General features: G+C 49.4%; 7 protein-coding genes and 1 non-coding gene across 46 annotated transcripts in view; 3 read left to right on the top strand and 5 right to left on the bottom strand.

Moving 5' to 3' along the window:
* Window positions 1-5530, top strand: part of LOC100614923 (uncharacterized) — a 6558-nt gene extending 1028 nt beyond the window's left edge. The window contains 2 exon segments of the mRNA NM_001302403.1: window positions 2823-2949; window positions 4021-5530. Of these exon segments, the coding sequence (NP_001289332.1) occupies window positions 5082-5510 (429 nt within the window). The 5' untranslated portion in view covers window positions 2823-2949; window positions 4021-5081 and the 3' untranslated portion in view covers window positions 5511-5530.
* A 21339-nt stretch (window positions 5531-26869) lies between these two features.
* On the top strand, window positions 26870-60381 carry ILKAP (ILK associated serine/threonine phosphatase). Of its 2 annotated transcripts, none has more exons than XM_001152781.6 (12): window positions 26870-27127; window positions 35730-35795; window positions 36269-36325; window positions 40599-40718; window positions 42346-42472; window positions 45329-45435; window positions 46500-46593; window positions 46873-46960; window positions 48426-48547; window positions 57103-57222; window positions 59759-59840; window positions 60107-60381. In XM_001152781.6, exons 1-12 carry the CDS (start codon window positions 27073-27075, stop codon window positions 60245-60247), a joined length of 1179 nt encoding a protein of 392 aa, XP_001152781.2. In that variant the 5' UTR covers window positions 26870-27072; the 3' UTR covers window positions 60248-60381. The 2 variants fall into 2 exon arrangements, with proteins under 2 accessions (XP_001152781.2, XP_063647022.1); XM_063790952.1 differs by having other exon boundaries at window positions 26889-27127; window positions 35730-35818.
* Window positions 60382-61935: 1554 nt separating this feature from the next.
* On the bottom strand, window positions 61936-73584 carry ERFE (erythroferrone). 21 transcript variants are annotated; one of them, XR_010149949.1, is made up of 10 exons: window positions 73302-73359; window positions 72982-73153; window positions 69090-69212; window positions 67950-68052; window positions 66789-67051; window positions 66605-66713; window positions 66428-66518; window positions 65113-65191; window positions 62726-63857; window positions 61936-62440 (listed from the first exon to the last, which is right to left on the bottom strand). XR_010149949.1 is itself a non-coding variant. In XM_063790941.1 (9 exons), exons 1-9 carry the CDS (start codon window positions 73532-73534, stop codon window positions 63759-63761), a joined length of 1272 nt encoding a protein of 423 aa, XP_063647011.1. In that variant the 5' UTR covers window positions 73535-73584; the 3' UTR covers window positions 61936-63758. The 21 variants fall into 21 exon arrangements, 14 of the variants coding, with proteins under 14 accessions (XP_063647011.1, XP_063647014.1, XP_063647013.1 ...); XR_010149955.1 differs by adding an exon at window positions 66149-66289 and having other exon boundaries at window positions 66609-66713; window positions 72982-73344; XR_010149950.1 differs by lacking the exons at window positions 72982-73153; window positions 73302-73359 and adding exons at window positions 65655-66289; window positions 71607-72220 and having other exon boundaries at window positions 66609-66713.
* Window positions 73585-78592: 5008 nt separating this feature from the next.
* On the bottom strand, window positions 78593-92650 carry KLHL30 (kelch like family member 30). Its single transcript, XM_016950816.3, has 8 exons — window positions 92560-92650; window positions 89909-90752; window positions 88509-88638; window positions 86486-86572; window positions 85641-85796; window positions 83458-83646; window positions 82328-82473; window positions 78593-80713 (listed from the first exon to the last, which is right to left on the bottom strand). The coding sequence occupies exons 2-8, from the start codon at window positions 90680-90682 to the stop codon at window positions 80462-80464; spliced, it is 1734 nt and encodes a 577-aa protein (XP_016806305.1). The 5' UTR covers window positions 90683-90752; window positions 92560-92650; the 3' UTR covers window positions 78593-80461.
* Window positions 92651-98485: 5835 nt separating this feature from the next.
* Window positions 98486-131840, bottom strand: ESPNL (espin like). The gene is made up of 9 exons (XM_016950815.4): window positions 131445-131840; window positions 130067-130257; window positions 127355-127541; window positions 124307-124489; window positions 116220-116351; window positions 106343-106457; window positions 104038-104150; window positions 102868-103065; window positions 98486-101645 (listed from the first exon to the last, which is right to left on the bottom strand). The coding sequence occupies exons 1-9, from the start codon at window positions 131736-131738 to the stop codon at window positions 100041-100043; spliced, it is 3018 nt and encodes a 1005-aa protein (XP_016806304.2). The 5' UTR covers window positions 131739-131840; the 3' UTR covers window positions 98486-100040.
* Window positions 131841-132751: 911 nt separating this feature from the next.
* SCLY (selenocysteine lyase) lies at window positions 132752-186107 on the bottom strand. Of its 11 annotated transcripts, XM_054678820.2 has the most exons (13): window positions 186005-186107; window positions 174623-174715; window positions 167383-167495; window positions 163680-163780; window positions 162364-162544; window positions 150215-150342; window positions 149842-150006; window positions 148700-148806; window positions 140789-140825; window positions 138138-138221; window positions 137560-137662; window positions 135211-135286; window positions 132752-133905 (listed from the first exon to the last, which is right to left on the bottom strand). In XM_054678820.2, the coding sequence occupies exons 3-13, from the start codon at window positions 167483-167485 to the stop codon at window positions 133752-133754; spliced, it is 1239 nt and encodes a 412-aa protein (XP_054534795.1). In that variant the 5' UTR covers window positions 167486-167495; window positions 174623-174715; window positions 186005-186107; the 3' UTR covers window positions 132752-133751.
* Window positions 186108-189189: 3082 nt separating this feature from the next.
* Window positions 189190-264832, bottom strand: UBE2F (ubiquitin conjugating enzyme E2 F (putative)). Of its 8 annotated transcripts, none has more exons than XM_516184.6 (10): window positions 264544-264832; window positions 258445-258578; window positions 243666-243695; window positions 236831-236896; window positions 215155-215222; window positions 206360-206430; window positions 201157-201214; window positions 199523-199555; window positions 195835-195897; window positions 189190-190497 (listed from the first exon to the last, which is right to left on the bottom strand). In XM_516184.6, exons 2-10 carry the CDS (start codon window positions 258560-258562, stop codon window positions 190447-190449), a joined length of 558 nt encoding a protein of 185 aa, XP_516184.1. In that variant the 5' UTR covers window positions 258563-258578; window positions 264544-264832; the 3' UTR covers window positions 189190-190446. The 8 variants fall into 8 exon arrangements, with proteins under 8 accessions (XP_516184.1, XP_009442931.1, XP_054535586.1 ...); XM_009444656.3 differs by lacking the exon at window positions 264544-264832 and adding an exon at window positions 263982-264311; XM_054679611.2 differs by lacking the exon at window positions 264544-264832 and adding an exon at window positions 262765-263043.
* LOC112208460 (U6 spliceosomal RNA) lies at window positions 202705-202807 on the top strand. Its single transcript, XR_002942942.1, has one exon. It is a non-coding gene; the product is annotated as a U6 spliceosomal RNA (small nuclear RNA).
* Window positions 264833-284459: the final 19627 nt, after the last annotated feature.

Raw genomic sequence — 284459 nt, 5'->3', positions numbered from 1 at the left:
TTATTGTCCTACTGTTTTCTTCACACTCCAGTTTCTTAAAAACAGTCTTCATTCTCATTTTCTTCATTTCCTCATCACCTGTTTGTCCCTAACAAAATTTCAGTATGGCTACATTTCCTGCCATTCTACTATAGAAAACTTCTGCCAGAGTCTCCAATGAACTCCTGATTGCCGAGTAGACTCTTCAGTTTTCTCACCCGAACTTTGCGGCATTTGATCCTCAACATCCTCATGCTTCTTAAAACATTGTTCTTGCCAGAGCACGGTGGCTCACACCTGTAATCCCGGCACTTTGGGAGGCTGAGTTAGGCAGATCGCTTGAGCCCAGGAGTTCAAGACCAGCCTGGGCAACATAGCAAGACTCCATCTCTACCAAAAATGCAAAAAATTAGCCAGACATGGTGGCCCGCACCTGTAGTCCCAGCCACTCGAGAGGCTGAGGTGGGAGTATCACTGGAGCCCGGGAAGTCAAGGCTGCGGTGAATTGAGATCACGCCAGTGTGCTCTGGCCTGGACAATGGGAGTGAGACCTTATCTCAAAAAATTGTTCTCTGTCTAGTTTTCTTGCTCTTCTTGTTCCACCATTCCTTCTCAGGTTCTGGCAGTGGCTCTTCACAACTGGATATTAAATGTTGTCTTTTTTTTTTTTTTTTTGAGACAGGTTCTCACTCTGTCTCAGGCTGGAGGCTGGAGTGCAGTGGTACGATCATGGCTCACTGCAACCTCGACCTCCCAGACTCAAGTGATCCTCCCACCTCAGCCTCCTAAGTAGCTGGGACTATAGGCGCGCATCACCATGCCTGGCTGATTTTTGTATTTTTTTTGTAGAGAGAGATGTTTGTAGTGTTGCCCAGGCTGGTCCAGCAATCCACCTGCCTCACTCCCAAAGTGCTGCGGTTATAAGCATGAGCCACCGTGCCCGGCGAATATTGTCTTCTTAAATATTGTGCCCCACATTTCTTTGCTAGGCCCTCTTCTCTAGCTTCTAGGCTGTAATCTGTATGATCTCCATGGCTTCGCCTGCTGTGCTACCAGCTGCAAAATCTATTTCCGGCCCAGCCCTCTCTGGAGCTCTCATAGAGTTTATCCAAATGCCCCTGGCTGTCGCCTCTCAGGAATCCCACAGGTTCTGCAACAAGTTCAAATGTGAACTCAGCTTTCCAACAAAACCTGCGCCTCCCTTCATGTTCTGGATCCTTGAGAGCAACAAGGTCATCAGTCCTTCAGGCTGGAAACCAGACGGTCCATGGAGACACCTCCCTGGAGCCCTGCCTGGGCAACCTTGACCTCCCAGGTTCCAGGGGACAGTGGAGTCCTGCAGGTAGCGTCCAGGAACTGGCAATCCCGCCACTTCAACAGGTTGAACGAACAAGAGGATGAGTCTTAGACATCCCTTTCCCCCTGTCCGGCTCCTGCATTCGTAGTTCAGGTTCTTGGCTGTCACCTGGAGAATGGCAGTGGTCATTAAGAAAACCCCCACCTTGAAGGTCACGCCCTGAGCTTCAGTCTTTTCAAAAGCCCAACACTGCAGATTCTCAAAGAATAGTAGGCCTGGTCCTCACGTGGGCCAACTCAGAACTTACTGACTGCCTCCACGCCCCCTCCGCCACCTTCTGTCTCCATGCCCTTGCCAGATATTTGGTTTGCTGCATGGCCAAAGCTGCTGCTCTGCCCTCTGCATGCCTCCAGGTTTGGCTCAGATAGACTGCCTGCCTGAAGCCTTTCCTGGTCACCCCTGGTTTTATGCAGTTTCCAAGGCTTCTTTTATTTCCCTGATGGCATAGTCCAGATAATGTTTGCTTGTTCATTCCACAGTTGTTAACTGGAGGCCTGCTCTTTGTCAGGCATTCTTCTAGTTGCTGGAGACAGACAGCATTTCTTCTCAAGTTTATGCTGTTATGGGCAGATAGGCTGTTGGGTTGTTGTTGTCTTTTTTTTTTTTTGAGACAGAGTTTGTGCTTTGTTGTCCAGGCTGGAGTGCAGTGGCACGATCTCCGCTCACTGCAACTTCCTCCTCCTGGGTTCAAGTAATTCTTCTGCCTCACCCTCCCAAGTAGCTGGGATTATAGGCGCCCGCCGCCACACCCAGCTAATTTTTGTATTTTTAGTAGAGACGAAGTTTCACCATGTTGGCCAGGCTGGCCTCGAACTCCTGACCTCAGGTGATCCACCTGCCTCAGCCTCCCAAAGTGCTAGGATTACAGGCGTGAGCCACCACGCCCAGCCTGTTGTCTCTTGATCCTTGAATACGCAGTCTCTGTCTTGTCTGTATTCCTGCCTCTATTTTCTCTCCCTCCCTCTTTATCTCTTAAACCATTGTCTCTTCATCCACATCGTGGGAATGGCAGTAGTACCTACTTGTTCTGAGGGTTGAATGAAGTAGCGTGGAAAGCCGCTTTCTCAGTGCCTACTGTTGGTTGGAATTCCCTTTCTCTTTGTTTCCACCTCGCTCTCTTTGCGTCTTCATCCTCCCCTGCCTTCATATCCTTCCGTTCCCCATCTCACCAGCTCTCTCTTCCTCTCTCTGGCTCCCTTCCTCTCTCCTCTCTTCCCTGTCTCTCTGCCTCTCTCTGTTTCTTTCATTCTCTCGTCCCTGTTTCTGTCTCTTCCTCCAACCCACTTTTGCTGGGCTTTCCCTGCCTCTGCCCCGCCTTGCCTTCTTTGTCTTTCTCTAGCCTCCCTCTGCCTCTACCTCCCTGTCAGATGAGAGCAGGTGACTCCCCTGATGCTTCCTGCCCCTTCCCTGGCAGTGGGTGTGGAGGGGGTGACTGCCCAGCTTCTGCAGCGCCAGCGACTTCCTCCACCTTGTTCCCGCCCTGCAGGGTCTGAGCACCTCCCTCATGACCTCCCTCATGCAGACAGAGCCCTGGCTCCCATGTTCACCACGCTGAGAAAGACCTGCGGGGGACAGCAGGAGGACAGCCGGGGAATGGGCCCGCACTTGCCCAGGTGAGTGCTGTGGGGAGTCAGGCCAGCCCTGTGGAGAAGGCCGCTGGAAAGGGGGAACTGATGCTGCCATTCCTTATAAAAAGGGGCACCCAGTCCATGTAGCTGAGGACCAGCACCAGGCAGGATCTTTAATGGGACTCTGGGCTTTGTTAAAGGGCCACAGGCTTGTTTAGGGAGGTGGGGACAGAGTCAGGAGGGAGAAGTACCACTTCTCCTGGGAGCGGCACATGGCATGGAGCAAAATAGCCCTGGGGCACGCCCTGAGCCCAGCCCTATTTTTCTAGCTAAGGATCAGGTGAGAACCCCCAGACCTCTAGCGCCTCTCAGGAGCCTGGCTGCTGGCTGGTTCCTCTTCCAGAAGTCCATGCAGATCCTGTCCTCTGGCTTTGCCTTGCCTAAGACCCAGTCTGCACCAAGGCTGAGTCCCTGGACTTCTGGAGAGAGAGGGCTGTCCCTTTGTGCCGTACAAGTACAGTGTGTGGGCGCCTCCCCCGGGCCCTGCACAGGTTCTGTGGCACCGGCAGCATGCGGGAAGGTGGGAGGAGGCACACCCTGCCTTTGGGAAGCTGAGAACAGATCCCTGGGGGCAACCTGTGCCCCTGTAACCAGGAGGAGTCTCAATAGGAAATTTTAGCTGCTCCTGGTGGAGCAGGGCCTCTGTCTTAAGGAGAGTGGAATTTCCGAGGGACAGACATTTCCTGACCATTTGTGTATAGGAATCAAGGCAATGAGAGAACAATCAACAGGGCATGGGAGATGAGAAAAAGGTGAGATGACCTCTGACAGGCAGGCTCCTGAAGGAAGGCTTCCTGGAGGAGGTGGCATGTGAGCCCTGCAGGACAGGTAGAGGTTGGAGGATGAGACAGAGGAGGGGGGCTTGCCTTTCAGACCCCAGGCGCCACCATGCTCCCCATCTTGACTTGGGAATTTCCCAGTGACAGGGCAGGAGTGAAGCGCAGGGCCTTCCCACTGCTGGGAATTTGGCTGTGTTGGCGCGTGGGGTCTGCCCTGGGGTGCGTGCTGCCTTCGCTAGCTTCACCCCATTTCCCTCTCTCCCCTTCTTACCATCAGAGGCAGAGCTCGTGCATGCCCGACCTCGCTCCTCACGGCTCCCTGGGCAGCAGCGCCCTGGCAGTTGGAACTGGAAGGCTTATCAGAGTCCACGCAGCCCCACCGCCCTCCCCACTCTCGGGGGGGGGGCATCGGGGGACAGGGCCAGGGCAGGGAGGAAGACAGGGCCCGGCTCACCCCACAGCTCAGCCCATGAGGGTGCGCAGAGCAGGGCTGGCAGGAGTGGGCCACTCCACACCCAGTCCTGTTGAAGAGAAAGAACAGAAATAGGGAACAGAAAGTTGTCGATTGCTGTGTAACAAATCGCCCGCAGTTTAGCGCCTTCAAACAAACGTAACTCCACAGTGTCTGTGGGTCAGACATCCAGGCCCGGTGAAGGGGCCTCTGCCTCAAGGTCCCTCCCGAGGCCTCAGTCAGGGCCCGGCCGGACTGTGAGTGGATTGCACGCTCCGTGCGGGGAGGCTCGGCTTCTCTGCTGGCCCCGCGCCTGTGGGCGGGATTCAGTTCCTCATGGGCTATTAGAGTGAGGGCCTCGATCTTTTCTGCTGTTTGGCTGGAGGCCTCGCTCAGTTCTCTGCTGCACGGACCTTTCCTTGGCACAGCTCCCACATAGCTGAGCAAGCCGCGAAGGCGGGCTCCTGCAGCCGAAGGGAATTCTCCCCTCTTTCTGCTGTGTTCTGTTTGTGTAGGTTCAGCCCCGGGGAGGAGGTTCCACAGGACAGACAGACCAGGAGTTGGGGGAGTTGGGGGCGTTGAGGGCCATCTCACAGGCTGCCCACCACAGCCCCCACGCAGCCACCTGTCTCTGTGTTCTTGCCACTGTCCCTACCCTCCAGGAGTGGGTCTGGTCTCATCAGGGAGGGCAGCGCTCTCTTCACTCTGTCCTTACTCTGGTGTTTCACTGTGATTTTAAAAACTGAAACTGCAATTGTTACCCCTTGACATAGCTGCACCCTGAGAGGGCCTCTGCGACGCCCCTCCTTCTCTTAAGCCTTTCCAAGCTGTCTGACGATTTTTAAATCCCATTTCCTGAGTGACACAGAGCATCTTTTCTTAAGCTTATGAGTGACTTATTTGTGTTTTCCTCAAAGCTAGAGGGGACCCCCAATCTGTTTGTTTCCAGAGGCCCTGATGGTATCGTCTTGGGAGTGGAGGAACCTGAGGGAAAAGCCCAGGGGCGAGTCAGGGGAGAGCTCTGCCCTGGTGCCCTTGCACGTATCCACATGGGCCACAGCTGCACCCGGCTCTCAGCAGAGGGCATCGCCATGCTCCTGGGCACAGCCGGGCCCTCTCGCCTCCCTGCAGCTCCTGATGCCTACCAGGCTCCGCTGAGGTCACCTTGGGCACTTAGCGTGGCTGCAGCTCTTTGCAGCCCCGTGTCCTGTCATCCATGTGGCCGTCATGTGGTCACTTTTGGGCATTGCCCTGCGCAAGGTCCATGGGGACTGGGCACCTTTGGCCATTCTTTCTTTGGTTGTCTGTGCAAGTAATAAACTAAATCTGAAAAGGTCTTCAATTTATTCACCGGCCAATCTGTCAGCCTTGGCCTTGCCTTGTGCTTGACAGAGTGGAGGGGAAAGGAGGACAGACTCGGTGGGGGGCGGGGTGGGTGAGGAAGTCCCGGGCCAGGCACCCCCTGTTTTGAGGATGCTCCGTGTCTCCCCTCGCCCAGTGCCACATTCTGCTCTCTGCTCCTTCTTTCCACAACTTGATCCATCCCCCGTAAGGCTTGGCCACTTCTCCCTCAGGATACTGTGTTTTACCCCAGCCGCCCACCTGGAGAGCCTCCGAGGGGTCGCGGGCGCTCCTCCGGGGCCTGCCGGCATCTGAAGCAGAGGAGCAGAGGCCTAGACCTCCCTTCGCCCCCAACACCTGGCGATGGACATTTGCCGGCTCTCAGCAGCGATGCGTGAATTTTACATTGTGCATCTGGATATATACCCACCACCTGAGTGTACCATTCACATGTTACTGGACTTTGTCACATCTAGTTAATCCTCCCTGCTTTGATCCATTTTATTTTTTATGCATTTCCAAGTAAATTATAGACCTCAGGCGGCTTCCCTAACACTCCAGTGCGCACATCGTTACAGTCCATTTGCCACCGGGTTTTCCTTTGGATGGAAAGCTTGGCGTTCAGTGCGATGCCCTGCTCACGAGTGAATACCTGCTGAGTTTTGACAAGTGTGTGCTGTTTGTGCCTCAAACCCTTCTCAAGGTCCTGAGCGTGGCCATCAGAAGGTTCCCTCGCACACCTTCCAACCAGTGCCCTCCCGTGCAGGAGAGTGATGCTGGAGCCTGAGGCAAGAGGAAAAAAATGTGTTTTGTGTGTGTGTGTGTTTTTTGTTTCTTTTCTTTCTTTCTTTTTTTTTTTTTTTTTTGAAACGGAGTTTTGCTCTTGTTGCCCAGGCTGGAGTGCAGTGGCGCAATCTCGGCTAACTGCAACCTCCGCCTCCTGGGCTCAAGCGATTCTCCTGCCTCAGCCTCCCAAGTAGCTGGGATTACAGGCATCCACCACCACGTCTGGCTAATTTTTTATATTTAGTAGAGACAGGGTTTCACCATGTTGGTCAGGCTGGTCTCAAACTCCTGACATCAGGTGACCCACCTGCCTTTGGCGTCCCAAAGTGCTGGGTGGGGTTACAGGCATGAGCCACTGCGCCTGGTCGAAAAATGTGTTTTTCAATGTTAATTTTTTTTTCACAATGTTTCAGTAAGTGGAAAATAAAAAAAAAATTGGGAAGTGTGTATATTAAAACTCAAATATTTTAAGTTTAAATATTTTACTTATACAAAAACGGTAAGTTTACTCTCCTTACTTAAATGCAAACAAACTCGTGAATATTTCTAAAATCTACTATCTCGTTTTTCAGTTGAGAGAATTGTCATGTGAATTTCTCTTGACCAAGTGATGATCTTAAATAATTTTTCACTAACTTCAGCTGATCGAAATTTCTTTTGAAGATGCCACCGTGGCTGGGCACAGTGGCTCATGCCTGTAATCCCAGCACTTTGGGAGGCCGAGGCGGGTGGATCACGAGGTCAGGAGATTGAGACCATCCTGGCTAACAGTGAAACCCCGTCTCTACTAAAAATACAGAAAATTAGCCGAGCATGGTGGTGGGCGCCTGTATTCCCAGGTACTCGGGAGGCTGAGGCAGGAGAATGGCGTGAACCCGGGAGGCGCTGCTTGCAGGGAGCCGAGATTGCGCCACTGCACTCCAGCCTGGGCGACAGAGCGAGACTTCGTCTCAAAAAAAAAAAAAATGCCACCGTGACTGGTAGTATTAAAAAGCTTCTCATGCTGGGTGCGGTGGCTCATGCCTGTAATCCCAACACTTTGGGAGGCCAAGACCAGAAGATTGCTTGAGCCTGGGAGTTCAGGGACCAGACTGGGCAACAACGTGAGACCCTGTCTCTGCAAAAAATTAAAAAATTAGCCAGGTGATCACGCCGCTGCACTCTAACCTGGGTGACAAAGCAAGACTCTGTCTCAAAAAAACAAAAAAAATTCAGTGTTTACAAATATCTTTAGTTTGTGAAGTGCCTTGGTTGCATTTGATCTTGATCTCCGCGGGGAATCCGTGTGTGTTTTTAATGTAGTTTTTTTAAACAGATGTAAGAATATTGAATTCACACACAAACACAAACATACAACACTAAAACAAGTCGTCACATTTCATTTCACAGAAGCAGAATTTTTGCATATCAATTATGAGCACAGCGGTTTGGGGCTGCGGTGAGCTGTGTTCATGTCACTGCTCTCCAGCCTGGGCAACAAAGTGAGACCCTATCTCTTTAAAAAAAAATTATGAGCCGAGGAAGACACAATTTGGCATAATCATTTTTGGAGGGTCATGGTAGCTTATACACCCTTGTATAACCTGCCATAGTTGTTCCATGATCTTATCCCTGGCCACAAGCGTGTTTTATGTTAACACCTTTTTCCAATCTCTAATTTCATAAGCTAGACCTAGTTTTTTCTTTGATTTCTGTAAAGTCAATGCAACTTCTTTTACTGTTAATGGCATTATTCTTCATGTGGGTGTGCTCATAGTCTGACACACTTGTTCACAATCGGCTACATCTGGTGCACAATCAAAAGTAAGGGGCTGGGCTTGGTGGTTTCTGCCTGTAATCCCAGGACTTCGAGAGGCAGAGGCAGGAGGCCGTGAGTTCAAGACAAACCTGGCAAATAGAACAAGACCCCATCTCTTTTAAAAAATTAAATTTTTCTTAAAAAGCAGGGTGTCAGATGTGGTGGCTTGTGGCTGTAATCCTAGTGCTTTAGGAGGCTGAGATGAGAGGATTGCTTGAGGAGGCGGAGCTGAAGTGAGCTATGATTACTCCAGCCTGGGTGACAGAATGTGACCCTGTCTTTTTAAAAATGGAAGCAAAAGTATTTGCTTCTTTCATTCTTGATAATATCTCAAATCAAATATAATTTTCTAGTAGTAGTACACATTTGCTTTAATGTTATTAGGCACAACATCCTTTTTTATTTTATTCTTTTGGAGACAGAGTTGTGTTCTGTTGCCCAGGCTGGAGTGCAGTGGCAAGATCATAGCTCACTTTAACCTTGAACTTCTGGGCTCAAGCAATTCTCCTGCATAGCTAGGACTAGAGGTGTATACCCCAATACCTGGCATTTTTTTTTTTTAGAGTGGGTCTTGCTATGTTGCCCAGGCTGATCTGGAACTCTTGGCCCCAAGTGATCCTCTCACCTTGGCCTCCCAAAACAGTGAGATTTCAGGCATGAGCCATGGCTCCTGGTTCCCTTTTTGTATGGTTAGCTATAAATTCACCTAAAGTTAATAACATGCCACCATTTGGGCCTCCAGTAATTTCTTGTGATCCCCTAAGATGTAAAATATTTTTTGCCTAACATGTAATATCTAAAATCACTCAAAATAATCTATTTTTGTTTCACTTATTTTATGGTATTCTGCAAAGCATCATTTATTAAACTGTCAATCTGAATATTTTCAAAAGACACTTTCATTTTAGAAAAGCATCACATGAGCCAGGTGCAGTGGCTCACTCCTGAAATTCCAGCTGCTTGGGAGGCTGAGGTGGGAGTGATGCAGTGGCCGCTCCAGACGGCCTGCCGCTGCCAGGAGCCGGGGACCAGCAGGAGCCCTGCCCCTTCTGAGCTGGGGCAGGAGCAGCTCCCCGGTGCCGCTGCAGCTGCCCAAACCGCGGCTGCCAACCCGGGCCTCCCGCTCCACGGAGCAGGCAGGAACCTCACCGGCCCCTTCCCTGCCCAGCGGCGGCTGCCCAAACCGCGGCTGCAGACTCAGGCATCCCTGCACTCTTGGGGGCCCGGGAAGACCCTCCTCCCCTCACAGGCCCAGAGGTGCCTGCTCCCACTGCCTGGCCTCTCCCTGTTCCTGGTGCCTGCTCCAATCTCAGAGCAAAGTCGGGGCTGAGCCCTGGTGCCATGAACGGCAGCAGAAGGCAGACAGATTCCTGGGCAAAAGAGGACGGGTCCTTGGTGAGGCCCTACCTTCAGGCCAGGGAGGGCCTGAAGGTTGGGGGCCAGGCTGCCAGTCCCGGAGCACTGGAGTGGGAACTTGTGATGCTTTCTCCGGGCTGCCCATGGCTGCCCCGGGACCAATCAGCATGCACTTCCTCCCCTTTAAGGCCAATAAAAACCTTGGCTCAACCAGAGCTGAGCAGATGGGAAAACCAGCCGCAGAGAGGAGCTACCCTCTCTGCTGAGAGTTTCAGAGACCTGCAGAGACCTTGGGACTACCGGTTGCAGAGAGGAGCAACCCACTCCAGGGCCTCTTCTCTGCTAGGAGCTGGGCAGACACTGGGACAATCCCCCTGCAGAGAGGAGTCACCAGGGCTTCCTTTCTGCTGAGAGATGAACACTCAACAGGACGACTTGCTTACAGAGAAGAGCTACCCACTGCGGGGCTCCTTCAGGCTGTTCTAACAGTCAATAAAGCTCCTCTTTGTTCACCCTCTGCTTGTCTGCGTATCTCATTCTTCCTGGACGCAGAACGAGAACTCGGGCAAAGGTGCCACTGGCCACAGAGGTTTCCAGTCATAAAAGTGACACCCCAAAGATCCTGTAACAGGAGGATCACTTGAGCCCAGGAGTTTGAGGCCACAGATGCAGTGAGCTATGATTGATTGCATCACTGCATTCAACCTGGGTGACAGAGAAAGACCCTGTCTCAGAAGAAGACAAAAAAGAAAGCCTCACAATAAAACAAAATTTTCACGGTCACAAATTCTGTTTAACTGTTTCCAATCTTTGGAAACTTTTTTTTTTCTTTAGTTGCAAAAGTTTGATTTTATTGCATTGCTGCGGAAAAGTATGCATGAAAAATAAGGACAATTTTTTTTGGAATACATGAGCAGTCACAATGAATTCATTTGCCATTAGAATATTGAAGAAAAATGTTTTGTCAGGTGCAGTGGCTCATGCCTATAATCTCAGCAATGCAGAGGATCCCTTGAGGCCAGGAGTTCAAGACCAGCCTGGGCAACTTAGTGAGATGCCCCCTCCCCACTGCCCCATTTCTGAAACAAAAAAAGAAAAGAAAACAAGAAAACTCTAGAAATGTCCATTGTGTGAAGTAGATTCCCTAAAATCTAAATCTTTTCCTTTGTGATCTATTCAGGTATGTGCTCTATTCAGATCATTTTTACTTCATGACAAAGTAGCAGCCACAGTGGATAATTATTGCAATTCATTTGAAATGGCATCTTCTCACTTTTTTTTTTTTTTGAGATGGAGTCTCACTCTTGTCACCCAGGCTGGAGTGCAGTGGCACAATCTTGGCTCACTGCGACCTCCGCCTCCCGGGTTCAAGCAGTTCTCCTGCCTCAGCCTCCTGAGTAGCTGGGATTACAGGCATGCGCCACCACACCCGGCTAATTTTTGTGTTTTTAGTAGAGACAGGGTTTCACCATGTTGGCCAGGTTGGTCTTGAACTCCTGACCTCAGGTGATCCGCCTGCCTTGGCCTCCCAAAGTGCTGGGATTACAGGCATGAGCCACTGTGCCTGGCTGGCATCTTCTCACTTTTTTGCTCAAACTTATGTTCACTAGTTACTGAAACCTGTAAAATTTCTCTTTAATGTTTTGAAGCAGATCCTTTAGTTAGCTGACTTTGATGACAACTCTGTTCTGATAATATCAACATTAGAGGACTCAGTCATTTTCAGTAGCCAAAATACTGTATTTCTAGCCAAACTTATAGTTGTTTCCTATAATTGTTATATATTTCTGCAAGTATTTTTATTCTTCTCCTGAACATTGTACCTCTTGGTTTTTTATTTCTTATTTATTTTTATTTTAAAAAATTATTTTGTTGAGAGAATCTTGTCCAGGCTGGTCTCCAACTCTTGGCCTCAAGCAATCCTCCTGCCTTGGCCTCTCAAAGTACTGGCATTACAGACATGAGCCACTGCATTCAGCCACTTGGCTTTTTAGATACTGAAACCTCCACCTCCCAGGCTCAAGCAATCCTCCCACCTCAGCCTCCCAAGTAGCTGGGACTACAGGTGCATGCCACCATGTCTGGCTAATTTTTGTATTTTTTTTGGTAGAGTTGGGGTTTCTCCACGTTGCCCAGCCTGGTCTCCAACTCGGGAGCTCAAGTTATCTGCCTGTCTTGGCTTCCCAAGTGCTGGGATTACAGATGTGAGTAACCATGCCCAGTCTCAATACCATATTTATCTAAAAACTATTAGTATGAATTTAAAGTATATTTTAATATAGTATTTCATTGTGGAAATTATAATATTGATTTACATTAATTAACTTAATATGAATTGTAATATTTAACAAGTAGGTGTACATAAAATTTTGTATCAAAAATACAGAAATCTCTGGTGTGTACTGAGTGTAAAAGAAAAAAATACAGAAGCCAGTTGGTGGGAATGAAAAACGGTGTAGTCACTATGGAAAACAGTTTAGTGGTTCTTCAAAACACTACACATAGAATTATCATATGACCCAGAAATTCCACTCCTAGGTATATACCCAAAAGAATTGAAAACGGGCTGGGTGCGGTGGCTCACGCCTGTAATCCCAGCACTTTGGGAGGCCAAGGCGGGTGGATCACTTGAGGTCAGGAGTTCAAGACCAGCCTGGCCAGTATGGTGAAACCCTGTCTGTACTAAAAATACAAAAATTAGCTGGCCATGGTGGTGGGTGCCTGTAGTCCCAGCTACTTGGGAGGCTGAGGCCGAAGAATCTCTTGAACCTGGGCGGTGGAGGTTGCAATGAGCTAAGATTGCAATCTCAGCTTGCTGCAACCTCTGCCTCCCAGGTTCAAGCAATTCTCCTGCCTCAGCCTCCCAAGTAGCTGGAATTACAGGCACCCACCACCACGCCCGGCTAATTTTTGTATTTTTAGTAGAGATGGGGTTTCACCATGTTGGTCAGGCTGCTCTCAAACTCCTGACCTTGTGATCCACCCACCTCAGCCTCCCAAAGTGCTAGGATTACAGGCGTGAGCCACCGCGCCTGGCCTCAATCTTTCAATAACATTTTCGTCTCTCTTTTTAAGCACTCATCAACAACCTCGAGGCCCATCGAGGCTCTACTAACAGTCTTCTCAAGGCCATTCCAGCCTTTGCCTGATGCCCAGTCCCAAAGACAATACCATATGTTTTGGGTTGGGTTTTTTTTGTTTTGTTTTGTTTTTTAGGCAATATCTCATTCTGCTGCCCAAGCTAGAGTGCAGTGGTGTGATCATGGCTACCTATAGTCTCAGCCTCCCGGGTTCAAGCAAACCTCCCATCTCAGCCTCCTGAGTAGCTAGGAACGCAGCATGCACCACCATGCTGGCTGATGTTTTTAGTTTTATAGAGATGGGGGTCTCGCTGTGATGCCTAGGTGTCTCAAACTCCTGGGCTCAAGCAGTCCACTAACCTTGGCCTCCCAAAGTGTTGGGATTACAGGTGTGAGTCACCATGCCCAGCCTGTTTTGAGTCTTTGACGTACCCACTCTGGGTACCAAATTTCTCTTCCAGTTACTATTGTGTAACAAATTACCTCCAAATTTAGCAGCTTCAAAAAAGCAAGGGTGCTTTGTTTTTTTTTGTTTTTGTTTTTGTTTTCTTTTTTTTCTCGTGGTTTTGTAGGTCAGGAATTCACAAAGGGCTTAGCTGGGCAGGCCTTCCTGGAGGTCACTCAGGAGGTTGTAGTCAGATGTTGGTTGGGGAGGTGGAGCATGATGGCCAAATAGAAGCCTCAACCCATCATTCTCTCCACAGGAATGCCAAATTCTGCAACTATCTACACAGAGAAGTATCCCCCATAAGAAGCAAAAATCAGGAATCAGGTGAGCAATCACAGTACCTGGTTCTAACCTCGTATCACTGAAAGAGGCAATGAAAAGGGTAGGAAAGACAGTCTTGAATTGCCAACAACCCCCCTGGCCAGTGCCCCCAGAAATAGCTGGCCATGTAGCATGGAGAGACAATCTGTGCCCTTGGAGGGGAGAGAACACAGTGATTGTGGGACTTTGCATTGGCACGCAGTGCTGCCAACACTGGGCAGAACTCAGCTGGCAACCATGGAGGGAGCAATTAAACAAGCCTTGGCCAGAGGGGAATCTCTCATCCCAGCAGTTGGAACTTGAGATTCAGCAAGCCTTGCCACTGCGGGCTGAAGTGCTATGGGATCCTAAATAAACTTAAAGGCAGTCTAGGTTACAAGGACTGTAACTCCTAGGCAAGTCCTACTGCTGTGCTGGGCTGAGAGCCAGTGGACATGGGGGACACACAGCCTAGTGAGACACCAGATGGTGCAGCTAAGGGAGTGCTTGCATCACCCCTCCCCCAACCCCAGGCAGCACAACTCACAACTCCAAAAAAGACCCCTTTGTTCTGCTTGAGGAGAGGAGAGGAAAGACTAAAAAGGACTTTGTCTTGCAACTTGGATACCAGCTCAGCCACAGTAGGATAGGGCACCAGGCAGAGTCATGAGGCCCTCATTCCAGGCCCTAGCTCCCGGATGACATTTCTAGACACACCCTGGGCCAGAAGGGAACTCACTGCCTTGAAGGGAAGGACCCAGTCTTGGCAGGATTCATCATCTGCTGATGAAAGAGCCCTTGGAATCTGAATAATCAGCAGTGGTAACCAGGTAGTACAGCCATGGGCCTTGAGTGAGACTCTGAGACATGCTGGTTTCAGGTGTGACCAGGACATTCACAGCTGTGGTGGCTATGAGGAGGGCCTCCTACTGCTTGAGAAAAGCAGAGGGAAATGTAAAGGGGACTTTCTCTTGAACTTAGGTACCAGTTCAGCTACAATGGGGAAGAGCACCAAGCAGGCTCTTGGGGTCCCTGATTCCAGGCCTTGGCTTGAGATGGCATCTCTGGACCTACCTGGGCCAGAGGGGAGCCCACTTCCTGAAGGATGAGTTCCAGGGCTGGCAGCATTCACCACAAGCTAACTGAAGAGCCCTTGGGCTTTAAATAAACATCAACGGCAGTACCCTCTGTGGGCCTGTGGTGGTGGTGGACATAAGAAGAGACTCCTCTGCCTGGGGAAGAGTGGGAAGGACTTTGTTTGGTGGTTTTGGCACCAGCTCAGCTGCAGTAGTATAGAGCAACAGTAGATTTCTATGGTTTCTGCTTCCAGACCCCGGATCCCAGGACTCACCTGGGGCCTGGGGGAATTTGCAATCTCAAGGGAAGGACACAAGCCTGGCTTGCATTGCCACCTGCTGATCATAGAGCCCTAGGGCCTTGAGTGAACACAGATGGTAGCTAGGTAGCAGTTATAGCAGGCATCGGGCAAGAACCAGTGCTGTGCTGGCTTCAGATCTGACCCAGTACACTCCCAGTGGTGGTGGCCACAGGGGTGTTTGTGTTACCTTTCCCCAGCTCCAGGCATCTCAACACAGAGTGAGAGACTTTGTTTGGGAAAAAGTAAGGGAAGAGAACAAGAGTCTCTACCTGGTAATCCAGGGAATTCTTCCAGATCTTAGATCCTCTACGAGTCTGCAAGAACCACAGTGTTACTGGGCTTGGAGTAGTACCTAATGCAGCTACAGCTGCAGTGACCAAAAACATAGATCACAACACCTAAGTCTCGTCAAATACCTGGAAAGCCTCCCCAAGAAGGACAGGTACAAACAAACCCAGAATGCGAAGACTACAATAAATACCTAACTATTCAATGCCTAGACACTGATGAACATCCATAAGCATCAAGACCATCCAGGAAAACATGACCTCACTAAACGAACTAAAAAGGCACCATAGACCAATCCTGGAAAGACAGAGATATGTAAGCTTTCAGACAGATAATTCAAAGTAGCAATTTTTTAGGAAACTCAAAGAAATTCAAGATAACACAGAAAATGAATTCAGAATCCTATCAGATAAATTTAACAGAGAAGTTGAAACAATTAAAAAGAAGCAGAAATTCTGGAGTTGAAAAATACAGTTGACATACTGAAGAAGGTATCAGAGTCTCTTAATAGCAGAACTGATCAAGCGGAAGAAAGAATTCGTGAGCTTGAATACAAGCTATTAGAAAATACAGTCAGAGGAGACAAAAGAAAAAAGAATGAAACAGAATGAAGAATGCCTAAAAGATCTAGAAAATAGCTTCAAAAGGGCAAATGTCAGAGTTATTGTCCTTAAAGAGGAGGTAGAGAGAGAGATAGGAGTAGAAAGCTTATTCAAAGGGATAATAACAGAGAAATTCCCAAACCTAGAGAAAGATATCAATATTCAAGTATAAGAAGGTTATAGAACACTAAGCAGATTTAACCCAAAGTAGACTACCTCAAGGCATTTAATAATCAAACTCCCAAAGATCAAGGATAAAGAAATGATCCTAAAAACAGCAAGATAAAAGAAAACAAACAACATACAATGAATCTCCAACATGTCCGGCAGCAGACTTTTCAGTGGAAACCTTACAGGCCAGGAGAGAGTGGCATGATATATTTAAAGTACTGAAGAAAAAAACAAAACAAAACAAAAAAACAACCTTTTACCCTAGAATAGTAAATCTGGTGAAAATATCCTTCAAACACGAAGGAGAAATAAAGACTTTCCCAGACAAAGAAAAGCTGAGGTATTTCATCAACATCAGACCAATCCTACAAGAAATGCTAAAGAGAGTTCATCAATCCCTTTTGTTGAAAGAAAAGAACAGTAATGAGCAATAAGAAATCATCTGAAGGCACAAAACTCACTGGTAATAAAAGGAAGACAGGACTGGGTGTGTTGGCTTATGCCTGTAATTCCAGCACTTTTGGAGGCCAGAGTGGGAGGACTGCCTGAGTCCAAGAGTTCAAGACTAGCCTGGACAACAAAGCAAGAGCCCATCTCTACAGAAAAATAAAAAAATTAGTCAGATGTGATATCACACACCTGTAGTCCCAGCTACTCAGGTGGTTGAGACAGGAGGGTCACTTGAGCCCAAGAGGTCAAGGCTGCAGTGAGCCATGACTGCACCACTGCACTCCAGTCTGGAAAACAGAGCAAGACTGTCTCCAAAAAAGGGTGTGGGGGAGACAGGAAGGAGGGAAAGAAGGAAGAGAAAACCAAAAGCAGCTAGAACACAACAAAATGGCAGGAGTATGTCCTTACTTATCAATAATAACATTGAATGTAAATAGACTAAACACTCCAATCAAAAGACACAGAGTGGCTGAATGGATTAAAAAACAAGATCAAATGATCTGTTGCCTACATAAAACACTATTCACCTATAAAGACACACATAGACTGAAAATAAAAGGATGGAAACAGATATGCATGGAACCGAAAAAAGAGCAGGAGTAGTGATACTTAGATAAGACGAATTGCAAGACAAAAACTATAAAAAGAGACAACATCACTATATAATGATAAAGGGGTCAACTCAGCAAGAGGATATAGCAATTGTAAATATATATGTACCCAACATGCAGCATGCAGATCTATAAACCAAACATTATTAGTGCTAAGGACAGTGATAGATTGCAATACAATAACAGCTGGAGGCCAGGCATGGTGGCTCACACCTGTAATCCCAGCACTTTGGGAGGCTGACGCAGGCAGATCACCTCAGGTCAGGAGTTCGAGACCAGCTGGACCAACAGGGTGAAACCCCATCTCTACTAAAAATACAAAATTATCTGGGCGTGGTGGCACATGTCTGTAATCCCAGCTACTCAGGAGGCTGAGGCAGGAGAATCGCTTGAACTCAGGAGGCGGAGGTTGCAGTGAGCCAAGATCACAGCACTGCACTCCAGCCTGGGCAACAAGAGCAAAACTCCATCTCAAAAAATAAAAATAAATAAAAAATAAAAAAACAACAGATGGAGACTTCAACACCCCACTTTCAGCATTGGACAGATCATCTGAAGAGAAAATCAACAAAGAAACATCACACTTAATCTGCACTACAGACCAAATGGACCTAATAGATATTTATAGAGAATTTAATCCAACAGTTTCAGAATATATTCTTCTCCTCAGCACATGGATCATTCTCAAGGATAGATCACATGTTAGGCCACAAAACAAGAATTAAAGCAGTCAAAGAAATTGAAGTAATGTCAAGTATCTTCTTTGACCCTAACGGAATAAAACTAGAAATCAATAACAAGGGGAATTCTGGAAACTAGACAAACACATGGAAATTAAACAATATGCTCCTGAATGACCAGTGGATCAATGATGTGATTAAGAAGGAAATTGAAAAATATCTTGAAAGAAATGATAGTGGAAATACAACATACCAAAACCTATAGGATACAGCAAAAGCAGTACCAAGAGGGAATTTTATAGTTATAAATGCCTTCATTAAGAAAGAAGAAAAACTTCAAGCTGGGGGCAGTGGCTCATGCCTATAATCCCAGAACATTGGGAGGCCAAGGCGGGTGGATCACTTGAGGTCAGGAGTTCAAGACCAGCCTGACCAACACAGTAAAACCCCATCACTACTAAAAATACAAAAAAAAGCCAGGCATGATGGTAGCCACCTGTAATCCCAGCTACCTGGGAGACTGAGGCACAAGAATTGCTTGAACCTGGGAGATGGAGACTGCAGTGAGCCGAGATCATGCCACTGCACTCCAGCCTGGGCGACAGAGCAAGACTCTGTCTCAAAGAAAGAAAGAAAGAGGCCGGGCACAGAAAGAAAGAAAGAGGCTCACGCCTGTAATCCTAGCACTTTGGGAGGCTGAGGCGGGTGGATCACGAGGTTAGGAGATCGAGACCACGGTGAAACCCTGTCTCTACCAAAAATACAAAAAATTAGCTGGGCGCAGTGGCGGGTGCCTGTAGTCCCAGCTATTTGGGAGGCTGAGGCAGGAGAATGGTGTGAACCCAGAAGGCGGAGCTTGCAGTGAGCCGAGATCGCGCCACTGCACTCCAGCCTGGCGACAGAGTGAGACTCCGTCTAAAAAAAAAAAAAAAAAAAAAGGAAAGAAAGAAAGGAAGGAAGAAAGACTTCAAATATCAAATAAAGAACCTAGTGATGCATCTTAAAGAAAAGCAAGAGCAAACAAAAGCCAAAGTTAGTACAAGAAAGGAAACAATAAAGATCAGAACAGGAAGAAATGAAATTGAAATGAAGAAGACAATACAAAAGATCAATGAAGTAAAAAGTTGGTTTTTTGAGGCTGGGTGCAGTGGCTCACACCTATAATCCCAGCATTTTGGGAGGCTGAGACAGGTGGATCACTTGAGGTCAGGAGTTTGAGACCAGCCTGGCTAACATGGCAAAAAATCCCATCTCTACTAAAAATACAAAAATTAGCTGGGCATGGTGGCGGGCACCTGTAATTCCAGGTACTCAGGAGGCTGAGGCAAGAGAATCGTTTGAACCCGGGAGGCAGAGGTTGCAGTGAGCTGAGATCACGCCACTGCACTCTAGCCTGGGCAACAGAGTGAGACTCTGTCTCAAAAAAAAAAAAAAAAAAGAAAGAAAAAAAAAAAAGAAAAAGTTAAATTACACAAGAGCCCCAGAAAAATCCTGCCCTCTTCTTATCACGCCTCACTGAAGCTATGCTAAAATATACCAATTTGGACCCAGAATCTAGAGAAGGTCAAACTTTTTCTACCTCCAATTTATTTCCCAGATATCCAGAAAAAAATTACAAAAACTAGAGGGTCCCCAGACATCTCGGTGGGACCTCCTAAATGCAGCCTTCTGTGTCTTTAACAGAGACGAGGAACCAAAAATTCAAAAAGACAAGTATCTCCATTTAAAATACCAGATGCTCAGCTCTGCTGTCCAAAAGTCAATCACACAAAAGCCTCCCGATAACCCAAAAGGAAACTCTGCCACCTTTCTGGGAGTCTGTTTCCGATGTGGCAACCCTGGACACTGGGCAAAGGCTTGTCCTAACCCCCAGCCCTCCACCAAGCCATGCTCAACTTGTGGTCTTTGGGGACACTGGAAAATGGACTGCCCCCAATGGGGACACCTTCCCCATTCGGTGTGGCTCATAATGAAGTCCCCCAGCCATCCACAGGAGGAAATCTCTTCACTGCTGGTGCTGACAGCAGAGGACTGAAGGTACCCGGGATTCTTCGCCCCCATGTCTAGTGAGTCCATAGAACCCAGAGGGTAATTGGGACTGTATCTGGTAAGATTATTTCCTTTCTTTTGGATAATGGGGCTAGCCTATTGGTATTAACTGACTACAAGGCCCGTTAGAACATTCATCCATTTTTGTGTTGGTATGAAGGGCATACAAGAAACCCCATATAAAACACCACCTCTATACTGCTCATTTCAGGGAGTCATCCTCACTCACTCTATTTTGGTCATTCCTCACTGTCCCACTCCCTTATTAGGAAGGGATATTCTACACAAACAGGGGGAATCATTCATTTATCGGCCCTACACCAAAGACACCCTTATTTATTATTATGTCAAGAACAGAAGCCCTCCTCAGACACTCCACATCAAACAGACTTAAATCTCAAATTTCTCAGCCATGTAAACCCCTTCATATGGAATGCTGACTTCCCCATAATAGCTACCCACCATTCTCCAACCCAAATTTCATTGAAGAATCCTAAGCACTATATAGTGTTTCCAACATTGTCCCCTCAACCCTGATGGATTGCAGGGACTCAAGCCCATCATATCCTGATTTTGGGTGCCAGTATTTTAATCCCCACCCATTCTCCCCACAATACTCCTATTCTTCCAGTTAAAAAACCAAACAGCTCCTATAGACTGGTCCAGGATTTGTGACAAATCAACTCCGCTATTATTCCTGTTTGTCCCGTTGTCCCAAACCCCTACACCCTCCTATCACGAATTCCTCCCAACACTAGCCACTCCTCTGTATTAGACCTCAAAGATGCCTTTCTTACTATCCCTGTACATCCCTTCTCTCAAAACCTTTTTGCTTTCACTTGGACTGATCCTGACACAGGCTACTCCCAACAACTCACCTGGACTGTCCTCCCCCAGGGGTTTAGGGACAGCCCTCACTATTTCGGTCAGGCACTTCAATTAGACCTCTCCCAACTACCTCTACAACCCAGCATTTTGCTTCAATATGTGGATTTACTCTTTTGCACCCCCTCCCTAGAATACTGTATTCTACACATCACCAAGCTTTTACATTTTTTGGCTGAATGTGGGTACTGAGTATCCAAAAGAAAAGTTCAAAAATTTCATACCCAGGACTTATCATAACTCCAAATTCTGTCAGCACGAAAGCAAGCTGTTCAACAAATCCCATTTCCTAAAACAAAAAGGGACTTACTTTCCTTCTTTGGATTAGTGGGATATTTCCAAATATGGATAGCAAATTTTGCCATTGTTGCTAAATCCCTTTATGAACACACAAAAGAAAATTTTGACCAACTCCTCACTCCCACCCCAGATCTTTATCATGCTTTCTCTCACCTAAAATGTGTGTTATTACAGGCCCCCACTCTAGGCCTTCCAAACCCCCTAAGACCTTTTAATCTGTATTTACACAGTTCTTATAATCAGGCCCTTGGTCTATTAGCCCAACTCATGGCAAACTCCCTCCAACCAGTGGTATATTTTTCAAAACAACTAGACCCCATTTATAAAACCTGGCCCCCTTGCTTAAACATTTTGGTCACAACAGCAGCAATAATTATCCCTGAGGCACAAAATCTCATGTTTTATGAACCTCTTCAGGTATTTTCTTCTCATAGTCTACAAGATATGCTCAGCCACAAGGTGCTCACCTCCAGCTCATCCTCTCGCAGGCAAGCCCTACTTTCAACTCTCCTTCAACCCTCTATCTCTCTTCATAGATGCTCCCTGACTAACCCCGCCACTCTTTACCTTCAACCCCAATTCTAGACCCCGACCAACACTCATGCTCTGATCTAACGGAAAGTTCTCTATGTATCACCGCCTTACTTGCACTCACATAAAAGGAGACCCAGATTGGTTTATAGATGGGAGCACATCAAAACACTCTCCCCTCTAAGCAGGATATGCCATCATTGAAAGGATATCATGATGATACCCACTCTCTCCCACCTAGAAAGCCGTAGAGGCTGCCCCCTTGCCTTTGGGCACATCCTCCCAACAAGCAGAATTAGTTGCCCTAATAAGAGCACTAACTCTAGCAGAAAATACACAAGTGAATATATACACTGATTCTAAATATGCCTGTAACATTATCCATTCCAATGCCCAAATTTTGAGTGAGCAGGGCTATCTCATAGCTAAGGGAACCCCTATCATTAATGGAAAACTCATCCATCATCTATTAAAGGCAGCTATACTTCCAGAAAAGGTTGTGGTTATCCATTGCAAAGGACATCAATCAGACAAAAGCCACACTCCTTTAGGGAACCATGAGGCTGACTATTGGGCAAAACACGCCTCAGCCAACGACCCAATTCCCCAATACTTATTTCCCCTCACACAACATATCCCCTCCTTTTATCCAGAACACCAAACACAGCAACCAATCACAGTAGGGGCAGACAATTTCAACCCCCATACTGATTCATACAAAACAAATTAGTCCTACTTGACCCTGAAAAAACAATTTCTTCTATGGGACATTCACAACCTCTTCCACACTAGCCATTCCCCTCTACAGCATTTCTTAAGTTCCCATACATACATAACCCCAGACATAAAGGAACAGTTAAAAGCCATTTCCCATCAATGCTCTGTTTGCAAAAAAGCTTCACCCCACTTCAACACTAGACCCTCTTCTTTCCTAACCCATCAATCCAAGGGACACCTTGCAGAACAGGACTGGCAAATTGGTTTTACCCACATGCCCCCAGTAAAAAGGGTTTGATTTCTTTTAGTTCTGGTTGATACCTTTTTGGGACGGGTCGAGGCCTTTCCCACAACCAACAAACAGGCTCCTACTGTCCAAATTAATAACAGAAATCATCCCCAGGTTCGGGGTGCCTCCTTCTTTTCAATCTGATAATGGCCCTGAATTCATTTCTCAAATTATTCAAACACTTGCACAAGCCCTACAAATCACCTGGAAGTTGCACCTCCCCTCTCGACCTCAATCTTCAGGAAAGGTTGAAGAAGTGAATGGCATTCTACAAAAACACCCTCACCAGGTACTCACACCAAACACATAAAGACTGGGTTACACTTTTGCCTTTAGCCCTTCTAAAAATTCGGGTGCTCCAATATAAACTTCTAATGCTCAGCACCTTTGAACTCATGTATGGGAGACCATTTGCCCCTCTGCTCCACCTCAGGGTCAAGCCCCACCTCCACCAATCCCTCTCATTTCCCCTCTTGTACATACCATCTGCCATTTCATTTGGGAATATGCTGACAAATACCTGCCACAACCCATCACCGACTCCTTTAATCCCTTCCTACAGCCAGGAGACTGGGTTCTGGTAAAATACCCCAGTCCTACCCTCAATTCCTGCTTCACAGCTAAGTGGAAGGGACCTTACCAGATCATCCTTACCACACCCACAGCACCAAAACTCCAGGGACTCCCCAGCTGGTTTCATTGTACTTCTCTCAAGAAAACAGACTTCCCTTCACCACATACCCAAACAACCAAGTCTAAAACCCCTTCGGCCTTCTCTTGTGTCTCCCAGGACCCACTTCCCTTCGCCTCACCCGAATCCCTGAGGAAAAGGAGGAGAAATCCACATAAGCCGCTTATGTCTCTTTCTCTCCCAAACTTTCATCCCTTCCTAACTAACCTTGTTACAGACCTTCAGTGGTACCCTTATGAAGCTCCCATTATACATCCTGATCAGCTCGTTACTGCTCTATGGAACCTATGGCTTCAAGGAACTTTCCAGGACTTTACTCCTACCCAAATAACTTTTTTCTCTTTGTGCTTGTTTCTTTCAATATAAATTCCCTAATCACATCAACCTCATCAATACAACCACTCCTCACTGCTCTCAAACTAGAACGCTCTATAAACCTTACACAATCTCTCTTGCGGCAAGCTAACTCTTCCTTTGCTCTGGAATGCTGGGTGTGTTTATCGCTGTCTTCCTTAGCTTACACAGCCCTTCCTACATTCCTTCATGACCTTTTAACAGGAAACACAACCCTAATTTATAAACTCCAAAAAGGAGTTTCCTTTTTTGAAAGAGCTGACACTCTAGTCGGTGATTATCCCACTTCCAGGGCCGATCAGGCCAACAAATTATTTCAAACCTATGATAACTCCCTACAGCGCTTTAAGCCCCACGGCCCTCCCATTGAAGGGCCCATAACTAAACACACTCCTCCTCTTATAATGAGCCTCACTTTGCTTTTCAGCCTCGGAGGGAAATTTCCCTGTAGGGTCCTTAACATCTAACCTATGCAACCACACTATCATTGTTAAACACCCCTCTGACCATCAAACTAACCAGGCTAACTACCAAGTATCACCTGAAGCGAACGGAGCATTTCTGCAGCTGGCTCGTTTGACAGCCTTTCCCTCAGCCAATGCCTCCAGCCTAACCTGTGCTGCTCCTAGTGCCCACATTTTTCCTTGGCTCAATATCAATAGTGCAGCATCCAACCGCATTAAATCTGTAAAAAATAACTCTTCCTATACCTCTAGTATAGTAGGTGTCTCCCACGCCTCCTTCTTGTCCACCTGGAGTAATGAACCACAGGAAAGAACAAACACCTCATCTTTAATTCACTTATTTTCTGTCCATATCTCTGCTTGTATTTACAATAAAGGCTTGTTCTTTTTGTGTGGTCTCAACACATATATCTTTGTCTCCCCATCAACCAGACCAGAACCTGTACCCTAGTTTATCTTTCTCCCTCCATTGGACTAGTTCCTCCTAATCAATCTTTACCCGTTCCATCCATCCAATATGTTAGGAAGAGGAGAGCCATCCACGTCATTCCTTTAATGGCTGCCTTAGGTATAACCTCCGGGCTTGGGTTGGGAGCAGGCTGATTCGCCACCTGTTTAACATACTTGAAATCTCTTTCAACAGAACTGCAGAGTTCATTAGAGCATATGGCCCAAAGCCTTATAAGAGTCCAAGGCCAACTAGACTCCTTGGCTGGAGTAGACTCCTTGGCTGGAGTAGACTCCTTGGCTGGAGTAGTCCTCCAAAATAGACAGGAATTAGATGTTATAACAACTGAAAGAGGGGACCTCTGCCTCTCATTCGGTAAAAAATGTTGCTTCTATCTCAATCAGTTGGGCCTAGTAAGAGACGCTGCTAAAAAACTTAAAGAAAGGGCTAAAAAGCTAAGAGAATAACAAGACAACCAAATAAATTATTGGTTTAAAAACAAAGTCCTAATATGGGTCATCCCATTCCTGGGCTCTCTCCTAAAAATATGCCTAGGAATAATGTTCTTACCCTGCTTCATTAACCTTTTCCAAAGTTTTTTTTATTTTTTTGAGACGGAGTCTTGCTCAGTCGCCCAGGCTGGAGTGCAGTGGCGAGATCTCGGCTCACTGCAAGCTCCGCCTCCTGGGTTCACACGATTCTCCTGCCTCAGCCTCCCAAGTAGCTGGGACTACAGGCACCCGCCACCACACCTGGCTATTTTTTTTTTGTATTTTTAGTAGAGACGGGGTTTCACCATGTTAGCCAGGATGGTCTCGATCTCCTGACCTCGTGACCCACCCGCCTTGGCCTCCCAAAGTGCTGGGATTACACGCGTGAGCCACCGCGCCTGGCCACCTTTTTCAAAGATTTTTAACCAGCAGGATCATGGCCATCTCACAGACAATTACCCAAAAACATCTACAGACAGCGTTACTCCTGCAATCAATCTGAAACCAAAGAACTCTCTGCTCACTCCCCCAGCAGGAAATAGCCAGAAAAAATGCGCTGCGCCTTGTCCTTTTCATAACTATAGAGACTGGATTGACAGAGCAGGAGCATTGCCATCTTGGACAAACACCACCTTTCTAAGTTCCCCTTGATTAAAAAACCACCTAAATCCTACCCCAAAACATCAGCCTAATGGCTGTCAGCATAACCAGAAATATTCCAACCCTAAGATAAACCCCTCTTCAACCAGAAACATGCCGACCCTGAAATAGCCTCTCCTCCAATAGCCTCCCCTCCGACCAGAGACATTCCAACCCTGCAATAAACGTTCCCCCACTTCCAAAACCCTTAAATATCCTTAGTCTGTAAGACAGAATGCTTAGTCTGTAAGAGAGAGCGCTCCTGATCGAAATTGGCCAGAATCCCCTCTCAGGTTTATTCTCTGAAATAAACCTTTTAATGTTGAGCCGCTTTTTGTATTTCTTTCCTCTTTCTTTAACTGTTACAAGCATTGTTACTTGAGTGTTTCTGCTGTAATGGAGGAGGCAGCATGAAGATCTCAAACGGTTGCTAGTGAGAAGCCACGCAGATGAGAGGCATGAAGCCTTGCTGGGCTCCCTCCATGTCCTACAGCCAGAGAGCGTCAGAAATACATCTGCCCCGGAATGAACTGGGCTGAAAACTCTTTGCATGGAGGGAGACCACATAACCTGGGGAACTTGGGTAAACGATGTTGGAACGGAGGTGTAAGATTTGGGTTTGTGTTAGTTGATTTGGGGAAACATTTATGGAAACGGGCCTTTGCTCCGGATTGGATGTCAGGAAGAGGAGGATTCCATGATTGGATATCTTGATGAAGCTTATCTAGACGGCAGGAGGACGAGACAAAGGCTAAACATGTAATGGTAAAGAAGCAGCAATCACTCTTATTGGCCAAGACGAGGGGAATGTGGTCACTTTTGCGGCTTGGACAGTGTTCCTGTTTTGTCTGTGTTCACACTTGATTACACAGTGGTCTGTTTTTTTCTCTTGATCTGTATCATGGCCTGATGTTGGTGTTTTATGAAATTGTTCACATTCAAAGAGAACACCCAGGCCTAGCTGTTTGTGCCAGAGCAACCCCAAGTCCTGGTTGCAGAACCAGGCCAGCTCCCCGATGTCAGTGGCCGCCTTTCTCTTTACAGGCATGGAGGGGGACACCATCAAGGAGGAGCCCCTCTTCTCCGCTCCCCACAGACACCAGTGGGTGCAGACAGGTCAGGGAATGCCTCCTTTCCCTCCGGCATCTTTTGAGGTTTCCGTCCTGACGCCCAGGGCCGCTCCATCCAAGCCTCGGTTTCTCAGTCTCTAAAACAGGCCAGAAACCAGGCACGCCGTGGTGAAAGGACGAGCCGAAGAGATGGCAAGAGCTCCAGAAAGCCTTCCCAGGCATCAGGGGCCGCCCTTGAGCTCAGACGTTTCTCTCTGGACAGGGCTTCTTGGACAGGAACTCAACGAAACTTGACAGAAATCGGACACCCCCCGCCAAGGAAAAGCAGGAGGGGCCCGGGGTTCGCCAAGGCGGGAAACACCGCGGGGCCCAGACGGCGCCGTCCGCCCGGCTCGCAGTCGGGGCGCGGGAGGGGCCCACGCGCATGCGCATCGCCCCGCCCCCAGCCGCCCTGCCCAGCCCGCGCGCAGCCCTCTGGGGCGGCTGGGCCACGCCGCGCGCCGATTGGTGGCGTCCGGGACTCTCCCTGCAGGTGACTGACGGCGCCGGCCGTCCCTGCCCGTCGCCCGCCCGCTGCTGCCGCCCGCCCGGGGTGTGGAGCCCGGCCGCTGCTCGCGGGCTGAGTGTCTGTCGCTGCTGCCGCCTCCACCCAGCCTCCGCCATGGACCTCTTCGGGGACCTGCCGGAGCCCGAGCGCTCGCCGCGCCCGGCTGCCGGTAAGCGGCGTTGCCGCCGGGCCGGCCAGGGAAGGGAGAGCAGGCGGGATGGGGGCGGCCTGAGGCCCGGGGCGGCTGAGGCGGCGCCCGCGCTGGGAGGCGGCGGGCGGCGCGGGCTGCACGGGGCCTGCTCCTGCCTGGCCAGGCCCCGTCCGGCCCACTGGCGGCCCTGTCGGAGGCCCGGTCGCTCGCGGAGCTCGGAGAGGCCGCTCCGCCATTTTCGCTACGCAGGAAGGAAAGGGCCGAGCCGTCGTGGCCACGGCCCCTCTGCGTGGCGGTGAAAGGCGCCGGCGCGACCGCGTGGGCCGACCCGAGGGACCGGCTCTGAACGCCCGGCGGCACCGCGGGCGCCCGCGCCCCGATTCCACCCGCGGCCTGGGCTGCCTTGCGCGTCGCCCGCCCGCGGCTTCCGGGCCGCACTTCACCCGCGGGCTGTGGAACGGCCGCGTTCCGGGCCGGTGCAAGTTCAGGGGCTTGGCGTTTTTATTTGCACTGGAGATTGAATTAATCACCATCTTAATCCTTCGTGTTTTTGAAGCCCGGAAGACAGGATGCCTCCTCTGTCATCCTGTGATTTTGTGATAATTAACAGTAGTTTTTTTTTTTTTTTTTCTGGTCCACGGGAAGTTCCCCCTCTCCTTAAAGTTAAGGGGTCCGCTCATCTGCTAAGCCCTGGCCCCTGCCAGCGGGAGTCCCTGTGGGCTGTGGTTTGAGCTCAGCATCCTAGCAGCTTGAAACAGGGCCTGTGTTAATCCCTGCGTCCTGTGGGTTACAGTCTCCGGGTTTCATCTGTCAAAACGCGTGAATATTTCATATGCAAGACTTCCAGCTTGATGTTGTAGTTTAGGGCCTTATTACAAAATTTAACTTGGGGGCAGAAAACCTGGAAAACTTAAGACGTTCCGATTTCCAGGCCCACCTCAGCCCCAGTAAATCCGAATCCCTGAGAGTGGGGTTTCCGAATCTGTTACTAAATCCCCAGGCCAACCCAGCGGGGGCTGGAGACCAGTGGTTTGGGAGCTGCTGTTGTAGGGTAGACGGAGGTGAGTAAGGCCCAGCCTTCGCTAAGAGCTGCTTTCTGAAGGGTACTAATTACGGTAATTAAAACTGGCAAAAGTTAATGACTGTGGGAAATGCTGAGGACTCTTGAGGAGGGATTGTCGCGCACCGAGAGACTGGGGAAGGAGGCAGTGTTTGAATTGAGCTTCCAAGGATGTTCAGGCTTGTGATTTGCAGTAATTCTGGGCGAGAAAACATTTTATTTTATTTTACTTTTTGAGACGGAGTCTCACTCTTGTCGCCCAGGCTGGAGTGCAATGGTGAGATCTGAGCTCACTGCAACCTCCGGGTTCAAACAATTCTCCTGCCTAGGCCTCCCTACTAGCTGAGATTACAGGCGCCGACCACCACACCCGGCTAATTTTTATATTTTTAGTAGAGACGGGGTTTCACCATATTGGGTAGGGTGGCCTTGAACTCCTGACCTCAGGTGATCCGCCTGCCTCGGCCTCCCAAAGTGCTGGGATTACAGGTGTGAGCCACCGCGCCCTGCCCCCATTGACCGTTCTGATGGTACAGAGCATCTCAGTAACTGGTCCTGGAGTCTTTGAACTTGACTCAGCCATTCATTTTCAAAATAACCACGGTTTTAGCTGTGGGTAAAAATTGGCTTTGTGTAGCAGTCTTTTTTCTCTGTCAATGGAGTATAATTTCTATCTGAATATATTTGGGGCAGCATTTGGATTCACCAGTGTGCGTGTAAACCTATGAGTCTTAAAATCTCCATTGCTTTTTACCTGCAATTAATTAGGTTCTGCTCAGGAGCAGGCTCCCTTGACTGACAAAAAACCTGGCAACTCAGAATCTCATAAGTTGGCACCTTAGCAGCCTTTTGCCAGATACAGTGGGAAAGGTACATCCTGTTGCCGTTATTTCCAAACTCAGTTTCCAACCTTGACTGAGCTGAAAGGGTGGCAGAGGGGGTGCATGGTGTTTAAACTGCTGACCTCCCTGAGATTGGATTGGTCAGCTGCTCCCCATCTGCCAGGAGGGCACTGACATTGTCAACAGGTCCTGCTTGGCTGAGTGTATTTTTAAAAATAGCTTTAAAACGAAGAAGATCTCAGAATTTGTAGATGATTGGAAGCTGAGAGGGATAAGTACTAAAATGAGTGACAATTGGGATCCATAGTTATCATTGCAGGCTGTTAGCTACAACCAACAAGATGAGATTTGACAGGTTAAAATCGTTTGTACAAGAACAGAATCTGGTTTCACATACTTGTGAAAATACTGTGATTTAAAAAAAAACCATACTTTGAATAAATCATATTGATTGCTAAAGTGAATGGAATAATGAGTCTAAACTGTGCATCATGACCCTCACACATGATATGTGGGTACCACAAATCTCTAATGCAGTGAACAATAAAAGACCTCGTTATTTTCCCAGAGCGCAAGAAAAGTTGTTCAGAAAGTGTAACCAGACTACTTGATTTAGAATCCAGCTCTTCGCTTGCTAACTGTGCCTTCTGTGGCTATTCCTACATGTGTAAAAAGGGGCGACACTTCCCACTGTTACTGCACAAATTAGTACAGTATGTATGGTGCTGCACATAGTGTGGGGTAGAATGTATAGTGTTTTATAGATGTTAGCCAGGGTTATTATTTTTGAGACAGCCTCATTGTGTCGCCCAGGCTGGAGTGCGGTGACATAAACACAGCTCACTGCAGTCTCGACCTCCGTGGGCACAGGTGATTCTTCCACCTCAGCCTCCTTGGTAGCTGGGACTACAGGTGCGCACCACCACAGCCAGCTAATTTTTGTATGTTTTGTAGAGACAAGGCTTTGCCATGTTGCCCAGGCTGCTCTCGAACTCCTGGGGCTCAAGTGTTCTGCCCACCTTGGCCCTCCCAGAGTGCTGGGATTACAGTGGTAAGCCACTGTGCCTGGCTGAGCCATTAGCAGTTGTTTAAAAGTGGAAAAACGCAGTCTTCAATGAATTATGGGAAAGCACTGAGTGTCCAAAGGGAGAATACTACACTGCTTATATCACATCAAATGTATTAATATTTTGTTTAGATCTTTTTATTTTTGTTTTAAACGTTGCATCTAATGTTCCCACCCCTAAACCTCTTAAATGTTTATAATCTAGAAAAATACATAGAATGCACTAAATATTTCAGGTATTTTGCTAAATTAGTAGTTTTCATCCAAGCCCTTAAAAGTTTTAATTGCTGAATGAATCAAGTTTTTTAAAGGAGAGATGTATATATTTTACCTAAAAAAAAGTGTTTATTCATATCAGGCAGAAATGGAACTTTCCTATGTCATACCCATAAAAGTGCCGACTTGATGTCTTTAAGATTGGCAGCTTATATTGACAATCCATGTATGTCAGTTGAAGGTGTCATGGTTTAAAATTGCTTCGCCAGTAACTTGATTTCACTTTTATAGGGTGGTTCTTTTACTTATTTGGTTGCTACACTAGTACTTTAAAAATTGATGGTCAGTTGTTGAGGAGGAAATAAAATATTTGATGGCCACACCATCTTAAAAATACTTAAAAAAAATTGGAGGCTGGGCTCGATGGCGCATACTTGTAATCCCAGCGCTTTGGGGGAACAAGGCAGGAGGATGGCTTGAGGCCAGGAATTTGAGAAGAGCCTGGCACAACTTCGTGAGACCCCTGTCTCTACGATTAAAAAAAAGAAGAAGAATATTTGAACATAAAGGTTAAGGTATTAGAGGAAAACAGATTGTAAAACTACAGGGTTGAACAAGAAAAAAGTCATAAAAAAGTGAATTTGACTATGTAAAAATTTAAAATTTCTGCAGGACAAATGATACTATAAAGGCAAAAGACAAACCGAGAAAATAATTGCAATATACATTACTAAGGGTATAAGAAAGGCTCACAGAATTAATGGGAAAAAATAAAACCCACTAGAAAAGTGGTCAAAGGATGTATCCTCCCAGTTCAGAGGTAAGGAATACAAATGGCCCATCAACGGAAAGTTGCTGAGGAACTATTTACCTTTTCACCCATCAGATTAGCAACAGTTGGTAACATTGGTGAATGTATAGCGAAGTAGACTTTCTCATAAAGTGTTTTGGGAGTGAAAATTACAACTTTTTGGGGAACAAATTTTGGCTTCTATCAGATTTAAACTAATATCCTTTGACGAGCAGTCTAGCAGATAAAGCAGGAATACATGTATCAGATTGTTGATTGTGGCGTCACTTATCATATGAAGAACTGGGAAAAGCTTGAACCCATCAGTAAGGATCTGGTCGAATGACTGGAGATGCTTCCCATGTGTGGCTTTTGGAGAGGATGAATTAGACTCGGGTGTGTTGGCCTGGAGCATGCCTTGATGGGTTATGTGAACAATATATGTGGAGTATTGTGTAGAGTATGACTCTGTCTTCTACAAATTAAAATGCATGAGTCCATGTGCATGAGCATTAAGGAAAGTGGAAAGGATACACCAAACTCATACTGTGGTTGGGGGGTGTGGCGGAACCTGTCCCCCCTTTTTTCTGATAATACCTCTGTGGTGTTTGGAAAACACCTGGATTTATTTTATAGTTGAAAAAATTGAGGTATAAAAAACAATTTAGGCAAAATATTTTAACATCCTTTTTTAACTTTATTGGATACAGCAACCTTTAACCTGAATATGATCAACTCAAGGGTATTTTTCTCAGCATAGTATATAACTTCCAGTAGACTTAGCTCCAGAATGTAGATAACTGAGGGAAAAAAAAAAGTTCTAGATGAGATTAACTATGATTAATGAACATTTTTAGTCTTGTATTCTTATTAGGGTTCTAATATTTTTAAGATTAGGGGAGGGGCCTCTTCCAGATTTTTAGGTCAGGGTCACACTTTGTCCAATGATTGCAGCCCCCAATGCTTTGAATTTCAGTTTATTCAAAATAGAATGTAAGGGCCTGGAGCAGTGGGTCACATCTGTAATCCCAGCACTTTGGGATGCTGAGGTAGGAAGATTGCTTGAGTACAGTAGTTCGTGACCAGCCTGGGCAACATAGTGAGACCCCGTCTCTACAAAAAGTTAAAAAATTAGCTGGGCATGGTGGTGTATGCCTGTAGTTTCAGCTACTTGGGAGTCTGACGAGGGAGGATTGCTTGAGCCCAGAAGGTTGGGGCTGCAGTGAGCTGTGATCACACCACTGCACTCCAACCTGGCTCACAGAGCGAGACTCTTGTCTCAATTTAAAAAAAAAAAAAGAATCTAAGGTTTTGACTAATCAGTAGTTTCCTTATGTATCTATGACCTATAGATTTTTTTTTAAAGAATCCACATACAGACTTCTAAGTTAGATCCTTTTGATGATGCAAAAATTATTTCCAGAGATTTTATAAAATCTCAGGATTATCATCATAGGATTGTTGTAAGGGTAAAATGAGTTGATGTTTATGAAGTTTCTGGAAGGGTGCCCATGTATGGAGGCAGCATAGTACCTCACTAAGAGCATGGACTGCATGGCTTTGAATCCCCACTCCACTCCTTACTGGCTCTGTGAGCTTGAACAGGTAATTGACCTCAGTGCCTCAGTTTTTTCATCGGTAAATAATAATAGTACCTATCTCATAAGAATTAAATGAGAAGATGTGTGGAGCTCTTAGAATAGTGCCTTATCATTTTTAGAAGCCATTCCCAGTTGTGGCCAGCAAAATGTAGGATGGTCTCATTGTGTTTAATTGAAATACCTCTCATAGTATTCCAGAGTGAGAAAGAAGGTGATAGGCAGTTCTCTGGGGATGGGGCTCAGTTTGGGGCACCATCTGACTGAATTGTAGCCAGCGGAGAGGGGGCCAGGCTAGTATTAATACTAAGCTGTAAGTTGCATCGTGAGGAATGCTTACAAGAACTGAAAATATATTTATTACCTGGGTAAAAGAAGACTTCCTCCCTTGTACAGTGGCAGTGGAAAGACCTGATTTAGATGGGCAAGTTAATTCAAAAATTAAAATATGACCTGGTACAAGCGGAAGGGTTGTTTGCTCTTCATGTTGGGCTGTTACCTGTAAATGTCCCCTCCCTTGTCCTAAGACATGTGGCTCTGTGACACCACTGAATGCAGCGTGATTGTCTGGATCATCTCATGTGGTTTTTGAGTCTGTCCGGAGAATGGGCGTTGTGATTGTTAGACCCAATGCTTGGGCAAAAGTGACCTACTTCGGGATATTAGGAATTCTTGTAAGTGGATTAATACATTGAGTAATGGTTATCCTAAATACTTTTTTGGGGTGGTGGGGACAGAGTCTGGTTTTGTCCCCCAGGCTGGAGTGCAGTGGCGCTATCTCAGCTCACTGCAACCTCCGCCTCCCAGGTTCAAGCTGTTTTCCTGCTTCAGCCTCCCAAGTAGCTGGGGCTACAGGCACCCGCCACCATGCCTAGCTAATTTTTGTATCTCTGGAGAGACAGGGTTTCACCATGTTAGTCAGGCTCATCTTGAACTGCTGACCTCAGTCCTGACCTTGACCTCCCAAAGTGCTGGGATTATAGGTGTGAGCCACCACACCTGGCCATACTAAATACTTTTTAATGGCTTTCTTCTGCTTCTTGTATACTTCTAATAGAGTCTTTATGTCACTTGTAAGAAAAGTGAAAGTATTTGCAATTCCTTAATTTGTTTAGGGTCATCCTGAAGGATTAGAATACATTTTCCCATTTGTATTAGGGATATAAAGCGAAATAGTTATTTTTTGTTAACTCAGGAATTTCTTGTGTATTTTAGGTACTTCTGACACAAAGACCCCGGGAGAAATTTCATTCCCTTAAGTTTATAAATTTTTAATTAAAGCTTTTATTTTTAAAAGAAGAAAGTTGATACCCAGTTCATTTCTAAATGGAGGCAAAAAGATGATAGGGATGATCCTCTTGGGGGATATAAATTTATTTGTTTAGTTGAATTGGTGTTTGGCCTGGCACAATAGCTCACACCTGTAATCCCAGCACTTTGGGAGGCTGAGGCGGGTGGACCACTTGAGGCCAGGAGTTTGAGACCAACCTGGCCAACATGGTGAAACCCCGTCTCTACTAAAAATACAAAAATTAGACCAGGCATGGTGGCTCACCCCTGTAATCCCAGCGCTTTGGGAGGCTGAGGCAGGCAGAACACTTGAGGTCAGGAGTTCAAGACTAGCCTGGTCAATATGGTGAGACCATGTCTCTACTAAAAATACAAAAATTATTTGGGCATGGTGGTGTGCGCCTGTGATCTCACCTACTCAGGAGGCTGGGGCAGGAGAATAGCTTGAACCCGGGAGGTGGAGGCAGTGAGCCAAGATCACATTACTGCACTCCAGCCTGGGCAACAGAGTGAGACTCAGTCTCAAAAAAAAAAAAAAAAAAAAAGTGAATTGGTTTTTAAGTGAGTACTTTTTTTTTTTTTTTTCGTGACAGAGTCTCACTGTGTTGCCTAGGCTGGAGTGCAGTGGCCCAATCATGGCTCACTGAAGCCTTGGCCTCCCTGGGCTCAGGTGATCCTCCCACCTCAGCCTACTGAGTAGCTTGGACTACAGGCGCCTGCCACCACACCTGGCTAATTTTTGTATTTTTTTCATAGACATTTTTTTGCCATGTTGTCCAGGCTGGTCTCAAACTCCGGGACTCAAGCAATCCTCCCACCTCAGCCTACCGAAGTGTTGGGTTTATAGGCATGAGCCACTGCGCCTGGTGTAAATGAGCACGTTTTTATACTTGAACTCTGAGGAGCAAGAGGTGGGATAAAGCTGGTGTGTTTGGTTGGTGTGTTGAACTTTGCAGGAGGTGAACGTGTATACTTTCAACTTGGATTCTTGTGTGCCAGTTCAGATATCTAATAGCTTAAACAGAATTTCAGGAAAAAGCTGGATAATAAGGAATGGTCGTTAAATTTTATGTGGAAAAAGATAATTGGGCATAAAACATTTAAGACATACTTTTGGAGTGTAAATCTTCACATTTTTTGTTAAAAGAGTTTCCTGACTTTCTCCTGAGGCTATCTGTCTTTGGTTACCTGAAACTCCTTATTTTCTCCATAGCTATTTATTGAATCAGACACTGTGCTGGGGCTAGGGACACCAGGTTCCAACAGATTTTCTTCCCTTGCAGAATGTTACTGAAATAGGATTTTTATAAACCTGTAGGTCTTTGAAGGCCCCTCCTCCACCCCGCCCCAAATTTCTGAACGTCTATCTTGAAGTCTCAAGTATTGTTTTCCTGGTCTAGAATCAGTTTTTTTCTTCCCAGGATTCTATTTTAAAGAAAGACTTTTAAATGTTTCATGCTTTCAATAATGAAATTATCAAGAAAATACTTGTTTTCCTCAAAATATTCAGTGGCCCTGAAAATGCCTGTTAGGGCATCAGTCATTGCTTTTATGTTGACTGTAACTGTTGGAAACAGATGTCCATATTAAAAAAGCTGTTAAGAAAATATGTTTTTAAAATTTGCCCAACAGGAAGGAGAAAATTAGAATCTAATAGCAAACTTGTCTCAAAGCAGGGGAGACCACATGATCTTCCTCTTTGAAAATCTGTCCTGGGTGATGACCATATGCTCTCTAAACAGGTTTTCTGTGTTTTAGGGAAAGAAGCTCAGAAAGGACCCCTGCTCTTTGATGACCTCCCTCCGGCCAGCAGTACTGACTCAGGTACAGTCTTCAGGCTCTCCCAGGTGTGTGTCAACGTCTCTACTCATCCTGGGATTGTAGTTGTCTCAATCTTTTTCCCTTTCCCCCATTTTCAACACACAGATGTTTTAGGTGTTGGACTGTCTTTAAGTTTTGAATCCATGGCATCAGGTAAGGCAGAAAAATCTGCTAGTCGCTAGCCCTGAGAAGTACTGCGAGGAAATGTGGAGCAGTTTTCTCTGGTTCATTTGAGTATTTATTTTACTACCTGAAGTACAATTTAACTTTTTAAGGCAGATTTTTATTTCCTTTGAAATAATAGGACTTTAAAATAGGTTCAAGATATTATTCATTGCAGTATGAGTTGCCACTGGATTGACGCAAAGTTTTGAGTTTATTTCAGTAACCTACATAGGTGTCCTGGTGGGATGGATTCTGAAACTTAAGCCTTACATATTTTTTGTGGGCTCACTAAGTGTTCTGCTGTGTTTCAGGATCAGGGGGACCTTTGCTTTTTGATGATCTCCCACCCGCTAGCAGTGGCGATTCAGGTAAGTGGTAGGAAAAATCCAAGGTGCTGATGGAAATAATACATAGTATTTTACTCTTATGTGAAATTTATGTATAGGTTTTTAAACAGGATTTTGGATGACATTAAGTCATAATACAGCATAAGGTTTACTAAAACTATAAACAGGCACATTAATTGGAAGCACAAAGATAAGATAATACTGTATCACTTTCTGGTGATACTAACTTCTTGAGGTTCAGATTGTTGGAACTGCCTTTAAGAATTAAGAGTTCACTAATTTACTCTTAACTTTGTTATTAACATTTTTTAAAAATTCAGAGTTCATTATTCCGATTTGCCTTGTTAAACAGAGTGCTTACTCAAATGTATCAAGGCTAGTAGCATTGGCTCTACCTCCTCCTGAAAATGTTCCTTTTTATGTCCTAATTAAGTAGAAGGGAAGAATAGAGCAGATTCCTGTTGCCATTGCGGCAAAGGTATGATTCTGTCTCATGAGAACTTCTTAGGTAGAGCTCCTCTGGTTGGGGAAGGTGAGGGTTAGGAGAGGTTGGGAGATAGATGGTGTGGGGGCAGTGGGGAATGCAGGTAATCCCATTTCGTATGCAGGTATATTTTCCATATTTTAGAAAAAGTACTACAGTCATCTTACATAAGAATTCTCAATCTTCAGGGGTAGGACCCATACCAAAAAATTGCAGCATCCTCACACTCACAGTGTGGCCTGAAACCTTCCCAATAAAGATAGTACCCTTAGTTGTAATGAAAGTTAATATGTTCTGGCTCGGCGTGGTGGCTCACGCCTATAATCCCAGCACTTTGGAAAGCCAAGGCGGGTAGATCACTTGAGGTCAGGAGTTCAAGACCAGCCTGGCCCACGTGGCAAAACCCTGTCTCTACTAAAAATACAAAAATTAGCCAGGCGTGGTGGCACGTGTCTGTAGTCCCAGCTACTCAGGAGGCGGAGGCAGGAGAGTCGCTTGAACCCGGGAGGCAGAGGTTGCAGTGAGCTGAGATCACACCATTGCACTCCAGCCTGGGTGACAGAGAAAGACTCTGTCTCCAAAAAAAAGGAAAGTTAATATGTTCAAAGAAGGCTGTTAAGGGATTTAATAGAAGAAATGAAGATACAGCATAGCTGTCTCTTATTTATCTACAGGACAAAAGGCAAAGTAGTAAAAATTTAGAAGATTTACATAACACTATTAACAAGCTTAATTTTTTGGATATATAATCTTGGGTCTAGTGTTTTAGATTTCTTGAGAAGTTAACACATTCTTTTTTTTTTTTCTTGAGACGGAGTCTCACACTCTCACCCAGGCTGGAGTGCAGTGGCGCAATCTTGGCTCACTGCTACCTCTACCTCCCGGGTTTAAGCGATTCTCCTGCCTCAGCCTCCTGAGTAGTTGGGACTACAGGCGTGTGCCACCATGCCTGGCTAATTTTTGTATTTTTAGTGGAGACAGGGTTTTCCCATATTGGCCAGGCTGGTCTCGAACTCCTGACCTTGTGATCTGTCCGCCTCAGCCTCCCAAAGTGCTGAGATTACAGGCGTGAGCCACTGCACCCAGCCGATAACAGTCTCTTGCTCTGTCGCCCAGGCTGGAGTGCAGTGGCGCAATCTCAGCTCACTGCAAGCTCTGCCTCCCAGGTTCATGCCATTCTGCTGCCTCAGCCTCCCAAGTAGCTGGGACTACAGGCTCCTGCCACCACGCCCACCTAATTTTTTTGTATTTTTAGTAGAGATGGAGTTTCACCATGTTAGCCAGGATGGTTTCCATCTCCTGACCTCGTGATCCGCCTGCCTCGGCCTCCCAAAGTGCTGGGATGACGGGTGTGAGCGACCTTGCCCGGCCCGATAACACATTCTTAAGCGGGCAGGAACCATTTACAAAAGTTGATTATGTACTAAGCCATAAAATAAGCCTCAATAATCTGTTTCTTGTACAGACTACATTCTCAGACTACAGTGTAATTTGCTTAGAAGTCAATAACAAACCTGTAAGGTGTCTTTATTTTGAAATTTTATTATTTTTCTTTTTCTTTTTCTTTTTTTTTTTTAAAGACAGTCTCACTCTGTTGGCAGGCTGGAGTGCAGTGTTGCGATCTCAGCTCACTGCAACCTCTACCTCCCGGGTTCAAGTTCCTATCTAAGCCTCCCGAGTAGCTGGGACTACAGGCACCTGCCATCACACCCAGCTAATTTTTGTATTTTCAGTAGAGATGGGGTTTCACCATGTTGGCCAGGATGGTCTCAATCTCTTGACCTCATGATCCGCCTGCCTCTGCCTCCCAAAGTGCTGGGATTACAGGCATGAGCCGCTGCGCCTGGCCTTTTTCTTTTCTTTTTTTTTTCTTTGAGATGGAGCCTTGCTCTGTTGCCTAGGCTGGAGCGCAGTGGTGAGATCTCAGCTCACTGCAGCCTCCGCCTCCTGGGTTCCAGTGAGTCTCGTGCCTCAGCCTCCCGAGTAGCTGGGATTACAGGCACTACCATGCCCGGCTAATTTTTTGTATTTTAATTAGAGACCGGGTTTCGCCATGTTGGTCAGGCTTGTCTTGAACTTCTGACCTTAGATGATCTGCCCATCTCAGCCTCCCAAAGTGCTGGGATGACAGGTGTGAACCACCACACCTGGCCATCTGTTTTGGAATTTTAAAGGAAGAAAGTTTCACATCCATATGGGGAAAACTGGAACCCATACAGTAAGCCACAGGACACTAATGGGGACCTTTGGGAGAGATACTGTTGGAAACATCTGTGTTGCCTCATGCAGGGTGCATATGTGTATTATGTTATACTGTTGCAGAAATAGGGCCTTGTGCAACTAATTTACGCTTCTTGAGGGCAGGAACATTTTCATTACTTTTTCCTCAGCACTAAGAAATGTCTGACACAGGGGGTTCGAGACCAACCTACCCAACATGGTGAAACTCCGTCTCTACTAAAAATACAAAAATACAAAAATTAGCTGGGTGTGATGGTGCACGCCTGTAGGCTGAGGCAGGAGAATTGCTTGAACCCTGGAGGTGGAGGTTGTAGTGAGCTGACGTTGCGTCACTGCACTCGAGCCTGGGCGACAGAGTAGACTCCGTCTCAAAAAAAAAAAAAAAAAAGACACCTTGTGTTTACCAAAAAAATTTAAAAATTAGCCGGGTGTAGTGGTTCCTGCTTTCAGTCCCAGCTGCTCAGGAGGCTGAGATGGAAGGATCACTTGAACACAGGAGTTGGAGGCTGCAGTAAACTGTGATCATGCCACTGCATTCTAGTCTGTGTGACAGAATGAGACCCTGTGTCAAAAACAAAAAGAAGAAGAAATGTCTGGCAAAGAGTAGGTTGAGTAAGTAATAAGTACTTGCATCCTTTTTTTTTTTTTTTTTTTTTTTTTTTATAAGAGAAACGTCTTACTACTTTGCCCAGGCAGGTCTCAAATGCCTGGGCTGAAGTGATCCTTCTGCCTCAGTCTCCGGAAGTAGCTGTGACTGCAGGCATGTGCCACTGCATCTGGCTGTTGCATACTTTTATACCTAAATGCAGAGAACATTTCAAGTCATTTATTAGGACAGCAGCTGCCCTTATTGGAGATTGATGTGTTAGGCACTGTGACAAATGCTCTTCCTACTTGTCCTAACCCATTTTCAAACATCCCTCTGAGATGACAGTATTCTTACCATGTTACGCACGGGTGAAGACAGCTGAGACTGAAAGGTTAAGTTGCACACCTCTTTGAAACTTGACTTTTCTCATTTCAAACACATACACCGCAGATTCCCTTAGCTTTGAGTACAGATTCATCCTTTTGCTAGTGGGAACAGCTGTGGCAGCCTTATTTTGCCTTTGAAAGGATGTATTACAGTTCTTAAAGGCTGCCGTTTACCTCATTTTGAGCCTTTTCGAGTACTTGTTACTTTTTGGAACGTGATTAGGATATGTTAGTTTGCTTACAGATTTTGTAAGTGTTTGTTTAACACTAAGAGCCTGTGGATATAAAAACACGTATATGCTACAGGCCAAAAAAAACCATGTATTTTTACCACTGGGAAAAGTCTTTTACAAACCCCTTCAGCAGGGTCAGTTTGACTCAGGGCCTGGATCTTAACTTTATGTTCTCTCACTGTGGGACCCCCCCTCCCCCTCCCCGCCAACCATGAAGACACAACTCCTGGGTCTGCCTGTGTCTGCCAGTCCTTGCTTCAAATGACCTTGTCTTTGAGTGCTAGGATGAAGCCCAGTCTACTAGTGACTTTTTCCAACAGTCTACAGCTGTGTTTCTGTCTGGCTTTTACTTTATTTCCAGGTTCTCTTGCCACATCAATATCCCAGATGGTAAAGACTGAAGGGAAAGGAGCAAAGAGAAAAACCTCCGAGGAAGAGAAGAATGGCAGTGAAGAGCTTGTGGAAAAGAAAGTTTGTAAAGGTTTTCAGACAATTTGAAAACAAATGTATTAGACTTCATATTTTAAAACAACCCAGAGCAAAACCAGTTTCAGCTTTCTAATAATACTTTCTTTTTATGTCTGTATTTAAGAAATGAGTAGGGTTCCCTTTTTGCAAATGAATTTCCAAGTTTCTCTGTGCTTTCTCCTACTTTTCATGTACATCTATCTCTGATCCTACCTTTGATCAGATAGGAAACCTACATTTGTTCCTCAAGAGTTAAAAAATACAGGTGGTTTTTTTCTTAGCCTTCTGCAGTGAATGGTTAGTTTTTTGACCACCTAGTCTCTCTCTGACTTCCAGTCTTTGTTTGCAGTTTGTCAATTAGTGCTTTGAATTACGTGATTTAGCTTAGTAGGCAGCTTCCCTAAGCCTGGAAAAAGCTGTTGAAATTTGTAGTCAGTTGTGTAACTTGTCAAAGTTAGTGAGGAAGAAAACGAAAAGTATTAACTAAAGAGAATACTTCAGTTGTGGTACTAAAGTATTCTTGAGCTGTGGGATTTTCTTTTTTTCTTTTTTCTTTTTTTTTTTTTTTGAGATGGAGTCTCACTCTGTCGCCCAGGCTGGAGTGGCACCATCTCGGCTCACTGCAAGCTCCGCCTCCCGGGTTCACACCATTCTCCTACCTCAGCCTCCCGAGTAGCTGGGACTACAGACGCCCGCCACCACGCCTGGCTAGTTTTTTGTATTTTTAGTAGAGACGGGGTTTCACCATGTTAGCCAGGATGCTCTCGATCTCCTGACTTTGTGATCTGCCCGCCTCGGCTTCCCAGAGTGCTGGGATTACAGGCGTGAGCAACCGCGCCTGGCCCGAGCTGTGGGATTTTCATTGACTGCATTGTCCTTTGTCACAGATTACCTCAGTGAAAGCTGTATGATGCAGGCAGAGGTATGTGAAAAAACCCACTTGTAGCTTTGCTGGGAAGATGTCATCTTCAGCTTAGCTTGTCACTTCCCAGAAGACAGCTCTTCACAGTGTTCATTTTATTATTTGTCTGGCATTAGGTATCAGAAAATAAGCTTAAATGAGTCTAACCATTAAATGTAAATAGACCTCTGCCTGCATTGGAATCTTTTATCCTTTTCTTCCTGAGTTGAAGTAAAAGCAGCCGATCTTACCGTTTGTTCAAATTCTTCACCAGCCTTGAGCATGGAAATACATATTTTCAGGGCATCTTAAGGGCTTTTGAGATAAACTCTACTGACTTGCATTGTCTGACTGACTTGCATTTGTCCTTATTCAATTATCACAAGACTAATTTGCACATGATCCTTTCGCCTGATTTGAATCTCACTTCTCTGGGATGGCAGCACATCCCTTGCCCTGATGCTTTGACTTACACCCTAGACAGAGTTGTTTTGTGCTCACTGACTCCTCTTTTGTGTCCCTGTGCAACCTCTTAGAGCTCACCCTGTCCAACAGTGCTCTGATTTGAGTTATAGACTTGCAGCTGGGGAGATGCCTTAAGGGGTATTGCTTATTTGTTTGCGCCGTTAGGATATTGCTGCGTCAGACAGTCATAGTTCCCTCTCATTTGCTCTGGGACTAGGGTTTCCAGAGGGTTGGGCACAGTTTTGTATTGGCTCTTTTGTTCTCTTTTCCTTAGCCTCTTCGGTGATCTTTGGTCTGAAGGGCTATGTGGCTGAGCGGAAGGGTGAGAGGGAGGAGATGCAGGATGCCCACGTCATTCTGAACGACATCACCGAGGAGTGTAGGCCCCCATCGTCCCTCATGTGAGTCTCATGTGGTAGGAAGCCCGGCTGGCATTAACATCTCCTGGGTTCTGACTGGCATTTTGGACTGGCTAGTTTGTATTTACTAGAAAATCTAACACATCACTTGATTGTACATCAGTGATTCTCAGCTGGGGTTGATTTTGCTCCCCGCCCAGGGGACATTTGTCAGTGTTTGGGTACATTTTTGTCACAACTGCGGGAGGGAGTTGTTACTGGCATCTGGTGGGTAGAGACTAGGGATGCTGCTAAACATCTTAGAAGCACAGGGCAGCCCCACAACAAAGAATTGTTCAGCCTGGAATGTCAGTAGTGTCGCGGTTGAGCAGCCCTGCTGAGCGGGAGATGACGCTTCATAGCATGGCTCTGCAGCATGTGTTACTCCTTACCAGCAACTGAGCGGCTTCTGGCAGAGAATGTTTTTAATCCATGACCTAGAAGATAAGAGTTGGAAGCTACTAATTAAAGTATGAATGGTGATCAAGCAGAGCTAGTACAGATAATCAGGGCCCAGGAAGAACAAAAGTCAAAATGATGTCAAGGAAAAGACAGACAATGAAAAATTAGCTGCAACTATACAAACTAAAATGAAGCCTTCTGGATAAGCTCTTGGGCCTGGAAAAAAACCAGAAGGTAGGACATTAAGTTGGCTGTAAACATACATTATAGTACATATTTAATAATATATATTACATAGGTTACATAATTCAGAATTACATAATAAATACATTACGTACCTTTACTGACACCAGTTGGTCATTAACATACGGTGTGCTGGAGCCGTTTGGGCTGATGGCGTTTGTCCAGTAGATGAGGTCTGCTCATGGAGATGAGGTGATGGCTGCTGCAGAGCAGCTGATCATATGTAGAGGGGACGAGATACACACCCATTGAGACAGGGTCTTGCTGTCTTGCTCAGGCTGGAGTACAGTGGCACAATCATAGTTCACTGCAGGCTTGACCTCCTAGGCTCAAGCAGTCCTCCCACCTCAGCGTCCTGAGTAGCTGGGACCATAGGCATGTGCCACCACAGCCGGCTAATTTTTTGAATTTTTTGTAGAGACAGTGTCTCCTTAAGTTGCTCAGGCTTGTCTCAGAGTCCTGGGCTCAAGCCATCTTCCCACCTTGGTCTCCCAAAGTGCTAGGATTACTCGCATGAGCCACCGTACCCAGCCTGGGATTTGCATTAAAACCAGGAAAGGGACCTCTGGAGCCCAAGAAGGCAGATCCATTGAGTGTAAATTTAATTGGGAACACTAAATCATGCCTTGCAAATAACAGGCAGTAAGAACAGCTCTGAGTTATAAACCAGATGAGGTTTTTTTCTCATGGTTCAGGATATCCTAAATTGAAAAGGAATTCCAAAAAATTTGAAAGAAAAGAAGCTCTCTAGAATAAATGTCATTTCTCATAGGCATTTTTGTTTTTTTTTTCCTTGAAATAGTTTATTTGATGTCTTTTATTCCATATATGTGGGTTTTCTGGCAACATTTGAAAGGGGAATGGGAATAAGAGTAGTAAGGTAGGTTTTAAAAATGAGATATTTAAAATTTATTTGAGTAACAATTCTGTAATATCCTCCCTGCTCTTATGCAGTCATGTGCTGAATAACAACATCAAGTCAGTGATGGACTGCATATATGACGGTGCTCCCATAAGATTACAAATTTTGTAGAGATGGGGGTCTCGCTATGTTGCCCAGGCTGGTCTTGAACTCCTGGCCTCAAGTGATCCTCCTGCCTTGGCCACCTCCCAAAGTGTTGGGATTAACAGGCGTGAGCTGTCGTGTTCAGCCATAATACCATGTTTACTGTACCTTTTCTATGTTTAGGTATGTTTAAATACACAAATACTACCAGTGTGTTACAACTGCCTATGGTATTTAGTGCAGTAACATGCTGTGCAGTTTAGCCTAGGAGCAATAGGCTCTACCATGTGTGTAGCTTAGGTGTGTAGTAAGCTGCGCTGTCTTAGTTTCTGTAAATATGTTCTATGATGTTCACACAACAAAGTCACCTAACAATGCATTTCTGTTAAGTGATGCATGACTGTATTTTTTACTGTTTTCAATAAATAACTTGATCTGTTTGTTAATGTTTAAAACCAAATCCGATTTAAATAGGAACGGAGTTCTGAATTTTAGTTTTGTTGTCAGTGAAAAATCAGAATTAACAGATCTTGATCTTTGAAGCAAATGTGAGTTTTAAACATTTAATGTAAAATACTGGGAAAAGTGTTACAGCTCTTTTAGAATATTAGACCTTTAGCAGGTCTTGCAGTCTTCACCAGAAACACTCCCACACCTACACACACACAGTGTTTTTGTTTTTTTTTTTTTTAGACAGAGTCTCGCTCTGTCACCCAGGCTGAAGTGCAGTGGTGCGATCTCAGTTCACTGCAAGCTCCGCCTCCTGGGTTCACGCCATTCTCCTGCCTCAGCCTCCCGAGTAGCTGGGACTGTAGGCGCCTGCCACCACGCCCGGCTAATTTTTTTGTATTGTTAGTAGAGATGGGCTTTCACCGTGTTAGCCAGGATGGTCTTGATCTCCTGATCTCGTGATCCGCCTGCCTCGGCCTCCCAAAGCGCTGGGATTACAGGCATGAGCCACCACACCTGGCCCACACACAAGTATTTTTTTTAAAAAAAAAGATAAAATGCTGTGAAAGTTACTTAAATATATTTGTCTCAGTTAAAGCCTTTTTTTCCCCATTTGTAACAGTGTGACTGGTGTCTTAACCAGTGTGACTTCCTCTGACTTATTAATGTTTACTCTTTGAGACGAAATTTAAAAGCTTTAATGGAAAAGTGTGGTTTTTGCTGTGAGAATTTGATTAACTCTCAATTCATTCTTTCAGTACTCGGGTTTCATATTTTGCTGTTTTTGATGGACATGGAGGAATTCGAGCCTCAAAATTTGCTGCACAGAATTTGCATCAAAACTTAATCAGAAAATTTCCTAAAGGTGAGACTGAGAACTAAATCAGTTGATACTCAAGTTGGTTATTGCTGTTTGGTTGGCTGTGTGAAGCAGTCAGATGTGTTATTTTGGCTTTAGCAGAGAATCATTGATGAGTCTTAAAAGAGTGGTGCTGAGGAGTGGATGCCAAGGCTTCCAGGAGTAGCGGCCATGCAGGTGTGACTTAGAATGGCATTTCTCATGATTCTAAGTGATAGGCACCTTTTGTCAATTGTCTTTGGGTTCAGTTAGTGTCTTGCCTTTATTGGAAAACTAGTAAACCAACTTCAAATGGCACTGTGTTACATGTGAGGAAACAGAGATTGTTCTGGCTGGGCACGGTGGCTCACACAGCACTTTGGGAGGCCGAGGCCAGAAGATCACTCAAGCCCAGGAGTTTGAGACCAGCCTGGCAACATAGGGAGACTCCATCTCTATAAAAAAAAAAAACAACACCTAACTGGACATGGTGGTATGTGCCTGTGGTCCCAGCTGCTCAGGAGGCTGTGGTGGGAGGATTTTCTGAGCCCCAGGAGGTTGAGGCTGCAGTGAACCACAGTTGCACCATTGCACTGCAGCCTGGGTGACAGAGTGAGACCCAGTCTCAGAAAAAAAAATTAAAAAAAAAAAAGAAATAGGGATTGTTCTTAATCATGCTTGAAAATCAATTGATGTGCAGAAATTACAAAAACAAAATGGCCAGCCCTGGTGACCCACGCCTGTAATCCCAGCATTTGGGAGGCCGAGGCAGGTGGATCACGAGGTCAGGAGTTCGAGACCAGCCTGGCCAATGTGGTGAAACCCTGTCTCTACTAAAAACACAAAAATTAGCCTGGCATGGTTGTGCGCGCCTGTATTCCCAGCTACTCAGGAGGCTAAGGCAGAAGAATCTCTTGAACCTGGGAGGCGGAGGTTGCAGTGAGCTGAGATCGCGCCACTGCATTCCAGCCTGGTGACAGAACGAGACTCCGTCTCAAAAAAATAAAACAAAAAACAAACCAAAATGACAGTGGGAGGAGGATAATCTTCCCTCCTTGAGAGATTGTTTTCTTTTGGCCCTTCTGTAATAGGAGATGTAATCAGTGTAGAGAAAACCGTGAAGAGATGCCTTTTGGACACTTTCAAGCATACTGATGAAGAGTTCCTTAAACAAGCTTCCAGCCAGTAAGTATAACTTGATGATGAAGTTTGAGTGGACTGTGCGTGGTGTTTTCCTAAATGCATTTCAGTCTTCTGATGTGGTTTAACACTATTGCTCACTGTCTGAAAAGTGCGTAGCACTCAGCTTTTATAACCGTTAGCTAAATCTAAAACAGAAAAAAAGCAAGTATCAAGGAAATGGTTCACTTTGAAATATAAGATACTTCCCATTGAGCTCTGGAAATTAGTCTCAAAGTGCTGGGCTATTGGTGGTGACTGTGTTTCTGATGTGTTTCCCCCCAGGAAGCCTGCCTGGAAAGATGGGTCCACTGCCACGTGTGTTCTGGCTGTAGACAACATTCTTTATATTGCCAACCTCGGAGATAGTCGGGTATGTGGCTCTGGAGCCACCCACTTAGATGACAATACGTTTTATGGGGAAAAGACTTTAGCACGTACTTGTTGAATAAGATTAAAGTGATGGTGTCTGGTTGAAACCTTTCTTCTGGGGTTGCTGCAGAGTGTTCTGCTGCAGTTTAACTTCTGGGTAAGGGAACAGCAGCTCAGCTAGAGGCCGTTTGTTCTCTGGGGAACTTACGCCCTATGATAGACTTGTGCTTTAAAACCCAGATCCCGTCTTTTTTGTTTCTTTTTTCCTCCCGTGGTTTGTGTGTGATGCTGTGGATCAGAATGTAATCAGTATGCAAGTAGCCTAAATCTTCTTTTATTTCCTTTCTCTGACCTTAGACAGTAATGAATGAAAAGCTTTAACCCCTGCCTATCAAAGTTACTGTGATTTCAGAGTAACTTGAGAGCTGTAGCTAGAAAATACCAGATGAGGTGCCATTCATCACCCGAGCCCGGTCCCTGGCTGAGGGAGAAAGCCCAGGGTGTTGTTCCCCCTGGTGACAGTCGTGGGGATGCTGTAAAGCCTAGAGGGTGCTGCTGCGGAAAGCCGGATGCAGACCCTGCCTCCTCTGCATCAGGACCATGTGTTCCGTTCCGTTGCCGCTTTTTCACCCGGCCTCCTTGCTCCCTCAGCAGTCACAGGAATCAAGTGACTGTCCACACTTAAGCAGCATCTTTAGACCCCTCCCCACGATGCTTCTGGGGGGATGATTCATCAAATACTAAGTGCTAGGGGTATGGCAGAGACTATAACAGATGACAGCCCCTGCCTGGTGGAGTTTACATTCTGGTGGCCCTTTAGTAGACTGGCCTTAGCCCACATGTGTTTAGACCACATGACTTCAGAAATAGCAAGAGGAAAATTGGCAAAAAAACAAAGACTTAGGAGTCAGACCCAAATTTGAATCCTGGCTCTGCTCTGTGACTTTATTGAGTTACTTATTCTTCATGCCTCAGTGTCTTCCTATAAAACAGACACAATGAACCTGGCAGGGGCGAGAACACCTGGAGGCACTGGTGTGGACGGCCTACCTGGCACTCGGCCAGCATGCACAACGCTTGCCCTCCTCTTTGCTTCCCATAGGCTCATGGACATGTCTCTGGCCTTCTAGACTCCAGGCCAAAAGGGACCTTGATACTTGTTGAGTGCTTCCTTTCATGTCACAAATGTGACAACAGCCAGAGTGAGCGCTTGGCTGTGGTTATTCAGCAGAGTTTGTACCAGAGTTGATATCAAAACCAGGGGCGACTCTCTCCCTAACTGTTGTGTCTTTGACACTTCTTTGCTGCTTGATTCTCTGAACTTAGTTTATCAGCAGGAGGCTGAATGTGAAACTCCATTGTTAACCGTTTTCTTCAAACTCCATTGTTAACTGTTTTTTTCAACTGGTACCTTTAGATGCTGCGCCCACTGAATTTCATGACTATTACAATCTCCATCTTCCCAGGCAATCTTGTGTCGTTATAATGAGGAGAGTCAAAAACATGCAGCCTTAAGCCTCAGCAAAGAGCATAATCCAACTCAGTATGAAGAGCGGATGAGGATACAGAAGGCTGGAGGAAACGTCAGGTAACCAAGGGACTGAGAGGAGCTCATGGGAAGGAGGGCTGTTAGCTGTAGAAGGGTCCCGAGACCTTCAAGGAGTAGAACTTTCCCTGTTACGTAGTCTTCAGTGTGACGAGGCTCTGTCTGAGATCCAACACTGGTGACATAGGTGGATGACTGTTGTAGATTTCACATGTGTCCACGTGGAAGGAAACTTGCCTCCCTACATTTGCAAAAGGACAAATTCATATTTACCATTCACAGTGTTTTCTCTGTGCCTAGGAAGTTTCTTAAATACTGTCACTTTTCGTGGTGGCGGGCGCCTGTAGTCCCAGCTACTCGGGAGGCTGAGGCAGGAGAATGGTGTGAACCTGGGAGGCAGAGCTTGCAGTGAGCCAAGATGGCACCACTGCACTCCAGCCTGGGCAACAGAGCGAGACTCCATCTCAAAAAAAAAACAAAAAACAAAAAAAAAACCTGTCACTTTTCACATTGAATAAGTTACAGTTTTAGGTGAATTCTCCAGAGAGAAAATCTGAAGTAGTTAAGACGGGTTAAGTAATGTCTTTGGACTTCTTGGGAACTGTCTTTGGACTTCTTGGGAACAACTGGCACAGAGGACCATGTCTTACTTGGCTCTGTCTTTTGCAGTTTCATTTCACTCTCTCTTTAAATCTTTGAAAACCATATGTCTGCTCTGGTTTTATTATCTGCTTCTATCCAAGGCAGCTAAAGGAGGGCATAAGTCTTTTCTTTAGAATTCCACTTCAAGGACATTGCATTATGAATTAGACCAGGAGTATTTTCTGGTTTATTGTACAGTTTGACTATTAAAATTGTATTTTCTGCCAGAGATAAGAGAGATGTCATCTCTTAGTATAAGACTGCACTTACCTATCCTTTGAAGTGTAGTTTCTCTTCTGTTGTTCATTTGGGGAAGCCTTTTTTATTGCTCCAGGCTGAATCTAGTCAGTGGTACAGGGAGGTTTCTGGAGAGTAGTTGGAACCCTTAGCGTTTGTTCAAAAAGCTCTTGGATTAGTAAGAAGCAGTTTCATTCATGGTCGCTGCAGTTTACATGAGCAGTGATGGGATTATAGGCCTGGTTTCAGGCCTCAAGCAGTGCTGTTTGCCCAGTTTTTGCCACCATAACTACTGTCCTGGTAACTACTGTGGACAGTCATGCCTGAGAATGTGACTCTAACGTGAGCGTAAGCATCACCTCTTCTCCCCTTTCTTGTAAGTTTTACATTCATTCTGCTTTTGCCTGAACTCCTTGAAAATAATTGGATACTGACAGTCCGATGGCTGAAAGTAAGGCCAGTTGTGTTGCAGTTGCTTCCTATATCCCAGTCCTTACCTGATTCAGAGAAGTGTTTACATGCCTTAGAGAAATCATTTGACAGTGTGGGCTTTGGGTGACTCCTTCATCTCAGAGAAGGGCTGAGGCTAAGAGACCAGCAGCGTGGGTCGCTGCCCCTGAGTGGGCTTTGGGTGACTCCTTCATCTCAGAGAAGGGCTGAGGCTAGGAGACCAGCAGCGTGGGTCGCTGCCCCTGAGCGTGGGTCGCAGCAGAGCCCTGTCGTGGTCTGTTCTCCTGCCTGAGGCCAGGGCTGGCTGCCCCACTCTCAGCTTTTATCATTAAATTTTTCAGACATACAGAAGAAACTTGACAATAGTAAAACATTTCCAAATCTACTAGCAGTGAACATTGTGTCATGTTTAGTCTGTATAGATGTGTGTCAGGTTGAGCTGTTTAAAAGTTGCAGATATGATGACATAACACCCTAAATACTTAAGCATGCATCTCCTGAAGATAAGGACGTTCTTGACATAATTAGTGAGAATTTTCACACCTAAGACAATAATATTTCCTTAGGTTAGGTTATCTAATACCCTGTCTATATTTTTATTTCCTGAGTTATCCCCAAAGTATCTTTGTTTCAAACCAGGGTCTAGTCAGCATCCATGTCTGCTGTGGACTTGGCATTTCTTTTTCTTTTTTTCCTTTTTTTTTTTTGAGAGAGAGAATCTTGCTCTGTTGCCTGCAGTGCAGTGGCACGATCACAGCTCACCGCAGCCTTGACCTCTGAGGTTGAAGCGATCCTCCAGCCTCAGCCTCCCAAGTAGCTGGGACCACAGGCATGTGCCACTGTGCCTGGCTATTTTTTTATTTTTTGGTAGAGACAGGGTCTCTGTCTGTGTTTTCCAGGCTGAGCTAAGTGATCCTTCTGCCTTGGCCTCCCAGAGTGCAGGGAATACAGGTGTGAGCCACTGCACCCTGCCGAGACTCATTTCTTACCAGGCTTTGAACCATGTTATAGGCCAGCGGTTGTACAGAGTCACCAACATTCTGAACCTGCGTATTTTTTTATGGTGTTATTTCTGTATATTTCCTATAAACTGGAAGTTAGGTGTAAGACCTTCTTTAGATTCAGATGAGATGTTTTTAGCAATGTTTTATGGGGGATGCTGTATACTCAGTAGTCCTTCACTTCAGTAGGCACATAATGTGACCCTTAATTAAGTTGCCAAATCCCAGCACTTGGCTCCGGTGGTGACAGCCGGATGCTCCTGTTGCCTTGCGTCATCAGCAGGTAATCTGGGGAGGTTCACTGGTACCTTGTGAATATTCTGTTTCCTGTCAACCTTTCACCTAATGGTCTTAGCATCCCTAAATCATTATTTCATCAGGGATGTCAAAGATGATTTCCATATTCTGTGATTCTTTTCACATGTATTAGCGGGCATTCTGTAAAGAAACTTCTTATCATCAATAGAACATCATAGATTCTTCTAAAAAAGCAGGGTCAATGTTTCATTCTGTCCTTTATCCATTTGAAAGGAAGATAGTCACCTATAGTTGTGGAAATCAGTGTTTTCCTTTCACTCCTCTGCTTCTTTCCCTCCATCCTTCCTTTGTGAATCACTGTGTGCCAACTGACTATTCATTGTGTTGTAGTCACAGTCATGGTGTTTTCTGCTGCTCACTTGATTTCAGATATGGCCAGTGGAAACTCCTGCTGGCTGGTTCCTGTGTCCTTTTCATATGTGTGTATTAATGTTTAAGAGCCAAAATCCAGGCTGGGTGCAGTGGCTCACATCTGTAATCCCAGCACTTCGGGAGGCTGAAGTGGGTGAATCTCTTGAGCCTAGGAGTTCAAGACCAATTTGGCAACTGTGGTGAAACCCCATCTCTACAAGAAATACCAAAAAATAAAAAAGAGAAATTAGCCAGGTGTGGTGGCACACACTTGTGGTCCTACTCAGGAGGCTGAGGTGGGAGGATTGCTTGAGCCTGGGAGGCAGAGGTTGTAGTGAGCAGAGATCATACCATTGCTTTCAAGCTTGAGTAACAGAGCAAGACTTTTGTTTAAAAAATAATAATAATAATTGATTTACATCAGTGTAGGGAATAAATTTTTTTAAAAAGCCCAAATCCATGTTCTCGGGTGCTGAGTTTAGTTGGAGTGTCATTAGTTCTATGTCCACTCAAGACATGCAAAGCTAGGAAACACAACACATTTTAAATTGCAAGCTTGGAGTGCTATTTCTTACTCATATTTAACGTTACAGAGTTTTCTCTTCTTTGGTTTAATATTTGTAGCTCGTTTCTCTTAATGCTAGAAATCTTGGTTCTTAACAACAGTATATTTATTTGTTAAAACAGTTTCATAGTATCAAAATTATCACTATATTTATTTGTTAAAACAGTTTCATAGTATCAAAATTATCACTACTAGGGGAGCAGAGGGCTCACACCTGTAATTCCAGTGCTTCGGGAAGCTGAGGCAGGAGGATCGCTCCATGTCAGGAGTTTGAGAGAAGCCTGGGCAACGCAGTGAGACCTTATCTCTACAAAAAATAAAAATGGCACCATGGAGCCAGTTCTGGTGGTGTGCGCCTGTGGTCCCAGCCACTCGGGTGGCTGAGACAGAAGGGTCACTTGAGTCTAGGAGTTCTAGGATACAGTGAGCTATGATTGTGCCACTGCACTCCAGCCTAGTTGACAGAGTGAGACCCTGTCTCAAAAAATAAAAATATCCTAACTTTAGTTTGTGTTCCTTGCTGTTCTCTTGTCCTTAGAATATACCTCACTAAAGCAGTACTGTTGGCACTGTGCGCAAAAGTGAAATAACTGTTTTTACTGTGGTTATTTTGCCACTTTGGTTATTAATATTATTAGTTTTCCATTTATTTTTATTCAGTTTATTGTTTTCAGTTTATCCAATTTATAAAGGGCTTTTTTCCCTTTACAAATTACAGGGAGAAAATGAGAACCCCTGTGCATGGCTGGTGGGAATGTGAAATGGTGTAGCCACTATGGAAAACAGTATGGCAGTTCCTCAGACATTAAACACAGAGTTAGCATGTGATCTGCAGTTCCACCTCTGCGTATATACCCAAAAGAACTCAAAGCAGGGACACGAACAGATATTTGCATACCTATGTTCACAGCAACGTTATTCACCATGGGGAAAGGGGGGAAGCAACCCAAATGTTCATTGACAGGTGAATAGATAAGCAACGTGAGATGTCTATATAACAGAATATTATTTAACCTCAAAAAGGAAGGAAATTCTGACCCATGCTACAAAATGGATGAACCTGAGCACTTTATGCTAAGTAAAAGAAGCCAGATGCGAAAAGACAAACACTAGGATTTCACTCATAGGAGGTACCAGTCAAGTTCACAGAAAGTAGAATGGTGGTTATTGGGGGGTGTGGGGTATGAATTCTGGGGAATGAATCGTGGGGTTAGTGTTGAATGGGAACAATCTCAGTCTGGGAAGGTAGAAAAAGTCCTGGGGATGGATGTTGGTGCTGATAACACAACAGTGTGAATATATTTAATGCTGCTGAACTGTACACTTAAAAATGGTTAAGATGGTAAATGTCATGTATATTTTACCACAATAAAAAACGCGAAAAACTCCCTGTTGCTTCAAAATCTAAATTGAGTAAAAAGACATTTAGAGATGTCATGCTTTCATCCCTGTCCCCTTCATCGTATTTCTTGATTCTTTCCAGTATTTCTTAACAAAAGTATGTAAATCTTTGTGCATTATTTTTTTCTACTTTCTTACATTGAAGGTAGCTATGTAGCAGTGAATTTTTCTGAGAAGATTAAGACAAGTTATATTTTTATTTTACAAGGAAGGCAGCTGAACAGATGGGAAGTTTACGTATAGCATTTAAATTTAAATGTCAGTACTGTGTGCCTAGAACTTGATCAAGTGCAGGCCTCTGATAACCAAAAGTAACTGTTCTAGCATTGTACCTTTGGTTATCTCTGTAGCACTCATTGTATTAATACGTTGGATTTAGGCATCCACCAGTCTTTGGATGGTCGGGAGATGGAGCTTCCACCTCCCAACCTTAACTTTGCAAACATCACTTGTGGATAGTCTGTTTATTGAGACCAGCTGTGTCTTGCTTTTACTGACATGCAAGAGGAGCTGAAGACCAAGCAGCTTCCAGCTGCCTTTAGCAGCCAGATTAGCCTTAAACACACCAGTAGTAGGATGTCTCAGTCTCACCCAGTCTCTCTCTCTCTCTGGAGAAAGAATTAGAACAGAAAATATCAACAAAACTAGCTAAGATCTGAAGACACTGTTGAACAGCTTGTCCAACAGTAGGAAAACAGTTTTCTGGTTGGCAGAAAACAGAGAAGAGAAATAAAGCAGCACAAAGCAAAAGTTGGAAGTGTGTAAGGGCAGGAGGCCAGTCCTAATGAGGGCTGGTACCAAGGGACAGGCAGATTGGCTTGGTAGGCTGAGACTTAAAATGCCACTACTTGGCCAGGCGTGGTGGCTCACGCCTGTAATCCCAGCACTTTGGGGGGCCAAGGCGGGTGGATCACGAGGTCAGGAGTTCAAGACCAGCCTGGCCAGGATGGTGAAACCCCATCTTTACTAAAAATACAAAAATTAGCTGGCACGGTGGCAGGCACCTGTAATCCCAGCTACTCGGGAGGTTGAGGCAGGAGGATCACTTGAACCCAGGCGGCAGAGGTTGCAATGAGTCGAGATCATGCCACTGCACTCCAGCCTGGGCAATAGAGTGAGACTCTGTCTCAAAAAAAAAAAAAAAAAAAAAAGCCACTACTTGCTAAGCATTGTAATTATGAGGGTGGGGGGGAAACTGAGGGAAGGGGAAAGAGAATGAACTTTGGGCAGTTTGTTTGAACTTTGAAAACTGGGCAACGGGGAGAACCTGCTGTGAAACAGACAGCTTTCTGTTGTGTCTAGAGTAGTGCAGACTTTCTAAGAAATGGACGTGGATAGACTATGTATTGGTGGCATGCGCCTGTAGTCCCAGCCACTTGGAGGCTGAGGCAGGAGGATCATTTGAGTCCAGGAGCTTGAAGCTATAATGCGCCACCATGTCTATGAATAGCCACTGCACTCCAGTCTGGGCAACATAGCAGGACCCTTTCTCTTAAAAACAAAAAAGAGTTCCGGTGAAATGGATAAAGCAGACTGGGAAGGACGAAGCCTGTGGGGCTGCTGGGGCTGAGTCCCAACCAGCTTCATCAGTGGTGATCCTTTTGAACTTGTACCAAAGTTTCCAGAACAGAGGCGGCATGGATTTACCCTTGTGTGATGCTCGATCTCAGAGTTGGGACTCTGTGATTGGCCTTTGTTGAACTGACAGGTATTTGAATGTGCACATCCTACGTAGGACATTGCATTGAGTGTAGGCATAGTGCCAGGGCAGCTTGCCTCATCGTTACCAAACGCGTTTCCTGGGATCTATCATTCTGTCCATTGTGCTTTCTCCTGTTACTCTAGCAGTTCAGTGAATGTAAGATTACTACTCTGTATATGGAACTTTGAAAACAAGAATGAGGCCACATTACGCCCGTAATCTCAGCACTTTGGGAGGCTGAGGTGGGAGGACTGCTTGAGGCTAATTGTTTAAGGACCAGCCTGGGCAACACCCCATCTGTACAAAAAAATTTTTTTTTTATTTACCTGGACTTGGTGACACCTGTAGTTGTAGCTACTCAGGAGGCTGAGGTGGGAGGATCACTTGAGCCCAGCGAGCGATTGCACCACTGCCCTCCAGCCTGGGCAACAGAGGGAGACCCTGTCTCTTAAAAAAAAAAAAAAGAGAGAATGAGAGATGGCAGTTCCTGTGCTGCTCATATCGTCCTTCTTTAGACTTAGGGATTGTTTCACATTGTCTGTACTGTGTTGTGCAGTACCAGAAGTTGCTGGTAGCTACTTGGTCTTCTGGGACCTGCCATTGCAGAGGTGGTGATTGTAATCTTAATCTTGTTGAAACAGGATGGATTTATGACTGGGATGGCCGGAAGCCACACCAGACACCCAGTCACCTGGTCATGGGAGAGGTACTTTGTTGGCTTTTCATAGTACTTACACTGTGAGCTGCTTCCTGAAGTGGCACTCTTAAGGCCAGGTGCCCCCACCCATCTTCAGTCCTCAGCTCTTCCCCTGTGCACTGTTTCCTCTTGCTATTTAACAGTTTGTATCCTAGAAGATCGCTAGGCTTTTTGCAGATACCAGCAGAAGTCTTTGAAGAAGAAAAAACATGTTTGTTACGGATACTGAACTGTGAGCCACTGAGAGGGTAACTGGGGCCCAGAGAAGGGCCAGGCTGAATTCTGCCTTTAGGACAGCAGCCCAGGAAACATTTCCTACCATGTGCAGCCATCTGCACCGCATCTCCTGAACTTGCTTGGTCCATGATTTGGGAGCCCCGTGGTGATCTTAAACGCCCATGCGCAGCCGTGGCATTTGCGGAGTGCTCTCTCACACGTTGAGTATGGTTCTCTGCCTTGCCTTTACAAACAAGAGCCTGAAGGGGAGAGAGCTTGCAGCTGCCTAAGGCGACAGTGCTGCAGCCTAGACCAGAATTGTTCTTTGGGGCAGTAGGCTCCCCCAAATGGTTTTTCCTTGGCAATAGGACTGTCCCTTAGATGTCTCTTCCCATTTGTAGATCACTGCCCCATCTCCTCCATATCCCCTCACCTAAAATAGAATGGGTGAAACTATGATGCTATGCAGGATACTGTCATTTACATTAACGTTAAACCGTACCTGTACTTGATGCAAAGGACGTGTTCCACAATCCAGGAATAGCCACTTTCAGGGATTTTCCAAATCTAATTAGATTGAAATGCAAAATATCCCTCTGTTCTAGCTATTGTTAACCCTGGCTGCATGTGGGAAACACTCAAGGAGCTTTAAGATACAAAACACTGCCAGGCTCCCTTACCCAGTCAGTCAAATCCGATTCTGGAGTTGGGACCTAGGTGTGTGATGAGAACTGCTGAGTCCTGTCGAAGGTTAAGCTGGGCAGCACTGCTTGGCAGCCACTGGAGGTGCTGTTCCCACCCATGTGCAGCTGGGCAGGGTCCCTACCCCAGGGCAGCAGTTAATGGCCTAGACACCCCTGCATATTTGAGATCAAGAAATGTCAGTAGTGGTTAATAATGTGAATTCCACAGTCTGTATCTTTCACACTTCCATCTCTGCTTTTAAGGTGAGATTCTAAGTACTGTGGACCCATAATCTGTCAGGTAGAGTCTGAAATGTTTTTCCTCTCATTTTAGGGATGGGCGTGTTTTGGGCGTGCTAGAGGTGTCACGCTCCATTGGGGACGGGCAGTACAAGCGCTGCGGTGTCACCTCTGTGCCCGACATCAGACGCTGCCAGCTGACCCCCAATGACAGGTAAAAGGGCCCTATAAGAGGCGCAGGTGTGTGTGTATGTGGGTTTATTTCTCTTCCTCACTTCTTCCAGTTTCTATCAAGCCTTTGTTGGAGGGAAGGTGTGCATGGTGCTAGGCCCTGGGGGTGCAGAGATAAACAGAATGTGGTTTCTGCTCTGGTGGGGTCCACAGTGGTAGGGGACACACATGGGGATGGGCAGCTGCAGTCCAGTGTGTCCTAGGCATGTGCTGTGTGCTGGGGTCTTTGGCAGTAGGGGAAGGGGGGTATCCCTGTCAGAGAGAGGAGAAGGGCCTTCCTGGCAGAGGGAACACACAGTAAGGCATTAAAATGTGACAGTGTGAAAGCATGGCCAGACAGGCGCTTGAGGGACCGAGGGAGTGGTGGGAAAGTGATAGCAGGGTACTTTGGGGGCAGATCCTGAAGGGCCGGCCCTCAGCCCCATGCTGGAGAGTTTGAACTTTAGTTGATCATTGGTGCAGAATCATAGGTTTTTACACAGAGCCAGGATCGGTTGAGAAAGAGACTGTTCACTTGTTCATCTCCTGTTCTCCATGCCTAAGGGTACGGCACCGTGCTGGCCGAGGGCAAGGCCTCAACAGGTGATGGTTAAAGATGGCATTATGGGGCTAGGGAGGCCCGTGAGCAGCGGTGCAGCAGCTCTGGCCTGATGGTGAGGGCTGAACTAAGGCAGTAGCAGGAGGGGGTCAAGGAAAGCTCCCGGAAGCAGGATTCACAGCACTGAGTTGATGAGGGGAGGCGAGAGACACTAGTGGCACTGTGGCGAGTGGTCCTCCGAGTGCTGCTCTGAGTCCTGCCCCAGTGCTGCGGATGAAGAGCGCGTGCCTTGCTTTGTCACTCGCCTGCTTGGCCTTGTCTTGAGCCACTGCCCCATTCTCCACATCTTCTTCAGTGTGTTTGTCATGTTCTCACGTACCGCGGGGTCCTCCATCATCTTTCCAGCAGCCGCCGCCTCTGGTTTTCTGAATGATGCACCTTCTGCTTTGCTTCCTAGCTCCCCTTCCTGGGTTGTAATCATGGGTCTGTGTGATTGGTTATTCAGGGTCTGACTTTCAGGACACTGGAAGGGGCGGGAGCCTGCCAGGACTAGGCCCCACTGTGTTCTTAGCATGGACGATATGCTCAGCAAATAGTGGCTGAGTGAAAGCCTAGTTAAACGAGGAAAACAGGCTGGGTGTGGTGGCTCACGCCTGTAATCCCAACACTTTGGGAGGCGGAGGCAGGTGGATCACATGTGGTCAGGAGTTTGAGGCCAGCCTGGCCAACATGGCAAAACCTCATCTCTACCAAAAATACAAAAATTAGCCAGGCGTGCCAGCTACTCAGGAGACTGAGGCAGGAGAATCACTTGAACCTGGGAGGCGGAGGTTACAGTGAGTCGAGATCATGCCATTGCTCTCCAGCCTGGGCAACAAGAGCGAAAGTCCGCCTCAACAACAACGGCAGCAGCAGTAACAAAAAACAAACAAACAAAAAAACACAAAAAACCCCACAGATATTACAGTGAGAAAAGGAGGGTGGCTTATACCGCAAAGCTGTGGGGATGCGTATTCCCCACCCCCAATGCCTGGAGAACTAGAACTGTCACATTGAATCCATTGGTGTTCAGAAAGATTCCAGGGACAGTCTAGGGGGGTTGGATTCTGAAAGGGAGAGCATGTGGTTTTCAAACACAGGAACACGCACAGCTGCACCTTCTTGGGCCTCGGACTTGGATGCAGCCCCAAGCTGTGCAGTGTGTGCCGAAGGATGTTTCACCGAGGCTGGGCTTATTCTCAGCTTTATGTCTGCAAGTGGTGTAAGGCCTATGGTGTTATAAATTCTTGTATATTTACCATAACACCCATATTTTTATTCAGTGATTTTTCTTGAGTTTGTCTAAGAAAGTACAGCACCTAATGTTTGAGGTACTTAATAATTCTGTTAATTAGTGAAGAGAAGGATAGTCTCAGTTTTGATGTATAACATTAGTGAAGAGAAGGATAGTCTCAGTTTTGATGTATAACATCCTATCCACAAATACTTGTAAGTAGTTTAAACCTTTGTCTCAGAAGTTTAAACGTTTGTCTCAGAAATTAAGTGGGTTTAAACAAATCTTAGCCTGGCCAGGCGCTGTGGCTCATGCCTGTAATCCCAGCACTTTGGGAGGCTGAGGCAGGTGAATCACCTGAGGTCAGGAGTTTGAGACCAGCCTGGCCAACATGGTGAAACCCTGTCTCTACTAAAAATACAAAAAATTAGCCGGACGTGGTGGCGGGCACCTGTAATCCCAGCTACTCAGGAGGCTGAGGCAGGAGAACAGGTTAAACTGGGAAGGTGGAGGTTGCAGTGAGCCAAGATTGCGCCATTGCACTCCAGCCTGGGCAACAAGAGTGAAACTCCATCTCAAAAAAAAAAAAACCTTAGCCTTTGAATAGTTGGACAAATATTTATTTTATCTCCATCTCCAGGCCCTTTTTTTATTTTTTATTTTTTGGTTGGGCCTAAAACCCGTTTATATTTCTCCCTGGTGTTGTAGGTTCATTTTGTTGGCCTGTGATGGGCTCTTCAAGGTCTTTACCCCAGAAGAAGCCGTGAACTTCATCTTGTCCTGTCTCGAGGTGAGAAATCTCACACGGGGGTGGTGGTTGTCCCAACTGTGTCTTAGTTTTCAGAGAAGTAGAAGTTCTGAGACCCCATTTCCTCCCATTGTGGGACAGCCCTTGTGCCCTTTTGCAGTGTGAACTCTGCCTACTGACTCACTGGTCAGTTTGTCCTGCCAGCCCTGATGGAGACGAGAGCAGCTCTTCTTCCTGGCAGTCATGTCTCAGGAAAGTGACAGGGTGCAGGGTCACTCCATTCACTCATTCCCTTTCTCATCTGGTAGGATGAAAAGATCCAGACCCGGGAAGGGAAGTCCGCAGCCGACGCTCGCTACGAAGCAGCCTGCAACAGGCTGGCCAACAAGGCGGTGCAGCGGGGCTCAGCCGACAACGTCACTGTGATGGTGGTGCGGATAGGGCACTGAGGGGTGGCGCGCGGCCAGGAGCACGCATGGTATTGACTTAAAAGGTTCATTTTGTGTGTGTGCACATTGTGTGTTTTGTGTACTCCTGTGGGACTCCCATGGTTGTAAATAAAGGTTTCTCTTTTTTTTTCCTAGTCTTTTGAGTTATTATACTGTGAGCACCTCTTGACCCTTCAGAGATTGTGTTTGCTTTTGAATATGCTGTCTTTCCTTGTTAAAACCATTATAGGCATCTTGGACTGGCTCGTAGTGGCCTGCAGGCTGCTGGTTGTGTGATGTTTTGTAGTTCACGGGCATTTTGCTGTGCTTTCACTCTCATGATGACCCTGGTTGGGGAAGTGGCATGTTGCAATGAAGAGACCCAGGGGATGACTGGTTAGTCAAGGCTAGGCCCAGACCAGGGCTTTGGGAACCCTCTAGCTCTTTTCAGTTTTCCCTATGGAAATAGTGTTGCAAAATGTTACATAGCATGAGCTCAGGCTTAGCCAGGAAATAGACTCATAGACAAGGTTACTCATGCATCAGACCTGCCAGAAACAGTACAGAATTAGCGATTCTCATTCCATTGGTGAGAGCTGCAGTCTGGTGGAAGGAGTCTGTGGAGGACTCGGTTCAGCGGCTTCCATCTGGACTCCCTGGGTGTAGGTGTGCACCTTCCTGTTGGAGCAGGCAGCCGGCTGCTCAGCATGGCCCGGAAATTCTGCTTCCCACGTGAGGTAGGTGTGGGGAGTTGGCCCTGTGCTGGAATGAGGTTAATCTTTGCAATAACACCTCAAAGGGGGACACTTCTGTTAAAGATGTTAAAAGCATGAAAATCTGTTAAAGATGTTAAAAGCATGAAAAGAGTGCATGAAGAATAATAAGCTCAGAAGAATAAGCTTTAAAATACTTCTCAAGCACTTGTTTATATAGAAAACATGTCATCATTATGACTGTAAGTAGTTTTTAGTAAAGCAGCTCTTGGATCCTTTTGTGTAAATGTTTGGCTCAGGATGATGTAAGATTCTAAAAATTTGCGTTTTCAGAATCTGTTTTGTAATGTTCCCTGGCCCCCACCCAACACACACACATGGTTTTATCACCCAGTTGAGTGAGTGAGTGGAATTGGTATCCATGCTGCGAGGACCGCAGTGGTAAAGGCTTCGTGTAAACCTTAGATGCCTCCTGGGGGTCTGTTGTGTAAAAGCCACAAGTAAGAACTGAACGAAGTGTTGGTGCTGCCCCTTCCTTCCCCAGGGAGTTTTAAGAGCCAAGTACCCATTTCAGTTTGAGGACTGGGACATTGTACAGTGTGGCCTCATTGAAGAAAAGAGCCCTGGCACCCCAGAATCAGGAAATAGAACCCTTCATTCATTTGGTAACTATCTTCCTATAGCAAACCAGGTGTTTGCACACTGATGTCTGTGACTCATACATCCCTATGTCCCACTGTTCCCGAGAGGCTTGACCCTAGTTTCCCAGGAAGGTTCACTCCCAGCCTTCAAGGGAGTCCCTCCCACTAGAGGCTGGAGGCCATCTCCACTTCACCTTCCAGGTTCCTCCTTACCGTGCTTAGTGAACCTGGGCTAAAGGATTGATTCTGGATCTTAAGGTCTGCCTTTTGTTTTGTAACTGTTGTGTCACATAGTTCTTAAGTACTTGAACCACCCCACGAAGTCATTTATATAAATATATTCCACCTGGCAGTATTTATTAGACAATAAATACTTTAATAAATTGCTGCATAACACACTGAGAAAATGAAAGAGATGTGGATATGTGGCTTTTACAAGAGTGAAAGATAAGTTCTCTAGAATATCTGTGCCCAGTGGATACAAAGTGAAATCTAGATAAGGGCGTGGCCACATCACCCCCTTATCAAAACACACGGATGCAGTACCCAGGCCAGCCCAGTACTTCTAGGTAGGGTGGGTGTGAGTCCTACTGAGAATCGCACCAGGCCTTTCCCAGGGCAGAGTGTTTGGTTTTTGTGTGTTACTGCACTTGGGGATGGAGATGTTTGATTCGGTGTTGGGGTTTGGAAGCTGGGCTCCTGGGGATCATTCGGGCCTGGTGGCAGCCACCTCATCCGGAGGCTAGTTAGTTAGAAGGTGAAGGTGACTGGCCACTGCTCCCTTCTCTCCCAGGCCTGAGCGCCCTTGCCAGACCAGCTTGGCTCCCAGGAGGTCCTGAGGCACCAGGTTCTTCGTAGCCCTGTTGTGTGGGGAGGCAGTGGGTTAACTCTTCCTCAGCAGGTAGGAGGCCCTGGAGGTCGCTGCCGAGGGCCTTGTCCTCTTCACTACCTACTCTGGGACAGTCCTGTACTTTGGGGAAAATGTGGGAGGCTACATTTGAGGAGGCTGCGGGCTCACAGCCTGTGTGTCCTCATGAGAGCTGCCGTCCCCATCCCCAGGCCCCATCACTGCCGCAGGAGCACAGCAGGCTTGGGACCAGCCCTCCCAAGACCACCCTTTCTTGGGACCATCTCTCGTCCACCACCTGTCCAATGTCAGCGCCGCATGGCCACCCAAGTGGGAAAGATGCTTGGGAGGCTCATCCCAGAGCCGCTGGACCCAGCCAGGCCCTGGCACCCCTGGTGGAAGACTCTGCTTCAGCTATTCGGATGATGGATCAGCAGGCCCGGCTGTCTCCAATCTGTAAAGACGTTCTAGATCTTTCCTCTGGTGGGTGGCTCCTACCAGTGAGTCAGCACCTCAGAGGAGAGGGGGAAAAGGGATCTCATCCACCTCTGGAGAGGGTGGAAGGGGCCTTGGCCGTGAAAAGATTTGCAGAGGAAGGAAGAGTGGAGCTCCCATTTGGAAAGGCCTTCTGAGGTGAATTTGTGAGTTAATCTTGCATACATTAGAACTAGAAGCTGGGCCCAGACTTACTGTCCCCCAAAGGCCCTTGTCCAGTGTCCCTCTGGCCCAGGCTAGGCAGTGCTCAGCTCCACTGGCAGGTAGAACACGGTTAGGGGAGGGGCAGGGAAGACCAAGGAGCCCAGATGGAGACCAGGGGAGTGGTGAGTGACCCCGTCCCTTCTAAGCAGTAAGAACACACAGCGTACTTCCCTGTGGCAGCCCCCTCAGCCCTGCGTCAGCTGACCCTCTCCCAGGTAGGGGCCCTGGCTGGTGCGCTCTGCACTCCATGAGAACATGAAGAGAGGTGGAAAAGGTGGGGCTGGGCACAGGAAAGATGCAGAGGCCATCTGGGCAGGTGCTGAGCAGGCCAGGAAAGAGTCGGCCTGCAGCTGGGGACTAGCAGGTGCCCCCAGGCACGCCGACTCTTTCTTTCCTGGATAAGAGCCCAAGATGGTGTCCTGAATCAACCCTGGCTCCGGGACCACCAGCGTGCGTGTCACGTCCGTAGGCCTGCCTGCAGTGGCTCTGTGGGCTGAACTGCAGTGGCCAGTGTGGGCAGAGTTCCGGGTGGGCCTCCTCCTCCATGTGGCCACTGCTACTCTGACACTGTCCACACATTGTCTAGATCTGTGCTCCATTTGCCCCTGAGAGGAAGGGCCTGTGGTGGCCGCTCACACGCCCAGGAGGACAGCACTGAAGTGGGAGCCACTGCGCACTGTGAGGGAGCAGCCGCTGGCGTTGTCCAAGAACACGGAGGTCCACTGCCCCATCTGCAAGGAGGGTGCCTTTGAGGCACTGGGCCACCCCAACAGTCTGCAGAGGCGACCCAAGGGCCAGCCAGCCACACTCCCTCCTGCCCACTCAGCCCCGCTTTTGGGAAGGGCTCAGGCCCAGAGAAGAATGTGGCCGCCAAGGTCACAGAGCAAGGGCCCCCACGGGTTGGGCCCCACCCAGCACCTCTTCTGCTTTCCCTGCAGCGCCCTACAGTTCGCGTGTGTGGGAGCGGGCCCCTGCTCAAGGCCAGAGTGGGATTCAAGAGTCCAACAGGTTTCTCAGCTGCAGGGCTTCTCAGAGCCTGCAAGGGCTCCAAGTCAGGTGGGAGGGTGGCCCTTCCCCACAGGCAGTCATTTGGCAGAGCCTTCCGTGAAACCAGCACTCTAGCCTGGCTGCTCCAAACGTGGTCATGCACAACCAGCAGCGTCACATTCCCTGGGAACCCCCGGAAATGCAGAATCTGGGATCCACCCAGACCTGCCTCAGGATCTGCATCTTAAGATCCAGGTGGGGCAGAGACCATCTGAGTTCACCAAGCATGCTGTGCGGCACCCAGAAGGGACCCCTAAATGCCTTTCAGCAAGCACAGACTCTGGGCCAGACAGCCTGGCCTCCATTTCTGGCTCTGCTGTGTGAACTTGGGCTAACTCGGGGAGTAGCACTACCTTCTCCAAAGCTCTGGGAGAATTCAATAGCAGCTGTTATTCCACACACCTGCACTCAATTGTTTTCTTTGTTAGTAAATTCCACCTTTATGTCCGTTTCTCTACCACTTGCCAAAATTCCCACAGTGCCAGAGATGGTCACTTAGGGTTTTAGGTAGGAAAATAACATATCTGGCTTCCCATAGTCACAGGGGACTCAGGGCGTCAGCCTGGGCAGAGTGCTGGCCTCCATTCCCTCCCTGCACCGGTCCCTTCAGCGGGCTTGTGGTGGCTGGGAGTACTGGGCCTCAGGATGAGGTGCTCAGGGAGTCTGAATATTGGGAATGCAGAGCGGAGCAGCTGCTCAAGCGGGCAGGTGCCCTCGGGGAAGGGCTGTGTTTGGAGGAAGGAGATGAGGACTTGAAGCCTGGCTGCGCCCAGACCAAAGTGAGCGCTTGGCATGTCCTGGACCCTCTCCCAGGCCTGGAGTCTGAGGGTGCTGCACACAACCCAGTGATCCTGAGCATCTAACAGCACCCTTCTGCACCCAGCCACCCGTGGCCATGCCCAGGTGGTGCCCCTCCATGCCCAAGCCTGCCCCACTCACCTGCAGGTACAGGACGCCATTCACAGAGATGGTGAAGAGCTCACTGCTGCTCTCCAGGCCCATGATGGCCTCCAGGGAGCTGTAGCCAAAACAGAAGGAGGGTCAGCCTGCCCCATGAGACCCCACCAACTTCACCCATGACACACAATCCTGCCAGCAGCCAACACATGCCCAGCAAAGTGCCTGACCCTGGCCAGGTCTTCCAGTGGAGGTGGTGTCTGAACTGAGTCCCCAAGAGGAGGAAGGACACAGGGCCAGAGGCATGCTTGCTGTATTGGGAAAGGCAAGGCGAGGGCCCAGCAAGAGGCAGCAAAGCCCTGGCTCTGATGGGAAACAGGACACTGGCTGATGCAGCCGGAAGTGGGGATGTGGTGGCAGGTGATGCTAAGTTGGTTCAGGCCAACACACTCTGGGGGTTCAAAGGCAGACTAAGAAGTTTTGGACTTGATCCATTCATTCAAGTCTGCTCCAGCTATCCTACCCGCAGGGCATCTCCGCTGTACCTGGGCTCCCTTCTGGGTGTGGGGAGACAGGGAGCTCACAGTCACTGCACTCGTGGGCCAGATGGTGCAGGAGCAAGGGATGCGATCATGGGGAAGAAAGTTCCCGGGTGAGGAGTGGGAGGGCGACTGAGGAGGGGGCCTCCGGAAAGCTGTCTGGAGAGGCCTCTTGGAGTAACACTGGTGCTTCGAGCCCCAAGATGAAAGTCCCTGAGGTGGGAAGGAGTTGGGAGGCTAGGAGGAACCCGGCCTCCTAGGACCTGGGGAGGAGGTGAAGGTCTGGGCAGGGAGTGGCCTAGAAAGGTTTTTGTTTGTTTGTTTTTTTGAGACGGAGTCTCGCTCTGTTGCCCAGGCTGGAGTGCAGTGGCGCTATCTCGGCTCACTGCAAGCTCCGCCTCCCGGGTTCACGCCATTCTCCTGCCTCAGCCTCCGGAGTAGCTGGGATTACAGGCACCCACCATGCCCGGGTAATTTTTTGTATTTTTAGTAGAGACGGGGTTTCACCGTGTTAGCCAGGATGGTCTCGATCTCCTGACCTCGTGATCCACCCGCCTTGGCCTCCCAAAGTGTTGCGATTACAGGCGTGAGCCACCGCACTCGGCTGGAAAGGTCATTTTTAACAGCTCCCAGTTGCTGTGAAGGGAAGGCCTGATACGGGCAGAAGTAGACCGGGAGACCTGGAAGAAGGTGTGGGGTCACCTAGGCCACGGTGGGGTGTGAACGGGCGGAAGCCCCGTCCAGTGCCTGTTTAACCACCTCCAGCTTGTGGAGGCCGAGCGAATGCGGGTGTGGGGTCCGGGCCGGGGTACACTCACGCGTTGCGCTGGCACCGGGACTGGATGCAGATGAGCAGGCGCAGGTGGTCCCGGGGGCGCGGCAGCCCCCTCCTCGGCGGCTCCCCGAGCGCTGCGGGGGAGGGTGGGACGTGGTCACGCGGGCGGGCGGCGGGGTGGGCGACAGGGCGGGCGATCCTCCCACGCCCCGGGCCTCACCCACGTGCAGCGTGGCGGCGAGAGCGTAGAAGCCAGCCACGGGCGCCCTGTACTGGCCGCTGGTCAAGTTCAGGCCCGGGCCGCGGCGGAAGGCACCCTCGGCGTCGGGCTGCGAGGGGCACGGATGGTCACCCCGGCTCCCGCTCGGCCGGACCCACCCGCCCTCCCGCGCGCCGGCACTCACCAGGTAGTAGACGCCAAGCTCGTGCAGCGCGCGCCGCTCCACCAACGCGTCCCGGCGCAGGCGGCAGAGGAAAGCGGCCTCCACGCGCGGCGCCCGCGGCCCCGGGGCCAGGGGCGCGGCCAGCAGTGCCAGCACGTCCCCCGCCACGTCGTCGTCGTCCTCCCCGGCGGTGGCCGAGACCGGGGCGAGGCTCGCAGCGACCGGCCCGGCGGGGCCACGCGTACAGGGTTCGGGCTCCGCGCGCTCCCGCTGCCGCACCGCGCCTGGCACAGAGCGAGCGGTGGCCGCGCGCCAGGGACCCCTCACCCGCCCGCCGCGTGGGTCCAGCCCTGAACCACAGGTGCTAGCGAGACGAGGGGCCTGCCGGGCGCAGGGGTGGGGCGAGGCCGACGCCCCCTCGGCCTGAAGGGCCTCGGAGTCTTTGCGTCCTGACCCTGCAGCGGCTCCCGTTTCCCTCCAGATTTGGGAAGCTCGGGCAGAAGTGCCCCAGCGCCCTTGGCCTCCAGCCTCACCTCTACCCCACCCACATTTTCCAAAGACGCTGGGGGTAAAATAAGCGATTGCAGCTTTACTGGAAGTACAAGGAGGTTCTTCAGCGCAGAAGGTGCTATATTTAAACGAACAAGACATTGAACTAAAAGGAAAAAACGGCTCAATTCTAATGACTAATGTGAGCCGCCGCTCCGCAGGAGGCCTCAGTGTGGACTCCGCGGCTCCGCTCAGCCCTGCCTCCTCCAGGGCAGGCTGCCCCAGCCCTGGCCAGTGGTGACTGTGGGTGCCAGGCCAAGCTCCACCTGGTGCTGCCCCATACACTAGCCTCTGCCTTTCACTGGGCTCTCCTGACTTCCAGGCAGGGCATAGGCGCTGGTCCCTGAGCACCCGCCATACTGAGTGGCCAGGTCCACCTTCCTCTGTGAAGCCTTCTCCTGGCCATGGTTCCCAACCCCCAGCCATCCCCAGCCCTGACCCTTGGCAGACATGGGCCAAGATGGGGCAGAGACTGGACCTGGCCAGCTCCACTGTCCTTGAGTCCAGCCCAGAGCAGGTGCCTCCTTGGGTGCCCGCCGAAGTGTTGAGGTTGGCCCTGTTAGCTCCTCGGGACACCCTCCCAGGCCCTGCTCACAGCGGGGGGTGTGTGTCCCAGCCGGTGCACACCCCTACCTTTCAGCAGCAGCTGGAACTCCTTCAGCAGCGCCTCGGGTGGAATGATGGGGCCTGGGGGGCCCTGGGGACCGGGAGGCCCAGGGGGCCCTGGCAAGCCGAACTGAAAGGGAACCTTGGCAGTGAGGACATGTGAGGAGCAGGCTGGGAGCCACAGCATCCCCTGTGCAAGCTCTTGCCACTAAGAGGCAGGCAACAGAGCTCCCCAGTGGGCTCCAACCTCCAGCCAAGGATCTACCTCAGTGAAAGCTTCTCCTGGAGTGAGTACAAGGACTGTGCTGGAGGTGGGGGCCCTCGGGGCGGGGCTTTGGCAGGGAAGGACTCTGCTCTGAGTGGGGAGGCAGAGGGCTGAAGCCCGCTCCTGCGGCCAGGCCTCGTGGAGGGAAGAAGACTCTAGGCTGCTTTTGGGGACTTGCATCTCAGGGTCTGCACTGGGCCCCAGTCCACCATCAGCAGGTCCCCACTAGGCTGGGTTGGGACCCGAACCAGAAGCCAGTGAGCCCCCTGTGGGGAGAAGCTTAGGGCAGGGCCAGGAGGCTGGGCAGAGGTAGAAGGCCAGGCCACGAGGACAGCGCGGCCTGTGCACCTGCCTCATGCGCTCCGAGCTGGCCTTCCATCGTGTGTTCAGATCCCAGGCAGGTGATACTGGCCCCCAAGGGACAGAGAAGCCCACACCCCGTATTTTCCATTTTGGGGGCTCCAAGCAGGAGGCAGCACCAGGACCAAGCACCAAGTTTCTGCCCAGGCCAAGACCTAAGGCTGAGTGAGGGTGAGAGCGCAGCAGCCACCAGGACCCCGTGCCCCTAGTCCCTGGGAGCCAGGCACTCCTGCAGGCCCCTCCAGCGTGGACAAGGTTCTCACCACAGCCTGAGCTAGCCCAGCCTCCCTGGCCTGGATGCAGAGGGAGGAGAAAAGAGGGAGAGCCTGGCATTTTAGGGGTGTGGGGAAATGGTTGGGACCAGGCCCCTAACTCGGGGCTCCCCCTGGGGCTGCCTGGGTTCTTTCTCTCTGTTCTCTGTCCCCAGGCCGAGGCGTGAGGGGTGTGCTATTGGAAATGTTCAGGATGTAGGAGTGGGAGTGGATGAGGAGCGAGGAGGCGGAGCCCCCCACGGCCTGGCACTGACGGGATGCCGGCCTCACCTTCAGCTTCTTGGCCTTGCCCCTGCTCCTCTTCTTGCCATTGACACCCTTGTCACTCTGCCTGACGAAGAGCATCCAGGCGTCCCGGGGGTCGACGCTGTGTGCACGCTCAGCGGTGGGCTCCTGGAACACAGCCAGCCCAGCAGGGCGGTTGGCCTCACTGGGCTCCTACCAAGCAGGTGGGACACTTTGCAGGAGGTGACTGTGTGGCCTTCTGTACTCTGGGACCCTGGTCCTTGTCACCTGTGGTGCCCTCAAAGGCAGTGCCTCAAAGGCAGCTCCCAAAGGGGCCCCAACCCCTGACAGCTTCTCCCCCGGCCCGTGGAGGATGACTCCTAGGGAACGGGCCACACCTCGGCCTGGACTTGGCACTCATGGGAGAGGCAGACCCAAGATGCCTGGAGGGAAAATGGGGTGCAGGGCTCGGGTATAGGGGTGAATCCCCGTACTGCTGGGCCTCCTTCCACCAGAGGAGCTGCAGTGATCACACCGTCCTCCAGTCACCAGGAGGATCCGACCACTGGAGCACCCATAGGTGCTCAGGAAGAAGCAACTGTGATTATCAGGGAGCCCAACTACTAGCCAACCCTCCTCTGTCCATCCTCCCCCAGTGTCAGAAGTTCTAAGGAGGCAAATTCAGCCCTCACAGCTGCCTCGGGTTACAGTCCAGTGGGGGAGAGGACCAGGCGAGCTGTCATGACGGGAGGCCTCTGTGTGAGACTTTCATTTCCTCAGCACTTCTGAGACACTGACACATGGACAGTGATGCTTCCGGAAGTTCCCATTCCTGTCCGCGCTGCATCCTGACTGATGCTGACACTGAGCACAGTTTTGGGAGGGACCTTACTGGGAGAGGCCTTGGGCCATCTGGGCTCCAGGCAAGGCTGCCAGCTGGGAAGGAAACCGGCCCGAGGGCTTAGATGAGGTCATGGGTGCTGACGCTGGGGGCTGACAGAAGGACCCTGGGATTTTAGAGCTGCCTGGGCCCTTTTATCAGAGACAGAGCCGGCTGCCAAGTCACTGCCTTTGGTTCCTGGCTGATCTGGGGGGATGCAGGGCCTTCTTTTGGGAGCTGGCTGACCAATGCGCAGGCCAGGGTGTTGTGGTGGGAAGATGGGGGCTGCGGTGCCGAGGAGCCTGTGGTCGGGTGGAGAAAGGGTTCAGGGGCCCAGGGCCCTCAGCGCTGCTCAGTGCTTCCTTGTGCCTTAGAGGGTCAACTGCACCACCTGCTGGCTGATCTCCCCTCTACCCCCTCCCAGGATCCTCTTCCACTTCCCGCGTGCCCTCCGCGGAAACATGCGGCTAGGATGCTGCACACCGTCCAGGAGGGGTGTGCCCAGCTGACCCTCCCAGCTGCACCTGTGGCCTGTGGCCGGACCCCGACCTCAGTGTGGTTTGCAGGTAGAGCTGTAACAGGCAGAAGCTGGCATCCCAGGAGACGGCCCCAGCAATGGGGGTGGGTATTGGGCAGCTGCCCTGGTTCCAGCCACAAGGGGTCTCTCAGAAACAAGCCTTGTAGCCTGGGAGGACCTCTGGTGTCACCGTGTCCCCCACAAATAGGGTCCAAGGCCAAAACTCCACCTGGAAGCACCTGAGCCCCGTCTGCCTCCTGCTGACAGTGCCCTGACATTTGGCTGCTGTGCCCACCTGGGTGGTTTGGCCAACTGCACGGGGAGGGGGTGCCTTCAGTCCCTGGGAAGTGGCTGGGTGTGATGGGGCTGGGATAGAGAATTCTGGGGGACCCCAGGCCTGGCTGCACCCCTGTCCTCTCTAGTAGATGCGTTCCTGGCTCTCCCCTCTACTGCCCCTGAGCATCTTCAGAATAAACAGCCGCCCACCCCGGCTTCCCTGGGGCAGCCCTGTCTCCCTGACCCAAGGCCCGGCCACACCGAGGGCTCCTCTGAAGTTCTCCCCTCCTCAGGCCTGGGCCACACCTCCCCAACCGGACCACCCTCTGCTCAGTAGTCCAGGCTCCAAAACCCTGGAGAGGAGGGGGCAGGGCAGAGCTCAAGATCACCCACTCACGGCCAAAAGCCACTTGACCACTTGACTCAAAGCCACATGTCATTCCCCACCCTGAACAGCCCCCTGACCCCAGATCCGCAGGGAGACACTTTTTGTTTTTCAGATAATTGCACCAAATAGATTGGGGGCGGTGGCAGTAATTCGCTTACACTTTTTACAAATGCGTTCTTCCCAATTTCCTCAAATCAAGTTATTTACACTTTATCTATTTCCCAACTTCCTTCTGTCCCAAAAGAAAAGGGGGGTTTCGCCGACCTAGCAGAACCTTGCTTTAAGTCAAACTACCCCAAAGCCAAAGTCAAGGCTGCCCCGCCGGGCTGAGGGCGGCGTCTACACGGCCCTGAGTCTCTGCGGAGCCCCGGAGCCCCGGTGCCAGGCGTTGCAGCAGCCCTCGGGGGTGAGGGCGGGCTCGGCCTCCACGTCCGCCTCCCGCCGCCCCGAGCCGGGGCTTGCGGGCGCGGGCTGGGTCTGGAGCGGGCCCGGGCGTCTTACCGGCGGACGAGCGGCCGGCCCCGCGCGGCTCTCCCCGGGGCCCCGGGGCAGCTCGTTCCCGGGCGGCGGCTCCTTGCGGGCGCGGCTCCTCGAGGGCGCCCCAGGCTCCGGGGACCCCAGGCCCGCGGCGGCGGCCAGCAGGCCCGCGTAGACGAGCAGCAGGCGGGCTCCGGCGGGGCGGCGGGCCGGGGCCATGCGGGCGGCGGTTCCCTCGCGGCTCCGAGCGCGGCGTCTCGGACGCCCCGGGCTCCTCGCCTTATAACGCGCTTGAATCCCCCGCCTCGCCCGAGACCGCGCGCCCGCCCGCGCCCCCTCCCGGCTCCCGTGCGCGCTGCATGGGGATGAGGGGAGTGTCCGGGCTGGGGAGGGGGAGTGGGGGAGGGGGCACGGGGAGCGGGGCAGGGCAGGGAGAGCGAGGGGTGTTCCCCTGCTGGGCGCGTCCCCCCTGCAACTCCTGGTTCTGGGGTCCCTCCTTCGCGCTGTCCAGCGCTTCTGCTTCCTGGGGAGCGAGGCGCCCCTTCTCCCAGCCCTGGACCCTCGGCCCTCGCGACCCCATTTTCTTTGCGGGGAGCCAGGCGCTGCCTCCTCCCAGCCGGCCCGAGGCATCCTTTCTCCCCGCTCTGTCCCCCACGTCCTCTGCAGGGACCCCCGAGGTACCCCCTCCCCATTCTCCTGGCTGCGCCCCGCAAAGCCCAGGCCTCTATGACACAGGTGGAGCAAATCTGAGCCGGGAGACCCTCAGGGCCCCTTCTCAGCGCCCCTTTCCCAGGCGGGAACTCCCCTTTCCAGGCCGCCCTCCGTCCATGGCTGGCGTGCTCTGAGCGAAGGGATTCACTGTTCTTCCCCACCTGTCGCACCTGCCGGGACCCAGAAGACGCAGGGAGCCAAGAAACAACTCAGAACAGCCGCCCTGCCCTGGTGGGGCCGAGCGGGGCCTGGGCTGGGAGAACTGACCCCTATCGTGCCCTAGCGGGGGTGTGGGGGCAGACCAGACCGGAAGCCAGGCTGCCCACCGCCCACCGGAATCAGTGCCCCCAGAGGTGGACCAGACCCTGCAGGCCTCGGAGAAGGTGGCAGAGAGGCCTCTGGGCGGCCCTACCAGGAAAGAGCCAGCCCCAGCCCCACCCTACCCCTGGCTTTGTTATATCGCATGCCCTTTTGGCTATCTGCCCCACCACTGGACGCTAAGCCGAGGGGGTCGCACACTTGGCTCGCTTGCCCCACCCCCAAGGCACCTGCCCCTGGTGGGTACACAGTGCTTTTTGTTAAAGAACGGGAGAAGGCTCCGCTGGAAAAGCACCTTACACTCACACCGAGGGCTGCTGTTCCCGGGGAACTCTTTTGAGAAGAGCCCGCTGGGGAAAGGAGGCCTTACCCTGTCCTGGTTCACAGGATGTGGCAGCAGGGACTGAAAGGGGCACCAGCAGCCGCAGGTGGTGCCCCCCAGGCTTGGGGATGGGCCAAGTTCCGTCCTCAGATGCAAGCTGGCCTTTGTCGCCTGCCTTCTCTGGCGACTCATGCGATGTTCCACCTGGCTGGCCTCATGCCTGGCAGGTGGGGAAACCAGGAATACTTCATACTTTAGGAAAAGCATGGGATCAGAAGGTAATTATTCCCTGTGATTCCACCCCTTTTCCCATAGGATATGGGAATGGTGTAGAGTTGGGTGGGGAGGATGTTTAAAGAAAAACATGCCCTGCCCAGCATGAGAATCCGCCCGGCACGAGAATCCGCCCGGCACGAGAATCCGCCCAGCATGAGAATCTGCCGAGCATGAGAATCTGCCCGGCATGAGAATCCGCCCGGCATGAGAATCTGCCGAGCATGAGAATCCGCCCGGCATGAGAATCCGCCCGGCACGAGAATCCGCCCGGCACGAGAATCCGCCCGGCATGAGAATCTGCCGAGCATGAGAATCTGCCCGGCATGAGAATCCGCCCGGCATGAGAATCCGCCCGGCATGAGAATCGGCCCGGCGTGAGAATCTGCCGAGCATGAGAATCCGCCCGGCATGAGAATCCGCCCGGCGTGAGAATCTGCCGAGCATGAGAATCCGCCCGGCATGAGAATCCGCCCGGCGTGAGAATCCGCCCGGCATGAGAACCTGCCCGGCACGAGAATCCGCCCGGCACGAGAATCCGCCCGGCATGAGAATCTGCCGAGCATGAGAATCCGCCCGGCATGAGAACCTGCCCGGCATGAGAATCGGCCCGGCGTGAGAATCTGCCCGGCACGAGAATCCGCCCGGCACGAGAATCCGCCCGGCATGAGAATCTGCCGAGCATGAGAATCCGCCCGGCACGAGAACCTGCCCGGCACGAGAATCCGCCCGGCACGAGAACCTGCCCGGCACGAGAATCCGCCCGGCACGAGAATCCGCCCGGCACGAGAATCCGCCCGGCACGAGAATCCGCCCGGCATGAGAATCCGCCCGGCATGAGAATCTGCCCGGCAGGGGTAAGTCCCATGGACTTACTCTGTGAAGATGTCTATCAATGGCAGGTGAGGACACAAGAGGGAAGTCCTGCCTTTAAAAGCCACAAATGGGCCAGACGCGGTGGCTCACGGCTGTACTCCCAGCACTTTGGGAGGCCGAGGCAGGTGGATCACCTGAGGTCAGGAGTTCGAGACCAGCCTGACCAGCATGGTGAAATCCCGTCTCTACTAAAACTACAAAAATTAGCCGGGTGTGGTGGCGAGCGCCTGTCATCCCAGCTACTCAGGAGGCTGAGGCAGGAGAATTGCTTGAACCTGGGAGATGGAGGTTGCAGTGAGCCAAGATCACACCACTGCACTCCAGCCTGGGTGACAGAGCGAGACTCCGTCTCAACAAAAAGCCACAAATGATTTTTTTTTTAAAAAAGACCAATACAATGAAAACATCTGAATTCCTATAAAACATGCAAGTCTTTAAGACACATTTGAGAAATATGAGAAACACTGGCTTAGGTCATATGTGCCCAGCAAGATATCTGAACTTATTTCACCTGCAAACATTCTGCAGGTTTGTCACAATTAAGGACATTTGCTCCCAAAATCACACATACGAGGGGGATGTCTTAAGGCCCTCAAAGAGTGAAGGGTTTCTCTGGTGGGTTTTCGTGTCTGGTTCTATTGGAATGTCTATTAAGAAGCCTGATGTGTGGAACTTCGTCATGACATGTCTGAATGTGACATGCACATTCAGGGTAATGTGTTAACATTTCATTCGGTTTCACTTATTCAGAGGGACTGTATCTGTGGACCACAGGACCCTGGCGTGCCATGTTCTCCTGTACTCTGCTGGTAGAGAGGGGCTCCTGTCCCCAGGAGTTGCAGCTGTGTGAATGGCACCTTCTTGCTTCTGGAGAAGCTCATCCACACCAGCACCTCATTCGATTCCCCACCAATTAGCCCAGAGAGGTGGGCGGCTTGCCCAGGACGCCGCCCATGGGCAGAGCCGGCGTGGGGCTGCAGAGGCCCTCCTGCCCACTGGGCAGGTTACATCTTCACGGCCTTATGTTTGCCTTGTTAGGGTTCCTCCTATTCTAGTTGGGGTGAAATAAGAGGTGCGTGATGAGTTGGAGCATTACTGCAGAAAACATAGCCCCATCTTTTCCCTGTGAAGAATGGGCACCCCACAGGTCTGAGTTCCCTCTGGCCCTGGCTGCAGCTATGGCTCAAGGTGGATGCTGTTTGGCCCCACCCGAGCCCTGGGAAGGTGAGGCTCAGGCTCTGCCACCGTCGGCAACACTGAGGATACGCAGGGATGAGGTGCCCTGATTTGGGGAACATTACCCTTAAGATACTGGTGTGATGTCATTCCACTTCGCAGTGGGGGGCCCCAGCTTTCAGGCCAGCACTGAGGACAGGAGCCGTTGCCATGTGAAAAAGTTATTTTCCCAAACAATGAACAATCCTCATGATGTCATGGGCCCTGCCAGAGGCCCAAATCCAATCGGTTCTGGTGCTGGGGCAGCCTCCTGTAACACTATCCTGAGGGGATGACTCCGCCTGGGTTGGGGGCAGAGAGCAGAGAGGCCGGGGGTCTTCAGGTGGGGCCCCTGCATGTGTCTGCGTTCACATTTCGAAGTGGCTTTCACTCAGAGGAAGGTGGAGCTTAGCAAAGAATTGCGCAGATCAAGGAGCAGCAGAAATGGGGGCCTCCCCCTGCAGGAGCAGCCCATGGGTCAGAAGTGGGGCTGGCATCGGGGTGAGCCAGGACACCCCAGGATGGAAGAACTAAATGAATGGCCACAGAACGGGGATCACTGGAGCAGGAGGTGGCCTCCCCCACGCGCCTTCACGCCTGGCTGAAATCTAATCCTCATTCTTGGGCCCTCATGTCACGGCCCGGGCCTGGCTTCCCAGCAGCCTGATGCAGCCAAGCTGTTCCCACTCTTCTCTCTTCCTCCAGAGGAAGGACCTTTGCCGATGAAGTCATGGGAATAAAACCTCCCTCTGCCCTGAAAACAGTGGGACCATGAAGTCAGCTTGTTGTGTGGCCTCCAGAGGCCCAGGCGGGTAGCCTTCGCTGTTTACTGGGCCTTGCAAGCCCACGACGTCATCTAATTTGCAAATCGTGTGATTATCCCCATTGCACAGATGAGGAAACTGAGGCTCAGATCTTGGGATTGGCCCAAGGTCACAGAGCCATCAAATGAAACCACATCCAGGTCTGGGCCCTACAACTTGAGGTCAGTTGCTCTGGAGAACCCACAGATTTAGTTCAGTTCAGTGAGCATTTGTGCAGTTGTGCAGTTCCCATGACATGCCGGCACCAGGCCGAGCACTCAGAATACTCTGTGGCCTCCTGCATGGGTGTGTGGGCAGTCTCGGGTCTCTCGGGAGACAATTCTTTCTCACTCCTGCCCAGAGGGTCTCTTGAGTTTTCTGCTAATTGTCTACATGTTTTTAATAGATTAATTAAAATAGTCATCTTTAGCTCTCCTCTCAGTTGAATGCAATGCCATTTTGGAAAGAATCACATTCTTAAATGTGACTGTGATCAAAATCGTCTTGGCTTCTGAGGGAGTCATGATGTCTCCTGGGGTTTGTTCCAAACAGGACACTTCCCCCATGGAGATTCCTGTCCTAGTCTGCCTCAGTCTCAGTGACAGCCACACACCTGGCTGCCCTGCCACGTACCTGGTGCTGCAGAGCCCGGGAGAAGCAGCCACACTTCAGACCGATCAGCTGATACCACGCCGGGCACTGGGGAGGGACGGTGAATGACACGGCCCCGGAGGCGCAGCATCTTTCCTGTGTACGTGGCTGTGCCCTCTCTCCTTAAGCCATTGGCACATTCTCCATCCATACTTTCAGCTGGATCAACTGATGGCCCAACCAACTGGAGTAGTGGCCTGTATCCGTCTGTTTTCTTGCTATAAAGGAAAATGTGAGGCTGGGTAATTTATAAAGAAAAGAGGTTTATTTGGCTCACAGTTCTGCAGGATGTACAGGAAGCATAGTGCCAGCACCTGCTTCTGGTGAGGCCTCAGGAAGCTTCCACTCATGGTGGCAGGGGAAGGGGAGCAGGTGTGTCACACAGTGAGGGAGCAAGGGAGAGCAGGGGAGGTGTCAGGCTCTTTAACGATCAGCTCTCCGTGAATGCACCAGCGTTACTGCACCATGCCATGCCTGAGGGATCCGCCCCCATGATCTAAACACCTCCCACCAGGCCCAACTCCAACACCAGCGATCAGACTCAACAGACTCAACATGAGATTCGGAGGGGACAGATCTCCAAGCTATGTTATGGTCTATACTGACTATGGAAAACTGTCAGGTGACCAGTCCATTTAATTACAGTCACATGAGGGTGTCAATGGCCTGATCCCAGCAACCACTGTCCCTGCCTGAATAGAGAAGATGCCAGATAATAAAAGGGGCCTGTCTGCAAGGTGTTGGAAAACTCAAGTCCGGTGGAAGTGGCTGGAAGCATGCCTAGGCCCCAGCTTACCTGGGGACCCGGGGGAGCTGAGATACAGTTGGCAGTGCTGGGCCTGGCTGAGGGCCCTGTGTGCTAACTGAAGGCTGAGGGGCCTCAGTTTACCCAGCATCCTCTATGGGAAAGACAACACGCACCTGCCTGGAGGACATGAGCACGTGGGGCCTGGAGGTGGGTTTCGCCCGCACACCCCTGTGGGCGTTTGCACATGTTCCAAGGCTACGCGCTCCCCTTTCTAGAAGCCCATATTAGCCTCAAGCCTTCTAATGAGTCCTTGCTGTCCTGGATTTTGATGATGGAAGGGGATGCCTTGGCTGCCCCATGGCTGTTGCTTGGTGAGTGAGTGCATTAATGTCCCTTCGTGCAAAGCTCTCAAGTGGGTGACATGTGCTGGACCTTCTGGCCGCCGTCCTGGTGCCCTGGCCACCTTCTCCACCTGTTCTGTGTCCCCAGGTGGCCACTACAGCCTGTCAATGGCCTTTCTTCCCTCTGGGTTTTGGTTGGGCTTGGCCTGTAGGAGGCGCTAGTGGGAGACAGGGGGCAGGCCAGAGAGAGAGGGCAGATGGACTCTGCCACGTCCTCCCAGCTGGACAACAGGGGTGGTGGCTGCGTTAGCCCGCCAAGGCCCTCTTCAGCAGCTCCCTGGAGCCTGCGTCTGCCCTTTCCCTTCTCCCAAGACAGAGGGGGTGGCACTCCCCACTGCTGCTGTCCTGGGATGCCTCTCCAGCCACTGGGCTCCCTTCACCCTGCCCACAGCATGGGGAGAGGCCGTCGTGAAACTCTCCTTAGCCACTCACCTCAATACCCAGCAGACGCCCCTTTCCTCCTGGTGCCCTGAAGGCTGCGATGGCCCCCTGAATCAGGAGCCCAGCTGATCGGACGAGGTGCACTTTGGCACCTCAAAGCTGGGAGCCAGGCCCTGGAGAGGCCCATTCCTTCCACCCGAGGACCGCCCATATTCCCGCAGGGTGTGCAGGGGTGGACAGCAGGCGTTGCTCTGGCATGCCGCCCTTTTGGCTACTTTGTGATCAAAGCCAGCCTATTTTGACATTTCATGTCTTCAGTTTTATTTTTATTTATTTTAAAATATTCTTGCAGAAATGGTTTACATGGAGGCTTTGTTTTTAAACAGCCCTTTGGCTGACCTCCTTCCATCACTGTCTAGAAAACATTTCAGATTTCCACATGGAAACAGAGCCCAGGGCCCCAGAAACCCTCACTCTTGCTTCATCCAATCCATCTGCCACCGAAGGTCTCCTCAGCTCTGGGCTCTTGTTCCTTTGGAAGCACCCAGAGGCCCCACTCTGTCTGGCCCTCCAGGGTCAACTCACTTCTCCCACACCTTGTAATCCCAGCACTTTGGGAGGCCGAGGCAGGTGGATCACCTGAGGTCAGGAGTTCAAGACCAGCCTGGTCAACATGGTGAAACCCCGTTTCTACTAAAAATACAAAAATTAGCCAGGTGTGGTGGCGAGTGCCTGTAATCCCAGCTACTTGAGAGGCTAAGGCAGGAGAATCTCTTGAACCCGGGAGGTGGAGGTTGCAGTGAGCCAAGATCGCAGCATTGCACTCCAGCCTGGGCGACAAGAGCGAGACTCCGTCTCCAAAGAAAAAAAAAAAAAAAAAAAAAAAGCTATGAGAGGCAGGTCTGGGAGCAAAGCAGATCCCTACCTACAGAAGCTCAAGAGGCTCAGGGGTTTCCGTCCTCAAAACCCAAGGATGTCAGAGGCCCCTCTGGTCCCCAGGGGCAGGGGGTGTTAAGGAGGAACCCATGGGCTGGTCCTGGAGAGGAAGCCTGGATCCGGCGGGAGACGGGAGCTGCCCAGGGCCTCCGGGGCAACACCAGGGCCTGTGCCTGGCCGGGCCTGACTCCTGACTTCTAGCCCCATGTCCCAGGGCGGAGCCTGTGACAGGAGGGACACGCCATTGGGCACCGAGGAAGAGTCCTTCATTGTCTCCTTAGCTACAAAGGTGGGTGCCTCATTCAGGATGAGGGAGAAGCCACTCGGAGCCTGAGCCAGCCGGAGTCGGGCTGCGTGCTGGCAGGGGCCCATCGGATGCTACCCCTCACCCTCAGGAGGCTGCCACCAATGCACCCAAGAGTCGTCCCCTGGTGGGAAATTCCATTCTAATGAAGAGCCTTTGTTCTGACACACAGAGATGGAGGCAATCCCTTCTGAGAGCAAACCTGCTCACCTCCCTGGGACCCTCCAGCCCCGCCCCACGCCCTGCGTCCCTCCTTCCTGGTGCCTCTGTGGGCACCGCCCTCTGGGTGCAAGAGATGGGTGGGGGCCTCCTTTGTCCACAGAAGCAGAAACACAGCACCAACATGCAAAGGCTGAGTGGGGACCCAAAGCCCACACAGCCAGCCCCGTGTGTGGTGGACGTGGAGCTTGAAGCCCAGAGTGGGGAGGTGGCTGGCCACGGTTACGCTGCTGTGAGCTGGGCAGAAGCAGGCCCACGAGGACCTGGTGCTGACCCCATCTCCGGGGCCTGCCTTCCCCAGCAGCCTCAGCTTTCTGGGACGCTCCGTGTTCACCCCACATTCATGCAACTGCTCCAAAAGCCCCTGCTGGGGTCCAGGGGCAGGAGTGGGGCTCGCAAGCTCTGGGAATGCTGGCCCGGCCCCCGGCTCCCCTCTCTGAGGTCTCGGGAACCCCAGGGGCAGCAGAGCTTCCTGTCCCTGTTATGCCAGCGTCTGGCACTCAGGCCCTTGTCACTGCTCAGCTCGGAGTTTAGTGTGGTGGCCGCAGAGACCAAGGCTGTGTCCTCCAAGCCGTGCCGTCTGATCACCCCTGGTGGCCTGAGCGCAGCTTGGAAGGAATGGTAGCTCCGAGTGAACAAATAAGCGAAAATGAAAGGGGCCGTTCCACAGGGTGATGAGGGGCCGCTGTGGGGACTCCTCCCCGGGCAGCCTGGCCCTGGTTTAGTGCTCCTGGGTGGGGCTGAAGGGCTGGGTCCACTTGGAGACATCCAGGAAGACGGTGGAGGCCCCGTGGTAGAGCCAGAGCCGGGGCAGGGCACCGTGGCGGGTCCAGGTGTCCCGAACCATGTCGTAGGCCTCCATCTCCACGTGGTAGTCACCTTCCATGCCCTGCCAGCGGCCGCCCGTCACGTACAGCGCATCACCCAGTGGCACCAGCGCGCCGTTCTCATGCAGGCTGTGTTGGGACTGCACCTGTGCATGGTCCGCGGGTTAGCGTCCAGTGGGCGGGAGCTGGAGAGCAGGGCTGAGGGTGCCCTCAGCAGGGTCGGGGGAGTGGCAGAGAGGACAGCCAGCCACCTGGCCCAGATCCCCTCCAGGGCATGAGCGCAGAGTCCCTGGGCAGCCCACCGCAGCCCCTCCAGCCTCCTCAGACTCTTCTTTTGGTGGGGAGGTCCCTTTCCCTCTCTGACCCTCAGCCCTTGGGATGACACTTCCAACCCCTGCAGTCAGAGGGGGCCCTGAGGCCTCCCGGGGAGGTCCGGGCTGACTCGAGGCCTCACTGAGGCTTCGCTGTCTCACAGGAGACAGGTATGGCTCAGCCCTGGCAGACAATCAGGAAGAGCCTAGACAAGCCCACCGTGGGTTCCCTTGCCTCACCCCTGCACCCCCCGCTCAGTCTATGGCCTTGGGAGTGCCCCCGGGAGGGGTTGTGGGGTGAGGGCGGGCGGCTTTCCAGAGGCTGGAGAGAGCTGCAGCTTCAGGAAGAGCCCGGGCGGGTGGGAAGCGGGAGGCTGGTCTGTGGCCTCCAGATGAAGACAGGGAAGAGGTGAGGACCCAGGCCTGGAGAGGGTAAGGCAGAGCCCTGCCGTGCTGGGACCTGAGCCTGGGACAATGGCCTGGGCTGGAGGAAGGCCTGGCTGTGGCCCAGCTGGGAGGGCCCAGGCAGACACGCTAGCCTGGCAGGGCCCACCCTGCACCTGTCTCACCGCTGTAATGGGGGCCCTGGGTCAGCTGAGCAGTGACGCCAGGGGACAGCTGTGGGCAGCAGGATTGCAGAAGTCCTGCTGTCACCAGGCCAGCAGCCTGCAGGGGGGCTGCAGGAAGGAGTTCCACCTTCTCAGCCTGCAGGGACTGGGAGTCTTGGGGCAGGTGGGCAGGTCCAGGGCATCTGGCTTGGTGCCAGGACCCATCCCCAACTTCCTGGGCACTGTCCCCTTCACCAGGGAGGCCGCCCAGAGGCTCACCTCCCTCCCCTTCCTCAGGGACTGATGGTCAAAGAGTGGGCCATGGTGGGATGGCGCTGAGGACAACAGGAAAGCCCCCAGGCTGGTGGCTCTCACCTCACCCTCAGCTCAGGAACCCCCTCCCCGACTTGGCCACCCTGGGGCAGAGGACGCCCTCCCTCCTGGTCCCTATAGTACCCTCTGGCTGAACCTGGCTTTTCTCCCTGAGAAGGACAGGCCACTCCTCTGTAGGAAGCTGGGTGTGCAGGGACAGAGCACCAGTGGCCGGCAACCCAAATCGCGTTCTCCCACCATCACCGTCACCCCTGTCCTCAAGGGGACTCGGGCCAGGGCATTGTTGTCACCTTGTAGCCTGGGGGGATCTCAGCCTGCGCCACCCTCTTCACTGTGGGCCCTCTGTGGGCACCCCAGCCTGCACAACCCCCTTCATTGTGGGCCCTCTGTGGGCACCCCAGCCTGCGCAACCCCCTTCATTGTGGGCCCTCTGTGGGCACCCCAGCCTGCGCTGTCCCCTTTGCAGTGGGCCCTCTGTGGCACCCCATCCCTCACTTCCCAGGCTGGCTCTCTGATGTCAGGAGTCCTGGGCAGGGGCTCACACATGTTGGGGGAGGGGGCAGCCCACCTTCTGCCACAGGTTGGCCCCAGGGTCGTACACGTAGACCTTCTTGGTGTTGTCCCCGATGAGATAGAGCTCCCCGTGCAGTGCAGCGCAGCGAGGCGAGGACAGGTACTTGGGCAGGAAGGGCGAGGCGATCACACTCCACGCATCTGTGGGGGGCATGGGCACCGGCCACCGTCACCAGGGTTGCCAGGGCGGGCACTAGCACTGTGCCCCACTCTGAGGGACCCTGGACTCAGTGCCTCTCTGAACCTCAGTGAACCTGTCTGTGAAATGAGAGTAGGTCCCTGCGGTGCAGCTGGGAGGGACCCACACCTGCCTCTCACCCAGCCTCGATCTTTCCCTCTGGGGACAGTGACCCCTCACAAGGCTGCAGCATAGGTGAGGGGCCTGTGGACGGTGCAGGGGTCCCTCAGGACTCTCCCTGTGGTGGGGGTGCTTTGGCCTGGCTGCCGCCCCACCCACCCCACCCTGACTGGGGACTGCTGGGGGCCCCTCCTTGCCCAGCCCCCAACCCCGGGCCTGGTACCCAGGTGGGCCTTGCCTGGACTCTGGGCCCAGTCAGTCTCTTGAAGGGTCCTCACATCCACGCCTCAGAACAGGGCCCGCCACCATCTACACTGTCCAGAGGGTGAAACAGGACTGGAGGCCAGGGCCGGGGTGGACGGCTCAGAGCTCAGGGAGGCTGCGCTGGGCCTCAAACCCTGGCACAGAGTCCAGAGCCCAAGATGGGCCTCGAGGCCTCGGAGGTCGGGGTCACCACTCCCAGCCCGTGAGGCCCTTTTGGGTAGAAGAACAGCCAGGCAGCTGCCAGGCGCTGGGCTCAGATCACTGGCACCCCACCCCCAGCCCCAGCCCCAGCCCACTGCTGCCCTAAGGCCTGAGCGGGACAGACGTGCAGCTCGCCTCTGCGCTGGGACTCTGCGGAGGTGACGCAGTGGGTCCCTGACCTCTTAGGCCCCTGCCTTCCTCCACATCCCCTCCTCTTTGTGAGAGGCCTGCGGCCGCCGGCTCTCTCCACCCCGGGCCCCGTCTATCCTCAGGAGCCCCCATCCTCACCATCACTATGAGCGGACTGTCGCCTGTCAGAGGGACCTGTGGTCGTCTATCCTCGGTCCCTGAGCCCCACCCACCTGTGACAGGGTTGTAGCACTGCAGGGCCAGGGCGTTGTACTTGCAGGCGCTGGAGCCCACCAGGTAGAGCCGGCCCCGGCAGCCGGCAGCCGAGAAGTTGCTGACGTATTTGAGGGCCGGGCTGACGGGCGTCCAGCTGTCCGTGTAGGGGTCATAGCTCTCCACCTCCACCACGTCCAGGGTGGTGCCTGTGGGGTGAGGGCGGGGGCAGTTCAGGGCTGGGGAGGAGAGGGGAGGCCTGGAAACTCAGGGGCTGGGGCTTTGTAAGGCAGCAAAGTGGTGGGAGGTGGGGTGGGCTCCCCATTTCACAGACAGGGAAGCTGAGGTTCTGAGAGGTGCTGGCACCTCCCAAGGCCGCCCCGCCAGGAAGTGGTGGGGGTGGGGGTGGACACTCAGGCCTAGAAATGCCCCACTCCTGAGCTCGAGCTGGGGCTGATGTTTGGGAACGGGGTGGCGGGGAGCTGTCAGGAGGCTGCCTGCCCCCAGGCGCCTCATGTGCTGGGAGTCATTTCCTGGGGTGCTCTGAACTGGAATGGAGGACGCCAGCCCTGGGAGGGCGGGTTGCGAGACCCTGGAGCTGTAGGCAGCTCCCTCCCAGTCCCAGATACAATCTGGGTGTGGCAGTGATGGGGACGCCTCCTGGGGAGAGCAGGCCCTGGCCTGGGCCTCTGTGAGCACCTGGGGACCTCACAAGCCCTGGGCTCAGGAGCCCTGGATGCTTTCTGCTCTCTGGTTGGGGACACAGTAGCCACTGAGAGAAAGGGGACAGCTGAGACAGATGGGACATTAGAAGTGGCCTCAAGACCAGTTCATCACCTACAGAGCTTTTGGGCCACATGTGTTTTGTTTTTCTTTTCTTTCTTTTTTTTTTTTGAGACAGGGTCTTGCTCGGTCACCCAGGCTGAAGTGCAGTGGTGCGATTACAGCTCATTGCAGCCTCAACCTCTCAGGCTCAGCGATACTCCTACCTCGGCTGGCACGTGACACCATGCCTGCCTTTTTTTTTTTTTTTTTTTGAGATGGAGTCTCACCCTGTCACCTAGGCTGCAGTGTAATGGCTTGATCTCAGCTCACTGCAACCTCTGCCTCCAGGGTTCAAACGATTCTCCTGCCTTGGCCTCCCAAGTAGCTGGGATTACATGTCCAGCTAATTTTTGTATTTTTAGTAGAGACGGGGTTTCACCATGTTGGCCAGGCTGGTCTTGAACTCCTGGCCTCGTGATCTCAGCCTCCCAAAGTGCTGAGATTACAGGTGTGAGCCACTGCACCTGGCCTGGCTATTATATTTTATTTTTTATTTTTTATGGGCTGGGGGCAGCGGCTCCCTCTTGTAATCCCAGCACTTTGGGAGGCTGAGGCGGGTGGACCACTTGAGCCCAGGAGTTTGAGACCAGCCTGGACAACATGGTGAAATCCGATCACTACAGAAAATACAAAAATTATCTGGGCATGGTGGCATGCACCTGGGGTCCTACCTACTCAGGAGGCTGAGGTGGGAAGATTGCTTGAACCTGGAAGATGGAGGTTGCAGAGAGCTGAGATCACTCCACTGCACTCCAACCTGGGTGACAGAGAAAGACTCTGTCTCAAAAATAAAAAACAAAATAAAAAATACATAAATAAATAAATAATTTTAAAAAGGGAGACAGGGTCTCTCTATGTTGCCCAGGCTAGTCTCAAACTCCTAGGTAACATAGAGAGACCCTGTCCTCCTCCAAGCAGTCCTCCTGCCTTGGCCCTGCCAAGTGCTGAGATTACAGGAGCGAGCCACCACACCCGGCCACATTTTGTTTCTCGATGTTCCTTTAATCAGTGACGGCTCCTGGGTGAATCCTTGCTGTAGCTGCAGGTGCTGGTGGGTGGGTGTGGCCGTCCCCACTGGCTGCTCCTGCAGGAACCCCTCCTAGGGCCTGAGTCACCATCTTGCTGTCGCTGTCCCAGCACAACAGAGGCAATGGGAGCTGGCCAGGGAGGACACCTGGGCTGTGGGTCTTGATGGCCCGCCTGGTCAGGAGCCCTGGCCTGTGGCTTGCCCGCCCCACCAGACAGCGAGCCCTGAGGGTGGCAGTGGGAGCGGCATCTCTGTGGTCTCCGAGGCCAGCATGGGGCTCTCGGTTCCTGTTGCTGCAGGGATGAGAGGCTAGAACCAGGCCCCAGGGAGGGGTGGAGAGGAAGGCCTCACCGCCGATGACGTAGATCTCCCCATTGAGGGCCGCGCTGGCGTGGTTGGTGCGGGGCTTCAGCATGGGCGCCACGGGCTTCCAGGAGGCCTCCTTCAGGGGGAAGCACCAGGCCTGGGTGGTTGACCAGGTGTCTGTCTTTGTGCCCCGAGAGCCACCTGCCGGGAGAAGTTCTGTCTACATGGGTGCCACCAGCCTGGGGCACCAGGCCATGGGGTGTGGATACCAATATCCAGGGGCCTCCTCCCATGCCAGGCCATGATCTCCAACGTGGTGAGCCAGAGGTGGGACCAGGGTAGCGCAGCCGAGCTGTGTGACTGCCCAGGTCCCTCCATCCCCCATAAACAAGGACGACAAAATCGGTGGTTTCAAGCCCCCATCAGCAGAAGCTTGTCCCCTCCCAAATCTTACAAGGAACCCCAATCTCTGAGATAGGAAAGAGCAAAGTGACCCCTGCAACACACGACTCCTTCTGGGGACCAAGACAGACACCTGGTCAACCACCCAGGCCTGGGGCTTCCCGCTGAAGGAGGCCGCCTGCAACCTCGTGGCACCCCATGCTGAAGGCCTGCAGCAGCCACGCCAGCGTGGCACTCAGCGGGAGGCCTGGGGCCTCCCCTGAAGGAGCTGTGTGATGCAGGGGTGGGCCCACACTAGCCTGTGTACAGAAGCGGCTCCCAGCTCCCACAAGTGACCACGGATTTTAAATGTCCTTGTTTTCACATGCATGGAAAGGCCTCGGCAAGCCTTGACTAACCCTCAGGGACCCCACGGAGTGCGGGGAGTTGCACTGAGCCCAGTGCTTGGCTGGGCAGGGCATCTCTGGAAGGGTCCCCGAGCTGCCCACCTGTGACATAGATGTTGTTGTTCAGGGCCGCCAGGGAGAAACCCCACTTGTGATAGTCGGGGAAGTCTGGAAGTGCCATCCACCTCTCTGGCAGGAAGAGAGAGGCAGAAGGGTCAGGCTGCCAGGCTCCCTGCTGGGGTGGTCCCCACTCCCCCTTCCCAGGTGCCTTTCCATGCACCGGGTGCAGAAATGCCCCCCTCATTGGTGGGGAAAGGGAGGGGCAGGGTGACACTGGTACGGAGGCCCGGGGTTCCTGGGTGCTTCTGGCTCATTGTGTCTCCTCCACCCACTCCGCAGAGCCTGGCACTCAGAGTGGACACAGGATAGCCCCCTGGAGAAGCAGCAAGGTTTTGGAGGCCGGGGTCTCACCTTGACCCTGCAGTTGACCCCACTGACCCCAAATGGACCATTCAGCCCCTGAGTCTGGTCTGTCAGTTAGATGCGGTGTGGGTTAAGTGGCCTGATCTGTGGGTGTCACTAGTGGGTGATAACACCAACAGCATGCCTGCCTGCCTGCCTGCCTGCCTGCCTGCCTGCCTGCCTGTCTTCCTTCCTTCCTTCCTTCCTTCCTTCCTTCCTTCCTTCCTTCCGAGCACCCTCCCTGCCCTCCTGGCAGCCAGGCATATACAGGGGATCAGGACCTGCAGCAGGCAGAGCAGGTCCAAATCTCAGATGTGGTGCCCCAGCTATGTGTCCGTGGGCAAACCCCAGCCTCAGTTTCCTTGTTGTAGAATGGGGATGACCCCAGCCTCCCGGGAGCTGTGGGGACTTCACAGAACTGCTCAGCTGATGACAGCTGTTAGGATTATTGTTCCTAGGGTCGTGGGGCAGAGCAATGTGCCCAAGTCAGGCCTGCCTCTCGGAGCTACAAGAGGTAAACTGAGGCAAGAGATGAGAAAATGCTTTGGAAAATCAATAAATGTGGAAATGGTAAAGTCCTATAAATGGACATATTTTGGATGTTTGTGGAAGAGACACAGGCCTTTGGGATGTCCCCTAGGAAGACTCTGTTTACTATTTATGACCATTTTTGGGAGATGCGGAATTCCAGGCCTCCCTGGGAGCAGAGCCTGGCACTGTGGGCAGGCACCGTGTCCCCATGACTCATGGCTCTGTCACCCCAGGGTGGGGATTGCCCAGCCGTCAACAGGCTTTTCCTGCCAGCGTCCCCACCTCCTGGCCAGGTCTGAGAGACAGCTGCTCGCTCCTGACGTCAGCCCCAAATCCCCTCTCGTCAGCCCCTGACCCGAACAGCTGGCCTCAGGCTTCCTGGAGCCTGCCAGCCGCTGACGCCAAGGAGATGGTTGGTGACCTGCCTGGTGGCCCCACACCAGCCAGCCTGCATCAGCCCTTTCCAGAGCACCTCTTGGGGCCAGCGCAGGGGGCCTCCAGAGCTGCTGTGGGGCCCCTCATGCCTCCTTTCCCGCCAAATGGCAGACCTGGCCTCAGTGCCCACTTCAGGGCTCCCTACAACTGTGTGAGGAAGCAGCAGGAGCCCATTTTACAGATGAGGAAGCTGAGGCTCAGAGAGGTGAGGTCACCTGTTTGAGGGCTGGGATTAGAACCCCGTTTGGGCTGACCCAGAAGCTGAGTTCTCGCTCCTCCAGCTGCTGCACCCCTTCACCCCCCACCCCACTCTCCCCTTGGGGTCTCGATTCCCTCGGCAGGTGCACTGAGCAGGGAGCATGGGGAGGAGGCAGCGGCCAGGCCGCCCACCCCACAGGGTGCAGTCTTGGCCGTGGAGCCCTGTACACCGGCTCCAGGGCCTAAAAGGGACCAGAGTCCTGGGCTCCGGCTGCAGGGAGAGGGAGCAGCAGTGCCCGCCAGCCTTCCCCCCCGCCGGGGTACCCCGGGCTCCTCTGCAGCCCCCAGGTGAGGCCCACCCAGGCACGCGCCTCACAGGGGCCTCACACAGCTCCCGGTCCTCTGCGAGCCTCATTCGCTCCACCTGCAAGGTGGACACAGCGGCTCCCGCCGGGACAGAGGGACAGCAGGTGGGCCCGGACGCGGGAGGGGTACTTACTGGCCTTGCTGTTGTAGAAGGCGAAGTTCCCAAGGCGCGGGGTGGGCTCCTCACCTGCCTCCTCCTCCAGCGCCTGCCCGCCCACCACCACCAGGACCTCCTCCAGCTTCTGCTGAAGGGCGAGTGGGGCCTGTGGGGTGGGAGGCCAGGGTCAGGGCAACAGCAATGTGTCCCCATGCCCTGAGCCCCCGCGTGTCCTGGGCAGGCCTCAGCATGTGAGTGCATGTGTGCTTGCGTGTTGCTGGAGATGGCGTGTGCCCGACTGCACAAGCTGCTCCCTCCTTGCACCATGTGCCTTTCAGGGGCGTTCCTGGCGTTCCTGAACCATCTTCAGAACCGATCCCATAGCAGGTCTGCAGCGCCATGCATAAGCTTCTCCCTGCCCCTGCTCCCCGGGTGGCCTCCAGCAGGCGGCACGAGGGTGTCCCGGCTCAGTGGGAAATGCTGGCTGTCTTAGGAACGGCCGGTAAGCAGTCACTGCCTAGGTCTCCCAGGACCCCAGGCTCTCCCACAGCCATCCACCCTGGCCCCCCATATGGAACCCCCAGATCTCCCACTGCCAGGAATTAGAATACAAGGTGACCGCCTACGGGCAAGGCTCTGAAGCCAGCTCCAGCAGGAGGCCGGGCGCTCTGTGACTGGCTGGAATCCAGTGGGGACAGGGGTTAGGGTTTAGCCCACTACTCACTCCACCCTTGGCCTGAGGACCATCAGCCTGAGCCACTCTTTGTCCCCGGACTTGGCTCTAAAGGAGTGCCCCGAAGCAAGGCCCCTGAGCAGGGTGCCCAGCAGCTGACCGAACAGCCACTCCCAGACCTGTCATTCCATCATGACCTGCCATGCCTGCCAGGCACACTGCCAGCACAAACAGGAAGTAGCACCCCATAAAAGCTCAGGCAGACTGCCAGGCCTGTCTGTGCCTCCTTGCCTGTGCACAAGCTGCACCTCCTTCCTGGATGGTTTTCCCCTCTTTTCCTCCTTGTGAGCTCCTATCCCTCCTCTAAGGCCCAGCTCAGATGCTGCCTCCTCCAGAGAGCCCTCCTTGACTGCCAGCCCTCCCAGAATGCATCCTAGGCATGTATTTGGCCCTTCCACACTGCCTGAGGTCTGTTTCCAGGCTTGTCCCACTGAGCTGCAGGCTCCTTCAGGACAGGGCCAGATCTTACCACTTCCACATTCCCCTGCCCCTTGCACCCAGGGCGTGACACACACAGAGGCATGATCTGCACTTGAGGGCTGAATAGTGATGTCCTCATAGGGAACTGGCCCAAAACAAGGAGCGTGGCAAGGTCAGAGTGCACCTTGGAATGTCCACTCCTTACTCTGTCCCTACTCAGGTGGGGTCTCTGGGGCTCTCCTCCCTGCTTCCCAGGGATGGGGCCTCCCAGCCGCTCACTCACCCCATCACGGCCCTGGGACAGGGCTGCCCGGCATGCCTCTGACTCCTGGATCAGGGGCTCTGAGGCCAGCAGTTGCTGCACGCAGGGCCTGGGCACGGCGTCCAGGTGCACTAGGCTGAGCAGCTCGGGCAGGTGGGCGGCCCGGGCCTGCGGGTCATGGCGCACCCAGCGCATCAGGGCCTCGAGTCGGCTTTGCTCCGGCTGTACCTGCAGCAGGTCGCTGGCCAGACAAGCGACCAGCCGCTCTCGGGGAAGCTGCAGGAACTCGTCCTCACGTGCCACAGCCTCAAAGTTCTCTCGCAGGAAGGCCCAGGCCTTGGCAGCCACGCCCAGCAGCCCTTGCTGCTCCCCGAACTCACAGATGCCCAGGCAGTTGGCAGCATCCAGTTGCTGCTGCAGGTAGCGGCCGCAGACCTTCTGCACCGAGGGGAAGTGCAGGCGCGCAGCCGTGCGTGTCAGCGCCTCCACGTTGCCCTGCGTGATGGTCAGCCGGCCTGTGTACACGAAGTCCACCAGTTGTCCCACCACAGCGGGCTCCACATCCCGCAGCTCCACGCGCGCAGAGAAGCTCTCGGCGAAGTCACCCGCAAACATGGCATGGAAGTAGGGGCTGCTGAGCGCCAGGAGGCCGCGGTGGCATGGCAGCTCCCGGCCGCCCACCAGCAGTGTGACGTCGGCCAGCTTGGGCTGAGAGCGCAGCCGCTGCAGGCCGTCCAGCATGTCCTGGGCGTGCGAGGGCAGGTGGAAATCCAGGTCATCCACGTTCCGCACCATGACGCCGCTCCCAGGGGACCTCAGTAGTCCACCCACTCAAGGGAAGAAGTGCCTGGAGCCGCCCGAGCTCCTAGGAGAGAAGAGAGCAGGGTCAGCCAAGTGGGGATGGTCTCATCCTCCTGAGCAACCCGGTGTCATTCCCATTTGCAGTGAGGAAATTGAGGTTCAGAGAGGGTGAGAGACCTACCCATGGCCAGGCATTCAGGGCAGAACAGGGTTGGCAAAAGAACCCATGCCCTGGGTGTCATCCGCAACCCTGGGCTACACTGAGCCCACCCCCCAGGGACCCCGGAGGCACCCAAACTCCCGGAAGGCATCCTCTGTCCCAGATCCCACATTGCTGGGGAGGCCATTTGGGGGCTGCAGCAGCTCCTGCTCCCGCGGTGCTCCCAGGTGCCAGGCCACGTGCCAAGCATGCAGAGAAGCTGTGCATTCACCACTCAGCCCCACAACAGTCCTGGAGGGTGGGTGCAATCATTGCCTCTTTTACAGCTGGGGAGACTGAGACACAGAAGGTTTCAGTCACTTGCCCAAGATCACACATTTAGGAAGTGGTGGAGCTGGAATTTGAACTCAGAGCTAGGCTTGGGGGCCCAGGCTCTGAACCCTGCATTCCACGTGGCCGGGTGGAGGCTGCTAAACGGAAACGGCCAGCCCAAGGCAGCGTTCTGGAGGGTTTCGCGTCACCACGCCCGCAAGGTTGAAGTCAGCAAGGCCGCTTTCAGGCTCATGTAATTATGTGCATGTGGTTTATATCCTTCGGGTATCGCACCCTAAGACAACCGTCCCTAGGAGAGATCAAGTCTGTGCACAAGCCTTCGACCCGGGTCACCCCAGGGCGAAAGGCTGCGCAGCGGAGAGGCCGTTCGCCCGCTAGGGGGCGCCTCGCGGGGCCATCCCGGGCAGGAGAGGCGGCCGCGCGTCCACAGGTACAAAATGCATGGGAACGCCAGCGGCATGGAAATGACAAAGCTCAGCTGGAGAACCAGGAGGCCAAGAATCTGGCCCGGGCAGCCACGGTGCAGGTACAGGTGCAGGCGGTGGGAGCTAGGGCTCCCCGACTTCCCGACCCCGGTGCCACCTCTTGACCCCAGAGCGGGGAAGCACCTGGGAGCCCACAGGGCCTCGCGGACCAACCCGGGCTCGGGCACAGGGCAGCTCAGGCGGCCGGGGCCCCATGCCCCAGCATCCCGGCCGGTACACGAAGTACCCACCCAACACTGCATGCATGGGGGTCCTGCCTGGCCCCTCCCCAGGAGGTGCTGGCCCCAGTGAAGGCGGCTCTGCCCTCCCTGGGCAGCCGGGAGATGAGCTGGGGCCTGAGTAGGTGATGGGGCTGTCCCTGGGCCACCGCCTGCAGGCCTCGCATTCCCGTCATTGTTGTGCTCCCTTGGGCCAGCTGCTGCCGGGCGATGGGCAGGCAGGCGTGAGCGCCCCCACTTCCCCTGGGGGCCTCAGGGGTGCCTGCTGACACCTGTCACCCTGCAGTCCCTGCATGGGTCGGGGCTTCCTGAGGGTCTCAGAGCCTCACCCCAGTGCCTGCCCAGGCCCGGAGTGAGGAAGCCAAGTGGGCAGGACAACAAAAGGCCTGAGCCCAGCCAGGCTGGCGACTGTGGCTGAGTGGCCCTGGCTGCCATCTGAGGGGTGGCCCAGCCTCCCCCTCCCACCTCTCCGGCTGGGACACGGAGGGAAACCTGTCTCCTGAGCCCCCACCCTGAGGAGCCTGGCTTGGCCGCTGGCAGGGGCCAGGGGGCGTCTCCGAAGCACCCTGCTGTGATCCCTGGCCTCCGGGGCCTAACCCACCCTCCCCGCTGCTCCCGGCTGGGTTCCCCCTGCCCTCTCTGCTGTCCCCTGCCCCAGAGCCCCCTGGATCCTACCTCTCACTCAGCCTGGACCTCGAAGCTGAGAACACAGACCCGAGAGAGCAGGACTGCCTAGCCGGCAGCCAGGGGACACGGAGGCCTGCAGGGCGGGGCAGGGCTGGTCTGGTGGCCACGTGGGGAGGGTATTTTTAGCCTCTGTCTGCAGGGCGAGGGGAGGGTCAGGCAGTGAGGGCTGGGCTGGTGGGGGAAGGAGTGAGATGCCGGCTCCTCGGTGACTGTTAGCTCAGAAAGCCCACTGAGGCCTTTCAGGGACTTGTGGCCTAGGACAGACATCAGGAAGGGCTCCAGGGCAAGGACAGGTGAAAGCTGTCGCGATTGGGCTGGCTGGTGGGGGCAGGGATGCAGCTTCCCCACCTGTTTCCTCGTCTACAAGGTGAGGACAGTGGAGCCCGTGGTGGGGGCCCGGGGTCGCAGAGACCCTCAGCCCAGGGCCAGGACACCGACAGGTGCTGCCCTCGCTGTTGATGTCAGTGGCACCTATGTGTCCTCTTGTTCTGTTGTCACGTGGGAAAACGTGATTATCATGAATAAGCACAGGTTGGTCAGCAGAGGCTTTCCGAGCTTGGGGTCCATGGTGGCGGTAGGGAAACTTTGCCCAGAGAGGGGAGGTGCCACACTCAGTTGCCCCGCCCAGCTAGCGCGGATAGGGGAGATCCTGGGGCTCCTTGCCCTGCTACCCCATGGCCTTGACCTCGGGGCTGCCCAGGATGGCTAAGAAACAGGGTCATCTAAAAATACAGCAGTGGACTATCAGCCTCCCGTCCAGCACTTGGTTCACGGTAGTCGCAGGGGGAAGCCCTCACACCTGGGACTGAACTGGGCTTAGAACCACAGGCCCTGACCAAAGTCAGGTGGGTTGAGTTGGAGACCCAGGAGGCCACTGGACATTTCTCACACCAGTGACCAGAGCAGAGCTTTGTGGCTGAGGGACTTCAGGTGCATGGGAGAGAAGCCCTCAGCCCTCAGCCCTCTACCCATCGGCCATGTGGGCCTGACCAGTATGACCATTTCCAGGTGTGCTGCGACCTGGAGGAACTGGGGAGTATTGGGTCTGGCTGTGGCCTCTTGATGCTACTAGGGATTGTCCTAATGCTCTTACAGACCAGAGAGGTCCAGGTGGCCCCCAGGGAGACAGAACCCCACTCCTGGTCCTGAGGTGCACACAGCCTATGGAGGGGAAGCTCACCTACAAATTACTGCCAAGTCTGCAAGGTGCCCTTAGGGTTACCTTCCATAGAGATTCCCTGAGTCCATGCTTCCTCTACAGCCCAGCCTGGCCCAGCCATAGCCCAGCCATAGCCCAGCCATAGCCCAGCCCAGCTCAGCTATTGCCCAACCATAGCCCAGCCATAGCCCAGTCCAGCTCAGCCATAGCCCAGCCTTAGCCCAGCCCAGCTATAGCCCAACCATAGCCCAGCCATAGCCCAACCATAGCCCAGCCACAGCCCAGTCCAGCTCAGCCATAGCCCAGCCTTAGCCCAGCCCAGCTATAGCCCAGCCTTAGCCCAGCCCAGCTCAGCCATAGCCCAGCCATAGCCTAGTCCAGCTCAGCCATAGCCCAGTCCAGCTCATCCATAGCCCAGCCATAGCCTAGTCCAGCTCAGCCATAGCCCAGTCCAGCTCAGCCATAGCCCAGTCCAGCTCAGCAATAGCCCAGCCATAGCCTAGTCCAGCTCAGCCATAGCCCAGTCATAGCCCAGCCATAGCCCAGCCCAGCTTAGCCACAGCCCAGCCATAGTCCAGCCCAGCTCAGCCATAGTCCAGCTGTAGCCCAGCCATAGTCCAGCCCAGCTCAGCCATAGTCCAGCCCAGCTCAGCCATAGTCCAGCTGTAGCCCAGCCATAGTCCAGCCCAGCTCAGCCATAGTCCAGCTGTAGCCCAGCCATAGCCCAGCCCAGCTCAGCCATAGCCCAGTCATAGCCCAGCCATAGCCCAGCCATAGCCCAGCCCAGCCATAGCCCAGCCCAGCCCAGCCTGGCCCCCGCTCCTGCTCTTTCCCCTGCTCGTGTCCCACACTGTCCCAGGATTTTCCCCCGGCCTTGGGCATCAGCCTCATGTTGGGTGGGGGACCCTCATGGAGGACCCCAACTCTCGCTGTGTGCAGGACCACTATGGGGTGGGCGCTACAGTGTTGGGTTTCCATAGTGTCCCCGCTGTGTGCAGTCCTGGCTCGGGCTGGAGGAAATGAGGACAGGGGATTCTGATGACAGGCTGCTGTCACGGGGAGCTGGCTCTGCTCGGGGAACAGCACTGCTTGCCAAGTGTGGAGGCCTCACAGCAGCCGTCGTGGGGCTCGGAGCCCCAGCACCTCAGATGACAGGTCAGTCTGGGAAACTCAACACCGGGGGTGCAAAACAGATCCTCCATCAAGAGATTGCTACGGAGTGGCGAAGTTTTTAAAAATACACCCCTCGTTTCTTTTTATGAGGATAAAAATAACACAAGTTCCTTTAGGAAAACAGAAAAATAAAAAGCAGAAAGTGTCATTAGTAAAAGATAATTTGCCATTAATATGCTTCCAGCTCTTTCCTGTTGTCAAAATGAGCCTGCCTGCGTGTGTGGGTCAGCGCCCTTTCCTCACACCTTGTTATATTCTGGGCGTTTCTGATGGGATCAGCACTTGAAGATTTTGAATTTTTGCCAGGCGCGGTGGCTCATGCCTGTAATCCCAGCACTTTGGGAGGCTGAGGCGGGTGGATCACCTGAGGTCAGGAGTTTGAGATCAGCCTGGCCGACATAGTGAAACCCCATCTCTACTAAAAACACAACAATTAGCCAGGAGTAGTGGCGGTGCACACCTATAGTCCCAGCCCGCAGACCCTCCCGCCCCAGGCCAGGCTTCCGATGACTGCAGTTGGGCTGAGCACTTCACGGGACCCTCCTGAGACATCCCGAGGTGCAGCCACCCCACACACGTGCTCCCGAGGAGAAACTGAGAGACGATGCGTGTGTGCTGTTCGAGGACATTGGATTTCAGGCAGTTGACTGTGCAGCACTAGGTCACTAGTACAGCAGACAAAAACATGGAAACAGCACAGCAATGGGGGCTTCCATCTCAGATACGAAGATGTCATCATTACAGCGTAAAATGCCATCAAACAAGGTGGTTTTGACCCAAGAATAAACAAATCCCAACAGCCAATGCACAGAAAGCGGTGCCACGGCAAGTCCGCAGGGAAGGAGGGGCCGTCTGATGTGTGAGAGTGCTGGTGAAAGGGAAACAAGGACAGCCCGATGGAACCCAGGCCCCAAATCACCCCAGATGGAGTGAGAGGTGCTGTGCAGCGCTGTAAGGCCCCCGAGAGGGGGGCAGACTGATATGCCGACCCAGCCTGGGACATCCTCACAGCTGGAAGGCCCCCAGCCCAGCAGAGGGGAGCTCACTCACACAATTTTTTGTTTGTTTGTTTGTTTGTTTGTCTCTTTGGAGATGGAGTCTCGCTCTATCACCCAGGTTGGAGTGCAGTGGTGCAATCTCTGCTCACGGCAACCTCCGCCTCCCGGGTTCAAGCGATTCTCCTGCCTCAGCCTCCTGAGTAGCTGGGATTACAGGTATGCACCACCATGCCCAGCTAATTTTTTTGTATTCTTAGTAGGGATGGGGTTTCACCATGTTGGCCAGGATGGTCTCCTGACCTCAAGTGATCTGCCTGCCTTGGCCTCCCAGAGTGCTGGGATTACAGGCGTGAGCCACTGCACCTGGCCTTACAGATTTTAACTTGGTGATTTCACGCTCGGAATCTATTCTGAGGGAATATCACACAGGTGACACCACCTTCATTCTAATAGTCCCAAATGGAAAACAGCCTGAGCATCCACGAACAGAAGGAGGTTATCACTCCCAGCTTCACAAAGAGCGACGTCATCCTGTTGAGATGAAATTGAAAATCTTTTTTGTTTTTGAGACAGAGTCTTGCTCTGTCACCCAGGCTGGAGTGCAGTGGCATGAGCTCGGCTCACTACAACCTCTGCCTCCCAGGTTCCAGCAATTCTGCCTCAGCTTCCCGAGTAGCTGGGATTACAGGTGCCCGCCACCACGCCCAGCTAATTTTTGTGTTTTTAGTAGAGACGGGGTTTCACCATGTCGGCCAGGATGGTCTTGATCTCTTGACCTCGTGATCCACCCGCCTCAGCCTCCCAAAGTGCTGGGATTACAGGCGTGAGCCACCGCGCCCGGCCGACATTGAATTTTTAAATGAGCTGGGCTTTGCATTAAGCCTGTGCACCGACATGCGGGGAGCCCGCCCCTCTGCACGTTGACCCAGCTGCGAGGGAGAAGCTGGGGTTCCAGCACTGCCCATGGGGAGGGTTTCTGTTTTTCCACATCTCCATCCTGCCCTCATCTATGGACTGGGGACACGGGGCTCCCTTTCTCCTGGATGTTTTTGACTCATCGGGAAGCCCCCAGGCTTTGCGCCTTTGCTTTGCATGTGGCAGCCTCACTGACGTCGGCGCCTCCGGGGTCCTGTAGATGCCGTCTCTGGTCCTCAGTGAGTCTTTTGTCAATTGAACAACAGATTTATAGGCACCAAATGGGCCCTACAGCTGTGAGTGTGGTGTTGCAGGGGCCAGTGCCTGCCTGCTCCCGGGGACACGTGCTTCCCACAGGTGCGCTGCTGGTGGGCCACGGGTTCCAGCTGCTGGGAATCGGAGTCGCCTGGAATGTGTTAAAACCCCAGCTTTCCAGACCTACCCCAGGCCAAGGGAATCAGAATCCCTGGGGCAGCTCCCCCAGAGGGAGGGTGTTGGCAGAAGGTCATTTAGGGGTCACCCCAGGGAACCCCAGCAGCACTCCAGGGGCCCAGCCTGGATCTGAGCCACATCTCACCCCTCGCCTGGCTCATCCCACCCCAGGCTCTCCTGGGACCCCTGATGCGTGTGTCCCCTGCTGGCCTTGATCCAGCTCCTCAGCTGGGAAACTGAGGCCTGGAGGCTATGGAGGACTTGCCCAAGGGCATAGCGAGTGGGCAGGGACAGCCGGAGCCAGGAGGGCCGACTCCCTGCCCAGTGCTCTCTCTTGAGCACCCTCGGCCAGGGAGTGACCTGAGGCCTGCTGCCCCTGCTTCCAGCCCCTCCTCTGTCAGGGCCCTCAGAGCAACATTGCCAGCAGCTGGTGCATGAGGGGATCTCAGGAGACACTGCAGCGCCCAAACCTTCTGATGCCCCCAGCCAAGGGCTCTCCCTAGACCCACCTGCTGCCCCTTGCCCTCTGCCAGCCCTGGGTATGACCGCACTGGGTGGAGCAGCCCTCCTCTGTCTCCACTGGGCGTGTGTTGTGGCCAAGAGCCAGGGCCCCACTGACTGAGAGGCAGTGTTCAGGATGCTCCTGGCTGCTCCCAGTGCCCTGCTCGTTAGAAGCAGCTCAGAAACACCTGTAATCCCAGCACTTTGAGAGGCTGAGGCGCGCAGACTGCTTGAGCCCAGGAGTTCAAGACCAGCCTGGGCAACATAGCAAGACTTTGTCCCTACAAAAAATAAAAAGAAATTAGCTGGGCATGGTGGCTGACACCTGTAGATTCAGCCACTGAATCTACAGAAAAGAAAAGAAAGAGAAAGAGAAAGAAAGAAAAGAAAAGGAAGGAAAGAAAGGAAGAAAGAAAGGAAAAAAGGGAAGAAAAAAACAAAGAGAAGGAACTCTGAAATGCTGGCTGCACGTTGGTGAGTGTCTGAGACGATGCTGATTCCCCAGCACAGAGGCCCCTCCCATGTGGGACCTGCATCCTCCTTCACCACAATCCCAGGAGCATGAGGTCCGCATGCATCCCAAGCTGCAAATGAGAAACCAGAGGCTCTGAGGGACTAAGGACAATGGCCCTGGTATTTCGGCAGAGCTGAGCTGAGGACTCGGGTTTGGTACCAGGCTCTGTGAGGGCGTAGGCGGCTCTCAGGGATGGGTGAACAACAAGCGCAAGAGAGGGGGTGCACTAGGAATGGGAATCTTTATTTAGCAAACACATGTTCCGCTTCGGCTCTACAGCAGGGTCTTCAGCAGTGGAGGAAGCTGGAGCGGGCCGGCTGCAGAGTAGGCCCTTGTGGAAAAGCCACTGGCTTGGGGCTGCGGCCGGTGCTACTTCCCTTCCCGGCCCTGCCTGCCCCAATGGCCAATACCACCCCTCCCAATTTTACATCTTCTTGAGTGTCCATCCCCTTGGGCCCTAGTCAGCTGCGAGGGTCTCTCTGTTCCATCCAACAGCTTGCCCGCTGCCCTCCAGGTTTTGCCTGGACAATCCCCAGGGATTGAGGCAGGGAGTCCTGATAAGCCTGTCGCCTGACTGCACCCTCCTCTGTCCCAGGGGGCCTGGATACCAGGAGGAATATTCCTGAAGCCTCCCCTCCCTGCCACTCCCTGCTGGGCCATCTCACAGCTGCAGAGCCCCACCTCCAAAGTCCCTGTGGGCTTGGGCCCAGCCCTCCTCAGCCCCAGAGCCTGGGTGATGACCCATTCTCCTGGCTGCCATCAGAAGCTGGGGACAAGCCACACCCTATGCCAGCCGTGCCCAGCACCATGCCCAGGGATACTCCGCAGCACCCAGAGCCCCCGAGGATGGAATCCATCTCCCTTCCTGTATCCCTCCCTCTAGTACCCAGGCCCCTGTGAAGAGGTGCACTGTGGGTGACACCCAGGTGCCCTCACGGAGTATCCACGCCCCACCGAGGTCTGGCTGCTGCCCACCCCTGCCGGCATTCTCCTCTGTGTGCAGCAGCCTTTGAGAGTGGGCACCAGCCACCCTGCCTGGAGGACTCTCTCAGCCACTGCTACTCCCACGTCCCTGCTCTCCGGCCTTGCTGGGGCCCACGACTAGGCCGGGGCTGGTCAGGCTGGAGGACAGGGGCCCCATGGGGAGCCTCCTTTGAGGGAGCAGGGCCTCTGGAGCACCCTGGGCTGGGGCACTGGCCTGGCGGGCATCGGTGTGTGACCAGCAGGGATGGCCTGGCAGGAAGGCCTCCTGCCCATGGAATCTGTCCTCGGAATCACTCCAGCTCCCCCAAATTCACAGATGGGAGGTGAAGGGGTGTGGCCCAAGGTCAGCAGGAGAAACAGGGGCAGGAGGAGGGCCTGGGGCCACCTCAGACTCACATGAAAGATGGATGTGGCCGAGGCCACCAGCACCACAGAAACTGAGGGACAGGACGCCAAGGTAACTGGTGACACTGGGGAAGGACAAGTGAGAAACAGGCAGCATCCCAGGTCTTGGGGGCCGGCTGGGCAGAGGTGCCCTGGACTGCGGTGGCCCATTGCCTCACTTCAGGGCCTGCCAAGGGGCTTCCTGGGTGCAGTGGTGAGAAGGAGTCTGAGTCCCGGCTCGGAGGAGAACCATGCCACAACAGAACAGTCCCGCAGCCTCCGATAACCGGTAGGACTGGAGGCAGCCTTGCCTGGCTCACCCGGCCACCAAGGGTGTGAGCAAGGAAAAGAAAAGAGAAACCCCAAGTCACCCCCAAACCACATTCTGGAAAGCAGGCTGCCAGTAGGGTCATTCTCCAAAGTTGAACATCTCAGCTTCCTTCTCCTTCCAGAAGGCAAAGCTCCGGTTGATGTAGCCGCAGATGTCCTCACTGTTGAAGCTGCCCTGCTGGGAGCGGGACCCCAGCCGCTGTGCTGTGGGCTCAGGGCCGCTGCAGGGGACGGCGGCGTGAGGCAGGGGCCCGAGCGGGGTCAGGCCTGACTTGCGGCCAGGCTCCGTATCCCAGGCGGGACGCTGGCTGGAGCCAAAGAAGCGGGCTTTGATGTCCTCGAAGCCGTCGGTCCAGGCCCGGCGGCCGGCGGCCACCTCGTCTGTCACGGCCTTGTGGAAGGCGCGCACAGCCTCCCAGCCGTGGGTGCCCAGGTGCTCGAAGACCTCGAAGCACAGCAGGTGGCGCAGCTTCCGCTCCTCCGCCGGCAGGTCGCACTCCAGCAGCTGGAAGTAACCCAGCATGAAGAGATCCAGTGAGAGGCTGCTGTAGGGCACGGGAGCCCCGTCCACATGGGGCAGGAACTGCTCGGGGGACAAGGCCCCGCGGGGCCGCCGGCTCAGCCGCCGCAGCTGCCGGGTGGGCACGTGAGCCATGATGGCCTTCCAGTTGCCCAGCAGGTGGGTGATGGTGCTGCGCTGCTGCCACAGGTGGCCCAGCCGGGGGCCCTCGCTGGGCGAGGAGGGTGGCCCAGGGCTCCTGGCGGCCTCCTGGCCCCGCAACCCTGCGTGGCGGGCTCCTAGGGTCCTGCAGGCCGCTGTCTTGAGGGCCGGCGTGTAGGCCGATCTCCTCCAGTGGCTGAGGAAGAGCATGATGATGCGCTCCTTGCGCAGACTGGCCAGGTCCGGGCCGGCTGCGGCACCCGCCTCCGATGGCACCTCCTCGCAGCTGATGCCGGAGTCGCTGGCCTCCTCTGTGTCGCCAGGCCTGGGCTCCCCTGAAGCCAGGCCACTGCGGGGCTTAGGCAGGGCCGGCCAGCAGCCACTCAGGCACTGCCTGCGCTGGGCCCCCGGCTCGCAGGGGCCAGGGTTGAAGCCACAGAGTGGGCCAGAGGCCGACTCGAAGTTGCCCCGCAGCGTCTGCACAGACACCCCCCACTCCTGGATCTGGCGCTGGGCCTCGCTCCGAGGGGGGCTGGCCGAGGCCTCCCTGCAGGTGTCCTGCAGGGGCCGGGTGGATGGCTTCTCATCCCCCTGTACTAGCCCATGCACGCCCTTCAGCAGCAGGGACAGGCTGCGTACCAGGCGGGAGATGTGGCTGCACCAGAAGGGCAGGGGCTGCCCCCCGGGGGCCACCTCTGAGGCCTCCGCAGACCCTGCGGGCTCAGCTGCTGGGGTTGAGGCCTCCTCAACCTCCAGATCAGGCGCCCGGGGCAGGAAGTGGCTGTTGACCGTGATGCTGACAAGGGGCTCGGGCAGCAGGGCCTGCAGCTCAGCCGCCAACCGGCCCAGCTCACTCTCATACTCCTGACAGCGGCGCCGAAGCTGCAGGTCTGCAATCTGCTTCTCCAGGTAGACAAGGTCGTCCTCTGTCAGCAGCTCCCCAAAGGGCCCCAGGATGGCCTGATGAGTCTGTGAGTACCTCCAGGCCGCCTGCTCCGTGGGGCCTGAGCTCCCACCATTGTCCTGGGCACAGGAAGGGCAGGGTGAGCAGGGTGAGCCCACCCACCCACCATCAGCCCACCTAGCTTCCAAGTCCCTGAGTTCTCAGTATCTCTGCAGAGCCTCTGGTCCTGCCCCAAGGTAAGACTTTAAAGGGCTTCCCAGCTAGGGCAGAAGCCCCTGACCTGCTCTGCCCGTCTTGCTCTGCTCTCAACCCTGTGGCTTTCAGCCCCTACGGCTCCCAGCCCAACAGGCAAGGACAGGCTGGGCCCTCAGACAGGGCTGTCCCACAGTCCTGAGACGATGGAGACAGGCTGTATTCCAGCAGCCAGGAGCCACCTGTGGCTACAGAAACGACAGGTGGCTGGTGCGACGGAGGAGCAGGACTTTTACTTTCCTTAAATTGTAATGAATTTCAGTGGCTGCATGTGGCTGGCGGGATTGCGCTGGACACAGCGCTGGACCAGGGGTGCAGAACTCAATCATCCTGACAAAATCGTAGGCCTCTGAGGGCATAATTCCTGAACTCCTGTCTGCACAGCAGCCGGGGGAGCCTGTTAAAATCCAAGGCACATCACAGCCCTTCTCTGCTCAGATTCTCAGTGGCTCCCCACCGCCTCACAGAGGTGCAATAATCCCAGCCAGGTTCCTCTCCAACCTCAGGCGCCCACTCCACGCCAGGGCGCCTCCTCCTGCTCTTCCCCCGGCCAGCCGGGCCTCAGGACCCTTGCACTGGCTGTTCCCTCTGCCTAGGAGGTGCTTGCCCCAAATTCCCACAGGGCTCCCCCTCTCTTCCCTCTGGCCCCTGCTCGAGGCCACGTCCCCAGAGGGGGCCCCCTAAGCACCCATATATCATAGTCCCCCAACTGCTTTGCTTTCTCCACAGCAGTGGGAATCGCACCCCACACACCTGCCGGCACCTGCCCATGGGCCACCGTCTTCCTGCTAGACGCTGCGCCCAGGAAGGCCTAGAACAACGCTTGGCACAGGCAGGCATGTGCCACAAATCCGCCAAGTGGAAGGATACGTGGGACCCATGCCTCCAGAGCAGGTGAAGGGGCTCTGCTCAGAGTCCTCTGGTCAGGTTCACTTCATCCTCCGGCGGAAGCAGCAGCTGAGGCCACAGAGGAGAGGGGCCCCTGGGTCTTGGATTCAGTTCTGGGCTTCGGGCGCCCTGACTTCCACTTCCACCTACCTGGAAAAGGCCCCGCCCCGCCCACTGGTCCCGCCCCTCCCCGGGGCCTACCTGGGCCTCTGCGGAGCTCTCTGCGCCCAGGCGCGCCTGCAGCTTCCGCACCATCACCTGCCGCTTCCACTCGGGGATGGGCTGGCCGCGCTCATCCCGCGTGGGCACCAGCCCGTCGATGTCGCCTGAGGGCAGCCCATCCAGCTGTAGTGCGGCCAGGCCATCTGAGGTGTCCCCCGCCAGGGCCGTCTCTGTCCCCTGTGCAGAAGGGGGTGGGTCACACAGGCCCGAAGGGGACCCAGGCCCTGAGTGGAGGGAAGATCCGAGAGGGCGTGGGGGGTTGGCTCCTCCCAGGGCACGCTAATAGGGCGCCCTGAGAGGAGGGACAGTGGGGGCCACGGACAGCACCCCACCCCCTCATCCCCAGCTTAAGAGTGAGGCCTCAGAGGGGAGGGACTGGAGGGGGGCGGGGTAAGATGTGTGTGAGGGGATTGTTGGCAGAGAAATGAAACCAGAGGTCCCTCCCCGTCCCCTATGCAAGCCCAGCAGATGCTCGCGGAGCACACCGTGTCCCTGGGCAAACTTGCTCTGGGCACAGCTACATAGACAAAGCCTGGCAGCCAATCCTGTGCCGCAGAGGGCTTGTCAGAGCCTTCAATGTGCCGTGCACGCTCCAGCTCTCCACGACGGGCAGCAGCGCCACGTGGCATTTCCCAGACTCCCACCGAACACCTCAATGGTTGAGAATCTGCAGTACCACGCAGGGAAAGTCTGGGCTGGCTTTCTAAGGGCCCGGCGCCCAGGAAAGGGAGAGTAAGGGGGAGCAGGACCCTTCTGCTGGTCTGGGCTGGCCGAGGCCCTGAGGAGGAGGACGGTGGCAGCGGGGCCCTGCCCATGGATGGCTGCTGCGATCTCCGCACTCCAAGCGGGCACGGAGCACCCCTGAGCTCAGAGGTCAGGGAGAGGGGCTTGGGCCACTGCAGCCCTCTGGAATGACAGAGAAGGGTCCCCGTGTTTCTGTGGTGGGGGGACAGCTGCCGTCGCCCTGACATTCCTGTCTCCTCAGAACTCAGGGTGTTCTTGAGAGCAGCGGAGTGACGCAGGCAGCCTGGCATCCACCCTTCAGGAAAGGCCTGGCTGTGCTGGGGGCTTCCCTGGGCCCCTAAGAGGATGGGAATGCAGGCTGGCTGGGGGCCCCGGGAGACAGGAATGCAGGGGTGGAGGACGAACCTCGGGGTCAGCCGTGGCACTGGTGATGATCCTCGGAGGGGCCGGGCTGGTCATCTGCTCCCTGGGAAGAGGCTGGTCAGGATGGCCAGGCCAGGCCGGGCTGAGGGACATGGCTGCCAAGAAGAAGGAGGGTGTTGCAGAAAGGGCAAGGGCTGGGGAGCAGAGACCCAGAGCCTCGGGGATCCGGCCCTGGGGACAGAGCTGATCTCCTGAACGATCTGCGAGCTGGGAGCTGACCCCAGCCCACCCTGCCCCAGAACACCTCGGGGGCCCCACTGGACCTTCTCTGGGGAGTCAGTGTGACCCGCCCCCGCCTGGTTGATGGGAGAGCCTGCGGCACACCGCTGGGTCACGCCGCGGCCCCTCCTGCAGCAGGGGAGGAGCTGGGAAGGGCTTGAGGCCTGGAGGTCACCGGCCCCTAATGCAGCTCTGCGGGCCCCAAAGCTGGTTCCCTTGCTGCCTGCAATGCTCCCTGCCCCGATGAAAACACACACTTCAGTGTCAACCTCGAGTGAAGAACACGTCTGCATCACAGCCAGGCAGACACGCACAGACACAATAACACACAGACATGCACAGACACAATCACACACAACACAGACACAATCACACAGACACAGACACACACAGACACAATCACATCACATACAGACACAGACACATACACACAGACACAATTATACACACAGACACAATCACAGAAACACACACAGAACAAACACAATCACACACAGATACACAATCACACACAGACACAATCACACATACACACACACAATAACATACAGTGACACAATCACACAGACACACACAGACACAATCACAGACACACAGACACGATCATACACACAATCACACAATCACACAGACATACACAATCACACACACAGACACAATCACACACAGATACAGTCACACACAGAGAAACAGACACAGAACAGACATACACAAATACAATCACACAGAATCACACACGGATACACAGACACAATCACAGATACACACAGACGCAATCATATGCAGAGACACAGACACAAGCATACACAGACACAATCACATACACACAATCACACAGACACACAGACACACAGAAACAACAGACACACACAGACACAGACACAATCACACACAGATACAGACACAATCACACAGACACACACAAACACAATCACACACAGATTCACACAGGCACAATCACACACACACACAAACACAACCACACAGAAACAGACACAGAACAGACACACAATCACACAGATACACACAATCACACAGACACAATCACACACTGACACAGACACACAAACACAAACACACATAGGTATAATCATACAGAGAGACACAATCACACAGAGACACACACAGACACAATCACACAATCACATACAGACACACAGACACAATCACACACAGATACACAGACATAATCATGCACAGAAACACAAACACAATACACAGATGCACAGAACACACACACAATCACCATACACACACATACAATACACACAGACACACAGAGAGACACAATCACAGACACAATCACACACATGAACACAATCACACACAGATGCACACAGACACAATCACACAGACACAGACACAATCACACAATCACAGAGACACACAATCACATAGACATAATCACACACAGACACACATGAACAATCACACACAGATACAGACATAATCACACACACAAACACAGACACAGACACAACATACACAGATACACACAGACACAATCACACACACAATCACACACAGAGAAGGGTCCTCGTATCTATGTGTATCACACACAGAACACAGACACAATCACACACAGAAGCACACTCCCACATGTGAGTACAGGGCTGCAGCAGGGCCTGTGGAGGAAGCTCGCCCTCACCACCTGTGGCACCTGTTGATAATTCCACTCCACTCCACGCTGGTCACAGACCCCTAATGGTGGTGGCCCACAGCGTGAGGACTGTTGCTTGCCCTGCTAGCCCATGCATGCGAGGTGTGCTGGGGTCTGAGGGACAGCAGCCCATCCACAAGGGGCCTGGGCCCAACCGGCCCGTCTCCTCGCTTTTACCCCTGGATAAGTTGCTGTAGCTGTAAGTGCCCACCACGGAAAATGCTAATCCTCACGTTTCCAAAGCACCAAAGACAGTCAAGGAAACCTGGAAGCAACTGGGGAGGGAGGGTGATGGGGTGCCCGGCTGCCCGCAGACTTGCCCACTGGTCCAGGACCTCGGAGGGGAGGCCAGTGGCACCCTCTCCCAGGCCCATGCCCTGGGTGGCCCACGTGGGGCTGTGCACTCACGGCTGGGGTTCCCTGGCCCTGGGCCTCCTCTTCTTCCATCCTCCAGGGAGCGCCTCGTGGCCAACAGTGGAGGTGGGGGGAACGGTGGTGGTGGGGGCGTCATCAGCAGGGGCACCTGTGGGTGGATGGGCCTGGTCAGTGGGGGACCCCCGTGGGCTCTTCCCTGCTCACCTAGACAGGGGCAGGGGCACCCAGTGGACGAGCCTTGGGGAGCCTGTGCATCTGAGAAGGGCTGGGACAGGTAAGGAGGTGGCAGGAGAGGGGCAGGTCCTTGATCAGGGTTCTGTCCCAGGGTCATCTCCTGCCTGAGTGCCATCACTTCCTGGCACCCCACCTTGGTTCCCCGCCCACTTTTGCCTCTATTGGGTGGGCCACCCCCATCTCAAAGCTCAGCTTCCAGGCTCCCTCTGGAGGCAGCTGAGCTCTGGGGCTCCAGGCACTGGGTAGGGCCTGGTTTCCAGCTGTGCCCAGCGCCCTGTGGTCTCACAAAGACGTGTGCACGCATATGCACACACACGCATGTACACTCTCCTGCACACACATGCATGTACTCTCCTGCACACATGCACGTACACTCTCCTGCACACACACGCATGTACTCTCCTGCACACACGCATGTACACTCTCCTGCACACATACACGTACACTCTCCTGCACACACGCACATACACTGTCCTGCACACACGCATGTACTCTCCTGCACACACACGTACACTCTCCTGCGCACACACACACGTACTCTCCTGCACACACGCACATACACTCTCCTGCACACCCCCCTCCCCGACTGCCCTGACTCCTGTGCTGTGGTCCGCCTGGAACTTCAGCCCTGACATGGGGCCTGTCAGTGTCTTGGGGGTGGATGGCCAAGTGAGAAACCTGGTGAGGAGAGGGAAGGGCAGTGGACTAGGATGGGGTCCCCAATGTGCCCACCAGCCGAGGGCATGGGCAGCCCTTGTCCCCAGCCAGCAGGGCCGCATGCCACCGTCCCTCTGGGCACCTCCCTCACTGTGCCTGTCAGACCAAAGCTCTTGTCCCTGCCCTCCAGTGGGCACTGGAAGCCAGACGTGGCCATCAGGGCTCCAGGGTCAGTGCTAGTGAGAGCCCTGGGCAGAGCAGAGCACTCAAATCGGCCACGATTCTGGACATGTGGCCTGGGCCCAGGGCCCGTCGTGGGATGGGGAGGGACCCATGCTGCAGCTTGCTCGAATGCACGGCTGTCTCTGCCTTCAAATTAGTTCTCCTTTCCGAATGCAGGGCCCCCATTTTCCTGCTGCACCGGGGCCGGACTGCAGTGAAGCTGGCCCTGCCTGAGCAAATCTCTGGCCTCCCTAAGCCTCCCTTGCTCATGGACAAGGTGGCACAGGCTGCCTCCCGGCAAGGATGCTGGGTGGCCCCTCAGCCACCTCCCCTCCAGGACCCTCACCCCACTGGGCCACGGGGGAGGGAACACAGTCTGAAAGCCCATCTGCCCGGCCCCCACGCACCTCACTCCTTCCAGGAATCTGTGCCCACAGCCCAGGAACCCTGGTGCGCGGTGGGCTGGGGAGCAACCGCCCAGCCCCAGCCCCGGAGGCCCTCAGACGCGAACTGCAGAGTGCAGGGAGCGCAGCCGTCCTGGGACACCGGGGGCTGCTGAGGCTGCCGCCCCCAGGAGTGGGAGGTGTCACATGAATATTTGAAGGCCGAGGTGTCAGGTGGCCAGGCGGGCTTGGGCCAGGTGTGGGATCTGTTACCACGGAACCTTTAACTGTCCACAGAGCAGGGGCTGGGGAGGGGATGCTCTGGGAGATGGAAGGGGACCTGAGATCCCTGGGCCCCATGAGAAGAGAGACCACCCAGAGGAATCCCCAGCCCCACCTACGGTACGGCCCCCAGGGCACAGATGGGGAAACTGAGGCTCAGAGAGGGCAAGGGGCTTTCTCAAAGCCCCACAGCCGGGCTGCCGCAGAGCCGGGATGAGAGTCTCACTGGAGACCTCAGTCTTTGCTCCCTCCAGTGCCCCTGAACAGCTGCTTCCTTGGTGGGGGACACCACAGAGGTCAGCCTCTAGGGAAAGACCAAGAACACAAAGCCTGGCTGTCCTTTCTGGGCCACTTCTCAGGGCTGTGTGTGCAGGGAGCGACTGAGGGACTAGGAGTGACTTGCTGTCTGCTGAGCAACGGCGTGTTCCCCAGACTCAACGGTCCTCAGAGGAGATACAGATCTACGCGGCACAGCTGCCATCGGGACCCAACTCGCACCACCTGGGACTCGGGGGCAAGGGAACGCCACAAAGCATGATGCGTGCTCCCTGCCGTGCTGAAGGAAGGTCCTCCGTCTTGGACCCAGGAGTCTGGTGTCTTTCTCCACGTTCAAGACATAATGAGAGGCTGGCATCGCTGCTTCAACCAGGGCAGAGTCAGACTCCAGACCAGACACGGCCAGAAAAGCCAGACACAAGTGGTGTCACCGACAGAGGTGGGCTGAGCCCTGCCTGGAGTGGGCCCCTCAACAGCAAGGCCACCCCAATGCCCCCGCACTGTCCCCTGCCCAGCCAGGACCAAGCCGGGAGTGGGATGGTGCCTCTCGCCTCCTCTCTGCCCCTGCCTGGGAGCCCTCAGCCCCCTCCCTGAGATGGAACCTGCTGTCAGTGGAGAGGGGCCACCCCTGGCAGAGTGAGGGGCTTGGCAGGATGGCAGCGGCCCTCTTACGCTGGGGAAGACAAAAGAGGTGGAAGTTAGTCTGGGGCTCAGGGGACTACCGGACTCTGGCCCCAGCACAGCACCTGTGGCCTGGGGGACCTTACTCGAGGTCCCTGTGGCCCAGCCCTGCTCCACTCCTCACCAACGAGAAGCCCGGGACGCCACCCCCTGAGCCTCCATTTCTTCGCCTGTAAATCAGAGTTCTTGGAAATTTGAGGGACTATGGAGAGCACCTGGCATGGGCCTGCATGACAGTGGCATTCAGACCTCGACGCTGCTGCCACCCTCGGTATTAGGATGGTCTCTGAGTTTAACAGGGATGAGAAGTCTGGCTGTGGCGTTTCCCCGGCAACGGGAGTAACCACACCCCTGGCTCCCATAGGAAGGCCCTGGACACGATGGAGCCTCAGGGATCTGGAGGCGCAGATGTCAGGGTCCTGTCCGTTGGGGTCTTAACATTTAGACATGTGCTGCCCCGAATCCCAGCATTGGACAGTTGCCCTGAGGCTGGCGGTCATGTGGCCCCACGGCCCCGCCCGCTGTCCCTGTCCCTGGTTTTTGGTGAGATTTGAGCACCGCGGAGGCTGCATGCATTATACATGGAGAGCATCGTGGTGAGCCAGGTCACAGGCCTGTAATGCCACCCGGTCAGAGAGAATCACGGCCCGCGGATGGGTGCCGGACACCCGTTGCCATGGCTGAGATTCCATTACTGGCTGTGTGGGTGCCACCCTTCCCAGCGGGAGGAGAGTGCCCAGGAAGCCTCTCACCTTCTCTGGGCCTCAGTTTCCTCATATATAAAATAAAGATGTCTTAGTACCTTTCTGGACCAAAGGGGAGGGAGTACCCCTGTCCCGAGGGCCCCCCAGGGCAGGCGCCTCATTGGGTGCTCGAGGAGCTTCTCCTCTACCCAGAAAACAAGGCTCTGGGCCGGGTACGGTGGATCATGCCTGTAGTCCCAGCACTTTGGGAGGCAGAGGCGGGAGGATCACTAGAACCCAGGAGCTCAAGACCAGCCTGGCCGACATGGCCAAACCCCGTCTCTAGTCTCTACAAAAAATACAAAAATTAGCTGGGTGTGGTGGCGCACACCTGTAGTCCCAGCTACTTGGGAGGCTGGGGTGGGAGGATCACTTGAGCCTGGAAGGCTGAGGCTGCAGTGAGCTGAGATTGTGCCACTGCACTCCAGCCTGTGTGACAGAGACCCTGTGGTGAGAAAATTGGGGTTTAGAGATGCTCAGAACTTGCCAGTGCCCCATGCCCAGGAAGGGCAGCACCAGTGCTGGCGGGTGGGGGTGAGTGGGACAGCCCTGGACACCATGGGAGATGCCAGAGGCTCTGCTCCCCGAGCATGGAGGGTTCTATTCACCATTCCTGCCCAGACAGGGCACTCAGAGCCCCACAGCCAGGATCCCAGCTCCTTGGCTAGCAGAGGGGAGGGGGCCTGCCCCAAGGGCAGCCCCTGGCCTTCAAGACCGCATCCCTCATTGCGTGGAGAGGGGCCCCAAGGCCCAGGGAGGGTCAGGGCTGGCCTTCCCTAGCACCCTGAGCAGATCCCGAGCTGGGCGGGCCCCACAGACCCAACACAAAGGAGGTACCGAGGGGGCACCTCCCACAGGGCAGGTCTCAGCACTACTGTCCAGCATTGCTCCCCAAGCTGCTGCTGCTCTTGGAATGCACGAGTCCCCTGGGGGCAGATACAGGCTGTGCTGTCATGGGGAAGATGATGGATTTCACTACCTCTTCTGAGGCCAGCTCGGAGGCGGCCAGTGTGGGCAGCCCCTGCGGACTGCATTCTCATCAATATTGCAGCAGGCACACGGCCTCCCCCAGCCCACAGCTGACAGCCTGCCCTCCCTCAGAGGCCTGAAGAGGGGACAGCTCCAGTGGTGAGAGACGAGCACCCCCTGCCGTCACCAGACCCTCCCAGAGGGAGAAGACGGAGACAGGCTCCAGTCCCCACCCCGAGCTCCCAAACTGGCTCCTGAAGCTGCAGACTGAGGAGCCGGGAAGGCCCAGGGGTTGGGTTTTCATGCGCCGGGCAGGGGGCGCCCAGGCACGGGCAGGAGGGGTCTCTGGATGGGAAGGACGTGGCGAGCCTAACACGACCCGTCCTCCACTACCACGGGGTCTGGGGACAGAAGGCAGAGGCGCTGCTTGGACAGAAAGCCCAGGCATGGGACCCCAGAATGGCTGGGGCGGGAACAGTGTCAGGGACTCCCAGGAGGTCGGGCGGGGCTGTTCCCTTGTGCCAGGGGCTTGTGGAGGCTGGGACACCCGCAGAGCTGCTGCTGTCCCCACCTGCTAATCTCGGCTGCCATCCAGGGAGGAAGTGCAGGGAGGGGCCCAAAAAAGGCCAAGGCTGACCCAGCGGCCTTGAAGGAGCTGTGGGGAGACCCAGGCAGCTGGCACTCCTGGGCTGTGGGCCGTGGAGCAACATCTTCTGTGGCAGAAGCCAGCAGAGCGCCACCACCTTCTCAGCCAAGCCAGAAAGACAGCCTTCTGCTGAACCAGGACCCGCTGGACGTCTAGCAAGCACACCATTTAGTAAATACGTGACTTCCAACAGTGACTGAATTCTAGTTCCTGAAACTGCTGCAACAGGGAAAAACCAGGGCAGAGCCGTGCTCCCCGGAGGCCACCTGAGCCACCTGTGCAGCACGGCAGGACTGGTGTGGGTTTCCGTCAGTGCCAACAGAGGCCCCAGTGGTGGCAGTGTGACAAGTGTCCAGCAGGCCCCAGGGGCTGGGGTGGGGGGGACTGTGGCTCTGCCCCAGTTGGTCCCAGATGCTCTGAGGGGACACATCAGAGAAGAGGAGGCACAGCAACCCCTTGGGGAGACAAAGGGTTTGGGGGGTGGAGGGCGATGACACCTTCCAGGCCTCAGTCCCCTCACCCGAAAAGAAGGGCCAGGTGATTTCAGAACACCTTCCTGAAGGGGTGACCAGTAAAATAGGTGTGGCAGAAACCCAGCTAGGTTAGAGGGATTTGTCACGTAACTGCCCTAGGCCTCCCCTCCTCCATCTCCCCTCCTCCATCCACCTCCCCATCCACCTCCTCCATCTCCCCTCCTCCATCCACCTCCTCCATCCACCTCCTCCATCCACCTCCTCCATCTCCCCTCCTCCACCCACCTCCTCCATCCACCTCCTCCATCCACCTCCTCCATCTCCCCTCCTCCATCCACCTCCTCCATCCACCTCCTCCATCCACCTCCTCCATCGCCCCTCCTCCATCCACCTCCTCCATCCACCTCCTCCATCCACCTCCCCATCCACCTCCTCCATCCATTCCTCCTCCATCCACCTCCTCCATCCACCTCCTCCACCCACCTCCTCCATCCACCTCCTCCATCCACCTCCTCCATCCACCTCCTCCATCCACCTCCTCCATCTTCCCTCCTCCATCCACCTCCTCCATCCACCTCCTCCATCCACCTCCTCCATCCATTCCTCCTTCATCTAACCTCCTCCATCACCTCTCCTCCATCCACCTCCTCCATCTCCCCTCCTCCATCCACCTCCCCATCCACCTCCTCCATCTTCCCTCCTCCATCCACCTCCTCCATCCACCTCCTCCATCCACCTCCTCCATCCATTCCTCCTTCATCTAACCTCCTCCATCACCTCTCCTCCATCCACCTCCTCCATCTCCCCTCCTCCATCCACCTCCCCATCCACCTCCTCCATCTCCCCTCCTCCATCCACCTCCTCCATCCACCTCCTCCATCCACCTCCTCCATCCACCCTCCTCCATCCACCTCCTCCATCCACCTCCTCCATCCATCTCCTCCATCCACCCTCCTCCATCCACCTCCTCCATCCACCTTCCTCCATCCACCTCCTCCATCCACCTCCTCCATCCACCCTCCTCCATCCATTCCTCCTCCATCCACCCTCCTCCATCCACCTCCTCCATTCACCCTCCTCCATCTACCTCCTCCATCCACCCTCCTCCATCCACCTCCTCCATCCACCCTCCTCCATCCATTCCTCCTCCATCCACCCTCCTCCATCCACCTCCTCCATCCACCTCCTCCATCCACCTCCTCCATCCAACTCCTTCATCCACGTCCTTCATCCACCTCCTCCATTCACCCTCCTCCATCCACCTCCTCCATCCATTCCTCCTCCATCCACCCTCCTCCATCCACCTCCTCCATTCACCCTCCTCCATCTACCTCCTCCATCCACCCTCCTCCATTCACCCTCCTCCATCCACCCTCCTCCATCCACCTCCTCCATCCAACTCCTTCATCCACGTCCTTCATCCACCTCCTCCATCCACCCTCCTCCATCCACCTCCTCCATTCACCCTCCTCCATCCACCCTCCTCCATCCATCTCCTCCATTCACCCTCCTCCATCCATTCCTCCTTCATCCACCTCCTCCATCCACCTCCTCCATTCACCCTCCTCCATCCATTCCTCCTTCATCCACCTCCTCCATCCACCTCCTTCATCCACGTCCTTCATCCACCCTCCTCCATCCACCTCCTCCATCCACCTCCTCCATCCACCTCCTCCATTCACCCTCCTCCATCCACCTCCTCCATCCACCTCCTCCATCCACCTCCTCCATCCACCCTCCTCCATCTACCTCCTCCATCCACCCTCCTCCATTCACCCTCCTCCATCCACCCTCCTCCATCCACCTCCTCCATCCAACTCCTTCATCCACGTCCTTCATCCACCTCCTCCATCCACCCTCCTCCATCCACCTCCTCCATTCACCCTCCTCCATCCACCCTCCTCCATCCACCTCCTCCATCCACCTCCTCCATCCACCCTCCTCCATCCATTCCTCCTCCATCCACCCTCCTCCATCCAACTCCTTCATCCACCCTCCTCCATCCATTCCTCCTCCATCCACCCTCCTCCATCCACCTCCTCCATCCACCCTCCTCCATCCACCTCCTCCATCCACCTCCTCCATCCACCTCCTCCATCCACCCTCCTCCATCCATTCCTCCTCCATCCACCCTCCTCCATCCAACTCCTTCATCCACCCTCCTCCATCCATTCCTCCTCCATCCACCCTCCTCCATCCACCTCCTCCATCCACCCTCCTCCATCCACCTCCTCCATTCACCCTCCTCCATCCGTTCCTCCTCCATCCACCTCCTCTATCCACCTCCTCCATCCACCCTCCTCCATCCATTCCTCCTCCATCCACCCTCCTCCATCTCCCCTCCTCCATCCACCTGCTCCATCCAACTCCTTCATCCACTTCTCCTCCATCCATCCTCTTCCATCCACCCTCTTCCATCCACTGTCCTCCATTCACCCTCTTCCATCCATCCTCTTCCATTCATTCCTCCTCCATTCACCCTCCTCCATCCACCCTCCTCCATCAATCCTCTTCCATCCTTTCCTCCTCCATTAACCCTCCTCCATCCACCCTCCTCCATCAATCCTCTTCCATCCATTCCTCCTCCATTAACCCTCCTCCATCCACCTCCTCCATCTCCCCTCCTCCATCCACCCTCCTCCATCCACCCTCCTCCAACCACCCTCCTCCATCCATTCCTCCTCCATCCATTCCTCCTCCATCCACCCTCCTCCATCTCTCCTCCTCCATCCACCCTCCTCCAACCACCCTCCTCCATCCATTCCTCCTCCATCCATTCCTCCTCCATCCACCCTCCTCCAACCACTCTCCTCCATCCATTCCTCCTCCATCCACCCTTTTCCATCCACCTCCTCCATTCACTCTCCTCCATCCACCTCTTCCATCCATTCCTCCTCCATCCACCCTCCTCCGTCCACCCTCTTCCATCCACCCTTCTCCATCCACCTCCTCCATCCATTCCTCCTCCATCCACCCTCCACCATCCATTCCTCCATCCATTTCTCCTCCATCCACCCTCCTCCATCCAACTCCTCCATCCACCCTCCTCCATCCATCCTCTTACATCCATTCCTCCTCCATTCACCCTCCTCCATCCATTCCTCCTCCATTCACCCTCCTCCATCCATTCCTCCTCCATCCACCCTCCACCATCCATTCCTCCATCCATTCCTCCTCCAACCACCCTCCTCCATCCATCTGCTCCATCCACCCTCCTCCAACCACCCTCCACCATCCATTCCTCCATCCATTTCTCCTCCATCCACCCTCCTCCATCCATTCCTTCTCCATCCACCCTCCTCCATCCAACTCCTCCATCCACCCTCCTCCATCCATCCTCTTACATCCATTCCTCCTCCATTCACCCTCCTCCATCCATTCCTCCTCCATCCACCTTCCTCCATCTATTTCTCCTCTGTCCACCTCTCCTCCATCCACCCTCCTCCTTCCACCCTTCTTCATCCATTCCTCTTCTGCCCATCTCTCCTCTGTCCACCCTCCTGAGCTCTCCCCCCTCCATGTATCCCTCTCCTCATTTTTCACTCCTTTGGCCTCCCTGCCCCATTCATTCCTCCTCTGTCTGTTCCCTCCCCATCCATCCCTTCCTCTGCTCACTCTCATGCATCCACCTGCTTTTCTGTCCATTTGCTCATTAGTTCATTCAGCAAACACTTGTTGAGCCCTGTCATGTTCTAGGGGCTGGGGACCAGTGGGATAGACACGATCCCTGTCCTTACAAATGGGGAAATGAGAGGCTATGGGGTCCCAGGCTGAGAGACGAGAGCCAGGGCTGGAATCTGCTGCCTTCCGGGTGCTGCAGGGCTGTTGGCCACCTTGCGATCACCTCTGGGAGGTTCCGTTCCCACTCCTGGGGCTCCTCAGTCTGACATACATCACCCACGTCACCCACGAGGAACTCTGGCCACCGAGGCTCTTGAGTCACAGATGTGGTCTCTGTGACCCAGACGAAAGGCATGGCCTGGCCAAGTTCCAGCCACAAGCCCAGGCCGGGCCCTGGCCACAGCCATGGCCCCAGGCCCTGTCACATGCCCTCTGTCCTGACCCCCGTTACAGCCCCTGTCCTTGTCACAGCCCTGGCCCCACCCCTGTCACGGCCCCTGTCCTGGCCCCTGTCACAGCTCCTGTTACAGCCTGGCCCTAGCACTGGCTGCCCTGTGGCGCCTCAGTCCTGCCCAGGCCCTTGCTCCTGGCTCCAATGCCATGTATGAGTTGGACATGGTGAGCTTCCCAGCTGACTATGCTGCAGGTTCAGCAGTGGGGTCCTGGCTGGGGTCTGGGCCCACCCCCCATGCCTCCAGGGCAGCTGGGGACCCTGAGCCTTACCGGCTGCGCCACCTCCCGCAGGTACTGGGCACAGTCCCGGTGTCCGTGGTACTCCGCCAGGTCTGCCGCTGTGTAACCATCTTCATCCCGCAGGGAGGGGTCCACGTGGTGGGAGACTAGGGTCTGGCAGCACTGCAGTGAGGAGGGCACACGTGTGACCCACCACGACACAAACCAGGTGCCCATGGGCCCTGTGCGGGCCGCTCCCCTGCCCCATGGCGCAGGCTGCCCTGATGCCCTTCCCAGCAGGGGCAGGACTTGAATCTGGGCCGTGGGGTGCCAGAGACCTGCCTAGGAGCCCCCAAGCCTCATCCCACAGCCACCCCGTTCTGGCCCAGACCGTACCAGGCACTGCATATGAAGCAGTGCTGAGCTGACAGGCATCAGGGTGCCCCGTCCAGACCCCTCACAGCTGCCATGGCCCAAGTGTCAAATGCAGAACCAGTTTCCATGTTTGCCACCCTTGGAGGTATGGATCAACGCACGTGAAGAAACGAGGCTCAGAGAGACAAGCAGCCGGCCCCTGCCCCAGGGACTCAGGGCTACCTCCTGCCACAGCCCCACTCTCCGTGGGACCATCCTCCTGGCCCCATGAGGTTCCCCCCTAGTGCCTGGAGCACCAGCTCATGCCTGACCAAGCCGCTCACCACCTTTACCAGCCACACTGCATGCTCCCACCCAGCCAACTTGGGGCCAGGACCCTCCTGTCTCCTTGTACCTGATGGGCTCTTGTGATGGAAATGGGGAGGAAGAGGGGAGGGAAGGAAGCTGGGGAGGGAGTCCACAGGACTGGAAGGCTAGAGGACATCTTGGCCTGTGAAGGATTCAGATGGAAGAGGGACAGGGGACCTCAAGAATGAATTCTGTACTTTATTCTGTAAACATTTCTGTGTCTCTTTTGTAGTACTAGGGAAACACAAAAACGAACTCGAGTTAGGCGAACGCTGTGTTCACAAAACTGTGCCTTTGACCCAAATGTATCTCTGAGATAGACCAGCTGGGCCTCAGCATCTTTGGGTGACACTGAATTGAATGAAGTAAGAAGTTGTGAGACCCTTGGCCGGGCGCAGTGGCTCATGCCCGTAATCCCAGCACTTGAGGAGGCCAAGGCGGGTGGATCACCTGAAGTCAGGAGTTCCAGACCAGCCTGACCAACATGGTGAAACCCTGTTTCTACTAAATACAAAAAATTAGCCAGGCGTGGTGGTGGGCGCCTCTAATCCAAGCTACTTAGGAGGCTGAGGCAGGAGAATTGCTTTAAGCCAAGAGGCGGAGGTTGCAGTGAGCCAAGGTGGCACCACTGCACTCCAGCCTGGGCAACAACAGTGAAACTCCACCTCAAACAAGTTGTGAGATCCCAAAGGAATTTTCAGCTCCTCTCTGGACTGCAGTGCCTCACCTATAAAAGGTGCAATTAGTGTTCATTCTCTACAGATAAATACAGGTTCAGCATGCATGTGGAGCGGCAGGTATGCCATGCCGTGAGTAAACACAACGTGACGCTGTCGTGTGTGGCAGGGGGCCTGGCAGCGAAGTCCAGTGGCCTTGAGCTCATCTGGCTCTGTGACTTGCTGGTCAGAGAACTTGGCCAGCTAACTGGGCCTGTCCGTAAAGTAAGGACACCTGCATTGATCTATGGCCGGCACCACCAGCCTCCCTCGCCCCGGCCCCTACCGACACTCAGCTGCGCAGCTAGCAGGTCAGCTTGAGACCTCAAGGGTGAGTGCCTTGTCCTGGGGGAATCCTCTGGAGGGCTTCCTTCCCCTCCCTCCTCTGCCCTGAGTTCCGTGGCCTCCAAGGTGGCCACAGCCTGAGGAGGCCACAGCGCCACCAGGGGAAGGTGGACAAAAAGATAGAGCCCCGCTCCCTGGAAGCCCTGCAGGTCCGAAAGACCAGTGCCAGAACCGCCGCAAGATCAGCTCCAGAACCGCCACAAGACCGGAGCCAGAACCGCCGCAAGATCAGCTCTAGAACCGCCGCCAAGACCAGCGCCAGAACCGCAGAGCCACAGGGCTTGTCACTGCCTGAGGATGATGACCCTGCGCCTCTAAGCCGCGGACTGGGGTGTCTGCTCGCACACTGCCTGCCTTCCTGGCTGCCGCGCTGCCCTCCAGAGAGTAAGCAGCTCAGCCTGGGGGCCGCCGGCTCTGGCACAAATATGCAACCCTGGTCGTGGTGCGAAAGCTGCCACCCATAGCGTGGCCAGGTGCCCACAAGGCTTTATTTGTGGGCACTGACATTTTAACTTCAGATGAGTTTCATGTGTCATGAGATGTGATTCTTTTTCCTTTTCCCCATTTAAAAAGGGAAAAACTATTTTGAGCTTGTGGGGCCACACAAAATCAGGCGTGCGCACACCCCTTCCCCGGGGGCTGCTGGGAGGCTTGAACCAGATAACGCCTGAAGGCTCCTGGAGGCCCAGAAGGGCTGAGCCAGTGGCTGGTGTGGCTGAGGAAGCAGGAAGCATTTGTCAGATGTGCAAGGACACCGGGGCTGGGGAGGCTGGGGCAGGTCGCTGAAGCTAGTCGCTGGAGAGAGGCAGTGCTCCCGGAGGCTCTGGGCTGGGGGAATGGCAAAGGTCTGCCAGGGCGCGGTGGGTGTGTGGGTGGGTAGAGGCGGAGCGTCCCCAAGGAGCTGTTGCTGGGAAGAGGAGGCCAGGATGCGGAGGAGGGGAGTTACGGGGTCTGCAGGAGTATGAGGGGTGTCACAGCAGAGGAAGGGGGACAAGTGTCAGACCTGGCCCCAGATGGTACTGGGGAGAGAGGGCAAAGCCCTGATAGGAACAGAGCCATGGGGAGGAGGAGAGGAACCTCTCCCCCAGAGTGACGGACCCCATCACCGCTGGGATTGTCAGCAGAGGGTGGGTAGTGACAGACAGAACTCTGTCTGGAAGTCTGTGCAGAGGCCACAGCAGTGGAAAAGCAGGTGAGCAGATGGATCCACTCCAGGGAGGAGAGAACCAGGTGGGTCAGACCAACCCACTGCCCAAGGACGTGAAACACGGATTCACTGTAAAAGTCACCTGCTGACAGCCTCAGTAAGGTAACGCAGAAGTCAGGAGTGACACGGCCACACTCAGGAGAAAAGGAAAGCCTGGGGGGTGAGGGGTGTGGGGGAGCCCAGCACTCAGAACTGCCCTTGCCCTGAGCCTGGGCTGATGACGGAAGAACAGTTATATGATGTGCCGTCCTCCCGCAGCCTCAGGGGACCAGGGAGGCCAGGAACCGTGCGGGTTCCATCAGGGGTGGGGGCTCTGGTTGACCACCTCCCGATGTGGCCAAGGGCTCCACCCTCAGAGAAAATGGAAGCCAGACGCCAGCCAGGCCCCTGGTTCCTGTCACGGAGGTGGTCCTGGGAACTTCCTGCCTGGAATGCGGATTAAGATGATCCTAGGCCCACATGTGCCCAGCAAAGGCAAATAAGATATTGCCAAGGCCTCCAGTTATGCCTACGCTTCATTTTTCATGTCAGCATACGTCAACAAAAATAAAAATACAAGGAAATAAAATACCATGAACAAGAACCAGAAGACCCAGCCCACAAAGAAATAGAAATAAAGCTCCGAGAACTAACAGACAAAAAACAACTGTGCTTACTACTTTTAAATAAAGAAAAATCCAGGCAGCCAGATCACATCTCCTCAAAATAACAGAGTAAAAATAAACCCCTAAACATTAGTAATTATACTGACTACAGATGGTCTAAATGCACCAATAGATAAAGACTGTCAGGCTGATGAAAAAAATTAAACATGACTGCATATGGTTAACCAGAGGTACTGGCAAACATAAGGATTCAGAAGGCTGAAAGTAAAGTATGAATAAGCTTCACCATCAAATAAGTATAGAAAGCAAAGTCATGTGTATACATATATCAGATAAAACAGACTAGATATGGGGTTCAAAATATATAAAACAAACGGTGACAGGATTGTAGGGAAACACAGACAAATCCAGAATAATAGCCAGGAATGTTCACACACTTCTCTCGATCCATTTGAAATCCAGTAAACTAAAATGTGTACCTATGGAGATCTGAAGAACACAATGACATAATGGACATGTAGAGAACAGTCTGCAAATTCTACAGTCTTTCCAAGAACACATGCAACGTTGATAAAAATTGACCATACACGGGGCAATAAAGTAACTTATCAAAAAATCAAAGGATTGAAATGACCAGAGCATATTTTCTGGCCACAATGCAATTTGGACAGAAATTAATAACAAATAGATAACTAGAAGGAACACCTTCGTATTTGGAAATTAAGAAACATAATTCCAAGGAATCCCTAGGGCAAATAAGAATCAAAATGGGAATTAGAAAATATTTTTTAACTGAACAATTATCAAACAGTGGGATACAGCTAAAGCAGTACTTAGAGGAAAATTTATAGCCTTCAATAAATATATTAGAAAAGAAAAAAGGTTGAAAAGTAAGTGAGGTAGGCACCCATCTCAGTAATTTAGGAAAGAAAGTAATAACAAAGATAAATGCAGAAATTAATGAAATAAAAAACAAACATACATTGGAGACAATTAAATGCTTTTTGGAGGACCTTGAACAAGTTAAAACCTGATCGTTGGAAAAACTACTGACTAACATCTAGTGAGGCTGATTGAGACAAAAAAAGAAACATGAAAATACCCAATATCAGGAATTAAAAGTGGGGAAATTACTACATACAGACAATAAAGGATCATGAGGATATTAAAAATAACTTCATGCTAATACACTTAACAACTTAGATAAATTTGATTCCTAGAACATTTCTAGGAAATAAATCCTAGAAAAATATAATTTGCTGAAACCAACACATAAAAAATAGAAAGCCCTAGTAGTTCTATAATTAAATAAATTGAATTAGTAATAAAAAACCTTCCCTCAAAGAAACAGCCAGATCCAGAGGATTGCACGAGTGAATTCCACAAAACCTTTAAAGAAAAAAATAAGTCTAATATAACCAAAATGTCTCAAAAAATAGGAAAAGAGGAAACACTCCCTAATTCATAGCATATTTTGATACCAAAATCTAACAAGGATAAAACAAAAAAAGGACATTCCATGCCAATTTTACTCAAGAATATAAGGCCAAAAATCCTAAACAAAATGTTAGCAAATTGAATTCAGCTATATTTAAAAGGAATAATATGTCATGTTGAATTTATTCCAGGAATGCAAGGTTGGTGTAACATTTTAAAGTAATCAGGGTAGATCCAGGTATTCTAATGCTGGGTATACATATCCAAAAGATTTGAAGGCTGGATCTCAGAGATATTTACACACCCCTGTTCTTGGTAGCATGATTCACAACAGTCAAAAGGCAGAAGAACCCAAATGTCCATTAACAGATGACTAGAGAAAGAAAATGTGGTATATACATACAATGGAATATTATTTAGCTATAAAAAGGAAATTCTGATGTGTTACAACAGGGATGAACCTTGAGGACATTATGCTAAGTGAACTAAGCCAGAGACAAACGGATAAATACTGTACAATTCCACTTATATGAGGTATCCTAAGTCATCAAGTTCATAAAAAACAGAAAGTAGAATGTTGCTGGCCAGGGGCTGGGAGAAAAGGGAGATGGAGAATTGCTGTCTGATGGCCATAGAGTCTCAGTTTTGCAAAATGAAAAAGTTGTGGAAATTCTGCTGCACGACAACGTGAACAGACTTAGCGCTGCTGAAGTGTGTGCTCGAAAATGGCTAAGATGGTAAATTTTATGTTATGTATTTTTTAATCACAATTTAACAATTAAAAAAATAATTAGTGTAATTCACACCATTCAAAGGATAACTAGGCCGGGCACGGTAGCTCACGCCTGTAATCCCAGCACTTTGGGAGGCCGAGGTGGGCGGATCATTTGAGGTCAGGAATTCAAGACCAGCCTGGCCAACATGGTGAAACCCCGTCTCTACTAAAAATACAAAAATTAGCCAGGTGTGGTGGTGTGTGCCTGTAATCCCAGCTACTCAGGAGGCTGAGGCAGAGGTTGCAGTGAGCAGAGATCGAGCCTCTGCACTCCAGCCTGGGCGACAGAGTGAGACTCCGTCTCAAAAAAAAAAAAATAAATAAATAACTAATGTGATATACTGAAACACAAAACCTATTAAAAATAACCATCATTCCTCTTTAGAGGCTGCTGGAGGATCAACTCATTGTTTTGACATTTTATTTTTAAATGGGAAAAAGCTGTCAGAGCCAAGAGGCATCTAAGGAGACTTGATAATTAAATATAATATGGCATCCTAAATGGGATCCTGGGACAGAAGAGGGACATTCGGTAAAAGCTAAGGGCATCTGAATGAAGTGTGGGCTCTAGTTAGTAACACTGTGCTAGTTTGGGTTCACTAATTGTGACAAATGTACTGTACTAACATAAGTTGTCAAGAATGGAGGAAAAGGCTGGGCCTAGTGGCTCACACCTGTCATCCCAGCACTTTGGAAGGCTGAGGTGGGAGGATTGCTTGAGCCCAGAAGTTTGAGGCCTGCCTGGGCTCAGCATAGTGAGACTCCCATCTCTACAAAATTTAAAAAAAAAATTAGCTGGGCGTGGTGGCGTGCGCCTATAGTCCCAGCTACTCAGGAGGCTGAGGTAGGAGGATTGCTTGAGCCTAGGAGTTAGAGGTTGCAAACGGTGATGACACGCTGTTGTGTGTTTTGAATTCCACAGTAAGAAATTTAAAAGGGAAGAAGTCTCTGTTTTGAGGCTTGAGTAATTTTCTTTTTACAGAGGGAAGCTGAGGAGCCTGAGGAGTCAGCTGATTTATTAAACTTCTTGGGCTGCTATCAAATATTTCATTTGAAAGAAATGAAATATTTAAAAAAGCTTAAAAACAACTGGCCAGGGGCCACTTACCTCTTCTGAGCCGAGTCTCCTGGGACCTGCCTGAGCCACTCAGCAGAGCTCCTCCTGCCACCAGCCACCTGTCGGGGACACGCCTCCCAGGGCCTGCGGGTCACCCCTCCCCCCACTTCCTATCTCTGTCTAGGTTGGGGACAGAGACTGGGGAGACAGAGCTGGATTGTGCAGAGCTGAGTGGACGGGGGATGGTGAGAGGAAGGGCGGTAGTTGGGGGGCCTCAGAGAAAGATGCTCTCAGCAGCGCTGCTGGGAGCGGGTATTGGGTTTCCTCTGCATTCTGCCAAAGGCTCAGCTCTGCAGGGAATGCGTGCCTTCCGATGGCTCTGCGGCTGCACCGTGTGTGATTGTTTCAATGGCACTGCTGAGACTGGGTGACCCGGGGCCCCAGGAAGACCTTGGGTTCCAGCTGGGAGCAGTTGTCTAGACTTGCAGACCCAGAATGCGATGGTTGGTTGCACTTCCACTTAAAATCCGCCCAGACTAGCCTTGCAGAGGCCTGGAGCACGCTGCTGGCTCCCGACTGAGCAGCCTGGGCCCAGGAGGCTTTGGAAGAACGTGGGGAACCAGGAGACTTCATGGAGGTGAACAGACCCGACACTGCTCAGGACCGGATGGGGCTGGGGAGAAGTAAACTGTGTGCATTCTCCTGAGATGGGGCCTTGCCTTTAGTTGAGGTCGACATCGGGTGGGCACCCGGGCAGGGCCAGCAGCTTATGGCTGCACCCACCCTCAAAGGCTGGGCGTGGTTCTGATGTTGTTGAACATTTGAATACCATCCCTGCCTACGTGGGGTTTTTGGATGTTGTGTCCTTGAGGCTGGGCCATGTGAGCCCCCAAGATGTATCTGGGTAATAGCAAAGGGGCTGACATCACACCCCTGCACAGCTCTACTCGCAGGCTGCTCACGGCAGAGGGTCCGCCCCAAGGGCTGTTCTGAGAAGACTGTCACCAAGACCAAGCCCTGACCAGGCACGGGGGAGTTTCTGCGCGAAGGGAGGGAGGATGGTACGCAGGACGAGAGCATAGAGCTTGGATCTTGCCACTTGACCCTGGGCTCTTGACCTTGGGCAAGTGACAGTGCCACTTAGAGCCTCAGTTTACCTATCTGTAAAAGAGGGTCATCACTCTTACAGGGTTGCTGTGAGGGTCAGTGACACAGCACTGGGCATGGCTGGCACTTGTGACTGCTCACCCTGTCTCCCTCACGCCCACCTTACCTCCATCTGCCCGTTCTCTGCTGCGTCGTGGAGGGGGGTCCCACCCCAGGAGTCTCTCAGGATGGGGGCACCCATCAGCAGGAGTCGGTCTAGAATGGGTGTGTGGCCACCTCGGGCTGCAAAGTGCAGGGCCGTGGCCCCCTCATTGTCCCGTGCCGTGAGTCCGATGTCGGTGAATGTGACCTGGGGAAGGAGGAGCAGAGGGAGCAGCCACCCTCCCAGGGAGGAGGCACACAGAGTGGGAGGGGCTCGGAGCAGAAGTGAAAGTGGACTCTGGCTGTGCCCCTCAGGGCACAGGGTACAACTTCAGGAAACCCCGGACAGGGCTGGCTCAGCACGTGCGTCCCCGTCACTCTGGGGCAGCAGGACCTCTGGGGTCCAGGTGGGGGTGAAGTGAGCGCAGTAGCTTAATTTGGAGACACCATGGTCCCAAATCTGAAAGCAAACATCATGGCAAATGAAAACACCTAGGGAAGAGTAAACATGGGTTTGCTATGAAGGAAGGAGAGAAGGAAGGGAGGGAGGGGCGGGGAGGGAAGAACTTCATTTGGCCCGAGGGTGGCGCTGCCTCGTTGTTGGGCATTTGCACTGAGCCCCTTTGCTGGAGCAGCGGGTCCTGTGGCCTCCCTCCAGGGCCTGGATTCGAGCCAGGCAATGAGGTTTGGGGCCCTGACCTGCCGGCCACCACCGCTGGAGCGACTTGAGGCCAGCCCTGCCTCTGGGGCCTCATCTGCCTTCTGAAGGGCCCCTGCTCTGGTCCACAGCACCAGCCAGGTGACAGTCCTCTACACTGACTCGCTGAAACCTGTGCAGCTGGGACAGCCATGGGGCCTGGGCCTGCCAGTGGGATGCGGGGGTCTCCTAGGACAGCCTGCCTTCCTGACAGATGGGTGATGGGCGGGCTGGCTCCCCGCCTTCACCCTCCTTCCTGCCTTGAGTGTGCCCGCTTTCCCCACTGGGGAGGCCACGAGAACAGCAGAGCCGCCAGCGGCCGGTCGCCTTCGGTGTGAGTGCCTCCTAGCGCAGCCAGGGTGCTCCTGACTGATCAGTACTCAGAAGTGTCTGTTGGGCAAAGCACAATGAGCTGGAAACAGAGACAGGGACAGGGCTGCCGTGGGGCTCCTTCGCATCTGGAGTGGCCTCTCTGGCCCTGAGACCCCGAGGCCTGCCCGCTTTCTCCCCAGGAAGGGCCGCTCATGCCTCAGCACAGTCCCAGGGGCTCAGTGGACACCCTGCTTCCCTCCCTCAGGACCCCCTGTGGTGAGCTGCTGCTGCTCTGCCCACTGTGTGCAGCCGCCGCTCATCCCAGGAGCCAGGCATAGTTTGGGAGGCTGAGGTCTGGAGTGAATGGGTCAGAACTGCTGGAGGGGCAAAGGGAGGACGGCCAGGGTGGGACCCAGGCCCAGAGAGCTTCCTTTGGGGTAGGCCGCTCCAGCAGGAGGAGCTGGAGAGGCAGCCCCGGGGTGGGGAGGGGCGCACTTGCAGGCGAGGCACCGGGAGGGGCTGCAGTCTCCACGAAGGGAGGCTAGAGGCCAATTCAGGCGGCCTTGGGGACAAAGTGGGCAGGCAGGCAGCAGCCTGAGGATCTTGGGGCCACGGGGAGCAGGCCAGCGCCATCCTAAGGGACCAGGCCCCCTGTTCCTTCACTTGCCCGCCCATTGCTTCAGTAAACATCTCCCGAGCCTGACTGCGTGTCAGGTGCGGGGAACGTAGCAGGTGGTGAAGTCCTGCACCCACGGAGCTCCTGGCGCTTACACCCCGGCAGGTGGAAACCACCACCAAGGCCAGGAGTCAGACGCGCCGTGTGCCTGGTGCTGGTGCGCCAGTGGGGAGGAAAGCAGGAGTGAGGATGGTCGGGGCAGGAGGCTCCCCCCATAAACCAGCTGGGCAGGGAAGGCCCCGGGGCAGCTGGGGAGCTGTGTGCCAGGCACAGGGTGCAGCGCATGCAAAGGCCCCGGGGGCAGAGCCAGCCTGGCTTGCTGGAGAAGGAGCTGGACTGAGTGGGTGGGAGCCAGGAGACAGGAGGCCCCAGGCAAGCATGGGAGCTCTGGGGGCAGGCAGCTCTCACTTCTCCATCAGCAGCCACAGTGACCTTCCAATATGCCAGTCAGATCCTACTGCTCCTGGCTCCGAGCCTTCTGTGGCTCCCCAGGACCCTCAGGAAAGAGCCCTGGTCCTCCCAGCGCCTCTGTCTGCCTTTCCTGCCCGCCCCCAGGCCCCATGGGCCAGGCTCTCCCCGCCTCTGAATGAGCTGTGCCCCCCTCAGGAAGTTGCTTTGGGCCCCACTCCTTGTCCGGCCGCCTCCTGTCCATCCTCAGTTCTGCCCCCGAGTCCCCTCCTCAAAGAGGGCCTCCCCTACTCTTTTTTTTTTTTTTTTTGAGACAGAGTCTCACTTTGTTGCCCAGGCTGGAGTTCAGTGGCGTGATCTTGGCTCACAGCAACCTCCGCCTCCCAGGTTCAAGCACTTCTCCTGCCTCAGCCTCCCGAGTAGCTGGGATTACAGGTCCCACCTGTTCTGCTTTTCTGTTGTAGAGGCAGGAAGTCCCCAGCCCGCCCTTGAAGATGGCACCTCCCCAACCTCAGCCACTCTGCTCTGGGGTCTCAGGTCTTCCTTCCCCAAAGAGGCCAGAAGTGGAGGAAGGTGGGGACTGGCCCGGGGATCTCAGGCGGCAGGGCCTGAACAAGTGGCCGAGTGGCCCGAACTGGGCACTGCTGGTGTGGGCGCAGACAAAGCACCCGGGCCACCACCAACTGTGAGAGCACCTGGGAGGCCTACCAGGACTTCCAGGGAGAGAGGGACTAGGAGAGCCCCAGGGGAGCCGTGGCACGACCCCACAGAGCAGAGTGCACTACAGGTGGTCAAAACTTCCGGGGCCCAGCCTGGCCGGAGCTGCAGATTCTCGGGAGTCATGGACCAGCTCATCAGATGCCCCAACAGCCCTGCGTGTCCTCAGTTCCCTCTGGAGCCCCCATCCAGGCTCCAGGCTCTGCTTGCTGGAGGGCCCACACTCCCTGGATGTCCCCTTCCCACCTCTGGCACCCACTTACCAGCCAGACGACAAGGGAGTAGTGGCCGCGGGCAGCGGCAGCGTGCAGGGCGCTCATGCCGTCGAGAGCACGAAGGTGCACGTCAGCGCCACAGTCCTTCACCAGGAACTGGGCCAGGTGCAGGTGGCCCTCCTGGCAGGCCAGGTAGAGTGGGGAGGCACCACTGCGTGTCCGCTGGTTCACGCTGCTGCAGGGAAGGGAGGGTTTGGAGGCCCAGTCCCTGCCCATGGCTGAGCCCATCCCTCGGCTGCTTGGACTTCACCGCTGCCCCCTGGCCCTGCCCGTGATGACTGAGTTTCCCACATGCTTTCCAGCTGCTGCTGCGGGGTTCCCCCCTCCAGGTTGCTCCCCCAGGTGGCTGTGCAACCCCACTCTCCTATCCTGTCCTTTTCTGGGGACTCCTGGGTCCAGGTCTGAAACACGCATATTCTTAGACCTGAGGGGTCACAGTCTTGGCTTCCAGGTTCTCAGTTGTCCCAGTGGAGGCCCAGGATTGACCCCCGACTCCCTTAGGGTTTCCCTCTGCCCTGTGCCCTGTGGCAGGTGGCGCTGGGTGCCTGGTAGCTGTGGAGCTGAGGGTTGCACTGGCTGGGCTGGGGTCACAGTGGCGGCGTGGAGGCAGGGCCAAAGTCACCGGGGAGGGTCAACTCTCGGGCTCGTGCCTGCTTTCCCGCCAAGCCTGCTGACCACGCCACCCTGTCCCAGACCCTCCACCTCCGGGCCCTTCCCCTCTCAGGAGGGGAAGCTGAGGAGTAATGAAGGGATCTCACGAGCACCCCCACACCTGCTCCCCACTTCTGACAGACGAATCTGAGCAACTCAGTGTCCACTCCAGAGGAGAGTCCAGTCACAGGCCTCAGCTGGCAGAGGGGAAACAGAGGCTGGGAGCTGATTTGTCCAGGGACTTGCACCTGGGTTTGAATCCCCCTCCCCTCACAAAGTCCCCCAGTACCAGCCCCCTAGCAGCCTCTCCCCTGCTCCTAGCAAGGGGGACACAGGACCTTGGTGGCTGCTTCCTGGCCTTGGACCACACAGGGATCGTCCCCTGCACCTGCAGAGCCTGAGGGTCCACTACCTCATGGAATGTGCCCCAAAGGGCTGCCAGTATGCCTTGGTGCCCTTCTCAGGGGAGGATCCGTGCTTTCACCAGACTCTGCCAGGTGTCCTTGACTGCATCCAGGGTTGGAACAGGTGGTGTCCAGTGCGGTGGCTGGGAGCAGGCCATGATGCAGCCAGTGGGTCGGGGGCAACTGGAGGGGGCATGGTCTGGCCAGGGGCAGCCACCTCTCGGCTGCTGCTGGTCAATGCCAGGCGGGAACTAGGCCGGGGGTACAGGACCTTCCCATTTGTGTGTGCGTGTGTGCGTGTGTGTGTGTGCATATTAACATGAAGCCTCCTGGTTTTCTTCTCTTTTTTTAGACATGGTCTTGCTCTATCGCCCAGGCTGGAGTGCAGTGGCACAATCCCAGCTTACTGCAACCTCCGCCTCCCAGACTCAAGTGATCCTCCCACCTCAGCCTCCTGAGTTGCTGGGACTACAGGCAGTCACCACCATGCCTGGCTAATTTTTAAATAAATTTTTTTGTAGAGATGGAGGTCTCGCTACATTGCCCAGGCCAGTCTTGAATTCCTGGGCTCAAGCAATCCTCCAGCCCCAGCCTCCCAAGATGCTGGGATTACAGGCATGAGCCACTGTGCTCGGCCCAAGTCTCCCAGTTTTCAATGGTGGAAACTTCTTTAAAAGCCGTGTGGGTCTGAGAGAGACTGTGGCCAGCCAAGGCTGAGGGTGGTGTGGACGCTCTGGGGAAAAGCCACAGAAGCGAATCCCAAAGGCCTTTGCCAAGCAGTCCAGGATGGGAACACCCGGGAATGAGAACCCGATTCCACAAGCAAGCTGTCGGGGCTTGTCCTGGAGCTAAGGGGGTGTGGGGGACTGAGGCCTCTGGGGCAGCGACAGGAAAATGAGATGCTGCCTCGAAAAGAGAAGAGCCGTGGTCAGAGGTAGGTGGGTCCCTGGGGGACAGGAAGGTTCGCCCTCAGCCAGGACAGTAGGAGGCAGAGGGCCCGTTCCTATGACAACAGTGGCCTCTGTAAGCAGGGCGAGGACTGGAGGAGCTTCCAGTGGGGAGGGAGGCCATCTGCCTCACTGGCTGTCCTGACCCTGGTCCTTCCTCGTTGCCCATCCACTAATTCCAGCAGGGGGCACAGAGCCCCAGAGACGATGAGGCCAGCGCCCGGCTCTAGGGGTCCCAGCACAGGGGTGGGGCAGTGCAGAGGCAGCTCCAGCCTCTGTGTCCCCAAGTCCACTAGACAGTCCCCACTCCTGTCAGGTGATGGGAGGGTGCCCTCACAGGCTGCCAGCTGCCCACGTCCCCAGCTGTTTTAGGTCCCGAGATGCCCCCAGGTGGGGCCAGAGCTGCCCTGGGCATCACAGCAGCATCTTGCCATCGTCACCGCCCCCAGCCACTCTCCAAGCTGAAGCACTGGCCTGTGTCCCCTTGGGCCCTGGCATGGCACTGCCACTGCCTGGCCTGTGGGTAGAGGCCTCATTGCCCTCGGCTCCTGCCAGCTCACCCCCACAGTGACAGCATGCCCGCCTGCAGGATTCACCTCAAAGGCCACCAGCCTGTCCTCTTGGCCCTCCATGGTGCAGCCTCCCCTTGGCCAGCTCGCCCCAGGCTGCCCCCCCAAGCGGGACTTCGGGCTCCTTACCTGCCATGCGCGGCTGTCAGGAGCTTGAGGCAGGTCAGGTCCCCACTGACGGCGGCGTGGTGCAGCGGCCGGGCTCCCTCCCGGGTCTCTAGCGTGGCCGAGTGGCCCTCGTGGAGCAGCCACTCCACCAGCACTGGGTGTCCAAAACGGGCGGCCAGGTGCAGCGGGGAGACGCCCGAGGCATCTTGGTCCTACCAAGCCCCGAGTAGGTCAGTGAGTGGGGGGTAGGCCGTGAGGTCAGAGCCAGCTGCCGGAGGTGGGCCCTGGGCGAGGGCTCACACTGCCTGCAACCCAGCGAAGGGGCTTCCAGCTCCTTCCTCCTTCCCTCCGTTTCTGCCTGCAACATGGAGGGAGGTGCTCCCTGCTGGGACTGAGGTGAGAGGAGGGCCAGGACTCAGGTCCAGGTCTTGGGAGGCCACCTCTGGCAACCCTGCCCTCTCCTGGGCCCGTCCCCAGTGTGGAGAAGGCCCTTTCCCACTCAGTCGGGTGCCCGCAGACACCTGCCCACTCTGCTCATGGTCAGAAAGGCTTCCCAGGACACCTACCTCTGGCTGGTCCCCTGCCCCAGTGCCCTCCCGCTGGCCACAGGGTCCCGGGGCCAGGGAGCGTTCCCACCACAGGTGTCAGGGGTCCGGCAGACCTGGGCCTTCTCCAAGGGCCCTGTCAGAATGGATCCCCAGGCAGGCACAGCTCCCGCCTGCTGCCCTTGGGTTTGGCGGAAGGGCCGACAGGAACAGGATGCAGGGGAACCTTCCCGCTCCGCAGTCTAAGCAGGCCCCAACGGCCCCCACCCCAACTCTGACCTCTGGGCGGCGTTCTAAGGCCGGTCAGTCCTGCTCACCCTCAGCCCTGAAAGCTCCACAGGGCTGAGCGACAGCCCTAAGGGCCTTGCCTGCACAAAGGGGACTGGGCAGGCAGGATAGGGGAGGGGGTCCCAGTAGAAATGATCCGGACAAGACGGATCACCATCAGCAGCCCTCACTCCCGTCCCCCAGGGCTAGGCTCCCAGCTCTCAAGCCCAAGTTCCCACAGTGCTTCTGTAAGGATCCCTTTCTAGACCCTTTGGGAGGCAGGCCCTGTGGACCAGGCCTGATCAGAGACAGGGGTCCTGATATCTGGCAAGACCCCCACTGGCAACGCCCAGCTTCCTGGCAGGGAAGGTGATAAGAAAATTTAGGAGGTGTTCTTGGCTCTCAAGCCTTTGTGCTCTGAGAGGCGTGGGGCAGAGACGGTAACCACTGACTGAGTCCCCAAGAGAAACAAAGGGCCCAGGGCCGTGGAGCCCGGGGTGGCCGGTACTCTGAGCCTCCGTGGCTCACACCTCCCTGGTTCCACCCCAGCCAGCTTGGTGGAGCCAGGCTGCCCCATCCCCGCTCACCTGCAGACCGCAGCCCCCCTCGCGGACCAGCCAGCACAGCTCGGCCAGGCTGCCCGTGGCAGCGGCGTCATGCGCTGGGGTGGCCCCATTGTGGGCCCGCTGGTTGCCGGGCAGCTGGGCCCGCTGCACCAAGAACTTGACGCAGTCCAGGTGGCCAGCCCGGGTGGCGTGGTGAACCAGGCCGGCCCCCAGAGCATCGGTGATGCCCAGGCCCAGGGCGCCAGCCTCCAGCAGCCGCTCCAATGTCGCCACATCCCCATCCTTGGCGGCCACGAGTGCCCGCTGCTCCTCCATCCTCTGGCCCGGGCTCTCAGTGGCGACTCATGCACAGGCCGGGGCTTCCTGTTTCAGACGTGGATGAAGCTGCCGGCTCTGGTTACCCGATAAGCTGCCACAGGGCAGATGGGAGGCGGTGGGGCGGGGTCGGGTGGGGGGACAGGCCTTGAGGACCTGCCCAAGCCACTCCCACAGTGTGAGGGTGCCAGGTGCCTGGAGCTGGGAGGATGGAGTACAGGGCACAGGGAAAGGCCCACACCAGGCTAGGTCAGGGCTGGGTATGGCCAGCAGAGAAAGGAGGCTGGCCCTGAGGCTGCTCAGATCTGTCCAGATGGCAGGAACCCGCCTCTTCATCTGCGGAGCGAGGGCTGAGGACACGCGCCACTGAGCTTCTCACAGGAGCCCCGAGTGGCCTGGGAGACGGTTCCCCCAACTCTCACAGAAGGGCAGACCCCCAGCCGCCACCACAGTGTGTCTGAAGTAAAGGGTGCCCAGTAGGTCTACATGTTTGGCTGTGTTGACACCCACAGAGCTGAGCGCCCCGCCTCTGGGTCCCGGCCCTCGGCCCTGGAGGCTCCTAGGAATCTCTGGGGACACAGTGGCTCCACAGGGCCTGCAATGGGCTCAGGACCCTGACTTGGGTGTGTCCAGGCCTCTGGGGCGAGAAGGTGTCAGCCCCTGCCTCGGCCCCCTCTCCAACTACACGGACCGAGTCTCTGGGCTGCAGCCCCAAGGGCCCAAGTACATTTAACCCCTTTCCAGATTGTTCTGGACAATCCATAGTTCTTCTTTAGGGAAGTCAGGACCACCACAGCCTCTTCCTGGCAGCAATGGGAAGCTGCAGATGGGGGACCCATTACATTTGTAGGGGCTTCCGGAGACGCAGCCTCAAGCTGGATTTCTGGGCTAACGCATCATCACACAATGGTGACCTGGGGGCTGCTGCACCCCTGGCTTCCCCCCGACAGGCTCTGTCAGATGACTTTGTGCCCAAGTGCAGCGCCCACTAGAGAAACCACAGGATCCCCAAGTCGGGCACTAAAATCTTTTATTCGTTAATTTAGTTTCTGGCAAGTGTTTCCTCAAAATCATCATGTAGTTCCTTGAACCGTAAAACCACACATTAAAAATGTTATTCCACTGAAAATGACTCCTATGCAAATACCGACATGTGATGTGTGTCCAAATGCCAGAGCATTTTGAGAAAAGAATCCTCTGCAAATAAAATTAAGGTAAAAGCTGAGTCAGGGATGATCCGATTCCCACCCCAGGAATGACCCGGAGCTGCACCAACTCAGCGAGGTTGGAGCTGAAACCCTGAGTTAATGATCAAAAGGGACAAGACAGGAAGGCCTGGGGACCGTGGATGGGGAAGGGCGCAGCCCTGATTGCCAGTGGGCGGAACAGGGTCAGGCTCGGGGAAGCAGGAGGGGTGGTGGGCGGTGGGCGCTGAGCAGAGCAGGCCTGGCCGAGGCTGGGGGCCACTGCGCACTGAGGCCAGAGGAGCAGGGTGGTGGGGGCAGCTTTGGAAAGGGACTAAAAAGGGCCTGAGAAGAGACCACTCTGGAAAGGTGCATGTAGAGGCCATGATCAAAACAAAAAAATCAAGTTTCCTACGTTCATGATAGCATTTGGCTGACAATGAGTTATAAATACTTGGATTCTATCTTCCAGATAAAAACACCTTCCAGGAAAGGGCACTCACAACAGGCTTGCCCAGTTCACAGTGGGGAGGGTGGATAAAGCTGAAGTGTTTCCGCTTCACCACTGGAGGACGGTTCTATGTGGGCGTTCCTATGTGGGCGTTCCTATGTGGGCGGTCCTATGCGGCGTTGGTGTCCTGGGCCCTGTGAGCTCTGCAGGGGTCCAGGGAAGGAAACTGGGGGTGCACACTCGCAGGCACTCCAGGACAAAATGCAGAGGGGGCATGAGACAGTCATCCTGGCACAGCCCTCAGGAGGGAACTGGAGGGACAACCCTGTGCCCTGCCACGGGCTTCCTAGAAGCGGGGTGGGGAAGGCGGCCCCAGCGCTAGGCCTGGTCCTCCAGCTGCGCCACGGCCTGCTTCAGGTCCTGCACGACGAGGTCCACCTCGGCCCTGGTGGTGCTGCGGCCCACGCTGAGCCGGAGCGCGTTCCTGGCCACGTCGAAGGGGACACCGTAGCTCAGCAGCACTGGGGACGGCCTGGGGAGGGCGAGACCGAGCTGCAGCTGCTGCTGAGGGCACATGGAAGAGACACAGCCCCCCCTGCTCTGGACCACTCCCCTAGTGGGGCTCTGCCCACCCGGATGCGCGCCTGCCCCGCCTGGCATCCACCTCCTGCTAAACTCCCAGACCAAGCACACCCCTAAGACCACCCACATCAAGGTGCGGCTCAAAGTCGCCCCCGTTCTCCCTGCAGAGTTCTCTTGCACTTGGCACTCCCAGGTGACACTGCCTCCCTCTCGCACTGAGCTCTGGGGCCAGGGGCTCTCCTGTCCTTGAGGGGTCTGAGGTCCTGGAGAACACGGATGCCGACACAGACAGTGCCTTACCCATGCGGCCCACCTGAGCCACTTGGTAACTTCATGGCACCTGGCATGGGGCTTTGCAGACACTAGGGACCCAGTCAGTATCTAGCCATGAACAGATGACTGCGTGGGGACATCCTGAAGCAGGGCTGTTGGAGGCTCGAGATGTGGGCTCTGTCAAGGGGCCTGCCCTCATCACACCCGGGTCCCTTTCCTCCCCTGCCCCTCCTGCAGTAGGGCACTGTCCCCCCAACAAAGGGCCCCATCCTGCCCCTCCTTTTCCCTGGAGCCAGGCCCACCACTGTCTCGCTCCAGGTGCTCCTGCACAATCCCTCTGCCCTGACCTTGATGGCCACGTGCTGCTGGCTACAGTTCCGCTCTCTCCCCAGAGCCCTGAGTGTTCCTCCTGCGTCCACTCCGACCTCCCACAGGGGCCTCACGTTTTCAGCAGGCCAGACCCAGAACCGCTTCTCCCCTGCTGCCAGCAGGCCGCTGCTCGGGTACCCCACGCCCTCTACCCCACAGTCTCCGCCAGGCAGCCCACCCGCTCACCCGGGCCCTGCTATCTGAGAATCTCTGCTGCATCTTGCAGATGGCTGATCTGACACCTGAGTCTGCTCACACCATGGCCCTCAGGGCTCCCACTTCCGTGAGGTTTAAGTAAGCACTGACACTCGGGCCATCCCCACCCCAGCCCTCCCCAGCCCCGGCCACGCTGGCCCTCCAGGCCCTGCCCCCCCTCCGCCTTCAGAACTGAGCACGAGAAGCCCTCTTCTCCCGCACAAGTCCTAGTCCTTCAGATGGCAGCTTGGAAGTCACTTCTTCCAGGAAGCCCTCCCTCTGCCCCTCCTAGGGCCCAGACAGGGCTGTCCTTCACCAGCCAGAGTGCGGCCCAGTGGCCGGATCCTGCCGCCTGCCCACCACACCCAGTGCCCGGAGGACCCCTATGCCCTGGACTGTGTTTGTGAAGAGCACTTACTGGTCCCCGTGGTCCGAGTGGCACGCGGCCCCCACACTGGCTATCAGCACTCGGCACTGCGCAAGCACCACGTGGCCTGCGGAGACAGAGCACATGCCCCTGAGATGGGGCTCCAGCCAGGCTGCCCTTCTGTCCCTTCCCGGGGTCCTGCTGGGTGCAGGCTGCTTCCCTCCCTCTGTGCCACCTGGTGGAATTCCAGCGCCGGCCATTCTGGCAGCTGGGGAGAGATCTCACAGCAGGAGCCAAAGAAAACGCTTCCTTTCTCCCTTGGCTGCACAAACGCAGACACTATTCTGCCTCACAAAGCTGGCCTTGAAAATCGCATTTGTAATCAACTGCCTGCTAAGACACCTGGTGTCCTGACCCGCTCCTTCCTTACAAGCTGGCAGCCCCGGCAATATCACGTCTCCACCTGTGTTCTGGATGGTAGAGACACGTGGGAGTTCTATTAAGCCAGAAGGCATTTCCCTCTTCTTTCACAAGCACAGCCATTAATGACTGCTGATGTAATTAACATGAGAATTTCAGCCAGGTGCAGTGGCTTACACCTGTAATCCCAGCACTTGGGGAGGCCAAGGTAGAAGGACTGCTTGAGCCAGGAGTTTGAGACCAGCCTGGGCAACACAGGGAAACCCTATCTCTACAAAATATTTTTTAAAAATTAGCCAAGGCCGGGCATAGTGGCTCATGCCTGTAATCCCAGCACTTTGGGGGGCCAAGGCGGGTGGATCACCTGAGGTCAGGAGTTCGAGACCAGCCTTGCCAACATGGCAACACCCCGTGTCTACTTAAAATACAAAAATTAGCCCAGCGTGGTGGCAGGCACCTGTAATCCCAGCTACTCTGGAGGCTGAGGCAGGAGAATCACTTGAACCCGGGAGGCGGAGGTTGTGGTGAGCCGAGATCATACCACTGTACTCAAGCCTGGGCAATAAGAGTGAAACTCCATCTCAAAAAAAAAAAAAAAGTTATCCAGGTGTGGTGGTGCATGCCTGTAGTCCCAGCTACTAGGGAGGCTGAGGCAGGAGGATCACTTGAACCCAGAAGGTCAGGGCTACAGTGGGCTGTGATTGCGCCACAGCACTCCAGCCTGGGTGACGACAGAGTGAGACCCTGAATCAAAAAATAAATAAATAAAATGAGAACCTCTGTCTCATTTAAAGTAACACAGGTTGTCACTGAACACAAAGTCTGACCCCAGAACAAGGGGAACGTTGACAGAGAACTCTCCTTTCCATGGTGAGGAATTTGAGACGGTCAAGGAGACCCAGGCTTCACTGCCCACAAGAACGCATTTCAGCCCAGGTTCTCATGAATGCAGCCATCATGACAGTTACCCACGGGCTCTTCTTCATGGGCCAAACACGACTGCTGGGTTTCTCTGCGTGATCCAGGAAGAAGAAGCAACACTTTCATCTTCTAAGAAGTCAAGAACTTGTTTACAGATGCAGCTCATCGTGATCTCAGGGCCACTATAACCTCCTCCCAAATGACATGCGGCTGGTCAATCACCTGGACTTCCACTCTCAGGGAGTCAGGGCAGACCAGGTTTTAGGTGCATCTGGGACGGGGGTGATCCTAACTGCTCCTAGCCGAGGCAGATGTTGCAGGAAATCCAGATTTGCACTTGATCCTTACTCTGCCAGTTATTTTTGTTGTTTTTTGTTTGTTTGAGACAGAGTCTCACTCACTCTGTCACCCAAGCTGGAGTGCAGTGGCTCAATTATGGCTCACTGCAACCTCCAGGTTCAAGCAATTCTCCTGCCTCAGCCTCCCAAGTAGCTGGGACTACAGGTGCACACCACTATGCCTGGCTAATTTTTTGTAGTTTTTGGTAGAGATGGGGTTTCTCCATGTTGGCCAGGCTGGACTCAATCTCTTGACCTTGTGATCAGCCTGCCTCAGCCTCCAAAAGTGCTAGGATTACAGGCACGAGCCACTGTGCCCAGCCTCTGCCAGTTTTTAAAACTGATCGCCTCCCCTTTCCCTTACTCAAATATTTAATTAAAACTGCCAACAAAATAGACAAATGTCTAGAATTTAATGTTGCTTCCTTCCCTGACGGCTTTTGGGGTGGTGCTAATGCCAGACATGAGAGTTTGCCACAGTCCACATCCCAGCAGCAGCAAAATGAGCCACGTCAGGGAGAGGAGGGGCCGGCGGCGAGAGCCCTGTGGACCACAGCACAGCCACCCGAGCCTGCTCTTGGCAACCCCAGCAAGGCCCTCTGACAGCCTGAGCTGTGTCATGCTCAGGGCAGGGCAAGTGGGAGTCACTGGCTCGGACCAGAATCCACGCACCGAGGGAGCTGTGCTCACACTCAGCAAGACCAGGGTGAGGGGCCATCACCTTGAAGCCGGGGTCCCCGGATGGAAAAGTTGCAGGTGTTGGGAAGCCGCTGGGTGCCTGGAAACTGGCTATTCAGATGGATTCTCTTCTGACCGAATTCAGCCTGAAGAAAATAAGTGAAATATTTGGTGACAGCTTCAAAGACACCACCACCAGCAACTGTTTGAAATTTAGACTTTTCCAGAAACACAACCTCAGCAGGTGCATACTTTTCAATCAGCATCTACCCAGAATAGTTACGGGGACGGACTATGGAAAGCAAAGTTAATTAGGAGAAAAACCAAATATTCAGAAACATATGAACCTTCCACATAAACCATGAAGTATACCACCTCTGCATATTTGATCCTGTGTCTCTGAAAAAGATCATGCCCCTGGCCTAGGGTCCTGCTTTCGGGGTTTCAGATCCCAATGTACTTTCCGCCACTGTTCTTTCTTCCCTCACTGCATCCTGCTGAGTTCCAGGCTACGCTGCAATCCCCACAGGTCCTGGGGTCCGGGAGCACCACACCCCCCCTCTCTGGGCACCTGCCCCACGCACCCTCCCCCTCCTGGTGCCCACCCCACGCTGCGCTCACTTCCAGCCTCTCTTCCAGGTAGTCGCGGACGTCCCTCATGTGGGCCTCATAAGCCTCGCAGTTCTGGGTCACCAGCTCCGCGGCCTGGGGGCAGACACACAACAAGTGGATGCACAATTCTTGCAAAATAAAGGAGGGCCAAAAAGCTTTCAACGGTACAGGTGGCATTTCCTGAAACTGCTCATTCTCCTGACAGTCACAGACAGACCATATTTTTTGAGTGCTGCCATTTGGAGGGTGTGGAAGTGCCCCAGAAACTGACTTCACCAGGTACCTCCTGACAGCACCAGGCACTGGAGATGCCTCAGCAAAGCAGCCCTGAAAGGGCTCCCTCGAGGAGCCAGCATCCCAGAGAGGCAGACGGACAAAAGCAGGGGAAGAGGGGAACAGACTCCTACCCACCAGTTGGCGCTGTGAAGGGACCTCGCAGGCCCAAGGTGGGGTGGTGACAGACAGGCATTCTGTCTCTAGAACAGAGGGGCCTGGCGTGGCGGGTGGAGAGTGTGGAGGGGGTAAAGGCGCAGGGACAGATCGACAGGCCCTGCAGGCCCGGCCACGGGGCAGACGCAGTGAGGCTGAGGGAGGGATGCGATGGTCTGACTGGCCTGTCTGTTGGTCATTCTGTGGCCGTGTGGAAAATGGCAGCAGCAGGCCCCCAGGAGGCCATGGCAGGCATCCAGACCCTTGGTCTAGGGTTGGTGGCCATGAAAATGGACATGAGGCCGGTAGTGAGTGTATTCTGGAATCCAGACAGACAGGAAGGTGCTGCATGGGAGGCAGGGGACGATGACAAGGGGGGACGATGACAAGGAGGGACTGAGGGCATCCCCCGGACTTCAGAGGTGAGAACCTGGATAGCAAGAGGTGCCCAGGGTGGGAAGAGGGTTGGAGAGCAGTCGGGACAGGTTTTGAACTCAGAGGAATGGATCTCTCAGGACATGGGCCAGGGCCTAGCTGAGATGTCAAGTTTAAAGGCAGGAGCACAAGCTAGCATCACAGTGACAGGACAGACAGACGGACCCACAAGGGCTCAGGTGCAGGGCTGCCAGCACGCAACCAAGGCAGAAAGGAATGGGTGAGGGAAAGCATGCTGGGGAGGGCGTGTGCAGGATGGAGTCTAGGCTGGGTGGCGGAGGGGGACTGTCTAGAGCGCTGGTGGCATTGGGGTCTGGGCTGGGCGAAGCTGAAGAACCAGTGGGGGTGTGGTGCTGTGGCTGGGACCCAGCTGTGGCACTTGTGCCATTACAGGTGCAGATGCAGCTGCAGGAGCACGGAGAAGGTCAGGGGCTGGGGGGCTTCCAGCACTGTGAGCTGAAGCTCTACCTAGGAAGCTGTTACCGTGATTCCCATCTGGCAGCCAGGACTCAGGGAGTTCCAGCGACCTGACCCAAGGCACACGGTGAGTGAAGCTTCAAGCCAGGATTTGAACCCTGGGTATTTCAAAGCCTGTGGATGGCACCACTACTTCATCACTCAGGTCAATACGAGCAGGTACTGGACTCCACTTAAAACACACTCTTCCGGCTGGGCGTGGTGGCTCATGCCTGTAATCCCAGCACTTTGGGAGGCCAAGGCGGGTGGATCACCTGAGGTTAGGAGTTCGAGACCAGCTGGACAACATGGTGAAACCCTGTCTCTACTAAAAATACAAAAATTAGCCAGGCATGGTGGCGCATGCCTGTAGTTCCAGCTACTTGGAGACTGAAGTGGGAGAATCTCTTGAACCCGGGAGATGGAGGCTGCAGTGAGCCAAGGTCGTGCCACTGCACTCCAGCCTGGGTGACAGAGTGAGATTCCATCTCAAACAAACACACACTCTTCCTTCTAGTAAATGTAGCCATAGTTATCACTGTTAATAATATAATTTTGAATATTCTAAGTAACAGGGAATCCATTCATACTCTTCCCAAGGCCCGGCCTCCTGGGCGCCAAGCGCTTTCTCTGTACTGGGGATACTGAGGCCGACATGGCCAAGCCCCTGCTCTCGGGGAAGCAGAAGGTGGGGCATACATCTGAACACACTACAGAGAAACATCAGATAGGGGAAATAAAGCAGTGTCAGGGATAGAGAGTGACAGCAGGGGACATGGGGGGACCAATGTAGCTGTGGTTCATGGAGGGTTGCTTGAAGGTGGTGGCCTTTGACCAGAGGCCGCACAGTGAGGGAGCAGCCTGCAGACGCCGAGGTGTGACCAGTACCTCTGCCTTCGCACAGCAAAACCTGAGCCTGGTTACTGTCGCAGAAGCAGGACAGGCCCCAGTGGAGGGCTGGCGGCAGGTGCTGGATTGACCACCCCACAGACCAATCGGGGACAGAACGTCAATGGTGCGGGGGCTGCCGACGCCTTTGGGAATGGTGAACCTGCAGCTTGACACTTCACCTCTGCTGTAACAGTATCACTGTTTCTCATGTCAGAAGAGACAGAGACAAGGAGTTTTTCCCTTTTAAATGCTAAACAAGTGCCACTAATCCACAGATCTGAAAAAGTACAGCTCTCCAGGTTGATAAATCAGATTCCAGGCTTTTTCTTGTCAGTCCGCTTATGAGATCACGAATATGATCTCCCTAAAGCCCCAGATTCCTACTAGAGCCGCTGGGGACACTGATGACAAAGCAATCAACTCATCTCCTCAAGCTCACCAGGGCTCACCTTCCCAAGGCCGGCAATCATTGGGGTGTTCTCTGTCCTGTAAGAAACAAGGGATTAAGCAAGAATAAACAAATGTCTCAGGAAGGAATCCTGTCTCCATGAAAGTCATTGTGTTAAAATAAAATCAAACTCACGCTACATCTTTCCTAAGCACGCGCCATGTGGCTATCTCAATGGCAGCTGCAGGCCCCAGAAACCTCCCCTGCCAAGTTTTCACTTGCCCTGGCCCAGTGAAGGTCAACGAGGCCCACTGTGGGTGATGTGTTGGGTGTTCACTGTGACAGTTCTATCTGGACCCTTTTCCTACCCAAAGCAAGCACTCTGCCTCCTGCAGGCCCCAAGGCACAGCTCTCTTTAGTCCTCACTGCCAAACCAGTATAGTATGGAACAGGGGAGAACCCTTTGTTCTCAACATTTCAGGCATCAGCAAACAAGAGGGGTGTGTGTGTGTGTGTGTGTGTGTGTATGTGTGCAAGCACGTGTGGGTGTGCGCACACACAGGAGATGGGCAAGAGACCCCTAAAGACAATGGCTTGCACACTCTGACCTAACAAACCGAAAAACAGAACTCATTACCCTATTTTCAGGAAAAAAAAAGTAATAATTAATTTCTTAATTTTTTTTGAGATGGGGTCTCGTTCTGTTGCCCAGGCTGGAGTGCAGTGGATCTCGACTCACTGCAACCTCCACCTCCCGGGTTCAAGTGATTCTCCTGCCTCAGCTTCCTGAGTATCTGGGATTACAGGCATGTGCCGCCATGCCCAGCTAATTTTTGTAAAGACAGGGTTTCACCATGTTGGTCAGGCTGGTCTCGAACTCCTGACCTCGTGATCCAGCCGCCTCGGCCTCCCAAAGTGCTGGGATCACAGGTGTAAGCCACTGCGCCCGGCCCATTAATTTCTTAAGTTTGCCTGAACAAAGTTTTCTTAAACCTCTGGACTTGGCTATTGCTTGTTTACCAATAGATATTTTCTCTGCACCCTCACCAGCATTTGGTGGTGTCTCTATTCTTATTTTAGCCATTCTGATAGGTGTTAGTGATATCTGGTGGTTTTAACTTGCATTTCCCCAATAACTAATGCTGTTGAACATCTTTTCCTGTGCTTATTACCTGGGTCTCCTCTTTGGTGAAATGTCTGTTTATATTTTTTCCCTATTTTCTGATTGAATTTTTAATATTATTTTTGCTGTTGAGTTTTGCGAGTTCTTGATATATTCTAGATACCATTTCTTTGTCAGATATGTCATTTGAAAATATTTTTTCCTAGATTTAGCTTATCTTCCCATCCTCTTAATACGGTCCTTCCCAGAGCAAAAGCTTTAAATTCTGATGAAGTCTAATTTATCAATTTTTCCTTTTATGGATGCTTTTGGTGTCAAGTCTATACTCTTTGCCTAGTCCTAGAACTTGAAGATTTTCTATTTTTAAACGGTTTTATTGCTTTATGTTTTACATTTAATTTCAAGATCTATTTTGAGACACTATTTTATGAGGTGTAAGACAGGGGTGTCTAATGCTTTGGCTTCCCTAGGCCACACTGGAAGAATTGTCTTGGGCCACATATAAAATACACTAATGATAGCTGATGAGCTTTAAAAAAAAAAAAAATCGCAAAAAAAAAAAATCAATGTTTTAAGAAAGTTTATGCATTTGTGTTGGGCTACATTCAAACCTGTCCTGGGCCGCATGCAGCCTGCAGGCCGCAGGTTGGACAAGCTTGGTGTAAGACTTGGGTCAAGGTTCATCTTTTGCCTATGGATGTCTAACTGCCTTGGCACGATCTGTTGAAAGGCTAACTTTCATCTGCTGAACTGATTTGCGTCTCCTGCGGTTGTATCTGCACCCGTAACTCATATGGGCCTATTTCTGTTTGGGTCTATTCTCCTCCATTGATCTACTTGCTGAGATTTTGATAGAAATTGTTAGGCTTGTATATCCATCTTTGACATCTTTGGTATGTAGAATCTTCCAATCTATGAACATGGCATGTGTCTCTGCTTAGATCTTCTTCTCATCCACATTATATTATTTTCAGCGTATAAGTCCTTTATATTTTGCTAGTTTATATCTGAGTAATTTTGTTTCATTGTAAATGGTATTATGTTTTTAATGTTACTGTCCACCTGTTCATTACCACTATATAAAAATAAGGTAAATTTTTGCATGTTTATCTTGTGTCCTGCAACCTTGCTATACTCACTTATTAGTTCTAGGAGTTTTCTTGTACATTCCTTGGGATTTTCTTTATAGACAATCGTGTGATCTGATTAGAAACAATTTTACCTCTTCCATTCTGATCTATATGCCTTTTGCTTCCTTTTCTTGCCTTACTACGCTGACCGGAACTTCCAGCACTATGCTGGATAAGTGTGGTGACAGTGGACATCCCTGCTTTGTTCCCCCAGCCACAGGAGTAAAACATTCAGGCTTTCACCACTAAGTATGATGTCAGCTGCAGGTTTTATGTAGATGTTCTTTTTCAAGTTGAGAAGTTCCCCACTAATCCTATTATTCTGAGTTTTTAACATGAATGGTTGAATTTTGTCAAATGCTTCTGCTGCATCAAATATGATCATGTTATCTTCTTTATTCATTAGCTTGTTAATATGGTAGATTACATTGATTGAATTTTTTTATTTTTGTAGAGCTGGGTCTCGCAGTTCACCTAGGCTGGCCTTGAACTCCTGGCCTCAAGTGATCCTCTCGCCTTGGCATCCCAAAGTACTGGGAGATTACAGGCATGAGCCACTGTGACCTGCCTTGATTGCATTTTTTCTTTTCTTTTCTTTTCTTTTTTTGAGATAGAGTCTTACTCTGTTGCCTAGGCTGAAGTGTGGTGCTGCCATCTCAGCTCACGCAAACTCTGTTACCCAGGTTCAAGCGATTCTTGTGCCTCAGCCTTCCAAGTAGCTGGGATTACAAGCGTCTGCCACCACACCTGGCTAATTTTTGTATTTGTAATAGAGACGAGATTTCACCATGTTGGCCAGGCTGGGCCCGAACTCCTGACTTCAAGTGATTTACCCGCCTTGGCCTCCCAAAGTTGTGGGATTGCAGGCATGAGCTACCACTCCCGGCTCTAGATCGCATTTTGAATATTGAACCAGCCTTGCATCTGTGGAATAAATGCCACTTGGTCACAGTGTATCATTCTTTATTTTTTTGAGACAGAGTCTCACTTTGTCACCCAAACTGGAGTGCAGTGGTGTAATCATAGCTCATGCAGCCTTGACCTCCCATGCTCACTCAAGCAATCCTCCTATCTCAGCCTCCTGAGTAGCTGGGATTATAGGCATGTACCACCATGCCCAGTTAATTTTTTTATTTTTTGTAGAGGGGTCTCACTATGTTGCCCAGCCTGGTCTTGAACTCCTGGGCTCAAGTGATCCTGATCCCCTGCCTCAGCCTCCCAAAATGCTGGGATTACACGCGTGAACCACCACACCCAGCAGTGTATAATTCTTTCTATGTATTGCTGAATTCTATTTGTAAACATTTTGTTAAATATTTTTTGCATCAAAATTCATGAGGATGTTGGTCTGTAAAGGATTTTTTGGTACTGTCTTTATCTGGTTTTAGTGTCAGGATAATACTAGCTTCATAAAATGAACTGGGAAGTTGTCCTTCCTCTTTATTTTCTGGAAGAGACTGTATAGAAATGTTAATTCTTCTTTAAACAAAGAATTCTTTGATAGAATTCTCTAATGAAACCACCGGGCCTGAAGACTTCTCTTTGGGGAGTTTTAAAGCTGTAAGTTCAATTTCCTAATGGTTATAGAGCTATTCAAATGATCTATTTTATATCAAGTGAGTTGTGGTAGTTTGTGTTTTTTGAGGAAGTGGTCAGTTTCATCTAAGTTGTCAACTTCCTATGTGTAGAGCTGTTTGTGGCATTCCCTCATTATCCTTTTGATGGCTGCAGGGCCTGGAGTGGTACTCCTTGTTTCATTCCTGATGTTATAACTTCTCTGTTTTTTTGGTCAGTCTTGCTAGAGGTCTGTCCTGGGCTCAAGCAATCCTACCATCTATCTCAGCCTCCCACATAGCTGAGACTACAGGCCCGTGCCACCACATCCAGCCATTTTTTTTTTTTTTTTTTTTTTTTTGTAGAAACAGGATTTCACCATGTTGCTCAGGCTGGTCTTGAACTCCTGGCCTCAAGCAATCTACCTGCCTTGACCTCCCAAAGTGCTAGGATTAGAAACGTGAGCCACCACGCCCAGCTAATGTTGTCTTTTTTTTTTTTTTTTTCAGACGGAGTTTTGCTCTTGTTGCCCAGGCTGGCGTGCAGTGGTGCGATCTCGGGTCACCACAACCTCTGCCTCCCGGGTTCAAGCGATTCTCCTGCCTCAGCCTCCCGAGTAGCTGGGATTATAGGCATGCGCCACCACACCCGGCTCATTTTGTATTTTTAGTAGAGATGGGGTTTCTCAATGTTGGTCAGGCTGGTCTCAAACTCCTGACCTCAGGTGATCCACCGGCCTTGGCCTCCCAAAGTGCTGGGATAACAGGCGTGAGCCACCGTGCCTGGCCAATATTGTCTTTTTTTTTTTTTTTTTTTTTAAAAGAGACAGGGTCTTGCTCTGTTGCCCAGGCTGGAGTGCAATGGCGTGATCATAGCTCACTGCAGCCTCGAACTTCTGGGCTCGAGTGATCCTTCCCCCTCAGCCTCCTGAGTAGCTGGGACTACAGGCACGCACTGCCATGTCGGCTAATTAAAAAAATTTTTTAGAGATGAGATCTTGCTATGTTGCCCAGGCTGGGAACTCCTGTCCTCAAGCAATCCTCCTGCCTTGGCCTCCCAAAGCAGGGGGATTATAGGTGTGAGCCACCGTGTCAGCCTGTGTTGTTGTCACTTTGCCAGTTCCAGTGAAGCACAGACCTCATCTCCTTTTATGTTCCTTTACCTTTGCCTTTCTATAATTATCTTAAATATGTCCTTTATGTACATTTTGAACCACATCAGATATTGCTAAGATTTTTGCTTCTGCTATCAAACGTAATTCAGAAAACTCTAAAGAAGAAGGAAAGCCTATGTATTTGGTGATAAATTCTTAGTTTTCCTTCATCTGAGAATGTTTTGATTACTTCTTCATTCCTGAAAGATATATTCACTGGGTACAGGATTCTAGCTTGACGGTTTTCTCTGAGCACTTGAAGAAAAATAATTGTGTCCCTTTCTTCTGGTCTTTCTGGTTTCTGATGAGAAATTCAGTCATCCAAATTCTTTTTCCCGTACTGGTGAAGTGTCATCTTTCTCTGACTGCTTTAGAGAATTCTGTCTTTCATTTTTAGAAGTCTAATCATATGTCTCTGGCATAGATTTCTTTGCGTTTATGCTATTTGGGGTTTACTCAGTTTCTTGATTCTGTATGTTTATGTCTCTTGCCAAATTCAGGAATTTTTTAGCCATTATTTCTTCAAGTACTTTTTCAGGCTGTCATCTTTCTCTGTTTCAGGGATTTCAATGAAACGAATGTCATATCATTTGTTATCATCTCATAGGTCCCTGAAGCTCTATTTTAAACCCCATTCTTTTTATTTTTTTGAGACAGAGTCCCGCTCTGTTGCCCAGGCTGGAGTGGCACCATCTCGGCTCACTGCAACCTCTGCCTCCTAGGTTCAAGGGATTCTCCTGCCTCAGCCTCCCGGGTAGCTGGGACTATAGGCGTGTGCCACCAAGCCCGGCTAATTTTTTGTATATATATTTTTTTCAGTAGAGATGGGGTTTCACCGTGTTAGCCAGGATGGTCTCGATCTCCTGACCTCGTGATCCGCTCACCTCGGCCTCCCAAAGTGCTGGGATTACAGGTGTGAGCCACAGCACCCAGCCGAAGACCCTCTCTATTTCTTCTCTGTGGTCTGGATTTCTATTGTTCTGTCTTTCAGCTCATAGATTTCTTTCTCTGTCCTCTTATTTTTCTATTAAGCCCATCCACTGAGCTTTATATTTGGCTGCTGCTGTTCTTAGTTCTACAATTTCCAATTTCCATTTGGTTCTTCTTTTATGTTGTCCTTCTCTTTGCTGACACTTTGTTTCACTTGTTTCAAGTGTGTTCACAATTTCTCATTGAAGCATTTTTACTGTGTCTGCTGTAAAATATTTGTTAGATAATTTTAACATCATCATCTTAGTGCAGGCATATATTGATTATTATTGTTCATTCAATTTGAAATCTTTCTAGTTCTTGGTATGATGAATGATTTTCACTTGAAACCTGGACATTTTTGCCTTACTTTATGAGAACCTGGATCTTATTCAATCTTTCTGTTTGGGCTGCCATTTTCTGACGTTGTGCTGGCAGGAGAAGGGGTATGCCACTCATTACTGCCAAGTGGAAGTAGAAGTCTAGGTTTCTTTTTTATTTTTTTTTTGAGATGGAGTCTCTCTCTGTCACCCAGGCTGGAATGCAGTGGTGCGATCTCGACTCAGTGCAACCTCCGCCTCCCAGGTTCAAATGATTCTCCTGCCTTAGCCTCCCGAGTAGCTGGGATTACAGGAACACACCACCATGCCTGGCTAATTTTTCGTACTTTTAGTAGAGATGGGGTTTCACCATATTAGCCAGGATGGTCTCGATCTCCTGACCTTGTGATCCACCCGCCTCAGCCTCCCAAAGTGCTGGGATTACAGGAGTGAGCCACCGTGCTGGGCTTTTTTTTTTTTTTTTTTTTTTGAGACAGAGTCTCGTTCTGTCACCCAGACTGAAGTGCAGTGGTGCCATCTCGGATCACTGCAACCTCAGCCTCCCGGGTTTAAGCAATTCTCCTGCCTCAGCTTCCCAAGTAGCTGGGATTACAGGCGTGCGCCACCACACCTGGCTAATTTTTATATTTTTAGTAGAGATAAGGTTTTACCATCTTGGCCAGGCTGCTCTCAAACTCCTGACCCCAAGTGATCTGCCCACCTCAGCCTCCCAAAGTGCTGGGATTACAGGCATGAGCCTGTGCCTGGCCAACGTCTAGATTTTTTACTTGGCTGATGTTGACACCCAATGGGAGGACGCTCCCTGTGACTGACAGGTGTGGGTCCAAGATCCCGATATGGTCTCTACTGACACCATGGTGGGGGTGCCTAAGTCCCGGTTCTCTACCTGGCCTTCTTGACACACCCGGTGGTGGTGTGGGATACCTTGTTACAGCCTGTATTGGTGGAAGTCTGGGTTTCCCACTCCATCTTTGCAGGTGTGGATAGGCGTGGCAGCACAATTTCCCCTGTAGCATCTGGCTGGAGTAAAGCAAGTGTTGTCTCAAAGTTTTCTGTCTTGCTAGGCCATTCCTTTCCTGGTCCACTGGCTAGACAGGACAGGCTTTGGCTGGGGCATTTTTGTGTCTGCCCTTACTAGCATATCAGGTTTGCCGGCTTCTTCAGCACTAAGTGTGGGATACACAAGGTGAAAATAAAACCCAGGAACTCACCACCATGCTGTTCCTGTTTCTCTCTCTTGTTAAGTAGTTTCTAACAAAAGGTGTGGTGGGGGCAACAACTAATTTCCCAGTTAACACGTCACTATACATAGAGGGGACACAGGAGCTATCAGAAAGGAGACCAGTGCTTCTGTGTGGTCCTGCTGATCCCCGAAGTTAAAACAGCAGCAGGCCTCAGCCATGAAGGGTCCAACAGTTCTCTTCAGTGGGCTGGGCCAAAATTACAAGGGGAATTGGATGCATTGGAGCAGTTAAAAGAAACAGAGATTTCCTTCATTGCTTTCAATCATTCCCAAAGAGACTGCAGGTCCTGTGAGCCCTCAGTGTAAAATCAATCGGAGCCAGTTCTGACACAGCAGCAGTGTGGACATGCTACAGAGCCTCCATGAGACCAAGAAACAGCGCCATGTTTCTTTACAACGTCACTGCTCTACAAATGACACGGTCAGTAGGTCAGAGACTTTGTTAACTTTCTGCCTTACCCTGGCCTGAAATTCCGTTCTTGTCCACCTCCAAATAGCATAGGGTAGAGAGGGGTAAATTCACCAAGTCCTCGTATATAAAGTGCGCCAATCCTGGGACCATAAAACTGGAAGGAAAAGTTGGTCATTTATTCAACAAGAACTTTCCAAGGACCTACTCTGTATACATGCTAAGTGCTTAGGGGCACACAGGAGAAATGCTCTGCAATGCATAGTCCTGCTGCTTCCTTGTGGAGCCTCTGAGTGCCACCCCTTTTGACACGCAGAGTCACAAAGGCCTTCGGGGCAGGGTGGAACCCCAACCTAGGAGGCAGCGCAGGTGCTAGACTCTCGTGCTCAGCCCTGTGGCAGGCAGCTCTCCCCTGCGCATCATGTGATAGAATTTGTAAAAGGATCTCAAATCATATGAATCACAGGTTAAAAAAAAAAAAAAAGAAAGAGAATGCATAAATAGAGAGGGGTTGGAACCAGCGGTTGGCCAGGGCTTTTCCTGCAAATGATTCCATGTTTCCAACTGACACAATGCAGAACTCTGGAGTGCCAGTGTCAGGCCAGCATAGACACTCCTTTGGAAACCAGCTGAGGACTGTGCTTCAAAATTGAGTACTAAAAATATCTCGGGCCCTGGTAAACTGCCAGAAAGATGTGCAAAATTTTCAGAAGGGTCTTCACTGTTAACTATTTTCCCCATACTCCCACCTTAAAGATAGCTGCAAAGTTTTTGCTGGGGAGCCACATCTGAAATCACATTAGAGAAAGCAACGATTTCCTGTCCCTACATCTTCCACCCCACACCCTCTGCATATGCTCTGTCCGCTGCAGAGACACTCGCTGCCTGGCCGAACCCCCTGCCTTACTCTCCCTGAGATCTCGACGACTCCTCCCCTAGCTTGGTCTACCGCCCCCACCCTGCCCCATGTGGGCTGGGAACCCCCATCATCCCTGCCATGGCATTCGTCCCGGCATGCTGGCCATGTGGGGCTCCCCTCTTAAAGCTCCTGAGGACAGGGACCCCATGTTGCTCCTCGCAGTGCCCCCAAGGCCTGGCTCACGGTGGGCAGTGAGGCTTACGGACCGAGGAGTAAACAGCCACCTGTGCAGCAGGCTCTGCCCACAGAGGCAGGAAGCCTCTGCAGACGTACCTTGTGCCCCACGATTGTAAGGAAGTCCACGCCCAGGTCCTCCACATCCACGCGCTGCTTCCCCAAGGCCTGTGCAGCATCTGTGTGCACGAGGATGGGAGGCAGCCCAGCTGCCACCCGTTCCTGGTTCAGGGCTTTAATGCGCTGACTGATTTCAGGGACAGGCTGACAGGGAAAGGAAACAGTTGAGTATGTTGCTCCGATCTGATGAAAACTGAATGACAGAAATCAGGAGTAGTGAGCGCAGGCCAAATGTTATCAAAGTGAACAGAGAAACGGGAGAGGCCAGAGCTGGGAAACCTGAAACGCCATGAGTCTAAGCCGCTGTTCTTCCCCATGAGCTCTCCTTAAAGAGAAACAAAGGCCGACTCACCATGACAATGCCAGTCTCATTGTTGGCCAGCATGATGGTCACGAGGCGTGTGGTCGGGCGGACTGCCGTGAGGATGTCATCCACCTCTGCCTGCCCGCTCACCTTGGACACCGGGACAAAGGTGGCTGCTGGGAAACAAACATGAGTACCGAACTGAGCTGCACAAATTGATTCCTCTCACAACTGCGTTCCAACAGAGCTGAACAGTTTTCTACAACTATAAAAGTAAATTGTTGTCCAAGTTCAGAAGACTATAAAGAAGAATATAAGCCGCCCATCATCACTGGCCCAGAGTCACCGTCAGGTGCTTCAGTGTGAACGTGTCTTTAACGCGGCTGCAGTGAGTGAATCTGTGTCGTGGAAGCTGTGTGCCTTTCTGCTTCTACAGAGACGGAAGAGGAAGCGGCAACAGGGATGCAGGCTCTTGCTTTTGGGGAGGGTCCTAGCGCACAGCACTTCACTGCCATGCATTCGGCACCGAGCCACTGCTGATGAAGCCGCTCCTACGCGCCAGGCGCTGACTGCCCCGGGCACTGAGAGTCTCACTACTGCAGATGGAAAACGAGCAGAGGGGACTACATTGTTTAGCTTTAGTGCTTTGAGTTTAAAATGGTGAAAAACAAATGTATCCACTGCCCACTCAGGATCCTACTGAAATGAAAGAGAAAACAGCTACTTCTCCGACTAAGAATCAAATCAAAACAACACCAACAAAGGGTATCTGGCCAGGCGCAGTGGCTCACTTTGGGAGGCCGAGGTGGGTGGACTGCTTGAGCCCAGGGGTTCAAGACCAGCCTGGGCAACATAGGAAGATCACACCACTGCACTCCAGCCTGGGTGACACAGTAACACACTGTCTCAAATAAAAGGGGGTGGGAGGGGGTATGTGGACTAGGAATTTTGAGGAGTCCCTAAAATGTAGCAAGATGATGGCATTAGATTAACAGGGAAAAGAACACTTAAAGGCCAATCTGAAAGTATCCAGTGGCCACCCAAGTTCAGGGCGGACAGCGGGAAGCGCAGGGCACGGGCCAGCTACCGAGGCCGGCAGAGGTCAGCTTCCCAATGTCTGAGCACGCCCTGCTCCCGTACACCAAGTCAGCGGCAGAGGTGCTGGCCTCAGACTGAGACAGCACCACACGCCCAGAGAGGGCGGGCACAAGGTGGGCTCCCAGGATGGGGGAAGGATCTAGAAAAGGGGGAGGAGCTTGAGGCATCTGCTAGGGAACTCAGAGGAGCAAAGCAAAGGCAGCTCCGTCCAGGGAAGTCACGAGAAAAGTGGGGGGGGGTCCACCCGGCTTGCCAGGCTCTGCTGCCACCACCTTATGCAGAGCCCACCGTGGGCCTTCCTTTCCTGGGAGACACCTCCTGGGGAAACGCATTGAGAACTGGAGATGAGCCATCCCTAGCCCCTACATCAAACAACGAAATGCTTCATCCATCCACAGGAACAATCCAGGATCCCCAAGCCTGAGGAAAAACCAGGATGAACAGGTAAATGACTGATTCTAGATCACACAGAAGCAATCCCAGGAACAGGAAAACTAAAAAAATTCTAACTGGTATCTTCAGTGTGTGGAAAAGCAGGAAAAAAGGTAAGCGATAAAAACTGCCTATGACTGTACTTAAAGAGATAAAGAAAAGTATGATGACAATGGCTCATCAAATAGAGAGTCCTCAAGATAAACGAGAGAGAAATTATGAAAAAGAACCAAAAGGAAATCCTGGAGTTCGAAAGTACAACCGATATGAAGAATTCACTGGAGGGGCTCCAGAGTATATTGGAACTGGCAGAAAATACATTTAGTCAACATGAAGGTAGATTTACAGAGATTATGAAATCCAAATATAAGACAGGAAAAACATGAGAAAGATAAACAGAGCCTCAGAGAAATGTGGGACACCATAAGGCACCAAATAGGGAAAACAGGAGTAGCAGAAGGGCAGGAGCAAGAGAAAGGGGCAGAAAAATGTCTCTGAAAAATAATGGCTGAAAACATCTCAAATGTAATGGAAAACACTAATCTACATATCTAAGAGGCTCAGTGAATTCCGGGTGGGATAAAACACAAAGACATTCACTCCCAGACACATGATAATGAAAATGTTGAAAGCCAAAGACAGAGAAACTATCTCGCAATCAGCAAAAGAGATTCCGTCTCAAAAAAGTAAAGGAAAAAAAGGGCAGTGTAACTGTATATTGCTTCTCTTAACTGATTTAAAAGCAACTGTATAAAATAACATGTATATAATTATTTTGTTAGGGCTATAACACACAATATTTCATAATAGCACAAAGGAGGTGGGAGGGAGCAGAATTGTCTATTAAGGAAAGGACACCAGATGATAATTCAGATCCATGGAACAAATGAAGATAATGTGAAAAGGCAACTAAGAAGATTACTCAAGCAAAATCTATAAACATATACTTGCTCTTTCTTCCCTTAGCTTCCTTAAAAGACATGAAATTGGCCAGGTGCAGTGGCTCATGCCTGTAAGCACTTTGGGAGGCCAAGGCAGGAGGATCACTTGAGCCCAGGAGTTCAAGACCAGCCTGGGCAACATAAGGACACCTTATCTGCACAAAAAATAAAAAATTAGCCAGTGCGATGGGATATGCCTGTAGTCCCAGCTACTAGGGCAGCTGAGGTGGAAGGATCACTTGAGCCTGGGAGGTTGAGGCTGTAGTGAGTTGTGATTGTGACACCAAACTCCAGCCTGGGTGACAGGGTGGAATCTTGTCAAAAAAAAAAAAAAAAAAAAAGAAAAAGAAAGAAAGAAGGAAGGAAGGAAAGAAAGAAAAGACAGGAAATTAACTACAATGATATTTGTGGCTGGCTGCAGTGGCTCACACCTGTAATCCCAGCATTTTGGGAGGCCAAGGTGGGCAGATCACTTGAGGCCAGGAGTTCAAGATCAGCCTGGCCAACATGGAGAAACCCTGTTTCTACTAAAAATACAACAATTAGATGGGCCTGATTGCACACGCCTGTAATTCCAGCTGCTTGGGAGGCTGAGGCATGAGAATCACTTGAACCTGGAAGGTGGAGGTTGCAGTGAGCCAAGATTGCACCACTGCACTCCAGCTTGGGTGACAGAGCAAGACTCTGTCTCCAACAAAAAAAAAAAAAAAAAAAAAGATATTTGTAACAATGCACTGTTGAGTTTGTAACATATATAGATGTAATACCCATAACAATAAAAGCACAAAAAAGAAGAAGGAACAGAACTGTATAGGAGTAACATTTCTACATCTTACTGGAATTAAATTAGTATAAATTTGAAGTAAATACTGGTAAGTTTATACATAAATAGTAAGCCCTTGATAACCACTAAGGAAATAACTAATTTAAAAAGTGAAAAAAGCACTAAAGAATTTTGATGTTAAACTAGAAAATATTCATTAATGCAAAAGAAAACAGTAAAGGGGGAAAAGAGAACAAAAAATATATGAGACATCTAGGAAACAAAAAGTGAAAATAGGTGGTACTCCAACTATGTCAATAGTAACATTAAGTGTGAATGATTAAACAATCTAATAAAAAGGCAGAGGCTGTCAGACTAGATTTAAAAAGAACTGGCCGTGTACAGTGGCTCAAGCCTGTAATCTTAGCACTTTGGGAGGCCAAGGTAGATGGATCACCTGAGATCAGGAGTTCAAGGTCAGCCTGGCCAACATGGTGAAACCCCGTCTCTACTAAAAATACAAAAATTAGCCAGCCATGGTGGCGGGTGCCTGTAGTACCAGCTACTCGGGAGGCTGAGGCAGGAGAATAGCTTGAACCTGGGAGTCGTAGATGGCAGTGAGCCAAGATCGTGCCACTGCACTCCATAGCCTGGGCAACAGAGCGAGATTCCGTCTAAAAAAAAAAAAAAGAGAGAATCTACAGGAGACCCATGTGTCTTGTTCAGGGATCTTGGGCTGGGCCTAGTTAACCTTCCCCAAAGGTGACTTTTCCCTTTTCGTATTATTCACATCAAAGATAAGTCTTAGATGCTGTGTGATGTTCAAGCAGTTTATTCTGGCAGTGCTCTTACAAGATAGCTAGCAGGAGCAGGCAGGTGGCAAGGGTCAGATACATTCAGGTATCAGATGACTGCCTGGCCGGGAAAGTCTCTGTCCAGAGAACATTCTCAGAGTTTTGGGGATTCTTCCCCTTTCTTATCTTGTATTTAGTCCAGGTCAGTTACCAGGTTTTTCTTCCATAAGGGAGTTAAGCTATTTTGGTAAGGGAAAGCTTTGTATTTATGGTTTATGAGAGTTCCATCTATGCTGAGGTGGTCTTACCTCCTGGAAATTCCCAAGCCAGGGTTGGAAATCCCTAGACCATGTTGCATCATACTGCTAATTGACACATAGTGTCAGCCCTGCAAGATGTTTGCATGGGCCTTATGGCTATCATTAATCTTATAGCCACAATATGTCTCTTACAGTGTATTACAACATGTCAGATTTAAAGACATAAATGGATTAAAAGTAAAAGGATGGAAAAAGATATTTATGCTAGCAGCAACCATAAGACAGTTGGAATGACTATACTTACATAAAATAAAAGGGACTTAAAAAGTTACCAGCGATATAGTTGGACATTTTATAATGACAAAAGAACCAGTTCATCCATAATATATAACAAATATAAATGTATGTGCACCTAACAACAGAGCACCAAAATACACGAAGCAAAAACTGACAGGTTTGAAGGGAGAAACTGATTAATAGTGTGATCAACTATGAATCAGACCACTGATTAATAATACTGGGATCATTCAAAATCACATTTTCAATAATGGATACAACAACTAGGCAGAATTTTAACAAGGGAACAGAAGACTTGAATAACACTACAAATTAAGTAGACCTAACAGACATCTACAAGACACTCCACCCAACAACAGCAGAATATACATTATCCTCCAGTGCACTTGACATATACTCTAGGATAGACTATATGGCTAGGCCACAAAATAAAAAAAATTAAAGAATTTAAATCAAAGTATTTTCTAGCTCTTATGGAAGAAAATTAGAAATCATTAGCAGAAAGAAATCTTAGAAATTAAAAAACATATGGAAATTAAACAATACACTCTTAAATATCTAATGGGTCATAGAAAAAAAAACCACAAGGGAGACTAGAAAATACTTTGAGATGAATGAAAATGAAGACACAACATACTAAAACATGTGGAATGTAGTAAAGCAGTGCTTAGAGGGAAATTTATATCTTTAAATGCCTACATTAAAAAAGAAAAAACGTCTGGGTGTGGTGGCTCACACCTGTAATCCCAGCACTTTTGGAGGCCAAGGTGGGTGGGTCACTTGAGTTCAGGAGTTCGAGACAAGCCCAGCCAACATGGCAAAACCCCGTCTCTATTAAAAATACAAAAATTAGCCAGATGTGGTGGTGCATGTCTGTAATCCCAGTTACTTGGGAGGTTGAGGCACAAGAACTGCTAAAATCTGGGAGGTGGAGGTTGCAGTAAGCTGAGATTGTGTCACCGTACTTCAGCCTGGGCAATAAGACTCTGTCTCAAAAAAAAAAAAAAAAAAATACAAATCATAACTAATCTTCCACCTTAAGACATTGTAAAAAAAAAAAAAAAAAAAAAAGGAGCAAACCAAACCTAAAACAAGTAGAAAGAACCCATTTATGCCTAGTGTTCCATTATTGGAACGCTAAGCTTGCGGGAGTTATTTATATCCTACTGCTCAAGGTTATTGCCAAGGTCTGATTTTTCACACAAAAAAACTTGCAACCTCCGGCATAAATGGGTTAATAAAGGTTAGTGTAGAAGTTAATAAAATAGAGACTACAAAAATAACACAGGAAAATCAAAAGTTAGTTCTTTAAAAAGAGTTTTTAAAAAGATAAATCTTTAGCTAAATTGAACAAGACAGAGAAAAAGAATAAAATTACTAAAATCATGAATGAAAGGGATCTATAAATCTTACAGAAATAAAAAAGGATTACCAGAGACTACTATAAACAATGGTATGCCAATAAAATTAGATAACAAATGAAATGCACAAATTCCTAGAAGGACACAAACAACTGAAAATGACTCAAAAGAGATAGAGCCTGAACAAACCTATAAAAAGTAAAGAGACTGAATCAGTAACTTAAAAATTCTACACAGAGAGAAGCCCAGGCCCAGATGTTGTCATTGACAAACTCTATCAGATATTTAAAGATGAATTAAAACCAAGTCTTCACAAACCCTTCCAAAAAACAGAACAGGAGGGTACACTTCCCATGATTTATATGGGGCAAATTTTACCCTGACACTAAACTAGACAAAGACACCACAAGAAAACTACAGACTAATACCTCTTATGAATATTGACAGAAAAATCTTCAGCAAAATACTAGTGAACCAAATCTAAAAACATATGAAAAGGATTAAATGGTTTAACATCCAAAAATTAGTTAAGGTAATACAACATTACAAACAGAATAAAGAACAAAAACCCACATGATCATCTCAATAAATGATCATCTCAATAAATGGATTTAACAAAATCCAACACCCCTTTCATGATAAAAACACCCAACAAACCAAGCACAGAAGGGAACTTCCTCATCCTGATAAAGGCCATCTATAAAAAACCCACAGCTAACATTATATGAAATTATGAAAGAATGAATGCCTTCCCTTACAATCACTAGCAAGATAAGGATATCCACCTTGGCCACTTCTATTCAACATTGTACAGGAGGTCCTAGTCAAGGCAATTAGACAAGAAAATAAAATTAAAGAAATACAAGTTGGACAACAAGAAGTAAAACTATCTCTAGCTGTAGATGATATGACCCTCTATATAGAAAATCCTCAGGAATCCATTAAAAAACCAACTGAAACTAACAATTAGGCCACGCATGGTGGCTCACGCCTATAATCCCAGCACTTTGAGAGGCCAGAGTCGGGGGGATCACCTGAGGTCAGGAGTTCAAGACCAGCCTGACCAACATGGTGAAACCCCATCTCTACTAAAAATACAAAATTAGCTGGGCGTGGTGGCACATGCCTATAATCCCAGCTACTTGGGAGGCTGAGGCAGGAGAATCGCTTGAACCCAGGAGGCAGAGGTTGCAGTGAGCCAAGATCACTCCATTGCACTCCAGCCTGGACAACAAGAGCGAAAGTGCCTCAAAAAAACAAAACTAAACTAAACTAAACTAACAATTAAAACTAATAAATTCAGCAAAGTTGCAGAACACAAGAGTAACATACAAACTCAACTGTAGAGTTGACCCTTGAAAAATGTGAGGGTTAGGGAGGTGGACCCCTCAGGTAGTCGAAAATTTGTGTCTAACTTTTGACTCCCCAAAAACTTTTTTTTTTTTTTTTTGAGATGGAGTCTTGCTCTGTTGCTCAGGCTGGAGTGTGGTGACACCATCTCAGTTCACTACAGCCTCCGCCTTCCGGGTTCAAGTGATTCTCCTGCCTCAGCCTCCCAAGTAGCTGGGATTACAGGTATGTGCCACCACTCACGGCTAATTTTGTATATTTAGTAGAGATGGGGTTTTGCCATGTTGGTCAAGCTGGTCTCGAACTCCTGACCTCAAGTGATCCGTTCCCCCCTTCACCTCCCAAACTGCTGGGATTACAGATGTGAGACACCACACCCAGCCAGCTCCCCGCAAACTTAACCAACAAATAACCTACTGTTGACTAGAAGCCTTACTGATAACGTAAGCAGTTGATTAACACATATTTTGTATATTATATATTATATGCTATATTCTCACAATAAAGTAAGCTAGAGAAAAAATACTATGAAAATCATAAGGAATAAAAATATATTTACTATTAATTAAGTGGAAGCAGATCATCATAAAGGTCTTCATCTTCATCATCTTCACATTGAGTAGGCTGAGGAGGAGGAAGAAGAAGAGGGGTTGATCTTGATGTCACAGAGACAGTAGAGATAGGAGAAAATCCACATATAAGTAGACCCACAGAGTTCAAACCCATGTTGTTCAAGGGCCAACTACATTTACATACATTAGCAACGAACAATCCAAAAATGAAATAAGAAAACAATTCCATCTACAATAGTATCAAGAGAATAAAACACTTAAGGATAAATTTAACAGAAGTGCAAAAACTTAATCCTGAAAACTGCAAAAATTGCTGGAAGAAATTAAAGTAAATATAAAGACATCACATGTTCATGGATTGGAAAACAATATTGTTATGGTAGCAACACTGACCAAATTCATCTACAGATTCAATTCAATCCCTATCAAACTCCTAGCTAGATTTTTGCAGAAATTAACAAGCTGATCCTAAAATTCTTTTGAGATGTCAACAGATGCAGAATAGCCAAAGCAATATTAAAAAATAACAAATTTGGAGAACTCCTACTTTCCTATTTCAAAACTTACTACAAACTACAGTAATCATAACAGTTTGGTACCAATCTAAGAACAGAAATACAGGTAAATGGAATAGAGTTGACAGTCAAGAAATAAACCCTCACATATTACGGTCAACTGATTTTCAATAAGGGTGCCAAGACCATCCATGGAAGAAGAGTTTTTTCAACAAATGTGCTGGAACAACTGGATGTCCACATGCAAAAAAAGTAAATTTGGACTCCTCCCTCACACCACACACAAAATTAACTCAAAATGTACCACAGATTTAAATGTAAGAGCTAAAACTATAAAACTCTTAGAAGAAAATATGAGTACATTTTCATGACCTTGGGTAGGACAAAATCTTCTTAGACATGACACAAGGAACAACAACAACAACAACAAAAATAGACTTCATCAAAATGAAAAGCTTCTGTTCTTCAAAGGATACCATGAGAGCAAGAGCAAACCCACAGAATGAGAGAAAATATTTACAAATCATCTATCTGACAAGGGACTTGTATCAAGCATATATAAAGAACTCTTACAACTCAATAAAAAGACAAGTCATCCAATTAAAATAGGAGCAAGGACTTTAATAGACATTTTTCCAAAGAAGATATATACAAATGGCCAATGAGTACATGAAAGATGCTCAACACTACTGGCCATCAGTGAGTTGTAAATCAAAACCAAAATGAGATACCACTTTACACCTACTAGGCTGGCAATAATCAAAAAGACAGATAACAAATGTCAGCAAAGACATGGAGGAATTGGAACCCTGTGACACTGCAAATAGGAGTACTAAGTGGTGCGGCTACTTTGGAAAACAAAGCTTAAGGTTAAACAGTTACCTAACATTTGTCAGATAGTTACCACATGACCCAGCAATCTCACTCAAGTATAAACCCAAAAGAAATAAAAACATACCAATACACTAGAACATACGCACAAATGTCACATTAGTCGTAACAGCCAACAAATGGAAACAACCTAAATGTCTATCAACTGACAGACAAATAAAATGTGGTACAGATAGACAATGAAATGTTGTTCATCTGTAGAAAATGAATTAAATACATGTTACAACATGGGTGAACCTTGAAAACATTATGTTAAATGGAAGAAGCCCGTCAAAAAGAGCACGTTATAAGATTCCATTCATAGGGGAGTCTAGAATAGGGACATCTGTAGAGACAGAAAGTAGATGAGTGGTTGCCTAGAGTTGAGGAAAATGAAGATTTACAGTTAACTGGTACAAAGTTTCTTTTGGGGCTGGCGAGAATTTTCTATAACTGAAAATTATAGTGGTGATGGCTGCACAACCTGGTGAGCACACTAAAAACTGCTGAACTGTACACTTTAAGTGGATGAATGATAGCTCATTAAAGCCGATATACAAGAAATCCACTGGGATGTGTGGAGACAGAGGGAGTGCGAGGAAGGCTTATGAAGGTCCAAGTCCTCATTTTTACATTGAGGATGCTTGTGTTGATAAACCAAGAACTGGGGGTTAGGTTTTTAAGTTATTTAGCTTAAACTGGAAGTGGTTAAAATGATAATATCCACAAGAAAAACTCAAGGCAAACTGTAACAGTGGTTGCCGCTGCAGAGGTTTAGGGGCAGCAGGAGAATGACTTTTGTTTTTTTGTTTTGGAGACAGTGTCTCACCCTGTCGCCCAGGCTGCAGTGCAGTGGCACGATTTTGGCTCACTGCAACCTCTCCCTCTCAGGTTCAACTGATTCTCCTCCTTAGCCTCCCGAGTAGCCGGGATTATAGGTGCCCACCACCACGCCCGGCTAAATTTTTTTTGTATTTTTAGTAGTGACGGGGTTGCTATGTTGGCCAGGCTGGTCTCAAATTCCTGACCTCAAGTGATCTGTCCGCCTCGGCCTCCCAAAGTGCTGGGATGACAGGCGTGAGCCACCGTGCCCTGGCAGACTTTTTACTTTATACTTTTCTATAATATTTTAACTATTTCCATCACATGCATGTCTATACATTTTTTAAATTGTACAATTTTAAACAAAAGGTTAATTAATTACAACAGTAACTAATAATGATGTATACTAAGTTGCCCTTCTCTGTATTGGTAAGATAGGGAAAAAAAGGTACCAGAGGCTGGGCTCTGGCTGGGCTCAGGTGGCTCACACCTGTAATCCCAGCACTTTGGGAGGCCAAGGCAGGCAGATTACCTGAGGTCAGGAGTTCAAGAGCAGCCTGGTCAACATGGTGAAACCCCATCTCTATTAAAAATATAAAAATCAGCTGGGCATGGTGGCGTGTGCCTGTAATCCCAGCTACTCAGGAGGCTGAAGCAGGAGAATTGCTTGAACCTGGGAGGCAGGGGCTGCAGTGAACTGAGATCACACCACTATACATCAGCCTGGGCAACAGAGTGAGACTCCATCTCAAAGAAAAAAAAAAAAAAGGTACCAAAAACTAACAGTACTTAAATAAGAAAATTAGATTTTTTTAAGTGGTAAAAAATTAAATCTTGGGATCTAAATCCTTCATGTGAATATGTTTACCTACGGGCAAGCATTCAAGTAAGACCACAAACAGAATGTTATAAATTTTTTTTTCCCCTGAGATGGAGTCTTGCTGTCTCCCAGGCTGGAGTACAATGGATCTTGGCTCACAGCAATCTCCATCTCCAGGGTCCAAGTGATTCTCCTGCCTCAACCTCCCCAGAAGCTGGAACTACAGGCACGTACCACCATGACTGGCTAATTTTTGTATTTTTAGTAGAGATGGGGTTTCACCATGTTGGCCAGGCTGGTCTCGAACTCCTGACCTCAAGTGATCCACCCGCCTCCACCTCCCAAAGTGCTAGGATTACAAGGCTTGAGCCACTGCGCCCAGCCAAAAAATTTTTTTTTCAAAAAAGGCTTCATAGTCAAACCAAGCAGTTTGGCCACAGTCCCTTAATCTTTAAGATAAAAATATTTTCTTTTTATTCACCTGCAGGTTTCCAGACAGATTACACAAGAAAACTCAGGCTGAGAAGAAAATCTGTCTCAAGGATAGTGTTGATTAATTGGCTGCCCCATTTTTACAAGTTAATGGTCTACACCTGGTGAACATGTCACTCCCTTTTGGGACTTCCTATGACTCTGTGGCTCTGTCCGTGCTGTGTGACAGCCACAAGGCTACTGCTGCTGCAGCGAGCCTCCTCCTCCCTGAGGGCCCCTGCGCCTCCTGCCGCACTTGGGCACCACCTCACTCCGCTTCTCCACACACAGCAGGAGGCCTCGCGTCATGGGTGCTGAGATCAGGTGCGGCAGCTCGCTTATTCCAGGCTTCACACCTGAAGTTTAGGTCTATTTGATCCTTTTCCTTCATGTGAGAGGAGAGTGGGAGCTGAGATTTTATGATGAAAACCAAATAATGACAAGCATCATTTGCCTATTTGCAGGCGTACTATTTAAAGGTTAAATATTTATTACATGCAAGTTTCAAATATCACTCAGTTATACAAATGGCTAGTTCTACATATTCATTCTCAATGAACTTCCTAAGGGAAGGTTTGGCCACACTTGCCAACCCCCTTGTGGCAGCTGGCCTCTGCACCGAGAGGGGCAGCCAGGGAGCCCAGTGCAGTGAGGGGCAACTATTCACCAAGGTGCCAGGGCCTGCCTCTTCATCAGAACCAGTGAGTTACAGTGAGTGGCACACTGAATCTACATCTCTGCAGCGGATCCCGGGCTCTGCTCGCAGGCCACTTCCCGCCTCGCAGCTGGAGCTCAGCAGGCTGGTCCCAGGGCCACCCTGCACTCACTCACCTGCCACTTGTTCTTCCACCAGGTGCTCCAGGGGCAGCCGGATGGAGTCGTGTTCCACCGAGGAAGTAATGAAATGGGGCTTGGCCCCCTTCACTGGGCTGTGGTGCCCACCCGTGTGTCCCTTGGAGGTCTGGTTTGCGTGGAAATGTTTCACCACAGAATGGATTACTAAATTATTTGACTGCAGAGATACAGCAAAAAAAGCATTTACAAAAACTGTGCTGAGGTAAGGGTCAGAGCAACAATTTCTGTTACTTAATTTCTTTTGTGGCTAACATCAAAAAAGCTTCAAAGAAATTCAACTTCCTGAGTTGGACCTTTTGAAAGATTTGGGGTTTTCCAACATTCAAAAACATGAGATTCCAGTCAATTATGTCTGTTTTATAGTTAAGCAATATTATTAATTTTTAAGAATTTATATAAATGTATTGGTATAAGTGCAGTGTGGTTATATGCATAGAATATTATGAATTTTTAAATTTTATAAATCTGCCATAAAGAATATTTTGTCCAGCCACCCACTATTGGTGGGAGTATAAATTGGTACAACCTCTACTGTGGGCCATTTATCACATCTACCAAATGAGCCCCGTGACCCAGCAATTCTAGTTCTTGGACTTTTTCCTACAGCTACATTCACAGTGAAACAAAATAGTGTGTATAAAGGTTATTTATTAAGTGCAGCACTGTTTGTTACAGCAAAACCTTGGAAAGTCCTTAAATATCTATCAATTAGGGATGAAAAGGACTGATTCCAGGGCAACAATGACGGGGAAACCTTTATGGAAATAACAATGCAAAGCAGGTTACTTTACATATTACATTACAAAAATCCTATCGGCTACCTGGAATTTACTTAAAGGATACATACTAATTATCTCGAGCTAGTATGCAATATAGCAAGACCACACATTACTCTTTCTTTCTTTCTGAGACAGGGTCTCACTCTCTTGCCCAGGATGGAGTGCAACAGCGTGATCATAGCTCACTGCAGCCTTGAATTCCTGGGTTCAAATGATTCTGCCACCTCAGCTTCCCTAGTAGCTGGGACTACAGGTGTACACCACCACGCCCAGCTAATTTTTTTTTTTTTTTTGTAGAGATGGACTTTCCCTATGTTGCTCAGGGAGGTCGCAAACTCCTGGGCTCAACCAACCCTCCTGCCTTGGCCTCCCAAAGTACTGGGATCACAGGCATGAGCCACCACACTTGGCCTACTCTTTCTTTAAATGAAAATGTAGCAAAAGGGAATCACTTTCTGTGTATTTTATTATAACTTACAGTTAACAGAATGTGAGTGTGTTCAGAAGCTTTACCTCAGTGCCCCCGGAAGTGAAGATTATATCTTGAGGTTTCCCCCCTATCATCTTCGCGAGGCTTTCCCGAGCTGCATTTATAATATCCTTGGCCTTTCTTCCTTGAGGGACCAAAAAGGAAATTCATTAACATTGCTTCACCAAGCTCAATCAACGCATCTAAAAGGACAACCAAATACAAAGGAATAAGAGGTCGGCGTGGGCCGTTCTAAGACAAAACCTGGCCCCTTAATGTGAGCACAGCAAAATGCTACAACCCAGACACAACCCGGCAAAGGGGCGGCCGAGACAGCAGCGAACCAGGGACCAAACTGAGAGTTATTAACTCCATGAGACCCAGAAACAAGTAAGGGAGTCTGGCTAAGAACCTGGACGTCCCCCAAGATGTGGCTTTCTTCTTACTGGATGCTAGAGGGAGGGCAGCTGTGGCCATCTGCCTTGCTTCCCATTCATCAAGAGAGGAGAATGAAAGGATGGAATGAGTTGCAAACAACAAAAATAAGCAAAAACAGAACTCATGACTCCTCGACACGAAGTCCAGTGCCATATCTCATTTTGCATGTCGCCCACAGGGTACCTGGGCTACAAAGGTTACTGTCTCAGGGACACACCTGCTTTCAAACAGGGCTATGCATCCGGCCATCACCCAGTTTCACTGGCTAGAAGGAAAACACAGCAACCATGCTTGATGGGGCAAAGAAGGAAAGGCTCTGGCATGGGAATGCCGAAAGTTTCAGTGACCATTCTTAGTGTACACACCGGGAGTCCCCAAACTTTTTTGACCATTCAGTCTTATTTAAAAATAAAAAAAAATTGAGCAGGCACCACTAAAACATATACTATTACAAAACATCATAAAAAAGAGAAATATAAAAAGCTGAGGTAAAATAAATATGCAAAGTAATTCTGCTGCTCCTTAACGCTACTGTATAGATGTCAGTTTTAGTAGTAGTTTCCTAAACACCTAAGTGGTGTTTAGGAAAACTCCATCATTTTTCTTGGTGACACTAAAAGTCACCGTAATAAACTGTCACCCTCACTCTCAGCCTTCCCTCTCTCAGTGATAATGGTTTGGCTGTGTCCCCACCCAAATCTCATCTTGAATTGTAGCTCCCATAATTCCCACGTCATCAGAGGGACCCGGTGGGAGGTAACTGAATCACGGCGGCAGGTCTTTCCCATGCTAGTCTCGTGATAGTGAATCAGTCTCATGAAATCTGATGGTTTTATAAAGGGGAGCTCCCCTGCACGCACACTCTTCTCTGCTGCCATGTAAGATGTGACTTTGCTCCTCTTTCGCCTTCCTCCGTGATTGTGGGGCCTCCCCAGCCATGGGAAACTGTGAGTCAATTAAACCTCTTTCCTTTATAAATTACCCAGTCTCAGGTACATCTTTATTAGCAGCATGAGAACAGACTAATACACTCAGGAAATGGCAACTCCATCCCTCAGCAGCCCAGGGCAAAAGCGTGGGCTCTTTCCCTTTTCATTCCCCGCCAATTAATCCACCAGCAAATGCTGTAGGCTCTGTGTTCAAACGATGTTCCAAACCTGACTCTGCCTCTCCACCGCCCAGCCACCAACCAAGCCAAGGCCACTGCTGTGATGTTCTCCTAGCAGGCCCCCACCAGGGTCCATTCTCCACATAGTGGACAAAGTAATGCCTCGAAAACCCAAATACATTTTGGGCACCGTGCTTCATCCCTCCCCCAACAGGGTGCTGAGTACACAGCTGGTGCTCAGTCAGTGCTGCTTACGTCAGCGGTTTCCAAAACCCCAAGGCCCTCTCAGGAGGTCCACAAAGTCAAAACTGTTTTCATGATGATACTAAGAGAAGAACTGCCTTTTTCACGCTCCTTTTCTCACAGGTATATGGTGAACCTTCCAGAGGCTTCCGTCACTATGATGTGACTGCAGTGGGCTGGACGGGGAGGTCTGAGCGCCAGCTATCTTCCAGCAACAGGCAGTAAAGAGACTTCCACATGCACAACAGTGCAACGCTCACTAGGTTTCTTGTTTTGCCGAAGATAGTTTATTTTTCATAAAAATTCATGAATGCTGAGCTTATTTTCAGGGTTTTTGTTTGTTTTGCTATTATAAGCAAGACTGTGATAAATATCTTAGGTATGTAAAATCCCCACATCCTCAACATATTCCTTGAAATAAATTTCCCTCAAAGGCTTTAGATAATATTTAGGCTGGGCATGGTGGCTCACACCTGTAATCCCAGCACTGTGGGAGGCCGAGGTGGGTGGATCACAAGGTCAGGAGTTCAAGACCAGCCTGGCCAAGATGGTGAAACATCGTCTCTACTAAAAATACAAAAATTAGCCAGGCATGGTGGCACGTGCCTCTAGTCCCAGCTACTTGGGAGGCTGAGGCAGAAGAATCGCTTGAATCCGGGAGGCGGAGGTTGCATTGACCCGAGATTGCACCACTGCACTCCAGCCTGGGCGAGAGCGAGACTCAATCTCAAAATAATAATAATAATAATAATAATAATAATAATAATAATATTTAAATATTATTAAATAATGTTTAACAATATTGTGAAAATAATTAAACCACTCTATAAATTGATTTTTTTTTTTGCATTTCTATCTGAGTAGCAACACAAAGTGAACTGCAACACTTTTGAGTTTATGGTTCTTAATTTGTGGAAACAAAGGCTATCAAGGAAACCTAAAAGCCACTGCCAGGCTTCATTCAGGTCCAGAACATGATTTCTCCCTGAGAGCGATTCCCAGACTTTTTCATGAGACAATGCCTGTCATCGGCATTTAATTATTCTCCATATTTTCAAGTCTAATACGTCAGAAATTTCAATTTTACTAGAGGAGAGACTGGATACGAGGCAATGTGCAGAAGATTAGCCAGAATAGACCAAGAAATAAGCCAACAAATAAGTTAATGAATGACTAGTATCTGAGCTGAAGGGCTTTGTTATTAAGTTGCCGTGAAACGTTTAATAAGCAAATGGATACGAGAACGTATTAAACCTGTAAATTGTACGCAAGTGTTACTAAATCGTATGGCCTGGCAATATTCTGTTTGAAGTTAATTTAGTTCATCATCATCCACAGTTAACACAGTTTATCTTAATTATCTCTCATAAACATGAAATAAGAAAGGTAAGACTTTAGCTTGCTCATCTGTCTGAAAAGCAGAATGTAACTCTGTCATATAACTGACTTGAAGCAAATTCTTCTCCAAAACCTCCAATTTAATGCTCTACATTACAATAAGAATAAATTGGAAACAAGAATATTCATAACTAAAGTAATTAATGAAAAAGTAATTTTCATCTTTAAAAAGGGCCAGGATTATATGTTATCCTGATGACCTAAAAGACCTATTTTGCAAATTCTGTAAGGATTGACTGAGCTAGATCTGTGAAGTGCTCCACAGGTACTGACTGCTACTTCAAGGAACTCTCAGTAGACACCTTTCTTATCTGGGAAAGGGTGACAGGACAGCATGTTAAAGATTAAACATTAAAGGTTAAAGATTACAGTATCGACAAGGCTCAGCTTACAAATGGGGACTTCCCAGAAAAGAAACTATCAAAAATTACAGCTAAAGAATTGCAGCTAACAGAAACCTATTCAAAACAAAGCCGTCAACGTGTGGGTGTGCAATTTCTCTAAGAGCGCCCCATCCCCATTATCTCCCATCAGTGAACACGTGCATCTTCTAGAATTACCTGCTGAATACGGGCTGCTGGGATTTCCCCAGGCTTCCCACATGGCCTCGGTCATGGCCTGGATAACTTCTGGCTCCAGGGGAGTCGTTGCATTATAGTCCATATAAACTTTCCTGAAGGAAAGAAAGCAAAGACACCCATTAAGGAAAAGGAGATGGCATATGGGAAATATGGCTGCTCTGTGTCTATCCCATCGGCAGGAGCAAATAATGTCAAGGGCATGGCGGTCCTCTGCATAAGCACTGCAGGCATCCACAAGCTGCACTTGGGAATCTACAGATCTGCACTACTTATGGAAAATGTATGCATAATTTCTAATACTCTAGTTTTTGTCAATTTCTTTTACAATTGATAGGACTTGGATTTTCATTTAGGTTTTCAAAATTTCTTTCTAGCAAGGCGCAGTGGATTGTGCCTGTAGTCCCAGCCACGGGGGAGGCTGAGGTGGAATGACCTCTTGAGGCCAGAAGTTTGAGGCTGCAGTGAGCTATGATGGTGCCTATGAACAGCCACTGCACTCCAGCCTGGGCAACACAGCCAGACCCAGTCTCTAATAACAAACACTCTTTCTACCCCTTGGTAGGATTAATGGTCTGTTGGGCCCAGATTACCCATCTGACTGCTGTAAAGGGCAGATCACTGGCCTCTTCCTTATGGAAGGAGGGGAACAGCTGCACATTCCCAAGGGAACTTTCCTGTCTGCTGTTTTAACTTCATCAGAGGTTCGCCTTATTTCCCCACACCCATTTTTGCGATGGCCTGTGGGGCTCCTGGTGACCTGGGCTTCTCCCTGGGGCAGGTGAACTTTGGCCCCAGACCTTGCACTTTCAGTTTCTTTGCCCAGAAAGACTGCATGCCCTGCCCCCACCTTACTTTTTTAGGTCTTTGTTCCAACTTAGTCCTCTTGTGAGACCCCCTGCCCCGCAGCTCTGCTTAAAACTACAGCTGGCTGGGCGCAGTGGCTCACGCCTATAATCCCAGCACTTTGGGAGGTCAAGGCAGGTGGATCACTTGAGGTTAGGAGTTTGAGACCAGCCTGGCCAACATGGTGAAACTCCATCTCTACTAAAAATGCAAACATTAGCCCTACTAGGGAGGCTGGGGCAGAAGAATTGCTTGAACCCAGGAGGCAGAGGTTGCTGTGAGCCGAGATCATATCACTGCACTCTAGCCTGGGCAACAGAGTGAGAGTCCGTCTCAAAAAAAAAAAACAAAAAAAACAAAAACAAAAACCAAACCCACAAAACTGCAGCCACCTATGTCCCTCCCTCCCCAGCCTCCAGGTCCCCTTCCCGCCTTCCTTTCTGGGCAGCATCATCATCTGACATACTAGACTTGTTCCCTTACTGTCTACCTTAATAGAGTAACAGAAGTATGGCTCCATGGGCATGGGGGCTCTGTTTTTCTCACTGCCCTGTCACCAATGTTGAAGCCCATGGTTGCCACACAACAGGGGCCTGATTTTTATAAGATGACAAAATAAATGCCACAGAAAGTACAAATTCCCTGAAAGATCCCTCACTAAGTAAAATTTATCTGTATATCTTTTTACTAATATCCAAAACCTTCAAAAGCCTTTAGAAAAATGTGTAGTAGTAGTCCTGCCTGATATTAATTTATCTAGTTTTTAAATAAACAGTGCTTACACCAATCCACATGAAAACCCAGATACAATGACTAACTGTGGCTGTTAAGCCACTGAGTGTGGACAGAATGTGCATTAGTTGTAATGAAGCATCTTTTCTGTTCAAAATCACTCAACAGGCTGTGCCCTGTGGCTCACGCCTGTAATCCCGGCACTTTGGGAGGCCAAGGCGGGCAGATCACCTGAGGTCAGGAGTTCAAGGTCAGCCTGGCCAACATGGCGAAACCCCATCTCTACTAAAAATACAATAAAATTAGCTGGACGTGGTGGCACGTGCCTGTAATCCCAGCTACTTGGGAGGCTGAGACAGGAGAATCGTTTGAACCCGGGCAGTGGATGTTGCAGTGAGCCAAGACTGCGCCACTGCACTCCAGGCTGGGTGACAGAGTGAGACTCCATCTCAATTAAAAAAAAAAAAAATCACTCAATAGGTACAAGGCTTTGACAAGTTTGACTCGCCATCCTTTACCACTCTGGTACTAGTATTAATAGTCCTAGGAATCCCCCAGCCCGGCTTGACTTTGCATGTGTCCTTAAATCTGTTTTTCTTTCCTATAAATAAGCATCCAAAGTACCTAAGGCTAGCTAGTGTTTGTTGAGCAACTATAGCTCTTCAATCTGCTGCTGGGCTGAACAAATCTATTTTGTTCAGATTAATACTTTACACATTCTTTTGCTTCATTATTTGCTGCTTCCTTAAAATGCTATCAGTATTGGATGAGCAGGCTCAACTTTGTTAGTTCATAACCAAAAAATAAAAAATCTTGGGAATCTCGCTCCACTGATTCCCTAGGGGATATTTTCCCAGATCCCTTCACTTTGTTCCAACCAAGGCAGAATGCCAAATGTGTGTGCTTTAGGCCTGGACCCCCTCATATTCTAAGCATGGGTAGCGAATGAGCTCACAAAAAGGAAAAAGAGGGGTCTGGAAAGAAGACACACAAACCAGAAAATGCATACCCCTGCCTCCTGCTCTTCTCGGACTTAACTAGTATGAACACCACGTGCTCCGGGTCTCCGCGCTTCTCAGCGGTGGCCATCCCGTTTCCTGCAGCTGGGCCAGCAGTCTGGGAGAACCCTTGATTCCCTTTCACCTGCCCCAGTGCACCAGCTTCCTACCAACGCATCCGTTTCTGGGCGCACACCACATCTCTCTCCTAGGTTGTTACAAGATCCCCAACTGGCTTCCCGGCTTCCTCTCGTCCCATGCCTACCCGCGCCCCTACTTTCTAGGAAGCAGCCAGAAGGACTCTTTCAAAACACTTAAATCGCATCGCCCCGTGATCAACTTCCGAGGCCCCAAAAGGCTCCGAATGAACCCCAAAGTTCTTCCCGGGCTCAGGGGCTCTGCCGGTTCACCTCCGGCAAGTCCCCTGCCCTTCGCATCTGGTGTGCCCTCTTCCTGGCAGGCTCTGTTTCCCCAGAACCTGCAAACCTCACCCCTGGAAGTCACTCGGGTTTCGGCCCCAAAGTCACCTCTCCGTGGGCCCTTGCGGGGCCACAGCTCGCACCCGTTCCTCCTCGAAGCTCGCATCCCTGACTTAGGCCGACCTCGCGGACACCCCCGCGCGGGACGCCCCACGCGAGAGCGGCCACAGGCCGGCAGCCCCCTTCGTCCTCCCGCGCGGGACAATCGGCGACAGGCGCCGGCCGCTCCCCGGCCCTGCCCTGAAGGCGCGCACCTCTCCGGCGAGTTGTGTTTCCCGCAGCCGCTGGGCTGACTCGCCGCGGGTGCCGGCGCATCCCTCCCCGGCGCCACGGCCGCCTCCATCCCCGCCCCACTGCTGCCGGGGTTCCAGCCTCCTTCCCGCGGAGCGCTAAGGGCCCAGAGCGCCGGGGAGGAGGCGGGGCCGCGACGCCTGGGCGCGTCCGGATTGGCTGAGCGAAGCACCCCCAGCCAATCCACCCGCTTCAGAGGGCCGCCGAGCCCCCAGCGGGGAGGCGGGGCTGCGCTGGGTCAGGTGACGGGTGGGGGCGGGGCCTAGCGCGTCACAGAGCTTCCCGGGAACTGGGCGAGAGGAGCCGCGTCTCCTGGGCCGGCGGATCCCCGCACTTTCACTTCCGGGGGAGCCCCGTGACCTTCGCTGTTTGGGGCAGGGCCGCCATCGGGCCGTGGCCGGTTAGTCGGCGTAAGAGCAGGCGGGGCCCGAGCTGGACCTGAGGAGCAGAGGCGGCTGGGCAGTCTTGCGGGTGCCTCCCTCTAGCCGCATGAGCGCGGGACCGTGCACTCCGGGAGAGCCGGGGCCGCGCCGCCTTGTTCGCCGCGAACCCTCGAGGGGAAGTGCCGGGACCGCGGCAGCAGGGCCAGGGCCCCGGGGGTCTCCCGCAGGCCACCCTGGACAGTGATGAGCAGGTCCGCTGGACCTGCGCGTCCGTTAGTGGGAGCGGCTCCATAGGGGACCTGGATGGCGTGAAGTTAAGAGTCACGCATCGAGGATGGACTTGAGGGGATCTGGAGTAGAGGATGGGAGGGCATTGAGAAAATAGGGCCAGAGATGAGGGACTCTAAGTGGGCGTGGAAACGCAGGAAAGATTAATTCAAGATCTGTTTAGGCCGTTAAATAGGAATTGGGGCATGAGGGACAGGAAGGAAGCAAGGATTAGACAAGTGACTGGGAAGATGTTAGTGCCTTTATCTGGGTAAGAGGGAACACGGGAGGGGGAAAGATGATGGGTTGAGCTTTGGACATGTTGAGTTGTCTGTGAGACAGTCACAAGTGTAAACATCCACCAATGGTTGGTGTCCCGCCAACCATTACGAAAAGTCAGTGTGAAAGTGGTAAAAATGAGCAAAAATCCCTGAACTCTCACGAAGCCATCCTACCGTCACTTTTTTTGTTTTTTGGGTTTTTTTTTTTTTTTTTGGCATAATAGTGTCTACCTTTAATTGAGCCTTGAACTATGCCAGGCAGTGTTCTAGGTATTTTTCGTGTGTTCACTAATTTAATCTTGATGATTAACCCAGTCTGGTAGGTATTTATGTATGAGGAATCCAAGATACAGAAAGGCATCTTGCCCAAGTTCACACGAGTAGTGGCTGGAGCCAAAATTCGGTTTCAAGCATGCTTTGCCAAGAGGTTGAATTTTAATTGGCTTTTCATGGGCTTTCTCTATTTTGTGTCCTGTTGGGGTCCAGAATAACTTGGCTTTTCCAGCACAGCAAATCTGCACATTTCTGGACTCATTCCCTCTCATTCTTCCCTATAAACGCAGCTCATTTCTTGCCAAATGCAGCCAGTAGCAAAGGGCCCACCAACATTTAAGAAGCAAATGGATGCACAGGAGCATGAGAACAGTCAAAAGAGGAGGAAAGGAAAGGGAATTGAGAAGGAATGTCAAAAAAGTCAAGAAGACAGATAATAGTGTAAAGTGTGGCTGAGAGGCAATCCGAAGTCTACTGTGCGTAACAATTAGGAGGCACTGATAAACTAGCGAGAGAAGTCTCAGTCATGGGAGAGGCATGGAAGTTAGAATGCAAAGATGGGATATGAAAAAATGAAGAATGCAGTCAACTCTTAAAACGGTTGAGAAAGGAGGAATTAAAAAGGCGTATAAGATTACAGGCAAGCTGGGCGCGGTGCTTCACCCCTGTAATCCTAGCACTTTGAAAGGCTGAGGTGGGCGGATCACCTAAGGTCAGGGGTTCGAGACCAGCCTGGCCAACATGGCAAAACTCCGTCTCTACTAAAAATACAAAAATTAGCCGACTATGGTGGTGCATGCTTGTAATCCCAGCTACTGGGGAGGCTGAGGCAAGATAATCACTTGAACCTGGGAGGTGGAGGTTACACAGTGAAGCTGAAACCATGCCACTGCACTCCAGCCTGGGTGACAGAGTGAGACTCCGTCTCAAAAAAAAAAAAAAAAAAAAAAAAGATTAAGAGCAAATAGAGACTGAACATGTTCATAGGCTAAAGGGAGGTAGCTAACAGGACATGCAAGAAAGAGGAGCCAAAGTCCTGGAGGAGACGATAGGGGATGAAGTTAAGAGTAAAGGTGGCTAGGGAAGTTGATAGGCATGGGGAGAATTCATTCTCTAAATCTGTTTGGAAGGCTGTAAGGATAGGAGCCCAAGGACAATGGACAAGGTGACGATTCATCCCAAGCACTCCTTGGGCCAGTTAGGCAGCAATAAGGTTTGTGTTTCCAGGTGAACATAGTGAGTGTAGTGGTGGAGTCAGACAAGATAGTGTCCAAGATGGCTGGTGATACCCCGAAAGAATTGAGTACAAACATACAGAAGCCCAGGTGCTGAGGTAGCCCAGCTGAAAACAATTTAGGGTACAACATGCAGCAGCAGCTACCACCATTCCAAGTATACTGGTCACACATGCAACAGATGACCTACCAAGATGTCTCTAATACAAACACAAGTGCCCCATAGTGGCCAGACATTTGAGGAATGGCATCTCCATGAAGATAGTGAGAGGTGACAGCGTGCTGGCAGCCCTGGCAGCCCTCGCTCGCTCTGGGCGCCTCCTCTGCCTGGGCTCCCACTTCGGTGGCACTTGAGGAGCCCTTCAGCCCACCACTGCACGGTGGGAGCCCCTTTCTGGGCTGGCCAAGGCCGGAGCCGGCTCCCTCAGCTTGCAGCGAGGTGTGGAGGGAGAGGCGCGAGCGGGAACCCGGGCTGCGCGGGGCGCTTCTGGGCCAGCTGGAGTTCCGGGTGGGCATGGGCTTGGCGGGCCCCGCACTCGGAGCAGCCGGCCGGCCGGCCCCGCCGGCCCCGGGCAATGAGGGGCTTAGAACCCGGGCCAGCGGCTGCAGAGGGTGTACTGGGTCCCCCAGCAGTGCCGGCCCACCTGTGCTGCGCTGGATTTCTCGCCGGGCCTTAGCTGCCTCCCCGTGGGGCAGGGCTCGGGACCTGCAGCCCGCCATGCCTGAACCTCCCCACTTCCATGGGCTCCTGCGCAGCCCGAGCCTCCCAGACGAGCGCTGCTCCCTACTCCAGGGCACCCAGTACCATCCACCGCCCAAGGGCTGCAGAGTGCAGGCGCAGGGCAAGCGGGACTGGCAGGCAGCTCCATCTGCGGCCGCAGTGGGGGATCCACTGGGTGAAGCCAGCTGGACTCCTCAGTCTGGTGGGGACTTGGAGAACCTTTGTGTCTAGCTCAGGGATTGTAAACGCACCAATCAGCGCCCTGTCAAAACAGACCACTCGGCTCTCTGTAAAATGGACCAATCAGCAGGATGTGGGTAGGGCCAGATAAGAGAATAAAAGCCCACTGCCGGAGCCCGCAGTGGCAACCCGCTCGGGTCCCTTCCACGCTGTGAAGCCTTTGTTCTTTCACTCTTTGCAATAAATCTTGCTGCTGCTCACTCTTTGGGTCCACACTGCCTTTATGAGCTGTAACGCTCACCGCGAAGGTCCGCAGCTTCACTCCTGAAGCCAGCGAGACCACGAACCCACCGGGAGGAACGAACAACTCCAGACGCACCGCCTTAAAAGCTGTAACACTCACCGCGAAGGTCCGCAGCTTCACTCCTGAGCCAGCCAGACCACAAACCCCACCAGAAGGAAGAAACTCCAAACACATCCAAACATCAGAAGGAACAAACTCTGGACACGCCGCCTTTAAGAACTGTAACACTCACCGCGATGGTCCGCGGCTTCATTCTTGAAGTCAGTGAGACCAAGAACCCACCAATTCCGGACACAATAGCACATGCACCAAATAGAATTCTCACCTAAGGGAAAAAGTTTATAGAGCTATCAGAGTAGGTCTCCAATAGAGCAAGGTCTTGAGACAAATGGGTATTTTATTTAAAAAAAAAAAAAAGGCTGTCATGAAACAAGAACAAACAGTGAAAAGAGATACTAGACATTAATAACTGAAGTTTAAAAACTCAATATGAGTTGTCAGGTGTTGGGGGAGGAAAAGATGCATAGGCAGAGAACAGAATTTTTAGGGCAATGAACTATTTTGTATACTATAATGGTGGATACATGTAATATATTTGTCAAAATTCACAGAAGATACACCACCAAGAATGAATCCTAATGTAAACTATGGACTATGGGTGATGATGTGTCAATGAAGTTTAATCAGTTGTTAACAAAAGTACCACAGTGGATGTCAATAGTGGAGGAGGTTGTGTACATGTGCACAGGCAGGGGATATATGGTAACTGCTCAATTTTCAAGTGAACCTAAAACTCCTCTAATAAATAAGGTTTATTGTTTTTTTAGAACCCCCCAATAGATGGGTTGAAGAGCAGAATAGGCATAGCTGAGGAGTGAATTCGTGAACTGGCCCTAGGAATTCTCTGATTATTGCTCAAAAGGATAGACATGGAAAATATGAAATAAAATTGTCCATTGAATATGGTGATTCTCAAGCAGGGGTGATTTTTCCTTCCAGGGGTCCTTTGGTCATATCTGGAGACAATTTTGGTTACCGTAACAGGAGCTGTGGTGCTTCTGGGCTGTAGTGAGTGAGGCTATTTATACTACTGAGCATCCCCCACAATAAATTATTAGCCCCCAGTGTCGCCAGTGCCAAAGGGGAGAAACCCTGATGTGGTTCCACGTTTCCATTTGGTATCATTTCTTCTGCCAGAGGACTTTGTAGTGCTAGACTGCTGGTATGCTTCCTTCAGCTTTTGTATACATGAAAACTCGTTATTTTGCCTTCGTATTTGATATGTTCCTTAGATCTAGAATTCTGGCTTGAGATTTTTTCTTTCAGCACTTTAGAGTTACTTCTCCAATATTTTCTTGCTTGTATTGTCTGCACGAGACATCTGTTGTCACTCTTATCTTTGTTCCTCTATATGTTGTCTCTTTATTTCCTTCCGGCTTGCTTTGAATATTTTGCTCTGGCCAGGCACAGTGGCTCATGCCTGTACTCCCAGCAGTTAGGGAGGCAGAGGTGGGAGGACAGATTAAGCCCATGAGTTCCAGACCTGCCTGGGCAATATAGCAAGATCCCATTCTTCACAAAAAATTTAAAAAACTATTTAAAATATTTTGCTCTGTCACTGATTCTGAGCAGTTTCATTATGAGACTTCATTATGGAGTAGCGTTCTTCATGCTCTTGTGCTTTGGGTTTGTTGACCTTTTCAGACCCACTGGATTAGAGTGTTTATCAATTTGGAAATTTTTTCTTTTCAAATATTTCTTTCTCCCCTGCTTCTTTGGGGATTCACAATTACGAGTTATCTCACAGCTCATGAAGTTCTCATGGGGGGAGAGGTTCCCAGTTTTTCCCTTTATTTTGGATTGTCTTTGTGGCTCTATCTTGAAGTCCATGTTTCTTTTGTAACATATAAGCTGCTGTTAAACCCATCCAGTGTCTTTCTCTATTTTTTTTTTTTTTTAGATGGAGTCTCTCTCTGTCGCTCAGGCTGGAGTGCAGTGGCGTGATGTTGGCTCACTGCAACCTCCGCCTCCCAGGTTCAAGTGATTCTCCTGCCTCAGCTTCCCAAGTAATTGAGATTACAGGCATGCGCCACCACGCCCGGCTAATTTTTGTATTTTTAGTAGAGACAGGGTTTCTCCATGTTGGCCAGGCTGGTCTCAAACTCCTGACCTCAGGTGATCCCCCTGCCTCGGCCTCCCAAAGTGCTGGGATTACAGGTGTGAGCCACCGAGCCCGGCCTGTGATTTTTAATTGAATGCTAGGCATATTATATTTTCTCTGGTGTGTGCTGGATTTATTTTATTTTATTTTATTTTATTTTTGTAGATAAGAGTCTTGCTCTGTCACCCAGGCTGGAGTGCAGTGGCGTGATCTCAGCTCACTGCAACCTCCTCCCAGGCTCAAGCAATCCTCCCACCTCAGCCTCCCAACTAGCTGGGACTACAGGTGCATGCCACCACACCTGGCTAACTTTTGTATTTTTTCTAGAGATGGGGTCTCACCATGTTGCCCAGGCTGGTCTCCTGTGCTCAAGCCATCCTGACCTCTGCCTTAGCCTCCCAAAGGGCTGGGATTACAGGCATGAGCCACCACTCCTGACCTGGATATATATTTTTAATTAAAAATTGTATTGAGATCATTGTAGATTTACATGCAGATGTAAATAAATGAAAGAGATCCTGGCTGGGTGTGGTGGCTGACGCCTGTAATTCCAGCACTTTGGGAGGCTGAGGCGGATGAATCACCTGAGGTCGGGAGTTTGAGACCAGCCTGACCAACAAAAATACAAAAATACTCTCTACTATACAAAAAACTATACAAAAATACTGTCTCTACTAAAAATACAAAAAATTAGCCAGGTATGGTGGCGCATGCCTGTAATCTCAGTTACTTGGGAGGCTGAGGCAGGAGAATCACTTGAACCCGGGAGGCGGAGGTTGCAGTGACCTGAGATCACACCATTGCACTCCAGCCTGGGCAACAAGAGTGAAACTCTGTCTCGAAAAAAAAAAAAAAAAAAAAAGAGAGATCCTTTACCCAGCTGTCCACAATGATTAACGTCTTGAAAACTATAGTATAACATTACAGCCAGGGCCAGGCGAGGTAGCTCACGCCTGTAATTCCAGCACTTTGGGAGGCCGAGGTGGGTAGGTCACGAGGTCTGGAGTTCGAGACCAGCCTGGCGAATATGGTGAAACCCCGTCTCTACTAAAAATACGAAAATTAGCCAGGTGTGGTGGCATGTGCCTGTACTCCCAGCTACTCGGGGGGCTGAGGCAGAAGAATCACTTGAACCCGGGAGGCAGAGGTTGCAGTGAGCCGAGATCACCACTGCACTCCAGCCTGGGCAACAGAGCAAGACTTCCTCTCCATCTCTCTCTCTCTCTCTCTCTCTCTCTCTATATATATATATCTCACAACCAGGATACTGACATTGATACAATTCATTGTTTTTCCCCAGCTTTACTCATTTGTGGGGTGTTTAGCCCTATGCAATTTTTTGATGTGTATATTTGTGTATCCACTACCACAATCAAGATACATTTCCGTCATTACAGGGATCCTTGTATTAGTCTTAAAAACAAATCCACCCCCTCCTCCTGCCCATTCCTGTCTCTAACTTCTGCCAGCCACTAAACTCTTGTGTTTCTAAAATTTTGTTTTTCCAAATGTGTTATATAAACAAAAACATACAGCATGTTACTTCTTGAGATTTTTTTTTTTTTTCCTCAGTGTAATTCCTGGAGACTGGTCCAAGTTGCTGTGAATAGCTTATTGCTGTTCACTGCCGAGTAGTATTCCAGGGTATGTGTGTACCACAGTTTGATTAACCATTCACAGGTTGAAGGACACCTGGGCTGATTCCAGATTACAGCTGTTATAAATAAGGCTACTATAAACATTGGTGTAAAGGTTTTTGTGTGAACGTAAGTTTTCATTTCTCTGGGATAAATGGTCAAGAATGTAGTAGCTGGGGCATACAGTAATTGCATGTTCACTGTAATGACTCAGCAACTGAAATTTCCAACTATGACTGCAGATTCGTCTGTCTCCTTTCAGCTCTATCAGTTTTTACTTCATGTGTTTTGAGAGTCTGATGTTGGTAAAGGCACATGTAGGACTGTCTGGTGGTGAATCTTCTGTTATGTAATATCCGTCTTTGTCTCTGCCAATTTTCTTTGCTCTGAAAGTCTAAGTGATCAGATATCAATATAGTCACTGCTGCTTTTTTTTTAAAATTAAATTCCGCATATCTGTTTTCATCCTTTCAATCTACAAATGTTTTTTAATTTGATGGGAGTTTCTACTAAACAATATAATTGAGTTGTGTCTTTTAATCCACTCTGCCAATCTTTGACTTAAGAGAATTACTGATATGTTAGCTCTTAAATCTACCGTTTTGTTTGTTTCATCTGGGTTTCAAGCTGTATCTCTTTACTTGCCTTCCTTTGGGTTACCTGAACAGTTTTCAGTATTCTGTCTTGATTTCTTTATACTGTTTTCAAAAACTGAGATATAATCCACATACCATAACCTTCACCCTTTTAGAGTACACAATTCAGTGGATTTTCATCTATTCCCAAGGTTGTGCAACCATCACCACTAATTCCAGAATATTTTCAACATCCCAAAAAGAAATAACTGTGCTCATTAGTATTCATTTCCCATACCCTAGCAACCAGTAAACTTTTTTTTTTTTCGTAAGATGGAGTCTTGCTCTGTTGCCCAGCCTGGAGTGCAGTGGCTCGATCTCGGCTCACTGCAACCTCTGTCTTCCAGGTTCAAGCAATTCTTGTGCCTCAGCCTCCCAAGTAGCTGGGATTACAGGCGTGCGCCACCATGCCCAGCTAATTTTTGTATTTCTAGTAGAGACAGGGATTCACCATTAGCCAGGCTCTTGTATTTAGGTCTTTAATTCATTTGACTTAATCTTTGTATTATAATATATGACATGAGGTAAGAAAAGACAATTCTTTCTACCATTTAATTGTCTTGATACTCATCAAATATCTATTGACTGTAGGCCAGGTGCAGTGGCTCATGCCTGTAATCCCAGCACTTTGGGAGGCCAAGGTGGGTGGACTGCTTTGAGCTCACGAGTTCGAGACCAGCCTAGACAACATGGGGAAACCCTGTCTTTACAAAAAATACAAAAATATTAGCTAGGCGTGGTGGCGCATGCCTGTAGTCCCAGCTATTCGGGAAGCTGAGGTGGGAGGATGGCTTGAACCTGGGAGGCCAGAGGTTGCAGTGAACTGAGATCGCACCACTGCACTGCATCCTGGGCAACAGAGCCAGACCTTGCCTCAAAGGAAAAAAAAAATCAATTGATCAAGTCAGGCATAGTCCCACATACTCAGGAGGCTGAGGTGGGAAAATCCTTTGAGCCCAAGAGTGCAAGTCTAGCCTGGACAACATAGTGAGACCCCTATCACTTGAAAAAAAAACTCAATTGACCATAGATGTATAGGTTTTTCTGGACTCTGTTATCTATTAATCTATACATCTCTCCTTATAACACTGTCTTGATTACTATGACTTTATAGTTAAGTTTTGAAATCACAAAGTGGGAGTCCTCTAGATTTGTCCCTTTTCAAGACTGTGTTGGCTATTCGGGGCCCCTTAAATTTTCTCAAGACTGTTAGGATTAGCTTGAGAGGGTTTGCACTAAATCTGTACGTTTATTTAGTGTATTAGTCCTTTTTCACGCTGCTGATAGACATACCGGAGACTGGGCAATATACAAAAGGAAGAGGTTTAATGTACTTACAGTTCCACATGGCTGGGGAGGCTTCACAATCATGGTGGAAGGCAAGAGGGAGCAAGTCACATCTTATGTGGATGGCAGCGGGCAAAGAGAGAGCTTGAGCAGGGAAACTCCCCCTTATAAAACCATCAGATCTCGTGAGACTCACCCATCACCACGAGGACAGCATGGAAAAGACCTGCCGCCATGATTCAATTACCTCCCACCGGGTCCCTCCCATAACACGTGGGAATTTAAGATGAGATTTGGGTGGGGACACAGCCAAACCATATCATTTAGGGAGTATTGTCATCTTAACAATATTAAGTCTTGCAAAACATAAACACAGAATGGCTTTCCATTTATTTGTCTTCAATTTCTTCCAGTGGTATTTTGTAGTTTTTGTCTCTAAGTCTTGTTTCTTTTATTAAATGTATCACTAAGTATTTTTTATGCCATCACAAATGGAATTGCTTTTCTTATTTTCATTTTTAGATTGTTCATTGCTAGTGATTACAGTATACTGAACTTATATATTGCAACCTGGGAAAAGCAGTTTTGTCCTCAGTGAGCTCTAACTCAAGTCAAATACAGCCTTGCAAGTGGGGTTTTTCATGGAACTACAAGATTTGTTAAATGACACATTTCTCAGCTGGGCGACATGGCTCATGCCTGTAATCCCAGCCCTTTGGGAGGCTGAGGCGGGCGGATCACCTGAGGTCAGGAGTTTGAGGCCAACCTGGCCAACATGGTCAAACCCCGTCTCTACCAAAACTACAAAAATTAGCAGAGTGTGGTGGCATGAACCTGTAGTCCAGCTACTCGGGAGGCTGAGGCAGGAGAATCACTTGAACCTGGGAGGTGGAGGTTGCAGTGAGCTGAGATCATACCACTGCACTCCAGCCTGGGCAACATAGCAAGAAAAGGACACATTTCTCCAGGAATGAGGCTTTGAAGGATCTCCAGCCATGTTCTGCTCCCTCCAGTGGTGTCCAGGCTGTGCATTTGCACTGTGAATGTGTTTAAGGCTACTGTGGAGTTTGAGGGTGTGAAAAAGGGATAGTGTGCCAGGCATGGTGGCTCACAGCTGTAATTCCAACACTTTGGGAGGCCGAGATGGGTGGATCACCTGAGGTCAGGAGTTCAAGACCAGCCTGACCAACATGGAGAAACCCCATCTCTACTAAAAATACAAAATTAGCCAGGCATGGTGGCACATGCCTGTAATCCCAGCTACTCAAGAGGCTGAGGCAGGACAATCGCTTGAACCCGGGAGGCAGGAGGTCGAGGTGAGCCGAGATCATGCCATTGTTCTCCAGTCTGGGCAACAAGAGCAAAACTCTGTCCAAAAAAAAAAAAAAAAAAAAAAAGAAAAGAAAGAGGAATAGTGTAAGTTAAAAATGCCATAAACCTCTGTTGTTAATGAGATTTACACATTTTTCTTGAGTAAATGCTCTGGATTGCTTCAAGCCTATGGTTAATTTCCAGAGCTATAAAAAGGTGACTGATAATTTTTTGCCAGTTTTGTTACTTTTATGGAAGAGAACATTTTAAGAAGTTCTTGGCTGGACGTGGTGGCTCATGCCTGTAATCCAAGCACTTTGGGAGGCTGAGGCAGGTGGATCACTTTAGGTTAGGAGTTCGAAACCAGCCTGGCCAACACGGTGAGACCCTGTCCCTACTAAAAATAGAAAAATTAGCCAGGCGTGGTGGCGCATGCCTGTAATGCCAGTTACTCGGGAGGCCAAGGCAAGAGAATCGCTTGAACCCGGAAAGCAGAGGTTGCAGTGAGCTGAGACTGCGCCACTGCACTCCAGCCTGGGTGACAGAGCGAGACCCTGTCTTAAAAAAACAAAATAAGTTCTTTGCCAATTTCACTGATATCATTTCTATTCATACTGTCTCTTAGTGTGTCTCTGTAGTTTCCTTAGTGGCTCTGGTATTACAATATACATATATGACTTATTAAGTCTACTAGTGTCAACATTTTACCACCTCTAATGAAATAAGGAAATCTTACTTGCATTTAATTTTATTCTTTTTTTTTTTTTTTTCCCCGAGAGAGGGTCTTGCTGTTGGCCAGGCTGGAATGCAGTGGCGCAGTCATAGCTCACTGTAACATCTAACTCCTGAGTTCAAGTCATCTTCCTGCCTCACCCTCCTCAGTAGGTATGACTACATGCATACACCACCATGACGGGCTAATTTTTTTTTTTTTTTGAGATGGAGTCTTGCTCTGTCACCCAGGCTGGAGTGCAGTGGCGCAATCTCGGCTCACTGCAAGCTCCGCCTCCCGGGTTCACGCCATTCTCCTGCCTCAGTCTCCCAAGTAGCTGGGACTACAGACGCCTGCCACCACACCCGGTTAATTTTTTTGTATTTTTAGTAGAGACGGGGTTTCACCGTGTTGGCCAGGGTGGTCTCAATCTCCTGACCTCGTGATCCACCTGCCTTGGCCTCCCAAAATGCTGGCATTACAGGAGTGAGCCACCGCACCTGGCCCCATGACGGGCTAATTTTTTAGAGATGGGGTCTTGCTATGTTGCCCACGCTGGTCTCAAACTCCTGGCCTCAAGCAATCCTCTTGCCTCGGCCTCCCAAAGTGTTGGGATTACACCATGAGCCACTGCACCCTGCCCTATTTCCTCTACTTTTAAATATCATTGTATTGAGCATCAGACAGCATGATTTTTAATTTAATCAACACATATGATTTATGAAGATTATTTTATCACTTCTTTTGTTTGAAGAACTTCCTTTAGCTAAACTTTATGGGTAGATCTGCTATTAACTAATTCTTGTTTTATTTCATCCAAGAATGTTTTGATTTCACTCATTCCTGAAAGTAAGTTTTGCTGTATATAGAATTCATGGTAGACAGTTATTTTCCTTTCAACACTTATAATACCATGCCACTTCCTTCTGGCCTCCATGATTTCTGAGGAGAAATTCACTGCTTTCAAACTGGTGTCCCCCTATAGGTAATGCACTATTTTCCTCTGGCTGCTTTCAGGACTTTTTGTTTTCAGTTTTTAGACGGTTAACTTATTATTTGCCTTGGCATGGATTTTTTTTTTTTTTTTGAGACGGACTTTCACTCTTGTTGCCCAGTCTGGAGTGCGATGGCGCGATCTCGGCTCACCACAACCTCTGCCTCCCGAGAAGCTGGGATTACAGGCATGCAGCACCACACCCAGCTAATTTTTATTTTTAGTAGAGATGGGGTTTCTCTATGTTGGTCAGGCTGGTCTCAAACTCTTGACCTCAGGTGATCCGCCCGCCTCGGCCTCCCAAAGTGTTGGGATTACGGGCGTGAGCCACCACGCCCGGCCTCTTGGCATGAATTTCTTTGAGTTTATCCTGTGTGGGGGTCACTTAGCTTCATCAATCTCTGAGTCTTTCCATAACATTTGCAAAGTTTTCACATTTATTGTTTCAAATACTCTTTTAGTCTTACTCCCTTTCTCCTTTCCTTTTGGAACTCAATAGGAAATGGAATCTTTTGTCACTGTTCCATTGAGGCTTTGTCCTCCTGCACTCCCCCTTTTTGATTTCTCTCTCTTCGAATTTAGTAAATTCTATTGATCTGTCCTCAGATTTGCTGATTGTATCTTCTGTTATTTCTACTCTACTATTGAGCTCATCCAGTAAATTTTTAAAGTTTCTGTCACTGCACAGTTTAGTTCAATAAGTTCCACTTGGTTTTCTATAAGTTCTATATCCTTGTAGAGATATTCTATTTTTTTATTTGTCTCAGAACAATTCATTAACAGCTTTTGAAACATTTTTATGATGGGTACTTTAAAAATACTTATAAGAAAATTCCATCTGATTCAGCTCATGATTAGTGTCAGTTTATTGTATTTTCTCATTTAAGTTGCAATTTTCCTGGCTCTTGGTATGACGAGTGATTTTCATTTGTATCTTGGACATTTCTATTATGTTAGGAGATTGTTAATTTAAATCGCTGTCATGAACTGCCTGACGTCATGTCTGAAAGCCTGAAAAGCCATAGATATTGTTGGGTTTTTGCTTATTTCATATAGGAGGGTAGATCCAATCCTTGTTACTCAAGCTGCAAGCACAAGTCCCCTCTGTCCTTTCTGTTATCTTCCTTCCGATGGCTTTTGTCTGTTTTCTTCTGCATTCTGGGAGAATTCCTCAAATTTGTCTCCACATCATTGATCTACTTTCTCAGCATCAATTCTGCCCTTTGCTGTGCACTTTATTATGATGATTTTAGTTTCTTCATCTAGTTCTTTTATAGTTTCCTTCTGTTTCCTTTTCACTTTGGCCTATTGCCTACTTAGGGCTTTTTTAGTCAAAGGTGCAATTTACTGCATTTTCCTAAACATGTGGATTTTTCTTCCCTAAAAGATTTTTTTTCATTCTACACTTCATTTCCAAAATCATGTTTACCCTTAGAATCTCCAGGATATTACTTCTTTTCTGCAGCATTTTCCCACAGGCTTTACTCAAGCAAAGTAAATTCTGCTCAGCCTTGACATCTGTCAGCTGATGGAAAGGCAGTTACCTTGCCTGGGTGGTGCCAGACGCCATCCTCAGCTATTGCCTGGGCTAGTAAGTGCACCCAGCTCCTGGTTGACTGCCACAAGCAGGCTTGCAGCTGGTGTACTGTGCTCTTAAGCTACTACATATTTACTCAACAGCCAAAAATCACATTGTAGTAACCTACTCAGTTACTGCAGCTGGCTAAGGCCCGTACTCCAGATGCTGACTCCTGGGAGAGGCAGGAATACATATGTGAGTAAGTGCAGTCCACACCCTTGGTGCTTCTGGAAGCTTGGGAAAGACGAGGATACTCAGAAAGTGTTCGTCTACCTGTAAGAGCAGGAACAGCTTCATAGCAGTGGCACTATATGAACTAACTCTTGAAGGAGTCCCAAGAGGGAGGCTGAGTGTCTTGGAAGAGTGGACCTCATCTCAGAGCATGTTAAGCACTACTTTGAGGCCAGGGTCTTCAGGGCAGTGGCTGGCAGGGTGGACAGGGGCCCAGTGACAATGGGCTCTGTATGCCAGGCACAGGAATGCTTATTCTGAAGGCAAGAGGAAGAGGTGAATGGTCAGAGGTGTTTCAGAAACCTCTGCGGCAGTAAAGTGGAGAGGATGTGGGTGAGGAGGCCATCCCCACGGGTTTTATTCTCATCTGCATGTCTGGCCAGCTCTTCCACATCCCACTGCCCTTCCTACAATGACCATGGTTTCTGTCACATGCCACTGTGATGGGTATGGCAGAGTGCACAGCCATGTGAGTGGGCTCCACAGAGTCACTGGGCTCCACCTGTGTCTCCTGCTCTATCTGGAGCTCCTTGCCACAGCATTCCCTAGGGAGACAGGTTTTCTCTTTCCAGACTAACTTGAGGCAGAAACCTCTTAGGAATAGGAAACAAGGCTACTGACCCACAGGGCTGCTCCCAGCTACAGCTCCTCCACCTCACCATGGGTAGGAGAGGAAAGGACACAGGTGAACAGGGTCACTGAGGCTGGAATACATATTTTTAGAAAGGGATATCTGGTAATATCAATGACTGGTTTGAGACAAAGTAATCTTCCAACATTAGGCATCAGGAATGACATACGAGTGATGAGCTGCTAGGAACGTCATGAGGCTGGACACTGAGGTGATGAAAACCCAACACTGAAAAATACAACAAATACAGACAGAGGAGGCCTTATAGGCCACAAGAGCATCACCTGGGTACCACCTAGATTATCACTGAAGGGGAAACACCCACACATGAACTGTGGACCAGAGGCCCAAGGAAGAGACAAAATGGAAGTTCTAAGCCACTATGGCTACTATGTAAGTCTCTCCTGGTTACTGTGCCTCCCTGACAAGTATTTACCCCAGTCGGCCGTGCATGGAGGCCCTGTTCACAGGTGTTCTCTTTCCCAGCATGGGGAACTCTTGGAGTAGGCACTGTCATTTCCATCTGGCCCTGACATAAGCTAAAAAAAGAAAAAGAAAAAGAAAAAAAGCAGTGAATATACTGGAAGAACTCTGGCTCAGTGAATTTGCCAGTGAGAATCAGCAAGGCCTAAGATGAATTTTTTGAAGTGATCATTCGGTTCTTTATATAACTGTGAACAAACAGATATTCTTAACAATGCAGGGTCCCCAAATGCTCCCATCAGTGGGTTTCTTGAAGAACTTTATTTTTCAAACCACAATTCTTTCAATAAATAAATTTCTGTAACCTATGGAAACCTGGGGTAAGAGAGGTGGCGTAGATAGGTGATACAGACGCCTCTGAACCAGCCCCTCTCAGCTGTTCAATATGTTTAATTTTAGGCAGGGCTATAGGAGGGAGGAAAGAGGGGAGTGACAGGTTTTCTCATTTTTCAGATTATTCTTTGGCAAAGAACAAGTTAAACATTTTACTAAGACTATATATCAACATTTTACTAGACTTATTTTATGAAGAATAGTGAACGTGTAGCAAACTTGAATTTCCAAAGCGAAACATATTGATAAAAGTGAAGGCCGGGTGCGGTGGCTCACACCTGTAATCCCAGCACTTTGGGAGGCCAAGGCGGGCAGACTGTTTGAGCTCTGGAGTTTGGGACCAGCCTGGCTAACATGGTAAAACCCCATCTCTACCAAAAATACAAAAAATTAGCTGGGAATGGTGAGGCATGCCTGTGATCCCAGCTACTGGGGAGGCTGAGGTGGGAGGATTGCTTGAGCCCAGGAGGTGGAGGTTGCAGTAAGCTGAGATCACACCACTGTACTCTAGCTCCAGCCTGGGTGACAGAGTGAGGCCCCATCTCAAAAAAAGAAAGTGAAAACAATCCTGAATTGGTGGTTTACATCTTCTTGTTGGAATTCTTACATAAAAAAACACAATCTGCTTGATTTGATTATTGACAAAAAGGGCGATGTTAACGGAATAAGTGACTTATTTTGAAAATCTCTTAGGGAATAAGAAGGTTCTACTTAACAAGTGTAAATCAGAATGCACCAGTAGTGCCGTGGGTTTTACAGAAGAAACTGGAACTGATTTTTCACAGCAGTTCTTTAAATAAGTGGGGATGGGGAGTGGCAGCAGAGCAACCCCAGGAACAGCAAGTGGGGTTTGTTCACTGAAGACTGTGACAGATTTTAGTGATCACCACCGCCTGGGAGTTTGCCCTCTGGGATTTTATTTTTCTTTTTGGGGGGTCTAGAATCCAGCAGAAGGGCTACTCAATCTTTCTGCTGCCATAAGAAAAAAACATGCTGGGTCTATCACCAGATGGCCTCTGAATAGGCTAGGACACTGCTGAGACTGGCCTAGCTATGAACACTGTTGTGTTCTACGACCCACAAGGTCTTTCCAGACAAGTGTGCAAGTAACTAGACACAGAGGAAAATATGCACAGGTGCTCTGAATCATGTAAATTGCCGACTACTAAGGTACATGATCCTTTACAAGAATGGACATTCACAATGTTTTAGCTCCTGAGCAGCCTCTCAGGCCTCTCGTGCTTGGAGACGAGGGCAGGTGAAGACAACCCTCACCCAAGACACTGGCTCCCTGTGGTCTGTGCTCTGCAAATAAAGCTGGTGGAAACACCACAGATGACCAGTCGTGGGAGAAAAGGCTAGGGGCACAGCTGAGATCCATTTTCAATATCTGAGTAATACTCTTGCCTTGGCTCCTTAGTAGAAAGGCTGCAAAGAGATGGTCACCTGCTCGTGATTATTTAAGGGAAGATCAGAGGTAAGATTTGAGCCTTCTTCTGAGAGGCTTACCCTGGAAGTGTTTCCTTCTAGGAGTGCTTGAAAAACATACAGCTTATGCATCAAATTCTAAGCAATAGTCATAAGGACCCTCTGGAGTCCAGCCAAGAACCAGGATTCAGGAAGCAAAGGTTCTGGATATCCAACTGGATGTCAGAGCTTCCCAAGAGCTTCACTTCCCCAAGGGCCTGCCCACTCTCACCTATTTCCAGGACTGGCCTTTTGGCCGAGTCTAGGGATTCCCATTCCCTGACAGATCAGAAACCACCAACTAGTACCCGGTTGGTTGGGGGCACATGCGCTGCAGCCAGAAATGTGACTTTGGCCTGTGAAAGAGGGAGGGGAATGCTAAGAAGTCAAAAAGTCTGGAAGGAAACTGGGTCCCACAGTCACCCAACAGATCCCAAGGGCCCCAGTGGCCAAGCACCCAGGACAACAGCTGCTGCTTACTGCGATGGGCTGCATCTGAGTGTGCTCCTAAGATGGGGTGTGTGTGCGCAACATATCTCTGGGGGATTTCCACTAGACAGAATGGGATGATTCAGTTATCTGGACATTTTGAAAGAATTGCTTAATCCCTGATAATGAGCAAAGTGTTTTTCTACTGTGCAGATACTTTGATGTCAGAATAACTGATATTACCACTTTCAGTGTGGTCCAGAGGGCACACTGTCTTTCATGTACACTGCATAAACGTTTCCACTGGACAGCAGGCGTTTCTCCCACAGAAGCGCTCTTCTGAAAAGTCCTGCATCAACACCTGCACCACCAGCTGGGGAACTCCAGGGAGCCCGAACAACTACTATGGGACGTGCCCTGACTTGGGCCTGGGACTGGCACCAAGCAGAGAACCTCATTTCCTGGGTCACAGGGGGCAGGAATTAGCTGCTGGCCTCCTGCCCTGCCTAGAGAGGAAGCCTAGTGCTCAGCTGGCAAGTTCCTCTGACACTAGGCAGAGGAAAAGTGTGAAGCTGCAGTACCTCCCTCTCCTAGGCCCTGAGAGGTGGGGATTAATGTGTCTCCTGGACAAGCCCTGAGCTCCTGAGATGCCATCATTCTCTTTATCCAATCTCACCCTTCCTGCTCTGTGTGGCCCGTTAGCCAGGGGCCACCCTCAAGTCTAATGGGTGCAAAGAGGAAGCAAGGCCTACATTCCTCACCTGCTGGGTCTCCGTGACAGACTGATCTCACAATCAGAGATTCTATAAATTAAGAAAAACAAACTAAACCCAGTAGATGGCAGATGGGGGAATCCAGAGGTCTAAGGAAGCTGGCAGTTAAATTTGAGAGTGTTAGGCAGGCAGCAAATGAAACTAGACAGACATTTATTTTGTGTTTGATTTCACTGGTTCAAATGTCTACATGCTGGAGTAAATCCACTTGCCTCTCTTCAGGGCTTTTCCTCTGCAGTACATTAACCTGGCCGAGGATGGCGTATGCCACTGTTGACTCCTGGTCCTCCAAGGCCTAGGAGGCTAACCCCACCGGCAGGGCCTGGAGCCATAGCAAACTCAGAAGAAGGCCACAGGTACAGTCTCAGTGACATCAGACATTGGGCTGACTCCTGAGGCATCGCTCCTGTCTCCCAGGACAGCAGGGTCTGGCTCTCTGATAAGTAGCTACCAGGTCACAATCACATGACCACTGCAAAAGCATCAACCCCAGCTGGTCCAGGCTCCAGCCAGTCTCCTCTGGGCAGCATGTTAGAATGGGCTCCCTGCCTTTTGGTTTTGATCATCCAAATCTAGCTTCAAAGGGCTCCAAAATGTCCTCACCACATCTGGACCTGAAAGCAAGAGCTGATTTTTAAGAGTGAGATTCTCATTGCATTTGGACAAAATGAATAATGTGCCTTTCATATTTTCTTTGTATTTCTCTTCAATAGTTGCTTGACCCAACATCTTTCTGTCTGCTCTATACAATGAAAATACAAACTAAATGAGAATAGAAAAAATAATTAAAGCATTGAATTGTACAAATTACAAATCTGTTCCAAAATATACTTACATTAAATAAAATACGCATTTCAATAAGAGATCTACAGTGAATGACTCTATGCATTCTGGGAGGCTTCACAACATCTAGGCAGGGCCAACATTCGTGAAAGAAGCTAAGAGATTTTGCATCCAATCACAGTTTGTAGCGGGTATCTTATTGCCAATCTGCGAGTTACACTGAACACATCATTAGCATTGCTTGTGCAGAAAATCAATTTTGTTTGGGAAAAGGGAAAGCAAGCTCTGGCCTCAATTTTGAGTTCATTACAACTTCTTAAGAATTTCATCAACAGCCTATACAGTACAAGTTCAAAAAAGTAAACATGTTAAGGTAAGCAGACAACTCTTCAGAAGCCCAAACACATTTTCTTGCTGTATTTATGTTGAATTCTCCATCTACAATGAGCAGTCATGAAGATGGTCTTCTTCAGGGCAACATGGTCACAGGACTGGGGCAATCCAGGGGACTGAGAGGGAGCATGAGGACGGGAGAGGGGGCTACCTCTTGCTGTTTCATGTTAGAGACAAACTGTAACACAGTCCATGGGCCTGCAATCGTCCCCTTTTATCATCTGGCATAACGTTTGATGTAGTCATCCACTTTATTCCGGAAGTCCTCCTGTGGAGTAACAGCATTGGGGACAGAAAGAAGAACAGGAGGAGTGAGTGAGTGAGTGAAGCAGCGCTTCAGGGACAAGTCAGATCCACCAGCACCAAGGTCCCCTGTGGTCGCCAAGGTGGTAGAAGGACTGGGACCTTGCGGAGTCTGAGTGCCATTTCGCCACGACCTGGGTGCCTACTGCACGCAAGACACAGTGCTGGGTATGTTGAGGGGGGAGCACGTGGAAGGCCTGAGTGGGAGGGACCCTAAGGGGGTACCTATCCCTTCTCATTTTCCAGATGGGGAAAGTGGAGCCCAGAAAAGTGTGGTCGAGGTCACAAAGCCAAGACTCCTTTGGCCACAGTGGATGTGAGCCACAGCTGCTGCTCTCAGGAAGACCCTTGTTTCTGGATTTGTCTTCCTAGAATGATTTCCCTGGATGCTGCTACCTACTTAAAATGTGCCTGCTCTTCACAGCCCATGTACAGGCCCCCATCTCTTCTGGGCAGGATTACCACCCTGCCCAGAAGAGAGCTGGGTGTGCCACAGAGCTCCATCCTCATGCATTGAAATGAAGGTGGACAGTGACCAAAGGCGGTGTGGACCTAGGAATCACCCCAGGCCAGTATGGGTGGAACAATCTTCTCGGATCTGGGCCACTGTCAGGTTTGTCCCTGGATCTGGTCTCCCCAAGGTTAGGAGTAAAATCCCATGGGACTGTATGAGCCGTAAGAGTGACTTGGAGCTCTTAACCCTCTCACTCCTACAACACAGCTGCTGGGTCTCAAATGTCCCTGCAGGATCACACTGCTTTGGTCCCATCAATGCCATGCAGCCCCCACTGCACAGGGAACACAGCACAGTTACCACAGTTCTTAGTGGGCATGAGCTCCATTTCCTTAGCTAAGCCTCAGTCCTCCTGTCTAAGCCTCAGTCTAACCTGTTTGCTGATTCCACTGCATAATCCCGACACCTGGCAATGTGCAGGGCATAACCTGGCACTCGATGTATACCTCGCTGCTGCCGCGATGCCCTCTTGCAGGGAGATCCTGCCTGGAGCATGGTCCTGGCCAGCTGGGCACCAGGTGCCTGCCCTCCTGCCACACTTTTAGTTAGCACAGCGACCCTTTCCAGGGCGGGCAAGTTCCCAATTTGAAGCTATGGATATGGTCCTATGACTTGCTCTGGTCTCAGGGTGAGAAAGTGGAGTGCTCTGAGTCTACCCAGGTGCCTCTGCCCTGCCAACTGCCCTATTTGTCTACAGGATGGCGTTTGGAGCCTCCCACAGTCCCGCAACAAAGGGGGACTGTGTAGAAACCCTGCCTGCCCTTTTACAAAACCTTCTCAAGGCCATTTCCACAATCCCCAGAGCCAGACAATACTGGCAGCTCACAAGGACCCTGCAAAAGCTTACAGGATGTAAAATGAAGACCCCATAAATGCCCCCTGCCTCTCCATGTTCTGGAGGACAAAAGATGCCATGTACTCTTAGTCTCCCTGTTCACCTCAGCCAGCATAGAGCCCGGCGTTCATGCCTGCAGCAGGCTCCATGCTCCAGCAGGCCCCATGCTCCAGCCTCTGCTGCCTCCGTCCTCCTCTCCTACTGCAAGGGACACAAAGCACAGGGCCCAAGTGAAAACCACAGACTCTGGAGCCAGACGGAGGTGGGTCCAAGTCCTGGGCTCTGCCTCCAATGGCTACTTAATCATGGTGATTCTCAGCTTCTTGGCAGCTGTGTCCTCAGCAGCAAAACAGGGATCATGATGGTATCTGCCCCAAGGGGCTGTTGTGAGAAACAAGTGCACTCTGTGTCAAGTGCATGGAAGCGTGCCTGGCTCCTACTATTCCATTCCTCTGATGTGCACCAGTCATAATGGCCTCTTTTCTCTGCCCTGAGCTCCACAGCACGTTCCTGCCTCAGGGCCTTTGCACTGCCAGCCAAGGTTTTCTGGAGCGCTCCTCTCTCACCACCCGGCCCTCTGTGGCCCCCTCTCCACCTCACATGCTGTGTTTGTTCACCTATTTTTTTAAATTTTAATTTTCATTATTATTATTTTTTTGAGATGGAGTTTCGCTCTTGCTGCCCAGGCAGGAGTGCAATGGCGTGATCTCAGTTCACTGCAACCTCCGCCTCCTGGGTTCAAGCGATTCTCCTGACTCAGCCTCCCAAGCAGCTGGAATTACAAGTGCCTGCCACCATGCCCGGCTAATTTTTTTATTTTTACTAGAGATGGGATTTCACCATGTTGGCCAGGCTGGTCTCGAACTCCTGACCTCAGGTGATCTGCCCGCCTCAGCTTCCCAAAGTGCTGGGATTACAGGCGTGAGCCACGGTGTCTGGCCGTGTTTGTTCACCTATGCTCCGCCTCCTCCTGCCGGAATGTGTGCGCCACAGGGACAAGGACTGTCATTCCCACAGTCATCCCGAGCACTTTGCACCTCCCCTGGCACACAAGTGGTCACCAGCCAAATAAGTGATGAACGAGTGGACATAAGGACACGGCGCTCACCAGCTGTGACTATGACTCCGCACGGAGACAGGGATGGGGCGGCACTGCTTAGGCTTCATGTGGAGGCATCACTGTTTGGAGATTTTAGGTCCATTTTACTGGGGCTAAAAGTGTACCAGTTGCAAAGTCCTATTTTATACAAATCAGGAATATGAAATCTTATTTCATACAAAGAAAGGTAAAATGGAAGACATCTCTCCACCTGGAGCTGTGGGAGTGCCCCTATTGCCATCACTTTCTATCTGATAAGGCTTGGTCCACAAGGGCTAGTCCTCGCCAGCGACAGCAGACAGGAGTGCCGCCATGAACGCCTGCAAGGGGTGGGCCAAGGGGCACATTTGCCCAGGGCTTGTCAGCGCAGTACCAAGCCCAAGGCTTTACCAGACAACACAAGCCCATCAGGACCAGTGACGGATGGCAGGGGTCGGGGACTGACTGCCCCCATGGGGAGCTGTGAGCACAGGGCTGCCTCACACCCCTGCTACTTCTCTTGAGGACCCCTGCTGCTCCAGCCCTCAGGACAGAGCTCGCCTCCTGGGCAGCACACCAGCCTCAGAAGATGGCCTGCTCTGCCCGCCTGGTTGCACTGCACCACTCCCCGTGCCCACCGTGCCTGCCACTTGCTTTGTGAGTCTGAGCAGGATGCATGCTGGGTGGCACTTCTCCTGCCTCCCTGTCGGAGGTGCTCCTGCCCACTCTTTGGGGCCATGGTCAGGCAGCACCTCCTGGGCTCAAGACTGTAGCGAGGACTTGGCAGGGCACATTTCAAATGCCCTACTTGGTCGCGGCACACAGTAGGTCTAACTAACATTAACAGAAGCCAAGGCGCTGAACATTCAGCACGATGTCTAGAACTAGCTAGAGGGGTTTTAGAACTGTGTTCAAAGCTACATCAGGTCGGGTGCAGTAATCACTTTGGGAGGCTAAGGCGGGTGGGTCGCTTGAGGCCAGGAGTCTGAGACCAGCATGGGCAACATGGTAAAACCCCCTCTCTACTACTAAGAATACAAAAATTAGCCCAGTGTGGTGGCGCACGCCCACAGTCCCAGCTACTCAGGAGGCTGAGGCACAAGAATTGCCTGAACCCGGGAGATAGAGGTTGCAGTGAGCCAAGACTGCACCACTGCACTCCAGCCTGGGTAACAGACTCTGTTTCAAAAAAAAAAGCAACTTCAGCCAAGTGAACAGTAGTGGCTGACTGACTGCCACAATGGCAAGGCTGCCATAGGGAATCTGGTTCAGAAAACGGAGTGCGAGGTTCTACCACCAAATCCAGCCAGAGCCCCGGGCCTAAGCTGAGCTACCTCGATGCCAGCCACACATGGCCTGCCTCTGCAGGCTCCTGTTCCATGTGCTTTGCACTGGGCCAATGGTAAAGTCATTTCAGACCCCCTTTCCTGACAGCACTTACCCTCCTCAAGGCTTGTATGCTTTCTTTTATCAGACAGTTAAAACCACTGCTGCCTTGCTACTCAAGCACAGTGGAAAGGTGACATTCAGCAACTATAATTCTTTCAGCTTGGGTTTTGTTATACCTTTTTCTTCCCAGTGAGTTTTAATGTATTGTTTCTAGGTAAACGGTCTTCCTTAAATAGGTGTCTTACTGGAAGACCTCAGTGTGGCTCCTGAAATGAATGACTGATCATTTATGCACTGCATTAGAGGAAAAAAAATTTTTAGAAGTGGAATTGAAGATTAAAAATAATGAATAGGGGGAGCTCTCTGAACCTTGACAAGCTCAGGGTGCTGTCCTAAAAATTAAATAAATAAATAAAAATTAAAAACAGTAATGAATAGGATCTCATTATTTTTGGGTAAAAATCAAAGTCAAGTGTGTATGAATGTGTATGAGCTCAACAAAAGGTGTGGAAGGATAAGGTGGGCCGCTGGGGGTCAGGAGGGTGCTAGTGGGTGTGACACCGTCCATTCTCCTTCTCTGTTCCTACTATTTACTTATTTATGTATTTAAAGATGGGGTCTCATTCTGTCACCCAGGCTGGATGCAGTGGCACAGTCTTGGCTCACTCAACTTCCCGGGCACAAGCAATCCTCCCACCTTAGCCTCCTGAGTAGCTGGGACCACAGGCGTGTGCCACCATGCCTGGCTAATTTTTGTAAAGACAGAGTTTTGCCATGTTGCCCAGGCTGGTCTCAAACTCCTGAGCTCAAGCAATCTGCCCACAGTGGCCTCCCAAAGGCTGGGATTACAGGTGTAATCACAACGCCACCATGCTAGTGCTATACCTGTTTTAAATTACTCATACTAAATTCTACTAGGAAATCACATCAAATAAAAATCACTTCTCGGCTGGGTGCCGTAGCTCATGCCTGTAATCCCAGCATTTTGGGAGGACAAGGCAGGAGGATTGCTTGAGGCCAACCGTTCAAGACCAGCCTGGGCAACAAAGCGAGACTCCATCTCTACAAAAAATAAAAGTAAAAAAATTAGCTGAATGTGGTGTCATGCACCTGTAGTCCTAGCTACTTCAGGAGGCTGAAGAGGAAGGATCACTTGAGCCCAGAAGGTGGAGGCTGCAGTGAGCCACTACTGCAACACTGCACTCCAGCCTGGGTGACAGAGTGAAATCTTGTCTCAAAAAACCAACAAAACAAAACAAAAAACAAAAAAACAAACACACACCAATTCTCTCTAACCTTGGGTAAAGCATTTTCCTGAGGTTACACACATTTACTATACCATATTGTTTACAAATTGCTTTGAATTCCAGCCTTGCATCCCACCACTCTCTTGGTGGATAAATTTCTCATTTATCCAATCAAGAGACAGTAGTAATCGTGTTCGTGACAAGCACATCAACCTAGAATAAGCCTGTTACTGGCTCACCTTGTCCCGCAAATGATGTTCTGCAGCTTCAATATTCAGTGGATCATCAAAATTCAAAAGATCCTTAAAAAGAGAGAAACTTAAAGTAAACATTGGAAGAACTGCTTTTCTGCTGTTAAAGTCTTCATTTTATGGCACAGTAAGAGAAGTCTAATTAGCAAATGGCAGACCAAACTGGAGAGCTGAGAATCCCACTAAGAACTCAAGTGCTTGTGATATCAAAATATCGAACATGTGGGTATTTTTTTCAAAATGGTGACTGACAACTGACTGAAAGAAGTCAGAGATATGTTGACATGTAGTTCTACAAAGTTTGGTGAAGATGGAGTAAATTGCAATCGCATTCATTTCTAATGCTATTTGTGATAACTGGAGAATGAAAACCACTATTATTAAGCATTTCCAAATAAAAATCCCCTTCCTTTCCATAAAAATTCACTTTTTCTTTTGTTTTGTGATTAACAGTTTTGACTTTTTGGGCCCCTTCCCTGGACTTTCCTTTCTCTGCTTCACCAAGCCTCCCATGCACAGCCAATAGGGACAATGTCTAGAACCCGAGCAAACTGCACAGCAGTGTCGCTAGGCTCATGTCCCCCGACTCAGGAGAGGGAGCCCGACCCATTCTCCCCTGGAAAAGCACTGCAATGGCTGCGCCCCTCAGCCCCAAGAAGCACTCTGGACTTTGGACCAAAGCTGCATCTTATCTTCACACTGCTCAGCCCTCTTGTTGAGAATCAGGGGGCTTGCCTGGCTGGGCGCGGTGGCTCACGCCTGTAATCCCAGCACTTTGAGAGGCTGAGATGGGAGGATCACCAGAGGTCACAAGTTCGAGACCAGCTTGGCCAACATGGTGAAACCCCGTCTCTACCAAAAATACGAAAATTAGCCAGGCATGGTGGCGCATGCCTATAATCCCAGCTACTCGGGAGGCTGAGGCAGGAGAATTGCTTGAACCCAGAGGCAGAGGTTGCAGTGAGCCAAGATGGCGCCACTGCACTCCAGCCTGGGTGACAGAGCAAGACTCGGTCTCAAAAACAAAAAAAAAAAAGAAAAAATCAGGGGGCCTCAATTTGTCCTTATGATGAGTCATGGCTTTCCAACGCAGGCTGTAGGATGGATCATTGTCAAGACAACCATATTTCTCTTCAGGAATGATGTTAAATTTGGGGACTATGTTCCTGGAGATTAATATGGCTGTGACCATTAAAATGTTACAAAATAGCAAAGAAAAACTGTAAATCTCTACAGTCATTCACAGTTGGAAAATCAGATTCCAAGTCCTAGAAAAAGGCAAAAATATAAAGTACATATTAGATAAAGACTGTTATCAGACACACAGAATTTCTTATCTTCTTTACTGTATGTTAGACCTAAGATAAATGAGTTGATCAGAATAACCATTACAGACTTAATTAGCAATTTTGATTGGCTCTTTTAGAACTTACTTAGAGCACTGAGAGATGGGGAGCTAGTGTGGCTGTAGCAGATTTCTTTAAAAGAAATTTTTTTTTTTGAGACGGATTTTCGCTCTTGTTGCCCAGGCTGGAATGCAATGGCGTGATCTCAGCTCACTGCAACCTCCACCTCTTGGATTCAAGCGATTCTCCTGCCTCAGCCTGCCAAGTAGCTGGGATTACAGGCGCCCGCCACCACGCCTGGCTAATTTTTTTTTTTTTTTTTAGTAGAGGTGAGATTTCACCATATTGTCCAGGCTGGTCTCCAATTTCTGACCTCAGGTGATCTGCTGGCCTCAGCGCCTCCTAAAGTGCTGGGAGTACAGGCGTGAGTCACTGCGCCTAGCCAACAATTTTTTTTTAAGTCCAAGGAGCCAGTGTTTCTTTCCTCCCATTAATTCCCCTGCAGCAAGTTGCCAGTTAAAACCTATTCAGAGCCAAGGAACCTGGGACAGACATGGTGGGCTCCAGAAAAAAATCATGGTGGCTGATGACAATGATGGCATATGGGCCCCTAGAAGGGCCTCAGTTCACAGCTTTGGCTCTCTCAATCAAATCTGGAGATGCCAAGGCTCAATATTACAATGCAGCACAACTGCCAGACAGATTTCAAATTAGGCTCCAGAAATAAAACTTCATTCACTTCAATGAAAAAGCCAAAGACAGAAGCAGAACAAAGTGGCTGAGACCAGCAGAAACTGTCAAGTCCAGGTCTCCATCAGGTATGACCTCCCATGGAGATTCAGGGAGATCCTGAAATCACTGGAAGTGCTTGATTTCTCTGCTTGTGTGATAGACATTCACCAGCTAACATCTGACAGAAAGACAAAAGGTGGGCAGGGACTCAGTTTAGTTTGAGGCTCTGCTTTTGCTGAAGATAAGAACACTGTGTCCTCAGATGACAGGACAAGTAAGAGCAGACCCGCCCCTAGTTTAACTGAGTCCTGCAGGTGCCTCTGCTGTAGGCAACAGCTAGTGACCCACATGACACCTGGCCAGGAGGATGCTCATAAAACAGCCCGCTGGCCTGGGTGGACCATCCAAGATCATAGAGGCACCTTAGGTTTTATCAAAAGTAGCAAAAACTATTTTTTCACAAACAGATCTCTGAAGCTTATTTCTTTAAAAGCGCCTTTATGAATCAAAAAGTAAAAATTCAAAGGAACGTATAATATCGTATAAAAAAAATCCAACCAACAGCTTTTGGCTGAGTCCATTTAGCCTCTTCCTGCCCTAGGGCCATTGTCTGAGAAATGCTATTTCCTGAGAACAGCAAACTTCAGCAGCTCATCACTGACAAAAAGACAACAACTCTGAGGTTCTGGACTCACGAAAAGCCCTCAAGGCTGGGTAACCACAAAATCATCCACCCCAACCAGAACACCTGGGAGGTGACAGGGCCACTCCCTGGGCTGGCTAGTGTAGCCACAGGCACAGAAGTGGACTGGGCCAAGTGACCCCAGAGTAACAGCCACCCTGCTGGAAGGGGCTAAGGGAAGTGGAACCAGCCTCATCCCCTAGAAACCGGGGTCAGCCACCTCAGCAGGGCAGAAGTGAGACTGCTGTGGCCCCTGTCCCAGACAACCTCCCCACATGTCACTCCAAAGTCCCCTCATTCCCCACCTCACTGTTCTACTTCTGACTCATAAAAGAGCAATAGAAAAAAGGGGTAACTATGTAACTATTTGCATGGTGGGCTATTTTTTAATTTATTATTTTTTTTAGAGACAGGTCTTGCTATGTTGCCCAGGCTGGTCTTGAATTCATGGGCTCAAGTGATCCACCTGCCTCAGTCTCCCAACGTGCTAGGATTACAGGTGTGAGCCACCATGCCCAGCCAGCATGTTTTTGGGGGGTTTTTGTGTGTATCTGTTTTTTGAGGCAGAGTCTCTGTCACCCAGGCTGGAGTACAGTGGTGCAATCTCAGCTCACTGCAACCTCTGCCTCCTGGGCTCAAGCAATTCTCCCACCTCAGCCTTCCAAGCAGCTGGGACTACAGACGTGTGCCACTATGCCCAACTAATTTTTCTATTTTTTGTAGAGATGGGGTTTGGGCCTCCTGGACTCAAGTGGGGATCCACCCAAAGTGCTAGGATTACAGGCGTGAGCCACTGTGCCCAGTCCATGTTTCATTTTTTAACATGGTTTTGTGTTAAAACCATGTCTTAACGCAATGTCTAAAACCAGCAACAAGGAAATTGAGAATAACTTGGGATTTTGATCACTGTACTTACAGTAAACAAAGAGTTTAATCCCCAAACGACATCCTGAAATAAAAAAGAAAACAAGTTTTAAGCCAAAGTGCACCTAGTCTTTTAAACCCATGATCAAGAAATATGCTTTGTACTGTATCAAAACCTGTCTTTAGCATGGTTTGTTTTTCTCAAGATAGAAAATTAAAATAACTTCTCTTCAAGTGTAACAACAAACTCTGGAAAATTCAAAGATATGAGCAGTCTCAGGTAGTGAATATAAAATCAAAGATAGCATCAGACACCCTCCCAGTCAGACCTGACAAGCCCAATCCTGCACGACAGGGCCCGCAGGCCAGTGTCTGCATAGGGGCTCCACCTTAAATCACCTCTTACTTGTTACCACCAAATATGGTTCTGACTTCTAAAAAGTCACCTTCAAAATAAAGTCTGTTGTTTTTACATCTACTGCCTCTTGCGGTCGTAGATAAGTTAATTACCCCTCATCCTATTAAGTTTTCTTCATGATTTTGCATTAGTTATTTAAAGAATCATAGAAGATTCACAATTCAAGGATCAGAGATTTTCATTAAATAAAACTGAAAGCCAGAGTTGTTCTATCTGTACTGACCTCCCATCTGTGAATCACAAATTCATTCTCCATTTTCCTCTTCATCAACTCAAGAGTTTCGTCCTTTTTAGGCCTGTTCTCATGCTCCTCCCCTACTTTTTGCTAGTTGGTAATTTTATTTGCCTTTCTCTGTTTTCTCTAGTCCATCAATCCATCCACCCACCCATCCCTGACCTTCCGATGTGAGCCAGGCCTAGGGTTGGAGCGTGGGTGAAGGTGAGCCCTCAGCCTGAGGAAGGGGGATGTACAGATGGGCAGGTCAGCAGGCCAGCACTGTTCACGAGACGTGTTCCCCAGAGCACCCACCCTGGGAGGAGAGGCTCCAGAGGCAATGACAGCCATCTGAGCCCCAGGGGAGCAGGAGTCTGCCAGGGAGAGGGCTGGAGGAGAGCGCCGCCTTCCAGGTAGAGGCACGACCTGCAGAGGGAACGTTCTGAGAGGGCAGGACATTTCTAGAGCGTGGGGAGAGGCTAAGAAAAGGCTGGGTGGGCTGCCCATGGTGGCAGAGACTACAGCTCGGAGGAGCTGGGTCAGGACTGCATGCAGTCTGCAGTGTTCCCTTATGCAGGGCCAGGGCCAAAAGCCCCTTCCTGTGCTGTTCCCCTAGGGTCCCTGCCTGATGTTAGGTACCCAACACCTGACAGTCTTCTCTGGCCATAGGGAGTGGTTTGCACATCAATTTGCTGCTCCTTCTCCAACACCTAGTGGCCAGAAAAGCTCAAGACATCCCTGCTGAATGAATGATGGCCATGAGGTTTCCTATGTGGCGGGTGGTTTGGCTGTGAAGCCTGAAGTTTGGGCTCCTATCTCTGGTTCTAGAATGGTGCCTGGCAAAGTCAACAAGGATGCTCATCCGGCCCAAACTGACCGAGGTCAGTGACTGGCTAAGTAGCCTAGGCAGCAGGGAGAAGAGGAGGCAGGGTGTGTCCGGCCACTGGTGTGGATGTGACAGGCAAGGACATGTGCTGCTTTCTCGGGAGGCTGGCTACTGCAGGGAGAGGACCACAGGGACAACTTATGATCAAGATCAAGGCACAGACTCTACCTTTAATGTTCTTGTGGGAGCCCAGCCAGTGCCATCAATTGAATGTTCTCTCAGTAAACTGAAAAAGACAAACACACAGTGGTTAGTGAGGAGCAGCCACAGGTGCCCTGCACGCTGCCAACTAGTCCTCTCGGTGTGTGCCATGCAGGAGCTCTACTTTTTATTAAACCCATCTTTTCCTCTGTGTCTTCTCAGTTTTCTCTTGCTGAGGAAGGCATTTCCACCTCCAAGGTTATATACATATTCAATTATAATGTCTTGTGTTATGTTTATCTATTTGTTGTAATACTTGACATGGAAGTTTTAGGCTGAGGAAGAGCATGTTTAAAACAACACACAAAGAACATTTGTCAATTTAATATTCAGAAAATGACAATGGTGGCTGGGTATGGTGGCTCACGCCTGTAATCTCAGCATTCTGGGAGGCCGAGGCAAGGTGGGAAGATAGCTTGGCTCCAGGAGTTTGAGACCAGCCTGGGCAACACAGTGATACCCTGTCTCTACTAAAAATTAAAAATTAGCCAGGCATAGTGGTGCACGCCTGTACTCCCAAAGGTGGAGGACTGCTTGAGTCCAGAAGTTCAAGGCTGCAGTGAGCTGTGATGGCGCCCCTGTACTCCAGCCTGGGAATAGTGTGAGGCCCTGTCTCAAAAAAAAAAAAAAAAAAAGAAAGAAAGAAAATGACAATGGCAACAAAATGACAACATGACAACAGGAGTAACTGAAGCTTAGAGCTTATTATGTGTATGTCAGGCACAATCCTAGGTGCTGTGCCATTAAATTCACTTAATGCCTATAACCACCCGTGAAGAGAGCATCCCTGTTTCCCTGTCTTATACAGAAGGAAACCAAGGCACAGAGAAGACATGCCCAAGGGCACACGCCTCATGAACAATGTTGTTCTTCCAACCCAGGCAGCTCACGGGCACCAACATTCTGAAACACTGCTGATGCAGGTTAACAACAATGGGAGCTCCCAGCATATGACATTTTAATAACTGGGTTTTTTTTTTTTTGAGACGGAGTCTCTCTCTGTCTCCCAGGCTGGAGTGCAGTGGCACGATCTCGGCTCACTGTAAGCTCCACCTCCCCGGTTTTACGCCATTCTCCTACCTCAGCCTCCTGAGTAGCTGGGACTACAAGGCATGCACCACCTACGCCCGGCTAATTTTGTTTTTTGAATTTTTAGTAGAGACGGGGTTTCACCGTGTTAACCAGGATGGTCTCGATCTCCTGACCTCGTGATCCGCCCGCCTCGGCCTCCCAAAGTGCTGGGATTACAGGCGTGAGCCACCACGCCCAGCCGTAACTGGGTTTTTTTTTAAATTTTTTTAAAGTTCAAAAGAAAAAGCTTGAGGATAAAAGATTAATGCAAAATTCTGAGTATCAATCACTCCTTAGGTGGGAGGCCCATGCTCAGGGAAGGCACACCAGGATTCAGAGGTCTGGTGAAGCCCCATTTCTGAAGCTGGTACCTGAGAGTCCTGGTCATTACTGTCTATCAGCTGTAAAGGCACACCATATACTCTCATGGAAATGATCATTCCAGTGCTCACTTCCGCAGCACATATGCTCAAATTGGGATGATACAGAGAAGATCAGCATTTTCCCAATAATCTTAAAAAGTAAAAAAAAAATTTTAAATAATTTTAAAAGGATTAAATGATCATTCCATACTTTGAAAAAGTATAATTTATTGCCAAGCTTCCTTCTGGAGATAAAATTACTTTCGTATTTGTTGAATTATTGTGCTGTGGCTTTGATCTGTAAATAAAATATCAGGCTTTATCCATAATTGTTACCTCTGGTAAACTTTTTTGAATTAGAGCATGCTTAAATTCACAAAAGTCAATTCAGATCAGGAGAAAAATATGTAGAGTTTGAATCAAAGCTATAATCTTAATTGTCTGTGAAGAGCAGTTAAAAAAAACAGATAACTAACCTTAAATTGACCATTAAAATTTACTTTTAGCCTTAAAAAGAAAAAAGGAAAACTCAAATCATGTATCCTACCAACTGGGTGGACGTCTTTCTACCCTATAGAGGTATTGGTGACTTGTGGATCTGAATTGTCAACTTCTGAATAACTTTTTTGGGAATGAAGTCAAATCCTAGTGGCTATATTTTGTTGAATGGAGGAATTATTTCTGATCTAGCTAATCATTTTCTTATATAGATCTTAATGCAACCTTCAGTTATATATTTGTCATTTATTTGTTGAATGCCTGTTTCATCCATAAAAGCAGGGAATGCTAATCCCTCTGCCAGTGCCTAAGCTCAATCAACATTAGCTGAATGAAGGAGAAGGAAGCTCACCCTGAGCTTTGCTGTTAACAGCACAGCCAGAGCAGGAGGGCTTTGCATCTGGCTGGGGCAGGTAATGGGGAGGCAAGGCCGGCCCCAGCATGTGGTGGCCACTGGTCTGGGCAGCAGTGAGGCCCATCAGGGGTGCAGTGCCTCCAGTCACTGAGGAAGTTCTAGCCTGGCCTCACAGAGGATAGTCCCAGCAACAGCTCAGGAGACAGAGACACTTGGCTATCAGAGATGTCATTAAGCAAGGAGACAAAGGACACCCCACGAACTGTAATAGAAGCTTGGGCTCTAGGAGAAGCTTTGACTGAGCTCTTGACCTAGGCCCTCCAATCCCACAGACATGGAGCCTCTGACCTTGTGCCAGAGCAGGCGAAGGGTCCCTGCTGGTACAACAAGGTGGAGCCAGGGCAAATCTCTCTAAAAGAGGAAGGTGCTCCTGTGTGCCAGCACTGAAAGGCCTGTGGAGCCCCAGGCACCCATCAGTCCTGCTGTGGGAAGGGCTGATGAGCTGCTGTCAGCGTCACCACAAACCAGAGGTGTGGTTGGGCTTTTCCTTCCCTTTATTCGGGACACACCATAAAGCTGCCACTGGACACTGTCTGCTTTTCACTAACAAGGTGGTCCCCGTACATCAATCTGGCACATTATTTCCTTAGATTAAATCCCTAGAAGTGCAGCTGACAAGTCCAAGGGTACATACGAGTTATAGGTAGTCTACGTGGCTGAAGGACCAATGAAAGGTGTGCAAATACACACACCCTCCAACAAGAGAGCCTGCTCGCTCTCTGTCACACACTCCCCCGCCACCACCAAGTATCTACCTTTGTGCCTGCCAATCTGGTGAGTGGTAAGCCACACTTCATGGTTTTCTGCGCCTTTCTCTGGTTACTGATGAGAGTGAACATCTCCTCAGATATTTACTGCCCACCTCTATTTCTCCTTTTATGAATCACCTATTTGTAGCCAATGCCACATTTTTCCAGAGAAGTATCCGTCTTTTTTATAATGAATAGTAAGGACTATTTACATACCAAGGATGTTAATCCAGTTGATCATTTCTTCTTCCATTTTGTGTTTTTAATTTTTACATGGTCAAATCTGACAATCTTTTTCCTTAAGACGTCTGGCTTTTATATCAGGATACCATCTGTTCATCCTTATAAGGTTTTGCTAATCATCTGACTTCCCAGAAGACGGCAAAAGGGACAAGAGAGCTTCCTATTCTGGACCCATTTCTGACTAAGGCAGGGACAAGACAGGGAAGTAGAGTATGGCCCCCCAGAAAGTGAGCCAGGTGTCCTCACAAGCACAGGAGGAAGCAGGGCAGTGGGGGCCTGGGCCAAACACATTTATAACCTGCAACCAAAGATAGTGGAATTTTAATGTTTCAATACGTAAAGGACAGATACTTCAAAGGGAAGATGCTTTTTTAAAAAGGTATGTCTGGTAAAATGTATTTTTAACCATCTGTGAAAAACGAGGCTGATATTGAAGAAGGAGCAGTATATACAAAAATGAAATGGGCAAATGGGCACTAACTGTACTTGTGAAGAGAAAGGCATCCGGCCCGGCGCGGTGGCTCACACCTGTAATCCCAGCACTCTAGGAGGCCGAGGCGGGCAGATCACAAGGTCAGGAGATTGAGACCATCCTGGCTAACACAGTGAAACCCAGTCTCTACTAAAAAATACAAAAATTAGCCGGGCGTAGTGGTAGGCGCCTGTAGTCCCAGCTACTCGGGACGCTGAGGCAGGAGAATGGCGTGAACCTGGGAGGCGGAGCTTGCAGTGAGCTCAGATCGCGCCACTGCACTCCAGCCTGGGCAACAAAGCGAGACTCCATCTCAAAAAAAAAGAGAAAGGGATCCTGAGGTAAGATTTCCAGCAGCCACAGTTTACACATTTCCTTTCAAAGGTGATTAGTGTTTACTAAGGAGAGAGGAACGAAAGAAAAGAGATACGGAAGTTGAGCATGAGAAATGACTTAGGCCACTAATTGCATTTCATGTCAAAAGTAGGAGAAATGTGCTAAGAAAACACTTTGTGCCTACTTTCCAAACTGGCTGAGTGTGAGGCACATACAGTTCAAATACCTAGCCTAAAGTCCCACAGCTGCCCCGGGCAGCCGGGCAGGGGTGGGGGTGGGGGCGGGGGCGGCGAGCTGGACTCAGGTCCAGGTGGTCTGATATCAAAGCCCCTGCAATCAACCTTGCTGCCTTAAAGTGATGAAAGGGACAAAGTGCAGAAAAAATAAAGCCCAAATGTGAAACTTACTTTAAAAACCAACCAATCCACCTACACAACTTTTCCAGCAGCCTTAGGAGGAGAAATCACTGATGTCTGATGTTCTGCCCATGCCAGGGATCAGGGACACAAGTCACAGCAGGCACGAAGCTCCGGGAGGCTGCCTGCCCTAAGTGCCCTGACATCTATCAGGACCATTTTGGTAGAGAGAGGGCAGCTTAAATACAAGTGCCCAAGGTCGTCTCAAGCCTGCCACCTATATTTTTTCTCCTGGGTATCTATCATTAATCATATTTTCTCATCTTAGCTAATATCAGCCACATGGAGGGAATGTGGTCTCTCATGTAAATAGGAGGGGAACAAGGCAAGGGACTCCAAGGGTCCATCCTGGGCAGGCAAGGAGGCTGCACTGAGAACTTAGTAGGGCTGTGGCCCCCAGAGGGCCAAGAGAAGACACTAGTCTGGAGGCAGAAGGTAGGGTAGGGTTTGGGAGCAGGCAGGCAACCGCAGCTACTTCAGCTGAGTTCAAGCCCTTCCTAATCTTGGCTATGCCTCAAAATCTTTTCAGAGGAGACAACATGTTTAAAAGCCCAACGCTTGCACATGACACTCACGAATGTAGAAGAAAGAAAAGACAAGAAACTCACCTCAGACATATTTCCCCTGTCTCTGTGATGTTGGGGTGCCAGATCTTGGTCAGGCATTTCACTTTGGGAGGCTGCAACACAGAGAGAATGAGAGAGATCACGCCGACAGTCTCTGCAAATCACATCTCCAGGCCAGAGCCTTACCACATCCCCTATCTAGACGCTTGTTTCATGGCTGACTCAGTGTGCAGTTTGACTCGCTGAACACGTGTTCAACCCTGAATACTGGCTCACCTCACCCATGAGGCATGTGTTGATGCGCTGCATCCACAAGGGCTAGTCTCAGCAGCAAAGTCTACCCGTGGGCTTCTGAGCACCTCTCTACAAGCCCCATGTGTCCTGCCGGCTGACAGTGCTGGTGACTGGACTTCTGTCACCTCCCACACCCCCTGGGTTTGGGACTGCAGAAGGTATCCACAGTGCACTCTAAGGAATAGTTCTACATCCTCTGGGTCCAAATCCAATCAGAAGCCCCAGATTCCTTTGCAATACAAGTTACTATGGCTGAAAGTTACTGCTCCTTGCAAGAACAGCCTGTTCCATTTGCTGGATTTTTCTGAAGATGCTATTGTCACATACATTTTCCTAGATGAAAGCCCTAGTCCACTTTACATTTAAAGGAGAGAAAGAGAATGAAAATGAATTTGTGGGGATAAAGTATATCAATATCATTTATGACTTGGCATGTTTGGATAAAGTTCTTTTAAGATTTTTCTAGTTTGGGCATGGTGGCTCACTTTGGGAGGCCACCTAAAAGAAGAAAATATAATTAATGATAGATACCCAGGAGAAAAAAATCTCAGCACTTTGGGAGGTCGAGGTGGGAGGATTGCTTGAGGCCAAGGGTTTAAGATTAGCCAGGGCAATATAGTAAGACCCTGTCTCTCCAGGGAAAAAAAAAGAGCTGGGCATGGTAGCTCCTGCTTGTAGTCCCAGCTACTCAGGAGGCTGAGGTGGGAGAATCACTTGAGCTCAGAAGTTGCAGGCTGCAGTGAGCTATGATCGCACCATTGTACTCCAGCCTGGGTGACAGAGCGAGTCCCTGCCTCCAAACCAGAAAACCAAACCAAACCAAACCAAACAGATTTCTCTGTTACAAAGGCAATCCATACTCAGAGAGAAAAGGACAACAGAAATGAAAAGAAACATATGTAAATATCTAATAAATTCTGCTGTCTTTCACTTTTGTTTTTTATGTAAGAATATATACACTCCATCAAAATGCTACCCAGAAATTATGTGACACCTGATGTACATGTGTTTATGCCTCTTTTCTAGGCCACACACATAGTGTGCATGCAGCATACTCATTTTTCTTTATAGAAGAAAGCTGTGCTACATATGTTTTAGTTATTTCTGCCATCGTTTCAGATGGCATCCTGCATTCCATGGTACACCTGCCTGAGTTTAATAGGCACTTCCCTACCTCTGGGCCCTCAGGTTGCTTCCTCTTCTCCCAACCCTGCTCTATCAATGCAGGGTTCATCCTGGGTGAAATGTTTCCTCAGGATGAAGCCCAGGAAGAGGATCTGCTGGTCATAAACCCTAGCTTCTGATACACTGCTCATGTCCTTCAGAAGATGTGACACCCCGCCCGCCAACCCCGCCACAACCTGCAGTAAGGGAGAGGGCCTCTTCTCCAGGACCTCCCACAGAAAGGTCCCCTTGGTTAATATGCAGAAGTGTCAAATCACAGGATCTCATCAGAAAGGTCATCTCAAAAAGGAATCAAACCTTTGTGAAATGGGTAACATTTTCCCTGTGTATCATCTGCTATTAACTTTTATTTATGATGTTTTCTGAGGAGTTTATTTTTGTAATCAAATTTTTATCTTTGATGCCATACTTAGAAAATACTTCACCACCCAAATATCCTCTTTAACTTTCTAGTAAACTTTTATAGTTTCATCTTTTTATTTATTTGTATAAAGCAAAAATACTTTTTCGACACTCTAATGAGCATTCTTCCTAATTTCAAAATACCACAAAATCAGTAGATTCCAAAAAACTGATTAAACTGACTGTGCAAATCCATGTGTCTGAGGACAAAGAATTTAGGTTCAGAATGAGTTTAAATAAATTTCACATTGTGCTTTTCTACAAATAAATGGGAATGTATTTAATAGAAAGGAGGAACTGCATCTTTCCCTTCCACTGAGGCATTTGGGCTGCAGAGGGAAGGTCAGACTGCCATGAGGGGCAGGGCTCTGTGCCCCCTTCTGGGTCACTGGATGGTGGCAGGCTAGTGCTAGGCCAAGTCACCAACTCTCAGTTTTTGTAGGAACCTAGAAAATTGGCAAACTCACTCTCCCTCCCAAGCAGGTACCCCTTCTGCGGAGGCCCTCACACATGACCATGCAGCCTGGTGCTACCATATCTCCCAAAGGCTTGGGGGTATTCGCCCTTCCTCCTGTCCCCTTCACACCTTCCATAATTTGATGTTAACACAGATACCTCCTTTTGTCAACGGTCGTCTTAACTGTGGTTCCAGAACAGAGGGCAAAACTCTGCACCTGGCTTCTGACATACATACTTTCCAAACTGAATTAGGCCTGTAGCCCCTTCCCCCCAACCCCAGTGGCCCACAGCTAGACCAACAAGCAATGCCCAGCCCTCCCACATTCCCCCTCAGTGCTTGGCACGGCCACCATCACTCACCCTGCCAGAAGCCTAATGTATGACAAATCTGGCCTCTCAAACCAACAGAGAACTGGGTTATTTGGTGGGTCACTGGCTACCCATTTGGAAAAACACAGTGTTCCAAATGCATTAAAATTAAACATAAAAGAGAATTATAGGACTAGAAGAAAATGTAGATGACCATCTTGGGGTCTGAAGGCTGCTTTAAGCATATGATAACATACAAAACTCAAGCAGTGAAACAAAAAAACCAAACTTGTATAGAACAACGACTAAAGACGGTAAATGCAAAACAAAGAAAGTATTTACAGCATAGCTAAAAAACTGAAGAAAAAAGTTTCACATACTTTGCTTGTAAGGACTCTAGTAAATCTAGAAGAAAAACAAATATCCCCAATGGAAACATGGGCAAAGGACATAATAGCAGCTCATAAAAAATATAAACAGCTTATTAGTGGGAAATACTATTCAGCATCCAACTTAAGAAATGAAAATGTAATGCTTGAATCCAGGAGGCGGAGGTTACAGTGAGCTGAGACTGTGCCACCGGACTCCAGCCTGGGGGACAGAGCAAGACTCTGTCTCCAAAAAAAAAAGAAAAGAAAAGAAAAAGAAATGACAATCGGATATTAAATGAGATACCATTTCCTCCCAAAATGGCAACAACAACAACAAAAAGGCAAATATTCTACTTTGGTAATTGCTTAGGGAAACGGAATTTTCAAACATGGATGGTGAGGATGCCAACTGGCATTCCTCTCTGCAAGGTAATTTAATAGGATTTATCCAGAAGCTTAAAATGGAGCATCAATTACTCAATACCCATAATGCCATGTCTAGGAACTGATCCAGAGGAAAGAGGCAGACAGACATAAGATGCATGCCCCAGACTTACCTCACAGCCCTATTTATTCTGGGGCAGCAGACCACAGCCTACAGACCAAATCGAGGCTGGGACTGTTTTCACATGGTCAAAGACTGGTTTTTACATTTCTAAAAGGTTATTGAAAAACAAAAAAGAATATGGGACAGAGACCATGTGGTCCACAGAGCCTAAAATATTTATTGCTTAGCCCTTTACAGAAAGTCTGCTTTATACTGCGAAAGGTTGGTCAACCAGTGACCAATGATAAAGGACTGGTTTAAATGATACATCATACAAGGAAGTGCTCTTATTAATAATGATGCAATCGTGCATTGACTGACATGAATGTGTACGTCCATCATATTATGACGGGAAAGCCCCAAGTTACCAGACTATGTGTAGCATCACCCCATTGGTATGTGGAATTTATACTGTCTGCAATAGACATTAGAGAGTCAGGGTGATCATCTCTGGATGGAGAGATTACAGGTTATTATTATTCTATTTTTGCATGGCTGTGTTGTCTCAATTCCCTACAAAGTCTGATAATTTCATATGAAGAAGAAGGGAGAGTGGGAGTTCAGGTGTCACTTGTGGTCGTCATCACTGCTGTTCAACAAGTGTCTCTGGCTCTCCTCCTCCAGGGCCCATGGCAGGACTGGCCTTCCTTAGTCCCTCCGGGCTGGCCATGGTCATGTTATCTGATTTGGCCAACAACATGTGAGGAGACGTGGTGTCTTCACTTCCAGGAGGAAATCAGAGCCAAGAACAAAGGCTGTAATCCTTTCTCCTGCTACAGCACACAGCTTCCTCCAACCAGTCCTGACCGACGCACCTGAGGGCTGTGTGACACCACAGGCCAGCTAGGGTCTGGGCTAAGGCTCTCTCCTCCTCCAAGGCATCCCCAGGCCATGTCACGTGCTCCTCCTCTGGGCGTCCCCACCAGCCTGAGGAATAGCCGTCACCCACATCACCACCCGGGCTCCTCATTGTCATGTCAGCGTCTGTCTCCCCAGAGACTGAAATTCTTAAAAGGCCACCAAGTTCCCATCCTTGGCCCTCCAGTGTCTGACACGGAGCCTGGCACAATGTAGGAGCTCACTAAATGTCACTACATCCGTTTGGACAGTTTCTAAACTGACAAATTACAAGGCAGGCTTTGGGCTGGGAATTAAACTGCAGAGGCAAAGGGACAAAAACACAAAGAAAATTTGAATTTTAGCTGCTGGGATATTGGGTGGGGTGGGGGTTCCAAATGGACATTTTTCTTTTAAAAGTTTATTCTAAAATAATGATCGACTTTATTAAAGGTTTTCCACATTCACAGTCTTAATAACAGACCTTCACTGCAGGAACTGTAACTCTTAGGAGACAAGTCCTTATGAAGTACAGAAATTGTGTCAAGTCAGTCATGGCAGTGAAGCAGAAGCACCCTGAGAAGCCCCAGCCCATCCCTAGGCTCCGCACTGGCTGCTGCTGTGTCCGTTCTCACTGACCCACCTGGTGCCCTCAGAGTGTGCCCTCACACTCTATCCTGAATGCCTGTGCCTATGTGATTTTCCTATGCTGACTGAATTATTTCATCTCTTTTCTACACTAAGTTTGTAGGGGGCAGAGAGAGGGGCAACCACTGAACAATTTGTGTTTTTGCCTAGCATGGCAGGCACAGGCTACACACTGGAAATAGTGTGGGCAAGACAGCTGGCACTCCCTCAGGGCTCACAGCCCAGTGGGAAAGAGATGCTCAGGAGAGTCTGTAAGCAATGATTCATTATAAATATGGCAAATGCAACTACTTTTGTGTTCAGCCAAGTACTACACCCTAATGATCCCCTGGAGACGCCCTGCTGGGGACACCAGTGACATATGCTGGCCCCTGGAAGTTGCCCCACACTTGCCTGAATGAGAGGCAGACAGGAAGAAAACAAGAGAAGGGAACAGGAGGCTGGGTTCAGTGGCTCCTGGCTGGAATCCCAGTACTATGGGAGGCCAAGGCGGCGGATCACCTGAGGTCAGGAGTTCGAGACCAACCTGGCCAACATGGTGAAACCCCGTCTCTACTAAAACTACAAAAATTAGCCGGGTGTGGTGGCAGGCACCTGTAATCCCAGCTACTCCGGAGGCTGAGGCAGGAGAATCACTTGAATCCAGGTGGCAGAGGTTGCGGTGAGCCGAGATCATGCCATTGCACTCCAGCCTGGGTGACAAGAGTGAAACTCCATCTCATTAAAAAAAAAAAAAAAAAAAAAAAAAAAAAGGCTGAGCACAGTGGCTCCCCAGCACTTTGGGAGGCCGTGGCAGGCAGATCACCTGAGGTCGAGAGTTTGAGACCAGCCTGACCAACATGGAGAAACTCCGTCTCTACTAAAAATACAAAATTAGCTGGGCGTGGTGGTACATGCGTCTAATCCCAGCTACTCAGGAGGTTGAGGCAGGACAATCACTTGAACCCGCAGGCAGAGGTTGTGGTGAGCTGAAATCGTGCTAGCCTGGGCAACAGAGTGAGACTCTGTATCAAAAAAAAAAAAAAAAAAAAAAGGCAGGGGGGACAGGAAGGAAACGCTGGGGAAAGGAGAGGAAAGGACCCTACAGAAGCAGGGTAGGAACATGGTTCATGCAGAGCCACCAGCTGCTCTCAGTACTTCTGGGTTTGAGAACATGGGGTTTTATTCCTGATGAAATCTGACCAGCCCATCATTTATGAAACTTCCAAAAGAGACAGCAGTGGAAATAGAAAAATGTAAGATCATCGTTACAGAGCTAAAGGTCAAACACAGCACACAGAACTTCAGAAAGGCTGCATGGGAATGATGTTTCCCCACAGGGACTAGTAGTGGGGAGGGGAGAGGGGGGCTGGGGAATAGCAGGTCTGAGAGAAGGACAGGAAAATTTAAGCCTTACCCCTCCACCTCAACCTCTGTGCCAGTCTCAAACTAATAAGGGAAACTAATAAGGGAAACAAGTCTTCAAGGCTCAGTGGCTTTCAAGTCATTCTTTATTCCATTTTCCTTCCTATTTCTTGAAGTCACAAATGGGACAAGACAGTATGACAAACATTTTCTCACCACCTGATGTGGTAGGAAGGGCACACGCTTAAAAGCTGGGCAGCCCTGGACATTAAGTGACTTCAACAATTCAGCCGTCTCCATTGGCAAAGCTAATGTTTTTAACTTTAGCTTTCAGAACCCAAACTTCCTAATGTATAAAGATATGAATGTTAAGATCACCCACTGACAGGAGGCTAGGGCAGGAGAATTGCTTGAACCCGGGAGCTGGTGGTTGCAGTGAGCTGAGATCACACCACAGCACTCCAGACTGGGGAACAGAGCAAGACTCCGTCTCTAAATAAATAAATAAATAAATAACCCACTGAACCATCAGAAGAATGAAATAAAGTAATGTGAGTCAAGACACCTGGCACACAGAGGCTCTCAATCATGCCCATTCCTTCCCTGGTATTTTCTCTTAGTTTGCTTTCTTCCTATAGTGAAAACAAGGAGCTCTGCTCCTAGATGATGCCAGATATACCTGAAACAATGGTTCTCTGATGCCTCACGACTTGTCTGGAAAGTTTCTCAGCTTACACTTAACTCCCTGCTATGACATCCAGAACGGTATGTCATAAGTATTTAGCGGCAAATCTAAATACAGAATTTTAAATACTGTATGCCTGTTTGTTTCCAGAAACCACCAAAGAGTCCCCAAATTCTAAACATCTGTACTGAAACCAAGCCTCTGGAACCACCTCCCACCGGACATGGTGCAGTGCTCCGTCGCCAGGTTTCTCAGTGTGGTTTGGGAAGGATGGAAAGTCTCAGCGGGTGGTGGATGGACAAAGACTGGAAATGTGTATTTTCCCGTCTTTGTCTACAAATTTAAAAATTTCTTGGGCTGCCAACTCTTCCCTATCCCCATGAATTACATTTCAAAAAGAACCTTAAATGGAGTAGTCCGGTAAAAAGTCAATTTCCATAGATGAAGGTTTGCTTCTAAAACAAGTGTTGCAGCCACTGAACGGAGCCCAGGGGCTGGGGTTGGGGGGCAACTCCACTCGTCAGGCAGTGGGAGCACACTTCCCACAAGCGAAGTCACAGGCACAGTGTCCCCAATGCCCACATCCTCATGATGGGAGTGAGGCTTCCTTTTCTCTGGCAGCACCATCAGCTTGTGCTTTCCTACTGGACGGGCCAAGAGGGTTAGTTAGAACACGTGAGGAGGAATACATATCCATGGTGCACGCCAGTAAGACAAGCATGCTGAACTGCCTGTACGTCAACCCCTGGCAATTTGGGCCGAGACACATCACACCCGTCCCTGAAGCGCAGCCACACCTCTCTAATACCCCAACTCGGGGGTGTGGAATTATTCAGACTCTCCAGTGGTTTGTCACTGCCAAATCGAAAATGCCCAACCAAACCCCCACATCTGAGTTTTCCCATTTTCTCCTCTATTCTTCCCCAACTCCAATTCTTCACTCGAGTTGACCTGGCCCTATCTGCCTTCTGCAGGTTGCAAGTTCTCATGTCCACACCTGTCACCACAGTTCATCACGTTTCCATGTCACCTAGAATACCCTCCCCTGGTTCTGGGCCACATCGGGGTGACTCCAGTTAGATTTCCCCCTAAAAGCTTAACTAGCCCCGACCACTTTCCAAAGTGATGATTACTTTCCCTTCTCTGAATTCTCAAAAACTAGTTTCCTATCATTGATCAGTATCACTACTGTCCTCTACTTACCATTTTTATCGCTTTATCAACTTTCTACACTTTATCTCTCCTAATTGGTCTGTAAGTTCCACCAAAGCAAAGACATAATGTAATGGTATTTGGTATAATTATTGTCTAAAAGGATCTTTGAGGGATTAACATGAAACTATAGGTATAAATTACTTATAGTTTAAACTACAAGTCACTGTTCTCTGAAATTCTAAAATACACATTTTATAGACTTCTGGAATTTTGGTGTTATATCATGAACAAAACTACAGTCATTTTATTAAATGCTTTTTTTCTTCAGTGCCAGACTGTAACAGATAGGAGTTACAGAAAATACACAGGCAGGCTGCCTGGCACATAGTACTCATAAGTATTTGTTGAATAAACGAATTCTCTACTAACACTCTAAATACTGCTGATGAGTGACATTCATCACAAAAATACTGAAGTGAGTACTCAGTCACACATGGACACACGCAGAGGGGAGTGCTAGGGCCCTGTGCCAGTGGCGGGCCACAGCCACAGGCAGCCCCGCCCGAGAAGTAAAACAACAGGCTCAACGCAGGCTACTCACCACCATGTTGTACGCATCGGGAACTTCAGTTTCAAACTGAAATTTTCCACCCTGGTAGTAACCCTCATCTATCAAAAAACACAAAACAAAACAAAAAAATCCTTTAAATTAAAAAAAAAGGAAACAAAAAGCAAACACTCTGTTAGGATATGGCAAATACAGAGAATCAGGAGTTTAAAAACAGGCCTGCAGAGTTCCTCGGTTCCATCACCAAATGCACACACACTGGTGGAAGTCCTGCCCCTGCCTGAACAGAAATGGGCTCCATGCTGTCACCTGCCTGCTGTCTGTCTTCTCAGGGGGCCGAGCACACCCTCAGGGAAGGGAAGGGACATCCTTCTGGGGCCATCTGCCTGGCCTCCTTGCATCCTACCATGTTCCTGGAACCTACAACCCTCCGAACACATCTCATGCCTTAAGTGACTTCTTTATCTGCTTACTGGTGGTCTCCCCAAGAGAATGTCAATTGGAGGACACAAGACTAACAGTCACCAACAAACCCTTACTGAGCACCCAACCTCTGCTGGGCATAGTTCTAGGCCTTGGGGATACAGCAGTGAACCTGACAGAATCACTGCCTCAATGATTGCTTGATGCAGCCTTCAGAACAGAGCAGGCCTTCTAGAAACGCGGGCTGGTAGGCACGAAGGAGGATGCCCAGGGTCTGAGCATCACCACATTGCCATCCACATGCTGTGTACCCCCACTCCCTCTTTACCCCGCCCCCCACACCCTGTAGACCCCACAGGGCAGTCCCTCTCCTCAGGTGGTACCCAGCCTGGGGTCACTAAGGGGCTGCTGGTGCCAGCAGAGGGCACTTCAGCATGAATGAGCTTGGAAAAGTCACTGGAAATAAATTATTCTCAATTTTCAAATTTGACAGAATTAGAACCATTTTAAAATTAAAATTCAACTTCCCCTAAAATAGTTATCATCATGAACAAACCAGTAATATTAAATCTTATCATTTTCCTCAAATTTTTATATGAAATGAATGCATAACAGCAAGTTGTTAGCCTCAAACAAGTCATCATTAAAAAAAAAATTCCATTCCTTAAGAGTTGAGACCGTATCAACATTTATGTCATCTAGTAGTTAAAACTGGCATTACCTGGACCCTAACATTTTTCTTCTTTGCCAATTTGATAGAAGAGAAATACCAGTTCTCTTTTATTTTACATTCTCTGATGAATACTAGTGAGGCTAAAATTTATATGATTATTGGTCATTTAGGTTTTTCTTTTAAGAACTGAATGATCAATGTTCTGAAACTCTCCTTTTATTACTGAGGTATTCATCTTTTAATTACCAATATAAAAATCTCTTAATTAGCCTTTGCTTTTTAAATAGGCTACAAGCAATTTTTCTTAGTCTGCTGTTTGCATTTTGATTTTGTGGTTTCTGAACACTAGTTTTCCATTTTTAAGAAGCTAATCTTTCTTTAGGGTTTCTGTCTTTGGGGTCATGCTTAGAAAAGGCCTTTCCCAACCAAGATTATATCAATATCCTCTTATATTTTCTTCTAGTAATTTAATGGTTTCATAGATTACATTTAATCAGCTCATTCATTCATCAACTGATTGCAGACTAAGGTCGTATTTTTTTTCCTAACTGGTTGCTTAATCACCCCAACGGCGTTTATTATTCTAGCCTTCCTCCACTTACTTGAGATGCGTATTTCTAGTTTTTATAAATACACTTGGATTTCTGACTGGCAGTATAAAGTCTCTGGCAAAGATACTTGTTTGGGGAAATTTTTAACTCCAGATATAAGAACTTTTCAAATAAGTGGCATCTTAGATATAAAATACTCAGAGTACATATCCTTGTTCGTCAAAGCATGTGTGGATGTTGGTGTCTTACACGTATTCTGATATTGACCACTGTGGCACAACACAGAAATCCAATGCCAGGCTTAACATTACAAACCACGCAGTCCACTCTGTGAACTGTTACACAGCTTTTGGATGATGCTGCTTCACCCGCGCTGTCCTTTTCCTTTCCCTTAGGAATGATTCCTACCCATGCGAGACACCCTGGTCGTGGCTGTGCTCTGGCCATTCCATCCTGCCATGCTATATTTTTTCACTAGTTGGCTTTCCAGTTCATGGATTACAGAGTTTCAACTCTATTGCCTACCACTTTCAAAGATGTTATTTGGTCTAATATGATTATCACTTCACCTTATTCCCTCTGCTCCAGTCAAGTTCTTCCTTAATAACTATTAGGATTATATCTTCTCTTAACTCATTAAAAAGTGAGAACAGACTGTTTTATTTTTTTCTCTTTCATGAAACAAATCTCTCTCAGGAAAATGATCTGCTCCTGCATCAGTACTTCTTTTTCCCTCTTTGAAGTGGCACAGTTTTTAGACCTGATCCTAATCTGCTTATTTATTATTGAATTTGCCCAGAAATTCCACAGTCCAACTTAAAAAGCAGCTTGGGAGCAGACTGGACTGAGATGAAACCCAAGAGCATCTCCTATTTACAAGGTTTCCTTCACGATGTCCCCAGCTTAAGAGTTCAGATTCACCTTCTACACCTGGCTCTGGGAGTACCTGGCCCAAGGCGGAGACGGTTCAAGGAAGGCCTGCTCACTTCCACAGCCGGCAGGTAGTGGACTCATTGAGAATGTCTGTAACTACACGTGCACCGTGGCCCACAGCACAGTATACAAGTCCAGGACAGGCCAATTCTATGTTACTATCGTCCATGGCTGCTGGGACTGAAAACACATTTCTCAGACAACTAGGTTTTAAAATACAATAATGAAATGCAACTGAGGGAAGTTCCTGGCACTCAGCTCTCAAGCAGCCAGCCTGGCCCCTGCCCCACTGTTACAATTAGAGGAATTATCCTCCTCTTTCCTTGTGCTTTAGAGCCCACTCCTCACTACCTTTGAGGAACCATACTCCAGTGTCTTCAAGATTACCGAGAGCCCTGGGAAAACAAACCTTTTGAAGGGGTATGTCGGCACAAATCACTGTGACAGAATCCATTTCTAGATTCTAGATGGCCGACATCCACATATGCTCTGTCTGGTAACAAATCTGTGGACAACGCCCTTGAGGCCAAGGAGTCATGCCAGCTCTCTGTCCCACCTCCTCTTCTACAACCTTCTACCCCCCTGTAAAAAAAGGCCTACCTCCCATCTCCCCCTGTACTAGAATGAACTGCCTCGAGGAGTGGACATTCCCAGGGGACAAAAGTACCCGTGACGCACTGATAAGGGTAAAGCCACCTCAAAGCAACACATTAAGGTAGGGTTGTGCTTTTCCCTATATTTGCTTTTTCCCCCACCACTGTGTCTCCATTCGCTTTTCCCTATCTATAACCATTTCTTTCTTTCTTTTTTTAAATTATTTATTTATTTTTGAGACAGAGTCTCATTCAATTGCTCAGGCTGGGGTGCACAGCTCACTGCAGCCTCGAACTCCAGGGCTCAGGTGATCCTCCCACCTCAACCACCCAAGTAGCTGGGACTACAGGTGTGTGCCACCACGCCCAGCTAGTTTTTTGTAGAGATGGGGTCTCACCATGCTGCCCAGGCTGGTCTCAAACTCCTGACCACAAGCGATCTGCCCATCTTGGCCTCCCCAAAGTGCTGGGATTACAGGCATGAGCCACCACACCTGGCCTATACCCATTTCTGTAAAGGACAAAGCATGGTATTATAAATAGTATGTCCTGGTTCACGCTGGAGTGTCTTGGGTTCAGACACTGTGGAGTCTGATGGCAGGGATGATGAAAACTTCATTTAGTAACTTCAAACCCTAGACCACTGTAAAAGCAGGCATTACCCCTTTGAGAGCCAACAAAAGAGGATGCCAAGAAACAACAGCCATGGTGCCTTCCTCCACCTAGGGCACCGGTTCCACGTCTCACCTATCTAACTAGGAACCTCCAGGAGCTCAGAGTGAGATGGCTGTCAGAGGCATATTGTTAGAATGAAAATGAAGTTAAGACTTTTGCCTGAGGGAAAGAGTGATTTCACAGACTAGTTTGACAATTAATGTATATGGCAGATAGTTTTGATAAACTGAATGGGCTGAATCTGGAGCTCCAAGCTTTGGGTGAAAATAGGAAGAATGTAATAAGATTTTTAAAAATACTACATTGGTATACATATTAGCATGTGGAAATTAATAATACTGCTTTTTCTCTCAACTCTTCCTCAGCATTTCCAGCAAAAGCCTGCAAAGCTGCTCTGAAGTGAGGAGTGACAGATGTAACTATTCAGGGTAGAAAAGCATTTGATGTCCCTGCAGCTGACAGGGATTGGTAAAGTGATTCTGGTGGACATTTCAGAAACTGAAGCAAAGGACTCCAATGACTGAGTGACAAAGTCTTCTCCAAGTCAGGTGGCTTCCAATTCTCTACTTTCAACAAAATGGAAGAAGGAATCTAATCTAACAGTCAGTGGAAAAATCATGAAAATACTTTATATGACGACAGGCAAGGTGACTTGTGCCTGTAATCCCAGCACTTTGCGGGGCCAAGGCAGGTGGCTTGCTTGAGTTCAAGAGTTTGAGACCAGCCTGAGCAACATGGCCAAACCCCATCTCCACAGAAAAAAAAAAAAAAAAAAAAAATTGCCAGGTGTGGTGGTGTGTGCCTGTAGTCCCAGCTACTTAGGAGGCTGAGGTGGGAGGATTGCTTGAGCCTGGAAATTTGAGGCTGCAGTGAGCCATGACTGCACCACTTCACTCCAGCCTGGGCAACAGAGTGAGACCCTGTCTCAAAAAAAAGAAAATACTTTGTACAATCTTTGGCCTTTAACTTTGAAGTCCAAAGACAAAATGGCACAGCCATAACAAGACACCTTCCATGCCCATCTAATCTACTTATTTATGTGAACAAGCAGTCCTGAGTGTTTATATCTATAAAGACAAAATAATGGAAGAAAACTGGTATCAGACCTTTGTTTCTAGCATAAAATAATATTCATTCACAAACGCATCAATTTAATCAGGGAAAATGCTAAAAGTAACCCCATCATTTTCAGAGATACACTGCAAGTGAAATGTTTAACTATCATCAAAATTTGCTTAAATTCATTATTCATTACACAAATAGTTGATGAGTGCCCACCATGTGCCACACACAGTTCTAGGCCCTGGTGACACATCAACAAGAGATAATTCCCGCCCTTATGAAGCATATATCCTAGTGGAAGGGAGAGAAAATACATAAATTATATAATAGAAGGAGTAGAAAGTGGGAAGAGGCTGCAGTTTTAAGCAGGGAGGTCAGAGAAAATGATGACTTGAAGGAGGAGGGTACTGGGGTGAAGGACACTCCACGCAGATGAAACAGGGTGGGTACGGTAAGAGGCCTAGTATGTTCCGTGAACCCTGCAGAAGCCAGTGTGGTCAGAGAGTGAGGTGGAGGAAGAGGACCTGAGCCCAAAGAGGGAGCAGATGCAAAGGGTGTTGGGCCCTGCACGCCCCTGCATGTAGCTGGCTCTGATTCAGAGTGAGATGCGGCCATGCAAGGGGTCTGAGTAGGGGAGGGACAGGAGCATATAAATGGATCACAGAGCAGGAGCTCAGTTGTGGTTATCTGTTGTAATCATCCAGGTGAGAGATGGTAATGGTTAGGATCAGGGTGGGAGCAGGTGAAGTAGACAGATTTTGAAGGCAGCAACACCAGAATTTGCTGACAGATTAGGCACGGAGGGAGGAGAGAAGGAGTCAAAGAAGATCTTTGACCTTGCAATGGAAATGGCAGAGTTGCTACCATGAAGATAAAAGGACTGCAGATGGCACAACTGTGTGAAGTTCAAATCAGACACATTAACTTGAGATTTCAAGTTGGCATCCCAGTGGAGGTGTTGAGTGGGCAGCTGACAGATCATTCTTGAGTACTGGGAGAGGTTGGATAGAGAGGGCAGTTTGGGAGCCATTCAGGGTAAAGCATTCTGATGTCACAAGATAGCCAGGACACCAGGGAACTGACTATACAGGTCCAAAGACAGGATGAAGCCTTGAGGTTCCCCCACTTTGAGGGGCTGGAAGATGAGGCAGAGGACAGGCAGCCAGAGACAAAGGAGGAAAAACCAGAAGCAGGAGCCTGTACAAATAACAACTGCAACAATCGTTCAAAAGCAAATGTTTAACACTTAAGAGTCTTACAGTTATAGGAACTTTTCAAATAGTGAGCTCTGCGCCGGGCACGGTGGCTCACGCCTGTAATCCCAGCACTTTGGGAGGCCAAGGCAGGCGGATCACGAGGTCAAGAGTTCGAGACCAGCCTGGCCAACATGGTGAAACCCGTCTATACTAAGAATACAAAAATCAGTCGGGCATAGTGGCGGGTACTTGTATTCCCGGCTACTTGGGAGGCTGAGGCAGAAGAACTACTTGAACCCGGGAGGCAGAGGTTGCAGTGAGCCAAGATTGTGCCACTGCACTCCAGCCTGGGCAATAGAGCAAGACTCTGTATCGAAAAAAAAACAAATAAATAAAGCTCAATCTATCTATCTACCTGTATATCTAGTTACAGAAGAGTATAAAAAAATGACAAATAAAATACTTAAAAGCATAAAAATGTTTACATTAGGGTGCAATTCAAGGGAACAAGTGGAATGAAAACATGAGTGCCAGGAGAAAAACTAGCAAAGGTTTTCCAGCCAGTGAAGTAGAGCTTATTCACATCAAAATAAACAAAAACAAAAAAAAACAAAAAAACAAAAAACTGTGATGATGGGCGTATCTGTGGTGGTGGGCATATCTGTGGTATTTATATTCTACACTGGAAACATTTCAAAGAGTAATATAAGACTTTCATTTTTAAATGTCAATATTTACAGCACCCTGGAAGTGACATCCTATGCAAACTTTAAACTTAAAAGGCTCTGATCCATCTCAGATCAGACTGTTGAAAGAGAAGAGACAGAGACAGATGGTGGAGAAGAGGAAGTGAGTGTGAGTGGAGGCAGGAGGCAGCACAGACATGGGCACCGGGGAGCGGGCAGGACTCCGGGATGCAGGGCTGCAGACAAAGGCACAATGACAGCTATTGTATAGAGATGCTGAGACTTAGAGGAAAACATGAACATAATGAGGAAAGAAATGGACGGTTAGGGGGAAAGCACCAAATGGAACGTCAACAGCTAGAAAATACAGTATCTGAAATGAAAAATTCACTGGATGCGCTTAACAGCAAATGAGACATTGCAGAAAAACAAACTGTCCAAAATGAGGCACAGAAAGAAAAGTGAACAAAGCCTTGCGACCCAATGGAGGTATAATTTACACGTAGAAGTAATCTATATGTAAGACATATATGATATAGATATATAAACTAGAGTGCCAGAAAACGATCACAGAAAAATATTTAAAGAAATGTTGGCCAAATTATTTCTAAATTGGATGAAAACTATAACTTAAAGATCCAAAAAGCTTAATAAACCCCAAGTGTGATAAAAAGAAAAAACCACTTCAAAGCACATTATAATCAAACTGCTGAAAGCAGTGATAAGGAGAAAATTAAAAGCAGCCAGAGAATAAAATGCACATCGCATAAAGTGGAACAAAGAATCACCACTAACTTCTAAGGAAAAAATACAGAAGGCAGTAGAATGACATCCTTAAAATGCTGAAACTGTCAACTTAAGAATTCAAACTTCAGCAACACTGACAGAATTCATCACAAGCAAATCTGCACTACAAAAAAATCTTCAAGGATGTTCTTTAGGCAGAAGGAAAATAACAGAGAGGAGAAATCTAGATCTACAAAAGGGAATGAGGGTCATAAATGTTAAGTATGTGGAGACATGTATTTTAAAAACAGACTGTAAAGCACAGATAATATATTCTGGGTTACAACATATGTAAAAGTAAAACAAATGAGAACTATAAAATAAAGGTTGAGCTGGGAAATGGAAACATACTACTGTTTGTCTAAGCTTCCATCTTAAACATCAGAAAAAGAAGAGCAAATTAAACTGGAAATAAAGAGGAGGGAAATAACAAAGACATGAACAAAATTCAAAAAACAACAGGGCAAAATCAATGAACCTAAAAGTAGGTTCTTTGCAAAGATCAAAAAATTGACAATCTTCTCATTAACCTGATCAAGAGAAAAAGACAAAAATTACAACATCAGTAATTAAAGAGGAGATACAACACAAACTCTACAGAACTTAAAAGGATAGGATAAGATGATACTAAGAACATTATATCAATAAATTGAAAAATGCAGATGATATGAGCAAATCCCTTGAAGGACACAAATTAGTGAAGCCCACTCAAGAATAACCTAGGCAGCCCTATATCTATTAGAAATTGTGTTTATACTTAAAATCTTACCACAACAAAACAAAATTCCAGAGACAGGTGGCTTCACAGGTGAATTCTACCACTGAATAAAGAATTAATAGGCCAGGCACAGTGGCTCACACCTGTAATCTCAGCACTTTGGGAGGATCACTTGAGCCCAAGGGTTCGAGACCAGCCTGGGCAACATAGTGAGACCCCCGTCTCTACAAAAAACAATTAGCTGGACATGGTAGTGCATCTGCCCACTACAGACGATGGGCATCTGTAGTCCCAGTTACCTGGGAGCCTGAGGCGGGAGGACTGCTTGAGCCCAGGAGGTTGAGGCTGCAGTGAGGCGTGATCGTGCCACTGTGCTTCAGCCTGGGCAAGAGAGTAAGACCTTGTCTAAAAAAAAATCAATTAACTAATTAATACTAATTTTACACAAACTCTTCCAGAGAATAGGACACTCCCCAAATGCATTCAAAGACCAGAATGCATTACCTTGACACCAAAATTAGGCAACTCATTACAAAAAAAACTACAAATATCCCTCACAGACAGGTAAGGATTTGTAAAAATTCTTAACAAAATACTAATATATCAAACTGAGCAATATATGAAACCATTAACACATAATACATGATGAATTATGGTTTATCTCACAAATGCAGCTTTGGTTCAACATTTGAAAAATAATCTATCAATGTAATTTACTTTATCAACAGACCAAAACAGAAAAACCGTTATGATCACCTCAGTAGATGCAGAAAAAGCATTTGGCAAATTAAGCATCCATTCATTATTGGCCATTTTTGGTTTGGGAGGAAAAAAGCATCCATTCATGATTAAAAAAAAAATACATACATACATACATACATACATATACATATATATGTATATATGCAAACAAGAAGTAGAAAAGAACTTCTCAACCTGATAAAGGGCATCTGCAAAAACCCTATAGCAAGGCCGGACTCAGTGGCTCACGCCTGTAATCCCAGCACTTTGGGAGACCAAGGCGGGCAGATTACCTGAGGTCAGGAGTTCGAGACCAGCCTGGCCAATATGGTGAAATGCCATATCTACTAAAAATATAAAAATTAGCTGGGCATGGTGGTGGGCACCTGTAGTCCCAGCTAATTAGGAAGCTGAGGCACATGAATCGCCTGAACCCGGGAGGCAGAGAATGCAGTGAGCTGAGATCACACCACTGCACTCCAGCCTTGGCGATAGAGCAAGACTCTGTCTCGAAAAAACAGACAAAAACCCTACAGCAAACCATACACATAATGATGAAAGACTGACAGCAACCCCCTAAGATTAGAAACAAGCCAGCTGGGTGCAGTGGCTCACGCCTGTAATCCCAGCACTTTGGGAGGCAGAGGCAGGCGGATCACCTGAGGTTGGGAGTTCGAGACCAGCCTGACCAACATGGTGAAACCTCATCTCTACTAAAAATACAAAAATTAGCCGGGTGTGGTGGTGCATGCCTATAATCCCAGCTACTTGGGAGGCTGAGGCAAGAGAATTGCTTGAACCTGGGAGGTGGAGGTTGTGGTGAGCTGAGATCATGCCATTGTACTCCAGCCTGGGAAACAAGAAGGAAACTCTCAAAAAAAAAAAAAAAAAAAAAGAAAAAAGGAACAAGCCAAGGATATCCCTCTTACCACTTCTATACATGACTGTACTGGAAGTCTTAGACAAGAAAGTAAAGCAAGAAGAGGAAACAGAAGGATACAGACTGAAAGGGAGAGATAAAATTGTCTTTATGCACAGATGGCATGATAGTTTACATAGGAAAGTCTACAGAATCCACAATACAACTACTACAATGAAAAGCAGGTTTATCAAGGTTGTAGGACACAAGGTCACTATACAAAAATCAGCTGTATTTTTATGTACTAGCAACAGAAAACTGAAATGGAGATATAAACCATGTTCATGGATTAGAAGATGTGATAATTAAGATGACAATTGATATGGTTTGGACGTGTGTCCCCTCCAAATCTCATGTTGAAATGTGATGCCCATTGTTTGTTTGAGGTGGGGTCTGGTGGGAGGTGTCTAGGTGATGGAGAAGATCCCTTATGAATGGCTTAGTGCCATGGTAATTAGTGAGTTTTTACTGTTAGTTCATGCAAGAGTTGGTTGTTTAAAAGAGTCTGCATCTCTTTTGCTCCCTCTCTCACCATGTGATATGCCGGCTCCACTTTGCCTTCCGCTAGGATTATAAGCTTCCTGATGCCTTCACTAGAGGCAGATGCCAGCACCGTGCTTCCTACACAGCCTGCAGAACCATAAGCCAAAATTAGCCTCTTCTTTACAAATTACCTGGCCTTAGGTATTTCTTTATAGCAATGCAAATAAACGAACACAGCAATTCTCCCCAAACTGATTTACATTAGAGTCAATGCAGTCCTAATCAAAATCTCAGCAAGTTTTTTGCCGAATTTCACAGGCTGATTCTAAAGTGTATGTGGAAAAGTAAAGGAACAAAAATCACCAAAATAATTTTCTACCAAAAAGTAGAAAAATGTTGAAGGAGTCAGAGGTCACATGATGGGATTTCAAGACTTACTATAAAGCCATAATAATCAAGCAGTAGTATTTGTACAAGTGTAGACGTGCAGAACAATGGAATGGAACAGAGTCCAGAAGCAGACCCACACACATACAGTCATGTAATGTCAACAAAGGTGCCAAGGTAAGTCAATGGGAAAACCCTCTTCAACAAATGGTGCTAGAAATGGACAATGCAAAAAAGAGATAGAAAAAAAAACCCAGAAAACTACACTCTTCTCTTGTATAATATGTGAAAATTAACTCAAACTGGATCACAGACCTAACTGTAAAACCTAGAGCTATAAAACTTCTGCTTTTAAAAAAAATAAGGCTGGGCATGGTGGCTCCTGCCTGTAATCCCAGTACTTTGGGAGGCCAAAGTTGGCTGATCACTTGAGCCCAAGAGTCAAGACTAGCTTGTGCAACATGGTGAAACCCTGTCTCTACAAAAAATACAAAAATCAGCCAGGTGTGGTAGCATGTTCCTGTGGTCCCAGCTACCTCAGGAGGCTGAGGCGGAAGGATAACTTGAGCCCAGGAGGTGGAGGTTACAGTGAGCCATGATCGTGCCACTGCATTCCAGCTGGGGCAACAGAGCGAGACCCTGTCTCAAAAAAATAAAATAATTTTAAAAATAAGAGAAAATCTTTGTATTTCTTAGACAAAGATTTCTTAGGACACAACAAACACAAACTATTCTTACTAGTTTTGCATTGCTGCTATAATGAATTTCCACAAACTCTGTGCCTTGAACAATACAAATTTATTATCTTCTGGAGGCCAGAAGACCAAAATGGGTCTTACTGGGCTAAGATCATGAAGTTGGCAAGAGGGCACTCCTTTCTGGATGCCCCAGAAAAGGCTGTCTCTTTGCACTACCAGCGGTCAGAAGCTGCCAGCATCCAGGGCTCATGGGCCCTTCCTCCATCTCCAGAGGGAGCAGTGGCAGGTGAGTCTTTCTGCCAGTGCCTCACCTGCTTCCTGCTTCCATTGTCACATCACCTTCTCTGGCTCTAACTGCTTCTCTCTCCCTTTCCACTTTAAGGATCCCTGTAATTACACTGGGTCCACCTAGAAACTCCAGGACAATCTCCCTCCCTTAAGATCAGATGACTAGCAATCTTAATTTATCTGCAACTCTAATTTCCTTTTGCCATGAAACATAACACATTCAACAGGTTCCAGGAATTAAGACACAGACATCTTTTAGGGCCATTATTCTGCCAACCACATTACCACAAAGAAAACAATCATAAGTTGGATATCCCCAAATGAATTTAAAATACATGGTCTTTAAAAGGTCTTTAAGGAAATAAAGATGAGCCATAGACTAGGAAAAAACATTTATAAAACACATCTGATAAAAGACATATCTATGGTAAAGAACTCTTAAAATCCCACAATAAGAAAAAAAACCTTATTTTTTTTTTAAATGAGCACAACAGTTGAGCAGACGCATCTCCAAAAAAGAGACAGTCATTAAGAAAATGCAAATTAATACCACAATTAAATACCACCATGTAACCACTACCATGAGTAAAGTTTTTTCAACTAAATGCTGGTGAAAATACAGAGCAACTAGAATTCTCATACAGTGCTGGTGGGAATGCAAAATAGTGCAGCTACTTGGAAAGAACAATTTTGTAGTTTCTTATAATTTAAGAAAACTGAGAGCAACTCAAATGTCTACCATTTGATGAATGGATAATCAAACTGTGGTACACCCATACAACTGAAATAACAATAAACACAACAACATGGATGAATGTCAAAAGCATTACACTAAGTGGGAGAAGCCACATACAAAATGTTGCATACTGTTTGGGTTCATTTAAGTAATATCCTAGTAAAGGGAAAACTACAGGGAAAGAAATCAGGTCGATGATTGCCAGGGGCTGGGGATGGAGAGGGGATCTACAAAGCGGATCGAGGCAACTTTTTGAGGTGATGGAAACTTCCTCAAGATTGCAGTGGTGGTTATGTGAGTGCGTAGGTCTGTCAAAAGGCAGAGAGCTGTCTATCTAAGAATGGTAAACTTACTGTATGTAAATTATAGCTCACTAAACATGATTCTTAAAAAAGATAAAAAGCCTGTGCCACATAAAAGACACCATCAGGTGGAACGGGAAACTTAAAGAGTGGTGGTAATTTTTTAAATGCCAAAAAACTTAAGATTTAAATACTATGTCAGTTTTGGAGATTTTATATGCACTATATACATTTTTACTGAAGACCACCAGAATCTGTTTTTGCCCATGGAAATGAATGGTTTTTAAAACAATTCATATCATACTCACTTCAGGAAACCTGAGCATCCCACGAGAGAATCTGACTTGGAGTTACATTTAAGGCAGGGGACAGACCAGTGTGAGAACAGATCAGGTGTCTCTGTATCAGATAATGGGGTGGCCTACTCAGTAGGCACAGTAAGCAAAGAAGCATCACACCAGCCAAATTCTTGGAAGGAGCAAGGAGAGAGCAGTGAATGTTTTCCTGATGAAAGTTAAGAGAATGCTTTGGCAGATAACTGACATTTTAAGAGCTAACATCACATTTCTATTCTACATCGCAAGAAAATTGGCATCTGTATTTTTAAGATTATTTGAAAGAAAAGATTCTACCAAAAAAAAAAAAACTGTGCTTCTTCAAATTTATCCCCCTCATAATGTTTATCTCCATACTAAAATTAAAAATCAAGCTAGAAAGAAACAGGGATGAGAGTATAAATTTTATGTGTCTGAAACCTTTACATATTAACAATAAACTACATGTAAACTACTACATGGTCAGGATGCTGGTCAAGGTAATAGGTCTACTCTGGTGCTCTGCTCCATTTCCTTATCTTCCTTACATGTCCATAACTATTTAAATGTTGTTCCAAAACATTCATGCGTCAGCCGGGCATGGTGGCTCATGCCTTTAATCCCAGCACTTTGGGAGGCCAAGGCAGATGGATCACTTGAGGTCAGGAGTTCGAGACCAGCCTGGCCAACATGGGGAAACCCTGTCTCTACTAAAAATAAAATAAATAAATAAATAAAATAAAAATTAGCCAGGCGTGGTGGTGCACACCTGTAATCCCAGCTACTCAGGAGGCTGAGACAGGAGAATCGCTTGAACCCAGGAGGCGGAGATTGCAGTGAGTCAAGATCGCGCCACTGCACTCCAGCCTGGGTGATGGAGTGAGATTCCGTCTCAAAAAAACAAAAAAACAAAATGTTCATGCATGGAACCATCTCAGGTTTCAGGTTTACCAACTGTAATTCTTTGCTCAAAAATTGGAATATTCCGGCCAGGTGCAGCGGCTCATGCCTGTAATCCCAGCACTTTGGGAGGCCGAGGCAGGAAGATCACCAGAGGTCAGGAGTTCGAGACCAGCCTGGCCAACATAGTGAAACCTCGTCTTTACTAAAAATTTAAAAATTATCTGGGTGTGGTGGCGCATGCCTGTAATCCCAGCTACTCGGTAGCCTGAGGCAGGAGAATCGCTTGAACCTGGGAGGCAGAGGTTGCAGTGAGCTGAGATTTGTGTCACTGCACTCCAGCCTGGGCAACAGAGCAAAACTCTGTCTCAAAAAAAAAAAAAAAAAAAAATTGGGATATTCCTTTATTACACATTCAGAAACTTCTCCTCCTAAAGCTCCAAAGCTCTGAAACAAACCAAACATGATGGGGATAGCAAATAAATCCACTAAACATTTATGACTCAATGTAAGCTGCACGTTTATTATCATGTATCAGGGAGTTTTTATAAATTAAAATTTCAAAATAAGAAAACATCAATAATCTAATGACTGATACATTCTTTTTTGTTTTGTTTTTTGTTTTTTGTTGAGACGGAGTCTTGCCCTGTCGCCCAGGCTGGAGTGCAGTGGCGCAATCTCGGCACACTGCAAGCTCCGCCTCCTGGGTTCACGCCATTCTCCTGCCTCAGCCTCCCAAGTAGCTGGGACTACAGGCGCCCGCCACCACACCCTGCTAATTTTGTTTTGTACTTTTAGGAGAGACGGGGTTTCACCATGTTAGCAAGGATGGTCTCGATCTCCTGACCTCGTGATCCACCCGCCTTGGCCTCCCAAAATGCTGGCATTACAGGCATGAGCCACTGGGCCCGGCCTAATGACTGATATATTCTGAAACAAATTTAGAGGAATACACACATAACTATATAAGATTTATAATCTAGCTGTAGAAGTCTCTAATCAGAATTTTTTCTATATGTAATATCAATAAAAACCCTTTAAAAAAAACACCACATATCTGATAAAGGATTCATATCAAGGTATATAAGGAAAGCTTACAACTTAATAAGACAATCAGGCTGGGTGTGGTGGCTCATGCCTGTAATCCCAGCACTTTGGGAGGCTGAGGCGGGCAGATCACCTGAGGTCAGGAGTTCGAGACCAGCCTGACCAACATGGAGAAACCTTGTCTTTACTAAAAATACAAAATCAGCCGGGCGTGGTGGCACATGCCTGTAATCCCAGCTACTTGGGAGGCTGAGGCAGGAGAATCGCTTGAACCAGGAAGCGGAGGTTGCAGTGAGCCGAGATTGCACCATTGCACTCCAGCCTGGGCAACAAGAGTGAAACTTGATCTCAAAAAAAAAAAAAAAAAAAAAGGCAAAACTCTATCTCAAAAAATAAAAAATAAAAGACAATCAATCATATTTTTAAATGGGCAAAATATTCGAAGACTCACTTGAAAAAAGGAGATATACAGGTAGCAAACAAGCAAACGATAAGATCACCATCACTAGTCATTAGGGAAATGCAAGTTAAAGTTATAATGAGATATATACCTACTAGAATGGCTAAAATTGAAAAGAATGACAATACCAGTTGTCAGTAAGAATATAGAGAAACTGGAATTCTCATTCATTGCTAGTAGGAATGCAAAACTTTGGAAAACTTAATGGCGGTGGTTTTATAAAGTTAAACTTACTCTTACCACATGGCCCAGTAATTTAACTGCTTTGTATTTACCCAGAAGAAATAAAAACATACCGGCAAATGAAGACCTGTACATAAAAAATTTTAACAGCTTCATGTATAATAGCCCCAAAGTGGAAACAACACAAAGGTTCGTCCACTGGTCAACGGGTAAATAAACTGGTATGCGTCCATACAATAGAATACAATTCAACAATACAAAATACAGAATACTGATTAACAACATGGGTGAAACTCAAAAACATTACGTTAAGTAAAAGAATGTAACTTATATCTCAATCAACATTACTTTTAAAAACACTAAAATAGATACATACACACCAATGATCTAGGTCCTACTTCAAGAAGCTAGAAAAAGTAAAGTAAAACCAAAGTATTAGGAAGGAAATAACAAAGAGCAGAAATAAATGAAATGGGCAAACAATTGAGAAAAAAGTCAGTTCTTTGCAAAAATCAACTGCATAAACCTTTAGCTAAGATGATCAAGAAAAATGAGAAGCCACAAATTACTGTATCAGTAATGAAAAAGGAGACATCAATATAAGTCTTACAGATATTAGTAGACTAGTAAGAATATTCTGGGCTGGGCGCAGTGGCTCACGCTTGTAATCCCAGCATTTTGGGAGGCCAAGGCGGGTGGATCACGAGGTCAGGAGATTGAGACCAGCCTGGCCAACATCGTGAAACCTGTCTCTACTAAAAACATAAAAATTAGCTGGGTATGGTGGTGTGCACCTGTAATCCCAGGTACTTGTGAGGCTGAGGCAGGAGAATCGCTCGAACCTGGGAGGTGGAGGTTGCAGTGAGCTGAGATCGCGCCACTGCACTCCAGCCTAGGCGACACAGCGAGACTCTGTCTCAAAAAAAAAAAAAAGAACAACATCAAAATACTTAACATCTATGAATTTCAAAATAAGTACTATATAAAGCTACGACAATTAAAACAGTGTGGTACGGGCCTAAGGGTAAACACAGACCAATGGAACAGAATCAAGTCCAAAAAGCAGAACTACACATATACAGTCAATGCTGTTTGGTCAAGCTTTCAAGGTAATTCAATGAAGAAAGGAAAGTCTTTTCATTGAAACAGCTGGATATCTAGATAGATAAAGTAAATCTCAACCTCTGTCTTACTCCATATACAAAAATCAATTCAAGATGGATGATGGACCTTAACATAAAACCTACCATCCTAAAGCTTCTAGGAAAAAAACATAGGAGCATATATTTATAAGTTTCAGGTAAGCAAAAATTTCTGGACAGGACATAAAAGGCACAAACCATTAAAAAACTGATAAACTGCACATCATAAAAATTAAAATTTCAGCCACATGTGGTGGCTCATGCCAGTAATCTCAGCACTTTGGGAGGCCAGGGTGGGCGGATCACTTGAGGCCAAGAGTTTGAGACCATCCTGGCCAACACAGCAAAACCCCGTCTCTACTAAAACTACAATGGATGAAACTCAAAAACATTACGTTAAGTAAAAGAGGCTGAGGCCTGAGAATCGCCTGAATCTGGGAGGCAGAGATTTCAGTGAGGTGAAGTTGCACCACTGCACTCCAGCCTGGGTGACAGAGCGAGACTCTGTCTCAAAAAAAAAAATAAAAAAAATAAAAAAAATAAATTCCTCCTCAACAAAAGACAGCATTTTAAAAAATGAGCAGATAAGTCACAGAATGGGAGAAAATATCTGCAGCTCATGCATCTGACAAAAGACTTGTATTCAGACCACAGCACAAAATAAAAAGTTTTTTTAGGGCAAAAGACTGAGGCACTTCAGAAAGGACGATGTATAAATGGCCCGTAAATACATGAAAAGATACTCTACATCATCTGTCACGGAGAAATGCAAATAAAAACCCCAATGATATACCATTTCACACCCAAATGTTGATATATGTGTAGAACAATGGAAACTTCTCATACAGTGCTGGTCAGGGTATGGCACAACCACAGTGGAAAGTTTCTAAAAAGGTTAAACATGTTATCTTTCCTATGACTCAGAAATTCCACTCTTAGGTAGAATTAAAGAGAAAGGAAAACTATGAACACGAAAAGCTTGTAAAAAAAAAAAAGCTCACGGCAGTCAAACCTCATAGCTTTTGGTTTATTGATACTAGCCAAAACCTAGAAACTACTCAAATGTCTATCACTAGGAAGATAAATTATGACATATTCATTAAAATTCCATAAAAAGGGAATAAACTACTGATTCACACAACATGTGTAAATTTAAAACTATGTTAAGTGAAAGAAGTCAGAGACAAAGAGTACATATATAAGATTCCATTTACATATAAAAAATTCAAGAACAAGAAAAACTAATTTATGGAAATAAAAATCAGAAAGGAATTTTGGATGGTGGTGTAGGGGGCAAGGAACTGGCTGCAAAGAGGCAGAAGGAAACTTTGGGAATGATGGAAATGTTTTTCATCTTTATTGGGGTTATGGTTACATATGTGTATACATTTTCCAAATGTAAGCTATACATTTCAAATTAGTACATTTTATTGTTTATAATTTTATACCTCAGTAAAACTGATTTAAAAATTTTTAATTTAAATTTAAAAAATTGTCATTGTTACTTAAACCCATGTTCCCTTCAGCCTAAAACCATCACCACCATCACAGCAGGGCAGGCTGAGGTGACCTTGATCAACATGTCAGCCAGGCCACTCACTGAACAGGTCCAGTTTTTCAAACTGTCCCACTAACTTCACAGAAGCCTCCACGGGATATTTCAGGCTATCTTTTATGTTTTTGTTTTGTTTCATTTCACTTATTACTACTTTTTCTTGTTTTGCGAGATGATGTGGACACTTTTTTTCTAAATTCGGTCCCTTTCTTTTCCCCATCACCAAATTACATTTCCATGTTTTTCTCTAAAGAGTGTATTTATTCCCAAGCATGAGCAACCATTCCAAAAGCAAACAAAACTATCAAAATGTTAGCAAGTGTGAACAGGAGCCAGATGAAGAGGTGTGAGCTGAAAATGCAGACGCAATTCTTCCACTCTTGACCATTCTAACCCCCAGATCATAGATATTAGTGAGTTTTCAGCCCTAGCTCCAGGATTACTGGCTACAAATGAGTCCATTTCAAAATCATTTTATTTCATATATTGTTAAAACTTCACAACTTAGACATATCACTGTAATTTGTTTTCAATATGAAGAGGAGCATGATTCTAAAATTTTTTTTAAAAACCATGATATGAAGCAAGTTTTTCCGGTTGGCATATCTCGGCCACACTTCTCTTAATAATCAAAGGGCAGGCATCACCACAGCTTTCTAATTCACAGACATCACAAAATAAGGGCATATACACAGTATCTAAAAAGCATGCTGTGCACAGCTCAATGTTAATGTCCCTGAAGTACACTTATTAAAGATATGAATGTTCAGGCATTAAGTATTTACAGGTACCAAGACACAAGTTACTTTTTATTTATTTTTTTTATTTTTTTTGAGACAGCTCTGTTGCTCAGGCTGGAGTGCACTGGGCCGATCTCAGCTCACTGCAACCTCCACCTCCTGGGTTCAAGCAATTCTCCTGCCTCAGCCTCCTGAGTAGCTGGGATTACAGGCACGTACCACCACCACACCAGGCTAATTTTTTTGTATGTTTAGTAGAAACGAGGTTTCACTATGTTGGCCTGGCTGGTCTCGAACTCCTGACCTCAAGTGATCCACCCACCTGGGCCTCCCAAAGTGCGGGAATTACAGGCATGAGCCACCGGGCCCAGCCACAGGTTACTTTTTAATCTGATGGAACAGTGAATACAAAAACTGTAACAATTATGCTCCATTTTCAAGGACAATTCTAAGACCAACATCAAAGATGCTGTCATATATACAATAATCACGACATTAAAGTGATTCAGTAAAAAATTTCAGTTAAAAAATAAGGGCGGCTGAGCGCAGTGGCTCACGCCTGTAATCCCAGCACTTTGGGAAGCCGAGGCTGGCAGATCACCTGAGGTTAGGAGTTTGAGACTAGCCTGGCCAACACAGTGAAATCCCATCTCTACTAAAAATACAAAAATTAGCTGGGCATGGTGGCGCATGCCTGTAATCCCAGCTACTCAGGAGGCTGAGGCAGGAGAATCACTTGAACCCGGAAGGCGAAGGTTGCAGTGAGCCCGAGATTGCGCCACTGCACTCCAGCCTGGGTGGCAGAGTGAGACTTGGTCTCAAAAAAAAAAAAAACAAAAAAAAAACAAAAACGCGGAGGGGAGGCGGGGAAGAAACATTTATCCAGACTTGCCAGAAACCCAATCACATGACAGTAAAGAGCCTGGAAAAATCAACAAACATCTTTGAGTGGCCAAGGACCACAAAGCCCATGCTTGGGATGGGCAGAGCCACAGAATCCCTGATAGCCACTGAAAATGCCCTAGAAAGGCAGATGAAAGAAAACATTTTACTATAAACATACAAGTCTGAAATTAGTAAACAGAGAACCAATCTTAATCACTACAATGATTTCTGAGAATACCCTACATTACTTAACAGAATAGTAAATGATGTCCATAGCAGTGACCTTGAGTCACCAAGAAAGCATTAGAGTGTGCTCAATATCTCTCGTCAAAAACAGCACAATATGCAATGTGTTTTAGGAAGGCAGCCAAAGGATCGTTAGAGTTTTCATCATTTCACAGTTTAAAGCCCTTCACTACATTTATCTATAGATGTCAGGCACGTGGAACACTCTGCTTTCTAATGATGGTGTTCTATTTGGCATAAAGTACAGCTAACAGAAAAAACAAGAAAGAAAAGAAAAATATATACATAATGATGATGTTCTAGTATTAACTCCTATACCCAAGTACTCTCCTTATCTTAGAAGAATCAGTATCAGACTGATTTATACTTCCAGAGCCCTTTGTGGAACCATCACATAGATAAAATAGAATTTTTTTTAAGTTTTCAAGCATATTTTGATATTTTGAAACCAGGATTTCTTGTGCTATTATTATCAAACATCTTCCACAGAAAAAGCCCATCCTACCTACAGAGAGACAAGGCCGGGACTTATTTGTGGGTTCATTGCCACCTACCAAAATCCTGTATTCTTTTCCACATTTTAATTAGCTAGTGACTAATAATTCTCAGTTTCTCACTACCCTTCCATCCCCCAAATAAAACAACACCCTATATTTCCACCACCAAACGTCCTTCCCTCTTGTTAATTCCCCACAACAGCATCGACCGGTTGCCACCCACTGTCCAACATAAACACCAGTGGGTTGTGAAGTGTGGGAATCTGCAGCTCTTGGAGCTGCATTGTAACTAGAAAATATACAAGTCCTCCTCTTGCTGTCACTTTGACCAAGAAGAAATATGTTGCCATGCTGGGGCAGCTTAGGGATTAGACACTTATCCGTCTTACTGAGGACAGCTGGTAATCTTCTGTCCGCTTCTATGTGCCAGACCCTGGGCTTAAGTGCTTTACCCACACTATCTGTTTAATCCCCACAACTGTCCTATGAGATAGGTCCTATTTGATCCCACTTTGTAGATAGGCAGGCTGTGGCTAAAAGGTTAAGCAACTTAACCAAGGTCACACTATTCCTACGTAAGGGAAAAGGATTGGAACCCACTTATGACTTCAGAGCCCTCACTCTTCACTATACACCAACTGCCTCAGCTGTCATTAACTTTAGTTATATTTATACATCATTATTGAGAGTGTACACTGAATGCCTCAAATTCACTTTAATATGCTTTATTTCATTCCCTATGAAGTATATATCTTATCTTCATATGAAATTGTTATTAATGTGTTAATCTTTTAAAAGCTAGAGGACAAACCAAAGCAAAGATTACAGGTTTGGGCAGCCTTTATAATTCGCTGTTTGAAATCACTTTAATACTTATGTAAGAATATTACCTGGGGTTACTGTTAGCTGAAAACAATGAAGCTTGTTTGGATCAGGAAAATGCACTTTACATGTACCTGCAAAAGAAACAGCACATCAGGAAGGTCTGGCAGTGAGCAGCAGTCCATATGTTGACGCTAACCTTTGAACACATGTAAAGTTAGCGGTGCTACAGGGATTCGTATGGTTTATGGAAAGTTGGTAGATCTCCCTCCCTATTTGTCTGATAATAATCGTGCCAATACTCTAAAATTGCAAACCAGTGGTTTTTGTCATGTGCTTTTCTCCTTACAGTCTTTTACTAGTTAATTCCAAATAGAGATGTTTTCCTTCAACCTTTAAGTGGTCACTAAACCATTTATTTCAAGAATTATGCTACTGTACTTTGACAAGAAGAAACCATATCTCAGGGAGATTAATACATGCAGGCAAAGGCTAACTAAACACAAAAAAAACCCAGGAAAGAGCGCAGGTCAACTCTGTTGCCCTAGCACCACAGACATTCAGTCACCATGGTAAATGGAAGTTCTTTATAAAGAAGGGTGCTGGCCGGGCGTGGTGGCTTACGCCTGTAATCCCAGCTACTTGGGAGGCTGAGGCAGGAGAATCGCTTGAACCCAGGAGATGGAGGTTGCAGTGAGCCAAGATCGCACCATTGCACTCCAGCTTGGGCAACAAGAGTGAAACTCTGCCTCAAAAAAAAAAAAAAGAAGAAGAAGAGTGCGCCCAGGACTTAGCTCCCACCCAGCCAGAGTTTACCATAATTTTTTGTCTTTTTAAAAAATGCCTTTACTACCTAAGTGGTAAATCAGCTTGCTTTATTGGTAAAACAATGCTCTACTGACCCAGATGGCAATGTTCTGTGCCCACTGGTCCAAATCATAAGAGGCCTGAATCAGGACAAAGTGTTCCCCTGGGAGAGAAGCTACTGGCTGCTGGTGCAGGCCAGGGAAGTTGATTGCATCCCACCCATCTCCTTCAAACAAATGACACACAGCTAATTACCCATTGGAAAAATACCCAAGGAATCTGGAAGGAATATATATAAAAATTTTCTACATCTATAAAATCAGAAAATACTATGCTAAACTTTTTTTTAGACAGGATCTCACTCTGTTGCCTGGACTGGAGGACAGTGGCATGATTCCAGCTCACCGCAACCTCTGCCTCCAAGGCTCAGGTGATCCTCCCACCTCAGCCTCCTGAGTAGCAGGGACTACAGGTGCACACCACCACACCTGGCTAATTTTTGTATCTTTTGTAGAGACAGGTTTTTGCCATGTTACCCAGGCTAGTCTTGAACTCCCGTGCTCAAGTGATCCACTCACCTTGGCCTTTGAAAGTGCTAGGATTACAGGCATGGGCCACCACACCAGGCCTATGCTAAACTTCTCAGTTCACCACTGGTGGTGAACTAAACATGGAAAAACCAGGAAAAACCCAGGTCAAATTTCTACTCTGTTCTCTTAGCACCACAGACATCCACAGTCACCACGGCAAATGGAAGTTAAAAAGAAGAGTGCTGGCCAGGCATGGTGGATCATGTCTGTAATCCCAGAACTTTGGGAGGCCAAGGCAGGCAGTTCATGAGGTCAGTAGTTTGAGACCAGCCTGGCCAACATGGTGAAACCCCGTCTCTACTAAAAATACAAAAATTAGCTGGGCAAGGTGGTGGGCGCCTGTAGTCCCAGCTACTTGGGAGGCTGAGGCAGGAGAATTGCCTGAACCTGGGAGGCAGAGGTTGCAGTGAGCTGAGATCACGCCACTGCCCTCCAGCCTGGGCAACAAAGCGAGACTCCATCTGAAAAAAAAAAAGAGTGCTGCCCAGGAGTTAGCTCCCACCCAGAATTTACTATATTTTGTCTTTTTAAGTTTTTAAAGTTTTTTTAGAAGACTTTTTAAAAATTTGTTTAAAGTTTTCTTACAAGTTCCACCAAAAGTATTTGCTTAGTTTGACAATGATAAAAATTTTTATCGAAAACAGGACAATTCAAATTTCTACTCAGAGGTGACCTTAGAGACGATCTAGTCCAACGTCCTCAATTAGGAGACATAAGTAGAAGGTCCAGAGAGGTTTGGTGACTAGCCCAAGATCATACAGGTTATCAACAGAAGCAAGGTTAATTCCTACATTAATAACTAGTTCATGACTCCTTCCCCTACCTCTTGCCTCATTTCCTTTCAGTACTTAATGACCATGTTAAGACATGGGACACCTGTATATACAAGCAACAAATAACACAGGACTGTTAGTGGGGTTTCCTTTCCAGAGTGAAAACTGTCTAGAAAAGCAAGAAGCAGTCTTAGAGATGACAATGTCACAGTCCTTACTTGAGAAATAAACAAACTGGAGCCAAAGAGTTCAAGACTTTCCCCAAAATTACACATTTAGAACTATGTGTGAAATACTTAAAATGGGCTTTATTCTTCCTAATCTTAACTTGCAAAGATAAATGCCATCCTTCTAGTGAGTTCTAAGTAACAAAAACATATAATTCTGACTTGGGAAATGTTTCAATGATTCACTGAAGTTGGCATCATGTATTTGTTTTTAATATCTGGCATTCTCCTTTGTTTTAATAGACAGATGCGGAAATCAATAGCTCCAAAAAGCTGGCCCATCAAGAATAAAGAAATTATCGGCTGGTCGCAGTGGCTCATGCCTGTAATCCTAGCACTTTGGGAGGCCAAGGCAGGTGGATCACCAGAGGTTAGGAGTTCAAGACTAGCCTGGCCAACATGGTAAAACCCCCTCTCTACTAAAAATACAAAAAATTAGCCGGATGTAATGGCGCATGCCTGTAATCCCAGCTGAGGGGGAGGCTGAGGCAGGAGAACTGCTTGAACCCGGGGGCAGAGGTTGCAGAGAGCCGAGATCGTGCCACTTCACTTCAGCCTGGGTGAAAGAACGTGACTCTGTCTCAAAAAAAAAAAAAAAAAAAAAAAAAGAAAGTATCAAAGTGGATTACAAAGCAATAAAACTATGCCAGGCGCAGCGGCTCACGCCTGTAATCCTGGCAAAACCCCATCTCCACTAAAAATACAAAAATTGGCTAGGCGTGGTGGTGGGCACCTGTAATCCCAGCTACTCAGGAGGCTGAGGCAGGAAAGTCACTTGAATCCAGGAAGTGGAGGTCGCAGTGAGCCGAGATCGCGCCACTGCATTCCAGCCTGGGTGACAGAGCAAGACTGTCTCAAAAAAAAAAAAAAAAAAAAAGAAAGAAAAGAAAAGAAAGGTTAAGTTCTAAAAAAAAAAAAAAAAATTTAACAGGTTTTTGTTCCAGTTCAATGCACCAGAATTAAGCTTTTTATCTACATGTAGGCATGCACTATCTGAGCCTCTAATATTTCAGTCTATCTGAAAGAAACATTTTAAATTTTTTTGCAGAGAAACCGCTACAAACTTGCATGTGCAGAGCTCCAAACTAGTTCCGAATAGTTACTAAGTGGTACTGATACAAGGCAAGTTATTTTGTTTGCCTTTGTAAATATTTTAGAAAGATAATTAAATAGATAGTAAAGGGTTATTCATTGGTGGTTTCTTGTTTTCTCTTTAGCATAATGAGACATACTTTTGGAAAGCATGGCTTACTTGAATAAAATGATATAATTTCCCCCTCTTCGATTAGGAGAGAAGGTAGGGAGAAAGAATGAAAGAAGGGGCAGGGAGCACGCTGTCTTTTTATCTGATACCATAGCCATAGGGCTAGGAGATGTGCCATACTTCTTTCAAACCTAAGGTATGCAGTTACAATCTTGATTTGAAAGCCAGTCATAAAATTTTCTTGTTTTTAAAGTACATTCTATGGGTTAAAAACCAACAATCTCTGTAAGATATGTATCAAGGATGAATGAACCATTTATAAGTGGGACCTTTTCTGTGGTTTTGATTAAATGTCTACATGTGTTGGCCATGCACAGTGGCTCGTGCCTGTCATCTCAGCTCTTTAGGAGGCCAAGGTGGGAGGATCACTTGAGCCCAGGAGTTTGAGATCAGCCTGGGCAACACAGGAGACTCCATCTCTACAAAATAATAATAATAATTTTATTATTATTATTATTTTTTGAGACAGAGTCTCACTCTGTCGCCCAGGCTGGAGTGCACTGGTGCTATCTCGGCTCACTGCAAGCTCTGCCTCCTGGGTTCACGCCATTCTCCTGCCTCAGCCTCCCGAGTAGCTGGGACTACAGGTGCCCACCATGATGCCTGGCTAATTTTTTGTATAAAAAATAATAATAATTTTTAAAAATTAGCTAGGTGTGGTAGCATGCACCTGAGGTCTGAGGTCTCAGCTGCTCAGGAGACTGAGGTGGGAAGATCACTTGAGCCCAGGAGGTTGAGACTGCAGTGAGCCACACTCATGCCACTGTACTCCAACTTGGGCAACAAAGAGAGACCCTGTCTATTAAAAAAAAAAAAAAAAAAAAAGGTTTACATGTATATACAGGCTCAAGTTGGGGGCCTGTGGGAAGATAAGATGGGACTGGAAAGCAGAGGGATTATTTTATTTTATTTTTATTAGGAAAATGTCCTAATAAAAGAGAAGAGTATAATGAACCCATCCCCCAGCTTCAACATTTTGCCAATTTTGCTTGTCTATCCTGCCCCCCCCAGTTATTTGTTTATTGTTTGTCTTCCTGTAGCATTTTAAAGCAAACCACTTCATCTGTAAATACTTCAGTGGGTAGAAAGATAACTTTTTTTTTTTTTTTTTTTGAGACAGTCTCACTCCGTCGCCCAGGAGTGCAGTGGCACAATCTCAGCTCACTGCAACCTCCATCTCCTGGGTTCAAGCAATTCTCTTGCCCCAGCCTCCCGAGCAGCTGGGATTACAGGTGCATACCACTACAACTGGCTAAATTTGTACTTTTAGTAGAGACAGGGTTTCATCATGTTGACCAAGCTGGTCTCGAACTCCTGAGCTCAAATGATCCACTCGCTTCAGCCTCCCAAAGTGTTGGGAATACAGGCGTGAGCCACTGCACCCAGCCAGAAAGATAACCTTTTAACAGAATCTCAAGATATTGCCTCATTTCCGAGTTGAAGAAAACTTTGAGGTCAAGCAATCCAGTGTCTTTCAAAACACTTTCAACTGAGATCCACAGTAAGAAACATATTTTATATCACAACTCACTATACCTACCCATAAATTCTATATGCTGAAAATAATCTTTTGGCTGGGCGCGGTGGCTCACGCCTGTAATCCCAGCACTTTGGGAGGCTGAGGCAGAAGGATCACTTGAGCCCAAGAGTTTGAGACCAGCCTGCCCAACAAGGCAAAAACCCATCTCTGCTAAAAATACAAAAATTAGCCTGGCGTGGTGGTGCATGCCTGTGGTCCCAGCTACTCGGGAGGCTGAGGCGCAAGAATCACTTGAACCTAGGAGGCAGAGGTTGCAGTGAACCGAGATCTCACCACTGCACTCCAGCCTGGGCGACAGAGTGAGCCTCTGTCTTGAAAATAATAATAATTTTTTAAGAAACATTACATACTTACCCTCTCAAACTGATTTCACAACCATGGAGAGGTTGCAACCCACCATTATCTTTCCTACTTCAGATGGAGGCTGGAATGGGCCCTGTCCTGCCCCATGTCAGAGATATCTCCACATCCAAACCTAAGTTCTCTCTAGCACTCACCCAAACCAGCAGACCCACTTATAAAATATTTCACCATTACCCACAGACATCCTCAGCCCCAGAACTAATTTTAAAGGAAGTACGATGATAAAAAGTTGTAATTCAAAAAATGCTAAAATGATCAAAGCTTTCAGGCTTTAATGATCTTTTGAAATAATCAAGGGTTTGGAAGATTAATGATAGAGAAAATATGACATGTATTACAAAAGTGAACTGCCTGATAAATAGCTTTCCGAATGTACCGTGCTCATGAGTGAAGACTGCATGCTGACCCTGTGTGTCTGGGGCAGAAACAATCAAGCAAGATGGACTCCCACTGACAGCAAGGCAGTGCAGCCACCCCTCAAACATGCAGACAAGTTACAAATGAGAACTTTGCCAAAAAGCTGGTATCATCCCTAACAAAAGTGGAACTGTTATTGATTTATATACTTTTTCACTCAAAGTGGATGTGGGACAGAATGCATCTGGAAGAGGCAAAAACCTAACCAAATGCACCTCTGCTATGCTAAGGAGAGATAGAAAGCACTCAGAAAGGTGGCAGAACCTTGTTCTTTTTTTTTTTTTTTTTTTTTTTTTTAAGACAGAGTCTCATTCTGTCACCCAGGCTGGAGTGCAATGGCGCAGTCTTGGCTCACTGCAACCTCCGCCTCTTGGGTTCAAGCGACTCTAATGCCTTAGCCTCCCGAGTAGCTGGGGCTACAGTGATGCAGCACCAGGCCCAGCTAATCCAATTTTTTTTTTTTTTTTGAGATGGAGTCTTGCTCTGTTGCCCAGGTTGGAGTGCAGTGGCCTGATCTCAGCTCACTGCAACCTCTGCCTCCCAGGTTCAAGTGATTCTCCTGCCTCAGCCTCCCAAGTAGCTGGAACTACAGGCATGCACCACCATGCTCAGCTAATTTTTGTAGTTTTAGTAGAGACAGGGTTTCACCATGTTGGCCAGGCTGGTCTCGAACTCCTGACCTCAAGTGATCCAGCTGCCTCTGCCTCCCAAAGTGCTGAGACTAGCAGCATGAGCCACCATGCCTGGCCTACCATGTTCTTATTAGACACTTGAAAAAATCCTACCTTTTCACAGAAAATTAAAGTTCATTCCTAACATACATGAAAAATAGGCTTTTTACTATACAAGGTTATTAAAACATAAAAAGTTTTCTTCATGCAATTATTTCACAGTACTTAGTGTTTGGGGATGCTATACTTACAAGGTAAATTAGCTTCAAGTTCTGCAACCTCTGTAGAAACAAAGAAATTATTATTAATATTAGTCAATTACTCCACATAAAACCACCAGTTCTAAATTGGCAATTTCCTCTAGAACACTGAATCAAAAAAAAAAAAAAAAATGGATGAACTGAATAAAACCTGGTCTAAAGTTTAGACTTTAAGCCATTTAGCTGCTTTCGATATACAAAGTGACTTGCAGAATGCCAACAAATTCAGTCAAAAGTCCTTGAATATTCACTTTAATGTAAAAGAAAAACATTTTAAATTAACATAGAAATGACCTATAGGTAGCCAGTCACTACAGTGTTTTAAAAAGTGGTTCCAAGTACTGGAATGATTCCTCTCAAAACCTGATCTATATGCACCTTGTGTCTATGTCTGTTCCCAGTGCTATCTTCCAGTTACCCCCTCATAGCTGCATTTCTTGGCCCCAGTCCTCTGCCTCAGGGCCTCAGACATCGCAGTCCCTCTTCCACGAGCCATTCATTTGGTGTTTAAGCCCAGCACCCCCTCTGCAGGACAAAACTGCAAACCCTCGCCACAATCCTGCTCACCACTTCTATTCAACACAGTGTTAGAAGTCTAAACCAGAGCAATCAGACAAGAAAAACAAATAAAAGGCATCCAAACTAGAAAGAAAGAAATAAAATTATCCCAGTTTCAGGTGACAAGATCCTATATGCAGAAAGAACTAAAGACTGCCCTGCCCTTCCCCACACACACACCCACTTTAGAATAAAATGATTGGGAATAAATTTAAGGAGATAAAAGATCTGTATACTGAAAACTGTAAAACATTGATGAAAGACATTAAAGAAGACACAAATAAATATATGGAAAGATATACTCTGTTCACATATTTGAAGAATTAATATTGTTAAAATGTCCATACTACCCAAAGCAATCTACAGATTCAATGCAATCCCTATCAAAATTCCAATGGCATTTTTCACAGAAATTAAAAAAACAATTCTAAAATTTGTCTGGAATCACAAAACACCCTGAAAAACCAAAGCAGCTTGAAAAAGAACAAAGTTGTAAGCATCACACTTTCTGGTTTCAACCTATAGAAATCAAAATAGCACAGTACTGGCTTAAAAACAGACACATAGAACAGAAAATAGAATCCAGAAGTAAACCTAAGCATATAAAAGTCAACTAATTTATGACACAGGTACCAAGAAAACACCATGGGGAAAGGATAGTTCCTTCAATAAATGGTGTTGGGAAAACTGGATATTCACATGCAAGGGAATAAAATTGGCTTCTTATCTTATACCATACATGAAAAATCAACTCAAAATGAATTAAAGACTTAAATGTAAGACCTGAAAGTATAAAACTCCTAGAAGAAAAGATAGGGAATAAGTTCCTTGACAAGGGCCTTGGCAATGATTTTTTTGATATCACACCAAAAGCTCAGAGAACAAAAGCAAAAATAAGCAAGTGGGATTACATCAAACTAAAAAGCTTCTGTACAATAAAGGAAACAATCAGCAAAATAAAAAGGCAGCCTATGTGCCAGGCATGGTGGCTCCTGCCTGTAATCCCAATACTTTGTGAGGTCAGGTGGGTAGATAGCTTGAGCCCAGGAGTTTAAAGGCCTACCTGGGCAACACAGCAAAACCTTTTTTTTTTTAAACAAAATATACAAAAATTAATGGGGTGTGGTGGCACACACCTGTAGTCCCAACTGCTCAAGATATTGAAGTGGGAGGATCACCTGAGCCTGGGAAGTCGAGGCTGCAGTAAACCGGGACCACACCACTGCACTCTACACCACTCACTCTACGTGACAGAGTGAGACCCCGTCTCAAAAAAAAAAAAAAAAAAAAGGTAGTCTATGAATTGGGAGAAAATATTTACAAATCATATATTCGATAAACAGATTAATATCTAAAATATATAAGGAAATCACACAACTCAATAGCAAAAAAAAAAAAATAAAAATGGGCAAAAAACATGAATAGACATATCTCCAAAGAAGAAATAAAAATGGCCAACAGATATATGCAAAGGTGCTCAACATCACTGAACATCAGGGAAATACAAATCAAAATCATGAGAAATCACCTCACACCTGTTAGAATGGCTGCTATCAAAAAGAGAGATAAATGTTGGCAAGAAGGTGGAAAAAAGAGAACCCTTGTATACTGATAGCAGGGCTGTAAACTTGGTATAGCCATTATGGAAAACAGTATGGAAGTTCCTCAAAAAATTAAAAATAGAACTACCATATCACCCAGCAATCCCACTCTGGTTATCTACCCAAAGACAACAAAATCAGTATGTGGAACAGATATCTGCACTTCCATATTCATTGGACTATTATTCACAATAGGCAAAATATGGAAATAACCTAAGTGTCACTGACAACTGGATAAAGAAATTGTGGTACACACAGTATATATGTTGGAACATTGTTCAGCCTTAAAAAGGAGATCCTGTCATTTGCAACAACATGGGTAAATCTAGACATTATGCTACATAAAATAAGCCAGACACACAAAGACAAATACTACATGATCTTACATATATGTAGAATCTAAAGTCAAAATGAAGGAACAGAAAACGGTGGTGACTAGGGCATGGGAGTGGGGAAGGGGGCAGAATGGGGGGATACAAAGTTACAGGTATATAGGATGAATAAGTCTAGAGATCTAAAGTACAGCATGATGACTATAGTTCATAATATTGTTTTATATGCTGGAAATTTGCCAACAGAGTAGATTCAGATGTTACCATTTCAAAAAAGGTAAACTATATGAGAAGATGAATATATTAATTCACCTGACTGTAGTAAACAACCTACTACTATGTTTATCAAAGCAGCATATTGGACCTGGCACTGTGGCTAATGCCTGTAATCCCAGTGCTTTGGGAGGCCGAGGCAGGAGGATTGCTTCAGGCCAGGAGTTTGAGACCAGCCTGGGCAACACAGTGAGACCACCATCTCTCTCTCTATATATATTTTTTTTGCCTTTTTCCACAACCTCCCAACCTCTTCAAACAAATAAACAAACAAAAAAGAGTCAGGCGTGGTGGTGCATGCCTGTAGTCCCAATTACTCAGGAGTCTGAGGTGGGAAGGTCACTTGAACCTAGGAGTTTGAGGTTATAATGAGCAATCATCGCCTCACTGTGCTCCAGCCTGGGCAACAAAGTGAGACCCTGTCTCAAAAAAACAAAACAAAACAAAAACCTTCTTGTTGCACACCTTAAATATTTACAATAAACAGCTAATTAATTAAAAACAAAAACCTGCAGTTTAGCAGGGCATGGGGAAGGGTACCCTCTGAAATAACTGACCCGGCAACGTCCTCTGTGCCTCAGACAGAAAGTAGTGTGCTCTGGGGTCTTTGGGACAGGGAGATTCTCTCCAGCTGTGGGGACTGAGGAAAGAGGTAGTTTCTGAGTTGGGCTTTGGCAAGTAAGTAAAATTTAGTCCTGCAGAGTTAGGGGAAAAGAGGAGTATTCCAAGCAGATAAATTAGCAATGTGCGAAAGCACAGTGCATGGAAAAGCACAGAAACCAGACAGCATCCAGTGTGGCCAGAACAAAGGTCCCAAAACAACAGCAGAGCACTGGGAAACAAAGTAGAAAAACAGAAACAGGAGCGTGGAGAGAGCCATTGGAGATTTCTGAACAGAAGTTTCTAAACTTTGCTTAAAGAGGACAATCTTAGAAAGGGCAAAGTGGAGGCCAGAGACCTAAGAGATGGGCAGCAAGCACCTGGCAAAGGCAGAAAAGTGTGGGGGCTTCAGAGCAAACAGAATGGAGAGGTTCCAGCAACTCTGAGTGGGTGGAGGGGGTCAAAGATGGCACCCAGGGGTGATGTGCTGGGATGTGGGAGTGCCAGAAAGCCACGAGAGACAAAGAGGAGGAGTAGGGGAGGGGTAGGAAGAGGAGGAGTAGGGAAGGGGTAGGAAGAGGAGGAGTAGGGGAGGGGGAAGAAGAGGAGAACAAGGCTGGGGGCACAATGAGGGCAAAGGTGAGGGGTTCCTGCAAAGTGATGCCACCTGTCATCATGAGACTGGGTAAGGTCAACAAAAGGGAGAAAAAAGGACCTTGGAGAAAGCAATGGCCAAGGAACAGGGAAAGTTACAGATGAGAAACATGCTGAAAAGCAGGACAGCCATCAGGAATGTGGTGATTCAGTGAAAGAGCACAGAGTATCCAAGGGGAAAGGCCATTCGAAGTGGATCAGACCTTGCTGATTCGCATTCAAAACAGCAGGAAAGCAGGAAAAGAGATGGAACCCAGAGTACGAAGTGAAGACGCAAATGTGTGGTCAAAATAGCTGCAGCACAATTCCTTCAAGAAGTGAAGTGGGGAAAGGAGGCAAGGGGAAGGGGCAATGGAGGCCAGAATGCTCACAAAGCTGACCACCGAGTGGAGGAATGAAAAGGCTAGCTGAGGGCTCTACTCTGAGGCTCAGGGTTCAGGAGACCTGCAGGCCTCTGATCTCAGCTATTTATATGCTACAACTAAGCACCTGTGTAGAGGCACGTGGCCCATTAAATGCACTCATTCTAGGGCCCAGGTATATGGAATGGGCACCAAAGGTGAAGACAGACAGTGGAGGAGCTAGAGAAAGGGAGAGGCCCACCCACAGCCACTCCTTCTCAGAGTCAGGACATGCTCTGGCCAGGGCAAGCCTTCTCACACTGAGAAAGGACAGATCTCTTCAGCGGAGCTGAGTGTGGGGAGAAGAGGAGAAAGAGTTCACCGACTCGCCATGATTAGAAATAGAGCAAGTTCTGTGACTAAATACGACCCTGGGAGCCTATCTTCCTGGCAGTCTTATGTGGTGGCCCCTACATTAAAAAATATTCCCTTGACTGGGTGCGGTGGCTCACATCTGTAATCCCAGCACTTTGGGAGGCTAAGGCAGGAGGATCGCTTGAAGCCAGGAGTTTCATATCAGCTTGGGTAACATAGTGAGACTCTGTCACTACAAAAACATAAAATATATACATATATTTACTTAACAAAATATAATGATGGTGATCCTAGGAAAGGTTCACCATTATTCTTCTCATGCCCACACTGATACATAGCTGCCTTTCCAATGGGCCAGACTTTGCCCTTCCTTAGAGCAATGTATGGGAAAGGCAGAGGATGGAGGAAGACAACAGAACCTCGGACCACACCACCCAACACTGGTCACATCTCACAGGTGTGACCTACACAGATGAAGAGCAAATGAGTTGTTCATAATGATCACTTTTAAATAAGGGTTACCTATATAATTAAACTTGATCTTAAAGCAAATACTAACATTTTATTCTGTATTATTTATATTTTGTTGATTAGAATTTACAAGAAACTGTTCTTGAGGGCCCTTCTTTTGAGAGATTGATGCTGGCCACTGGAATCCAGCTTTCCCTGGCATGACTCTGGCAGTGGCCCAAGCCACCTCAGTAGAGGGTGATAACTCCTGTCATCCAGCTTTTCCTACGGGAATTTAGAAATGTGTCCAGACGGCATGGTAAGCGACTGTGGATTGCAAGCAGAGGGGCCAGCATGACACAAGCAAAAGGTTCAAGAGGACAGTCTAGTGACAAGGGAAGAGGTGAGGTCTGGGCACAGATGGACAATGAAGAGTGAGGCCACTGACCAGTGCTAAGACTGTGATGTGGTAGGGCGGAGGAGTGGGAAGAAATGGGCAACAGAGCCAGGCCCCTTCTCCTACGGGGATAGGGGTGCGGGAGCAAGAGGCACTCAGGGGCCAGCAAAGTGACAGCCAGGAAGATGCCAGACAACACCTGATAAAGAAAGGAATGGAAGCCCTGGCTGCACATTCGCCACTCAGGGAGTGTTTTGCTGGTTTGACATTTGACAGCTTTGTCAGGGACCAATTTACATACAATAAAATAGACCCATTTTAAGTAAATGATTCAATAAATTGTAGTACATTTCGGAGCTATGGATCCATTACCACAATCCAGTACCTGCTGAGCTTTTAAAACTCCTAATGCCCCAGCCCTAACCTTGACCAATTATATCAAGAGTTTCAGGTAGAACTTAGGTCTCTGAATTTTTAAAATTCTCTCCCAGGGCTGGGCGCAGTGGCTCATGCCTATAATTCCAGCACTTTGGGAGGCTGAGAAGGGCAGATCGCATGAGCTCAGGAGTTTGAGACCAGCCTGGGCAACGTGGCGAAACCTTGTCTCTACAAAAGATACAAAAATTAGTCAGGCATGGTGGCATGCACCTGTACTCCCAGCTACTCAGGAGGCTGAAGTGGGAGGATCACTTGAGCCCAAGAGGCAGAGGTTACAGTGTGCTGAGATCGTGCCACTGCACTCCAGCCTAGATGACAGACTAAGGCCCTGTCTCAAAAAAAAAAAAAAAAAAAGAATTCAAATTCCAAGACGAGCATCAGGCTCACATTTGCATGTTCAGTGCAATTCACTCACAGAAGGAGGGCAGGCTGAGGGAGCTCCTGGACCCAGCCTACCAATGATCCCACCACAGTCACAGTCCCCGCAGGCTTCTGGTCCAAGAGATAGTGCAAGCAAGGACTACAATCCTGGGGCACAGGATTTCAATAAAGATGCTTGGCATTTTAGTTCCACCAGGGCAGAAAATAAGCCAGGCACGCTCCCACAGTGCTCCTCTCAGGGAGTTGTCACAAATGGTAAGAAGTTTTGCTGCACTTCCAACGAGGGCAAATTAGAATTCACTAACATCAACAGTTATCACCTTAGAGTCAAGGTGCAGTAAGACTATTAGCAAAGCTTGGCAGCCTCTGGGCAAAGCAGTGGCCCTTCTCTGTACACCCTCACCACCTGAAGAACGCCACCCACCTACAAGGTAATGAGAAATGAAGATACTTTTAAAACTGCTCAAGTCTTGCCCATTTCAAGATGTGACCCGGCATTTCTGGGAGGCACCTGGCTGACAGCTTGCACAATTCCGTGGCCGCATAACTTCCTTCTGATAGATTAGACTCTTTTCCTTTCTAACTAAAGATCAAACCACAGGACCCATTTGAAGCATGACTACACTGAAATATCAGATTGCAAAATCCACCTGATCACCACAGAGGCCCCCACACAGCACGTACTCACCTTCTCCTGCCCTGGCCCTAACACAGGGCTCCTGCTGGCTCCTTGCCGCCTGCTCCCTGACCCTGCATACCCTGTGGGCAGGGGCCATGTAATCTGCCCAAGCCCTATGAGCTCAGTACCTGGCACTGGGGCTGGGCACACATGGGGTGCTCAGGAAAAGGGGGACACATAAGCATACTTGCCTACAGGGTGGCAGTGCCCCTGCTATGAGTTTCCTCTTAGACCCAAGAATGTTTCTTTTCACATAGCTGGGAACTGAGGAGGCATTCCAAAGGCGCTGTGGACTGAATTTATGCCCTCCACCCCCAAATTCATATGTTGAAGCTCTAACCCCCAATGTGATGGTATTTGGAGGTAATTAGGTTTAGATCAGATCATGGAGGTGGAGGCCTCGTGATGGGATTCATGCTGTTATTTAAAAAAAACAAAAACAAAAAACAAAGAGGGACCAGAGCTCCCCTTCTCTCCTCCACGTGAAGACACAGCCAGGAAGAGGCCATCTGCAAGCCAGGAAGAGGGCTCTCATCAGGAACTTGAAGGTGGCCTTCCAGCCTCCAGAAGGGAAACACATGCCTATTGTTTAGGCCAAACCATCTATGGTCCTTTGTTACAGCAGCCCAAGCTGACAAAGACAAAAGGCTGGTCACACAGGCAGATGACTCTTGGCAAAAGCCAGCTCCAAGCTCCATCAGACAACACTAGGCAGAGCTGCCGAGCCCTTCAACCTAGGTAGAGACAGCTGCCACTTTCCAGGTGACCTGATTACTTCCTTAAACCTGAAGCACTGCCTCACAGATTTCTAGAACTAGAACTTTATGTCTTAGCTTCCCACTGCCTTTATGCATTAAAATCCTCAAATCCACCTTTTCTGCATGCCTCACATCTGGGAGACACTCGACTCACACACAGGGCCTCAGCCCCTCCAGAGAGAGCACCACCAGGGCTGAGGCCTCACACTACAGAGTGCAGGCCCACAGTGCTCATGGTCCCCTCCAGGCTCTGGAGGAGCAAGGCTGTAGCTCTGAAAAGCAGTCACAGCCCCTGTAGCAGAGCCTGGTATCACTAAGAATGGAGCCCACAGGTCTCCTACCACTTACTTTGAACACAAATGCAGATGATGTCAACTTGAGCCCTCATCTATGCTTCCGCAGGGTCCTCCCTGCCCAGTGGGCTATGTGGTACACCTGAGGGGCTGCCAAGTTTCCCGGGGCAGCTCCACTGGCATTTAACCCTCCAACAAAGCATCTAAAGGTCAGCCTGTGGCCAACTGCCTTACATCCTCCCCTTGGGCCACTGCTCTAGTTTTTAAAATATGTATTATAGCACAGAACCTCCCAGCTGCACACACTGCTAAATGCTGTGACTACCCTGACAATGTGGCATGCCACACCCTGAGCCCGCCCTGCTAGACTTCCGCGCCAGGACACGCTGGAGACAGTGGTTCCAGAAAATAGTAAATGCTTCTCTTTCTCCCCCAACACTGAAATGGGGACATGTGGCAGACCTCATATAGGAAGGTGAGGGGTCCCACCTGTGACTGGACTGCTCAGGCAGACACAGGCACCCTCACAGAGGGAGGCCCCTGCATCCTAGACACTGGGAAGCTCAGGCAGATGGGCAGCCAGACCCTCCCACTGCCCCAGCTCCCATCAGCCAAAACAAGAGAAGGTTAGAAACCACCTGGGACTCAGGGGCTGATTGGGACAACGGGTACGCACAGAATCAACCCCCTTTAGCTCCCCTAACTCCAGACTTGACCCTGAAATGGCTCAATTCCAAATCCCCACATTTAACAAAGACTGACACAGGCAAAGGGTCCTGTCAGACCTCCTGGAGACCCTTGAGGTCTTTGGGGGTCACTAACTGTATGCTGGCACTACAATGCATGTTGGGTGAACAAGTGAAAGAACAGGGAGACAGACAGGCATTGAGCTATTAGATGGAAACAGTGCCAAACTTCAGACAGATAAGAAAGCAATTAATTCTGCCCTGAGGGGTGTTTGGGGGGTAGGGAGCACCATAGACTCAGACCCTGATGGACTCAGTTACACAGAGGTTCACAGGGAATGCCAACAACAACACTGGCAATGGCCAGCCCTCCAGTCAGGCCTGGACCCAAGTCAGGGCCAGCTCAAATGCAGATCTGACTCTCTCTCCTCAGTGACCCCAGCTTCTGGAGTCAGGAGAGACAGCAGCCCAAAACACTCAACATTCTACACCCTCCAGGCAATGCAGCTACAAGCATCACTCCAGCTCCAGCCCAGAGGGTGCCCTCAGAACTGGACTGAGGATGCTGAGGAAATGTGGGTGTGGCTGAGGGGGGAGCCCTTGCGGCCATCTGGAGGCCTCCCCATGGCCAGCCACTCCAAAGCAGGCCACGTGTTTCCAGAGACCTGGAATCGAGCCAGGAGAGCTGACTCTGGCCTCCCATCACTGTTCAGAACTGGGCTCACTCTTCCAAGAAAAAGAAGGGGCCTCTGTTGTGCAGATACCACTGGTCCTTCCTCGCACCCCTCCCCAGGGACAAGCTCCTGCCTCCTATAAGCTCAGCCCTACTGCCATCTGCACCACATCAGAGCCCACATCACAGGTGAGCAAGGCAATGAGCCAGGCGCTGTGATGCAGCAGCACCCAGATCCCCTCAGTGAGGGCTGTGGGCAGGCAGCCTTCAGCAATCAGCCCTTTCAGGGATTTGGTGGCTGCACAGACCTGCACTCCACACACTTGTCCCAGGCAACCCTCATCTAACGAATGACAGTTGCAGAGCAGGAAAACCTGACTATCTCACCAGACTGGGGACAGCTCTGAAGGGCTGTGCTTGTGCTTGCGCTTGCTCTTGCTCCAAAGCAGAGGCTGGCGTGGGGCCTTCCTTGCTGCTTGAGTCTCCCTCTGCCTGCTGTTGCTTCCCTTGCCTACCCCACAGGTGTTGTCCCAAAGGTACCCCTTAGTAAGGATCCTGCATGACAAACTCCCTACCGCCTCTTCAGGAAACCCAGCCTATGGCATAAAGTCCCAGACATATTGATACAATTTTCTACCACCTATGGATGCTTGTGAATAACACCCTTACACAAGCCACAGTACCAGATGACAGTTCTGACTATAGTAATCTTTCTGAACTCCAACACTCTACTTTTCTCAAAGTCCCAAAAGGGAGTTTGGATTTCACCTGGAAAGGATTCTCACTTTATCACCCCTCAAAGTGCCTTGCCATGCCCTCCAACAGCCACAGCAGCCTCCACAGCACCACTTCCGCCATAACTCCCCAGAGGATAGAAGGCCAGACTGCCACCAGGGTCAACAAGCCACCCACAAAGCAAGCTAAACAAAGGAGCACTCTAGGGGCGGACCCCACAAGCATGAACCATCAGGCACTCTTGTTGCACTTTGTGTGTACAGCCACCTCTCTCAGATCAGGCCCACCCTTCTCTTTACCCTCACCTCACAAACTCCACCACAAGCCCAAACTACTCACCACTCAGCCTGGCCTGCAGCCCCTGAGGTGGGTGGAAGGAAAGGCCATGAGAGGGGAGGTTACACTGAGTTCTACTGCCATTTATCGCCAGTGCTTTGGACTCTGAAACTTAATCGCTACCAGTGCCTGGGGAGGATGGAAATGGTAGCCTCAAGCGTTGGCTCTGCACCTCTCCTTGTGAGACCCTTCTCCTTGTGAGACCCTTCTCCTTGTGAGACGCTTCTTGTTCTTGATGGGTTGCACAAGGTCAGAGAACCTCAGCTGGGCCCTGTCAACCCAGCCAAAGATATTTCCTTCCTTGGAGCTGGAGGGGCGCCCAGGTTGGTAGGTCTTAGTGGGCTCTGTCAGGCCCTGGAGCCAGCAGAGAGCTCCAGGGTGAGTTCCTGAGCAGGGCAGGAGACATGGAGACGCAGAGCCTTCTTGAACTCTCTTTTCTGTGGATTTGCACTTCTATTCTGCTACTTTGGTTTCTGCTTGTCGCATCTGCCCCCCCAGAGCCTGTCCTACCCCAGTATGTGGGTCTGGCTGTCTTGCTGCAATAAACCCGGAAACTGGGCAAGTTTCTTAACCTGAGTCTCAGCAGTTTATGGGTAAAATGAAGGATCAATCTGGCAAGGCTTTGAAAAGTCAAACAAGAATTACCCCATTAAGTGCCTACTATGGCTCCAATGGGGCCAAAATTCATGTTGAAGCTTAATCCCCACTGCGGTAGTATTAAGAGGTGGGGCCTCTAGGGAAGTGATTGTCATCAGGGCTCTGCCGCATAAATGGATTAGGGCCTTATAAAAGAGCAGGAGGAAACTAGCTTAGGCCCTTTTTGCCCTTCCATCTCTTCTGCCATGTGAAGACACAGCAACAAGGTGCTATCTTTGAAGCAGAGAACTACCTGTACTAGATACCAATCCTACTAGGATCCTGGACTTCCCAGCCTCCAAAACTCTATTGTTTATAAATTACCCAATCTGTGGCATTTTGTTACAGCAGCACAAATGAACTAAGAAGGTGCCCAACAGAGGGCCTGGCCCTAAGTGCTCAGTATACAAAAGCTCCTATTAGCTACTATTAACCATGACAATGATTGGGTAAAGAAGATGGGACAGTCTGTTTGTCAGCTTCTACCCACTCCTCCTCAGCTGACATCCAGGCCCTCCTTGCTGCAACTCCTCAGGCACTGAAGCACTCACTGTCTACTCCAAGTACAGCAACAACACACCATTTTCCTGGCTTGTGCTGCAGATGGAGCCCAGAATCTGAGAAGACACTCAAGTCCTATCAGACACACCCAAGTAAGGTGCTCCAGCTCTTGCCCCGCCCTCTGGGCCTCTTAGGGTAAAGCCTCCAGCACAACAGACGCTGAATACAATCTACTGTTCTCCCAGGCTTAGTAGGTAAGGCCAAAATGTGAAATACCATTCTCACTCCACTTTCAACCAATCATCAGGCTGGATAATCCAAAACTAAGTCCAAACTCAGGGGCAGAAGGAGAGTAAGAAAAAGAGTACAGGCCAGGCACAGTGGCTCATGCCTGTTAGTCCAGCACTTTGGGAGGTCAAGGCAGGCAATCACTTGAGGTCAGGAGTTTGAGACCAGCCTGGCCAACATGTTGAAACCCCGTCTCTACTAAAAATACAAAAATTGGCTGGGCGTGGTGGTGTGTGCCTGTAATTCCAGCTAATCAGGAGGCTGAGGCATGAGAATCGCTTGAACCCAGGAGGTGAAGGTTGCAGTGGGCCGAGATCGTGCCACTGCATTCTGTCTTAAAAAAGAAAAAGAAGACACTGTTAAGTCCCCACAAACCCAGTGCCCTCACAGTTCCCATTCCTTCCCCAGTTTAACAGTGATTTGTGTCTGGGAAGGCCAAGCACAGCACATTTACATACACCAGCTCTTCTGCTGTTAGATTCTTCAGGACACGTAAATGCCCGCAATCTCCATGTTGTCAACCTAATACAACATGAAAACAGGGAGTTCGAATACACTAATCAACCCTTTGCTTTCTAGCTGCTCTACACGTAAGAAATGTAAACACTTGACGGGTGCAGTGGCTCACACCTGTAATCCCAACACTTTGGGAAGGCCGAGGTGCGTGGATCACTTGAGCCCAGGAGTTCAAGACTAGCCTGGGCAACATAATGAAACCCCATCTCTACAAAAAAATAAAAAATAAAAAGACTAGCTAAGCATGGTAGCGCACGCTTGTAGTCCCAACTACTCAGGAGGCTGAGGTGACAGGATCACCTGAGCCCAGAAGGCTGAAGCTGCAGTGAGCCATGATTACGCCACTGCACTCCAGGCTGGTGATAGAGTTAAGAGTCTGTCTCAAAAAAAAAAAAAAATTTAAAGAAATGTAAACACTTGTGATAAAGTAAGGCCAGGCACAGTGGCTCACGTCTGTAATCCCAGCACTTTGGGAGGCAGAGGCGGGTGGCTCACCTGAGGTCAGGAGTTCAAGACTAGCCTGGCTAACATGGTGAAACCCTGTCTCCATTTATGGCCGGGCACAGTGGCTCACACTTGCAATCCTAGCACTTTGGGAGGCCGAGGCGGGTGGATTATCTGAGGTCAGGAGTTCAAGACTAGCCTGGCTAACATGGTGAAACCTCGTCTCTATTAAGAATACAAAAATGGCTGGGCACGGTGGCTCATGCTTGTAATCCTAGCACTTTGGGAGGCCGAGGCGGGCGGATCACCTGAGGTCAGGAGTTTGAGACCAGCCTGGCCAACATGGCGAAACCCCATCTCTACTAAAAATACAAAAAATTAGCTGGGCGTGGTGGCAGGCGCCTGTAATCCCAGCTACTACGGAGGCTGAGGCAGGAGAATCACTTGAACCCTGGGGGCAGAGGTTGCAGTTAGCCAAGATTGCACCACTGCACTCCAGCCTGGGTGACAGAGCGAGACTCCATCTCAAAAAAAACAAAAACAAAAACAAAACCCAAAAATTTGGCCAGGCGTAGTGGCTCACGCCTGTAATCCCAGCACTTTGGGAGGCCAAAGCGAGCAAATCACCTGAGGTGGGGAGTTCAAGACCAGCCTGATCAACATGGAGAAACCCCATCTCTACTAAGAATATAAAATTAGCCAGGTGTAGTAGCGCATGCCTGTAATCCCAGCTACTCGAGAGTCTGAGGCAGGAAAATTGCTTGGTACTCGAGAGGCTGAGGCAGGAGAATTGCTTGAACCCGGGAGGCGGAGGTTGTGATGAGCCAAGATCACACCACTGCACTCTAGCCTGGACAACAAGAGCGAAATTCGATCTCAAAAAAAAAAAAAAATCAGCTGGGCGTGGTGGCGGGTGCCCGTAATCTCCGCTACTCAGGAGGCTGAGGCAGGAGAATTGCTTGAACCCGGGAGGTGGAGGTTGCAGTGAGCCAAGATTGTGCCACCGCACTCCAGCCTGGGCGAGAGTGAGACTCTGTCTCAAAAAAATAAATAAATAAAATACAAAGTTAACTTTATTATAATTAAGCAAATTATAATCTCCTTAAAGGTTGCAACTGTTTCTTCATCTTTTATAGGTCTTATGACCCCCAAGAAACTGACTTCAAAGCACTTGAAAATTTTAAGAGTTTGCTAAATGAATAAATGCAAAATTTATGCTCAAACATACAAATGAATGCATATCTGCATGCACGCATACTCTCATACATTTTACCAACCCTTCTCCAAGGATAAAGTTTCTCCTCACCAACATGGATAGCAGAAGTCATGAAAACTCTAGAACACTATATGTTATTAATTCCGTGAAGAGAACTAATTTTTCACAAGATTCGCTGTAGGCTTTGACCTGAATAAAACAGGAAAATATGCTAAGAGATTACAAAATTTGACTCCTTCCCCTTTACAGAGCAGAAACTATGGTGCTGAGAATCAGAAAGAAAGGAAGATAATGGCAGCTCTGAAACCAGTCTTAGGCTTTGCTGACTCTCAGCACCTTATTCTTTCTGCTAGCATTTTGGCAGACGTGACAAAGAACATCCCAAGTGTATAAGACACACTGCAGTTTCTAATACCATCTCCTTGCAACAGTGTGCTCATATCACCTGCGTGGTACAATGTCCTTCACTATAAGAGATAAGCAATTATATTTTAAAATCTTTTAAACAGGTATTTCTATTCAGCAGTAGGTTGCTTTATATCCCCAAAGACTCTCCAGTCAAACTTCCTTTTGTTATAGGATATAAAAACAGTTCACACGAATGATTACCTTTAACAAGCAATTTGTCTCTCACAGAAACCCTCCGAGTCGAGTCGGACGCTGTGGCTGCCGTCCGGGACCCTTTGAGACCATCGTCACGCTTCAGTTTACTTGCTAGCGTTAGCATTACTGCTGCCTTTACCCTGAAAGACAGCAATGAAAGCAGGGTTAAGGACCAGGTCTCCAGAGACTAATTAGACACTGAGAAAAATGTATAGGTGCTTTTGTATTTTGATTTTTTCCCACAATTTAGTTATGGAAAAAATTTGTACACATTAATAAGATTGGATTCCTTCATAATACATTTGAGAAGCTCTATGCCATCCTCTATAAGCCTAACTTTTAAAATTATGAATTAACATTTTTTAAAAAAGAGAGTCATGGCTGGGCACGGTGGCTCACAACTATAATCCCAGCACTTTGGGAGGCCAAGGTAGGAGGATTGCTTGAGCCTAAGAGCTCAAGACCAGGCTGGGCAACATGGCAAAACCCTGTCTCTACAAAAAATACAAAAAAATTAGCCAGGAGTGGTGGTGTGTGCCTGTAGTCTCAGCTACTCGGGAAGCTGAGGTAGGAGGATCCCTTGAGCCTGGGAGATTGGGGATACCGTGAGCCGTGATTGTGCCACTGCACTCCAGCCTGTGTGACACAGCAAGACCCTGTCTCAAAAAAAAAAAAAAAATTTAAAATTAAAAAGAGTCATGCATTTCACACTCACTGGGTGCCAGGCCCTGGGATGCGGTTGTGACAAAGCTCCCGTGGAACACAAGGTCTAGGGTGGCCTCCACAGTTTCTCAACCAGCATGCCCTCACCAATGGGTTCCACATGAGTCCATTACTGCCCACTGGTAAGTCGGCCCTTCCCTGCTGCAGGGGATCATGCACACACATGGTACGGTCCCAGGTTCCGGCCCATCACCAACTGAAGCAGCACAGCCTCTGGTGGAAGAGGAGCACCACTCTTTGCTCTCCTTCCTCTTTTAATAAAGGTGTGGATAGAGCCTTAATAAGCATCTTCTCATTTATTCATGCTGTGTTGCATTTACTTACATTTGTGTTTTATTTATATTTTTTGGCAATTTCAACATCAAGACTAAATTAAAATTAATGTCCCAAAGTAGATTATGTTCATTGGTGGCTTCCACCCCATCTGTGTTGCAGGTTCCCCTGCTGCAAGCTCACTGGTAGGGACAACAAAGACCAAACACAGGTGATGCCCCTTGCTATCTGGGAGACGGTTGAAGAAATGCCACAATTTGTTTAAGATTTTATTTTTTAATGGCAGTTTTAAGTATACAGTAAAATTAACAGGAAGGTACAGAGATTTCCCATACGCCCCCTGCCCCAACACATGCACATCCTTCCCCTATTACCAACATCTCCCACCAGAGGCTACACTTGTTACAATTAATGAACCCACATTAACACATTATAACTCAAAGTCCACAGCTTACATTATGATCCCACTAATTATAACAAAGTAACTATCCTCTAGACTCTGCCTTCTGTTTCTAACATAAACTGACATTAATCGTCCTCCTTGCCATGGTCAGAGAGGGTCACTGGAACTTCTTTTAACTGAGGACAAATATTTGTCACCAGGGCCAGGTGCCGTGGCTCATGCCTGTAATCCCAACACTTTAGGGGAACGAGACAGGTGGATTATGAGGCCAGGAGACCGAGACCACCCTGGCCAACATGGTGAAACCCCGTTTCTACTAAAATACAAAAAAATTAGCCGGGCGTGGTGGCCCACACCTGTAGTCCCAGCTACTTGGGAGGCTGAGGCAGGAGAATCACTTGAACCCGGGAGGCAGAGGTTGCAGTGAGCTAAGATTGCACCACTGCACTCCAGCCTGGCAACAGAGTGAGACTCAAAAAAATAAAATAAAATAAAATAAAATAAAATAAATTGTCACCAGTTCAATATTTCCATAATTTCCTTTGTTGCTTTCATATCATTTTATTTCAATACCACTCTGATCGTTTCAACAGAAAATGATCTAAAAATTCCATGTGAAAAGCTTGACCTAAGCACAGAAATTTTAGGTTGAGGCTAAGATCCTGAAAGTCAAATAAGAATACTCCGTTCCTCATTGGCATCTGAAACCATTTTTCACCCAGGTCTCTTACACAGTTTCTCACACCATCTTCTGCATATCCCCTAAATGCTGTCAGATTTTATTTTCTATTGTTTGTACCATGAAAACAGTACAGGCCAGGCATGGTGGCTCATGCCTGTAATCCCAGCACTTCGGTAGGCCGAGGCAGGTGGGTCACCTGAGGTCAGGAGTTCTAGACCAGCCTGCCCAACATGGCAAAACCCCATCTCCACTAAAAATACCAAAAAAAATTAGCTCGGCGTGGTGGCGGGTGCCTGTAAATCCCAGCTACTCAGGAGGCTGAGGCAGAAGAATAGGTTGAACCCGGGAGGTGGAGGTTGCAGTGATCGTGCCATTGCACTCTAGCCTGGGCAACAAGAGTGAAACCGCATCTCAAAAAATAAAAAAATTTAAAGAATTTTTTCAAAACGAAAACAATACATAGAATACAATCTTCTGAACTGCATAGTCTTTTCCACTAGAGGACACGGACATACACATACCCTAAACCCCTTAAGAAGCACTGGTCTAAAGGTTTCAAAGACAGCTCTGCACTTTCACGGTCATAAGCTCTTAGAATTGCAAAGTTGGAATGGACTTCTCCCACTCCCATTCCATTTTAACATGTGGACCCCAGGACAACAGAGGCCCAGAAGGTAGGCTGCCCAAAGCCACTCAGCTGCTAGAAGCTGTCACCACAGACACACTAGTTTCCCTCTTGTGGATGACAAAAATGTTTTTTGTTTGTTTTTTGAGACAGGTCTTGCTCTGTAGCCCAGGCTGGAGTGCAGTGGCGTGACTTGAGCTCAGTGCAGGCTCAAACTCCCAGGTTCAAGAGATCCTCCCACCTCAGCACCCTCCACCTAAAGCAGCTGGGACTACAGGCAGGCACCATCATGCCCAGCTAATTTTAATTTTTTGTGTAGAGACAGGGTTTCACCATGTTACCCGGGCTGGTCTTGAATTCCTGAGCTGAAGCAATCCACCTGCCTCAGCCTCCCAAAGTGCTGGGACTACAGACGTGAGCCACCATGCCGGGCAGGAAATGTTTTTATCTCGAGTGTGGTCATGGTTTCAGACTGATCAATTACACAATTTAAATATGGGCAATTTAGGGTATTTCAATTACGCCTCAATAAAGTTGACAAAAATGTGAAAATAAACCAACATTAGTGTCTTCATTGTTACGCTACTGTGCCATCTCCTCAGGTGGCCCTCCATAAGAGCACATCTTCACAGCTTCGCCCAGAGCAAAGCAGCTGCGTTCAGCTGATGAAGTTACTTCACAGGCAAATAGTCACAAACACCTGTACGGGCTTTAGCTACCACAGACAGCAGCACCATCTAGAGCCAAGCTCTCCTGCTTCAGCCCCTACCTGGAATGATCTTGTCAAAAATCCCTCACAAGGATTCCTTGTTGGAACAGTGTCTCCCTTCCCAGCCAAGTCTGCTGCCCCGTGTGCAGACTCGAGCACATCAGTCCTGCCACATCGTCAGAGTCACCCAATAATGGACCAAGACGTGCATCCATCCATCACCTGGGGGTCAGCTGGACGCACCAGATGCCCTACACAAGGACTACCAGGTCTCTGGCTGACCTTGGGAATGCAAATGAAGCAAAGAGTGAAAAATAAAAGCACAACATGCTTGAACATGAGTTCAGCAGGCAGTAACCTAGGAAAGTCAGAATGAAGAGTCCCACAGAACAGCAAGCACCAGGGCCACACGCAGCTCCCCGAGAACCTGCACTGAAGGAGGCTCAGGGAAGCCTGGGGAGAGAGATCCTTCATGCACTCTAAGGCCAACCACCAAGAAACTCTTCTGCACCACTACAGCCCGCAGGCTACGCTTAACGCTTTTATACCCCCAATCACGCCACGATGAAGTCTTCTCTGTGGGCAGAAGATGCTCCAATATTCAATTCCACTGGAAGAGTCAGATTGCTGGTTTACTATCTTCAAGTCTGTGACTTGCAAGATATAAAAGAATGTAACACTGGTGCTTTGTTTTCCATAGAAAGTAATAAAAAATGTACTTCCCTAACATTCTAAGAAATCTAATATAGTGACCATCTATTTTTCTATCGTGTGTATCATTTTCACACGCCACTTTAAGGATAAATCCAAGGCCTAATTTGGGAATGTTGCCATAGCTGTAAAATTAAATTTAAACCAAAGGATTCTATCAAAAAGTAAGTCTTCAAACTGTCAAGAGGCTAGCTGAATACCTGCAGTTGCTTCAGAATTCTTTTCCTTCTTCAATATGCTTCAACTCTTGAAGATCTGGTTTAAAACAAAACTTCCTCTTTCCTGCAAATTACGCTCTAAGGCAGCATTTCGGTAACAGATCAGCTGTTGTGAACAGCATTCTCAGTTTCTAAATTCCACAAGTTGTAATTGGCCCAGTTAGGTTCCTCCTCTGGGTGGGACCTGCTTTCAGACAGCCCGGAGAAGAGCATCTGGTGTGCAACTTACTAGTGCCATCAAGTGATATTTACTCAGCATCCCTGCAAGCAATGGCAAAACCAGGCCATGTCACTTGTGCAGGGACACCAGGGGCCAGTCAGCTCAAGGTGAGGGGGCTACTTATTTACAATTCCTTCCGAATGGAGACGTCTCAATCCAAGCATAAAGGATGGGACTGCGGGTCACTAGGGGACACTCAACTTCCCCAGCCAAAGGGGCCCCGATCAGGACACAACAAAGTCCACATCCCATTCTTCTACAGAATGCCAGTGCCCAGGAACCTCCCGCTCGGCACAGGAGTACGCTGGTTGACCGACCATCTTTGGAGCCCAGCCCCTTTTACGTTCAGCAGTAAACCTGCCCCTTCCTGCACTGCCTACTACCTGAAAGGCAGGTATGTCCAGGTGGGGGGGTCCTCAAGCCCCACAGCACTAAGCTTGGTGTGATTCTGTCTCTCAATCTCTCTCTCTCCCACCTCTATGCTCCCCCTTGCCTTCATCTCACTCCTCAGCCAGGATTCCTCTGCACCAGGCAGGCCAGTTTCCTCTTTGTTCCTTCACAACACCCTGTTCATTTCCAGAAGCTTCTATTCAGTCAGATACCCAGGTCTAGAATGCCCTCCTTCCCTTCACAAACGAATCCTACCCCTTCCTTAAGGGGAAGATTCCTACCTACATCCCAACATCTCCTCCTCCAAGCAGCTTTCTCTGGCTATTCCAACCCATCCTGCCCCCACTTCCAGGCGGTCGGGAATGCAGAGTGGGGGGGCCCAATTCTCTCCTGTGACAGATGAGGAAACTGAGCCCAGGGAGGGGAAGGCCACACCCAAGATGACACACCAGCAGAACTAGGTCTGGAACCAAGGCTCTGCTGCACTAATTGTTCCAAGATGCCCTTCCTTCCTCGTCTCCTTTGCTGTGGTAAAAATTTTCCAAACTAGCCCGGCCGCCCCCAATTGTAGGTAAGCGTCCATACTTACTCTTCCCGCTGCAGGTACGAGGACCCGGCGCGAGTTGTCACTCCCCTCACCTCCCCCGCTCCTCACGGCCTAGCGCGACTCCTGCCCCGATCGGGAGTCCAGTCCCGCTTTCTGCGGCCACGTCGGGCCGGTGACCTTGGCCAGGCGCTGGACGCCCCGCTTCCTCCGTACAAGGCAGGCAGCCGATCCCGCGAGTGGGGCGTGAGCGCGGCCAGGTCTGTGCCACGCTCGGCCCAGGGCCTGGTTCACACCAGGTGCTCGGCGCGGGCCGTCCCCCGCCGCCGCCGCCGCCGCGGTCACTCACTGCCGGGCGAGGCCAGCGCCCCGGCCGCCGACGCCGCCTCCGACCCCCGGCTCGCGGCCCGCGGCCCGCGGCCCCTTCCCATTCACGCCGCTCGGCCTCGCGTCCGGGTGCCCGCGCCCGCCCGGCCCCCGGCGTGAGGAACCCGGCGGGCCTGAGGCGGCCCCGCCACCGCCCGCGCCCTCCGCCCGGCCCGCAGGCCAGCCCGTGCACCGGCGGCCGCACCTCGCCCCGCCGCAGAGCCGCACGGTCGCTCCTCACCTGGGCTCCCCGAGACAGGCGAGGCGGGCCCGGCGCCCAACACCATGCCCGGCCCGGGCGGCTGCTGCGAGACGCGGCCCCTCACAGCCGCACCGGCTCCCGGCGGCGGGACCGGAAGTGGCGGGGCGGGGACTCGGCCGCTCTCGCCCGCGGCAGCCGAGACAGCAGCGGGCGCTTTAAAAAAAAAATTCAAAGTCGCGAAAAACTTTATTTGGAACCAGACACGCGAACAGCGGCGTGCGCCGGTCGGGACTGGGCTGGGCGACGGGCCTCTCGGACCTCGCTCATTGGCAGAGGGCGCGGCCAGGGGGCGGGCACGGATTTCTCAACCGCCGCTGATTGGCGAGTAGCGTTAGGGGCGGGGATTCCGAGTTGGCTCTGGAGCCCGAGCGCCGGAGGGCTGGGGGTTTTGCACCTGGTTCCAACCCGGGTTCACTTCGTGGTCTGCAGGGTTTAGGGGCACGGAGGAGCCCGGGCTATCCTTCCCTGAAGGAGCGGCCTCCGTGGCTGGAGCTCCCGCTGTCCAGCGCCGCACCTGGAGTGCAAAGGACTGGACAGGCCCCCGCAGCCTGCAGTGCAGAGGACTGGACCGGCCCCCGCAGCCTGCAGTGCAGGCGGTGAGGGAGACCGGGCGGTCAGACGCGCAAGCCACGACCGACCCCAAACCGTGTGCTGCGCCCACAGGCCCCACTGTTCTTGTCATGTCCCTTTTATTCCCTCTTTTCTCTCTTAAATGTGTTTAAAGTACCTTAAAAATCCATTTCAACTTGTCCTCTTTTGGGCGCCCAGATTCATCCCGCGCCCATTAGCGTCCTGTGTGATTGACGAGGGGCCGTCCTGGGCGTCAGGCAGGCCCCTGGAGGAGTGGGCCATTAGAAAGATGAGGTTCAGCATGGAAACGGTCAGAAAGAGACAAGGAGTTAGACTTTCATTTCGAAAAACCCCACTGAGAGGTTTCTAACAGTGGAGTGACTATCTGGTTTTCTTCCTAAAGGAGGCTGGCGGGCCCGGTGGCTCACGCCTGTAATCCTAGCACTTTGGGAGGCCAAAGTGGGAGGATCCCTTGAGCCCAAGAGTTTAAGACTAGCCTCCTGATGGTGGCAAGACCCCATCGCTACAAAAAAAGAAAAAAAAAAATTAGCCACGTGGTGGCGCGCGCCTGTAGTCCCAGCTACTCAGGAGGCTGAGATGGGAGGATCACCTGAGCCCAGGATGTTGAGGCTGCAGTGAGCCGTGATCGCACCACTGCACTCCAGCTTGGGTGACAGGGCAGACCCTGTCCCCATAATAATAATAAAGCCTTTGGCTCTAAGTGAGTCGGTGGGAAGGGAGTCAGGAAAACTGGTCAAGAACACAACTCAGCCGGGCGCAGTGGCTCAGGCCTGTAATCCCAGCACTTTGGGAGGCCGAGGCAGACAGATCACCTGAGGTCAGGAGTTCAAGACCAGCCTGGCCAACATGGCAAAACCCCATCTCTACTAAAAATACAAAAAAGCCGAGCGTGGTGGTGCGCCCCTGTAATCCCAGCTATTTGGAACGCTGAGGCAGGAGAATTGCTTGAACCCAGGAGGCGGAGGTTGCAGTGAGCTGACACTGCACTCCAGTCTGGGAGACACAGCAAGACTGTTTCCAGAAAAAAAAGAAAAAAGAAAGAACACAACTCGTGTTATTTCTTGTGTTTGGGACCATGTCTCTCCCTTTTTTGCCCGGCTACCTCTCAAGTTTTCCTAAGCTAAGACACCACCTTCTCAGAGGCCTCAAAGCCTGGGGGTGGGGTGGGGCAGTGCAAGTGCCCTCTGTGTCTTCCTTGGAGCCCTGCACTTCCCTCTTCCTTATTGTCATGGCCTGTTTCCCTGACTAAGCTCAGCTCCTCAGCCCTCCTTTTCCTTCTTCCTCCAGCCTCGCCTCCTGCCACCCCCTTTCCCATCCTGGAACATGCAGGTGATTAAAACACATCTGCTGGATAGAGATTGCATGCGCTGGCGGCATGAGTCCTGGTGAGAGGAGATAAGGGCTTGAAGATTGCAGTGTGTGAAGGTGCAGCCGGAATGGCGTGAGCACTTGTCTTACTCATAAGCATCACTGTCTGCAGAATGGATTGCACCACACATTGGCCCACGTAGGCCCAAATTCCACCGCCGTGGATGAATGAAGTCATTTCTAGCTCCATTTCATGAGGCTGCCTAGTTCTTTCACTAAGACTTATTTAGGACTTCCTAGTTTATTAACTCAATTAATCCAAACAATAACCCCATGAAACAGGTATTATCCCCATTTTATAGATGAGGAAACTGACACAGAAGTTAAGTAGTCTGTTGGCAAAAAAGGTCAAACTGTAAAATATTTGAAGAGATTTTATTCAGAGCCAAATATGAGTGACGAAGGCCTGAGTCACAGCCTCAAGAGGTCCTGAGAACATGTGCCAAGGTGGTTGGATTACAGCTCGATTTTTATAAATTTTAGGGGTGTCAGAGGCGTTTGAACCAGAGCAACTCCATCTTAAGGCTAAGACCTACTGGGCTACATTCCCAGGAGGTTAGGCATTCTAAGTCACAGGATGACATAGAAGGTTGGCACAGGTACAGGTCACAAAGAGCTTGCCGTTAAAAGGATGCCATTAAGAAGCCGGCCAAAACCAAGAAAGCGACGAAAGTGTTCTCTGCTCATCCTCACTGCTCATTACGCACTAGTTATAATGTATCTGTTGCTAAAAGACACTCTCACCAGTGCCATGACAGTTTACAAATGTCATGGCAAAGACAGCAAGTTATCCTATGTGATCTAAAAATGGGAGGACCCCTCAGTTCCAGGAATTGCCCAGCCCTTTCCTGGAAAACTCACGAATAATCAACCCCTTGTTTAGCATATAATCAGGAAATGACCATAAAAGTGGCCAACCAGCAGCCCTTGAGGCTGCTCTGCCTACGTAGTAGCCATTCTTTTATTTCCTTACTTCTCTAATATACTTGCTTCACTTTACTCTATGGATTCCTCTTGAATTCTTTCTTGTTTGAGATCCAATAACCCTCTCTTGGGGTCTGGATCAGGACCCCTTTTTGGTAACAGGGGGACAGAAGTTACAGGCAGACACCAATCAATACATGTACATTAGTTCAGTCTGGAAGGGCAGGATAACTGGAAGCAGGGAAGAGTAGGCAGGAGCTTCTGGATCATAGGTAGATTCAAAGATTTTCTGATTGGCAATTTGGTTGAAATAGTTATTGTCTAACGAACTGGAATGAATAGAAAGGAGTGTCTGGGATAAGATAAGGTGTTGTATAGACAAACGTTCTTATGTAGATGAAGCCTCCCGGTAGCAGGCTTCAGAGAAATAGATGGTAAGTATTTCTTATCAGACCTAAAAAGATGCCAGACTCTTGGTTAATCTCTCCTGGATCAGGAAAAGATCTGGAAAGGGAAATCTACAGAACGTAGATTTTCCCCATGAGAGACAGCTTTGCAGGGCCATTTCAAAATATGTCAAAGAAGGCTGGGCACGGTGGCTCACGCCTGTAATCTCAGCACTTTGGGATCACGAGGTCAGGAGTTCGAGACCAGCCTCGCCAACATGGTGAAACCCCATCTCTACGAAAATACAAAAATTAGCCGGGTGTGGTGGCAGGCACCTGTAATCTCAGCTACTCAGGAGGCTGAGGCAGGAGAATCACTTGAACCCGGGAGGCTGAGGTTGCAGTGAACCAAGATTGCTCCATTGCAATCCAGCCTGGGTGACAGAGCAAGACTCTGTCACCAAAAAAAAAAAAAAAAAAAAGTCAAAGAAATATATTTTGGGGTGAAATATTTCTCTTTCTTTCAGGGCCCACCGTCATGTGATGCTATACTAGAGTCTGTTGGAATTTGGCATCTTATTAGTACAAAGAGCCTGTTTTGTCAGTCTTATGATCTCTGTTTTAATGTTAATGCTGGTGAGCTGTGCTCGAATGCCAAAGGGAGGAGGGTATAATGCAGCATGTCTGACCCCTCCTTCCCATCATGGCCTGAACTAATTTTTTAGGTTTCTTCAGAATCCCCTTGTTCAAGAGGAGGGGTCCATTCAGTCGATTAGGGGGCTTAGAATTTTATTTTTGGTTTACATGTCCAACATGGCTGTGAGGAACACAGAAGTTCTTCAAAGTTTCTTAAAACCATAAAGAGCTTGTCATTTCTTTGCTTTATGCATATCTATATATGTTCCAGTGCAGCTGCTCTGACTTGACCTGGCATGCCTGGACAGGGTTAAGCCAGCCTGGGACCATAGTGCCTGCCATCCCTTATTTGGAAACCCTCCTGACCCTCTCATGACTAGCTTCCTCTTTCCTTTGTCCTCTTTCCCCTTTACCTATTTAGAAAAGTTTCAAGCTGTTAGCCAATCAGGTCAAGCTTATAATGTGAGGTCCCATTCTGGCCAATGGAAATGGGACACAGCCATAGGACGATTGCGTCAGGTTACAAAGATTATAAATGTCCCCATCTCCTTTGTTCAGGTGTGCTCTCATGGCAAGACTGCTAGCGAGCGGCACCCTTTCTGCAGAAACTAAACTAGCCTTGCTGAGAGATCCTTTGTCTCAGTGTTGATTTTGCCACACCGAACTCCCATTTCCAACAATGGCAGAGCTAGGATTTAAAGCCAGGCAGTCTGACTCTGAGATTTGCCCTCAGCCAGCACACCTTGAGGCAGCTGATACAAAGAACTTGAGGTAAGCTCTGGGAAGCTGGAGATGGTGCCATGAGTGTATTGCCTGCAGGCCTGTCACCTGAGTCCTGGCCTCTGTGGGCTGGCCTTGCCCTCCCAGGTGCCTCCAGGGAGCTAGGGCCTGGGCTCAGACATCTCCACAATCTAGGACATAAAGGGAGCTGGTGCCCCTAACTCTAAATTTCATGTTCTCTGGGAGGGACTGGCTCTGCTTCAGTCACAGAACCACTGTGTGTGTATGTGGGAGTGGGGTGGAAGTTCAACTGTGAGCCTCACAGAGGAGTGTTGTTGCCCAAGGAAGGGCAGGGGGAGACAATGTCCTCGCATCCCTTCCTCCCTCACCCCTGTAAGTTCAACCCCAGAGGCTTCCAGCTAGGATGTGGAAGGGGAGATGGCCTGGGCTATCTATATTTTCAGCCTGGTCCAGGGCTGGCGGCACTCTGGCCTGGGCTGGTGCAGGGAACTGGGAACCTGTGGGGTGAGGGAAGGGTCTCCTAGGCAGGAAAAGTGGCCTCTGCCAGCATCTTATTCTGCTTAGGCTGCCATAAAATACCACAGACTGGGTGGCTTACACAACAGATGTTTATTTTCTCACAGTCTGGAGGCTGGGTAGTTCAAGATCAAGGTCTGGCAAGGTAGGGTTCATTCTGAGGCCTCCTCTTGCTTGTAAGCAGCTGCCATCTGGCTGTGCTCACACGGCCTCTGTGTGCTGGGGCAGAGAGAGAGAGAGTGGGCACGCAAGCATGAGAGCTCTCTGTTGTCTCCTTATAAGGATTCGAATCCTGCCAGGTCAGGGCCCCAGGTTAGGGCCTCATTTAACGTTAATTGCTTTCATAGAGGCCCCATCTCCAAATACAGCACACTGTGGGTTAGGGCATCAACATATGAATTTTGGAGAAACAAACATTGTGTCCCTTGCTTCCAGGAAAGCCCTGGAAGGGCATCCACTGCATTTAGCCGTCCACTCCACTCTTCCCTCCTGCCCTCACTGTGGGTGGGGCACACTCCATTCATTCCCCACTGGGGTAGGCATTCCTGGCTCCGGGCTTCAGTGGAAGATTGGCCTCCAGAGGTACGATCTGCAGTCTGGGTGAGCTGGCATCACCAAGCCCAGTGGGTCCAGTGCTCATGCCCCTTCCTCCAGACACAGTGTCCTTACCCCAGGCAAGACCTTAGCCATGTTCCAGGTGCAAGCCCTTGTTGTGTGAATTGGGAAACAGCCCAGGGGATGCTAAACTCCCATGGGAGTAGACATGGGAGAAAGGGTGCAACGCAGCCCTTGGCCAGCCCTTGCTCCACTTGTTTTGTGTTGTTCTAGATTACTCCCAGGTGTGCATCTGCCCTCCGGCCTCATCTGGTGTTCCTGGGGAGCCAGGCCCAGGACACTCAAGTGCAGGCCTGGACACATACAGGCCCCATGTCCCTGTGGAGCCTTCTCAAATCTACTTCAATCCAAATCAGGCACTATATAATAAGTACCTGTCAAGGGCTGAGTGTCGTTGGGGACAGACCCTGCCCTCCAAAAGCCTCAGCTCATGGGAGAAACTAGCATTTAGTAAACCACCACAGAATAGGGGCAGGGATACAACTGTGGCCGCTAAGGTTTGTTCCAGACAGGGGAGAACAAAGCCTCCACTGACCCACATGAGTTTAGGGATCACTGGGGAAAGGAGGGAGAGAGAACTGTGCTGACGGTAAGCCTTGCCTTAGAATTCAACTGAGGAAGCTGAAAATAAATGCCAAAAAATCAACTGAGGAAGCTGAAAATAAATGCCAAAAATCCCATGTCCCACTAGCTCATTCTCTTGCTAAAAGGGGAGACAGGTAAATGGTGTTTCTGTTAGGAAAAGCTTTATTGGGCCTTTTGGGGCCTGGGGTCTAACCTGGAGAGGAGGACAAAGATGAGACTACAAAGCAGCCGGAGGTGGTGTGGAGTGCTGTGAGGCTGTCTGAGGGGCAGAAGCTGAGAGGTGACACCCAAGTCCCAGTTCTGGGGTCCTCCGTGGCATGAGGGAGGGATGAACTTCCCACAGCTGGGGCAGACGGGGGCTCAGATTATCATTGTTATTATTATTTAGTAAGGGGTCATCCAGGAAGCAGACAATTGAAAATTCTAAGTAGTATAATTTTAATTACATATCTGGTATAATTAAGTTTTGCTTTTGCAACTGGCCCCCAGGGAATACAGCTTGTTTCTTTTTATTTCTTAAAAAAAATAATACAGTGGGCTGTGATGGCTTTGTTGGAGAGGGACTGAGTCAGAGTGGTGTTTTAAATCTGATGATAGGATTGAGATTGTCATCATTCACCTACAGCAACAATGGGCTCCTTTTAATAAGGTCTGTGCATGGGGACTGGAATAGGGACATGGTAGTCCTGTGGTTCTTCCTCCTTCCTGGCTGCCCATCAAGTGACCCCAGAACTGGCAAAGCCCTACAGGACCATCAAATGTGAGAGAAGCCACCTTCCTCTGGGGGCTTTTTGGTTTTACTTTCGTGCAGAAATGGATTTAAGTTGTCTGCCTTTGTCACACTGTCTCCCATTTTGTATTGCATGTTCTTTTGGATTAGTCACTAATCAAGGTTAGTTCAAGTTTTCAGGGGTTTTATTTTATTTATTTTTGAGATGAAATCTTGCTCTGTTACCCAGCCTGGAGTGCAATGGCACAATCTCAACTCACTGCAACCTCCGCCTCCTGGGTTCAACCGATTGTCTCACCTCAGCCTCCCGAGTAGCTGGGATTACAGGCACGTGCCATCGCACCCAGCTAATTTTTTGTGGTTTCAGTAGACATGGGGTTTCACCATGTTGGTCAGGGTGGTCTTGAACTCCTGACCTCAAGTGATCTGCCCGCCTCGGCCTTCCGAAGTGCTGGGGTGACAGGCATGAGCCACTGCGCCCAGCTAAGTTTTCAGATGTTTCTATGCAGCTAAAGAAAAGTGCCACCTTTTATGGTTTAGCTCTGATTGAGGTCTTACGTGGTAGATGTGTGTGGTATGACAGGTCACAACCATATATGGAAGGCTGAATAATGGCCCCTAAAGATGTCCTTGTCCTAATTTCTGGAATCAGTGAATATATGACTTTACGTGGTAAAGGGACTTTGCAGATGTGAGTAAATCCAGGATCTTGAGATGAGATTATCATGGATTATCCAGGTAGGGCAAAGGTAATCACAAAGGTCCTTATGCCAGGAAGGCCAGAGATCTGTCAGCAGGAGATGTGAGGATGGAAGCAGAGGTTGGGGGCATTCGAGGAAGGGGCCCAAGCCACAGAATGCAGGTGGCTTCTAGAGGCTGCAGAAAGCAAGGAAGGGGGTGCTCCCTTGAAGCCTTCGGAAGGAATGCAGCCCTGTTGTTATGGGCTAAATCGTGTCCTCCTCCACATTTACACATTGAAGCTCTAACCCCAAGACCTTGGAATGTGACTCTATCTAAAGAGAGGGCCCTTAAAGGTAATTAAGTTATCCAAGAAGGCTGGTATGCGAGAAAAAATTTTGAATGTAAAAAGTAAATAAATAAAAAGGTAATTAAGTTAAAAAAGAGGTCATTAGAGAAGGCCCTAACCCAATACAGACTGGTGTCCTTATAAAAAGAGGAGTTTAGTATACAGATATGCATGGAGAGAAAACCAGGTGAAGAAACAGGGAGAAGATGGCCGCCTACAAGCCAAGGAGAGAGGCCTTGGGAGAAACCGGCCCTGCCAACACCTGGATCTTGGACTCCAGCTTCTAGAATGGAAATAATTAATTTCTGTGGTTTAAGCTGCCGTGCCTCTGGAGTTTTGTTATGGAAGCCCGAGCAGACTCACACACCTGCCAGCACCTTGCTCTTAGATTTCTGACATTCAGAAAGGTAAGAGAATGTGTGTCGTTTTTGAGCAACCATTTGTGACAGCCTCCACAGGAAGCGAATGCACTGTGTCTCCTATAAAGCATTCCCAGTGGATGGCGGCTGGGGCTGCAGCCTGGGGTCTGGGCTCAGGAAGGCCTGGCTGCAGGGAGAGGCACTGCCATCACCCGAGGGCACATCAAGGTGCTTTTCACAGGCACTCAGGATGCTGGAGCCGCTCTTGCAGGCAAGTACCGTAGCCGTACTTTCATTTGGCATGGCCTCTATAGTCTTCATTGTTCTCACTATCTGACATTGTGCACTCCAGTGGGTGCTGTGTGGAAAATACCACAAAACACTTTTCCCTAAAAACCCGGCTGAAAATGTGTATCTGCGAGTTCATGGGAACGCTTAAGTGCACAAGGCAGAACATGATCAGGAGCAGCCATCCCAAATTGGGAGCATCAGTGATGGTCGGGACGGCATCCATGCTGTTTCCATCTCAGGCTGCCCCCCTGGGGTCCTACTGGGGCCACCTAAGACAGTCACCTGGCACATCAAGGTAGTCCCGTCCCCTGCAGCCACAGCTCTTGCTAGAGACTTAGGGGGAACCAACATTCCATAACTCCTTTCGAAGCCCACGTGACTAGAGTCCAGGATAATTCAGGTGATGGTGATGCTACAGGTCTTATTTGTAAAGAGGAGGAGCCGCCATTCAGAATGGGCCTGCCCAGCAGAGGAACAGGTTCAAATATCCTATCAATGATGTATCGTCAGTAACAACATCCCAGAAGCAAGCTAAGTAGTCCCTGTAAGGGCCCTGGGGAATAGGTGATGGGGCATTAGTGAGAGAGTCTACACAGCTGCTCCAAAAACAAGGTAAACACACATTCCCTGCTGGAAAAGTATCCATCACACATGATAAAATGAAAAAATAAGTAGGACCAGGCCCTGTGACTCACATCTGTAATCCCTGCACTTTAGGAGGCAGAAGCGGGAGGATTGCTTGAGCCCAGGAGTTCAAGACCAGCCTGGGCAACACAGCAAGACCTAGTCTCTACAAAAATGAAAAGGAAAAGAAAACTTAGCTGGGTGTGGTGGCATGAACCTCTAGTCCTAGCCATTCCAGAGGCTGGGGTGGGAGGATCACTGGAGCCCAGGAGCTCAAGGCTACAGTGAGCTATAAGTACACACTGCACTCTGCCTGGGTGACAGAGTGAGACCCTGTCAAAAGAAAGAAAGAAAGAAAGAGAAAGAAAGCAAGAAAGCAAGAAAGGAAGGAAGGAAGAGAAAGAGAGAGAAAGGAAGGAAGGAAGAGAAAGAGAGAGAGAGGAAGGAAGGAAGGAAGGAAAGAAAGAAAAACACTTTTAAATAAAATGGTCTGTTTGGATAGAGATAAGTCTATGAACTATTAGAAAATATTTAGCTGCATATTGTGTTCATTTGCTAGGGCTATTGAAACAAAGTACCATAAACTAAGTGGTTTATGGTTTAAACAACAGAAAGTTTGGTCTCTTCTTTGGGGAGGCCAGAAGTCGGAATGGAGAAGTGGAAGGCTTTCCTTCTGAAGCTATCAGCTGCGGTCTGGCCTGGGCCTCTCTCCTTGGCTTGTGGACGCCACCGTCTTCTCCCTGTGTGCTCCTCCACCTCCACCTCCGGATGTCCCTTTTCATAAGGACACCAGTCACATGGGATTAGAGCCCACCTTAACGGCCTCTCTCCAAATAAAACTTAGGGGGAAGCAACTCTGAGGTACTGGGTGTTAAGGCTTCAACATATGGATTTCGAGGGGACAGCAATCCTACCCCTAACCCACAGACACCAGCTGCTGCTCTGGGCGGGAACGGGGTCTTTTCACTTCACAGAGCCCTGAACCGTTTTGATTTTGGGGGGTGGAACGGCGGTGGGATGCGAGGGAACAAGCTGCCAAGCAGGGCCTGGCGGGCCGCCTATGGGAATCCGGGAGAAACCTTTGGAAGCGGCCTGGAGTTGCTAAGGGGCCTGGGGGCGGGGGTGGGGTGGGGGTGGACGCAGCCCCCTCATCTGCCAGTTGGCATCTGTCCGTTCAAGGGCCCCGGCCAGCAGCCCGGAGGGAGCTAAGTGCACGGCCCATCAGCCCTCCCTAGTCTGCTGCCCCTCTGTGGCCGACTCGGCTCCTCAGACAGGGGCGGGACGGGTCCACGGCGCCCATCGACCTCCCTGCGCAGGGGGAAGCCACAGTCCCCCAGCTCCACGGGAGGTGGGCGTCCCTCCGAGGGCTGAGTGGAGACACCGCCAGAACCAGGGCCAGGGTCAGCAGGGGTGTCCTTCCACGAGGGGAGCCCTGGGGTGGGCTGCCTGCCCGCCGGGACAGCCCGCGGGGGACGCGGAGGCGCCTAGGGGATTCCTGGGCGCTGCGGCTTGTGGGCACAGGGGCGCCCCTTCTTGGCTCCGCCCCCACTCCCACCTCGGTCCTTGGACTCAGCGGCGCTGCGGGGCCGAACCCTGGGGCCTCGCATCTCCGCCCTGCCGGGAGGGCCAAGTAGCCGCGCCCAGGGCGCACGGCTTCACCAGGCTGCGGTTACACGGGACCTGGTTATCCGGGCCGCGGGATCCCAGGACACGGGGCGCGGTTACACCCGGCGCGGGGCTACTGAGGGTGCGGGGGTCCACGGCGTGTGGTTAGGACTCAGGAGGCATCGCCGCCGGGGTTGGGGGGACGCCTCCCTGTCGCCCTTTGGATGGTGGGCGCTGGTGGCCTCGCCCGTGGTCCAGGGGTCCACGCAGGGGGTGGCCCAGGCGCCGCAGGTTCCCCAAAGCCCCGAAGCCGGGTCCTCCCGGGGCAGGAGAGTTGGGTGGGGGCGACACCCGGGCATTGGGCTGCGGGTGAGGCTCCGCCTGCAGGGGTCCTGGCTCCGCGGGTCCCGCAGACAGGTGGTCCTGGCTGTTCCTGGAACCCGGCGGGCCCCCTGAAGGCTGAGCACCGGCAGCGGGGCAGTGCCCAGCCTTCGAGGAAGCCCGAAGAGCTGACTGCAGGGTAGGGCCAGCCTCCAAGGGGGGCATCTTGAGGAGCCAAGGTCAGAGCAAAGCAGAGAAAATTAGTGAGGGGAAAGGCTTGGTACGCTGCGGGGCAGAGCTGCCTTTGCATGGAGCGGCCTGCTACCCCCTCCCAGCCCCGTCCCACCACTGCGTACCACCTTAAAGGAAAGATTACAAAGGAATTCAGATTCCAGATGAATTGTGGCTCTAAATGTAAAAGGTAAGACTACGCTTTTAGAAGAGCTCATAGGAAAATTGTTGCATGGAGAAGGCAAAGCTTCTTTAGGCAGAACACAAAAAAGGACTAGTCATGAAGGACAAAAAGACTACGCTATAACTCAGGACCTCTCTTGATAAAACGACACCATCAAAACAATCAAAAGACAAGCCGCAGGGTGGGAGGAGATATTTGGCACACATGTATCTCACAAAGAATTCATAGCCAGAACTGTAGTCTGTAAGTCAACAAGAAAAGGCAGAAATTCCCCAAGAAAAATCATCCGATGATTTGATCGGGCACTTCACAAATGAGGTAAGCCAAATGGCAAGAAGCCTGTGAACCTGGGAAGGGTGGCGCCTGCAGTCCCAGCTACCTGGAGGCTCAGGCCGAGAGTCTCTTGAGACCAGGAGTTTCAGGCTTCAGCGAGCCATTGGCCACTCACTAGTCAGCAGGAAAAGAAACCATCTGACATTGCTTCACACCTGTCAGGATGGCTAAAACGAAAAAGATGGTAAGGATGTGGAGCAAATGCACTCTTATACACTGCAGATGGGAGTGAATATTTATACATTGGCTTTGGAAAATAGGTGGCGGCCTCTAAAGTTGAAGAAATGTTTACAACCCAGCAATTTCACTCTTAGGTATGTATACATATACTCACCAAAAAAAGTACTTATTCCACAACTTAGTTCTTTAACTTAATACTATGGCTTTGAAATCTATTCATATTGATATATAGAAATCCATATTGTTCCTCTTTTTTTTTTTTTTTTTTGAGACTGAGTCTTACTGTCACTCGGGTTGGAGTGCAGTGGTGCAATCACAGCTCGCTGCAGGCTTGACCTCCTGGCCCAAGCAATCCTTCTGACTCAGCCTCCAAAGTAGCTTGGACTACAGGCATGTGCCACCCGGTTAATTTTTTAAAATTTATTTATTTATTTTTGAGACGGAGTTTCACTCTTCTTGCCCAGGCTGGAGTGCAATGGCGCGATCTCAGCTCACTGCAACCTCTGCCTCCTGGGTGCAAGCAATTCTCCTGCCTCAGCCTCCCTAGTAGCTGGATTACAGGCATGCGCCATCATGCCCGGCTAATTTTGTATGTTTAGTAGAGATGGGGTTTCACCATGTTGGTCAGGCTGGTCTCGAGCTCCCGACCTCAAGTGATCTGCCTGCCTTGGCCTCCCAAAGTGCTGGGACTACAGGGGTGAGCCACTGCACCCAGCTAATTTTTAAATTTTTTATAGAGATGTGATCTCTAACTCCTGGATTCAAGCAATTCTCCCACCTCCGTCTCCCAAAGTGCTAGGATTACAGGTGTAAGTCACCGTGTCTGGCCATATTATTCCTTTTAATAAGTGCATATGTTATTCATTCTTAAGAATATTTTACAATTGGCCACATGTGGTGGCTCACACCTGTAATCCCAGCACTTTGGGAGGTCGAGGTGGGTGGGTGCATTACTTGAGCTCAGAAGTTTGAGACCAACCTGGGTAACATAGTGAAATCCCATTTCTGTCAAAAATACAAAAACTAGCTGGGCGTAGTGGCATGCGCCTATGGTTTCAGCTACTTGGGGGGCTAAGGTGGGCGGATCACTGAGCCTGGGAAGCCAAGGCTGCAGTGAGCCATGATTGTGCCACTGCACTCCAGCCTGAGTGACAGAGGGAGCCCCTGTCTCAAATAAATAAATAAATAAATAAATAAAAATATATAAAAATTGGTCGGGCACAGTGGCTTATGCCTGTAATCCCAGCACTTTGGGAGGCCGAGGTGGGTGGATCACCTGAGGTCAAGAGTTTGAGGCCAGCCTGGGCCAACATGATGAAACCCCATCTCTACGAAAAACACAAAAATTAGCCAGGCATGGTGGCGGATGTCTGTATCTCAGCTACTTGGGAGGCTGAGGCAGGAGAATTGCTTGAACCTAGAAGGTGGAGGTTGTAGTGAGCCGAGATCATGCCACTGCACTGCAGCCTGGGCAACCGAGTGAGACTCTGTCTCAAAAAGAAATTACGTGTATATGTATGTGTGTGTATATATCTATATATAAATTAAAAATAAAAATAATAAAAATAATTTTTTAAAAAAGAATATTTCACAATTGTCCAGTTTCCTGTTTCCATTTCATTGCTTCCAATTATTTGCAATCACAAACACTGCTGCAGCAAACACACTGCCTGGTGAAAGTAACCTGGAGTAAGGTCCAGAGGCAAAACTCCTTATCTAAGAAGCTTAGAAGTAAATTAGACTTCCCTATTATCTAAAGCCAGCATCCAGTTCCAGGCTTCTTTCCCAAAAATGTATAAGTAATTCGAATTTCTATACATCTGCGGAATGCAGATGTCAAAACTCATTGTGCAACCCTTGCTGGCATTAAGGCAGCAAAATGTCTACAAAGGTAATCATTTATCTGTCATGTCTTACCTGGCTAATATGGTCCAAATTACCCTTAAGCTCACACTTTAAGGACCATTAATAGCCCTAAGGAAAATCCACTGCAGTGTGCTGTCCTCTCTTGCTGAAGCGCCCACTGTACTCTTCCACAGCATAGTTTCTATCTAATAAAACTTTCCTTTCCTTCCTTCCTTCCTTCCTTCCTTCCTTCCTTCCTTCCTTCCTTCCTTCCTCTTTCTTTCTTTTCTGAGAAGGAGTCTCACTCTGTTGCCCGGGCTGGAGTGCAGTAGTGCAATCTTGGCTCACTGCAACCTCTGCCTCCCGGGTTCAAGCAATCCTCCTGCCTCAGCCTCCCATGTAACTGGGATTACAGGCATGCACCACCACACCCGGCTAATTTTTGTATTTTAGTAGAGCTGGGATTTCACCATATTGGTCAGGCTGGTCTCAAACTCCTGACCTCAGGTGATTTGCCCACCTCAGCCTCCCAAAGTGCTGGAGTTACAGGCATGAGCCACTGCGCCTGGCCTCCTTTTAAAATCTATACTATTGGTAAATTCTTCCTACTACCTGAGAGTCAATCACTTTCTGTTGCCCGGCCTCTGACACCTCGCCTGGCATAAGGTAAGGAGTTTCTCTAAAGCCTGCCCCAAAAAGTGAAATAGCTGGATGATAGAGTATACACATTTTCAGCTTCGCTAGAATTGCCACATTGGTCTTTAGAGTGGCCATACTACTTAACATGCCTACAAGCAGTATGTGAGGATTCGCACTTCCCCGTAACCTCCTGGCATTGACAGGCTGATTTCAGCAATGTGATGGGGATGAAATGGTATCTGCCTGTGGCTCTCCTTTGCATATCTCTCAATGGCAAGTGTGCGCAGTTTTCCTGTTGTCTATTGGCCGTTCACAATTTTCCTTCTGTGAATGGCCTCTTCATATTGTTTGCCCATTTTTCTGCTGAGTTATCTTTTTCTTATTGATTTCTATACGTTCTTTAGGCATTCTGGAACAAATCCTGTGTCTAATACATAAGACTTAGTGTATATAGTACAAAATCTTCTGTTCAGTGGCTGGTTCCTTAGCTTTGTTTTTTTGTTTTGTTTTGTTTTGTTTTGAGACAGTCTCACTCTGTTGCCCAGGCTGGAGTACAGTGGCATGATCTCAGCTCACTGCAACCTCAGCCTCCCAGGTTCAAGCGATTCTCGTACCTCAGCCTCCTGACTAGCTGGGATTACAGGCGCACGCCATCACACCCAGCTAATTTTTGTATTTTTAGTAGAGATGGGGTTTCACCAGGTTGGCCAGGCTGGTCTCGAATTCCTGACCTCAGGTGATCTGCCCACCTCAGCCTCCCAAAATGCTGAGATTACAGGCATGAGTCACGGAACACAGCCTCAGCTTTGTTTATAGTTTTCTTCTCTTTCTTTCTTTCTTCCTTCCTTCCTTTCCTTCCTTCTTTCTTTCCTTTCTCTTTCTTTCTTCTCTTTCTCTCTCTCTCTTCCCCTCCCTCCCTCCCTCCTTCCTTCCTTCTTTCTGTCTTTTTTTTTTTTTTTTGAGACAAAGTCTCACTCTGTCACCCAGGCTGGAGTGTAGTGGTGTGACTGCAACCTCTGCCTCCTGGGCTCAAGCAATCTTCCCACCTCAGCCTCCCCAGTAGCTGGGACCACAGGTACGCACCACCATGCCCAGCTAATTGTATTTTTGTAGAGATGAGGTTTTGCCGTGTTGCCCACATTGGCCTTGAACTCCTGGGTTCAAGCAATCTGCTCACCTTGGCCTCCCAGTTTTTTTTTGTTGTTGTTGTTGTTGTTTTGAGACAGTGCCAGGGTATAGTGCAGTGGCGCAATCTCGGCTCACTACAGTCTTGACCTCATGGGCTCAAGTGATCCTCCCACCTCAGCCTCCTAAGTAGCTGGGATTACAGGCATCCTCCACCATGCCCAGCTAATTTTTTGTATTTTTCGTAGAGAAGGGGTTTCACCATCTTGCCCAGACTGGTCTCGAATTTCTGGGCTCAAGCCATGGAATTGCCTTGGCCTCCCAAAGTGTTAGGATTACAGCTGTGAGCCACTGGACCTGGCCTATAGTTTTTTGTTTCGTTTTGTTTTTGTTTTTTGAGATGGAGTCTCACTCTGTCACCCAGACGGGAGTGCAGTGGCTCAATCTTGGCTCACTGCAGTCTCTGCCTCCCAGGCTTAAGCAATCCTCCCACCTCAGCCTCCCAAGTAGCTGGGACCACAGACATACACTACCACAACTGGCTAAGTTTTTGTATTTTTGGTAGAGATGGGGTTTCACCATCTTGCCCAAGTTGGTCTCGAACTTCTGAGTTCAAGCAATCTGCCCACCTTAGCTTCCCAAAGTGCTGGAATTACAGGGGCGAGCCACCACGCCCAAGCCGGCCTATGTCTTTTTATTAGTTCTTTCCTACATTGCTATAAAGAACTACCTGAGACTGGGTAATTTATAAAGGAAAGAAGTTTAACTGGCTGTCTCCCAGGCTGGAGTACAGTGGCACGATCTTGGCTCAATGCAGCCTTGACCTTCTGGGCTCAAGTGATCTTTCCACCTCAGTCCCCCAAGTAGCTGGCACTACAGGTGTGCACCACCATGCCTGGCTAATTTTTGTATTTTTTTGGTAGAGATGGGGTTTTGCCATGTTTACCGGGCTCTTCTCGAACTCCTGACCTCAAGTGATCCACCCAGCTCAGCCTCCTAAAGTGTTGGGATTGCAGGCATGAGCCACTGTGCTCAGCCTTTTGTTTTTTTTCAAGTCCATCTCTGGCAAATAAGCAGTCACATTTTCTTTGGAAAAAAGCTCTTGTACTCCAGAACAGATCCAGTTTTGTGGATCTCTGTCTTGATACATAGATGAGGAGTCCTCTTTAAGAAAGAACATTGTATAAAGTGATTATACAAAGTGCTATATACTTGGCTGGGTGCCGTGGCTCACTCCTGTAATCCCAGCACTTTGGGAGGCCAAGGCGGGTGGATCACTTGAGATCAGGAGTTCGAGACCAGCCTGGCCTACATGGTGAAACCCCATCTCTACCAAAAAATATAAAAAGTAGCTGGGTGTGGTGGCATGTGACTGTAGTCCTAGCTACTCAGGAGGCTGAGGCAGGAGAATCGCTTGAACGCAGGAGGTGGAGGTTGCAGTCATGCTGCTGCACTCCAGCCTGGGCGACAGAATGAGACCTGGTCTCAAAAACCAAACCAAACCAAACCAAAACAAAACAAAAACAAAGTGCTGTATATTCAAAGAATGCAAAGTCAGGGATGAAAGTCAGTATTTATTTAGAGTGAGAAAATAATAAATAGCATAAAAATGACAAAATGCAGAAAACTATAATAACATAATATATATGATATGTAATATTATTTACAAAATAATAATGATATTGTATTAGTCTGTTCTCGTGCTGCTAACAAAGACATACCTGAGACTGGGAAATTTAGAAAGGGAAGAGGTTTAATTACTCACAGTTCAGCACGGCTGGGAGGCCTCAGGAAACTTATAATCATGGTGGAGGCACCTCTTCACAGGGCGGCAATAGAGAATGAGGACCCAGTGAAGGGAGAAGCCCCTTATAAAAACATCAGATCTCATGAGAACTCACTCACTCTTACGAGAACAACATGGGGGAAACTGTTCCCGTGATTCAATTATCTCCACCTGGCCCCACTCTTGACACATGGTGATTATTACAATTCAAGGTGAGATTTGGGGGAGGGACACAGAGCCAAACCATATCATATATATAATGTGTGACGTATATAATATTTTCCAATTTTTTTTGAAGTTTGTCATATTTGTTTGTTTGTTTTTGAGACAGAATCTCATTCTGTCTGGTGTGTAGTGGTGTGATCTTGGCTCACTGCAACCTCTGCCTCCTGGGTTCAAGCAATTCTCCTGTCTCAGCCTCCCAAGTAGCTGGGACTACAGGTGTGCGCCACTACACCTGGCTAATTTTTGTATTTTTAGTAGAGACGGGTTTTACCATGTTGGCCAGGCTGGTCTTGAACTCCTAACCTCAGGTGATTTGCCCACCCCAGCCTCTCAAAGTGCTGGGATTACAGATGTGAGCCACCACCCCCAGCCAGTCTGTGGTATTTGTGATTTGCTTTCTCACCACCAATAATATTTACTTTCATCCTTAACTTGTAGTCAAAATTGAGTATACTTTTCCTTAAAGGAACTCTCCCCACCCCAAAGCTGTCTAACAAACCTCTCCAGAAGTTTCTATGGCCACAGGCCATTGTTGTGGGCAGAATAATGCCCTCCTCCCAAATGTCCACATCCTAATCCCTGGAACCTGTGAATATGTTGCCTCACAAGGCAAAAGGGACTTTGCAGATGTAATTAACTTAAAGACCTTGAGCTGGGAGATTATTTTGTATTATATGGTGGGCCCAATGTCGTCACAAGGGTCCTTATAAGAGTGAGGCAGGCAGGGCTTGGTGGCTCATGCCTGTAATCCCAGCACTTTGGGAGGCTGAGGAGGGCAGATCACGAGGTCAGGAGATTGAGACCATCCCGGCTAACACGTGAAACTCTGTCTCTACTAAAAATACAAAAAATTAGCTGGGTGCAGTGGCGGGTGCCTGTAGTCCCAACTACTTGGGAGGCTGAGGTAGGAGAATGGCAAGGACCCGGGAGGCGGAGCTTGCGGTGAGCTGAGATCGTGCCACTGCACTCCAGCCTGGGTGACAGATCGAGACTCTATCTGAAAAAAAAAAAAAAAAAAGAGTGAGGCAGGTGTGTGAGGGCATCTTTTTCCTCTGCTCGTCTTAAGTTTTCCAGCTGGGGTCCTGAAAATTAGGCTGACAAAAGACAGACTAACAAGAGAAAAATAAACAGATTGTTAGAAAGTGCAGTACACATCACTTGAGAGAAACCTTAGTGATGAGTAACTCAGAGGGATATTTAGAACTGGGTTTATGTAGGCCGGGCATGATGGCTCATGCCTGTAATCCCAGCGCTTTGGGAGGCCGAGGTGGGTGGATCACCTGAAGTCAGGAGTTTGAGACCAGCCTGGCCAACATGGTGAAACACCATCTCTACTAAAAATACAAAAATTAGCTGGGTGTGGTGGCATGAGCCTGTAATCCCAGCTACTCAGGAGACTGAGGCAGGAGAATCACTTGAACCCAGGAGGTGGAGTTTGCAGTGAGACGAGATTGTGCCACTGCACTCCAGCCTGGGTGACAGCTTGAGACTCTATCTCAAAAAAAAAAAAAAAGAAGAAGAACTGGGTTTATGTAGCATTTTAGCAAAGGAACAATACATTTTTAGAGAAGCGATGAGACAAAGGAAGAGGGTTTTAGGCTTCCAAGGGTGACAAACTGTGAGAAGGTGACCAGATGAGGGAAGCTAACAGAAGAGTAGGGCTACCTGGGCAGGTCCATCTGGATGCTGACTTTCCATCTTCTACATGGCCATAAAGCTTCCCTGGGAGAGGAAATGTATAGCAATCCTCATTCCCCAGAAGTTTCTGCTTTTTTGTCAGGTAAGAGAAGCACCAAGAAGATGTTTTTCTTCATCTACTGATTATCATTTGCCTCTAGCTCAAATTAATCTTCATGCCGACATAGTGTATTTTGGGGTGGCATATTCCTATGAGCTACACAGGAGATCAGAGTCAGAAAGAAAGAGATGTGAAGGCCGGGTGTGGTGGCTCACACCTGTAATCCAAGCCCTTTGGGAGCCCATGGTGGGAGGACTGATTGAACCCAGGGTTTTGAGAACAGCTTGGGC

This window comes from Pan troglodytes, chromosome 13, assembly GCF_028858775.2.
Source record: "Pan troglodytes isolate AG18354 chromosome 13, NHGRI_mPanTro3-v2.0_pri, whole genome shotgun sequence".
Taxonomy (NCBI): Eukaryota; Metazoa; Chordata; class Mammalia; order Primates; family Hominidae; genus Pan; species Pan troglodytes.
The sequence above is the reverse complement of the archived record's forward strand: the minus strand, read 5'-3'. Positions and strand labels throughout refer to the sequence as shown.

Bases quoted from the DNA above. Each gene is read 5' to 3' on its own strand.
- ILKAP (XM_001152781.6), top strand. From the start codon at position 27,073: ATGGACCTCTTCGGGGACCTGCCGGAGCCCGAGCGCTCGCCGCGCCCG. The intron at 35,796-36,268 runs GTACAGTCTTCA...GCTGTGTTTCAG, and splicing joins GGCCAGCAGTACTGACTCAG to GATCAGGGGGACCTTTGCTT. The intron at 46,594-46,872 runs GTAAGTATAACT...GTTTCCCCCCAG, and splicing joins CTTAAACAAGCTTCCAGCCA to GAAGCCTGCCTGGAAAGATG.
- ERFE (XM_063790942.1), bottom strand. From the start codon at position 72,212: ATGCCTCGGGCCGGCTGGGAGGAGGCAGCGCCTGGCTCCCCGCAAAGA. The intron at 68,053-69,089 runs GTGAGGCCGGCA...GTTCCCTTTCAG, and splicing joins GCAAGGCCAAGAAGCTGAAG to TTCGGCTTGCCAGGGCCCCC. The intron at 66,519-66,604 runs GTGAGGCCCGGG...CCTCCCCCGCAG, and splicing joins CGCCGCCACGCTGCACGTGG to CGCTCGGGGAGCCGCCGAGG.
- KLHL30 (XM_016950816.3), bottom strand. From the start codon at position 90,682: ATGGTGCGGAACGTGGATGACCTGGATTTCCACCTGCCCTCGCACGCC. The intron at 86,573-88,508 runs GTAAGTACCCCT...TCTTCCTGCCAG, and splicing joins CTTCTACAACAGCAAGGCCA to AGAGGTGGATGGCACTTCCA. The intron at 82,474-83,457 runs GTGGGTGGGGCT...TGCCCCCCACAG, and splicing joins GTGCTACAACCCTGTCACAG to ATGCGTGGAGTGTGATCGCC.
- ESPNL (XM_016950815.4), bottom strand. From the start codon at position 131,738: ATGGAGGAGCAGCGGGCACTCGTGGCCGCCAAGGATGGGGATGTGGCG. The intron at 130,258-131,444 runs GTGAGCGGGGAT...GGGGCTTGGTAG, and splicing joins AGGGGGGCTGCGGTCTGCAG to GACCAAGATGCCTCGGGCGT. The intron at 116,352-124,306 runs GTAAGGTGGGCG...TCCTCACTGCAG, and splicing joins CAGAGAACGGGCAGATGGAG to TGCTGCCAGACCCTAGTCTC.
- SCLY (XM_016949349.4), bottom strand. From the start codon at position 170,067: ATGGCCACCGCTGAGAAGCGCGGAGACCCGGAGCACGTGGTGTTCATA. The intron at 140,826-148,699 runs GTAAGGCAGAAA...TGTTTCTTACAG, and splicing joins GAACGGAATTTCAGGCCAGG to GACAGAGAACACCCCAATGA. The intron at 137,663-138,137 runs GTGAGCGCAGCG...TATTTTCTTCAG, and splicing joins ACCTGGAAGAGAGGCTGGAA to GCTGAATTCGGTCAGAAGAG.
- UBE2F (XM_516184.6), bottom strand. From the start codon at position 258,562: ATGCTAACGCTAGCAAGTAAACTGAAGCGTGACGATGGTCTCAAAGGG. The intron at 206,431-215,154 runs GTGAGTAGCCTG...TCTGTGTTGCAG, and splicing joins CCGATGCGTACAACATGGTG to CCTCCCAAAGTGAAATGCCT. The intron at 190,498-195,834 runs GTGAGCCAGTAA...GTTACTCCACAG, and splicing joins AACATCATTTGCGGGACAAG to GAGGACTTCCGGAATAAAGT.